At 43.8% G+C, this 288,358-nt stretch overlaps 2 protein-coding genes and 1 non-coding gene across 3 annotated transcripts; 2 read left to right on the forward strand and 1 right to left on the reverse strand.

Annotated features, from left to right (window-relative positions):
- Positions 1-6,475: 6,475 nt before the first annotated feature.
- Positions 6,476-31,765, forward strand: TXNDC5 (thioredoxin domain containing 5). Its single transcript, XM_044773270.2, has 10 exons — positions 6,476-6,803; positions 10,349-10,498; positions 15,114-15,219; positions 19,545-19,641; positions 22,185-22,300; positions 24,329-24,415; positions 25,027-25,170; positions 28,188-28,270; positions 30,065-30,194; positions 31,329-31,765. Exons 1-10 carry the CDS (start codon positions 6,541-6,543, stop codon positions 31,449-31,451), a joined length of 1,299 nt encoding a protein of 432 aa, XP_044629205.2. The 5' UTR covers positions 6,476-6,540; the 3' UTR covers positions 31,452-31,765.
- A 1,091-nt stretch (positions 31,766-32,856) lies between these two features.
- BMP6 (bone morphogenetic protein 6) lies at positions 32,857-185,156 on the reverse strand. Its single transcript, XM_044773269.2, has 7 exons — positions 184,380-185,156; positions 68,559-68,751; positions 48,522-48,670; positions 47,618-47,815; positions 35,466-35,542; positions 34,493-34,603; positions 32,857-34,397 (listed from the first exon to the last, which is right to left on the reverse strand). The coding sequence occupies exons 1-7, from the start codon at positions 185,020-185,022 to the stop codon at positions 34,248-34,250; spliced, it is 1,521 nt and encodes a 506-aa protein (XP_044629204.2). The 5' UTR covers positions 185,023-185,156; the 3' UTR covers positions 32,857-34,247.
- A 102,108-nt stretch (positions 185,157-287,264) lies between these two features.
- LOC123287501 (small nucleolar RNA SNORA2/SNORA34 family) lies at positions 287,265-287,391 on the forward strand. The gene has a single exon (XR_006530825.1). It is a non-coding gene; the product is annotated as a small nucleolar RNA SNORA2/SNORA34 family (small nucleolar RNA).
- The last annotated feature ends 967 nt before the right edge of the window (positions 287,392-288,358 follow it).

The raw sequence follows: 288,358 nt of genomic DNA on the forward strand, positions 1-288,358 counted from the left end.
TCTGCTGCACGTTTGTGCTCTGAGGGCCCTGCAATACGTCTCTCCAGGGGCAGAGATCCTGACTATGAGTCATCTAATCCCCACTCCTCGAGCCTGGGAGCCAGGCCAGGGCATCCGTACAGTTTTCAAGACCCAGCTGATTACAATATGCTGTCAGAGTTGAGAACTGCTCAGTTAGGTAAAGCATTTTGCTGGATTCAGAGTTTGGAATAGTGTTCTGCAATTCTGGCCGCCATTAAGAGCTGGCCTCTAAGCCCCATGAGAGAAGTATGTCCCCATGCTCATATGGAACATTGCAAACCACAGCCAAGGCCATCGATGCCAGCCAGCACGGCCAAGAGAAGAATGGAACTGCCTAGGGAGTGGACTTCATCCTTGGTGGGAAGACCACCTCTTATTCCCAAACCCAGTGCCGATGGGCAAGCTTCTGCATCAGCCGATTGGCCCTGCACTCAGGGGGTCTGTGGGAGAACCACAGAAGAGCTTCCATAATAGCATCCAGCAAGTGAGGTGCTGGGAGAATGACAGGAGCAATAAGGAGCAGAAGAACCAGGATGTGCAAGCTCAGAATGAGCCACTGTGGAAAGCTAGAGCCAGATACCCAGGGACTGTGACAAACAGCCCCGTTCTTTTAGCTCAGCGGTCATAATCCATTCAGCAGAGGAACTCTTTTGATTTTTTTCCCTGGTGTGGATCTCAAATGGATTTTGAAAGATTCGTCTCCCCCAACTGAATCTATCATGTTATAATGTGTTTTCCTGTGCTTATCGTTTACGAGGAGGTGGCCAGTGTTGTCCAAGGAGGTTATGTGGGTAGTGCGTAAATATCAAATTTCCGTTGACTATAAAACACTGAAAATAGCTCTACTTCTCCGGGCAACCCCAGGCTGGGAAACTGCTTTTCAGTCTTTTTCTTCCGACTTTCTCTGCTGAGAGCAATCCCCTAGCTTTGCCCTTTTACTCAGCAATCAGATTTGAACAATCACAAAAGTTCATTGAGAAAATATGGTTTCTCTTCTTCTTTAGATGCACCTTCTAGAATGTTCTGACCTATAGTTAGAACAACAGGATATAAATGCTTTCAGAACCTGCCTAAAAGTAGCATTTTAGCCCAATAATAAATCAGGATGCACCTGTTAAAGTGGTTCAAATGGTGGCATTTCAGTTTCTGTATTAACAGAATGTTATGTGGGGTCCTCTTCCCAAAGTGACAACACATTGGGGTTCATCCTGCCCTCGGGTGGGAGATGAAAGCTGCACTGCAGGTTTTGTCATTCAGGAGCAATTCCTCCCCCTTCAGTTCTCATTTTTGCTTACTGGGATGAGGACAGCTCTACGAACAAGAGCTTTGCCGTGCACCTCTTGGGCTGCTGCCGACATGAGGGTCCAGCTCTTTGAAGGCTACAGATTTACAATAAGAGGGCAATGTAGCAACACTGTTTCTTAGTTATGATAATCCTGATCTCCATGCTATTGCCTCATTTGCTTGGGACAAGACTGTGATTATGGGGTTCTTTCTCAAGGAAGCCATCATCGGGGGGTAAGCAAATGTGACTTCTCATTCATTTCTTCATGCATTCGCTCAACAAACATATATTAAGTGCCTGCAGGAGACACCATGTTCACACTGCTCACCCCATGGAGTCTAGAGGGGAAGCCTGACACTAAACAAAAACTCTCACAAACAAATAATTACTGTTCTCTTCAAGGCTATGGAGAGAAAGGATAGATATTATGAGAGCGTAGTGGGGGCCAGAAAAGTCTTCCCTGAGAAAGTCAAATTTACTTCATTATTGTAAAAATTCAATTCTCCATTTTGAGGCTTTCTTGAGCCAAGTCAGGTTCCTTGGTGGTGGGAATCTAAGCAGGGGCCCTGCTTATGCAGGTGCTCCCTTCTGAAGTGCCATGTGTGTTCCATGTGAGGGCTGGGAGTGCAGAGGAAGGGCAAGCACAGCCAGCTCGTGATGCCGAGTGGCAGTGCATAGGGATGTTGGATCAGTCATGCAGGAAAGGTAGAGTTGTGATTGGCTCAGAGAAGGGGAGAGTCATTCCCGGCAAAGGGAGCAGCTTGAAGGATGTTTGGCAAAGAGGAAGTCATTTGGTCTTAGTGGAGCCTGGGAATGAGTTACGGGTAGAAGGATGGTCTCCTTCACCCAGCACTGGTTGAATACCTACTATGTGCCAGGCATTTGGGTTCCAGGGAGAGGGTGGTGAGCCTGACAGGTGTATCTGACCTTTGTGGGGCTTACTGATGGACAAGGCCAGTTAACTAACTTAACCCTTTAGTCTGCAACAAAAGGCATCAAATTGTGAAAAGGGCCATGCAGAAACTAAACTGTGCAGTGATGGAGAGAGCGTGGTGGCAGAGGCAGGCTGCTGCACAGACATGCTTGGGAAAGGTGTCCCCGAGGAGCTGACGTGGGGCAAGAGACCCCAGGGTACAACAGGCCAGTCACTGGCGAAGATGAGAGAGGGAACAAGCCGGGCACGGCAAATGCAAAGCAGGGGGATGTGTGGAGGTATTAAGACTCATTCCAAGCTGCAGGGATCCAGGGGGCAGAGGGCTGCATGGCAAAGGGTGAGACTGCGTCTCTCCTGAGGGCCCTTAAAACCCAGGCAAAGAGCTGGGATTTTATCCAAAGAGAAAAGGAAACCACTGAAAGAAGTTGGGTGAAAGAGGGAGATGACTCAAGTCTAGCTGCTGTATGAAGAACAGACTGGAGGGACTCGGGGAGGCAACCTAATAATCCGGAGACTCATGTAGAGACAGGATGAGAAGCGGTATGGCGGCAATGGAAAGGAGTAAATTGACTGGAGATGTTTCAGAAATGGAATGACTGAGCCTGCTGACATGAGGTGGGGGCTAGAGTGGGGAGTGAGATACAATGATAAGGGAAAAGGGGAATGAAGGATGCACCCTGGGTGTCTGTTTGAGCAAACAGCAGGAAAGTGCCATTTATGAAGTTGGGGAAACTGAAAGACAAGCAGGTTGCTGCGGGGACACGCAAGTTTGGTTTTGGCTATGCCTGTAAGATAAACAAGTGGTGATATCAAGCAGATAGGGAGAGCTCAGAGAAAGGTCTCAGCTGTAATATAAATTTTGGAGTCATCAGCAGACAGCAGTGTCTAAAGCCCCAGCTATGGAGGAGATGACCTGAGGGAGCGAGTGTGGAGAGGGGAAAAGCGGGTTGGAGGTTAAGTGCTGAGAAAGTAACATCTAGAGGGTGGGTGGCACAGCTTGGGGAGGGATGAGTAAGGTAGGAGGCAAATCAGAGAAGCTGCAGCCAGTGTGATTCCAGAAGCGGATCCAGATGTGAGCAGTGTCCATTGTACCCGAAGCCACCAGGAAGTTAGTAAGATGAGGAGAACAAAGTGTTTCTCTGGCTTGCCAATGCAGACATCTTTGGTGACTTGGGTGTATGGTCGGTGTGGGACCCAGTGGCATTGACAAAAGAACAAATGGAAAGTGAAATGCAGATAATTCTGCATGAAGGAAAACTAAGGAATTTGGATAGTAGCTGGGAGGTCGTGAGGTCAAGGGGCTTTTTTTTAAGTTAGGAGATACCAAAGTATGTTTGCACATGGATGGAAATGACCCAACAGAGAGGGAGCAGTTGGTAATTAATGCAGGAGAGAGAAGACAGCCGGAAGAGCAGAGTCCTTGAGCAGGTGAGCTGGAGGCGTGTCAGTGTCCTGGGGCTGCTATGACAAACGACTACAACCTTGGGGGCTTCAAACAACATACGTTTATTCTCTTACAGTTCTGGAGGTCAGAAGTCCAAAACCAGGCTCCCTGGATGACAGTCAAACCATCAGTAGGGCCTAAGGTCCCTCTGAGGCTCTGGGGAGAATCTGTTTCCTGGCCTTTTCCAGCTTCTAGAGCTCCATTCCTTGGCTCACTGTCCCTTCCTCCACCTTCAAAGCCAGCAGTGGAGCATCTTGCAATCTCTCATTGTTCTGGTCACATTTTCTACTCATGTGTAGTTGACTCTCCCTCTGCCTCGCTCTTATAAGGACACTTGTGATTACATTTAGGGCCAACCCAGACATTCTGGGATAATCTCTCCACCTTAAGATCCTTAACTGAATGACCTCTGCAAAGTCTCTTCTGTCCTGTAAGGTAACAGTCAGATGATCCAGAGATTAGGACCTGGAGAGATCTCTAGTGGGGAGGGGGCCCATGCAGGGCTGCGTAGATTTGGTGGTGGAAAGGTGAGGCTTCATGCTTTTGGCTTCAATTTTCTGAAAGAAGTATGAGATCAAGTTGACAGCTGGGAGGGACGGTGACGAGGAGGGTGGAGACAGGACTGCATAGAGTGGGAAAACAAACTACCTTTCAGGTCTTCTGGCGTCACTGCGGGAGAGGGTGGCACAGTGGACAGCAAGTCTAAGGATGAGAATCTGGGGGACCTAATTGGGTCAGGAGGCAAGGGACAACATAGCAGTCTGGTGGACTGTGAGGAGACTGAGAAGACAGTGGGATGGGGAGCTCAGAGGTCATGATGAGGGGATAGTGATCAAGTGAACTGTAAGGACGAGGCGTTGGGCAGAGCAGGATGCCTTTAATTCAGATTTTGGAGACAATGCATTTTCTGGTGATGACAAGTTTTAGGATTTCCCTTTGGAAGGGAGTCACCAAGGGACAGACAGATGATCATCCATTTGGATGCTGAAGATTCCAGGAATGAAGACAGGAAAGGGGTGGCCAGGAAGCAAAGTCTTCAGTAAATGGGGGGAGTGACCTGAAAGAAGTTAGATGATAGAAGTGGGTGGGTGACAGGAACTGGAAGAGCAGTGGATGTCATACCCAACAGCATCAATTGATTGGGAGCTGGGTGTTTTTGCAGGAGGATGCGGGAGCAAGGAAGCCACCTGCTTTTCCCGGCTTAAGGGACTCAAGATGTGAAAGAATAAACTGTTAACAGATGAGAGGGCTCCTATGTTTCTATGTTTGTATTAAGATAAGGAAAGAAGTTGATGCCACAAGTGTGTGCTGAAACTTTGTTAGAATTTTTCAATATCACATATAAGAAAGGGTTTGGGAGGTAGGAAGTTTTGGGGAGCATAGGTATGAGAGACTGGCAATAACAGATTCTTGGAGAGGATCCCTGTTCTTCTAGTGGTGAGCGAGTTTTCACAAGGACACAAAGCGCATGGAACCACATCACGGACGGCTTTGAGTGGCAGACTAAGCAATCTGCGTTTTACCCTGTAGGTGGGGGGCGCGGAGGGAGGTGTTGAGCAGCAAACTATCATGGTCAGAGCCAGGCTTTAGGAAAATTAATTTTCCAGCCATGTGAAAAAAAAAGAACCCTTAGAAAGCTCCTGCAATAGGCCAGGACTAAGGTTTGATCAGGGTAAGAGCACTGAGAATGGTGGAAAGAAAGGATAGTTGCAAGAAAAGTGTTTGGTTTGAATTATAGGAGATAAGGGAAATGAGGGATTGAGTGAGAGATGATTCCCGTGTTTCAAGATTAAGTGGTTTGGAGATTGGGTTTTGAAGGGAAATTGATGGTTTTGCTATTTGGCAAACCATGGTTGAAGGTTCAGTAATGGCTGGACTGTAATGACAGGTGAATCACTGGACGCTTCCCCTGTTGCCACACCTGAGTAACTGCCTGGGGTTTCCCAGATCGAGGATAATCAAGTAGGGTCCCAGGAAGCAACCCAGTGATTGTCCCTAATTTAGCTTCAGATCCCCAGGGCAGGGCATGTGTGCAGGTGAGAATTGTGAGGTGCCCAAACCCAGGGACACCTTTCAGCCATTCCACAAGGGAGGAGCTAGGCCAGAGGAGGGGTGTCGTCATTCTTCTTCGTAACCCTAACGCACTGTGCGGGGTGAGTTAGGGCACAGTAGGACACCAGCTAGTCTCGCCGGGAGGCGCCCTGCAGAATTTGTCTAAAAGAAGCCGCTTTGACCTCTCCTCCTCACCCCCAGGTCAAGGCAGGGCAGGGATAACAGGCAAGGGCTTCCTTTGGAAAGCGGGTTTCATCACACCTCTGAGGTCAGGCCCAGAATCACAGTTGAGGTCTGTCCAAGAATTTGACTCATTCAGGTGCAAACTCCACCCACTTTCGTTCAATTTCCTACATTCTGCTGACCGCAGCCCTTTTCTTGCTTTTGCCTGAAATCGCGGGGTCTTTGCGCGTGCTGAGATTCGGCGAGGCTGAATCACCCCCCCCCCCCCGCCCCCGTGTCTTCCCGGCCTGGCCTCTCCGATCCTGCAATAGTCACCCTTGCTCTGGGCAGAGGGGCCCTGCCGGGCTTTGGGGAGGCGCAGGGGCCCCGCGGGATTAACCGGAACCGTCCCGGGAGGCGCTGGAGGTCAGGCACGGAAGGCCGTCCGGGTCAGGACCCGCTCACTCTCCGGGTCCCCGGCCGGGGCTGCGGGCGCGCGCGGACTCAGGCCGGCGGGGAGCGGGCGCGCGCGGCGCGGGGCGGAGCGCGGGCGGGGCCGGGGGCGGGCCGGGGCGGGGCGGCGGCAGCCGGCGCCGCCGAGGGGACCGGCCGCCGGGCGAGAGCGCGCCCAGCCCCGCTGCGATGCCCGCGCGCCCCGGACGCCTCCTCCGGCCGCTGCCCCGGCCGCTGGCCTTAGCCGCGCTGCTGCTGCTGCTGCTGCTGCGGGGCGATGGCGGCGGCGGGCGCGGGGGCGCCTGGGCCCAGGAGCCGGGGGCGGCGGACGGGCCCCCAGCGGCTGACGGCGGGGACGGGCAGGACCCGCACGCCAAGCACCTGTACACGGCCGAAATGTTCACGCACGGGATCCAGAGCGCCGCGCACTTCGTCATGTTCTTCGCGCCCTGGTAACTGGCCGCGCCGCCCTCCCCGGCTCCGGCCCCGGCCCAGCCCCCCGCTCCGCGCGCCGGCGGTGGCCGGAGGGGCCTGGGGCGCGTGCGCGCTCGGGGCCGGCGGGCCGGGAAGGGGCCGGGGCCGGGGCCGCGCGGGCCGGGCGCTCCCGCTGACGTGGCGCGAGGCGGCCGGGCGGCGCGGGAGGGGGCGGGCCCCGAGGGGAGCGCCGGGAAGGGCCGCCCCTCCTCCCCGGGTCCCTGCGCTGCGGGAGGGGGAGGCGGGCCGGTCGTCCTTGGGGGCTGCTGGGAGCCCCGGAGCCACCTGGGTCCCTGCCCCCCCCCAAACTTCCTGCGCCGGCCCGAGCCGGCGGCCTGCCGGTGCGCCCGGGACCCGGGGGCCACGCGGCCGCTGGCGACGAGGTCCGGCCACCGATACTTTCCACTCGCCGCAGGGCACAGCCGCTGCACGAGGGTTTCATTGAAAACTAGGGACTCACGAAGGGGTGACTTCCCACTTTGTGTGTTCATGAGGGGGGAAGGGGTGGGCCGGGCAGAAGGGGGTTCCTGTGCTACCCCGGGAAGGAAAACACTGCGAATTCTTGGGATCCCTCGGCCCTCGGAGTGGATGGGGCGCTGTGCTCTGGGTGACAGGAGCCCACGAGCCCTCTCAACTCAAGGCTGTCCTCTGGCACCTCCTCCCCTCCCCTCTCTTGGGCCTGGTCATCTAGAAAGTGAGGTGGGAAAAGTCACCACGTTGAACAGACGGCACGCCCTGCCTTGGTTCTCGAGTGGGGGCTTTGGTGTGGGCCTTGGTGCCAACCCCCGAGACCCCTGCCTCGGACTTGTCCTACAGGAGGACTTCCTGTCATTCTCACAAGCGCAGGTAGTGCTTTCCTTCCAGGGCCTAGATGCCCCATGAAGGGAAGTTCTTACGGGGCAGAGCAGAAAGCCAGTTTTAGGGCGCAAGGCAGATCGCAGAATTTGGCATTCTTCCCCAGAGCAGGCCAGAGGCTCGCTGAGGTGTGGGCAAGGGATGTAGGAAGGAGTAGAGAGATGCCCAAGAAGACCGGCCTGTTCAGAAAATGTGCCTGTCAAAGTGGAGGAAACTTTTTTCTTTTAACCCAGTGTTCAGGCTATTACTGTGTTTCAGTTCATTTGAAGTTAAATCACCTTTTTTGGGCTGGCCTGGCTCATAACTGTCATTCATCAACAATGTATCTGTGGGATACGTTGTGTTTCAAGTTCCCAAGAACCAGCTGACTTGAATTTTTAGAACTACCAGTGGTATAGAAAATACTTTGTAGCATGAAATAGTCCTTCAGTATTAATAGTTACTCTGTGAAGGAGTATTCTCAGAGTAACTAATCCAATTAAATACACTACTTAATTGGAGCCTGCTCCAGTGGAATAAATCTGTCCATGGATTGTCGTCTTTATTTTTTTTAAGGAAAAATTGACATGTAGACATAAGTCCATGCATTGCCAATGGAGTTGTAATTTTGGAGTCTCTAATGATCACCAGCCAGTCCTGGCCTGAGTGGGAGAGAAGCCTGGAAACCCTAGGCTCTCGGCATTAAGTAAATTCATTTTCATTGATGTGGCTTATAGACTTTTATACTCCCAGAAAAAGTAACTTTTAAAGTTTTTGTTTGCTTCTTAATAGTCTACCACAAAATGTTTCAGTAGAGATGTGAAGGTTTCTGTGATGGCGTTTAAAAGGTAGACTTTAAGAGCAGATTGGAACTCAGATGGAATATGCTGTGGACTGCCCTCCCGTCTCTTTCCAGTTTCATTCTCTATGGAATGTTGGATTTGGGGACAGGGGCACTGTGTAATGAAAACATTGATCTGTGTGTTTTTGCTCTGACCTTGGCAGATGTAAGCTGTAGATTTCCTGCCACTATCAGGTCACAGATTGTGTATGGCCAGTTTGTGGGTCACACTGAACCTTGTGATAATGAGGTCAAGGTTGGGGCTGCCTCCTTGGGAGGATCAAGTGGCTTTGCTCTCGCACATGGCCACACACTGCCGTCTGAATGCAGCTGCTGTCTCAGAGGTTGGTGCTGTAGCCACAGGGGTCCCAAACCAGAAGTACCGACTCCATGGCACCTATGGATCCATCACTGAGAAATTGCCAGCCTGTCCTGGGTACTGAGAATACAGTTATAAAAAGGGCAGTGCTTATCTTCTTGACACATGTACCATATATACTTAAATATATCTCTGCTTTTCCTTCACACTTATCTTGCAGAGAAGAGGGAATCATACTATATTTGAGTTTCTTATAAAGCAGGGGTTCTCTTAGCTGGGCAAGAAAGTGCTGCTTAGGGAAGACACATTAGCTTGAAGCAGACTTCTTCAGTGCTACCTTTTGATGCTCATTGTTGAAGTCACCTGTCAGAAAAGAAAAGAGGCAAAGAGATTTAACACTGATTTTACTGAGAGATTATTTTGTAAGAAAGCATTTTAAACACTTTAAAAAGCAGTAGAGCAAGCAGTTACACTGTAGACATCATAAATACACACTTATTAGATGAATGAAAAAAGCCCATGTGCCATAATGCTGTGTAACCATACTTGAAGCTTGGGATAAAGTTTCTGATATTGGCTTATACAGAATTAAAATATGGCACTACGGACAGCTGACAATTAAAGAAGATGATCAGCTATATGGCTCAAAAAGTAGATTTAGCAACGGGAAAGTTGCTGATGCTGTTAAGAAATGTGAAGAGTAGCAAGAAGCAATACTTCTAAGTTAACATTTTAAATGATAGATGATTTTAAGATGTTTATGTATAATTAAATGTATACAATGAGTATTATAAGTATACATGTGATTATATCAAATTTAAAAGTTTGGGTGGCTACAGACTGTTTTTTAAGCTTCTCATTGGAGAAAATGCAGAAGTGATTTAATTATGAAGTTGCCTGTATTTGCAGATACTTGGTTATGTAGTAGAGGAGAGCCGACTAAACGTGAAGGAGCAATTATACCAAGAATTGCTAAGCTGCTGCAGAATAGGGAAAACGGGAGTGTTCCAGAAGAGGAGGAGAAGAGAATGCGCACTAAACAGCTGGGGAGTCAGGGCAGACTTCTTGGAAGAAGTGACACCAAACTAAACTGAAGGGCAAGTGGGAATTAGCCGGTGGCTTTAGGGAGGAAGTGTCAGAGAAACAGTAAATACTGATTCCCAGGGGTGAGCCAAGCTATGGCCCTTTCAGAAAACTGCAGGTGTTGCGGCATGGCTCAGGGGTAGACTGCAAGTGGAGGAGAGAGCTGGTGTTTAGAAGTCAAATGGGAGGTGAGCAGGGGCCAGATCAAGGAGGATCTGGAGCAATACCTTGCTAAGTTTTGATTTCATGCTGAGAATAATGCAGTGACTTTCTGGAGGGTGTTAAGCAGGGGAGCGATGTTCTGTAGTAACTGTGAGCTGTCCGTCTCTACCACAGTGTAAAGAAAGGACCAGACAGCCCCACTGCCCTATGGAGATGGCTGAAGAGGTGGGTCGAGCACCCTCTGACCGGCACTCAGGATGCTACTTATTCTCACCTTGTTGCAGGTGTGGACACTGCCAACGGTTGCAGCCTACTTGGAACGACCTAGGAGACAAGTACAACAGCATGGAAGATGCCAAGGTCTATGTGGCAAAAGTAGACTGCACGGCTGACTCGGACGTGTGCTCGGCCCAGGGGGTGCGAGGATACCCCACGTAAGTGGGAAGGGGCGCCTTTCTCATATAGTTCCAGGTTTTCCACATCTTTTTGCCAGCTGCATTCAGCCAGAGAAAGTCCAAGTTGAACTTTCAGTAGCTTCCTTTGTAGTTCTGAGGAGTGAGCAGATGCTAAATTTAAGCACGCCATCCTGTTGTTAGAGAAGGATTATGTTTAACGCTGTCTATATTAGATGCATTTTTGTACCATGTTTGGAAAAAGCCTTTAATTAATCAGTGTTGGGTTTTCCTATTTATAAGAGAATGGGTTTGTGAGACAAAGATGGTGGTCTCCATGAGGTCCTGTCACGTTTGACATTCACAAGTACATTTAAACAACAAGCACAGACTTTGTCATCAATTTTAGTTTGAATTTTTGGCCATTCTATTAAGCATCCTTCCTAGAGTCATTTCCCATGTGAACAGCACAAGGGCTGTTTCTGTTGGAAAGGAAGGTGACAAACCCTTGGAGTATGGCAGTTCTGACAAGGATTACTACTTACTCCCTTGACAGTTCAGAGTTTTTTGGTTTTAAGAAGCAGAAACTGAAACTGGCTTAATAAACAAAGAGGAGATTAATTAGAAGGCTGTGGGGAAGCTCTGAGACTCAGCTCCAGGAGTCTGGAGGCCTGTTTTTATTGCACCCCCCTTAAGGTGACTTAACTTTCTGGCTCTGCATCTCTCTGTTGCCGTGGTTGACTTGGGCCCACCACTGACTGGCCCAGCTTGGATGGAGTGTTCATTCCAGGAACAGTCTCTGCGGCCAGAGAGGCAGCATCTTATAGGAAGATGGTAGCCCCATTCAGACCACATGGCACGTGTTGGAGGAAAGAGCCATTCTCCAAAAAAAAAGGAAGATGCTGTTTCCAGAAGGATGTGGGGGAAGGGTTGGCCCCTGCATCTCCTGAAATGTCTGTTCAAATTGATGGATGAAGTCAATTCTTTATAAAACCTGAGCCTATCTTCAGACCTGAGAGGCAGCATGGAAAAGTGGAAAGAGCTCTAGGCTTGAACCCGGAAGCCATGGTTTGGATCCCAGTTCTACCATTTACTTATCAGGCAGCTCTGGTCACATTGTCTAACCTCTGAGTCTAAAGTAGGATGATGATGCCCACCCACCCACCCCACCGCCCCGTGACATTGTTGTATGAAATAACCTGTGCAGACACTGATCTGAGCATACCCAATAAATGTATAAGTTCCCCCCAACATTAGGAAATTTGGCCTTTCCCTAAAAGACTCAGGAATTCCTAGTCTTTGGTGATTGCTTGCTAATCTAAGTGCCATAATTCAAGTCTACATCAAATCAGATTAATAGAGAGAAAATTTCCTACTCTGTGTACCTACATATTGGCATCACCATCCTATGCTTCCTAGCATTGCTTTTAAAGTAAACTCTGCTTGGATGAAGAGCATCCCAAGGGAGCGTCAGTGAGTAGTGGGACCAGGTGAGGAGAAAGATGCTCACCTGTTGCGAGCTTATTACTTTCAAGGTGCAGAGGCGACAGAGAGGGTTGGCCATGGTGTCTACTCTTAGACACCTGGCTGTGTGTGGCCTTGTGGCTGTGTACACCACAAACCATACCACAGGGAAGGTGTAGGACCTGTAATGGGGTTGAGAGGGCACGTGTTCGGGGCCATCTGAGAGGGGAGTAGAGGGTTCCACCTGGAGCTGGTCATAGGTACTGTCAGGTTGCAACATCAGTTAATCCACAGGTGCTATTCACAGATTTGAAAAGATCCGCGTTGGATCATGTGTCCTGATTTTTATTTAGAAGATAGAATCCCCAAGAAAACCATGCTCTGGTTTTGAATTGTTAAAAGGAACTAACATGAGCTTATACCACACTGAACAAGGTTTGGGAAAGAACCTTCATGACCATCACAGCACTGCACAGGTGCCGAGGACAGATTTTTTCACAGAATGCGGAGGCGGAGTGTGCTGCATAAAATGTAGTTGCATTGGGGCAGTCCTGGATTTACCCCATGTGCGTTCATTGCCTCTAAAATAGCACCCATTTCATAGGGACGTTGCGAGGCCTGAATCAGATAGTGAATGTAAATGCCTGAGCGTGGGTGTGTTAGTCTGTTAGCTTTTATGTCATTCTTGCCTGGCACCTGTACCTGGAAGAAACGATTGGAGAGGGAGGGAGTTCAGGTTCCCAGGCCCTGAGAGGTGGCTGACTGTGCCCAGGAAAATGTTTCGAGATCTTCCTGCTGAGCTAGTAAAGAATCTTTATCCTCTGGGAAAATGTGAGCAGGGGCAGGCTGAAGGGGGTCTCCTTGGGCTGCCGTAACCAAGTACCGCAACCTGGTGACTGAATATCGTCTCACGGCACTGGAGGCCAGAAGCCCGAAATCAAGGCGTCGCAGACCGGTGCTCCCTCTGAAACCTGCCAGGGAGCCCTTCCTTACCTCTTCCTGGCTTCTAGGGGTTTGCTGGCAGTCTCTGGTGCTCCTTGTCTTGTAGATGCATCTCCAGTCTTCCATCTTCACATAGCCTTCTCCCTGTGTACATGTCTCTCTCTCTGTCCAAATTCCCCCTTTTTATAAGGACATGAGTCATAGTGCATTAGAGTCCACCCTCATATAACCTTTTACTTCTATAAAGATCCTATTTTAAGTAAGGTCACATTCTAGGTGCCGTGGGTTAGGACTTGAACAGATCTGTTTTGGGGGACACAATTCAACCCATATCACCATCTCATCCATAGTAGTAGAGCTTTCATCACATTGTTTTCCATAGTGACCCATAAATGGGATTTTCTCCCCGGCAGTCTCCTTGAAAGAGACACAGATCCCCGGGAAAAATAAACACCCATGTGAAGGTTTGCTAATGTCAGGCAGGTTTGGGGCCGTACCTGTGGCCCACTCTTCACAGCCTCCTTCAGCTCCATCTGCAGCGAGAATTGCAGTCAGGTGCCTGGACAGAGAGAGAGTTCTGCAAAGGAAGCTCTGATTCTGTCCCTAGGCGCCGTGAACTTGAGGAGGAATCTCAGGCTTGGGCAGGTTAGGAAGATTTTCAGTCCAGCAACAAGAAGAGATTAAAAAAAAGGTTTATTTTTGTTTTGCTCAATGCACACCAAATCAGAGAAAAATCACAGGTTAGATTTTACTGTGTTTTAACGTTAGTAAAGAAGTGGGGAATGAGTTTGGTGACGCTGGTCCTTGCTGACTGGAGGATCCCCTGTCTTCCGTCCTGAAGCACTGTGGAGGAGGGAGGCGCTGGGAGGAGAGAGGGGCAGTGGAAAAGTGCAGTAGCCTTCCTCTGTACTCTGTGGGCAGAACACGCATTTCCAGAGCCTCCTGAGGTCCCAGGGTGGGTGCGCGCATTCAGAATTGCGAGCTCATGCTTTGGAGTTGCTTAAAGTGTTAAACTTCATGAAGTAACGGGCGTACTGGCCAAATCTATTTGGATTTTGGCTTTTTGTTATGGTTATAAAAGTATAAGCTACTGAAGAAGCAGAGCATATATTCGTCACTGGAGGCACATTAGGGATGTCGTGTAAGTCCCTCGCAGTATCGTAGTTTCTGGGAAAGGCCAGTAAGCCCGTTTTAGTTTAAATTAATTTAAATGCCTACTCCAGCCAATGTGTTGGTTTTCTCATATTGCTATGAAACTTCATTTTAAGGCCTTTGAAGAGTAAGCTATTCAAACCCCCAGTTCTGATTTCTGCATATCTTGACGTCTTCCATCTTGAATCTGCACACTGGGTATCTGCTAACAAAATCCACGAACTACGTGCTGTAGCAGTGTCGGGGGCATTTTAGCTGAGTATGCTTGCCAAAGAATGCTGGCCTGTATTTCTTTTGTTTTGTCAATAGCTGTATTTCCACCCCCATCCCCCCATTCCTTGACACTTTCTGTTAAGCTTTATCTAGATTATGTTTTCTCGTTACCAGTGGAAGGATGCAGAATCTGGACGTGTTCATTTTGGCCTCTGATGATGACTTTTGCTCACCACTGAAGGAAGCGCTCCATAGCCTATCTGCAGATGCCCTCAGAGGCTACTATATGTAGCAGGAAGGAAAGATTCCTTCTCTGTGGGGAAGTTAACAGACCAATGTCACAGTTGTTCTTATCGCTGGAAAGTTGAATTCTCACCATACCTGGATATTCGAGCTTTGTAAGAGCCGAATAGCTGACAAGGTAGCCTGGAAATGAACTTATTGCAAAACTATGCTATTTCTACTACAGTTCTAATTTTTTAGGAAAACAAATGCAGAACATAAGAACTCCTGGAGGCTGGGAAGGATGACAAGGACTTGGCAGGGTGAGCTTCAGAGCTCTGCAGGCTGAGCGCTGGGAGCCTAGGGTGGAATTCACAGCATTAGGCAGATGTGTTCACCTCAGCTTTACTTTTCTTGAATAAAATAAGAAACTTTTAAAAGTTCAGGACTAAGTGAATATATTCTTTCTTGGAACATTGTTTTTCTTTCTTTTTCCAGTTTTTTCAGAGAGTGGCAGATGCGTGCCTGGCTGCCGCTCACTGACAGCCCATCTTCTGACTATTCCCCTGAGTGACTCTGCTGCCTGCAAGGACAGTGCTCTCCCCTCAGAGCAGTGGAAGTGCTTTAACAGTCTGCTCCATCTAATCCTTTGATACTCTTTCAGCTTGAAGTTTTTCAAGCCCGGCCAAGAAGCTGTGAAGTACCAGGGTCCTCGGGACTTCCAGACACTGGAAAACTGGATGCTGCAGACACTGAACGAGGAACCTGCCGTGAGTCCACAGAAAGCCTCGCTCCCTCTCTTTCTTCCTACATTCGGGGCAATAAAGAGGCCAGTGCAGCTGGAAAATTAAGGCTACCTTTTCTTGTGTGCGAGGAAGCTTGGCCCTGAGCTAACAGCTGTTGCCAGTCTTCCTCTATTTGGTATGTGGGGCACCACAGCGTGGCTTGATGAGCGGTGTGTAGGTCCCTGCCCAGGATCTGAACCCATGAACCCCAGGCCTCCGAAGTGGAGCACGCGAACTTAACCACTATGCCACCAGGCCAACCCCAAGGCTACCATTTTAAAGCAACTTTTTACTTTTTTAAAACTTATTGACAACATAAGTAAAGATTAACTTTCCTTCTCAATTTTTTTTTTATTGTGGTAAAATACACATGATATGAAATTTACTTCTATGCCACTCTCATCTGTAATACAAGTAACAGTAATTTCTTAGCACCAGAACTTGAGTCTTGGCCAGCTGGGGTTGGGGCCAGGCCTAAGCCAGAATATCCAGTCCAGGCCAGCTTTGGCCCCAGCTACCAGCTTGCTCTTACCTCCTGCCAGCTATACCTACAGTGTGAATCTTTCCTTTTCTTCTCAACCCTTAGTCCCCAAGGTCCTAACTGGCTTTGCTGATAACATAATTTAATGCCCTTAATACTGTTAGTGTTTTCATATGCCTCCCTACGCTAAGGGTAATATCAGGAAATTGTGGAAACTGTGATTTCTGAGATATTTTTTAAAGACATAGCTGTGTGAAGAATGTTACTTACTAAGAAAAATTTATAATCCTCCCCGTCTCCAATTAGGTTGGGAGTCTTAATTTTGTTGTAATCATTCTGGTGGTAAACCATTCATTAAGCATCCTCTCATGTGTGGTGCTTTCTGATTAGTGCTGAATGCTCAGGCTCCGAGGGGCAAAGTGGACTTTGATTGTGGTGTTATGTTGGTGAGGGACTGGAAAGATGGCCAGGGTTTCCATGCTGTACATTGCTGATGAAACATTATGAGCATCTGAAGTTTCTAAATGTAATTTCAGTTTAAAGCATAACTAAGACGGCTTTATTGCATCCGGTCGGCATCCGCTGATTTGAAGGTTGTCTGTGTTCCAGGAGCTTTGGGGGCGCTCTGCTGCTATTGGTGACATTTTCCAGGGTGTCTGTGGTCCTCCACCTCTCCCCCACATCTGTGTAGATGTCACAGCTAAGCAGAAACCCAGCTGCTCCCTAAGTGCTACTTTAGCTCACGTGTTAAAAAGTCTCTACTGTGTGGCGGAGAATGCTGGGCTGTGGTGTTGAGTAAGTGCTGAGCAGAGACTCGTCTAATTTTAGGTAATAGGGAAAACCACAAACCTCTCGGAGAGTCAATTTGCATCTTTGTCATGGCAAGAAGGCTAGATGAGCAGGTGTAACTTTCATATAGATTTAAACTTCAAATCGCTTCCTTTGTGAAAATGTTCTCTGATGAGAGGAAGCCAATTTTAGAGAGGAATTAATAGTGTCAAAAAAACTTTTCAAATAAACTTTTCACCAAAAAAGCCAGGCTTCTGTGATGACTATTCAAGAAACCAGCAGCCAGTATCAGGATGGCGGAAAGACTTCATCTTGTAGGCAGAGTTCCCTTCGGGGGAGTGGTGGCTGAAAGTGCAGGCCCAGAAGGTCTGTGAGGCCACGCCTAGGCTCAGCATGGCCACGTGGCATCCATCTGGCACCACCCCAGAACCAGGTCCTCAGAGCACTAGCGATCGCAGATAGATTCCAGAAACAGTGGCAATGTGCCTTATTATAGAAAAGTTCACATATTCAAACTTTATACTGCAAACCGAAAATTCTCCTCAATTTGAACTTTGCTTTTTATTTATTTTTTTATTATTTTATTGAGGTCATAATAGTTTACAACATTGTGAAATTTCAGTTGTACATTATTGTTTGTCAGTTGCCATATAAATGTGCCCCTTCACCCCTTATGCCCCCTTTCCCTTAGTAACCACTAATCTGTTCTCTTTGTCCATATGTTTGTTTATCTTCCACATATGAGTGAAATCATGTGGTGTTTGTCGTTCTCTGTCTGGCTTATTTTGCTTAACGTAATACTCTCAAGGTCCACCTGTGTTGCAAATGGGACGCTTTTGTCTTTTTTATGGCTGAGTAGTATTCCATTGTATATATATACCACTTCTTTATCCATTCATCATTTGATGGGCACTTGGGTTGCTTCCACTTCTTGGCTATTGTGAGTAATGCTGCAGTGAACATAGGGGTGCATAAGTCTCTTTGAATTGTTGACTTCAAGTTCTTTGGATAAATATCCAGTAGTGGGATGGCTGGGTCATATGGTATTTCTGTTTTTAATTTTTTGAGAAATCTCCGTACAGTTTTCCATAGTGGCTGCGCCAGTTTGCATTCCCCCACCAGCAGTGTATGAAATTCAACTTTGCTTTTTCTTTTAAGTGAAAACTTTTTTAAAAAAGTTCTTCATCTGTGTTTGTACCTAAGTAATTTAATATATACATTTTTATGTTCCAACAGGATAAATTTAGATTTTTCACCCTAGTGTTATGGCAATATTAAAGATACTCAAAGAAAAGAAAACCTGTTGTTTGTTACATCCTACCCCAGTTTTTATATTTCCATGTTTGCTTCTGTATTTTTTTCTTAAAACAGTTATAATCATATAAACGTGGTTTATTTCACTAATGATATTTTTAATTATCTTTATATTGATCACATTTTATATTATCATGTGGATTTGCCATAATTCAACTGTTTTCCGTTAATGGATATTTAGGTTATTTAGTTTTTCTGTCATCAGAAATGCTATGAGAAACATGTTTATTTTTGTAAAGACTTTTTTTTCCTAGTTTTGAGTGATGTTTTTAGAATATATTCCCAGACATAAAGTTGCAAGACAAAAAAAGAAACCAAGACCATTTTTATGGCTCTTGGTGTATATTGCCAGATTGCTTTCTTAAGAATCTGTAAGCTCACAGCATCACCAGCAGGGTGATAATGTGCCCATTTCTGTGGTATACTGTAGTGTTCCCATGATGGTGGGGACCGCTCTGGTGTCTGTCACAGAGCACAGGAAGTGATAGTGCCCCCTAGGTACCATAAATGAACAGTTTAATACTGAAAGGCCTTTGAACATCTTATAAAGGGTGACATAGAGTGTTTTGTTTCACCTTGTGGGAACTCACTGACTGTTTACTTAGCCATCATTCTCTTCAGCATCTTTTTGTGTGGGTACCGAGCACTTTGAAAGTTTTGATAAGCCATCAGCAGAAAGGACAACTTTGTGCCTTGTGATTACAACTCTGCACAGCTGTGCACTATCAGCACTTTTAAAGCTTTTAATGACTTAACTTGGGTATTCTTTTTAATAGACAAATGAACCGCCAGATAAAAATTGAGTAATATACACTCATATGTCTATAGCAAAATGGGGATTCATTGATCTTTTCTTTAGCTCTGGTTGCTTTGGTTGGAGGCCACAGCTGTTCAGGCTTCAAAAATTGAGAAATTTAGAATTGTGTAGTATTGTGGTAACTGTATAGTTGTACACATTGGGGTCTGCTCAGGTACTGGCAGAATCGTCTTTTCAAAAGCTACTCCTTGCCCCTTCATGGTGTTTCTGTCCCCCTTAGTCATGTGAATTATAGTCTGTCTTTCAGTATGGCTCATGTTTGCCCTGTGGTGTTCTCTGTGGCCCTTCACTTACCTGCATGTCCCTTCTCATTGCCTCCTTCTTCCTTTTCTGAGTCCTCCGCAGTTTTACCTTCCTTCACAGGGCTGCTCAGCACTTCTGTGAATAAAGGGTAGCCAGGCCCTCCTCTGTCTCTTAAGTTTCTCATTCTCGGCCTGGTCCGTTTTGCTACTTCTGTGTCTTTGGGTCCTACTTCCTTCTGAGCCAGTCCATGAGGAATTTCTTTTTGTATTTGTGAAGTCTCAGATCACATTTCAAAGAACGGGACCGAGTGCTAGTTTGGGGTGGCCTGTCCTTCAGTTTGTCTGCTGTGTTTGGTTGCGTTTGGGGGCAGCAAAGGACAGGCTGGGGTGGGGACGGCTGTCACCCGGCTGCCCTCAAATGTCAGTCCTGGAGCATTTGTTGAGGGTGAGGCTGGTGAGGGGCTTATTGCTGAAGTGTCAAGAGAACCTAACAAGTCTATTCCTAATTGGCCTCCCTCAACAGAGCAGCATCCCACAGCAGTTCAAGGTGGCCAGGTGAGGGAGGAGATCTGCAGAAGGTTCTAGAAAGAAACAGGTCACCTCCTCAACGGGTGTCACTGTGTCTTCACAGACTAACAGTGACTGTTGTTTTGTTTCTTCCTATTAGACACCAGCACCAGAAGTAGACCCACCCAGAGCTCCCGAGCTCAAGCAGGGGCTGTATGAGCTCTCCGCCAGCAACTTCGAGCTGCACGTCGCGCAAGGTATGGCAGGCGAATCTTGTGGGCCTTCTCAGTGGGATGCACACCTCTTCGAACCACTGACCATTAGTCATTCCTTGATTTGCTGGGCTTTTCCTTCCTGCCACCTGAGGGCTCATGGAGACCAGCCTCTGTGGCACTTATCCAGAGTTTCTCTCTTTAAGACATCATTGTTTAATGCTGCTCCTCTGGAAAGTATTCCCCCTTTTGTCTCTGTCCTTAGAGAAATGCCAGTTTTAATGCTGAGCTAAAGCCTTAGGTGTGGGAAGCTCACAAATCAAGAATGGGCACACTTAATTTGTACACTAGCTGGCAGTGCATCCTTGGATAAGAAAGCGTTTCTTTATATTCATGTTAATCATATGTTTATTGACATGAGGCAGAAACAAAAATGTCTCTTACCTGTTTAACCCAGAATTTCGTGGGACCATTAAAACATGTGAATCAGAGTAGGTGTTCTTTTACACTTAAAATATTTTTCTGCACCACATCTCATTTTTTGAAAATGATCTCCTAAATATCAAAGTGATCTGTGTACAGTTTCTGATGTCAATAATATGTAAGTCCTTTCTTCACACGTTTCACAGGAGTCGGGCTTGGTAATAAAGGACTTGAAAGCAAGTTCAGCTTCCTTGCTGGCCTCCATTCTCAAATGCTCCCATGGGGAGAAATCCTCCCATAAGACTGGGTTGGAAATGTTGTGAAAAAGGGCTTAACATTTTATCTGGCTATGTAAATTCATGCTTGCTGGGAGTCGAACCCCACCCCACTTACTGTGTAAATAAGTGTTCCCCCAACCACACTAAGATCTAAAATAACTCACTGTGACGCCTTCAGCCGTTTTCCATTTTTGTTAAAGGTGGTTCTTTCGTTGGTATGGGTGCTCTGGTGGTGGAGCTTCAGGGTGTTTTCCCCTGCAGGGGACTGACTTTAATTTGAGACTAGCTTGGGCTCCCTGCAGGATGTACCACCAAAATCCCCTTGTTATAGACCATTTCCTGCAAGCCCAGCCTGGTCCCTCCCTAAGCAAGCCACTGCTAAGGGCTGTAGTCCAGAGCTGCTGCCTTGGGCTGCTCCCAGGAGCATCTTTCCTCAGAAGGCGACAGCAGCCTCCTGCTCTTACAGCTTCCCACTGATACTCCAGGAGGTTCATGGACATCCTGTTTCCACCTCACAGCACAAGGTTAGCGACGTACCTTTCCAGAGACACATGGCTTCAGCCTTGCAGATCAGTTGCTAATTTTTTGAAGCAAGTTTTTTGCCATTTCAGTCAAATGTGTCCTTGCCGTGACGATGAGGTGCCGCTGTGAGCATTGGCGTGGCAACATCCTGCCCTGAGCCTGAGTCACATTTCAGCGGCCATTTGTTAGTTCTCTCCCTGGCCACAGCCTGATTTCACTTGGTCTCAGCCTGACATCTTTCAGGCCCTAGGCTGGTAAAGGTAGAACAGCCTAGAAAAATACTTCAATGTCATTGTCACTGTCAATGACATTGCGAGGGTCTGATTTTTTTTTTCTCCTAGCTTAGGGAGTGATACTAAGTTTTTTAAACCTTCTATTTTGTGAAATAAAACACAGATACAGAGAACAAATGTAGGGCTTATTGAATTGTTATAAAGCAGTCACCCCGTAACCACTGTCCAGTTCAAGAGATAAAACTGCCAGCCTCCCCATAGCCATCCAAGTTCCAGTCCTCCCTCCCTCAAGGGGGCGCTGTCCTGACTTTTATGGAAACCACTCCTTGCTTTTCTTTATGGTTCATCACCCAAATGTGCATTCCTAAACACTATAGTTTGGTGTTTTTTATTGTATGTTTTTTAGAGACATCTTAAGAGACTTGTATGTCTCTTAATCCATGTGCTCTGCCAATATTGCTTTTTCTTCCTTGCATTCTCTTTGCTGAGCACACAGGTTGTTTGACCTGTAGAGTCTCCACAGTCTGGACTTTGCTGATTGTGTCTCCACGGTGTGGTTGAACACATTTCCCTGGTTTCTCTATTTCCTGTGAATTGGTGGTTGGATCTAGGGACATAATCAGTTTCCATTTGGTGTTTTTGGAGGGTACAGGCAAGACTTCGTAGCTAGTGAAGTCTCTTTGTGATGTCAGTAGCCACAACAGTCACTGCCTAGATCCATTGATTCATTAGGGTCATCAAATGCTGATATTCGGAGTAAAATATCCTGTCTTCATTTTTTTCAGCAAGAGAAACTTGCCCTCATTTATCTCTTGGTTTTCTAGTGGTGCAGTTCATATAGGAAAGATAGGATGAATGCCTGATTGTTTCCCATTATTGCCAATTTTCCAAATAATGAGTTGGTTCCCTATTGTCCTCCAAAGATAACAAACTAGGTTTTGTTTGGAGGATTGTTACAAACTCATGGATATAGACATATTTTATGGAGAATCACTTTTTACCAGTTAAAGGGTTCATACTGCCCTGAGCTTTGCAAGAGGACAAAGATCACGTGCTTCCATTCAATCTCTAGTTAGGTCTGATGTAAATTACACTCCCTCTTCCCCTTCTCTGCCTTGGCTCTTGAATAAAGGCGACCACTTTATCAAGTTCTTCGCTCCATGGTGTGGTCACTGCAAAGCTCTGGCTCCGACCTGGGAGCAGCTGGCTCTGGGCCTTGAACATTCCGAAACTGTCAAGATTGGCAAGGTAAGTGAAAGCCCTTATTAAACTGGAAATAGACTGCCTTTGGCTGGATTAATTAGCAGAGTAGCCCATTATTCATTCTGTGTGCAAAGTCACAAACTTGATTTATTAATTCCATTTAGTGTGCCACTTGATAATTCATTTCACCTTCACAGATGGCAGCCTGGTTTCGAGTGTGCTGGCTTTTCCACAGCCTAAAGATAAATTATGGTTTTGGCTCCTTTGTTTATTTTGAAGCAATGGCCAATTCTGAATTGGCAGCCCCAGAACCCTTTCTGCAAAGATATGGGGCAGAGCCTTAGAGAATGTTCACTGGACGTACTTGGAGGCCATCCACATTTGATCTCACCCAAGACTCTTTCCTAAAGGACCCTCACTCCGTGCTCGCAAAGGCACGCAGAAGATCTCCCCATGGGGAGCCCCAGCTTGCTCTGTGCCTGGGCGTCTTTCCAACTTTCCCCACTTTACACAGAGAAGCCAGAAATGGTGTCTAACAACTTCTGTGTAAGTGGATTTTCTGGAAATATCCAGAGTGGCTCCAGAATAACTCCTGGGCCATCAAGCATTTTTAATCTCGTCCAGCCTTTGGCACCCAACAGACATCCCTGCATGGATTTCCTTCATAAAAATCTCATTTTCCACTTTGCCAGAGGGCTGATTAATATACAGAAGTAACGCTACATGTCCAGGAACTAGAGTTAATAAGATAATCTGCCCAGCACAGTGAGATGGTCAAAAGCATAAACTTGGCAGTCAGCTAGAGCTGGCTGGCTCACCTTGGGCATCTTCTCCACACGTCAGTCTCCCCCTCTGCGAAACCAAGACAGGACCTAACTGTGTGCTGGTTGTGAGGAGGAAAATAAAATGCTTAGTACAGCGCTTGGCATGCAGCAAATGCCTGGTAAATTGTGGTAGTTATTGTTAGTTAAATGGATTTTTCACTGTTGCCTGTTCAACACTTTCAATAATGTGCTCTATCATGTGTGTTATGATAATGATTTTATATTTATTGAACATTTCATGCAAGTAATCATAAAATAATTTTCTTTTTGTATCTTCCCCATTCCTAGTATCCTTACTTTATTTTATGAACTTTGATGGAAGATTATTTTCAGTGTGTCAGTAGAGGCTTCTAGAAGAAGCAGGCATGAGCAGACACAGTGTAAATATCGGGCTGTGGCCCTTCCTCTCTGGACATCCATGTGGCTGGGTTACATGGACCCTAGAGATGCTCCCGCCCAGACTCTGGGTGGAGGGTCCTGAGCTTCAGTTTAACACGTTCACTGCTCTCTGACTTCAGTCTTATCTGTTAAAGGGATATTTTTATCCTCCTTTGTTGACATAGTGGAAAACAACTTAGTCCCGCATAGCTGATTTAAACGCGAGTAGAAAATCCAAAAGAAAGTGACTTAGGATAAAATGTTTAATGAAAATGTTGAACAAGCAGAATCTTTCGAAGATTTAAATGAAATAAAAAATTTGAAGAGCTGTGGTTGTTGGTAGATTGAGCTTATAGAATTAAGGACATATACTCTTAATTTGACATCTTTTCAGTTTTATCTTTATTATATGCCAAATTCTCCTGTTTAAAATTGACTACTTGCTCCTCCTTGGTTTTAAAGCTCTGCAAGTTTGAACATGAGGATGAATTTCTGAGCTGGCACTGTGACAGTGTGGGTCTCTGTCACCGACACCCAGGCCTCCCTGTCCCCAGAGGGCAGGCTGGGCTCCCTTCTCCATCTACAAACTGCTCAAGAGAAAACATGCTTCCTAAACATTGGCTTTTTTAAGTGAGCTAAATCACGTCTCTGAGTAAATCTTGTCAGCCTGCTCCCTTAGCTCCAGTGTATTTTGGGGTAGCTTTTAGGAAAGTCTCTCCAAAAACTGTAGCTTGCTGGCAGAGATGTTACAGATCGGGAATTTTAGAAATTTCCTTCTTTTTAAAGCACCAAGTGTGCAATAGTCCATTTAGCAGGAAGCCTCCTGAGGAAACTGACTGGGAACGTGATCGTGCTCTGACTTTATTTTTAGGTTGATTGTACACAGCACTACGAGCTCTGTTCCGGAAACCAGGTTCGTGGCTATCCCACTCTTCTCTGGTTCCGAGATGGTAAAAAGGTACGTCTTCAGGTCTTTGTGTTGAGACAAAATGTTTCTCTTAACAACAGAGGGCTGAGATGTCACATGGTGTAACAGGTGGATTGTTTGGGCCCTGGTTTAAAGGCATACATATTGTGGAACAAAAATGTCTTTCCCTTAATTGATAAGCTTTGGGTAGTTGAGAAAAACTGTCCATTGTTATACTATTTTGAAACCCTTCAGTGGGCTCAGTTTATCACTGGAATAACCCAGACCTACTGTCTGAGGGTCACCGTGCTCTGATCACGGCCTTTGAGTGGGGTTGAGGCTCGCTCCTGGTGTGGCCCCCCCATTCCTGGTGGGTAGTGTCTCCGAACACCAAGTCAGCGCCCAGACTCTCATGCTCTCATCCTTATTGCTCTGCAGAGGAAGGAGATGGGAAGTTCTCTCACCAAAGCCAAAACATCCCATTTATAATCTGTACTCCCCCATTGAAATCCCAGTGTGCAGACGTCGCACAACTCACACAGCCATAGCGAAGACATCTGATGGGAGGTCTTATGAGGGCAAGTGGGGTCGGGAGGAGGTTTGAGTGATTCAGAGTGCTTTCTGACTCGGCGGCGCGTCTGTGTGGCCCGTGTCTCGGACAGATTGATCAGTACAAGGGAAAGCGGGATTTGGAGTCGCTGAGAGAATACGTGGAGTCGCAGCGCCAGAGCGCGGAGAGGGGCGCCCCCGAGACGGTGGAGCCTTCGGAGGCCCCGGTGCCAGCCACCGAGCCCGTGGCCGCCCAGGTGGGTGTTTGCTGCAGTCCATATGGGCAGAAACAGCCCACAGCCCTCCACCCGCAGAGGGCATTCTCCTCAAACGCTTCGGACAAAGTGACAGTGTGGGAAGAGGACAGAGTAATTCAGATGGTTGGCTACGGCTGGCTTTTCAACAGGGAGCATTTTCTTCAACTACTTTTACATGCTTGTAAGGGGTAAACGTAAACAAAAGCTTCTTTTAAAAACTTGAAATAGATATGAGACAAATCTTGAGAGTGTTCGGTGTCACTGTCTCTAGAACATTCTCCCGTTTGAGTCAGTCATCACTTTACTTGAGGGTGTTTGCTGTGAAAGTTTGACTGCTGCGCCTCGGGCCCCTGTTTCTGTTCATTTCCATAACTTGCTGCAGTCATTTACTCGCACCCTGTGGTAAAGGACCCTGAAAGGTCTGCAGCGGAAAGGACGCACACCCTGGAAGTCGAAGGCACATCTCTCTGGGGTACTGAATCTTGCAGCAGTGTCTGACTTGGGGAGTACCGTCTTCAGTCCTTCAGATAGTGTGTGGTTTTAGATTCAGTTGTTCTGCATTTATCAAGCCCTTGCTGTGTTTCAGGCACTGTCCTAGGCCACCAGGAAACAAAAACAAGACTATTTTCCTGCCTGTGAAGGGTGCTGGGTCTCATGGGGCAGACAGATGAGAACACATACAAGCAGGTGTCATGGGGGCTGAGATGAAGTGTGTGCTGGGTGGTCACAGTCATTTGAGAGACTGGGGGCACATAGGCAAGAAGGGTCACTGAAGAGCTAGCTGCAAGACAAGCTGGTACTTGCTGGAGACGCGTGGCAGGGAAGGCATGGCTGCTGGAGGAAGGGCGGGCGCAGAGGCACGCTGGTGTGGATCAGCCGGGCACAGTCCGGGCCAGGCCCGCAGTGGGTGGAGGGAATGGGGTGAAGGAGGACAGGGGGTGCAGTGCAGGATGCCAGCGAGGAGAGGACTTGTGGGCCAGCCAAGGATTTTGAGCTTTATCCTGTATTTACAGGGAGCCCACGGAGAGTTTCAAGCAGAGCTGAATTTTAGGATGACTAGCAGCAGCATGTGTGAAAAAGATGGAAAACCAGTGTATTAGGCCATAAAAGATGATAGGACTCCAAACTAAGGCTGTGACAGTGGGGATGGAGAGAAGGAGAAAGCAGGCATAAGGCGTCCACCTCCACTGAGCGGACTCAGGATGGTGGGGTGAGGTGACCAGCAGATTTCTGGCTTATCTGGTTGCCAGAGGCACCAAGCGTGAGATAAGGACTTGGGGGAAGAAAGCAATGAGTTCAGTTTTCAAGATGTTGCTTTTCAGGGCAGTGGGGATATTAAGGTCGTGATGTCCAATGGACAGTTCAGTACGAGTCTGGAGCTAACTCAGGCTATCTACGCTAGATGAGTAGGTTTATGTGTCTTCAGCTTTAGGTAGAAGCCGATGCTGATGCCATGGATGAAAATGAGATTATTCAAGGGGAGTCAAAATAATGTTTTCCCAGGAAAACAATGCTTGGATTTCCTAGCTAAGAACCGTAAGGCCTGTTTGTCAACGTACTTCCAATGCAGAATACTTATATTGCTGCTTCAGTTTACGTGGCTACACTTCATGGCATGCCACGTTCTTACCTGGGACAGTGGGACACTAGGGACAAAGGAAGGGGCAGTGTGCCCTTGTTCCTCAGGTGAGGGCAGCAAGCCAGGTGTGTGTGAATGCCTCCTCAGTACCTCTCGACCCCTCAGCATTTACCTAGGATCATGACTCGCTGGAGCCATCACTCCCTGAGCACCAGTTGTTTGGAATCAGAAAAACCAACAGAACCACTGACCCCATCCTCCCATGGTGGGGGTAGTAATGCGCCTTCTCGCCCCCATGGCCCATCCCTTAGTTAGACTCCTGTAGGTTGGGGACTGCCTGGGTGTTAAAGTTTTGGTTTAAGAAGTAAACAAATGATTTTGTAGTTGTTATGACCACATGTGTTAGAGGAGTGTGTGTGTCATGGTGGTTATAAAGGTCATCCCAAATTGAGTATAATTATATACTATGGATGTTTTCATCAAACACAGAGCGGTTTCTATTTATAACAAAGTTTTCCACCATTAAGTGGGTCTTTCAGTGAGCGTGGCGTCCAGTTTCTGGCCATAAAGAAGGACGGTAGTGTTCCACAATGGCCTCCTTGGCGCTTCGCCGCCAAGTGCCTGACACACGGTGCTGGAGGCCAGACTCAAGCGGGGCAGCCCTGGTACAGGCAGCCACGTGATAAATCATCCATGTTCTTGCTCTCGTGAGAGAGTTGCAGGTCCATTTTTGGAGAAACACATAGACATAATTCTGCAAAGAACTGTCAAGATAGAATCCCTGTAGAGCCGCCTGCCTTGTGGCCCCGTTCCCTGAATTCTCCAGCCAGAGCTTAGATGAACAGTTTTCACATTCACTTTAAATTTCAAATAGAAGCCTCTTACATGTAAGACACGTATCTTGGCCTGTGCTTTTGTAACTAAGTCTTTCTGTTACACAGAGAAGGTAATTTTACGAATCCATGTGATGGGAGAGTGGTGGAGTCAGTGAGAAAGGCAGCGTAAGTGCAGACTTCACGTGGGCCAAGAAGTGGGTGTGTGGACTCGGGGCAGTATTGGAGGCTCCGAGCCGGGGAGGTGTAGACTCAAGCTCAGGCCCCCAGAGCTGACTGGTCCACACCACAGCGCCTGGGATGACAGCAGCTGCACCTGAAGCCACCTGGGCTGGCTGGGGGCAGAACACACGACTGTGTCCTGCCACCTCCCGGCTGCAGGTCCTGGACCCTGGACACTGGAATGAATCTCTGCCCTTCAGAGGCTGCTGCCCTACCCTCTTGTGTAACTTGTGAAATGCAAGCTGTGTAGGTATTTTTGTGTGACCTTGGAGCATGCATAACAGCATGTAAAAAGATTATTGACATATTTCTGCAATCCCAATGCGTGGCCCCACCCTATTCTAAGTGATGTATTTGAACTGTGGCTTTTCCCTCCCCTGAAGGGCACTGTGTTGGCACTCACAGAAAATAACTTCGATGACACCATTGCAGAAGGAATAACCTTCATCAAGTTCTATGCTCCATGGTAAGTGGCTATTAATTAGAAACTATTTTGTCCTAATGGACCTAAGTCCCATCATATTTTCCAACTCAACAGCCAACCCTCCCGGCTCAGTATTGGGCAGATATTACATTTACACATAGGTTATGTTGTAGGAAATAAGGGAATGTTATAGTTATGTTCCTATATTTAGGCATGTTAAAGTTTGATGGTATCATAAACGGTTACTTATGGAGATTGAGGTTAATTTATTTTAAGGTTCAGTCTGCTTTCAAGAAAACATAAAAATAGAGGAGAATTATGATGGCCATACAAAACTTAACTTTTGTGGTAGCTGTGTACTTTTCCAAATAGGCTGCTTTTTTGGTTGAATGAACCATGAACATCATGATGTAGCTTTGCTCCTTAGTCTCTTTTTGGTGTCAAAGAGAAATCCATTAGAGCTCAGCTTTCTGTTAGAGCCATTCAGTGTCTTACCCAGTTATTGGAACCTTCCTGCCACGTGGTCCTTGGGGCCCAGAGCAGAGATGGACCCACAGAGTTTGAGACCAAGTGATGCAAAGACTAGGTTTCGAGACTTACCGTGAACTACCGTAACTCTGGGTGTCCTTTAACTCCTGGGGACCTGCGTTTCCTCAGCTGTGAAATGGGAAGGACGCTCTGTCTCCATGAATAAAACAATCCATTTGGAAAAGCTGAGTGTTAGTTCTGTTTCTAAACGTGAACCAGTGAGGTCCCCACATGTCAGTTTTGCTCTTCAGTGTGTTTCATTCCAAGTCTTCGTGAGAACCCATGAGAGCAGAGGTGAAAGTTAATGAGCACACGAGTCCTGAGTTGTGTAGTTTTTATCCTTAAAGAATAAAAATACTAGTAAATGATGCCTTTAAAACTATTACTTTCTATTTTTTAAAAAACCTAAAGCTGTATAGATCAAGTATGAGGACAGAAGATCCCTTTTTATTGAAGGGGAGCAGTTCATATAGTGGGGTGGGGGGTGGTCAGGAAAGGGACACAGTAACAGGTGGACGGGAGGTGTGAACAAACTTGGTAGAAGCCGCAGCGCTCGCACCAAATCACTGAAGCTTCAGGGAAGCTTGGAAGGTGTTTTGAAATTTTGAGACCATAAGCAATCAAATCTGAAATGTTTTTGGGGGGCTGGCCCAGTGGCACAGCTGTTAAGTTCGCACATTCCGCTTTGGTGGCCCGGGGTTCACTGGTTCGGATCCCAGGTGCGGACATGGCACCACTTGGCAAGCCATGCTGTGGTAGGTGTCCCACGTATAAAGTAGAGGAAGATGGGCATGGATGTTAGCTCAGGGCCAGTCTTCCTCAGCAAAAAGAGGAGGATTGGCGGCAGATGTTAGCTCAGGGCTAATCTTCCTCCAAAAAGAAAGAAAGAAATAAAATAAAATGTTTTTGGCATTCAAATGATTTTTGAAAACAACTGTTTGGAGGCTGTTTTGTTTCTTCTTCATCTCCTTCTGCTCAGGGTGCATTCATACGCCAGTTAGCCCAGTTTACCGTATTATGGAAATGGTGTCAAATCTAAACTTGTTTTTAGACCAGCTTGTTTCTCTCAGCTTATCTGAAAGTCTACTTTGGATTGACTTTAAACTCCTTGTTGGGTCTGGTGGAGGAAGAGGAGGAGATGCAGGAGGAGGAAAAGTTAGCTGGCCCAATGGGAGAATTTGATGTTTTATAAATTTCTAGGCAATTGTTGACTGCCGCAGAAAGAAGAAACGAGGCTTGGCTTGGCAGCTAAATGTAGGTGAGTGAGCTCAACCCAAGACTTCAACAAAGCTGTCCTTGTGTCCCTAGGTGTGGTCATTGTAAGAATCTGGCTCCTACTTGGGAGGAACTCTCTAAAAAGGAATTCCCTGGTTTGGCAGGAGTCAAGATCGCCGAGGTGGACTGCACTGCTGAGCGGAGTGTTTGCAGCAAGTACTCGGTGGGTACACGTGGAGGAGAACGCCGATGGGTGCTCTGAGTCCTGGGGCGGACCGCAGGCGAGATTGTGATGGCACTGTGCACTCAGCCAGCATAACGCACGCTGCCCTCACCCCTCAACAAAGCATTTTTTGTGTCCTTTTGCGTTTTTTTTTTTTTTTTTTTCCCTTTTGAAAAGCAAGAGAGATGCTCTCAGAGGAAGGGCTCTCTTCTATTATACACATTTCGGGGGGGTTAGGTCTTGCCATCTGGGTGTAAGGCTGGGCGTAACTGAGACTCAAACCTTGAAAGTGGGGTCCCACCCTCACGGCCATTCCAGTTGGCTGAACAATCAGCTGGCCTGCTGATGGTCATAAACACCCGAGCGGCTTCTCTTTCAGACATAAGCCTGCGTTCTGAAGGAGAATGGCTGAGCGAAGGAACATTCAAACATAGCCTTCCTCCTGAAAGGGCCATACCAACAAGTTGGTCTTTGCTCGGGTTGTTTCTTTAACTGCAGCCACCTTTCTGAGCTGTTAGCACAATCTAATAGTCTAGAAGATTTGTAATTAATATTTTTCCTTCTGTGTTGTTTTCTTAAAACACTTTGGAGGCCTCTGGAGTTTATTACCTCATTAGATTGAGAATACATGTAGCACAGACATCGTTTACTTATCACTAGAAGATGCCATTTGTCTTTTTAGCTTACAATTCTTAAAAAGGAGGGAGTTGCAGCTGAAAAATCTACATCCTTGAGGATCCTGGTGCTACTCAGTGTGGTCCACAGAGCGGCCTGGGTGTCACCAGGGAGCATCTCAGAAACGCAGAGTCTCAGGCCCCACTCCAGACCTGCTAGATTGGATGTGCGTTTTCTCCAGATCCCCAGGGGATGGTGTGCAGGGGAAAGACTGGGAAGCGCCCCTGTAGGGTAGAGGCACTCCTTTGACACTGATCTCGTAGTCTGAGACTGGAAGGTACATAAATGGCCCTAACGCCTGCTTTCCGCACTATCAGGTACTCTTCAAATGGTCTATACATTTTTAAACCATGGGCTTTCCTGGTCACAACTATAGGAGTTTTTCAGGTTTTATTTAAGAAGTGATTTGTGTGTGATTTAAACCACTGGTTTTCAAAGTTTTATTTATTTTTTGTTAAGGTACGAGGCTATCCCACATTGTTGCTTTTCCGCGGAGGAAAGAAAGTCAGTGAGCACAGTGGGGGTAGAGACCTCGAATCCTTGCACCAGTTTGTTCTGCGCCAGGTGAAAGACGAACTGTAGAAACCCAGATGGAAGTCGCCTCTGCTGCCTGGCCTCCTGTACCCTGTGTATTGGAGCTAAATCATGTGGATGTCACTGAGTTTCAAATGGTGGTTATTCAGAAAGCTGAATGTACTAAACTTGTGGTATCTTCTTTGTGTGTGTGTTTTTTAAGCCAACAGACTCTTTATTAAGTTTCTCTAAGTAAACATGTAACTCATGATCCCTTTGCAAACTAAATATTTTCAGTGGCGATCTGTCGTCCCCTTTAACCTTCTCTTGATGAAATCTAAATGGTTTCCTTTGAGACTAAAATAGAGTTGAGGAAAATCAAATTGCTGGACTGTTTTTGGCTCCTGAGTGATTCTGGTGAAAGCATCATCCAAAGCATAGTTTTTGAACTGCCCATGAGTTCTGGAAAGGTGGCCTGTGGCAGTATTGACGTTCCTCTGATCTGAAGGCCACCAGTTGACTTATTAATAATGTGGTTGATCCATAGTTCGTGGCAGATTCAAAACAAAAACCCCACACCTCTGGAAGATACCTTCACAGCCACTCCTGGATTTTCTGTTTCTGTGAATACCTCTCTCATCACAAGAGGTTAGCCATAATGAGAGCAATGGTACTTTTGACACGTGCCTAAGTAAGATAATGCTGATGCCATAATCGTGTGTGTGTCGATACTCATCAGTTATTACTGTTCAAAGGATACTTCTGTTTGTTTCTCATGGGTGAAAGATTTCATTAGTTATGTTAACATGAAGCCAGAGTCCATGTCAACTTTAAGATTTGATGTCTCCCATGGAAAATGTGGGCATGGAAAGTTCCACAAGGCTTGTCCTGACTATTCTATTAACTCATAGAAAGATTGTGGTTGTATTTGCTACTGGGGGCAAGAGGGCTAGATGAGCTTTCAGGTCTGAGTATCAGGGACCAGGGAGACCCTTGCAGCCCCGCTGCAGGACCCTAACTGGCAGCAGTTTCAGATTCTGTCCTAAGTAGGCCTTCTGGAGGCTCAGTGCACTTCGTTTGCTCGGAGGAGGCTGACCTGCTGTATGAAGAGTGGGATTAACTTGACCTCAAGACCAAAGACTGAAGTAGGCAGGGCAGAAGTAGGCCATGTTTACCGTCGATGCTGGCGTCTTGATAATTCGCGCCATCCTGGTTATTAAGTATTTTTATCATCACCCTTGGAAATAAGCAACCATCAGACTAGGCTCCCTTAACATATGCACCTGTATGTTCTTTGCCATCAAGGGACTTTTCGTGATAACCCCTCTGTATCCAGCGCTCTTCTCCCCACCTCCTATGCGCAGGGATGTGGTCAGTTGGCACAAAGTAACTGGTGGTAAGCATCTTAGAAACAAGACCACTTGTGCTGTCTGTGGCAGATGACAACAGAGCAGGATCTCGACCAGCCTCTGCCTTAAAGGAAATCTTTATTAATCATGTTTGGTTCACAGATGTTCTTTTAAAAACACCCAACTTTCTAGAGAAGCACAATCCTCATGAGTGGCTTCAGCTTTGCATCATGAGTCTTGTATTAAAAGAAAAAGTGGTACAATTTGTTTACACTATGATACTTTCTAAATAAACTCTTTTTTTAAAAAAAGTCTGGTCTTTCCTTAAATGTTACAGCAAAACAGATATAAAATAGACAATAAATTATAGTTTATATTTACAAAAAAGCTGTAAGTGCAAACAGTTATAGATCATAAATGTATTATTTAATCAGTTTAGTATGAAATTGGTTTCCTAGTACATGATTGTGAAAAAGACATTTTAAAAATATTCTAAGATTTAATCTGAGTCTTACTTTCTACAAGAGAAAACTGGTTTCGGTTCAGAAACAGCATGCTCATCCACACCCTTTCCTAAGGGCTGGGTGCCCCTGCCTCAGTTTACTTCCGTTGTCGGTTCTCACCCTGCGACACAGTATGCTGTACAGTGAAAGGCAAGGAACCGTTCCACTGAAACAGATGAGCTATTCGAGCCGACGCTCCTGAAGTCACTGTGCTTTTCAAAGAGCCATTCCCAAGAAGAGGTGCAGATTGCTTTCACATGTTCCATGGTTACATTGATGGCTATGAAAAATGCTGCTCACCCTGCGCAGCCTCACCGCAGGGCATGATGGCTCTGCTTTTGGTACTAGCAAAGAAAACAGCAAAGGGGGGGAGGACAGAGCTGTGGGAACGATATGGGTTCTTCTGACTGAAATAAGTATATTTTCACACCAACAAAACTGCAGCACAAACACTTAACAGCATTGACCGAGACAAAAGGCACTTCCCCATAGCCCTGGTTAGGGCCCGGGCTGTGATTCTGTATGAAATTGACCTCCTGCGAATGAAATTTATGAACAGAGGCATTTTCCCCCAATTTCTGCTATCTGTAAAGTCTACCATTGAGAAACACTATTGAACCGACTGATACTTTAGCCAAGAAGACGTTTACTCCTTTAAGATTATTTTCCCTATTGACTCACTAACACCACAAATAGCTTGATCTAAAGCTAAAACTAATTTTCTTGGGCTTTTCTGGAGAGGGAGAGGGGAGCCTTTCAAAGTTATGTTCCTGCCGTTACCAGACTTCATACTACAGACATTCAAACTCAGACCAATAACTACTCACGTTATTTACCATGTGAGCAAATTATTCATAAGGTCCTTTAAATCTTCCTTGGGCAGTAAGGCACCGACCAGCACGAGGGGGTTTCAGAGTCTTAGCCTCCCACTTTCACCATGCTTCAGTATGTTTTAAGGCAGATGTAATCTAGAATCCAAGGCAGTTTTTGTGCCCCCAGCAACTAGTGTCAAGTTAGTGGCATCCACAAGCTCTTACAACCATGTTCCTGTACTTTTTCAAGATGACATTGGAGTTGTCGTCAAAGTAAAGAACCGAGATGGCATTAAGTTTAGTTGGCGCACAGCACGGTTTGGGGACATACTCAGGATTCATAAGGTGAACCTGTTCCAAAACAGAAGGAGGAAAAGGAACCATTAGAAACCATGCCTGGTCTTGGCTCCCTCCTCCCTATACAGTGGAAGTGTCTCCGGGCTTACCAGGGTCTGTACGATGGCGTGGTTCGTGGCGTTCATGTGTGCGTTGAGTGGGAAGGAGCATTCTCCATCACAGTAATTGGCAGCATAGCCCTTGGGTGCAATGATCCAGTCCTTAATTTAAAGCAAAAGGAAGCAACAAAAAAAGAGATTAATATACACTCCTCACATCGTCTGTGCTCTCAGTAACCCTATGAGAAGGTATTACATTGGACAGGTAAGGATACAGATATAGGAGGTCAAGTTCATATTCAAGTGGCACAGCTAGGGTATGAACCTGGTCAGTCTGACTCTGGAGCTCTTGCTCCTTCCACAGGCCCGTGAGACCTTTCTTTAGCTGCTACCCACCTGCTAGGCCTGGAAGCAAGGAGGTGGCTGGCTTTATGTACTCGGCCCCAAAGGAGCCTTTCCAGGAGCCCAGGGCACTCCCTTGTCATCATAATGCCACCTGTGTATGGAAACTATCTCCTGTCACTTACCACCTACAATTTGCTTCTTATAAACTACTGGTGGCTCTCAGGTGTGGGGCACAACATTTGTGCTCTTCTAGATAGTGTGAGTCTGCCAATTTATAGCCATTAATTAACTATTGGAGAATTTAACAATTAGATCAGTTTTTCCAATCCTTTCTCAGAACACAATAAAACTTGTTCAAATGCCCAAATAAATAGATGCCCTGTGGACTTGGAAATAATGAGGGAAGAGTATTGGGAAATGTGGCTATTGATTTTTACGTAAACAGAACTTGGGAATCTGGGGCTCCCTGGAGGAGGCCAATGGGGTCTTGGTATACAAGTAGGCTGGGCCTTCCCCACTTTACACCAGGAGCCTGGGCATTTGGAAGGGCCCCTGAAAACCTTCATGGGAGGAACCATCTCAGTCCTAAAGCTCAAGGTCTTTGATGATGGCTACTGCCATTAAGATGAGAAGAGACTGAGAAAGGACCTTTGTCCCCCTTGTTGTCCAGAGAACTCACCTGCCATCCCAGGTCTTGGAAGCTCACATAAAGTTCATGCTTCCTGCAGGCTGTTTTTAACTCACTGCTGTTGTAATCTGTTGGAGGAGATCAAAAGATGCACCCATTAACTCATTCATTCCTTCACTTAAAAATTTACATGGAGAGTTTGCCATGGGCCAGGCACTGTACTAGGCTTGGGAGAGCACTGAACAAGGCCCCTGCTAGATACAAATTTGGTCATCAACAGCTCCATCAGGTTCCCAATCATTTAGGTGTTTCACACGCTCGGTCTTGTTCACTCCGGGGTTAGTGCTGGGCGTGCTGCCAAACCGTACGTAATTTTGGACTCAAATGGACTCCTTTAAGCAACATGTTTGTTATGAGCCCCTGTTGTGTGCAGGGCCCATGGAAAAGGTGTGCCAAGATGCCCAAAACACCCCTGGGATCCTGACTTGGAAGACATCATATTCACATTAAAGATGACTATACCAGGCAGGATCCACTATATTTCAGAGAGGAACAGTCTTAAAGCTGACCAGGATGCCCAGGAGTCGGGGAGAAAGGGAAGCCCTGCAGCAGGGACCACTCTCTCCAGCACTGTCATCCAGCCTCACTGCCAGGGTTGAGCCCTTTGCCCTGCGGTAAAACAATGACTCCCAGGCCATTAGTGCCCTGTGAGAATCTGCTGAAGTGTATACACCTGCTCTGTGCGACTCAGGAGCCATTAGCCTGGCTTAACCTAATCACTGGCAAGAGGAATGCAAGGGTCCTGACTCACGGAGTCCAATTGGAGCAGCTCTTATGTGGCATGTCCTCTGTGAGGCACAACGGGAAATAGGAAGATAAGTCAGACCAGGCTTCCATCCTCCAGGAACTGAGAGAATCAAAGGGGTGGTGTGAGATGTGCACACAAATAACTCAAATACAAAACAGACCACGAATGCTATGGGCAAAGGCCAAAGAAAAATCCCACTGGGAGTTCAGAGAAGGGACAGATCAGGGTGGGAATGAGCAAAGAGAGTAGTTCTGATGGAATAAATTTAAGGATGTGTAAAGAGGAGTCAGGTCAGATAAAGTTGGAGAAATGATTGACCTAGAATGCCAACCAAAGTGATTTAGACTTTCTACCAGGGGCATTACATAAGACTATGAAGGTTTTTGAGCCAGGGAGTGACATGTTCAGAGCTGTGATTCTAAAGGATTGATCTGGCAGTGGTGTTTGTGTTTGAGAATTCTGGAGAGGAGAGAAGATGAGAGGTAAGGAGAAGACTTGGGAGAAAGGTTCTTAATCTGAAATGGACTTTGATGGATATAAGAGTCTGACATCATTTGCATGCTACCTCTGCTCTTTTTAACCACATGAGCCAATAAGTTACCTAATTGTTTCAAACCTATTTTTTTTCTCTCCAGTACAGAGTTGTGTATCCTAGTCATAAGTCATTCTAGTTCTTCTATGTGGGATGCTGCCACAGCATGGCTTGATGAGCAATGCGTAGGTCCACACCCAGGACCTGAACCAGTGATCACCGGGCCATTGAAGCGAGAGCGTGAACTTAGCCACTTGGCCACAGGGCTGTCCCAAAACCTATTTGACTTGTATTTTCTGTTACTTGCCCTTCTGGACCTCATGGATCTGAAGCAGGACAGAACACATACATTTCATGATTTGGTAAGGAAAGAGACAATGGTACAAGCTCAGCCCAGTGACCTAGCTTGGGAGGAGAGACAGGTTACCTTGCTGAGGTGGTTTGCTAATTCTAAATTTTTTCATTCTCCCTACCTGCCTTCCTCACCTCACAGAACCACCCTACCTGTAACTGCAAGTACCCAGAAGAAGCAAATGCAAAACCACACTGGAGGGAAGTTTTCACAATGCAGGGCACTTGAGGACTCTCTCAGTTAAAACAAAAGTAAATAAACAAAAAACCACCAACCATCACCAAAAAACAAGACAAAACCTCCTGCTGAAAATAACCTGTCAACAAAAAGGGAATCAACCACGCAAAAAAAGAAACTATCCAGAGAGGAGAGTTGGAACGCAAGAGAGAAAACACAGGACCCCAGGGACTACAGGCAAGAGCAGTCTCTGAGTGAGGTTACAAAAAAGAAGATCTAAAATAATAGAAGAGATAAAATAAGGACTAGAAATCCCAGAGCAAGAGCATTATGGAAAAAGAACCAAATAAAACTTTATAAAAACCATAATCATTGAAAATAAAAATGAAATGGATCAGTTAAACACCAGATTAGACATAACTGAAAAGAGAATTTAAAAAAAGAAGAAAATTTTGAAGAAACGTCCCCAAATATAGCCCAGAGTCAAATGGCCAGAAAATATGACTCTCTCTCTATAAAGGGATATGGAAGATAGAATGACAAGTCCAACATATTTCTGATAGGAATTCCTGGAGAGTAAAGTGGGGAAAGTAATGTTCAAAGACATAAACGTCTGGGGATTATCTAGAACTGAAGAAAGGCAAACATCTTTATATTGAAAAAGCACAAGTCCTAAGCAGAGTGAATAAATTCCTATCTAGCCATATGTGGTGAAACTACAGTATATCAAACACATAGAGAAATTCTTATAAGCAACCCAGAGACAAAAAGAAAATTACCTACAAAGGAACACAGAGTAGATTGATAGCAAACTTAACAATGAAAATGCACAACATAAAAAATTAAATAATATCATAAAAACAATGGCATCAACCTGGAATTTCATACCCAGCTGTAGTGGACATTTACTGTTTTGGCTACCCAGCTTCCAGGAACACTCCTCATCTGGAAGAATTCCTAGATAGACGGGAATCAAAGCCCCATTTCCCATGACACGTAGCTCCCCTCTATGTCCCCCGGCAGCTAGAGGACAGGCTCATGACTCTGTTAAAGCCAACTGGATACCCTTGAGAGAATGACTCCACGGGGGAACTAGGAGTGGTGGCATGGCAGCAAGTACCGACGGTGATGGCATCCAAACCACACTGTCCCTGTGACCAGGTCCGAGCTGGGCCCTGATTCCCTGAGTTGCATTCTCCTTCTTGTTGACTGGGTGAGTTCCCTGATACCCTTAAACTATTTTTCACTTAAATTAAGAATCTGCTCTATTCCATGTAATCAAGAGCCCTGACTAGCTAAATTATCATTTGGTTGTTATGGGGCAGAGTGTGAGTGGGGTCGCTCTCTCATGTAGGGTTGGTGAGCCCATCTTTCTGTTGAGGTATCTTCTAAGCAGAGACTGAAGGAACTTTGGGAACGAGGCATGAGGTCATCTGGGGGAAGAATAATCCATACAGTGGGAATGACAAATGTGAAGGCCCTGAGGAGGCAGCCTGTTTCACATATTCCAGGAACAGTCTGGCGCAGGCTGCTATGTGTTCATTGGAAACCATATCCTCTCTACCTCCTGGGTGCACAGCTATTTGACATTCCTCACTGCGGTTAAGTGTGGCCATGTGCCTGAGTTCTGCCCACGAATGTGGGGGAGAAGGGAGGTATGCCACCCCTGGGCCTGGGCCTCCTAAACACACCTGCAGCCCTCCACTCACTCACTTTCCTCTCCCACCAGCTGCATGCAAGGGTCTATCTTCTGAGGACTCCGAGGTCCTGATCCCCTTGCACTTATTCCATGTGCTGTTCTTCATCTGCATCCTTTATAATAAAACTGTAATCGTACGTACTGGATAGCACTTCCCTGAGTTGTGAGTTGTTCTAGAGAATTATCAAACCTGGGCGGGGGGGGTGGCTGGTTGTGAGAACCCCCGAATTTGCAGCCAAGTCAGACAGAAGTGCAGGTGGTGTGAGAACCCCACTTGGAGGTGGCATCTGAAATAAAGGCGTTGTGTTGGGGACTGTGCCCTTGAACTTGTGGGGTCTGTGGTCACTCCAGGTGGTTAGTGTGAGGACTGAATTGAATTGTAGGACACCGGGTTGGTGTCAGAACACAGACAGGCACAACTTCTGTGTGTCTGGATTCCCAGTGTCTCTTTCTGCTGGATGGAACCCAGATGATGCAGTGAAGGACGTCACCTCTACCTTCACCAACAGCGCTAGTTTCTGTGACCCTCCTGCAAATCTGACTCTCCCCATGCTCAACCAAGAGAACATTCTCCATAAGGACAGCTATTTGTTTTAAGGCTAGACACTGGCATTTTTGTTGTTAGGTAAAGACTGGGGCCAGAGAGAGGAAAGGGAGGAATTCAATTCTCCTGTTTTCCTTACTACAGACACTTTCAGGTCATGCTTAAATTTCCTTATAACTTCATATTAAGTGCTGGCAAAGAATGTATAAATATTTGTGAAGGTCAATGTTGCTCAAAATACTTGTGTCTGCTGCTCAGGGGTTTGTACCCTGGGTTCAGCAGTGGAATCGCGTTGCTATGCATTGTTCTGTTTTGGTTTGTAGCGATTGACAGACTGCAGAAAAACACTGTCGTCCCCTGCCCCTGCTCCCCGCCATGATACTTGTTTAAATGAGTGGTCTGGACAGGGTCAGTGAAAATTTATGCAGTCAAAATTTGACAGGAACATATCTGCTTCAGTGGGATAAAGGGAGGCAACACAGCTTTGTCCAAATAGGTTCACCATCAAGGGCAGGGCAGAGAAAAGAAGTCATAGAGCTGGAGAGATGCAAAACAAACCAACCAGACAACAGACCCATGGCTGATGAAACCATCCCCAAGAGCTGCAGTCCTTGGTCTGACCCATGGGCCCCCTGTGCCCGAATCATGAGAACCATCAGGGAGCGTAAGCACCATCCCTGAGCCGCGAGTCAGAATCACTGGGAGTGGGTCCCCTGTGGCCCATATGAGTCTGCGGACACTAGAACTTGAGACACTGCCCTCCAGACAAGAGGCTCACACACAGGTGACAGCATTACCCCATTCACACACAAAATCTGTCCTCGGACACCAGGGCTCCCTGGGCATCCCTGGGATGCAGCTGCGGTCAAGACCTATCTTGGTTCCAAGAGAAACTTTTTCAAAGTTGAACACAGAAAGTGACATCTTGCTCTTCAATTATTCCACGAGATTCTTTGCCTTAAGAGTAGAGGGCAGGGCAAGTGCCCTACAGCCCCGCTGGGGTTCTGGCCGAGGCAGACCAGGCCCAAGGTGGTCGCCCAGAGTACTCAGGACAAGCAGGGGCTGGACATAGGTGGGTTTGGGCAAAAAACTGTTAGGTGATCAGGTGACAGAATCTAACAATCATAAAAGCCCCCAGGACGAATTTCTTCCATAACCAGAAGAAGGCAGCTCCCTAGTCTACTCAAACCGAGAGCAACAGTCCCCTCACCACGGAATTTCAAGCTTCACATTTATCAGAATATTGGCTGCCTTTAGCAGCATCGCTTCCCATTCCCCACTTTGTAAACTGCTTCAGGAGAGGAACCTTCAATCCTTCCTCTCTTCTCCAAATGAGCATGGCAAACATTTAAACATGGCTTTGAAGCGGGGACTCAAATTGGTCTCGTCTCACAGTGTGGGGCAGGGTGGTCCAGCCAATCATCTACCTTGGAATGAAGCATCAGCTCCACTAATGCTTCTGGCATCACTCTCCCCAGCCTCAGGTGTGTTATTATTTGTCGTTCGTCTGGGTTCCCAAGGGGCCAGGAACACCTGGGAGGTATTGGGAGGCCAACACAAGATGAGCCTTTGGAGGTACATTTGGAGTCTAGCTGATGGGCAGGAGGGTGTGGTGATCGAGCATCTTGTCCTGGCACTTCAGTGGCAACCTAATTCCCACATCTCAGAGGTTGCCTGGAGGCTGGGGATGGGGGTATCATTCACATCTGGGTGGGCCACCAGGGGCCCATGCTGCAGCTCCCACCACACACAGCTCTTCACTGACCACTTTTCTTCATCCTCATTCCTATTTTCCTGCCCCTCCCAGGCTCCCTCGTCCCACTCCAGTGCCTGTTTCATTTGTACGTTCCATGCAGGCTACGGCTAACCCCTAGAGTTTTCTTAGTCCTGGCTGGGAGATCTTTCTTCACTGGCCATGACCCTGACAGTCAGTTTCATTGGTGACAGCTGCTCCTCCCCAACTTTATGTCCCATTCTCCCTTCTGATGACGGAGGGGCATCCCACCTGTAGAAGAAAACTAATGGGGGGCCTGGCTGGGCCCATGGGACAGTAGGAGCTGCTCCATGAGCCCTAGGCACCCCGAGGCAAGCAGAACACTGCAGAGAAGCATCGCTCTCACACAGTGCAGTGAGGACAGGGTGCTCCTGACCCCGTCAGGAGCAGCCAGCTGGCCAGGCACCTCCTCATGGCATCCTTATCCCCAGGCAGTGACCACGTGCACGGCACACTTGCTCTGCCCCCAACACGGAGGTCACATCCCACAGCCCTAAGGAGGACACCTGGGTTAATCCCGTCCAGCATCCCTTGTATCTGGTCCTCCTGAAAAGCCACATACAGATGCAAAGGAGCCATCTGATAGGAGAGCTTGGGCCCCACTGCTAGTTTAGTTCAGAAGCTGAATCCTATGTGGAGTGAAACGCAGGCTTCCCTTGCACCAAAGGCCAGGCAATTCTGAGGCAAATGAGCCTGGATGAGGAGGGAAAGGCACAGCAGTGATCCTGACTTTCAGGGCAGGCAACACCCAAGAAGGCTGCATGGATGGCTCGAGGGCCACCATCCCACTGGAGTTGGGGCCACACAGCCTGCCTGGGGACCCCAGGAAGGCAGCTGCACCAGAGTCGCAGCAGCCCAAGCTCAGCCCAGGTCCCAGGGATCCAGGCAGCCCACCCGCTGTCCTTTCCAACCCAAAGAGAGGAGGAGGAGAGAGAAACAAAGGGGAAGACATGGAGAGGGGAAAATGCAGAAACGAGAGAAAGTCAGGGCAACTGGAAAGTTCAGGTGAGAGAGAAGAGGAGCGGCTCCTTGGGCTGCGGTGGGCTCAGCAGGCCAGGAAAATATCGGTGCGGCAGAAGCTGGGCACACAGGGGCTCCACGCTGTATTTCTCAGCTTTTCTGAGCTCAGGCTGCAGTCTTCCCAGAGAAAACTTGTTTTTTAAAGGGAAGAATTCACGACTCTTATTTCCCTTCTCTCCTAGAATGACGAGGGCAGGGACAAAGAGCAGCTGTTAAAATGGCACCTCTGTCTTCACTCGTCTGGCCCCTCTTTCCATATCTCAGGGCCTTATCAGCCCGTCTTATCCGAGACAGGGAGTCTCTGGCTCCCACTGACCCCACAGAATCAACAGGGCCATTGAGAACACGCTGGAGGCAGCCCAGCTCCTTGTGCCACTGACACTATGGGACGCAAGGGGACCCATTGTGATTCCTGGGGTTGTGATTTCTGGTGTCAATAATCTCATAAAGTGTTGTGGGTGGGGGGCAGCTTGATTTTCAGAGTCTAGATTTTGTTTACAACCTGGATGGTGAGTACGAGAGGCAACGGGGCAGTTGTCCTTTGTCTCTCCAGGATTTCAAATCTCATGAGGCTCCATTTAATCTGGGGGGGACTTTGGTCCTTCTCAGCCTAGAAGAATATGGAGCTAAGTATCTTGAAAACAGACAAAGGCTCCCCTCAAAGACTGTGCTCTAAGGTACGACTGGCTGTGCTCCAAGTGCCTCTGCTCTGTTACTCCCCGGCTGAGTCCCCACCGGCCCTCTCAGGGGCTGGTAGTAGTTGGTGAATTATCAGGCATTTTGCAGCACATGTTTATGCCTCTCTGTCATTGCCTTTTAGCACTGCTGGCCCTTAGCACATTCACAAGGGGTGAACCCAAGGATGGGGAAGAAGGTCACCTTCCCGTCTGTTTCACTCCTTGATAACTTTTATCCTAATGGTGCCTAATGGCAAATGAGAGTCAAGTATTATAAATATGGAGTTTGAAACAATTCTAACTTTCGAATCCCTAATGCCATGCCTGTCCTCCACAGCTGTGGAGAATTAAGATTTGATTTCATTTAGAAGCCCTGAACAAACCTCAGCTTCTTGACTGAGACATCTGGAAGCCAAGCTTCAAGCCCTAAAATTTTAATTTAAGATTAAAATGACAAATTAAAATTCCCAACTTCTTTGAAGAACTGGAAACAACTAAATCACAGCCCTGACCCATGTCCGCTCTTCCCCAGTTTTGAATGTCCGTGGTGGGTCAGCCCACTCAGTTTGCACACCAACCCAAAGAAGCACATGCTGAACTATGGGGACACCTACCAGGAACTAAAAGGCCAAATTAAAAGTGATCTGTAAAAATGAGACCCCCTAGTCTGTGGACTGAAGTTCCCTAATTCTATAGCGAAAGATTTCATAGTCATAATAAAGTACCCAAACCATTGTTTTGCAAGCAACGAATTCTGGTTATCTTTCTTAAGCTGGAAGCATATTGAACGGTCCCAACTGGGAAGTTCAAGGGATAATAAGATACAAACTATCAAGAAGAAGGTCAATAGTACATCTAAAGGCACATTTTTTCCCAGGATCCTTAAAGAGACGTGTTTGGGTGGGTTGGAAAAAGATGGAAGAAGAAGTAACTCTAAGAAACGCTAACAGGAAGCACTGGAAGCAATGAAGGACTCACTGCAAAGGTCAGACAGGGTCTTGAGGAGTTGCTGGTCCATAGACAGTTGGCAGAGCTGGGTGATGGCAACACAAACATCAAAGACGAAAGAGGCCTAAGGGTCACCTAATCCAATTTTACATGAATTGCTAAAAGTGGCAGGAAATGTTTCCAAACTATCATCTGCCAAAACAAAGAGCAATTCTAAGTCACAGAGTTGGTAGCCAGATGGTTGACATGGCCAAAAACTCAGACTCACCAGCTGATTTGAAATTGCATTAACTACCCCCTCTCCAAAGACGTCTTGGAAAGATCCTGAAAATTAGCTAGATCTGCATCTAGAATCACAACATGGAACCATCCTCAAAGGCCATTTGTTCACAGCCCTCATAACGGATTGGTCAGGTGGTGTCACAGTCCCACAGAAGACAAAATAATGAACCCCAAGGGAATGATGCTACAAAAGATGGTGAATGGCAGTAAGCAGAAGGAGACTACCAAATGGGAGCTGAGAACTCGAGGGCAGGGCGTCACAGAGCAGTGGGCTGACAGAAATGGAGGCTGGAAAAGAATCGCCAGATTCACTAGAATCCCCAGTGAGCCACACAGCACGGCTTGAAGCAGCACTAGTAAAACATGTGTAAAAACGATAAACGATACTGTCTAGATGCTATCCAAGCCCACGGGAGAAGTGCAACGCGGCCAGCCTCCATCACTCACTCGGATCAGACAGCTGCAGAGAAGCAAGGGCAAGTGAAAACCATCCAGGCAGCCTTCGATCCAAACCCACTGTTCGGTGCATGTGTTTGGAAAGTCCAGCCTGAAGGCCAAGTACAGATGTTAGAGCAAATTGTGGTGGGCGGTGGGGAGGAGGTGCACGGGGCTCCTGGCCTCCTCCTTGTTGTGGCCTGGTCCGGCTGTCTCGGGCCTCTGCAGCTCAGCTCCAAAAATAGCCACATCTTTCCCTGCCGTGTTTCACCCTGATGACAGGCAATTTGATGAACGATGTTCACTTCTTCACCCAGATGCAGGACACTTTCTGGTGGGCTTCTTCTGGGGGCGGTTATTTCAGGGGAGAGATATTAATTCCCTGGGAGCACCGTGTGGAAGAAGGGGGGCAGCAGAGGCAAAGGAATCTCTTCCCCAAAAGATTTACAAGGGGAGAGCGCTGCCTGCAGTCACGACAGGGACCCCGGCTTTTCATCTCAGCAGCATCCACCCGGCTCACGGAGGCCCAGCAACATCTGGCCCCACAGTGGCTGAAAAGAAAGAACCAACTGGACAGCCCATTTCTCTGGGTAGCAGGTCATCTTTCCGGAAATCTCTTCTGCGAGAGCAATCTCTCCTCTGAAGGTCCGCTCCCATGAACGACACGGATAAATAAAGAAGAAAGAGCCAAACACATAAAACCAGCACTTCAGTCAGCCTAACATGAGCAAATTCCTGGATCAGCTTGAGAGGGTCTTTGAAGATAGTGAGAGGGAAGGGGGAATCTTTTTGGTAATCCTTTCCTGGGGGTCTGGGCCTTTCAACAGGTGAGGTCAGAGGTACCTGTTACAGGCTCTTTAGTCTTAGAACTGCCAGAAGGAGCAAGGCAAATTTGAAAGTACTGGGTTGGGAGGTGGGACGTAGGAAGACCAAGAAAAAGCAGTTATATTTGCATCTTATTACAAATTAGATCAACTTTAAAATTCATATTTAATTTAAACTCATCAAATTGAAAAAAAAGTTGAAAGGAAGGGACTTGGGAAAGAATAATTGGGTGACAACAGCAGAGACAACATGTTTTCTCAATTTGAAAACACTGCTGTGTGTTTTGGGAGGCGGGGGAGGGGACGTTGAATAAATCAAGTGAAATTTTAATTTTAAAAAGCAATCAACATTTCAAGAGCTGCCTTCCTGTCTGAGGTTCCAGTACCAAGCTGACCACAGTTCATTAATGAGTTGAGGCCCTCCACTGGCCGACTCCATCACCACGCCCGGAAGGCAAACACGGGGATTATTAACTCTATTCGGCAGACTTCCTCTGAAGCGAATAAAGCAAAGCAATCATTTCTTCTTCTTCTTCTTTTTTTTTTAAACCCCAACCCTGACTGTTCCTCGTGGTAAACACAGGAACACCCATGCTGTGCAATGCTTCCAAGAAACACCAGGATGACAAGAAGCAAAATGTCACATCACACTGGGTGGTGGACCCTCAAGTTCCACATCCAAGTGACGGGGAAAAGAAATGGCTTATTAAGTCAGAACCTAAAAAGAAGACGTCTTTTCCCAAAGAAAAATTGGGTACTTTGGGGAGTTGCATCAGGTCTTTTTTTTAAACAATCGCCTGGAAGAATTAATGCATCTTCCAGAAGCGTCTTACATCCTTTCCAAGGATCCTAACACACACCCTGAGAACCTGCTCCCTACAGTTGGATGCAACTAATCTTTGAGCGCTATTATGAGCCAGATCAAATGCTGCCCATTTAATCCCAGCAAATTTACCAAGTATTCCTCATCCCCACTTCACAGATGAGTAAAGTGAAGCTGAAATGGATGAGGTTTGTCCAAAGTCACAGAGTAGTAACAAGGGAAGCAAGACCTCTGATGGCAGATCTCACAGCAAACCTTCAGCTGCATGCTGATTCCCGGGCTATTTAAACAGCCAAAGGAAACCTAGAACTTTCCAGGACTGGCTTAGAGTAAGATGCGTCTTGGGTTGAATTCAATACTTACTAGCCGTGTGAGCTGGACGTCAGGAGGGAGCAGCTGTTGCCCCCTCCTTCGTGTTTTGATGAATGAACTTCCACGCCACTTCCTGAAAAGCCACAGCATGGGAGGGAACGTAGCTGAAGGACCACGGAATTGACACTCAGCAGTGGGAGCGTTTCCTCTTTCTTGCCCTTTGAGCCTGCCTGTTTAGGGCAAAATGGGGCGGACCCCATTCCCTAGTTCCAGGATGAGCACATGGCCCCAGCCTGGCTTTCTACTGGAGCTACCGTGAAAGAGATGTTCTCTTTCTGAAGTTGAGGTTGCCAAGGGTGATGAAATCCTGTAACTACTGGTTGCCTTCCTTGCCACCATGTAGAGATAGTCTTTCTGAGAATGCCACCAACAAAGGGAAACAGAAAAAGAGAGAGAGATTCCTAATCTCATCTGAGGCCCTGGCTCTAGCCATGCCCAAAGCTAGAACTCCTGAACCTCCCAGTTAAATGAACCAGTGAAATTTGTCACAGAGGGTTGTTTGAGCTGGCTTTCCATGACTTCCAGCCAAGAACACCAACAAATATAAGTCCATCTCATACAAATGTACAACGCTTATTTGTACATCAGAACCTCCAGGTGTATCGCAACTAGAAGAAAATCCAGGGGCTCTCAGGATCTTCATGTGAATGAAAAAAAGGGGTGGAGAAATCTTACCAAACAGGATGCTTTTCTGGAAAAACAGATACTCAGGACGTCTGCAGCCTGCAGACTCAATCTTTGGGTAACAAGCCCTCCCTCCTGATCACCCTAGGAACCCATCTAAATAACCAGTGATGGTGATGAGGCACCTGCAGGCCATTGTACTTGCTGTGCAGAAGCTGTGTGACATCTGAAACATTCAGCACGTCCTTTCTTCTCACTGAGGCCTGAAAACCAACAAGGCTTCCTGGAAAAACATGCTTCACCAGCACCTACCTGAAGCACTGGAGACCCGCGACACGTCCTGGGACTGGGTGGAGCGATTGCGACTCTGCTGTCTGCGCCGGCCAGTGGCTGACCTCGTGGTGCGCACGTGGACCTCACTCACTTTGAAGAAGGCCACCATGAAAGGCTGCTTGTCATAAGGGCCATCTCTGCCCACCAGGCCTGCGGCTCGGGGGTTGATGCTGAGTCCTTGAATGCAAACCAAAGCAAGCCTCTCTTTATTCCACGGAAATGGATTCATGCAGCTACATCACTGGGTCTACCCCGCCTCCCAGGGGCTGATCATCAAGAACGAGCATAAGGGAAAAGTATCGTACATTCTCAGACCTCCGATGGCTCCCTCTGCACAGGCCAAACCAAAACACCCCTTCCAAAGTTCCGTGAATCAAAGCAAGGAGTGTGCGAACCCCCAGGCTCTCCCATTTCTGCTAGGCTTTCCCCTTCATATTCATTCTTTCTTTCTGATCACATACCTCCCAATCAGCGAGGCACCTTCACAGGCAGTGTGTGCCCAGACTGAGGGCCTGTGAGGGGACCCTGAACTGCTGAGCTTTGATGCTGCAGGAGGAGGGGGTTCTGGAGAGTTCCTCGCAAACCTACTCAACAGAATTTTGACTATGCTCCCATCTTTCTCTTTATCGCAACATCCTCCGCCTGCCTCTACCTATGACAGCTGTCTTCCCATTGTTACTTTTGGAACCTTGACCACCTAACCGTCTCCAAGGCCTTTCCAGGAGACCTCAGGGAAAGGTTTTGCTTTTCAACAGCAGTTATGAGGGAACAGTTAATGCAGTCATTCTAGAACCGAGGACTCAACTGTGAGCCATGGTTCTACCACAACGGTTGCAAAGGAAGTAAATGAGGATGACCGTTGGCCCGATTTTGGCAAACTTACCATCCCGAGTCACCACGCTTAGCTGAAGCCCCATGTTGTGCTGTGGGGTCACGACCCACAGATTGCTAGTGGCCGTGATGTCAAATTCCAGCCAGCCTTCTTCAGAGGCCCACACCATGCGGGTGTCCAACAAAAATAGGTCCGAGTCTCTGAAAGAAAGGAAAGATGGCATGGTGAATAGCACACCGCCCCCTCAGCTCATTCTCCCTCCATCCTGCCCCAGGGTTAGAATAAAAAATGCCAAAGGCGGATCAGGTCCCCCTGTGCAGCACCTCCACAGGTGCCCTGCCATAGCTCCAACTGGCATGATGTCACACAGGAGATACGCACGACACAACCTGGAGAGAAATGAATATGCGTTGGGGCCCTTCCCAGAAACCAGCTTTCTCCCCAACACAGCAGGATCCCTCAGCTTCCCTGAAAGCCTTGCTATGGATGCTCGTGGCAAATCTTTCTTGCAATTAGGGTAAATTAGAAATAAATAAATAAAGTCATACCGTTGCTTACTTTATGGCTAATGAACTCTAAAAAGAGAGAAAGTTGGGGGGGGGGGAGCCAGTGAGGAAAAGGATCTAGAAAATATTAAAATCAGGATCAAGATGAGCATTTACAAAGTCGTGCTTTTTTTTTTTTTTAAATTAGGATCTGACAGTCTTCACATGTTAGTTCCTGTGAAATAAGGAGAAGCAAGAAGCTACTTCATCTTTCTGAGTAATCATCAGTTCTTTTCTTTTAATTAAGACCTTTGAATGCTCTATGGTGAGTGTGGAGGCCTTTCTCGTGTGGCGTGTGTAACCGTGGGTGTATGCTGAGTGATTTTAAAGTCGACCCAGCACAGCTGTGAGCCACGGCTGGGGTTCTCGGAGGCAAATTCAGAGAGTCCATTCCTTCCATTGGGCTCCACAGGGAATATTTTCATACTTTTTACAGTTTTCAACTAATGTAACCCTAGGGGTTGTGGGAAGATGGAGTGAGGGTTTCTTCCTGCTCACCCACGTGTCGTGACAGAAAAGTGCTAGAGATGGTCACCTGCGTATGTTGCAAGATGCTCTGAATCTGAGTTGACATCCCAGGGTAACTGGCATGAAGTGGCCTGGAATTCCCATGATGGAAAGGGGGCTATTTTGGCCCTGGAAAGATTCAAATCTCCTGGCGCTGGAAATATTTTGCTGTAATATCTTACAGGATAGAAAAACTACTAGAATTAAATACTAAATTTAAGACTGAGCATCACTTTACTAACACTGTACATTTAAACTGGTTATAAAGAGCTTTTATATGCTTTCCTTTCTCGGTCCTTACAACAGGCCTGAAAGCTCACTAGACCATCAGTATCCCCATTTTACAGCCAGCGAAAGGAACACTCGGACACGATGTTACAGATACGTGGCCAAGATCAAAAGCTAGTAAGTTAAAGAACTAGCTAGTGAAAAGAAAGTAAGTGGAGTCAGGGTTTTCCATAATGACAAACTGCCTTTTGAGATTATTACAAAAGACAATCTGAGACAAATGAACAAAATTTATCTCATTTGCGAGGCCAGTGAAACATCCGAGTTAAAAATTTTAGATTTCTCCGAGAGAACCAACTGTTCCTGTTTACACGGCTTAGAGTTAGAAGGAAATTCTATTGTCATCTTTTCCAAGCTTGAAACAGTAGGTGCAGCTCACAGGAGTTTACTCAGCTGCCGAACAGAATCCGTGGGGCTGCACTCAGGTCTGCCATCTTTAATGCGTCTCCGACGTGCATGTGTCACACCCCCTGTTGACAAATTACCCCCCACGACTGAGGTAACTGTGAGTGGGCAGACAGGAGGTGTTCATGGAAAACAGCAAGAGGGGATTTGCAAGGCCAAAGCTTTGAAGTTCATATGTAAAAAGACATAAACTCTGTTCTGGAAGGTCGGAAAAGACCCTTATCCAGAAATAACACAGACACTATGAACAGCACTGTGGGAAAAGCAGCCCTGGTCCCAAAGATAGCGCAAGACATAGTCATGTCAGAGCAGCATCCGCTTGAAAGAAGTGCCTTGAGAATCCCAGGGCATGAGGCTGCCCTTGAGGAGAGGATCAGTGTATGGACCTGCTGCCAACAGTCACTTGTCGCTATTTACAGAGCTTCCATGATGCCAGTGGCACATAATTTTAGGGACTTGTAATAAGGACACCAAAAATATATTCCAGAATATGAGTGCAGCATAGCTGATAGAATGAGCTTTCATTTTTAAAAAGTAGGGATTATGTTAAAGGAAATGGGAGTCTATTACAAGAGAAACTGGGGGATATGACAGAAGACCATCTTCCAAAAATAGGAGAGAGAAAAGGAGAAAAGAGGGGAAGGAGCTGACTGCAAGAAGGAAAACATGAATCAAAAGCTGAACGTGGGGCTCAGAGGGAAGAGCGTTGATAAGAAGGAGTAACAACCACGACATGGAAGAACTGAGATCTACAGGGTGAGTGGGGATTAGTGGACCCGGGGAGCCAAGCTTCTAGCCTGACGCCGCTCCTGAGTCACAGTGGGGGACCCAGGAATTCGTGGTGTTTGTCCGCCACACTTGCTGACTGCACGATGAGGATGCCGCTGGTCCTTGCTGCCTAGAGACCTGGGGGTCTACCAGATGAGCTGGGAAGGATGGAAACTGTGGCTCACTGACAGTGAGACAGTCTCAGATTTAGATGTTTAGGTCTAGGATGCTCGGGTCGCTTGGAAGGGAGGCGAGGTAGAGCACGGACTTAAAATAAGTGGAGTAAATGGACAAAGTAACAATGCATATTTACTGCGTGCTTTCAATATGTAGGCGTGTGCCCAGAGCCCCTCCTCTATTCCCCAGGAAGCCCAAAGAAACAGGTCTGATTATTGCATCTCTTCTACAGCTGAGGACATGGAGCCTAGAGAGGGTAAGGCATTAAGTGGGATGACCAGAACTTAAATCAGAGCCCAGGCTCTTAGCCACCTCATATCTAAAAAGCAGAGTCAAAACAAGTACAGGGCACAGGTTGAAAATACTGAGCAAGGGCTGTGAATAAGGGAAGGGATCAAAATCTACTGCACATAAACGCCAACGTCAGCTGGATACAGAAAACACGCTAAGATACTCAGGGCTGGCACAGGATCAGAAACTACAAGGGGGTTCTCATATCAGGGTCAGGGTAGGAAAGGGTGAAAGGTGTGCACAGGAAGGGACACGGGATGTCTGATGCCTGCTGGTGGAACTCCAGTGGCCTTCCCAGTCTCACCCTATGCCTCCTGATAAGCAGAATGCTCTCTGTCTACACTGAGAACACCACTGACACACTGACACAGCCAGGTTGAGGAACTTTTAAAAAAAGAATTACAGCTTTAAGGAACAACTTTGCTGGCTCACCCTCAACACTTTCAATAACTCAGGTATTTGAAAGACACTATTCATGGCAAGTCATTCAAACGTGCTGGTCTGAGCCACATCTATTTGCTTTTCTTCAATGACACAGCCTTCTTAGTCTGTGTCAAGAAAGAGACAGAATTTTGAATGAATTCATTGCCTATTTGGTTCTCAACCAACTCACAGATCCCCATGTTTCATGATGAATATGCATTCCACCTTCCAGGATGCAGTAATGTGTCCCACCCCAGGGCATGCATTTCCTCATATTGTGATCACCAGGGCAAATGAAGTTCTTAACAAGTAATAAGCCTAACAAGAGATTTCTAGAAATTTTCAAAAATTCACCCTCAGGTTAGAGTCGACTGACAGCAAGCCATTCACAAGACTGGCAGTACTGGTGCTTGTGGGAGAGGTCAGCCCCGTGACCTCGGAGGCACAGCCTCCAAGGCACCTGCCCATGTTGATGATACTCCATCAGGCAAACAGAATGGATCTTTCTGTTCTTCACCTTGGAGGAGGGCAGGAGGCGTCTGAGCTCCTGGTGGCCTGGCTTTGACCTTTCCTGACAAATGGCACCCAGTAGGGTCACAGTGCCCCAGATGAAGTGCACCTCTGCTCACTGCTAGTCATTTTACTAGAAAACTGTTCTTGATAAAGTGGAATTTCTAAGTCTGAAGCAAGCAGATGTAGGAAATATTTGAAAGGTGAGTCTGTGGTCTGGTTTCTTTATTTCTTCATAACATATTCCTTTGCCATTTGTGTGTCTGGACTAAATGGTAAACTGAGATACAAAACAACATTCTTACACTGACCAACTCTACACAAGGAAAATTCAATTTTCAAATAGAATGAAAGTCAAAAATCAATCATTTTAGAATATTAGTAAAGAAAGACTTTTGACTTTTTTCTTATGTAATGCATCATATATAGAGGATTATGTCCAAACTTTTACCACTAAAAAGACAGAAAAGGAATAGCGAAATAGAGCTCTACAAATCAGAGTAAACTGCTACATACAAGCACAGATTTGAGTAACACGAGTGAACGAACATCTGTATTATATAATTGGCTAAGCTCTTATCGATTCTATGCCACTTGATATTAGCCAATTTTCACCTCAAGGGCTAGCATGGTATAAGGAGACAGTTCAAATATCCAAGGTCCCTTAGCTCTGAAAGAGACATTCATCTTCAATAAGCCAGTACAAATCACTTTGCTGTCCGAATATTAACACAGCAAGCCCTTCCGTGGTGTTTACTGCTAACTGCTTGTACATATGTGAACTCCTCACAGCTACCATGAGAGGCAAATACTATGAACACCATCACAGGTTTACAGATGAGGAAACTGAGGCACAAAGCTTGCTCACAGTCATACAGCCAGTAAGTACAGAGCTGGGATTTGAACCCAGGCAACATGGCTCAAGTATTGCATATGCTCTTAACCATCACAGCGGTGGTTCTCATATTCACCCTGCATTGGAAGCCCCTGGGGGGCTTGTTGACACACAGGCTGCTGGGCCTACCCCCAGATTTCTGGGGTGGAGCCTGAGAATTTGCATTTCTAACAGGTTCCCAGGTGATGCTGATGCTGCCGGTCCGGGGACCACACTTCAAGAGCGATTGACCTACAGCATACTCCCTCTCTCTTAAATATGAGTAGCATGCCCTTCACCTGCTTTTCAGACTTAAGGTTCAAAGCTATTTGCCATAAAGATTTCTTGCTCCTGTCCTTAAAAGAGTGCAAAGCAAATGTAGGCTGCTCCACAAGGAAATGTTTGAGTGTCCTATGGATTGATCTTACCCCTGGGGAGGTATCAAGTTAGACTCATACTCAGAATCACAGATAAGATCAAGTTCAAAGTAACAGAATTATTAGAAGACTTGCTTCTATGTGTCCAACACACGGAGACAGGGGGAAGGAGGAAGATTACTTAAATTCATGGCTACCTAACCTGTCCTCTTTGACCACATGAACAAAATAATGTCCCCATCCCCTGGGGTATACTCCAACGTCCCTAGTGATCAAGCACAGGCTGAATGAGGAGTTCTGCCACCCTTCAAACATGTTACATGCAAATCTTATATGTTTTAGTTCTCATTACCAATTTGAGATTTCCATACCCTTGTCCAACAGGGGGAAATAAAACAGTAAAAATACTGTTAACTTGTGATTCAAAAAAGAAAGATGTTCCATAAAAATAATCTTAACCACTACCATGGCCTATCTCCCACAAAGCTGGACAGCCTGGTAAGGAGATGCATGCAACCAAAGCAATCTGTTTCTGGGAATGAATAATACAGAAGGCATACTTTCCAGAAATAAAACCTGTTTTCTTTTCTCTTCCATGTTTACCAAGTGGATAAAGAGTTCCCAAACAACAATTTCTCCTGCCCACCACACCCGGACTTCCTCTATCCTCCAAATTCAGCATTCTTTTGAGTGTATACAATTCTTTATGATAATTTTTAACTCCTCTCTGTAACATTCTCTTCTACATCGTGACTTTGCAAAGAACAGAACATAGACAGGCTGAGGAATAAGTCTTGGTAGCTTCTTGAATCTTTTATTTTTTTAAATTTCAGGTAGATCATTCTAGGTATGAGGAGTATGCATTTGACTAGGAAGATGAAACTAACTAGTTACATAACCTGAGCTGTGGGTCAGTTGTATTATCCCTTTGTCAGAGGCAAAGGAACAAATACTGAAAAGGTCAATGCTTGCCTGGGGCCCACACTGAGTGTGCCAGAGATTGTCAAGCCAGCAGTAAGATTTCAGGAGTCTCTGAGGATCATACCTATGAAAACCAGATACAGAAAGAGAAGCAGGTGTGGCTGGGCCTGGTGATAAAAGGCTTTGATTTTCCTCTGCCCAAACTACAATAGAGTTCTCCCATCCCGGCTTTCTCAAATTTGCCCTTCTCTTCAAAAAAGAAAACAGTCTCAGGTATCTCATACTTATCTCACTGAAGATAAAGGTTCCCGTCACTTCACTTCAGCAGGCAGCACTGAAAATCCAACAGAATTCATAGAACAGTTTCTAAGACATGCTTTTCTAAGGAAACTGCCCTCTGAGATCCTGGAACTGAATCAACCACTGGGTTAAGGTCATGTTTCCAGAACTACACCATTTGGTTAACGAGACGAACATCAACATTTGTGGGGATTTGCTATAAAGATTTCTAATTAAGAATAATAAAAATACCATCCTTCACAGATGTATGTTTCTTGCTCTGATGTATCAAAGTAACACTTCCACAAGGAACAAGTTAAAAAACAAAACTATTTGAAGTCATCTGAGAGCAACCAATACAGACAACACTTGATGGGTCAAGATCGCAGAGGGAAGGAAAAGGCGTTGAGGTGAGCCCTGTATTTGTTGTTGCCTTTTCATCTGAGGGCATTTGTCAACTCCTGGCATGAGGGACAGATGCCAAACAGGAGGAGCAGCCTAGAGCCTGGAGCAGTATCACTGGCTGGGGATGACTGGAGTTTAAGGCAGCTGGGAATTAAAGGGCTAAGGTCCCAGAGGAAAGGGGCTGCATAGAAGTGAGCTCATAAAAGTGATCTCATAGAAGTTTGGGTTCACTTCCTCTAGGACCTTGGCTCTCAAAGTCGTGGCTGCCTTGAACTCCAATACTTCCATTTGAGATATTCGCCAAATATTAAGCTGGGTATGCATGAAGTAAGAAGCTGAGAAAACAAGCAGAAAAAACTGCTTAGAAGATAAAAACCAAAGTGGAGTTTTTGGCAGTCTCACATTGCTGGGGAGTTGAAATTAGAGTTCAGAGCCCACCAAAGAAGACAGGCTCTGGTAAACATCCTAGACCTTCAGCTGAGATTTCTAAAGGGCTAAAATCTAGGAGAAAGTGAAAACCAAAAACAGACAAACCTTAACTCATCCTGAAACCCAGCCTCAATTAGAACAAAAAGAACAAGGTGATCTGCCTGCATTTTATCTGTTTTCCAAAGAAAATAAGATCTAGTCTGGGAGGAGATAATATCTGGAATTGTTTTTCATAATGTCCAGTATTTAATTAAAAAAAATTATCAGACATGCCAGGAAATAAAACCAAATGAGGGAAGATCAAGAGAACAAACAGATAATGGAAACAGAACCATAGATGATTCAGATAATAAAGTTATTAGACAGGATCTTTGAATCTAGCCTTATATAAAAAGGATAATAAATCACAAGTTGGGCATGTTCCAGGGATGTGAAGTTGGTTTAACATTAGAAAATGAGTTAATGTAGTATATTACATTAATAACACTATAAAGGAGAAAAATCATATAATCATGCCCCCAAATCGGAAAAAAATTGATAAAATTCCACACCAATTTCTAATTTTCAAAACTCAGTAAACTAGGAATAGAGGAGAATTTCCTTAATCTAATAAAGAGTATCTACAAAAACACTTATAGCAAACATCATATTTAATAGCGAAATATTAAATCTTTCCCTCCTTCAATTAGTAATCTGACAGAGATTTCCAATTTGAGGTTAGAAATCTGAATGGAATTCACCATTGTACTGGATGTCCAGCCAGCACAAGAAAACAAGAAGAGATTGGTGTCAAGATGGTGCCATAGGTGGACTCTGAACTCACCTCCTCCCATGAACACAACCAAGTTATAACTACTCTTGGAACAATTACCCCTGAGAGAGAACTTAAAACTGGATAAAAAGAACCCCTACAACAAGGGACAGTCCTGATTGAGGTGGAAGAGGCATAAATTCCTTCTGGAGAGAAAAAAGCCATCTTTGCGAGCTGCAGAGTTCCACAGCTGGCTGGGAGAAATCGCAAGGTATGCAGCCTTCCCTGGAGGAGTAGGAGATCTGAGCAGGGGAGCCTTACCACTATAAGCATCCTTCAGACTCAGTACAACTGAGACGAGTGTCATAATATCTGGCTTTGCTGGCTATTAACTTCAACATAGCATAACCCTAGAAAAGCTATTGGATATAAGTGATAAAAAGCCAGTTCTTAAAGGGCCCATGCACAAATTCACCCATTTCAGAAAGCAACCTAAAATCACCAGAAAGAAAGGTGCACAGTCCTTTGGTGAAAAGAGACTCACCTGATAGGCTCTGGGTGCATCTCAGTAAGAGGTGACTCTCCAGGGACAGAGACACTGGCAGCAGCCATTATTGTGACTGAGTACAGGCATGCTGGCAGACACCACTGGAGTTCTTCCCCTGGCCTGTTGGCCCAGAGGCTGCTCTGCCCACTAGAGCACTGATTTAATCCAGCTCAGCCAGGGGAGGCAGCCCACCCTAGGGACTGGTCCCACTTGACAGCAAGCCCTCAGGCAACTTGTCAGCCTGCATAGACTGGGTGTCTTGATCCTCTACAGGCAGGCAGATGAGTCCACCTCTGTCTGGGAGGGGGCATGCGTGAGAAGCAGGTGGAGCATGTGGGGACCTCTGTAGTGGGGTGACTGGGTCTGATTCAGGGGGTTAGGATGTGTGCACGGGCCAGGACTGTGTTGATGGTGTGTGTGGACCTGCTTATCAGTGGCAGAAGATCTGTGCTTCTCAAACAGCCACATACAGAATTGGCCCTGCCTTCCAAAGCCTGAAACAATTGGGTGCTCCTGTGCCTGGGGCTAGCCCCACTCAGCTGCAATCCTGAGAGCTGACCTTCAGCAATTGTAAGCCCAAACCTAGCAACAAGGCACGCTGGAGGCCTACTCACTTTACAGAAAAACAGCAACAGGAATGTGCTATTAGACCTTGCTGCCAACTGTGCTGGGGCTCCCCAAACCCAATAAAGTGACTAAAGGGTCCAAGGCAGCCACACACAGCTGAGCTTTACAACCAGCCAGCCAGGGAGATGGCCTAAACTCCCTGGGCACCTGCAGCAAGAGCAACCCTGCCACAACACAAGGACACATGTAGCCCACACAGGGGACATTCCTGGAACATTTGGAACTGGTGACAAGAGGAAAGCACACTGCCCGGCCTCATAAGGCATCTCTTACATAAGGCTACTTCTCTAAGATCAGGAGACATAGCTGACCTACCTAATACACAGATATAAGCACAGAGAAAGAGACAAAATGAGGAGGAGGCAAAGGAATATGTTCCAAGCAAGGGAACAGGACAAAACCCCAGAAAAAGAACTAAATGAAACAGAAATAAACAATCTACCTGAAAAAGAGTTCAAAAAAATTCTTAAGGATGCTCGCTGATCTTGGGAGAAGAATGGATGAATACAGTGAGAACATCAACAAAGAATTAGAAAATATAAAAAAGAACCAATCAGAAATGAAGAATATAATATTGGAAATGAAAAATTCACTAGAAGGACTCAATAGCAGAGTACATAATACAGAAGAATGGACCAGCGAGCTAGATAAAATACTAGAGGAAGTCACCCAAGCAGAACAGATAAAAGAAAAAAGAATTAAAAAGAATGAGAACAGTCTAAGGGAACTCTGGGACAACCACCAAGTACACTAACATTCATATTATAGGTGTCCCAGATGGAGAAGAGAGAGACAAAGGGGCAGAGAATCTATTTGAAGAAATAATAGCTGAAAACTTTCCTAACCTAAGGAAGGAAACAGACATCCAGGTACAGGAAGCATAGAGAACACCAAACAAAATAAACCCAAAGAGGCCCACACCAAGATACATTGTAATTAAAATGTCCAAAATTAAAGACAAAGAGAGAATCCTAAAAGCTGCAAGAGAAAGGCAACAAGTGACATACAAAGGAAACCCCATAAGGCTATCAGCTGACTTCTTGGCAGAAAGCTTACAGACTAGAAGGGAATGCCATGATATATTTAAAGTGCTGAAAGGAAAAAACCTACAGCCAAGAATACTCTACTCTACCCAGCAAGGTTATCATTCAGAATGGAAGGAGAAAGAAAGAGTTTCCCAGATAAGCAAAAACTAAAGGAGTTTATCACCAAGAAACCAGTTTTACAAGAAATCTAAAGGGACGTATTTAAGTGGGAAAGAGAAGACAAATAGGAATAAGAAAATTATCACCAAAAAAAGGCAATAACATCACTGGTAAAGGCAAAAATACAGTAAAGGTAGCAGATCAACCACCTATGAAGATAACATGAAGGTCAAAAGACAAAAGTACTAAAATTACTTATTTCAATGATAAGAGGGTAATGGATACACACACACAAAATAAAAGGTTAGATATGATTTCAAAAACATAAAATGTGGGAAAGGGGGAGTAAAAGAGTAGAGCTTTAGGAAGAGGTCAAACTAAAGAGACCATCAACTCAATATAGATTGCTATACATGTAGGTTACTATATATGAACCTCATGGTAATCACAAACCAGAAATCAATAATAAATACACAAATAATTAAGAGAAAGGAACCCAAACATAATACTAAAGAAAGACATCAAACCACAAGGGAAGAGAGCAAGAGAAGAAGAAAGGAACAGAGAATAACTACTAAAACACTCAGAAAAAAGTAAGAAAATGGCAATAAGTACATATTTATCAATAGCTACTTTAAATGTCGATGGACTAAATGCTCCAATCAAAAGACATAGGGTGGCTGAGTGGATAAAAAAACAAGACCCATATATATGCTGCACACAAGAGACACACTTCAGACCTAAAGACACTCACAAACTGATAGTGAAGGGATGGAAAAAGATACTCCATGCAAATGGCAAAGAAAAGAAAGCTGGGGTGGCAATACTTATATCAGACAAAATAGATTTTAAAACAAAAACTGTAACAAGACACAAAGAAGAGCAATACATAATGATAAAGGGAACAATCCAACAAGAGGATATAACACTTGTAAATATCTATGCATTCAACACAGGAGCACCTAAATATATAAAGCAATTATTAACAGACATAAAAGGAGAAATATAGTAGGGGACTTTAATACTCCACTTACACCAATGGATAGATCATCCAAACAGAAGATCAACAAGGAAACACTGGCCTGAAATGACACATTAGATGAGATGGACTCAGTATATATATACAGAACATTCCACCTAAAAACTACAGAATATACATTATTTTCAAATGCACACGGAACATTCTTCAGGACTGATCACATATTAGGCCACAAGACAAGTCTCAATAAATTTAAGAAGACTGAAATAATATGAAGCATCTTTTCTGACCACAAAGATATGAAACTAGAAATCAACTACAGGAAGAAAATCAGAAAAGCCACAGATATGTGGAGATTAAACAAAATGCTACTGAACAACAATTGTGTCAATGAATAGATCTAAGAAGAAATCAAAAAATACCTGGAGACAAATGAAAATGAAAATACAACATGCCAAAATCCATGGGACACAGCAAAAGTGGTTCTAAGAGGGAAGTTTATAGCAATACAAGCCTACCTCAACAAACAAGAAAAATCTCAAACAGTCTAACAGTGCACCTAAAGGAAGTGGAAAAGAAGAACAAAGCCCAAAATCAGTAGAAGGAGGGAAATAATAAAAACCAGAACAGAAATGAATGAAATAGAGATTAAAAAAACAATACAACAAATCAATGAAATGAAGAGCTGGCTCTTTGAAAGGCTAAAACAAAATGGACAAACCTTTTGCTAGACTCACCAAGAAAAAAGGAGAGAAGGCTCAAATAAATAAAATCAGAAATGAAAGAGGAAAAATTACAATGGACACCTCAGAAATACAAAAGACAATAAGAGAATATTACAAAAAGCTATATACCAACAAATTGGATAATCTAGAAGAAATGGATAAATTCTCAGAAACATACAACCTTCCAAAACTAGACCAGGAAGAAGAAAATTTGAATAGACCGATCACCACTAAGGAGATCGAAACAGAAATCAAAAACCTCCCAAAAGATAAAAGTCCAGGACCAGATGGCTTCCCTGGTGAATTCTACCAAACATTCAAAGAAGACTTAATACCCATCCTTCTCAAAGTCTTCCAAAAAATTGAAGCGGAGGAGAAGGTTCCTAACTCATTCTACAAACCAACAATACCCTAATACCAAAACCAGACAAGGACAACACAAAAAAAGAAAATTACAGGCCAATATCACTGATGAACTTTGATGCAAAAATCCTCAATGAAATACTAGTAAATCAAATACAACAATACATTAAAAAGGTCACACACCGTGATCAAGTGGGATTTATTCCAGGGATGCAGGCATGGTTCAACATCCACAAATGATATACCACATTAACAAAATGAGAATAAAAATCACATCATCATCTCAACAGATCAGAGAAAGCATTTGACAAGATACAGTATCCATTTATGATAAAACTCTGAATAAAATGGGTACAGAAGGAAAGAACATCAACATAATAAAGGCCTTATATGACAAACCCACAGCTAATACCATTCTTGATAGAGAAAAACTGAAAGCTATCCCTCTAAGAACAGGAACCAGACAAGGATGCCCACTTTTACCACTCTTATTTAACATAGCATTGGAAGTCTTAGCCAGAGCAATCAGGCAAGAAAAAGAAATAAAAGGGATCCAAATTGGAAAAAGAAGTGAAACTGTCACTATTTACAGATGACATGAGTTTATACATATAAAACATTAAAGAATCCACTAAAAATTTTCTAGAAATGATAAATGAATACAGTCAGGTAGCAAGATACAAAATCAACATACAAAAATCATTTGCATTTCTATACACTAACAACAAAGTAGCAGAAAGAGAAATTAAGAATACAATCCCATTTATAACTGCAACAAAAAGGATAAAATACTAGGAATAAATTCAACCAAAAGGTGAAAGATCTGTACACTGAAAACTATAAAACATTATTGAAAGGAATTGAAGACACAAAGAAATGGAAAGATATTCTGTGCTCTTGGATAGGAAGAATTAAACATAGTTAAAATGTCCATACTTCCTAAAGCAATCTATAGATTCTACGCAATCCCTATCAAAGTTCCAACAACATTTTTCACAGAAATAGAAGAAAGAATCCTAAAATTTATATGTAATAAGAAAAGACCCCAAATAACCAAAGGAATCCTGAGAAAAAAGAACAAAGCTGGAGCTATCACACTCCCTGATTTCAAAATATACTACAAAGCTACAGTAACCAAAACAGCATGGTACTGGCACAAAAACAGACACACAGATCAATGGAACAGAATCAAGAGCTAGAAACAAACCCACACATTTATAGACAGCTAATAGTCGACAAGGGAGCCAAGAACATACAATGGAGAAAAGAAAGTCTCTTCAATAAACGGTGTTGGGAAAACTGGACAGCCACTTCCCTCACACCATGCACAAAAATCAACTCAAAATGGATTAAAGACTTGAATGTAAGACCCGAAACCATGAAACTTCTAGAAGAAAACATAGGCAGTACACTCCTTGACATGGCTCTTAGCAGCATATTTTCAAGTACCATGTCTGACTGGGCAAAGGAAACAACAGAAAAAAATAAACAAATGGGACTACATCAAACTAAAAAGCTCTGCACAGCAAAGAAAACCATCAACAAAATGAAAAGACAACCTAACAATTGAGAAAGGATATTTGCAAACCACATATCTGATAAGGGGTTAATATCCAAAATATACAAAGAACTCATACATCTCAACAACAAAAAAACTAACAGCCCAATTAAAAAATGAGCAGAAGATCTGAACAGAGATTTCTCCAAAGAAGATATACGGATGGCCGACAGGCATATGAAAAGATGCTCAACATCATTAGCTAGCAGGGAAATGCAAATCAAAAGTACAATGAGGTATCACTTCACTCTGGTCAGAATGGCTATAATTAACAAGACAGGAAACAACAAATGTTGGCGAGGATGTGGAGAGAAGGGAACCCTTGTACACTGCTGGTGGGAGTGCAAGCTGGTGCAGCCACTATGGAAAACAGTATGGAGAGTCCTCAAAAATTAAGAATATATCTACCATATGATCCGGCTATTCCACCGTTGGGTATTTATCCAAAGAACTTAAAAACACAAATGCATAGAGATACATGCACCCCTATGTTCATTGCAGCATTATTCACAATAGCCAAGACTTGGAAGCAACCGAGGTGTCCATCAAGGGACAATTGGATAAAGAAGATGTGGTATGTATACACAATGGAATACTCAGTCATAAGAAATGATGAAACCTGGCCATTTGTAACAATGTGGATGGACCCTGAGGGTATTATGCTGAGTGAAATAAGTCAGAGGAAGAAAGTCAAATACCATATGATCTCATTCATAAGTAGAAGATAAAAATGACATACAAACACATAAAAACAGAGATTGGATTGGTGATTACCAGAGGGGAAGTGGGAGGAGGAGGGTGAAAGAGGTGTAATTGGTCTTTGCATGGTGAACGTGATGTAATCTACACAGAAATCGAAATATAACAACGTACACCTGAAATTTATATAATGTTATAAACCAATGTTACTGCAATTAAAAAAAAGAAAAAAGGAAAAAGAAACAAAAAACATAAGAATTACAAAGGAAGAAATGACTGATATTTATAGATGACATGATTATATTTATAGAAATTCCAAGACACTGCACAAAATAATTATCAGAATATGTGAATTTGCAAGATTCCTGGATAAAAGATCAACATAGACAAATCAATTGTATTTCTATATGTAGGCAAAAAACAACTAGACACTGAGATTTTTTAAAGCTAACAATACCATTTACAATAGCATCAAAAATTTCAATGCTAGGAATAATTCTAATAAAAATATTCAAGACATACAAAACTACGAGATAATATTGAGAGAAATTAAAGAAAGCCTAGATAAATATCATATTCCTGGATTGGAACACTCAATATTGGTAAGAGTCAATTCTTCCCAAATTGATTTCTAGATTTAATGCAATTCCAATCAGAAGCCCAGCAAATTTCTTTCATGGACATTGAAACGCCAATTTTACAATTTATATGGGAATTCAAAGGGGCCATAAATAGCCAAGAAAGTCTCAAAGAACAAATTTGGAGAACTTATATTCTGGATATCAAGGCTTCCTATAAAACTAAAAGAATTAAGAGTATAGAATTGGTGGAAGAAGAGAAAAATTAACCAATGAAACAGAATAAAGACCTCAGAAACAGACCCACACATATATGATGACCTGACTTATGACAAATATCCCAATAAACGGCATTGAAAAAGGAGAGTATTTTCAATAAACGGTACTGGATCAATTAGGTTTTTCTCTTCTTACACAGCTGGGCTATCTCATCTACTTCAGCTCACAGATGATCTCAAATACCTAGTACTGTAGTGTAGCTCGTTCTGCTGAGCTCAACTCCTCCCTGTCCTGCAGCCTCTTGGGCACCCCTTCCACGACTCAAACATGTTGAACCTGAACTCATCGCCATTCCCCTTCCCCGACTTATTCCTGTGTTTCCTATCTCTGTGAATGGTTCAGAGAGGAATATCAGACCAAAAATTCTGGAAAAACATGTTTTTACCCTTTGACAGTTATTTTCTCTCCTGGGACAATTATACTCTACTTGTAAAGTAGGTCAGAATTGATGAATTTTGTCAAAAATTTAGTTTAAGCGATAACTCAGTCTGGGATTGTTCCTGGGGACTCCACTGGCATGGCTTCCGGGCTGGCCTGAGGAAATCTTTCTCAGTTTCGAAAACCAACTCTAAAACAGCATTGCCTTGTTTCCTTGATTCAAAGGTGCATTTCTCCACATCCCAAGGATTCTGGAGTCAGGATGAAACATATGAACCCAACTTAAAAAAAACACAAATAAAAAATTCTTTACCTGTTTGCCAACAGAGGAGTTGTGATACTGCTCATACCAGGAAGAAGTGAATTTTAAATCTGGTAATTAATTCTCACTTTAAATGTTTTGCAAAAGATTGCACCATGATAGAACACGGAAAAGCGAAGTTATCATATACACAGAAGATCGACTATCACTGCCGAGCAAGGCAGTTGCCAAAACATACAAAGGAGAACAGGGAATTTCAAAACTAGTGGAGGCAAGAGTGGCCAATTCATGTACAAACGGGACCACCTTGCAGACACTGAACATGTCTGTTAAAATTTCTGGCTGGCTTTCAAGAGATGACTTCTACGTATACAAAATTCAATTAAGACCAGAAAAAGTATGTCTTCAACCAAACAAGAAATGTAGATGAACATGATATTCTTTAAAGCCCAAAACTGAACTATTAATCTAACAGTCCTTTAGAAATAAAGATCCTGTGTACAAGTTGTGAAAAGCAACACGCTACCATCACACTACTATCCACGAACACGAAAGGTCGGAAGTTTTTCAGAGCATCCTTTCCACTCCAAGTACAAAGACAGCTTAGTGTATATGACATGCAGAAGAAAACGGTAAAGTAAATGGACAAATGTATAATTCTGTGAATAAGTACAAATACATTTGTATAAATTTATTCTAGTCTTTCTTCCCCTCCACACCTTTCCTTTAGAGTATCTGCTAATAGATCGATGGTTGATGAATTATAGATCAACAAAGGTTTGCAAAGTTTTTCTGCAGGAAGGCCTTGACAGTCAAAGTACCAGGGCCTGAATTCTAACTGACAATTTTCACCCCCAGCAGAGCCGTTTCATTTGCCATCCAAACAGAAGCATCCTGGGGATGCTGGCATCAAGGCCCAGGAGATGGAGATGTGGGCAGGCCAGAAGGAGACTGCTTACCTCTCTCTGGCACTTCACCTTTATCTCGGGACTGCCTCCATGTTATCGGGGTGACTTTTGGGAAAATGCAGAAGTCAACAGTTTAGGCATAATTTGGACTTGGCAAAATTCCCAAGTGCCACGTTTCATTCTCTAAAAGATAACATGCCTGTCCTGCTTATCTGATGTGGTCATGGTTGAATCCTAACGAGGGGATATCTGAGAAGGTCTTTTCCAAACTCTAGTACCATATAAAGGTCAGTTTTTACTAGTGTCATCATAAAAACATAATGATTTATAATACCAGATATTAACACCAAACTCATCGTAAAATGTAAACTCCGCAGCATACCATAAAGTAAATCTAAAAACAAGCGCAGCGTCCTGGCTGCTCTGCGTTAACTGTGCACGCTGTCGCGTTGCGGGTCCCGTTCTGCTCTGTGGGCTGCTCCAGATCCTCTCAGGACTTAGGTTCTATCTCATGGCTTATTCTCAGGTTTTGAATAAAGTATCAAAAGTTTCCCTGTTCTTACTCAAAGCACCGTCTACTCAAGCAGTCACTTTTTTGAACTTACCTGGTCCAATAATCCCTTATTAGTCAGAGGAATATGTTTCTGCAGCGTTCCCAGCATGGCCTATCTCCCAGGAATCTTTTCTGACCCTCCCTGGATCAGGCTTCCTAGCTGCCTTTTACATCAGGAGGCCCAAAACATAACTTCTTCTGCCTCAGCTGAGAGTATGACTCAGCAGTGAAAAACCTGCCTTTTTTTTTTTCTTTTTCAAGGAGGCCAACTATTTTGCAACACAAACATTTGTTAAATTAAGTTAATCCATCAAATACTACAAATTTCACTTAAACACAGATTAGACAAATAAGTTTCTTCACAAGCCTGGAGAATCATTTTCAGCCAAGAAACCCCAAGACGGTACAGATGGGGAGATCAAACCTTTCCCAGAAGGAGTCCTGCAGTTAAATCTGGAGGCCTCTGGAAGAACACGAGGAGACAGCAGGAGGCCTGGGCTCCTGGCCCACCGATAAGAAAAGAAAATCTCCTCTTCGCCAACCTGGAATCTTCAAAAGCATGAAATTCTCCCAGTTTTCCCAGTATGTCCCTTTTCCTACGCACAAAATTAAACACATCCAATCGCCAAATATTCCCATCCTAGAAGGCAGAGAAATTACAACTCTGCTTTGACAGAGAGTCATCAAAGGCTGGGACCGTTTGGGATTTTGTTTTCCAAACACACCGCTGGCCTCGAGGAAGTATGACACCACCATCTTAAGCACAAGGCAGCTGTTTGTTTTTGGCTAGAGTTCAATATAAACCTTACAAATGGTCTGCTAGCTCTCTCTCTTTTTAAAATAATAATAATTTTAAAATATTCCATAGTCATAAAACCCCCAATCTAATGTTTTCGCTATAAAGCTTTTCCTGCAGGACAGTGAAAACTATGTATTCCAAACAAAGTTCTGAGCCAAAAAGGCACCAGTAGGGTATTTCTGCCAGAGAAATATAATGGAACAATTAGGCAGATTGAAAAATCAATGGCTAAAGCAGTTCCAAAGAACTACTGAATACCAATTCTCTCTGAAGTACTGAAAGACGAAAATCTAGCAATGAATAATTTATTTTTCAAAAGAGGCCCTCAACAGTTAGGTCATTGAACATACTTTTATTTAGGAGTGAAAATCAGACATCAGAAAACTTCCTGTTCATTCTAAAATTTTGGTCCATTATAAAGACACCACAATGACTATGTTTTACTTACTATTTAACTATTCCAGTTAAGAATTCACATACAACCATCAGTGTGTATGTTCAACACCATGACATGTCCCCAAAGCCTGGCAGGTGTCCTTTCTTTATTTCCCTCATTATAGACTTGAATATGCACAAGGGCCAAATGTTGGCAATGTTCTCAAAACTAAAATAAACCTTTTATGGGGCAAGTTAATGTCCATTATTACTTTAGTGTGCATATTTGTGACAGACCCACACACAGATCCATAACCTCATAATAAACCAAAGTCATTCCTAGACCTTTGGACATTCTCGGGAAGTCAACAGACTTCCAAGACCAAAAGCAAGAATTTGGGCTTGGTTTATAAAACCAAAGCTGGCAAATCCCTTACAGAGTCTGTAAATGTGGGGTTCCCTCCCCCTCTGCATTCTCTTCCTTTAATTTTTATCTCCACCTCTACCATGTAATGGCCAGGCTGTCAGATCACATGCTGCGTGTCTACCTCATGCACACTGAGAACTAGGCAGCAATGCTAATCTCCTGTGCATCAGGCACTGCTTTCTCACTAAGCTGACCCCTAAATACTAAGCAAAAGTCAAGGTCATTGGCTTGTTTTTCTGTGCACTATAGGTTTGAACTAACTGCTGTAATAGCTTCAGCCCTTAGCCTTTCCCATCCTCCAAAAGTCATTCCATGGAAGTTTTTCTTTATTTCTAGGCAGCCCCCCAAATATCCTTCATTGCAGTTCATTGAGGCCAAAGAGTCTGGCCTCATTTCGGAAACAAGAATAATACAGACATGGAAAAAAATCTATTGCTCCCTTGTATCCAAATGATAAACAATATATTTGAGACACACTCACTTACTCATAATATATCATATACATATGTATATATTATATGCACAAATACATAACCTTCTATTTACTTGAATTGGCATCATTTGTAAGCATCCTTATATAATTTTCACATGTGAATTTATTTTAGCCACCTTCACTCATCATTCAAAGTAGGGACTAAATGAAAGTGGGCAACATTTTATCCCCAATAAGTCACATGTTCTCTGATCACAAAGGATGCTTAGTAAACACCGTTCACTGGTTTGCTTAGGAGAAGAAAACTATTTGGAAAATCTTCAACTTAATAGTAAGAAATCTTCCTGCCAGCTAACCACTACCATTCAGAACACACCCCTCACAATGCTAATGGGCTGCCCCTGACCTCCAAGTCACCTTCCACAGACACAGTCGGGGTTACATGACGACAGGGTGAGAAATGGGGGCCAGCCTCCCCTTTGGGGTTCCTTGAGCCTTCATACCTGTGCTGATGCTCCTGTAAGACTTGATAAATGCTGATAAGAAAAGTTTGGTTTTTAAAACTCCCCACAACACAGTCCTTGTAGATTCGGAATTCTGCAGCCGTCACCGCCTCACCCTCAGGAATCTGGGATAAGTTGAACTTGAACTCTTTGTGGTGTCGCTGGCGAGGGGAGAACTCCTTGTCGTACTCCACTACAAGATTAAACAAGAGAGAGTGACAACTATTGTTACTTGACTAAGTGCCACAGGCTCACCTCAAGAAAGTTTCCCCGTTTTCATTCATATGTGGATTACCAGTTACCGATGGCTTATGAGAGGGATAAGGAGGTGGAAAGAACATTGGCTGGGCTGTTAGACAGGCTGGAATTAAAATCCCTCATTTTACCCAAGGATTAAACGAAATTCTTAGATTTTATTTGGTTTAAATACTTTAAATACTTGGTTTAACTAAGTTGCATGAAAGCAAGTTATTTAAACTCTGGGCTTCAGGGGTTTCCTCATCGGCAAACACGGGAATAATACGACTTCCCAGGGAAGTTGTGAGAATTAAGGAAATCATGAATAAGAACATGTCTGGTGACCCTGGCCCCCCTCACGCCCTCCCAGCCCCCTTTCCCTCCTGCTGCTGTGCCCCCTCAGGCTGGTTCATCTCTCACCATCAAGCAGTTGACATGACCAAGGGTAGCCCTGAGCTGACCGTTGGTATGGGTTGTGGTGGTAGGGGAGGGAGCAAGCAGTGCATTTCGCCTGGGCCTAAAGCTCAAAGGGTCCTCATACTTTGCCTGCGGTTCAGTGGAAATTTTTATTGAGGGGTTTAGAGTAAAGCTTCTAGAAAATGTTGCTCTCACTAAAGTCTATTACCCTCCCTCAACTGGTGGAAACCAAGGAAAGGAAGGGCCCTTCTGCACTGTGAAGCTGCCTGTAGAACCCACGCATGAGAATAGAGATGTGGAAGCAAATCACCAATGGTACAACTTGATATTTTCCAATGCTTTTTTAAAAAATTGGGAAAGGATTGAGTCTAAAAGTTTTCTTTTTTTTTTAATGGAATATTTTCCCTGCATGAAGACAAATTATGGAAACTACAACTGCTAATTATCATTTTTCAGAGTCAGCTTTCAGACAGCTATATAAAGTCCTGTGTGAGAGAAATGATATCAACCTCAGATGCTTAACTCAGAATTGTTGTAAAAGAGAAAAAGGAGAGCTCTGCTTCCTACCATAAATCCTTAACTCTTTTCCCCAGAGTTTGGAAACGCTTCTCCCCTGCTGTTCCTGTTAGTTTTTTCTTAATGGCAACCGCAGTGAAATCTCATGAGCAAATTAATCCTCTATGCCAGAGTTTTCCCAGAGCTTGTGGGTAGAAAAAAAAAAGTCAAATTATTTGCCACCTCCAACTGCCCACTTTCTCTCACATGTGTTGTTCTCCATAATCACCAGGGAAAAGCTTTGGAGATTTAGCTTCTTTAAAAAAAAAAAAAAGCCAGTAACTCTTTGCAAAAACCTAAGACTTCAACGGCATTTGCAGAATCTCGGGAAAGGGAAGCCATCTATAGGCACAAGGTTTTCAATACAGAATTTCTCAAACTGCCATGTGCCTCTGCAACACATCTTTTAGATTCAAGTTCTCTCTTTTTTGTGGGAGGGGGATGATTAAAAAAGAATAGCTGTGGCTTGTACGAGTCTGAATAAAAGTAAAAAAAGGTCCAACCAGAAAGTAAACCATGGTTCAGTCCCAACAGGAGAACAGGTTTTTTAATTAGTGGCTAGGCATGAAAAGCAATATTGTTGGGGAGTTCACCCAAGGACACCCACACATGACGGTGTATCACTTTTCCCTAAAACTGATCTGCCTTTTAAGTTTGATACGTTATCATCAGTGGTTAGAAAGTGAATCAAATCTGATTTCCCAAAGAAACTTTCTCAAAAACAGTCATACAGTTTTCCTATAGGGCCTTTGGGTTGCTTAAATTTTAATATCAATAAATGCAAATATATTCTTAAGATTCATTTGAGGGAATACATAAGAATTCTTCAAAGAAGTCTTTCAATGGCTCTTAACATAAACAATTAGGAAAAAAATGGATGTGAAGCAAGATATACAACAGTAACAAGATATTTCACTTATAAGGAACACAGAAAGGGACAGAAATTTCAATAAATGAGAAACATGTTCACTAGTTCTTTGGAGAGGTGCACCACCCCCAATAAATCACACTTCCCTGTATTCACACCCTTGACTGTCCCCCTCCCCTGGGGTGGCTCTGGGCTGGCTCTGTGACCATCTATGGACCAATAAAATGCAGCAACAGTGGTGCTGAGTGACTTCTGGGGCTAGATCATAAGCTTTGAACTTCCTTCCACTTAGGTTTCTTGGAATGTTTGTCTGGGGAAATATGGCTACCACGTAAGTCCAACTACTCTGAAACTTCCATGCTGTGAGGAAACCCAAGCTAACCATGTAGAGCAGCTGTATGGTGCACAGAGAGATGGAGGGAGGGAGAGAGGAAGGGAGGGAAGGAAGAGTCTATCAGTCTCCAACCATCTGAGGCACCAGACATGTTATGAGGACGCCCGCCATCTTGGACATCCAACCCAGTGGAGACTTTAGATGACTCCAACCCCAACCACCACCTGACTGCAATTGGATGAAAGACCTTGAGCAAGAACTGCTCGGTTCAACCTCATCATTTCTCAAAACTGTGAGAGATAATAGTACATTGTTGTTTTAAGCCACGATGTTTTGGTTGATTTGTTACACAGTAATAGGCAACTAACATGAGAAGAGAAGGGAGGACAGGAGAGAATGAGAGAGGAAGAAGAAGAAAGAAGGGAAGTCTGACCTTGCTAGGAAGGGGAGAAATTGCATGCGATTCTTAAGGATAAGGATTTTGAAATCCTAGAAGGCAATATGTATGACTAAGGAAGAATTCTGGCAAATGCTCACAAATAGATGTGAAGAGAGATAAAGAATCTAAAAATGAGAAAATAGAAGCATAGTTCACAGTCTTCATTTTATTGCAGTGTGAACTAGAACTCATTGCCTTATATGTGCATTTTCCCATTTCTCTTCTACTAAGATAACATTATCCTGAAGCACTGTGAACTTCCCTCTGCTTTTCCTTTATCCTTCTCTGAGGAGATTCACGGTCCCCTCAGCCCCATGAGTCTCTGATTACTATGGACCTCCTTTTAAGCTCTCTCACCCAAACTTTTCACTCTATTGTCTTCTCAACCTCTCCTTATGCCTCTTAGCTTGGAGCTGTACCACCTTCCCCATTCTCCCCACGATACCTCAGCCACCAGTCACTGGAGTTTGCTGGAACTCCCCCTTTCTCCCTCAATCTTCTGCCTATGATTGAATTTATACAGTGCATTTGCTAATGTCTCAGAAGGGTATAAGAAATGAGCACAATTAGGTCACTGCCTGCAATAGCATTTGAAGACCACAATGGTAAAACAGCAATGTTTCCAACAAGCTTAGCATTCCCCCTTTAAGCTCTATGATTCTGGACTCCTTAAATATCAGACAGTTCGAGAAATGAGAGGTAACGAAAGGGAGAGGGCTGAGTTCTGAATTTAGTGCTCAGTACCTACTCTGTAGCCCATAACACTTGGCTTTTAAATGGAAATGCCATATGTGGTACACAATTAAGCAGTAGCTAAGAGTGTTGATGAAGTGTCAAACTGCCAAACTGTTAATTCCAGCTCCCCTTTTTCTTACTTATGGATACTGAGCAACATATTAGTGAAAGTTTCAGTTGTCAGTTAAACGGGAAAAAGAACATTTCGGAAAATTAAGTGAGACAACCTATACAAAATAGTCAATGGGAGAGTAAATGCTCAATAAATGTTAGTCGTGACTATCATAGGCTGATATTTGAGAATCCAACTCCTCTGAGCTTAGAGTATGTCTTTGCTGAGTAATTAAAATTTACTCAGGAGTCTTTAGATAGGGCCAATTAACGCTTCCTCTAAATTAGCTCTTTAAATTAGAGAGATGCTTTCTGTGAAAAGGGCAGTATGTGAAATCACTGTATTGAGTATCATCAGCCTTGGTGTTTGGCTACTGAACACAGTGCTGTGTTCTCTGGGGCAATAATTCCTAGAATTTTTTATTTCAAGGACCAGTGAAAACATCTTTTTGATGGTAGTGACCTTATACAAGGTCATCCATTTTTTCTGTTTGCCATTTTTACTGAGAGTAGAAGAAACAAGACAACAGACTGCATCCTTTTAACTCTATGATTTCATCTTGAATAAATTTAGCTTTATAAAACTCACTCTATTCTCTATTTTTGCCTCAGACTATAGCAGTGGAAATTTCAGACCAGAACCAGACCTTTGGCCAACATGTAGGAACCACAGCCCTAAGGAATAAAAGTTATTGGTTTAAGATTTAAAACGTAAAGTATGTAATATTATACACACAAAAGGACACAAGTAATTAACAGAGGTAATGAGACGTAATAATAAAGCACCAAGGAAATCAGCACCCAGCTTAAAACTGGAACATGACCAACACTGTGCTATTTCTCCCTGATGCCATCCCCACCTCTGCCCAAAAGGTCCCTACCATCACAAATAGAGCCCAGCATTCCCTTGCCTTTTAAAAATGAACAGTTTTACTACACATATGTGGATCCCTAAATCACAGAGTGTTTAGTTTCTCTTTTTTCCCTGAAAGTCTTTCTTTTCAGAGTCATGATAGAAGTTTTACAGGCACACATGGTAAATACAGGCACCATCAAGCTAAGAGTGAAGGGAGCCTGGGCAGACGGCCACGCTGCCCGTCAGCTGGTAGGAGCTGAAGTTCTATGGGTGGGGCATGGCTGCTCTACAGGGAATGGGTGACGAGAAACTCTTCTCCTTCCTCAGCCTTACCTTGCACAGATCTACTAAAAACATGGGCATTTTCTACCAAGTGTTGACAAGGATGCGAAGAAAGTAGAACCCTTGTGCATTGCTAATGGGAACGTAAAATGGCACAGCCATTGAGAAAAACATGGAATTACTATACAATCCAGCAATTCCACTTTTGGGTATGTATGAGTATCCAAAAGAACTGAAAGCAAGGACTTGAACAGAGATTTGTACACTCATGTTCACAGCAGCATTATTCGGAAAGCCAAAAGGCAGAAACAACCCAAGTGTCTGTTGACGGATGAATGGATAAACAAAATGTGGTAAATACATACAAAAGAATATTAAGTAGCCTAAAAAGGAAGGAAATTTCTGATACACGCTACATCATGGACTAACCTTGAGGACGTTATGCTAAGTGAAATAAGCCAGTCACAAAAGGACAAATACTGTATGATTCCACTGATATGAAGTATCCAGAGCAGTCAAATTCATAGAGACAGAAAGCAGGATGGAGGTTGCCAGGGGCTGGAGGAAGGAATGAGGAGCTGCTGTTTAGTGGGTATCGAGTTTCAGTCTGGGAAGATGAAAAAGTTCTGGAGGCGGACGGTGGCGATGGTTGCACAACAATGTGAATGTGCTTAATGCCACAGAACTTGTACACTTTAAAATGGCAAAAGTCATAAATTTTATGTTATGTATATTTAACCGCAATTTAAAAAACTAATAAAAAGTGCATTTTTCTTATACAGTCACAATGCACAATCACACCTAAGTTAAAACAATTCTTCACTGTCCTCTAATACCCAATCCATAAGTGAATTTTCTCAAATACCTCAAAAACTGTCTTTTTCTACATTTAGTTTTTTGGAATCAGGAGCCAAAGTCCACTCACTCCCCTTGGCTGTTCTGTCTCTTAAGTCTCTTCTAAACTGGGAATAGAAAGAACTCCGTTAACCTGACAATGAGTCTACATAAAAAATCTCAGCTAACAACATTCTCAATGGTAATACCTTTGAACCACTTCCTTTAAAATCAGGAAGAAGGCAAGGATGCTCATTTTTAGTCTTATACAGGAGTCTAGTTCAGGAGTGCTGAGATTAAATAACAGAAGAGGAAGAGACACATTACAAATCATCGCACCTAATAAGAAAGCTTAGCAGACGGGCTTCCTTGACTGCTTCAGCGAGTTCAGGCTGCTATAACAAAAATATCACAGACTGGGGGGCTCAAACAACAAACATTTACTTCTCACAGTTCTGGAGGCTGGAAGTCCAAGAACAGGGTGCCAGCAGGGCCAGGTGCTGGTGAGAGCTCTCTTCCTGCTTATGTCCTTGTATAGCCTTCCTTGGTGCATGCACACACGGGGTCACTCTCTCTTCTTATAAGGACACTAATCCTATTGTGGGGGCTCCACCTTCATGACGTCATCTAGACCTAAGCACTTCCCAAAGGCCCCATCTCCTAATACCATTTCATTAGGGATTAGAGTTTCAACAATATGGATTTTGGGGGACACAAACACACAGTCCGTAACACTGACCAAAGTGTCTGCTTAAAGGTGTCCACTACCTTTGCAATTTATGGTTTGGAATTTTTGTGTTTGTGTTTATAACCGACACTGGTGATGGTCTCATCTCATACAGTGTTGTTTGGTTTCAAGTCATGCTTGCTCTTGGAATAAGTTGGAGAATGTTCCCTTTTTTTCTTTCAAGAAATGATCTCTTCCTTGAAAGGTTGGCAAACTTACCTGTAAAATCATCTGATCCTGGTGTTTTTCTTCGGGGAAAATTTTTAATTACTCATTCATTTTCCTTTAAACATATAGAAATATTCAAGCTATCTATTTCTTTTTAAGTCATTTAGCATTTTCTAGAGGTTTGTCAATTTGGGTTTAATTTTTCAAATTTATTGCCATAAAATTATCAGAGTATTCTCTTCTTATTTAATCTCTGCTCTATCTACAGTTTTTTTTTTCATTCTAAAATTGGTTATTTGTGGATTCCCTTTTCCTTGATTTGTCTTAGTGAAGATCATTTTCTTTTTTCTTCACTGTTACTTAGTTTTATTGTAATAAAGATTTTAATATAGGTATTTTCTGAATAGCATCCCACTAAGTCTGAATTATTTCAATTAAAGTTGTCTAGAGAAAAAGAAAGACACCACCTCATTCAACTGCAAATATAAAAGAGAAAAGAAAGAAGGGAGACAGGGAGGAAGAAGACCAGAACAATCTCTCGATTTAATGCATTGAAGAGTACACGCATAGTCATTATTTTCTTATGAAGTGGACTCACTCAACGGTTAATTCACTAAAGCTTAGTTCAGGCAATTACATTCATTCCACAATAAATTCTGGATTTCCCAAATGCTTCATGCTTCATGCTTCCACTTAATAGTTATAAACCAAACTTGAAAACCCTGAAACACTTTTTTAAAAATTGCCATTCCATTGACTATGGTAAACAATTTTTCATGCTATGGCAAAAGTTTATTTAATTTTAGGCAACAAGGCCAGTTCTGGCTAGTCTTTCAAGGGTTGTAACAACAGCCACTTTTTGATTTTTATGTTGCAAGTATACAACCTTAAATAGTAACACAGACACTGAGTTGCCCTCTCCAGTTCATTTTTTTTTTTTTTTGAGGAAGATTAGCCCTGAGCTAACTGCTGCCAATCCTCCTCTTTTTGCTGAGGAAGACTGGCCCTGAGCCAACATCCGTGCTCATCCTCCTCCACTTTATATGTGGGACGCCTACCACAGCATGGCTTGCCAAGCGGTGCCATGTCCGCACCCGGGATCCGAGCCAGTGAACCTGGGGCCATCGAAGCAGAACGTGCGCACTTAACCACTGCACCACCGGGCCGGCCCCTCCAGCTCACCTTTTAACCACAACGAGATGACAGAGTTCACCCTCCAGGGTTCACCAAATATTTCTAAATATTTGTATTAATGTTCTATAAGATTCACAAATAACAAGAAGAATCCATTTTCCTGGCTGTCATGCTCCAAGTGGCATTTTTCCTAAATTTTACTTTTAATTTTAAATAATTACAGACCTACAAGTAGTGGCAAAAATAGTAGAATGGATCAAAACAATAGTAGAGGATCCCATGTAACATCGTACGTAACTGAAGAACAATATAGCAAAACCAGGAAACTGACACCAGCATAATTCCTTAATAGACTACAGACCCTACTAGGATTGCACCAATCTTTACATCATTTTTTTTTTTTGGTATGTATGGATATAATTCTATGACATTTTATCACATGTATAGATTCCTATAACCACAATCCAGATACAGAACTGTTCTGTCATCACAAAGGAACTGCCTCGGCTGCCTTTTGATTCTAATTGACTTTTTAAGACTAGATCCAGTACATAGAAAGAGCTTTACTACCAGCAATAAGTGCCTATATATCATGGTTAGTAGTAAGGGTTAACCAAGTCATTTTTTATTTTTAAAAACTCATTTTAGAATTATTTTCATACCCAAATACAGATGTTAACTTCACTTTAGCTTGGGAAGAAGTTCAACAGCTACAATTATACATTTCTTGCAACAGAAATAAGTTGTAGACCTCAGCTAACATGTGAGAATACTTGTCCAGCCCTTAAACCAATAAATTTGTGTCATGAGAAAAGAAACTGAATAACTGCAGCCTTGATAGAGCTCCAATAATATCAAATTAACTACATTTTTGCCCACTATATAAAGCTTGTTATAAAGAAGCAATCAGATGGCAACCAGACTTTCTGGTGGCAAACACAATGCAGTCTACATAGAAGTCAAATACATCGCTGTAAACCTGAAATCTATATAATATTATAAACCAATGGGACTTCAATAAAAAAAGCAATCAGACTACATTTAGTAAAAATCAATATACACAACATGCATTTTTTTCACAATTAAGAAAAAGTTTAACAACTTCAGTCAAAACACATAAATGAGACAGCCTAAAGAGAAAAATAACCATTCTCTCACACTTCTCATTTCAACTGTGCAGCAATAACAGGCAGAATGTCCTCACTGTGACTGAGAGAAGAAATTGAAGTCTGTTTCATTGTTTTTAGATCATCCTGTTTCTCTGGTTGCTTTCATAACGTCACTGTCTTTGGCATGCTGCAGCTTCACTAAAATACGCCTCGCTGTGTATTTCCTTTTGTTTACTCTGCTCAGATTACGTTGTACTTCACGAATCTGTGGATTCCTATCTTTCATCAGTTGTGGAAAATTCTTAGCCATTTGCTCATCGATGACGGCCTCTCCTCCATTCTCTTTAGTGTCTCCTTCAAGAATAACAATTAGATTTATACCAGACCTTCTCATTCTAATCTCCATGTCTCTTAACTGCTCTTTTATATAATTTATCTCCTCGTCCCTTGGCTGGACAATTTCTTCAGGTCTATCGACAAGTTCACCAATTCTCTCTTCAGCTGTGTTTAATGTATAGTTTAAGCCATCTATTAGTTTGCCATTTTAATGACTTTTTAAAAATTTCTAATAGCTCTATTTGTTGTCATTTTTGTTTGGTGTTCTGCTCAGCCATTTTCAATTGTCAATTGTCCTAGATTACTACAATGTATTATACTATTCTTTATTCTGCATATTTCCTATATAGTTGTCTTACACTTTCTCTCTAACTTGTCTGTTTTCTAACATGTGAAGTCCTTGGGAAACCTAATCTGCATTGTCCTCCCATCCCTCTGATGACTTCCATTTTGATGGTTTATTCCTTTGCGCTTTAGGCAATTCTTGATCAAAATTCAACCTGAATGTTTAAATTGGTGTTGTTTTTCTTCAAAAATAAAAAGATGTACATTTACTTTTGGGATGAACACTACCAACCTGGAATCACTTATCTCTCTTTCAGGGCCCTGGCTTAATCTGGAAACCCCAGGACAGCTCTGCACCTTGGCCCAGACCCCGTGCTGGTCTCGTGATCTGCAGGAGTGTTGGTATTTGCACTCACAGAAACCCGGCTTTGATGTTTGCTCACAGTAACACACTCAGGAGAGTCCTCAAAGATGTCCTGAGCCCCTGACATTTATGCTGGAGACATATTTGCTTTTGTTTATCCTAGATCTAGTCATATTTTAGCAGGAGGGCCTTTCAGATTATCTGGTCTGCAACATTTCCCAAATTTAAAGTCTTCATTTTATCTTTAGTGTTTGGAAAATAACATTTGGGACACATTCCTCTCAACACCTAAAGATATTATCAAACCCACCTAATGTTTGAAGAGTTTACAAGCATTTTCACACACATTATGTCATCTGTTTTTCAGAAGACTCCCAGAAGGTAGACAGAGCAAATATTATCACCATCAATAGGAATCTGAAGGCAAAGGCAGTTAAGGGGCTTCCCTATGCCACTCACTTTTATGATTTCAACTATTATTTTATGCTGATGCCTCCCACATTTCCATCTCTAGCCCACTGCTCTCCCTTAAGGAATGTGTTTATCTTACTGCCAGGTACACTTCTTCACCCAGATGCCCCTTGTGCACTTGAAGCCAACATGCACAGAAGGAAACTCATCATCTCACCACTAACCCGCCCTGTAGCTTTACCTCTGTCCACCCTGTCACTCCAAAATGGCCAATTAATCACTGCTGATTACTGTCTAAAACTCCTGCTGATTTTACCGTCCAGAACTGCACTGTCCAATACAGTAACCATTAGCCATGTGCCGCTATTTAAATGTAAGCTGACTAAAAATGAAAATTTAGTTCTTCAGTCACACTAGACAATTTTGAAGTGTTCAAGGGCCATGTGTGGCTAGTGGAGACATCAGTGTAAAAGTCCACCATTGCCAAAAGTTCTATTGGCCAGCACTGTTCCAGAAGTTTCTCTAACTCCCCTGTCCTGCTCCCTCCAGGACCACTGCCCTTAGACAGATCCTAGTCTCACTGCCTCTAGTTTCACCCCTGGTCCATCCATTCTCCACACTGCAGCTAGTACCACAGTCACCAGTTTCACCTTGTAACTTGCCTGCTTAGAGCCTACCGTCTATTCCCCGACCACCAGCCAGCCTCATCCCTCACCTTTCCCCACCTCAGACTCGACTCTAAGGCGACATGCAGCTGCTCTGTTTTTCTGATCACACTCCCCAGGACCTCGAGCCTTTGTCTTACGCAATCTCCTCGCCCTTTCAAAGATCTCTCCCTCCTTCACTTCCATGATGAAAACTTCTACAGGCCCCAAATGTTAAAAATGCTGTGATGCTTCTATGCAATTCTGAATAAAAACAATTTATTAAAGCCATAACACAAGGGTAGGTACATCAAAGTTCTTATTTTCCCCATAATTATTCATGCTTTGGTGAAAAATATCAAACTGAAACTCTTTTTAAAATATATGTTTCCACTTAGTTTTAAGTGTTCCTCTTTTGCTAAAACTCTAACCATTACTTGCAGTCCTTAATGGATGATGCAGTGATATTTTAATCTTCCTTTAAGAATGAATTCCAGGAAGCCTTCCTTAACTGCCTTCCTCCACCCGACCCGACACAGCTGGTTTGGGACCCTCACCTCTGGGTTCCCATAATGTCCCATGGAAATCTTCAGCACTGTGCTCTGACCTTATACCAAGAGGATCAGTTGTTAGTGTGGCTACCTCGCCTACTAGACGATAAGCCCCACAAAGGCAGGGTCTATGTCATGTTCACCTTCATACTCCCAATAGAGGGTTCAAGAACGTTTGTTGAATGAATGCGTGAGCCAGGACTGAGGTCTGCTCCACACTTTTTCCTGGGCGCCATGATATCCCTAACACGCCAAAGGAGCCAGAACGGAACTCGGACTTTGGACTCCAGCCTCAGGGATCTGTCTTCAAGACCCAGGGGCATTCTCCAGAACACAAACAGCTAAACCAGGGGACCAACTCAACACATCTGTCTGGGTTTGTTTTTTGAAGCAGCAGCACGAAAACCCAGAATACCAATTTGCATATTGCTCTGCACTCTGAGTTCAGGACACAAATTCCAAGCACGCTAAATTTTAAAAAGCAAAGGAAAGAAATTAATCCACTCAGATTACTTCAATTATACTCAAGCCATATCACAAGGTCACCATGCACAAGAAAGATGGAATGAATTTTTTTTTCTGCTTTATCTCCCCAAACCACCCCCTGTATATGGTTGTATTTCTTAGTTGCAGGTCCTTCTAGTTGTGGGATGTGGGACGCCGCCTCAACGTGGCCTGACGAGCGGTGCCATGTCCGCGCCCAGGATCCGAACCCTGGGCCGCCGCAGCGGAGCGCGCGAACTCAACCACTCGGCCACAGAGCCGGCCCCCGGAATGAATTTTTAAATCACACCCTTAATTCAGAGAAACAGATCTCTGACACTCCTCTCTCTCTCTCTTTCATTCCTTTTTAAAAAAAAATTGAAGTGAAATTTACATAACATAAAATTAACTATTTCAAGGTGAACAATTCAGTGGCATTTATTACATTCATAATCTTGTACGATCACCACCTCTATCTGGTTCCAAAACATTTTAATCACCACAAAGGAAAACCCCATACTTATTAAGCAACAGTTCCCCACTCCCCTTTTCCCCTAGACCCTGGCAACTACCAATCTATGTTCTGTCTCTGTGGATTTGTATATTACGGATATTTCATATGAATGGAATCACACAACCCTTTGTGACTCGTTTCTTTCACTTAGCATAACATTTTCATGGTTCATCAATAGGGTTATCATGTATCAGTGCTTGGTTCCTTTTCCTGGCTGTATAATATCCCATTGTATCGATATACATTTTGTTTATCCATTCATCCACTAATGGACATTTGGACCGTTTCCACCTTTTGGCAATCATGAACAGTGCTTCTATGAACATGCATGTACATGTATTTTAGTGCATGTTTTCAATTCTTTTGTGTATATACCTCTTTCACTTTCTTTTGCTGTTCCTTGTCATCTTTCCTTCTTAGCCACTGATTCCTCAGAGTTAATGTGGGAGGGGCTGATGATTATCCATCAGAGTTTAATCATAGCCTCCTCTCAAATACAAGGGCAATTAGCTAAGCACCCTCCCCAGGGCCAAGCTAAGCAGGACATCTGAGCAGAAAGAGGCTGGAGAATCAATGAGTGTTGAGTGAACATGCCCACCACAGTCTCTGGCACATAATAGGTTTGCAACAAACGTTTGCTGAGTCTGACTATAAATAAGGTTAATCCAGGGGGGTTACAGAAGAGATTAAGAGAAGAAGAAAAAGACAGATGTTGTAGACCAATAGTCAAAAGGAAAAAAGGATATGTCAAAAGTCAACATAGTAGGGTGACAAGAGAGCCCGAAAATTGAGCACCAGGGAGAGAGAAAGTTTCTTGCCAGACATAACCCGGGGAAAGTTGAGAAAAAGGAGAGGCCTAATCAAATGGCTACTGTGCCTTTTTTGAAAGTCAGGGTCTAGCATGCAAGAAAGAACATGGGACCAACAGGCTGAAGAGGTGAGGTCAAGATGCAGCAATATCTCCTTTTAGTTGTCAAGTTACTTAACTGCCTTCAGTCTCTTGCAGCATCTACAGAGTGGTCATAAAATCTAGAAACAAAGGTAATATTATTTTACCATGTATTAGAATGTAAGATCAACAACTGATTTCCTACAGATTTGCCTGTGTTTACCGATTTGGGGACCACCCTCTATGCGTGAGGTAGAACATCTATCCACGAGGTAGTGTGAGAGGCAGTGAGGCTCTGTGCACCAAAGTGCTCTGCAAACACCTGATGGGGCTGAAGCACTGGACAACACGGCCTTTTTATTACAAGCACTACTTATCAAGATCACTACCCTCAGGGTTTTTCTTCTTGTACACCCTCACCTGGCCAATAAACTCTACTGCTTCCACCAAAACTTCTGCAGAGAGAGGGAAAGAGAGAGCAAGAGCATGAAAAATCCACAAAATGGAAAATCAGTCCTTAAATAATTGAGAACTGAACCATGTTGGGCAACAGTTTCTCTCATTGGGTGGCAGCTTAAATAAACACTAAATCCTGCCTTTCTCCACAGTGGACTTTTGACCATGACAATGGAGCTATTTGGCTTAATGAAACGTTCAAGTTTTAAAAGTTAAAAGTAACTGACAAGCCAATTCCTTGCTTCAGTTCCCAGGGTTACCGGGGTTTCATATTCCTATCAGGTTACACCGCATCAGATGACCTGTTATTATTTGTGGCACTGCATCGAGCATGCCAAACATGGGGATGTGGGGAGAGTCCTTTCTCATGATCCCTTCCAACCTCTCCTCCCCGTGATTGGTCCAGGGTGGCCAGACTACTGGGGAGTCGGGGCCGGCACACATCCTTCCTCGGGGACACCTGCACATGGCCCTCCCTCTTGACCTCAACAACATTCAAACCAGCGGCTGCAGAAAAAGAAAATGCAGGCGTGTCACTGCTGAGGGCTAGGACTCCCCTCAGATGTCCGCCCCACAAGGACAGGGAATCGGGTTTTGCTCCCGTATGTGTCCCAGGTGCTTAAAACAGTACCCGGCACACAGTAGACAGCTGGTATGCATTTGTTGAATGAGTGAGTGACTCGTCCAGCGCTGATGGAGCCATGCTTCTCAAGCATTGGCCGGCCTGGCGTGGCCGCAGCAAGGGACAAACCCTTGAACCTTTCGCAGTCAAACTAAGACCTGTGGTTCTAAACCAAGACGTGATCACAGCTGCCGAGCCGGGGGTGGGACATGAGCTTGTGCCCGGGGATTCTAAACAAGAGAATGGAAAAAATACCCCCATGGGGTGCAAGATTGTCTCCGTGGTACAGCCATGCGATGTGAACACACCAACACAGAAAGGGGCCATTCCTTTCCTTTAACAGACAAAACCTGGATCCCTACATCCTTGCAAAAACACAACAAAATGCTTCTCCCAGGACCGTTCTTGGAGAATATCTTTCCTTTTCTGGGACAACAAGCCGTCCTGGTCCCGTTTGAGCAATAGCTGTGCTGGTGTGGTCAGTCCTATGTGCTCCAAGGATTGACGGGCCATACTTCCTAAGTGGAACGACAACAACAAAAACCTCACTGAGATTAAGCATTTGAACATACGGTTTAGGGAAAAAAAAGAATAAACACACAGTAAACACTTGCAAGAGGCTTAAAAGAGTAGGAGAAGGGATTCAGGAGTACTTTATCACCCCATCTTCCCGTTCCTAAAAGGAAAGCACGTAACTTCTGAGTTAACGGAATAATCCTTGCCTAAACAATGTCATTTTGTAAGCAGTTTTTAAGACTAAAATCGACTCCAATCCATCAAGGTACTTTCGGGTTTTTACTCACGGATGACGATGACACTGGACAGCATAAAGTCAGAAGACAGAAATAGCTGGGAAACATTTAAGCGTGACAGATTCGCGGTATGCACTTATTTGTATTTTTCATTTGGTTCTGATTTACTAATTAACAAACGGGGCAAGAAAAACATATCTGGTTGAGTTGGAAGCTGATGTTCTCACCGCTCCTCATCTCTGCTTCCTGGAGCCTTCAGTGAAATAATTGTCTTGGATTTGTTGCTCTGCAGTAATTTCCATGTCTAACGAGGCCTTGTCATTTCACTGCAGGATCGAGTTCAGGAAAATCAGGCTGGGGAAGAAAATTCTTATCCAAGCATATATCTGAGGGAAGGAAGGGGGAGGCCAGGGGAACAACAAAGTACCCAGCCAAAGGTTTCTGTATCTCTCTCCCTCTCTAATTCAAAACATTATCCTTTATTATTGGTGCAGCACCAGGGAGCAGTGTCTTCACTCCGCTGATTCACTTCATTCTCCTGAGAACACAATGGAGAGAGTATCTCAGTGTAAAGTTACTGATTTGCCTCCAGATTAAGTGCAAGCTAAACTGCTCACTTAACATTCTGTTTTCCCTGAAGCACAGCAGGTCCACACGGTGGGCGAGTCCACATGGTGGGCGAGTCCACACGGTGGGCGGTTCGCCCTGCCAAGTCAAAAGATCTTGGTTCTTTCAGGATCTCAAATACAGATCGATGAGACCAGTGAACAGCTTTGGCAAAAATGGGCTTGGGAAAGAAGTGAGGAGAGCTATAAAGATGAGAGGACATCACCAAGGACATCTGCCCTTGGTTTTCAGACTTAGGGCTGTGATTTATGTGGACAAATATTCCAACTTCATTGGGGCACCGAAATTAACAAAAGTCATGGTTCATAGGGAGAGAAAAGACAGGTGAGAGGAAATGAGGGGAAAGGAGGCTGACTGGGATCCCTGGAGCATCCCACATAAATCAGGAAGCACAGTATTAAAAGAGGATCGACCACGCAGCCGTGGAGAGACAAGTCCAGCCCCCATGTAATGGGTGATTGGCCTAGCTCCCACTGTCCTCACCACACAGGTGGCTGTGTGGCCCATGCACATCTGGTACAATCATGTGTGACATCTTGGTTGACCCACATCAGGCTTTCCCTTGACTTTTCTCTTCCTGTCTGGTATTGGCAATAATCAGATAAACCAAGTCAAAAGAGTAGGAATGAGAAAAAGTCAAGTACAATTATTCAAACTACCTCTGATCATTAGTATCTTTCCCCTGAAACCTTCTACCAGAGCAATTAGTCATCAGTGCAATTGAGGGTCTGATTTTTAATCTTTCTCTTTTCATAGCCTTCAAATGCCCAGAAGTTGGCAGTAAGGAGCCCAGTGCAAAAGAAACCATGAATGAAATAACTAGTCCTCAAGTAATTCAAACTCAAGCTGACAAAAGGCAATTCCATAGGCCCCTCTAGGCATGGGATCATACCGGCCCCCTGAACTCTGCTGCATCCCGATGACTAGAAGGCCACCTAGGAGACCAACACATCACAGACCTATGTCACGTGGGAGAGTAGGAACAAGAGAAAGTGAATGTGAAACCTACAACAGAGAGGATCTGACTTGGCTGGAAGCGACCTGTCGAGTAAGAGAAAGGGAAGCTGTTACCTTAGAGCCCTTTGGAACCAGGAAGGAACTCCACTCAACCAGGCTTGAAAATAGAGAGGCACCGATGTGTAACATGGCATAGCCACTACCAGCCGGCCCCAGGCCTCCTGAGTAGATGGGAAGGATCTGAGGCCTCCGTGATGTGGTGCTAACTCACAGGTCACCTGGAGTCACTCCATCTCTGGGATGTCCTCAGTCCTGCTCCCCGCTGGAGAACCTCATGAGTGGGACAAGGCAGGACCAAGATGGGAAAGGGAAATACAGACCATAACTGAGGGATGGGAGTGCTACAGAAGAGTTGGGAATGACTTTTCTTTTTTGTGGCCCTGCCTCAAACAAAATGCCGATAGGGAAGACTAAGAAGACTGGGGAATGTTCTCTTGGACAGGTTGCCACTGGACTACAGCAGATGGAGTGCAACATCCATGCAGTTGGAAGAAGTAGCATGTACTTCAAACTGCAACCTGGGAAAACACTTTGTCTCTTAAAACCATTAAAGTTTTAAAGTTACCAGATATGGCCAGATTTTATCTTGACCTGACAATGTCAGCAAAAGAAGAATCTAGAAGGTGAGTGTGGCTTGAAAGTTTGCATATTTTCAATGGTGCGACAGGGATGTGAATCCTGAGAGCAAATGCCTGGGCTTCAGCCAGATGATTCTCCTGGGTGTTCCCAGCTCTGTGATGAGAAGCTAATGGTGTCATCTAGGTAAGCACCTCCATCTGTCACCTCTGCCATCTCAGTTTCCTCACTGACAAAGTATGGAAACATCAACTCTAATCCCAGCTGAAAGGGAGGTGTGACTCTAATCACCAACTGGAAAGAGAACTGAAACATGCATGTTTCAGAAAAAGCCAACACGCAATGTTCAACTAAAAAAAAAATCACTAAATTCAACTAAACATTTACTAAATATCTCTTATCACCAGGGCATGCTCAGAAGCCTTTGGGATGATCTGATCCTCCTCCACACAGTTCACATTTGCACATGGATAATTTTAAAAGTCATTAATGGGCTTTTAAAGATATCACAAATGCACTAAATGGTATCGTGCTGTTTAACTGGATATTCAGTTAAGCCTCTCCTGACCCCCTTCACGTCCTTGAAGTAAATTAAAAGATTACACAACAGGGGCTGGCCCCGTGGCCGAGTGGTTAAGTTCGCGCGCTCTGCTGCAGGCGGCCCAGTGTTTCGTTGGTTTGAATCCTGGGCGCAGACATGGCACTGCTCATCAAACCACGCTGAGGCAGCGTCCCACATGCCACAACTAGAAGGACCCACAAAGAAGAATATACAACTATGCACCGGTTGGCTTTGGGGAGAAAAAGGAAAAAATAAAATCTTTAAAAAAAAAAGATTACACAGCAATAACTTACCAACTTCCTCCCCCTATTGTTGACAGTCAGAAAGGATCCATAAATGTCTACAGTCACAAGTGGGAGATAAAGGGGGAAAGCAGACTACTTGCAGCAGCTGCCTCACTTCTAAAAGACTCACCGTGGCCACAGGAAGAAGGTGCCGAGCCAGAGGAAGACCCCCACTCCTCACTAACACTTGCTCAGACACTGGCCTCCAAGACACCAGCAAATCCTGCCTGCTTTACCTTCAAAATCCATCAGAATCCACCTGCTCACAACCACCGCAGATACAGTCTATTACCAGAACCACTGCAGTAGCCACTGAACATGTCTTTCGGATTCTACTTTGCCCCTACATCCTGTTCTCTACACTGCAGCCACAATGATTCTTTTAAAACATAAATCAGGTGATGTCACCCCCAGTATATAACTCTGCAACACCGTCCCCTCTTGGAGCAAAAACCTTTTCAGAATATAACTCAAATCCACAAAGCCCAGCCTGATTTAGGCCTAGCTTGCTCTCTGACCTCACTTCACACCACTGAAGAAGTTTTTCAATAGGATGATGCCATGAACACACCAAGCACCTGCCTGCCTCAGGCCCTTTGCACTTGCTACTTCCTCAGCAGGGATGCCCTGACTCTGATAGCCATAGAGCTTACTCTTACCTCTCATATGTGTCTGCTCAAATACCGTCACCATGGACAGGCCTTCCTTGATCATCTATCTGATACCATATCTGCTTCCTCTCTGTCCCGTTAAAATGCCTGTTTTATCGATCTCTACTCCATTTGTCACCACCTGGCATTATGCTGAGTTTATTAATTTACTTCCTGTCTCCTTCACCACAATGTATGTCCCACGGGTACAAGAAGTCTGTACTGTGCATTTTTGTACCCCATGTGCCTAGAGCTGGGCACAGCACATGGTTAACAGCCAATAATCCTTTTGAATGAATGAGTAATCTCCTCGATTTTATTTTCTTCATTGGCTAAAGGGAGGTAATAACTCATCTGCCTCATAGAGCTGTTCAATACTTAAGTGAGATAACATGTGGGGAAGCGTTTTGCAAAGTATGTGCAAAGCTCCATGAGTGAAAGGTGTTTTCATCTCTTCCTGCCCACTGGCCTTGGAGCAAAGCAGAGTCAATAACTCAAAACCAGCATCACCTTCCACGAGGGAGCTGCGCAGATATTCAGGGAAACAGTCTGCACACCTCACGGTAGGAACCGCATTCCCTCCACTGAAGATTGTTTCTGTGGAAAAAGGAAATCAGGGAGAGTAGAAGATAGAAAAACTGCTAAGAGTACTGAATGCTGCAGAGAACGTCGAGCAGGCCTGCGGTAGTACGTAAATTCCACATCCACAAACTTTAACATGAATCAAGGCCGGAACACAGGAGGCAGCGCATCCGCCGGAACAGACTCGCAGAGCGGGAGTCGGATCCGCAGTGGCGCGGCGGGCCCGCTGTGGTTTCGGGAACCAGACGGCCCGGGACTAGTTGCGACGGCTGGAGATTCCAGCGCATCAGAAGCGTTCGGGGTGCTGGCCCTGATGACTTCTCCAACTCGGGCTTCTGAAAGTCCCACCGCTCTTTGGGTAGTTTGCCCCATTTTGCTTCGTTTTGTTCTGCTGCTCCCAGGGGAGTGCTAACAATTAGGAGGGAGAATCTAAAAGGCGGTGAGAAAAGGAGAGCGCGGGGACTGACAGCGCGGGAAGAAGAGGAAGAGCTCCCACCCGGAGCCCTCAGAATGGGGTGGGCCCGAGGGATGGCAGGCGCCCTCCCAGGAGGAGAATCAACTACAGAACTAGGTCAGCGAGGCAGCGCGGCTTCAGGTGTGAGCCGGGGCGAGAGGAGGCGGCGAGAACCGGGCCCAGGCGCGGGTGGTAATGGGGGCGAGAAGGAAAGCTCCGGGACCAACGGCACACACCCAGGAAGCCGCGCACAGAGCAGAGGGGGGCGCCACCTGCTTCTGCAGACCGCCCAGTCCACGGCGGGGCCCTACAGAGCCGGCCACGGCCACGGCGGGACCACGCAGGGCCGAGCAGCCCACACGCACAGCTGCCAGCCCAAGGCCAGCCTCCGTCCTCCTCAGCAACTCTTGCTCCTCAGATTCAAACAGCCAAGTCTCTTCATAGCTCCCTTTTCAACGTAGCTAGTGTCGAATATTCTAACAAAGTAGAGAATGTCTTGCTTAAATAAGAATATATTCAATATTGGCTGTGCGCCAGATAGTTTGCAAAGTGATGCACTGTCTTACTGCATCTTCATCACACCCGCACGCGGTGGTCACCGTCACTACACACACTGCACCTCTGGGGAAAATGGGCTCTCAGAGAAGGAAGGAACCTGCTCACGGTCACGTGATTGCTGAGGGCAGAAACCCCAAAACCCAGGCAGCAATCATCCCAGCACCTCGCCCCCAGGCAGCTCCGGGGGAGAGTCTGAGAGCACAGAGCGCAGGACGGTCCGCCCAAGGCTCGCTCAGCAGTCCCGAGGGGCACCATGCCAGAACCCTAGGAGCACCCTCGAGCTCTCACGGTCAGACTAGAAGCCAGCCTTCGGGGGCGGGGGCGGGGATCGGGAAAGTCAGAGCATAGGGCCCAAACCTCACAGATCTTGGCTCCAACAGCCAGAGCTGGGGGAAGAGCAAGGCGGAGAGTCCACACAGCCTGAGTGTCCTGTTCAGCTCAGGAAGGCCGAGGTTCCCCCAGAAGAGAGAACCCCTGCAGCAACAGCCACAACAGGGAGAACTACATTCAGTAGGACAGAGGTGCCTGGGGAAACGTAAAAGATGAAGAAAGAGTAATTGAATGACTAGGGAAGCGGGCTTGGCCTTCCCCCTCACAAGCTTAGCTGCCTCAGGGGATGAGTGGACAGGTCAGGTTCTGGCAGACTGTCCTCGCCCTTCCTCCCCTCAGGAATGCAGGGACTAAAGATGCTATGGTGACCAGGCCACAAAGCAACTGCAGAGCTAGGAAAGGTCCTAGATTTGGCCTCTTTGGGTGGGGAAAGGAGAAGGGGCCACATGAAGCAACAAGAATCAAGTGTACGGCGATCGGCAAGTCCTGATACCCAAAAGACTCTTCTGAGAGCTGCTGGGCTTCCCAAGCCCCTACAAACCCACCTGGGCTTGAATTTATCATCTAGAGGTAAGAGCTTCAGTCCTGTATTAGCAAACGCTGCAACACTCAAAGCAAGCTTGATAACAGAAACGAACAAACCTGTATTGCATATTTGAGAGTTGCTAAGAGAGTAACTCTTAAAAGTTCTCATTCCAAGAAAACAAATTCTGTAACTATGTGTGGGGATGGATGTTAACTAGACTTATCGTGGTGATCCTTTTGCAATGCACACAAATATCGAATCTATGTTATATACCTGAAAATAATATGTTGTATGTCAATTATCTCTCAAAAATTTTTTTTAAAAAACTTTAAAGAGTATCTGTTTATAAAGCTGTATGTATGGGATGATACCTTTGGTATGCACACACATATATTAAAATGTACATACATACACTTTTTCAAAGACTGGAAGGACATATAACAAAATTCTAGTTCGCTGGGATTATAAAAGGATTGTAATAATTTTGATTTACTTATTTTTGGTTATTTCTATTTTATAAATTATTCAAAATAAATAATTCTATTTATAATAAAAATACATTACATTATTTAAAATAAAAAATTTAAAAGCATATCACTTAAGTGGAACATGAATGCCCCATTTCACCAACTCTTAAATTTATTTCTCAAAGAAGTTGTTAAATACTCTCAGATGACTAGAAACATGGTTGGAATGCCTCTTTCCGTCTGATAAAAAGATTACTCACTGTAGTCCAATTTATGGTAACTCTGCTAACAAAAAAAAGAAAGAAAAAAATGCAGCTTCTGTTTCTGATTGAAAATCACAGTATTACCTCAACTTCAGCTGGAAGATGGAAAAACAACATTTAGGATTGAAAGCCCATCTTCATTCACATGCTAAGTTTTGGAAGAATATTGTAATTGGAAAAAAAATTAAATACAACTGAAAAGAATTTACAGCACAGATTCTTGGTTCCCATGGTTGGGCTTATTTTGGGCTGGTGACATTGCTGAGACCTCAATAGGGCCTGGGGACCTACGTCCCCTTCCCCAGTCCTTCCTTTTCTTCCTTTCTCACATCTACTTTCTCTTTTTCACTTCTCTCTCTGCCTATTTATTTAAGTTTGCCAAAGTCAAACTTATACAATGCTAGAACTCTAGATCTGATGGTAAAAAATACTGTTGTCAGGCACGCAATCCTAAAACATTAGCACCTTGACCTGGATGAACTCCAGCCAGTTAACTGCGAGCAACAAGACAGACATTGATACAGGTATGCAATTGTACCACGTTTGAATTTCATCTGGATCATTTTCACCAGCTGGATCTTAAGGATGAACCTGTAAATAAGATGTACAGTGACCAACCATGCTGGTTTGCCGAAGACTGAGGGATTTCCCAGGACATAGGCCTTTTAGTGCTAAAACCGGGACAGTCCCAGGCAAACAAGGATGAGCTGGTCATCCTACTGCCATGGGACACCTAGCTCAATAAAACCTCAGACTCTAGAAGATACTCAGATTAGTGATCACACGTTACACAAATGCATACACACACACACAGTCACAAATGTACTCACACATACACACACGCCTACACATGTGCATGGTCACAGCCGGTCCCTCTCTTTCCCTCATTTTCTTCTCCAGCCAATTCTCACGATTCATCTTGTTATTATAAACGATGTTTCCCCCTCTAATTACTCACATCTTTCCCCAGTTGGACAAGGGATATCCCTCTCTGAAATCAGAAAACATCATCTTGCTAATTTCATGTGCTTATGTTTTTATAAAATGCAATCATCACCTCGTTAAAAGGACCTCTTTTCTGCAGATTGTGATGGCCTTTTCCTTTTTCTGATATTATCAGTGTGTCTACAAATGACCTCTGACCCAGGTGGGCCCTGACAGTTGTATGTGACATAGTCCTGAAGACGATGAACAGCTGCACCGGATATGGAGCAGGGCTCCAGGACCCCGAGCCCTAGACGAGGCACCCCCGTTTGAGGAGAGGAGAGTCAGTGCTGGCTCTGCGTGATCGACCAAGCCAGCCAGAAACACTTCCCTTTCGGGGCTGGTTTGTGATTAGTGTTTAATCATAGACAGTGTTTGTCTACAAGAAAGGAAACCTCTAAAAGCACCAGGCCACAAGAAAGGGCTTGCTCCAGTTGTGTGTGTTGACAATAAGTGACTTACATAAAGATGTCAGTTATTGCCTACAGCTGCTAGCAAGTTTGTGGGAAAAAACTCGTCAAATCAGAATCAGAAGTGCTAAAATATTCCACTAGTGGTGGTAACGAGTTAAACAATATGATCCTACAGGGAGTATTAAAGATTTCAAAATCTCTTCTATTTTTTTCCCAAATCCCCTCCAGCAGAATATAAAATGCCCCAAAAGTTTACAAACATGATATTGCCACTCTTGTCTCCAGAAAGAAAGAAATGTCTAGGAACGCTTCTTATACTCCTATGGCAGTGAGAGGAGGAAATCTGGAAAACTTCCCTGGCTCTAATTTGTATTTGCTTATTTTTGATCTACTGCAATTCTTTGTATTTTGTAAATCCTGAGAAAAATCAACAGAACAAAACAGTCTAAGCCATGGATTTGGTCTATTTTATGCTTTTTAAAAAAATTTCAAGGAAACAGTCCAATTATAAATGTGTTAAAAAAAATGTGTGGGCATGGAGACATGATCTAAATTTATTCACCTGTTGGACCCATAATGTGATTACCCATAACAGATGGGGGACTAACTGGCTGAGCAACGTTGGGCAAACGGCTCGACATTCTGGACCTCCATTTCCACACTTCGCAATGTGAGGCGGTTGTACGAGACGATTCCCAAAGTTCATTCATTCCAACACATTTCTATCATTACAGGAAGTGTTTCAGATAATCTAATATTCTAGTCAGCGGAAGGTTAACTAAAATTTTAAAAAACACTTTCAATTCAGCTTTAAAACACGAGGCAGTTTTCTGCTTTAATAAATATATAGTACATCATTCTTTAATGATTGAGGCTCCTACAGGAATGTCAACATTAGTGCCCACTGAGAAAGGAAGGCAGGGAGGAAAGAGCGTTGTCTAGTTGAAAGAACCCCGAAGACCAGAAGACCTGAGCATGATAGCATATGCCTATCTCCCTCCCTCACCAAAAAAAAAAGTAAAAATCAAATGAGCTCACGAACACATGTAAAAGCACTTTGCAAATTGCAAAGTTCAAAAGTAAGGCCTTATTTTTAAATTAGATGAATACTCGCTTGGTCAAGGACCTACCTAAAAGTTGGTTTCTCCAGAGTGAAAATGCTGAAGGGGAGGTGGGAGCCTAAATCTTGGCTTGCCTTTGTTTCAAGTTTGTCCATTTCTTCTCTAAGTAGAGTTCAGAATAATAGACAACCCTGGTTAACTGAAGGATCTGATCGTAATCATTGAAGTATTTCCATAATAAAAAGACCAACCAGGGGCTGGCCCCGTGGCTGAGCGGTTAAGTTCTCGCGCTCCGCGCAGGCGGCCCAGTGTTTCGTTGGTTCAAATCCTGGGCACGGACATGGCACTGCTCATCAAACCACGCTGAGGCAGCGTCCCACATGCCACAACTAGAAGGACCCACAATGAAGAATATATGCAACTATGTACCGGGGGGCTTTGGGGAGAAAAAGGAAAAAATAAAATCTTTAAAAAGACCAACCAGTTAATAACCAGTATTAGACACAGTAGCACAATAGTTTTCTGCTTATATAGCATTCTGTAGTATTTCCTCCTAGCGTCATAGTGGGCTTTTTTTTTAACCTAATATATAACCCTTTGAAGGAAACCCGACATTAAAGGAAAAAAGTAAAACCAAAAACAAGAACCAAAACAAACTCTACTCTGATGTGCTAACTCACTTTAACCCAGCTGTACTAGTCCTCACAGTTTAGTTAGTGTGAAATACGGGTCAGCGTGGACAGAACACATAATTATGGATGGGGCTGGGAGAGCTTCTCTAACATGCTCTAACCTCATCCCCTCCTCCCCAGACACCAGGGCCGAACATACTGGCCCTTTTCTGAGAATCTGAAGTCATACCAACAGGAAATTCATGGGTGTTATGGTCAGACAGATCTAGGTTTAAATTCCAGCTCTACCACTTATCAATTCGTGTGACCTTTAAGAGTTATTTGACCTCTGAACTGCTTACTTACCTTTAAAATGGGGGGTATCTTGTGTGAATACCGTGTGAACTATTGAGAGGATTACACACAAAAGGACCTCCATGTTACACAATCATAAACACCACTCTCCTCCTCTGCCTCTTCTACTTAGTTTTCTCTTTTTCCATTCTTTCCTCTTCCTTTCTTAATGTATTTGGCAGAAAAACATATACACATGCTAAGGATGGTTTTTACCTTCCCAGCAATCACTGAAAACAAGGACACATAGCCAGTTCCACAATTAGAGAACAGTTGTTTGGAAAAAGCCTAGAGCTGAGAGAGTCCTCATGTGGGTCCTTACGAACAGGATGCCATGCCATATTGTGGAGGAGGAGTTGTTGAAAACACACCATAGACATTTATATTTCTTTCTCAATGTTTTTTCAATTTGTATTCAATTTGTATTTGTATTGAAAAAACATTGAGAAATATTTTTAATTCATAATTTTTATTCAGTTTTAGCATTTTTCTTCTTGATTTGTATGCGTTTGTTATACAAAAAGAACAGCTTTTTATTATATTTGCAACAAATATACCAGAAGGTTAATATCATGAATGTATTTAATTTTGTTTATATTTTGACATAAGTGAGTTTAAAGTTTTTTTACAGCCTAATATATAGATATTTCCTTACATATATGTGTAAGGGAAGGTATACGTATGTACACATATATTATACAAGCTCCTATTACTTTACATTTACATTTATCCATCTAGAAACCAATTAAATAATCACTTTTATTTTGTTCCAGTTTGTAATGGCTTAACTTTTTTTAAAGGTTTTATTTTTTCCTTTTTCTCCCCAAAGCCCCCCAGTACATAGTTGTATATTCTTCGTTGTGGGTCCTTCTAGTTGTGGCATGTGGGACGCTGCCTCAGCGTGGTCTGATGAGCAGTGCCATGTCCGCGCCCAGGATTCGAACCAATGAAACGCTGGGCCGCCTGCAGCGGAGCGCGCGAACTTAACCACTCGGCCACAGTGCCAGCCCTGTGTAATGGCTTAATTTTGCAAATTTCTCTGTTGCCTAAAGACTACTGAATTTCAAAATGCACCTGAGGTTCAGGTCAATGTTCATAAGAACTGGAATGGATAGTGTTCTTCAAGCAAATAAAAGGAAACTTCTTCTAAGATTGAAAGTTTAAAATAGATACTTCTTATCTGGAATTAATTCATTATCAGTGCTGAGAACAAGCAAACACGTTCACTGATTTCCTCTCCCTAAAGTCCTTCCATTTTCTCAATCCACTTACAGCACAGCTCTATCAAAGTACATAAAATGTACCAAGCCTTGACCTAACTCAACCTTAACCCCAAACAACTAAATCCACGTCAGACATGGACTCCCAGTCCTTGGTCTGCGACCCCGGCCCTGTTTTCTCCATTGGAACCCCTGCCTGTGTTGACAGGAAGCTCTGAGCAGACAGGCGCACTACCCTGTCTCTTAGAACTAATGCAGAGCAGTAATCTGCATACATACATTTTTTTTCATTTAGTTAAGAATCCCAATTTAAAAACAAAAACCTAAGTATTTTCATCACCAGAGGCTTTTCCTGCCCAAAGAGAAAATTAGGTGCTTCCATTACAGAAGTTATCTGTACAGAGTTCTCACTTCTGCAAGAGTTTAACTGGAAAGTTTAACCCAGGGAAAAGGAAATCCATGTGAATTTAATAAAGTGGGGGGAAGATGTTACAGAGACAATGACGAGGCCTGGAATCAATTAGGTCAAATTATACCCTGTGTTACATGTGCAGAACTCCTCCTGTTACAGTGAAACGGAACAGCAGAAAAGAATACTACCCTGAACTTAGACCCCACTTCAGAACACAGAGTGCTTTATAAATAAGGCCTCCTGAATCAAGTTGTTTCAGTTAGAGAGAGGGTCGGAAACTGCCAGCGAAAGCGCCTCTCTCTAGGGGATACACATTCGCCCGGACAGGGGGCCTATCCCCATGGCAACTAGTTACCAGGCCAGCAGTCATCCCTCCAAATCAGACTTTCTTCCCAAATGTTCTTTTCCCGTTTCCTCTTCCACCACTGACTTCTTCCTCCTTCATTTTATCCCTCAAGCATTTCCCCCTCCACCACCTGCCAGATATGTTGAATCCTGGCCTCCATGGGCCTCCACACCCGTGTGACTCTTGCTCCTGGAACCCGACCCTCGGGCTCCCCCAGTTCATGCCCCCAGAGGAGCCGGGAATGCCAAGCATCTAGAAGAGGATGTCCTGATTCCCGGGGACAGGAGCAAGTTGGGGGAGGGGGGTTGGTCTGTTCACTCAGAAATCATTGCTACAATAACTGAGGATGGTGGCCTGGGAAGGTGTCAAGAGTTGGCGATACAATGACATGTGGGTGCCCTCTCAAGAACATAGCAGCCATGTTTACATACTGACCTTTGACACCATTTAGCATGAGCTTCGTAATATGCTAAACAGGACTCTTTAGTCACAGAGTGTGAGCTGTACTGAGGTGACAGCACACTTTTCAGGCCCTCAACTTGGCATTTTCCAATCAAGAGACAGGATACATCAGGGGACTCTGTTTCAGACCCCAGGCTTCACAGTATGGCTGTGGCTGCGTTAGAATTCCAGTCCCAGCAGTTGGACTCCATCCTGTTGTGATCCCCATGGGAACACAGAGCACGCACATTTCATCTGAAATACCCCTGGCCCCAAGAATCAGTGTTGGCCTAGAGAGCAGAGAAGCAAAGTGAGAGTTCCATCTCTCATATACTTTGAGATTTCTTGTCTCTCAAGAATAAATTTATTTTAATGTTTCACTAACACTTTTAGTAAAATATGAGTGCAACTATTAAGTATAATGAGTCCTTCAAAAAAGAATCTTCCTAACCGATCCTCTGGTTAATTTTCATACTTCCTAAGCTCCCGCTTTGTGACATTCGAAAAACAAAGATCTAAGACAAATATAAATACTGCGAGCTACTCAAGGATGGAGACTTTCAATTTCTTTTATTTCTTGTTGTAGGCATTGATCCAGCACAGTGGCTGGAACCAAGTCAGTGCCTCGAGAAGAGTTTGGTGTGTGTGGCGCATCTCCCCCAAGAGGGGCACCATGGCTATTCCACCAGCTGCCTCTGGAGCCTCAGGACAGCCACTTGAGCTAAGCTCAGTATGCTCATCTGTAAATTTAGGACATTGAAGTGGATGTTCTCAAATATCTCTTGGAGCTAGGTAGCTATTTTCTTAAACTTTGGGGGCACACAACTTAAGTGGCATCATTTTGCTATTTATGGGTAAGATGAACAACTTGGCATGGAGAAAATGTTTAATTCTCATACTTCAGTGAGCCAAATAAATGTATGTTTCTATATTTCTTTTCTATTAATACATACAATTAACCAAGAAAGTTAGATCCAACTTTGGGAATCTATAGAACAAGAAATATAAATAGGGGGCCGGCCCCATGGCCGAGTGGTTAAGTTCGCGTGCTGCGCTGCGGCAGCCCAGGGTTTCGCTGGTTCAGATCCTGGGCGCGGACATGGCACCACTCATCAGGCCACGTTGAGGCGGCATCCCACATGCCACAACTAGAAGGACCCACAACTAGAATATACAACTATCTACTGGGGGAATTTGGGGAAAAAAAGCAGAAAGAAAAAAAAATAGATTGGCAACAGTTGTTAGCTCAGGTGCCAATCTTTAGGAAAACAAAAAAGAAGATTGGTAACCGTTGTTAGCTCGGGTCCAATCTTTAAAAAATAAATAAATAAATAAATATATTTACATACTTTTTAAAATAGCTTAAAAACTTTAGGCTGACAATTTCTAGCTTTGTGCATAATATGTAGCCAACAAATATTTGCTCAGTGAACAAATGTATGAATGAGTGATCTCACAGTGTAAGAGATTTTGGAGAAGTAATGCAATATATTTTCACGATCAGATTCAGTTTGCTGTCTTTGATAAGGTTTTATTCCCTAGACGACTTCCTATGTTTTAAACCAATTAGGCTAGATTGTACATAGTCTTTTTCTCAAGCTAAGTGTAGTATAAATTCAAACACAATCATACACAGTTCACCCATTGGGCTGTAAACCCTAAAAAAACAACAAACAGCATTTGCAGTAATAACCGTGTCAGTCTATCTTTCGGAGTCTGAAGATTTCCACTGAATGGTGGTGGGTGGAATGCGGTCAATGGTCGGGAGTATCTCCTGGATTAAATGTTTTCTGGCATTTCTCAGAGGAGGAGAGCAGTTAGTCTGCATTTAATTTTTAAACCGCATTTCATCCCTTTCCGCTTCTACATAGCCACACACAGGAAAAAAAATCCTGTTGCTCATGCTACGCATTCTTCTTCCAATTCTTCTGGGCTGTTCTTCCATTTCTGTTTAGAACAGCTAATCTTCCACAAACCTGGATTGAGTACAAGAGGCACATCTTGCACATCCCTAATCACACAACATAAATATGGCTTGGATGCCATTAACCCCTTGAACAACAGCTTTTTCCCGGCCACAAACCTAAGGAAGGTTCAGGAAACATATGATATCTATTTCCCACTCATTCCGATGAGTTTATTACAGGTTGCAAAAAAGCTACCAGAGAGTTCCATTTAAATAAACTCAAGCCAAAAGTTTTTAAAGGATGGATGTTTATGGACATCACTTTTAAATCTTTATCAACATAGACATTAACAAAGGGTATACTTCTGTACTCTACACCCATTAGAACAACAGGGCCCTTGCCAAAGCCTTGTATTTTAAAAAATTAGCTCTGAATTTTCCTTATGGTCACAAGTGCTCGGGAGTCTCAAGGCGCAGAGGTGCTAATGGGAAGCGGATGTGTCTGATCACAGTAGCTGAACATTTGCCTGGTTTGCTCTTTCAAGGTAAATAAAGTCTGACAAGTTTGATGCCTGTTGGAATGGAAGAGGGAAGGGTTTCAGGGCCCATCCAAATCTTCTTTAGACCTCCCATGTCCTAAGAATACATGCTAAGTTTAAAGTTGACAATTCAGAACTTGTAGTCTTGAGAAGTTAACTGCAGCTCAGAAATTCCAGGCAACTGGTTTTGGTAAGTTTGCAATGGTCCCCCTCTCCCCGATGAGGCACTAAGCAGTTTCCAGTCAAAGAAATGTACGTGGTTAATAGGTCTGTTTCCGAAATGCTTCTCCATCCATCTATCAGTAAATATTCAGATTTTACAGAAGTTTGTTTTCTACCAACCAATAGCATGAGCTGACTTTAATTATATGTGCAATCCTTTATATGCATACTTGTTTTCTTCTGTTTTAACATTTAACTACTTTAGGTTAGTCACACAGAAAAGAACCAGGATCGTTCCCAGGCATCGGGGTACAGGATGGCTGCATTCCATGGTTGTCTTCAAGATGCACTTGAAGTGCAACGGAGGGTGAAAGCAGTCTGCTCTTCTCAGGGTGGTTTGAGTTGTCTTCTCCACTTTACAACTGCCTCTCCCCACCTTCCTGTGTAGCAAGGGTTCTCACACTTAGCATGCATCTGAATTACGGGGAGGATCAGTTAAAACACAAAGTCAGGCTCCACCCCTAGAGTTTAGTAGGTCCAGGGTGGGGCCCGAAATTTGATGTTTAACAAGTTCCCAGGAGAGGCTGATGCTGCTGATTTGAGGACCACACTTTGAGAACCACTGCTATATGAGTATCGAAATGGTGGAGATAGGAGATATAAGGTTCTCATGGGGCGCTATTCTCTCCCCGCAACTACAGTCATAAGGAGAGTGTTACATAAGAGAATGAGCCACTGTTTTCCATTTGTAAGTGTAAATGGTGAATTGACAAAGTGAAACAAGAGATAGACAGATGAGATGTTTAGAGAGTGGTTAAGTGGAATCTTCTTGTCAAGAAGTGATTAAAGACTAGGGGCAACTTTTAATTCAATGGTATGATTTAAACTGAAGACAGGAGTGTTAACCAACCCATTCCAATCCTATGATAGGTGAAGTGTTTCCTTTCCTACTTGCCTAGCTACACTAGATTAATCAGGCTTATTTTCCCTTAAAGATTGGCACCTGAGCTAACAACTGTTCCCAATCTTTTTTTTTTTCTGCTGTTTTTTCTCCCCAAATCTCCCCCGTATATAGTTGTATATTTTAGCTGTGGGTCCTTCCAGTTGTGGCACGTAGGATGCTGCCTCAACGTGGCCTGACGAGTGGAGTCATGTCCACACCCAGGATCTGAACCGGCGAAACCCTGGGCCGCCGAAGCCAGAGGGCAAGACTTAACCACTCGGCCACGGGGCCGGCCCCCTAATCAGGCTCTTGATAAAGCTTGAAACTTTAATTCTAAGCTACATTTTTCTTTTAAAATTTTTTTAGTAATCCAATCACAGTTTAAGAAGATGGACTATTAACTGGGAAATATTAATTTCATTAAGATGTAAAATATTTAGAGTTGTCCAACCCAAAGAAAGAGATAACTAAGGAAAGGCCACACTCAAGATCCTCTGTAGACTACTTTCATGTACTCCATTTAAATCACTTTCTTTTTTGCTTGTCAGGACCAGTAGAAGTGTGTGTTCTTTAGATTTAGAGAAAATATTAAGAGCCAATGGAATGCATCTGTACAACCACAAAAGCCATACATTTGCAAGTCAAAAACAATGGAATACTACTCAGCCATAAAAAAGGACAAAATCGTCCCATTCACAACAACATGGATAGACCTTGCAGGTATTATGTTAAGTGAAATAAGCCAGACAGAGAAAGACGAACTCTGTATGACTCCACTCATAGGTGGTAGTTAACATATAGACAAAGAGAACTGATCGGTGGTTACCAGGGGAAAGGGGGTGTGGGGGGAGGGCACAAAGGGTGAAGGGGTGTACCTACAACATGACTAACAATAATGTACAACTGAAATTTCACAAGGTTGTAAACTATCAATCTTAATAAAAAGAAAAATCTGAGTAGGGAAAGGAAAGAAGTTACAATCTACACATGAGAAAAGCTACAAAAATTTTCACGATGAGAATGCAAAGGATTATAAAGATGTTTGTACACAAGGAAATCAGCTGGTTAGCAATCCTAGAAATGACACATAGGGAATGTAACTTGTAGATTGCCTATTCATGCTAAGAAATGATCACTCTACCAGAAATCTATTCCATCAAGCTGGTTGGATAACAATGTATGTGTCATCCTCATCTCCCCCATGTGAGAGGGAGAGGGGAAAGTCCTCACTCAGGGTGCTGGAAATCCAGAGAGTAGCACTTGCCTCATGTTCCCGGGGCCTCTGGGAGGCTGGCACCAAGTGGTTAACTTGATGTGTTGAGAAGGCTTTGTAGAAAATGTGTGCGATGTTAATCTCCTAAAAAGCCTCCGACCACATTGCTGACCCCACATCTCAGAATGCAGCAATGCTTGAATGTGGAAGACTGCATTCTTTCCAAGTGGACACTTCACACTTCAGCAGTAACAAGAGTCAATGTGACTAGAGTCATGTGTCATTCCAACCGGAGATAAACAGACTCAATGTGCCTTCTGTGATGACCTCGCTGAGTGTGGGAAGCCTCACTGGGACATTTTTCACATTGTGGAGTATTTAAGACTTTAATGGCCTTGTGACTTCTGTGTTAGAATATTTTATGATCTCTACTGACCCTCAAAATGCTCTTTGTGGGGTTTTATTTTGCCTTACATGGTCCTACAAATGCTCTTCTAAAACCGAAAAGCTCTTGAACCAAATATTGACACTGTTTGTTTTCCTCAGTCATAATGAAATACGTGCTCATCGATTCACATTCATTCCTGTTACTTGAAACCTTTACAAAACTCTAATGGGGACAGATCTGGTTTCCTTCCAGAGTATCTGATGCATCTATACAATTAAAATTCCAACCACCCTAAACCATTAAAATGAGACAGCGGGACAGGCTTGGTTCTTGAAATGAACCTAACAGAGAACCACAAAGAATAGTAGCATCTCAGTGTCTTGAATTAAAGACACACAAACTTCATTCTACTTCTTAAGATGACTACAGCCAAGATAATAATCTCGTATGTGTTGAATAGATACAGATTACTTCACATACCTGTATGTCAGTACATAGCTGCGTAATCCAAAAGATAACATTTATGAACTCCACATCATATAAGGTAGTGACAGTGAGCTCAGGGGTTATTCTGGCTCCACTGGAAGGATGACAGATGCGATGACCCACAAAGCTCTTTTACACGGGAAAGACTTAGGTGGGCTCCGGAGCCTCTGTGTCACTCCTTGTCTACTAGATCTAACTGACTGTCTAAACCAGGGATGAAAAATGAAAACAAGCAAAAGAATTGACAGCAGATCGACAACAGTATTATGTAAATAGGGTCAGATTTTGAATAAAACTGCTTCAAAATTAATAATAATTCGCTTTCTAGGAAAGATTTTGTCACTCTGGTGTGACCTGGGAGTGAGTTGATAAGCATCAGATTGGTGGAGAAAGGGGACAACATTTCTGGGTAACAGCTGTTTTTATACACTAAAAATCACTCATAGAAAAAGACAGAAAATATTGTTAAAATCTCCTGGTCCAGTCCTGGAAATCACCTAATTTCAACCAATCCAGTACAGGTGTTTGTCTATACATGTCGAATAAAAGTCCTAAGTATGCTCTTCCTCTCCCTGACGCTGTATAAACAACCTACCAACCAGCTCTCTCGGTACAGAACACAAGCTGCTTGATGGAAGGAGGACATCTTTGTTTGTGTCTTTTCTGAACCCAGCATAGTAACTGGCATGTAGAAAACACTAGATGTTTGCTGAATGAATGAATGAATGAATTTTCCAATAACAGAGAAAGAGGAGACTTCCAGCATTACCCATGTGTCTTTGGGTTCTAAAATCTGTATCCCCACTGAGGTTTATGTTGAATGCAAAATTAATAATTTAAATAAAGGACTTGGGTAAGTGGTCCCAGTAGTCATAGAGAGGCCTGAAAACTCCGCCCTGACATTCACTATGTATAAGACAAGGACGTCTACTGAATAATAAAGACAAAAAGCAAAGGAAAAGAGTGCTGAAAACCAGTTTAAAGGCAAGATGGCTAGTGGCAAAATGAGTAGGTTTCTAAAAAATCTACAATCATAAAGAAAAAGAAATTTTTCTCTTCTTACTTAAACCTCTGATTTAATTTCCTACCTCACGGGCTGTCTTAGTCCGTTTGGGCTGCTGTAACAAAAATACCATAGACTTGGCTTATGGTTAAGAGAAATTTATTTCTCACAGTTCTGCAGGCTGTGAAATTCAAGGTCAAGACGCTAGCAGATTTGGTGTCTGGTGAGAGCCTGCTTCCTGGTTCATAAAAGGCCATCTTTTCACTATGTCCTCGCACAGCAGAAGGAGGCAGCAAGCTCGCTCTCAACTTTCATAAGGCCACTTATCTCATTCATGAGGCCTCCACTCACACGACTGCATCTAATCCTAATTACCTCCCAAAGCCCCCAACCTCTAATACCATCACATTAGGGGGCAGGGTTTCAACATATGGATTTTGTGGAGACAAGCTTTTGGTCCATAACAGTGACTGTGCATCTAACTTGTAGTCTGAGATAATCCTAAAGAGGAGATGAGAATTGTTTAGCTTGGCATTTGGGCTCTCTACTAAACGAGTCACTCACCCCACTCTAGACATTTCCATCTCTTAAAATGCTCCAATTTAATCCCTCAGATCTAGCTGGAGTAAGTTCCTGATGGTTTCCTGCACATTTTCTCTCGTTTATCATTTTAGATTCATCGCAGAGCACCAACTTTGCATGTCAGAAAGTGTGCTTACCTTGGGATACAAAAAGGGGTACCACGTGGTCCCTGAGCTCAGAACCCTCATTTCAGGATGGGAAAATGCAATTATATTGATTACAGTAGTATACAGTAGACTGATTACCGTATTTCATCCAAACTAAGATGCCCTCTATTGGAAAACACAGCATCCATTTGTACAACTGCGAAGAAAGTTAAAAGCACTGCTGACTACACCATGATACACTCTCAGTTGTTCGGCACAGCCTACCTTCAGAAGTTAAATGTGGAAAAACACATGCATCTTGAAATCAATGACACACAGTGGTGCTTATAATTTACAAAGGGCTGGTGAAGAAGAAAGATTCCATCTGGACAGGGACAACTACAAAAGAAAGGCATCATGAAGGGGATGCCATGGGAACTGAGCCTTGAAGGGTGGTGAGTTTTCTGGAGATGGAGATGATGGCACAGACAGAGGCTCAAGGTAGGAGAGTGTAGGAAGTAGAGGTTGACACTAGGTTGGAGCCTAGTTTGAATGAAGGGAAGAAATGAAAGACAAGACAAGCTGAAGGACATTGATGCCACTGGAAGGCAGTGGGGTGTCCCAAGGATTTCTGCGTAGTGTAGTAACCCACAGAGACCATTAATCTGGGAGTCTTTCTTCAAATGCTTCAGTGAATTCTAGATAGAACAAATCCAAACTCTTTTTCAAGAAATCCAAAGCCCTGAATGATCTGGCCACTGCCCCTCTCTGCAGCCTAACCCCTCTCTGCCCCTCGACCAATGATCCAGCCACGCTTGAACCAGCCAAGGTCTGCCTGCCTTGGGGCATCTGTACCTGATGCTCCCTCTGCCTATGATGTTCTTCCTCAGCTCCTCACAAAGTAGGTCCTTCCCATCCTTCAGTTCTCTACTCACGCCCTCAGATGAAGGGACCTGTCCTGGCCAACCCCATCCAGTCTGTTATTTTCCTATTCTATCATTTAAATGCTTCTTTCCTAGCACTCATCACAGCTTGAGGTGATTTTATTTATATTCCATTTACTTGTTTTCAGTTTGGCACTCTCCTTAGAATGAAAGGTTCATCAGTGTAGGGACTATGTCTCTCTTATCTTCTGTTGTATCCCCGCACCTACCAGCATCTAGCATGAAGCAGGAACTCACTGAGCATCTGTGGAATGAATAAGTGAAGGTCTGACCCACTCCTCCCCTACAACATATGCACTCTAAGCCAGAATGCTTGCTGAGCCCCAGGTCCACTCAGTCTCACCATCTGGAAAGAAAGCATTGCCTAAGAATGTCTCTCTGGGGTGAAGAAACCATAATGACATTTCATTGTCAGATCACAATCCAAAGGGGAACTCTCAGTCCATTCAAGGGCACTGCCACCTCCCTCTCCTTTTAGCAACCTGCTCAGAGGAAGCACACGTTGTTGATGGCTGCACCTCCTTTGCTGGTCAAGTGACTGCCCTGTCCTTCCCCCCCCCCCACCCCGCCCCGATGGGATTTCTAACTCAAGCTTATCAAACAGTGTTCTTCTAACTCAGGCATGCCACAAATCCAGGATCAGGCTGAACACTGTGCCTCTTCCATTAACTCTGGCTACCATAGAAAAAGCCCCTTATCTGTGAATATCACAACCCCTGGAAACCAGGGTTCAAGAAAGATTAATTATCTGGGCTATCCTTAGTCTCAGAATGGCACTCCATCATATGAATCAACATACTGCAGGAGGACAGGGACATATCTGTTTAATTCACCACTGTATAGCTAGTGCCAGGAACACGAGGTACACAATTAATATTTATTGATGGAGTGAATGAAAACTTCCAATAAGACACTTTTCCCATTGGGCTTAATCAATCACAATTTTATTTTAAATCCAAAATATCTGTAAAAAAGAGAGCTTTTTCTTTAATGACTGATGATGATAAAAGATGAGCTGAATTAGGTAGTAAATTAACTGGCTCACATAAGGTTCTCATTCAAGCTGCAGATCTCTTGAGCATTCCACCAAATGCCTTCTAAATGGCCTGTTGGCAAGTTCTCTATGTTCAGGAAGCTGATTTGGAATTTACCCTCTGGATCTCTGTCTGCTGAAGGGAACTCCATATCTTCCTGACAGAGAGGCCCTTCTACAGATTTTTGGGCTGCACATATGTCTCCCTAACCTACATCAACCTGACCTTATTCATCAATTCTACTATAGAACCATCTGCACCCGGTCTTGCTAGATGCCAGTCAGGCTGTTGCTTCTGCTAACCAGAACTACATCTGCTATGTCTGGTGTGGCTCCAGAGCCCACTAACTCATGAGAGGCACCCCCATGTTTAAGTTCTCCATAAGCCTCCCAGAGATACAGAAGGCATCTGTATTCATGCTGCATTCTGCAAGCCACTTGAGCTCCCCACCCACCCTAGTTTGGCACACATCTCCCAAACTTGGAGGGAAAATATTTCCTCTGACACTACTCTATTATCTGGACAGACCTCTTCAGTCCCTGAGCTATTACGTGAAACCTCCTGAGATCATGGGAGATGCCAAGCCTGTGGGCAAAGCATGACTTGGCAGCATCCAATTGTCCTGGGCCTCAGCATTTGATCACTGTGGATCTCAGAGCTCAGTGTTGACCAGAAGGAAATGATTTCCTGTTCACCTGGGTTTGCTCTTAAGGAGGTATTCAGATCCAGCCTGGCAGAGGCCAGCCTGAGCGTCAGTCACTGCAGGTGCTTCTCTATCAAGTTTCTCAGTGCGTCACTGCTCAGCGATGAAGAGCTGGATTGAAGTCCAATGTTATCAGGCAATGCCAAAAATAAGAGGACTGGTCTTCAAGAAAACAATAAACAAAGCAGTTTGGAAATTCTGCAAGAAAGTTTTTCAGAGGATACGAGGTGAGCTAATAAATGCTCTATTAAAAAATTAATGCTAAGCCCCCAGAATGAAGGAATACCATTCATTTGTACAAGAGGGATTATCAATTTCGAAATATTTTGCTTCATCATTTTGCCTTCATTACTACATTCCAGAACGGAGACATACTTCTTCTCCCGAATGAGAACAGTCTCAATTGTGAAAAGCTTATGTGCAGCTCCCTCCAACCTGAGGCCAGCTGACCCTTTTCCCTGCAACTGAAATAAACACGATTGGACTGACTAGCTCAACTGACTGGAGCCAAGGCAAAGGTCAGAGATTTGTGGCCCACCCTTGCTTTGCTTTATTTCACGGCCACAACCTGAATACCTAACCCTGACCAGTTCAGGTAAAGAATCACTGGCACTAGAAAATGTGGGTTGAATTCTTTAAGTTAATAAATTAATTGAATCAATTTATTCAGTTAGTTTGTAAAATAAAGTCTTTCCAATAAAGACTTTTACTATGCTCCTGAACTTGGAAATAAAATGGAACAATAACAGGAACCCTAGAATAATTAAATAAAGTAAATATGTAAATCCCAAGTCCTAAAACAAAAAATGAACTTCTTTACTTAGTAGAGGGAGCTACCACTGCCATCCAGGTACGGTTTAAGAGCTGGCCTCCCAGAGCTGTGGGGCAAAGGAAAGGGGCAGAGGAAGAGCTTTTTCAGAATATGAATGTTAATAGAGAGTTTGTGAGACATTTGGGCCATGAAGGCAAAGGCCAATAGGTGGGGAAATGTGAGATCAAATGTAATATTTTATGGATATTATTGATCATCTACAAAGTTTTCCACTGGAATTATTTGACTTTAGGAGACAATATTTTTAAGTCTGTATTTAAAAGCTCTCTCCTTTAGAGTTCAAAGAATGTTCACATTTATTATCTCATTTGTCTCTACTACCTACTACTGTGAGATAAGGAAGATAAGGATTATCTCATTTTATAGCCTTTATCTGAGACAAAGGGTAGCAGTCAATATGACAATGTTTGGAGGTGGTCATGTGAGGAGGGAGGAAATCATATGGTAAGGTGGCCACTTTAAGATACAACACACACACATGCGCACGCACACAGCTTCCTTTACTGTGATAACATTTGTCTCTTTTGGATAGGAGAAGAGAGACTGATAAAGATAATATAAACAACAGAGAAACTCAAAGAACACCATGCTCTAGAACCTCATCCATTCAGGACTTCATTAATTTGGAATGTCTCCTTTCTTGATGGCACCTGACCCTCCATCATTTGCACTTATCAGTAAGCAATGGCTTCCTCAAGCAAATGGAAATGACACCTGTGAAGGGAAGAAGCTCAACTGTTCATGAGGGTGGGGATTAAAATTGAAACTCCTTTCAAGTTTTAAAGATTCTAAGATTATATGCTTTTAGGCCCTGTAGACATTATGTGTTTTTTCACAAACACTACAATATAAGTCAGGGAAAGTTGGTTTTGGCTGGTGCTGCTGTCAACTATAAATCACAACTGTCTCTTTATTAAAGTAAGCTGATTGGTTGGCATGTTGACTAGCCCATTACCAGTTACTGCTGGTATTTTAAAATATCATGGTCCTATGCCTATAAGGGTGTTAGCACTGGAAGAGACCTTAAAATTCATTTTGATCTATCCTCCTTATTGACAAGGAAAATTTGAAGCCCAGAAGAATTAAGTAACTTGCACAATGACATTCAGCCAGAATCAAATAGGCTTTCTTGGAAAAAAAAAAAAATCATTACTTTAATCTCTTCAATAATTTCAACAGGTCTTCCCTGAATTAATCCAAGTTATTGGCAATTTTCTGAATTCTACTTTATATACAATTACTAATTTAGCGTCTGATCCTGACCCCCTGCTTTCATTGGCTGAGACTTGGTGACCATTGAAAATCCACAACGTAAATAACCCTTGAAATGGATAATTGAGAACTGAGTGTAGTAATTTTAACAAATTAGCTTGGCACTCAGGTCTCAAAATGAGGTTATTCTGTTGAATAAGCTGCTCTCTCCTCTCTGCCTCCTTTGGAGTCCTTGCCAGATTTTACCATCCAAAACCTTGGAATTTGCAGTAGCCAAAGTTTTCATGCTCTATGTTGGAAAGTTTGAGTAAGCTTGTTACTCTTAGGCTACCGACCAATTAAAATCAGTACATGATGTGGTGAGAGAAAGTGAGTGAGTGAGGTCAAGAGGTAATAATTAAAAATGATGTAATGAGATGATCCAATCTCCCTCAGCCTGCCAGAAGGCCCATTGGTGACCATGTTCCTGGTTTCCCTGTATCACTCTGGCGTCTAGCCATGGAATCTGTGAAATAAAGCCACCTCTAATTCTAGCAGGGGCTTCTCTGGTTTCCGAGCTGAGGCTAGTCATTATAAAGTCTGAATCTAAGGGAATTACTTTATAGATCATCTTCCTTAGGCTACATACGGTACGGGGATCAAGGAGTATCTAGAAATATTTCATATTTACAGGTGGACAATTTGTCCCTGCACTCATACCCTTAGCCCAATGTGTGGCACACAGCAGTCCTCAGTGCACGAGTGTAGAAGCAATGTCTGAATCCTCACCTTAAAAATGAATGGGACTGACGAAATGTCACTGTCTTTGGGAGTAGGAAAACATAGACAGTTGAGAACACGGGAACATGTGGAACATGAACATGAAACTGATGGTTTTCCTTGCTTCCAACAATGATATGGGATATTTGCTGAGATATCTGTGCACACTGTACCACGAAAGAACTGGACTGGAAGGTGGTCATCCCGTACCAGCTCTGAGAGCCTGTGTGACTGTGAACAGGGACTTGACCTCCTTGGGTCTCAGGTCCTCATCTATAAGGTGAAGAAAATGACCTAGATCATCTCTGCTATAGACTGAATGCTTGTGTACTCCAAAAATTCATATGTTGAAATCCTAATCCCCAGTGTAATGGTATTAGGAGGTGGGCCTTTGGGAGGTGCTTAGGTCATGAGGGTGGAGCCCTCTTGACTGCGATCAGTGCCCTTATAAAAGAGACCCAGAGAGCTCCCTCATTCCTTCTACCATGTGAGAGCACAACGAAAAGATGGTTGTCTTAGCCTGGTTGGGAAGCAGACTCTTACCAGACACCAAATCTGCTAGCACCATTATCTTGGACTTCGCAGCCCCCAGTACTGTGAGAAACAAATGTCTGTTGTTTCTAAGTCATCCTGTCTATGGTGTTGTTACAGCTATCCTAACGGACTAAGACAATCTCTGTGGTTCCTGTTGAGCCCAGAGTCCTGAGCCCTCTGGTCTCTTATCCAGTTCTTGTAACCAGACTCATGGCAAGGACTTGGCTGACTTGGCCTAAAAGTGTAGCCTGTGGCCTTAAAATATAAGAAGGCTAATGGACTCTACATGGATAAATGTACTCTGAAATATGTGAAGTATAGGGTGATTTTTGTCATTATTAAATCCAAGACTTGGTCTCATTAGTACTTCACGCAACCAAACAAGTCATCTAAATAAGAGACTAAGATTAGACTAGTAGAGGGTTTCTGGAGGCAGATTTAGCTTAAGGGAAAGAATGATTGAGAAGTGCAAGATCCACAGTATAATGGCCAGCAGAAGTCGCCCTATCCCAGGAGAAGGATGGACCAATTGACACGTCTGAACTTTTCAACTGCTGGTTTCTACATTTCTCAAACCATCATGATGGAACAATTCATCATAAAGAAGTTCATCTAGTAAAAAAGAAATACACGTAAAACAAAAAAGTAGAGTCTAAAAGAATTTTTTTTCACTTTGGGGCTCTCTAAAGCTTGCATCAATCCACTTTTTGTTGCTGTTATTAATAAAGCTGAAGTCAAAGAGATGACCCAAGCAATCTCCTGGCACATGGAGCTTACTACTCATGGAATTTGTACTCCAAGAAAGAGATTTACAGACCCAGTGAGAAAAATAAATCAAAGGTACACTGTGAATAATGTCCAGTGAGAACAGTGGTGTGATGACATGTTGCCATTTGAAGTTTGATGGTTTATTACTCCCTCTCAACACCCACTCTTGTTTCTCACCTAAAACACAATTTCACATTGAAATAATTTATAAGCATCAATTTGCCAAGGTCGATTGCTAACCTTAACTTTTCACTCAATGAATTCTTAGGTGCTTATTAGGATTAAAATACACCACCTCTTAGAATATTAGTTCCTTAGCTTTATATTCCAAGAGAAAGTTGAAGCAACTATACACTTCATTGCTTGGGATTTGTAACAGCCCATGTTTTGTATGGTGGATGAAAGAGGGGTGCTGCCTGTGTTAAATTTATTTTGGAGACTAAGAACTTAGGGGCACAGTAAATAGAGCATACATTTAAAAATAAGCACCACCTGAAATTTCCAGTGTGTCATCTCCACAAAGAGTATGATGATGTATATTTGTTGTAGTTACTGCAAAGTTTCCTATTGCTTTACCAAACTCACCTCATTATTGGATTGGTTAGTTTACATTGAAGCACATTCTGAATAGGTAGTACCTAATAAAGCATTCTTTTAAGAAGACACTCTAAAGGTCCAGAATTTTATAACTTAAATTGATAAATAATAAAGATAAACCCCAACTCACATAACAAAAAAAATGACTTACAGTTCTGTTTATAAGCCTAAGACTGTGCTGATATCTGGAAAACATAACCAATTATCCATAAAGATTTGAATAGCTATGAATTTAGAAGGAGATTATTTCAATAAATTATTTCACTAATTTACAAAATCTAAAAGATTTGATTCAATTGTGAATCCAGCAACTTTTTTTTTCAAAAAAAAAAGTCTGCTATTAATTTGCTTACAGAGTAAACATTGTATGAAATGGAACTAAAATTCCATTATGCATTGATTATACTAAAAGCAAAGCAATAAAAGAGGAAACATTATTTTGCAAGTATTACATTTCCTGGCAAAATAGAAACGTCTTCACTATGAATTCTAGGCCTCATAAGAGTTAAGACATTTGACATATACAGATAATTTTTTTCCCTCTAAACAGAATGTCCACAATATAACTGACAAGAATTTAGGAAAAACTAGCTAAGATATTCTGGCATCAAGACAAAGCCCAGAACTAATACTCCTACCTATGTAGATGGGAGAAATACTATTTAACATGCTTTAATGCAACAAGGTGGGGATCAGGGTGAAAATAACGTATTATTTTTCCACCAAGCACAGAAAGAACTTTCCCGAAGCAGGACCAAGGCCTTCACAGCCACGATGGCTGCAGTTTGGCTTCATCCTCAATCTGCCAAAACATTCCTCTCTCCAGCCACTGATGAGCTCCCCAGAGGAACGCAGCTGGCACTCTTCTGTCTTCTTTCAAGACCTCTCTGCAGAACTCGACATTATTGATCCCACCGGTCCTCCTTCCGGAATGCTCCCCTCCTTTGCTTTCGGGATCCCACGCATTTCTGAGTCTGTTCTGCCTCCTTCCCAGGATCCTCTTCTTCCACGTGCATCTTAGTCTATGCCAGGAACGATTTTATCTTCATCCTACATACTGTCCCTGGGCAACTACATCCATTCTATGGTGTTAATTATTACTCCGTGATGTAGACTCCAAATCCTTCATCTCTGGTCTTGACCTTTCTTACAAATTACAGACTTGATGCCAACTGCCTATCTGGTATCCCTCCAGGGTATCTCAAACGCAACATATTTCGAACTGAACTCATACTCTTTCCCCTAAACCTACTGTTCCTTCTCATGAGGGTTAATCTTATGTGTCCGTTTGACTGGTCATGGGATGCTCCGATTAAGCATTGTTTTGGGGTGTGTCTGTGAGGGTTTTTCTGGATAAGACTGGCATTTGAATTGGTGGACTCAACAAAGCCGACTGCCCTCCCCAAGGCAGGTGGGCATCATCCAAGCTTTCGAGGGCCTGAAGAGAACAAAAGGTGGAGGAAGGAGGCATTCACCCCTTTTTGCCTGCCTCATGGCTTGAGCTGGGACATCTCATCTTCTTCTAATCTCAAACTGGGGTCGACATCATCAGTTCCCTGGTTCTCAGGACTTTGGACGTGGCTGAATTACACTAACAGCTCTCCTGGGTCTCCAGCTTGCAGATCATGGGACTTCACAGTCTTTCTAACTGTGTGAGCCAATTCTTCATCATAAATCTCCTTTTATTTATATGTATTATAAAATATAAATTTATATTTATAAAATTTTCATTTATATGATATAGTTTAACATATATAAACATATAATATATGAATTTATAAAAAGATAGAAACCCAGGATATTCATATATCCTATTGGTTCTGTTTCTCTGGAGAACCCTGACTAATGGGTCCTCGTTCTCTACCTCAGTTAGAGGTATCCCCCTCACCCACGCACCCAAGGGAGGTATCTGGGAGTCATCTTCAACATCTCCCTCCCTCCCATCCCCTCCTCTTTCCAGTCAGTGCTAAGTTCCACCAATTTGACTTCCCTGGTGTCCTTTGAATTTGTCTCTGTTCTCCATCTGCACTGTCACTACCTCAGCACAGGCCCTCCTCTCTCTGCTGGACAATACGATAGCTTCCCATCTTCAAGTCCTATCCCATCTCCCCTCCCCACTGCCACCCAGCAGTACACAGAAAAACACAAGTCTGATCATGCCACTCCTGATTAAATTCCTTCAATGCCTTGTCACCACCTACAGGGTTGAGTCTAAGCGGCTTCATGGCAAACCGACCCTTTGTGACCAGGACCTTGCCTTCCTGTCCAGCCACATCGCTCTGTGTTGGAGCTCCCTGAAATAACAGACTGTTTCACAACTCTATAACCTTGTTCCTCCATCTTCTCATCCTGGAACCCGACCTCCCCTCACCGGCCACTAGTCACATTCTCCAGATCATCTTCCTGGGCCAACTCCTCCTTCCTTTGGACTTAACTCCATCCTTGGGGAACTGTACCCACCACGTCAGCCTGGGCCAGGGGCCTTCCTGCTGCTGGGCTTCTGCTACCCCTTGTGCAAACCTCTTTCAAAAGCCCATATTGCTTATAAATGAAAATTTCCTCCCTCTATGTTTTTCCCCATGAAAGGTTCTGGACACAGACTATGCCTCATTCCCATTGTGTCCACCAACCCCAGCACACAGTAGGTGCTTTACCTCTAGTGTCTAGAAAAGAGATGTTCAATATGCTTTTTTTCTTTAACTGGGCAGCTATTATGCTATTTCATAGTTTAATAAACAATGAGAAAACATAACCGTTTCCTGAAAAAGACTCTGCATTTCCCTGTACAGTATTGGGATTCTGAGGTGTAGAAACTTTTCTCTATGAGTAGGGAGAGCCTACCACAAGTGGTTCTTTTCACCGTGTCACATGTCCTTTGGAAAATGATGGTTCCTCCACAGTCTCTTCCTATGAACAGCAGAGCACAGAAGTGAGACCAATTTGCATCCAATCCCTTGCCCTACCACTTACAAACTTGGACAAACAACAGCTCCTCAAACTCTCTGCATCTCATTTCCTCATCTTTAACCTGAAGGTGAGAATACCACCTCCTGGGGTTGTTGTCAATGTGGCAGAATTTATTGGGAGGTTTCAACTCATATATTATTTTCCCACGCCCTTTCTGATTCTTCGACCTTTCCCCTTTGGGAAATGAGATATTGGTTGACATAGGCCAACCCATTGTTTCACAGAGAAATCATTACAGCAGAACAAGAGAACAAAACAGCCTAACTTTTGGCTTTTCATTTTCAAAAGTCAAGATCCTTCCATAAACAATGGTTTTGAGAGAACACATGCTGAACTGGGTATACATCCCTCCACTCTTTCCTAGAGCCCTGAAAGCAAATCTCCAGGTCACAGGACAGTAAAGAGCTAGAGAGAAGAGCAAAAGGACAGATACTGATGTGAGACTCTGAGGAGAGGCCTCACCCTTAGGCAGAGCTTGGGGATGAGAATGACAGAACCTCCAGATGAGTCCGGAGATGCAGACCTCTGTTTCCACCTGGAGCCCTGGGAGGCAACAACCCCCGTGGAGTCCCCACAGCACCAGGGAGTGGAGGCAGCAGACTAGAGGGGGCTGCACGGGTAACTGGAGAGTCACAGAATATGTCCCGGAGATCCCAGAGGGAGTGGGAGAATGGCGATACTTTCCCCCACGTGCTTGAGAATGGAATTAGCTGAGATGTAGCTGGCAGCTCTGAAAAGGTAGCAGATGCTGGCCTGGGCTAGACGGCTGGGGCTCAGGTCAATCACACACCTATCAGCAGACATCAAGGTGGAGGGAGGACAGGGCTGGGGACGAGATGAGAAAACCTCCATCTTGGTGGATTCCCTGGAAAGATGGCAACTAAGGACAGATGGCCGCCTCTCACTTCTTTGAAACCGTATGAACACCCCACAAATGAGATGCAACCCCACAGAGGAGGATTACTAAGATTTAACTGAGAAAACTTTGAATTGACTGAGTTTTCCTGGCATTAACTCTTTTAAGTTTCTGCCATCTGGTATTAAGTGGTGAAGGGGAAACAAACTAATTTATAGAAAAATAAAGAAACAATACTTCTTGAAACTCCAAAGTGAGTGACCTGAAAGTGCGTAATCATTACATAATGAAAAGTCATGTAGCCATTTTTGAGCACTTGATATGGTAGATAATAATCAGCAGTTATCGTTATTAGTCTCTGGAGGATGAAATATTTAGCTGCAAGTGACCCATCTTTTCTTTGTTTCTCTCTTGTAGTTTGCCTGCTACCATTGGATCCAGGCCTAGGCTACAGTAAACCTTGAAATGTTGCTGGAATGGCATATTGACATGCTGCTCATTTCCTGGCAACCGTCCACTGCCATTAAATGTCATTTGTCACTTGTTCTACACTGTTGAGATGTTGCTTCCAAGAGATCATCCACGAAAACACAGAGACTTAAAAAACATTCATTCATTCACTCCTACATACGCATGTAGGAATGTGCATGTGTGTGAGTGTTATTTTATGCAGGCATTAGGTGAACAACACACAATCCCTGCCCACAGTCCAGTGAAGGACACAGCTGAGTAGACAGCCCATTTCAACATAGTGGAATACATGTTAGGAGATGTGTGCTATGGAAACATCCACCCGGAAGGAGAACTGTGATGGCTAGTTTTATGTGTCAACTCAGCTAGGCTACAGTACCCATTTATTCAATCAAACAGTAATCTAGACATTGCTATGAAGGTATACTGTAGACATAGTTAACATCAACAATCAGCTGACTTTAAGCAAAGGAGATTACCCTCAATAATATGTATGGGGCTTATCTAATCAGTGGAAGGCCTTAAGAGCAAAAACAGAGGTTTCCAGGTAAGAAGAAATTCTACCTCAAGACGGCAGCATCAACTCCCAACTGAGTTTGCAGCCTGCTGGCCTGCTCTACAGATTGGGAACTGTCAGCTCCCAGGACCGCGTGAGACAATTCCTTAAAATAAACTTCTATCCATCTATTCATCTATCCATACTATCGGTTCTGCTTCTTTCACTGATACAAGAACCTAACCTGTTCTCGTGAGGTCAAGAAAGTCTTGTAGGGTATTGACTTTTAAGTTAAGTGGTGAAGGGTGGGGAAGGATAAAAATAAGCAGACACATTAAAAGTAAGTAATACATTAAGGGGGTGGAATTGATACAATTTTGCAATTGAAACAGGTAAGTAGCTGACAAGAGAAAGGAAGGAATCCAAGATAATGCTCTTTTTGCTGGCTTAGGAAGCTGACTATACGGCGATGCCATTCACTGGGCAGGGAACACAGAAAGAGTGGCAGATTTGGGGGACACGATGAAATAAGCTCCCTACCTGCTGAATTTGAAGGGCCCCCTGGAACCTTCAAGTAGTGATGTTCAGAGGGCAGTTAGAGAGCAGGGCGTGAAGCTAGAGAGAGAGGGAGTTCTGGGTTAGAAACACAGATCTAACAGATGTCGGCTCATTGACAGATTGAAGCCCTGGGAGAAAGTGAGGTTGCCATGAAGGGCAAGAAGCAAAGAGGGCCAAGGGCAGGGCCCAAGAACCCTCACATTTAAGTGGTCTGTAAAGATGACAGAGGGAGGCGGGGAGCTAGAAAGAGCAGAGGAAACCCCAAGAGTGGGACGGCATAGAAGCCAGGGGAAGACGATGCATCACAAAGGAGAAGGCACGCGGCAAAAAGGACATCGTGGAGCAGTCACTGAAGTGACAGGAATGAACATAACCACACGGGGGATAATGTGTCTACTGGAACTTCAGAATTGTCCAGAGTAGTTCAAATCAGTTAAGTAAACTGTAGAACAAGACATGATTCTATTTGTGCTGGGATACTGTAAAAATCACAAAATTTTAATAATGAGATAAAACTGTGCCACACTCTCATGTAAATAACCACTCCCCTTCCATCCTCTGATGGGGAAAGCCAGGACGCAATGGTAGCAGAGGGCAAGGGGTTGGCGGGGGAAGAAAGTGTGAGCACAGACAGCCAGCCCTCTCAGGAATTTTGCCTGGGCAGGGGAGGGGTGAGACAAAGTATGTGCTTAAAGAGGGGGCAGTCGAGGGAAGTTCCCTGTGAAACAGAGACAGATGTAAGCATGTTTAAATGCTCATGGGAGAGAGCCTGCAGGAAGGGCGAATTTGAACCTGTGAAGGGGAAGGAAGATCAGTGGATCTGAAAAGGCTGGAAGAGCTGGAACTGGCACATAGAAGGAGTCAGAGCTCTTCCTTCCTTGTGACGAGAGGAAAGGAGGAAATGAGGATCCTGTAGAGAAGCTTAAAAGCGTGGTGGTGGGAAGACCTACAGAAAGAAGGATTTGGAAATGCAGTGACATCTTACGCACGTTGAGAGAGGCGCTCGGTGATGGTTGTTTTATTCTGTTTCGTTTTTACTACAAAGGCCTTAAGAACCATGATGAGCAATGACAAACTCTGCCAACGCTGTCGACTTACACTCTCTGCCAGATGCTAGAAAAATTCTCACAAAGTCGGAGGGGCAAGAGGAAGGGGACCATGTGAAGAAAATACTTGAAAACAAACTTGAACACACACACACACACACACACACACACCCATAAGAACAGCTGTGTGTGTGTGCACTCCTGAGCCAGCATCAAAACAAGTGGCACAGGTTCAGACACCTGGCTGTGGCAACTGGTAAAACACGAGGCTTCTGGAACACAGGGTATCGCTCAGAAGAACTGACAGAGGGAATGGCCCCAAGCGAAAACTCGACAAACACTGAGTGATGCCGACCAGCACTGGCAACCTCGAGAAAGGAAGAGACGCGGGCCAGCAATTCAGGATGCAGGATGCAGGCCAGCGCAGCAGCCCCACCGCAGGAGCAGTCAGACTGTGAAAAGCAGCAGCCCCCAGGTCCAGCGAGGCCCACTGCAGACTGGCCAGGGTCACTAAAGGCTGTAAACAATCTTCTTAATCTTGAAAAGATATGAGGGTCATTTTAAAAAGGCCAGCCAGGGAGAGCCTCCGAAGAAATCCTATAAGCTGGGAAATGATTACCAGCCCAGAGGACTTCCAGAAAGGAAGTTGTCAAGACACTTTGGAACAAGCCACCTACGAGCAAGTTACCCATTCTCCGTGAGACTGGTGGAGGTTTGGCCAGTCTGTCTGTCTGTCTCCCCTCTAACGTTATCTACACATTTGGAATTCAAGTATGCGTGCAGACTGCAGTCTCATGGGTCTTGTTCCTCTTTGCATTTTTCTACCTATTTTTTAAACTTCCATGTACTCTTGAGTTAATTTAGTTTTATTTCTCACAGTGTCTATGGAGACACTTTTCCTTGACTTTCCCCCTACATGGATGCCTGCTAAGAGTCATGTGCTCTAAGTTGGTAATCTCTCCACTGGGACCCACAAACTTCTGGGGGTGACAACGATCTTCTGGAGGAGGCATGAGCATGGATGGTTTTTAAAAGGAGATTTCATTTCCAGATCCTCAGTTTCCATAGGAATTTTCCTAAAACTGGTTAGCCTGAGATGATGCTGGTTCTACCTCTCCTTACTTCTCTCCCCTTCTGAGTCTTAAAGCACACTGACAGGGGGAGAAAAGCCTCTGGGGTGTCAAATAAAAGGGGTAACTCAAGAATGCATTCCCGAGAGAGAGCCCTGGAGAGCAAAGCACAGAAAACTTATCTTCAAAACAGACAGAGGTATGATATAATCAGGGGAGGAGGGTCTTACTTCCAGCAGGTGACAAATTCTTTGCAAGGACCTTGCCTTTCTGTTCTATATATTTTAGAGTTTAAATTCACAAGTTGGATGGTTATTTGGAGATACATGTTAACACGTTTATTTAAATTGAAAAAAACACAGTGACCACTTCTAATTTGCTTGATTTGTTTTACAGTGAGGACTAGCTTTGCCATCAATTGTTTTATAATGGCGGACGTTTTCCAAATATGAAAACCCATAACTTCAACATTTTGATGAAAATCTATTTGAAGCATATATACAGTCTTACAATTCATAGACAGATGTACCTTTAAGACTATTCAAATTATAAAAAATCTTTAATTGTTAACTTAAAAATGTGTGACGGGGCCCACAGTTGTTTAGCGTATACCTGGAACACAATATTTGGAACACGTGACTAATCATAACCCCATTGTGTACCAGTAAACAATAGTATAAACTCGTGTTTCTTCTTTGAAGTCGAAGTGACTCATATTACATATAGACTCGAGCTGGAGAGACTGATGTATGATCCCCAGTTCTTTCCATATTGGATGCAAATGATGACTCTTCTTTCTCTAGTCACCTCAGCTAATTGCTACCAAGCCTCTGCCCAAGAGTACTTGGAGGTCTAAATTCAATTGATTGAGCTCTGGCACAATGTTTCCAAGGACTCCATCTTACTCCACTGATTCAAGAAATACACTCCAGACTTGTACGAAGACCCCACATACATGAGGCGCTGAACCACCCTTGTAACTAAAAGTTGATCGTCAGTTTCTATTATTTCTAACAAGTCACAATTATCATTTGTGGTGTGAGGCTCTACCTGAAACAAGCACCCAAGCCTGATATAATTTGATCAAAATGACTTTTGATTTTAAAAAATCAATCTACCAGAGTCAGCAATCCAGAAAGTGGATGAATCATGCCAAAAATAAGTAAAGGAAGAAGAGCTCTAGAAGGTAAATGCCAAGATCAAGTGATTTATGGGATCCTGGGTAAGAAATCTCATTATTACCATAATAAAAGTAATAAACATTCCATAGGAGTTAAGAAATACGAATTCCAGAAAAGTTCTACCAGTGTCTAATATTTACTAAATTGAGAATCTTCATTCCAACCTAACACACAAATATGCCAGAGTCGAATGTGGCCTTGACCTTTTCAGACAGAGCAGCCTCGGCTGAGAAGTGGCCCGGCGGCATACCACGCAAAGCTAACGGCCCCTTGGTTTGTTAACAGGGTTGCAAGCAAATTGATGCCTGCTCTGAGTGAGGAGGCTGACAGATTCCTCTCAGAGCTTTTTCATAGCCTGCAACAATTCATCTGTCAAAAAAGTGCATGAATGGGAAAAATCCATCGTCCGAGCCAAGGCCTGTGTTGCAAGGGTCTGAGGTTTCTGAGAGCTAGCCAAACATGCCTTCATGGATTGTTTTCACTCTCTTGGCTTTGCAGCATCTCATCCCTAAATACTTGATAACTGTTTTAGAGGTGTAACTCCATTTCAGACACTGACTCACTCAGGCTCTTCCAGAGAAATCCACGCACACTTTTCAGCACAGATGGTGTATTTGCATATGTATGACTGGCCACAGGACAAATAAACACATTCTCCTTTTACTGAGAGCTGACCCACACTTCACTCTTCTAGGAGTGATTTCCCAAACTCCTTACTTCTGTTTCCTCCTTGGTTCTGCCCCTTTCCACTGGACTTCCACTTCACCCCAATATCTTTATCAGAGGATTAGTGGAAAGGAAACAAAAGGAGACCGAACTCAAACTAGGCCATTTAGCTCCATATGGCAGCTCTGGGGAAAAGGATCATGGGAGAAGGATGTGAAAACCATCACCAAGATTTGGGGATTATCTGTAGATCTTAATTATTCCTGTTCTTCCTACTCGGAAGGTCAGGGATGATTAACAGCTGGCTGCCGGTGAAGTCTGAAGTGGGAGAGACTGCCAAATTGGTGGACCCTCAAGGAAATCCCTCCCTTTGACCCCTGAACTGAGTCCCCTGCATAGGGCTTTTCTACCTGATGCTCTGAGAGAGCACCGTCAACTATAAATCACTGCTTTCCCTCCTCCTTTCTGAGTTGTCTCATGAAATACTAGGCAGGGCTTGCTTATCACTGGAGGCCGTCTGCTCTAGGCTGATTGAATCTGCAGAGTTTTGACACATACGCAAAATTACTTCTAACTCGCAGAACAGCAACCTGCTAAATCGATGGCCTGCCTCTAGTAACAGGTGCTGTTTGGGAGCATGTCATGGCATGGAATGTGAGGGCTTTTACTAAGGAAGCATTGCCAAGGATGTGAGCTGAAAGGTTTCCTGAGGGAATTAAAAAAAAAAAAAGGAAAAACAGACTAAAGAAGGGAAAAGCAGCTGTTTGGAAATAAACTGTAAAACATCTGTAGCACACGAGCAGAATTCTCTGAGCATGAGCATGAAGTTTTAAAGGGCCCTCATCTTTCAGAAACAACACTCCAGCTACGTAGCATACACCAAAAGCAATAGATCCTTTGAAGTGTTCCTAGCAGGAAAGAGAAAAGGGGTGCCCAGATGTGCTCTCACGGGGGAAGTCCAGTTTTCCTGGCAGCCGTTGAGCACTACTGTCCTCCACCACACCAAGCCACAAAGAAGGGACACTTCAGAGGAAACTTAGCCATCGGGCAACATTGTCTTCTTGTGGCTGGAGTTTAAAGAACCAAACACATGTGGACCTGCTCTCCCTCTACTGGGAAGCCCGGGCTTCTGCTTCATGCATTTTCAGGACTCTTTGGGGTACATCAGTTAACAAAAGGGCAAAGAAACTCTCTGCATAGTTTCTTTGGCTTCATTTGCATCACTGCAATAGAATGCAGAGATCTTTTTTTTAAATCAAGGTTCAAGGGTCTAAGTAGCTCCATTTATTTTTCAGTAACTAAGTTACCAGAAACTTGTAGCGTGGCTGTATTTATTTTCTGAAGGAGGCTCCAAGTTGGCAAAAGGGTCCTTGGAAGGACATATTTCTTCACGTTCTCTTGATCTCAGTGTGTGGAGATTCGCTTAACAGCTGTTTTATGTACAAGTGTTTTTTCAGCCACGTCCTCCCCCTCCATAAACAGACTTTTTTCAGGCAAAAGAAGTCTGCAAGACACAACAAAATGCTAGGCTGCTCCTCACACTTCTGCCAGCAGCAGACACAGTAAGAGTTTAAGAAGAGCATCATGTTGCATGCCTCCATTTATTCCTTTAATAGCTTAAGATGAAATTGGAGTTGAAAACAAAAGATGCTCCTTCTCCTACTGTGTCAGCTAAGGAGGCCTCTCCCAGTTTACTGCCACTCAAAAGACAATCGATGTAAAATGATGAGAAACACTCCAACTTTACTAAGTGTTTAACAACTCTGAATTTCAAACATGAAAGAACCCTCTTCTCATTTAGCAAGGAAGCTAATCACAAGGAGTCAAAGTAGTGACACATGAAAAGAAATGAAGAGAAACAAGCAAATTAACCATCACTCTTTAAGCTAAATATATTTATTAATTACAGCAATAATTCCTTGCATTTTTTAACATCATTTATTTGAAGATTGCCAAACTCAGTAAACCTGTTATCTTCATTCCCTTTGTAGCATTGGTGGGTAGGAGACAAGCGCTGTTTTTATAAATACTGACAGTGGATCATCACGAAAAGCGATCTGGTAGAACATCACACTCTCAAACCCCAACAGTCCTCCTCTAGCTGCCTGGAACAGGTGTCTAGGGGGAATCTGTTTTCTCCAGAATTCATCTAAACTTGCTTGTCTCCATGACTACTCTTCTTGGTTTGCCAATAAAATATTACTTATTCTTTGCTAAGTAGGTGGCAGACGGCTCCCGGGACTTTCCCTTCCTGGACTGAAAAGTCCACCTCAGACCGTAATAAACACAAAACCCTCCTTCACTTCCTCAGCACACTCTGGAGTCCCAGGAAGGAGGAAGAGGCTGTGTAACTGGCAATCCCAAGGTGGGAGGCAGCTGATCTCTGTGGGGACAACTGGTTCCTCCATCGCTCAGCTGCTCCTACAAGCTCAGGGTTAGCATCCTACCGAGAAGTAAGATCATTTCTCACACTTCTTCCAAGATCAACTTGCTACACTGCCTTCTCTTTTGTGTTTGATCTTCCCCTACGCTCATATCAGATACTATCATACAAAGTTCAAAGGATTTTGTAAGAAAAAGTAAATTTTGCCAAATATGTTAATTAAAAAAGAGGAAATCTAGGAAAAATATGAATTGACGCATGAATTTTAAAAAATTTATCCTGACACAGAATAGCTTTATTTTCCGATACTTGTGCTAACACTCTGAACACTTTCACTATCACATGATTTGAACACACACACACAGACCCATCGAACTATACTTGAAGGTAGTCAATTGAAAAGAAATTGGCACTAAAGATTACTTTCATATTTCTTACTTTCATTTCTTCAAAAAAAATAAGATGAATTTAGATAGGCAGAGGGAGGTGCAAGAAGATGAGCCATACATTTAGTGATGAAATGCAAAAAATGGCAACAATCACAAAAGAAAACTGGGAAGAAGGAAAGAACATTCTAGGTTTCTATGTGCTTTACAGAGTAGGAAGGTTAGAAATAAAGGCATCTTAAATTTTTAAATAATGTAGAAGATGATTTACCAAATTGTTAAAGATGTTTATATCTACTTACCAGACAGTAAAAAATACTGAATTAAAAAAAAGATTAGAAAGAATGAAGTTGAAAGAAACCATTTTTCTATGTCAAGGAAATAAGTGGCAAAGAGGAACTGAATAAAAATTAAGACTTTTCAGACCAGAAAGATGGAACCTTAGAAAGAATCCAATAAAAATATACAACAGCACAAAGGGTGGGAACATCAACTGTTTTGAGAACTTTACATGTTATCTCATTTAATTTCATAATAATCTTATGAGACAGATATTTCTATTTGATATTCTCAATCATCTACTCTTTCTCTTGACGATTCAACCACTCCCTCACAACTACATCTTCTCAGGGACAATTTAAGCACACTCAAATCTCTCCCTAGCATAACCACACAAACTCCCCTTTGCCTTCTAACCTCTCTGGTGCATACCGTGCTCTCTCCTCCCCTTCACAGCTAGATTTCATGAAAGTTGTCTAGACTCTGTGTCTGCTTTTCCTTACTTCTTATTCTTACCCTCATCAAACCCATCTCAGTTTGACTTTTGCCTAGATCTCTCCATCAAATGGATCTCAGTAACTGGTGACCTGCATGTTGCAAAATTCAACAGACAATTTTAAGTTTTCAAACTTCAGAAGTTCTCATGTTACTGGTCTCTCAGCAGTATTTGAAACTGTTCTTCACTCCCTCTTCTCAATGCTGTTGGTTTTTCTCCTACCCTCCTGGCTGCTCCTTCTCAGTTTCCTTTGCATGCTCCATCCTAGGGCTTCTTCTCTCTCATTCTCCACTTTTTCCCTGGGCAAGTTCATCCATGAGCGTTGCTTCAGTTACCTTGCACACGCTGATAGCATCAAGTTCTATCCCTACCCCACCTCTCTCCTTCAGACTCCAGAACTCTATAAACCAATGCGTATTCAGCAATTTCCCCTGGATGGGAAAGACATCTCAAAATCAACATGATCATTACCAAAACATAATCTATCCCCCACCAACCTAGTGTGGGGGGCTTCCAGAGTTCCCTATCTCAATGAATGACACTCCCTCCATCTAGGTCTACAAGCTAGAAATCTGCGCATCACCCTCCACAGCTCCCTCTCACTGGCACCTTCACGTCTTATCCATCACCAGGTCCTGGTGGTTTACCTCCTAAATCTCTCTCAAATTCATCCACTTCTCTCCATCTCCTCTGCCCTTCAAGCCACCAACTCTCCATCCAGCTATTACAATAGATTCCAAAACGGGCCCTCCATCCACTCCACCTGCTCCATTCTGTCTGTTCTGCACACCAAACCACAGTGATCTTTTTTCAAACGCATATTTGATCAAATCAGGCCCCACCACCAGTCACTGAAAGCCTTTTAATGACTTCCCATTGCTCTTGGGATAAAGGTTAGAAATCCCAAACACAGCCTGCAAGACCTTGCACTTACCAGCCCCTCTTTCAGTTCTTCCAAAGTTCCACACTCCCTGCCGACATGGCCTTTGACCAAGCACCATATCTATTCCAGGGTATCTTCCCAGGACTCCCAGTCTTGGTTAATAGCTTTTGTTCCTTCAGAGCACTTACCTCAGTCTGTCATTATATTCAGTACTAAAATTACTTGGTTGATAGCCTTGTCTGTTTTTTATTTAATTGCATCTCCATGCACAGTTCCTAGCACTTGACAGGCATTCAATAAACATTTGTTAAATGAACAAATGAATGAATGAGAGACTCAGTTAAATAACGTGCTAAGTCATTGCATAACAGACTTAGGATTCAGAGCCAGGCCTATCAAACGCTAAAGATCATGCTTTCTCCAAGATATCGTACTGTCTTCCACAGCAAGTGCTCGCTGTGTCCTTGTTGAGTCTGAGTCTGTACAAACACAGTAAAAATAGACTAGCTCACAGAGTCTTGATCCACACTATCAAGGAGCATGCCTTGAAGCTGGCAGAGATGGCAGTGTGGCATGAACGAAGGAACATGGGTTTTGCCACTTCCTGGCTAACTGAACTTCGGCATGTTACCTAACTCATCTGTAAAATGGTCATGAGAGTAACAATACTACTTACGTTTTAGAAATTTGGTGAGGATTAAATAGAAAGCAAATAGTCTCTTGACTACTGAATACTAAGCATTCAGTGAGAAGAGGCTAGAAGAAGCAGTGGAAGCCACTTCAACAATAGTTACTGTATTACAATAGTGTATTACAATAGTTAGTGTACTAACAATAGTGTTAGGATACACAATGGATTATAACGTTTGGATTAGAAAGGTGCTAAGAGGTACAGGTTAAAATGACATTTGTCTCACATTTAACGAACATTTATTGACTGCTTACTAAGTAGAAGCTGTTTGGGACATCAAAGAAGGATCTAGATTGATTTAAAGATTAAGGAAAACTAAGAGTTTGAAAGGTCTCCTCTACTTTAAAGAATTAAAAATGCTATTATGCTGGGTGCACAGTCTGGTACCAGCCACAGACACTAGGACGTGGAGAATTAAATTGGTCACAGAAACCCAACACGAGGGCAAGAAAATCTTGATTCCCCAGAGTAAGTCATGAGAAATTACCGCTACAGTTAAGGAGAAGCAGCACAGAAATCAATTACTGGGTGTGTGTGCTATCGAGATTGGACTTAATTCAAACATACTCAACCACATACGGCCTAGGAAGGAAGGCAGAACGAGGTGAAGTGGAGCTGCAAACTGGTTCCCAAAGGCAGCCTGTGGTTTCAGGGAGGAAAGACCGTACGCACCCACTCACTCACCAGACACCACAAAAAGACACAGTGAGCACCAAGGAGCTACCAGTAAAAGGCTGTTTCTCATCAGCCCTTCTTGACCTCAGATGGCATCTCTTTGCTGTCTAAGCATCCTCCCCACTTTGGCATCCTCATCTCTAAAATGGGGATAATGGCCTCAAGACAACACATTGCAAGTGAAGTGAAATAGTGCACCTGAGAACACTTTGGAAAACATGGCGCTGTATGTGAGAGCAGTAATATTTGTATTATCATTCTTAATAAGTACACTACTTGTAAATTAAAAGCTCATTAGAAGTTAAATCCAGCCAGGTATGAAGTGGAGGTAATAACTCGAGCATCCCCCAGAGGGCACCATGGTAACTTGACACTTTGGACACCACACTGAATGAGGTATCTGGTTCCTTGGGCGCCCAACACATCACCTACCAGGCTGTAACCTGAGTCAGAGGGCAAGCACTCGGGTCCTCTTGCTCAGTTCCTTAGGGAGACCCACAGGGATCCAGAAACTGCCAAGATGACCCACGCACCAGCACCAGAGTCAGGAAATACTACTCGCCAAGAAGCACAGTTGTATGGCATGCCTAATGTTACAATAAAATCACAAATGTTTGAATACCTACATATTTGAGGCACTGGACTGTGAGACTGGTGAAAAACAGAGAATTTGGACAGCACCTGCCCTCAGAATGTCTATAATCTTGTTGGAGAAATGTGTCATAAATAGAGAAGAAGATAATCAGTGAGGCAAGAAGATGACTACATAAATACCAAATGAACGATAGAGATAATAGAAACAATAGATAGTACCCTCCTCAAGTGGACAGAATTAAGGACAAGTGGCATAAGGGGGAAGAGCCTGGCATTTCAGACTCAAGACAAGCTCTGCCCTGACTGGTTCAGCAAATCTGGGAAACCACTTCTTAGAACCAGACTCCAGTAAAACAGTGAAGGACTAAAACAGCATCATCTCAACCTCTTTTCCAGGTCCAAAATCCTAAGAATAATATCAGCTGCAACTTCTCTACTTCTTTTCAGTTTTACCTGTCCCTCATTTTAAGAAACTTACAAATGTACAGCCACAAAAACAATGTCTAGGAAACAGCTCCGTGTTTGCTTATCTATAGAGAAGCAGAATCCTCTAGTGGTAAAGGGACGCAATCTGGAGTCAGACACACCTGGACTCGCTTCTGGACTCTGCTGTTGCTGGCCGTGTGACCGTGAGCAAGGCACTGATCTTCTTGAAAACCTCAGTCTCCTTATGTCTAAAATGGGGATAACATCAACTCCCTCAAGGGTTGTCGTGGAAACTAAATCAGACAGTACTTTTAAAGAACGGAGTGCAGTGTTTGGTGCATTGTAATCAACACACGTGCTTTGTGTGTTTTAAAGTTACACACTTCTATTTCCCTATAACGTGCACTTATCTTCTGTGTACTCCCACTACTTTGAGAGGACGGTACCGAAACGATACTTCATGTCCTCTGCCACATACCCCTCCCCACAAAGTGTCATACTGTGCTCTGAAGGTCAGCTGACAGTCAGTAAACATTTATTTAAAATAATTTCCAAATGGCACAGTCGCCCACTCTGAGGAGATGCACCTCGGAATAGGGATGTGTGACCAGACTTCTGAACTAACAGGTACTGTTCCTTATATAAAGTTATTAGCACGCATTTTGGGAAAGGAGGAAAAACAGACGGGCGATGGCAACACTGTTTAACGTTCTGTCAGCCAAAGACAACACGAATGTATACAGCCACGTCTCGGGCAGGAGGCTGGAAGCCACTGCTGCCCGACCAGGCGACCTCCGAGAGAGGTCACTCCAGAGTGGTTCCAGCTCTAAATATAAAGGTATGTTTGCAGAGCGTACTAATTTGGTAGTTCTGATGTGTTTACTAGGGTTTTATGCTTTACTTTCAGCTTTTTCTCCTCTGTTTATTAAAAGAAAAAGTGATGCCAGAAAGATACAGGTCTTCATTAGGATTCTGTTTTTTTGTTTTATTTTAATATTGGTCTAAGTCCCTCCCTCTCTTCCCAGCTTCTCCCTCCTGCCTCCCTTCCCAAACCTGCAAATGCCAGGAGTCTTCTAAGAAACAAGGCACTTCCTATTTATGCCACTGGCCTCGAGGGAGCTCACTTTACTCTGTATCTTCCATTTTCCAGGACGGGTACTGAAGCAAGAGAGGGGGCATTCCAACAGACGCAGAGGCACTCAGGGGAGCTTCAGAACGCTTTCAAGAACATGCCCTTTAGAAAGCAAGTATTCATCTATTACTTGCATAATTTTTTAAAACCACTGTGTAAAAACGTCTCTAGCCTACTCTCTCTCAACCCGATGGCTGCCTATTGAAGTGTGTGTGTGTGTGTGCGCGTGCCTGTGCAGTGCGCACACAGGATAAGTGCTCATGGTCAGACAGCTGAGGTGCACTTGGGGGCCATCTGCCAGCACCCAGGGCTCACGTGGCCAGCTTGGCCAGAGCCTCTGCCCTCCTTCACCTCACCATGTCCCCTGACGCAGAAGCTGCCTGCCAGTTCCGAGGGCAACCTTCTCAGGTGGGAGATATCCTGCCTCGATCCGGCACACAGGAAATGCTCCAGGTCCCTGCTGGAACCCTCAAGGTGAGGCTGTCATTTAGAAAGCTAAGGAGCCATTCCAAGCTCTACAGCACCAATAGTTTCTGATTATGACCTTCCCATCTTGTGGTCATATCGCGGCTTGATCTTCTAAGAAAAATTCTGGGACTAGATATTCCAGTTGTGACCCGATTATATCCCTAAGGACTAGATTCTCACCCACTATATGTCTTTTTAAAAACCTTCTCCCCTTCTCTTCATTGCTCCTGTCATAAGGTAAACTAGGGTACAGTCCTGAGCAGCTTCCCATATCAATAAAAATGGAAACGTAAAATACATTATCTAAGTATATTGTACTTAATACTCTTTTAATTTGACAGAAACCAATAGTAAAGTTGCGGAATGAAATATAGGAGAAAATCTGGGGAGCAGATCGCTCTGAGGAAACAGCCCTAGTGACTAAATGTTTGACTGACTCTGTGACCTCCTTCCTCCTGAAAGGCTGGAAATGGGCAGGGGACCCACTGACTAAACAGAAAGGGGAGGTTCCCTGGGGACCCAGGAAAGCAAGCTGTATATATAAAGCAGAGAACCTAGCTTCATGTTACTGTCTCTGTTAATTTATCTTTTATTTTATCAGTCTCTATAAAAGTCTCTTTTAAATGTTCCAGTCCAGTCCCAGCTCGTTAGAGCTCTTGGGCCAAAGTGAAAAAATGGAGGGCAGTGTGAGGTCTGTCAACGCCTTCACGTATAACTTAGGCAACTATCTCAATAACCAAATTCCTTAATTCAGCTCTGAATTCTGCTTAATCAACTTGGGTAAACACCCCTCAGAAGTAAAACATTTCATTTCCAAGCACTGTGAAACTTACCTTTTGTCCTCCTTTGATTATATAACAAATTAGGGGCACTGTCTAATGCTTTAATTAATATCTTTTTAAATTAAAGAAAAATATAGAAAGTCTTATATTTGAAGCACTATTTCATCCTAATGTGAGGAGAAGGAGTAGAAAGTAAGTTACTAAAAATGAATAATTTCTTCTTAAGAGATCACGGAGAATGATGCCTTCTTTGCTACCCCAAATGTTTTAGTTTTAGAATCAAGGAAAACAAGTTATAAATACTGAACTAAGTCACTGAAATTGATGAAGAACATGAGCAAATTCAACTCCAATAATCAAGAAGAGCTAATCTGACCTGGAAAGCCAAACACAGAAAGTCACCTTTGATTTGGAAAGCAAGGTAAGTGGGAGGGTGACAGAATCGGAGAGCTGACCTTGCAGTATTCTTCCAGTTGGGGAACATAAGCCCCAGGTCCCTTGATTCTGCCAACGGGTGGGCAGGTTCATAGGCTGAGGGGACACCTTCTTTCTAGGGAGCCCATTTTACTCACTAGGAGATAATTCAAAACATTATTTTACATTAAAAATAAACAAAGTGTATTATGGACATAAAGCAAAATTTGCCTATGTTTTTGAGAGAATGTAAGAAATTTGAAAAAAAATCGTAGGCTCTTGGTGGTAGCTGTGGGTGTTCTAGACCATTCCAGAATACAAATCGGGTCTCCACAGCCACTGAGGCTGCTGCAGCAGGCCTGTGGTTCTCAAAATTTCCCAACAAGGTCGTCCTTGGAGCAGAGGAGAGAGAGGTTTTATAAGCCAGATATCTCCAGCTTAGCTAAGGGTCCACAATTTCTTTAATAGTTCATGCCTCATCTTGAAAATTCACACGAATTTCAAACATGTTCTCCACAATATATCCATGTTTGTCTTAATAAATAAGTGATGTCTAAAGGTCTTTATCACTAAGGAAAACTGAGGGTCCATGAAGACATGCTGTGTTGATCCCTTATACCTTAGAAACCCTCCAAGGATATGTTTTTCTGTAGAAGCAGCACGTGGAAAGAACCCTAGATGGGAAGCTGGAATATCTAGGCTCTATTCCAGTTCCTGACACTAGGAAGCCTTGGGACCTTAGGCCAGTCACCACCTCTTTGAATTAGACAAGCTCTGTGGTGGTTAATGTGATGTGTCAACATGGGATGCCCAGATATTTTGTCAAACGTTATTCTGGGTGTTTCTGTGAAGGTATTTTTGGATGAGATTACCATTTAAATCAGATGGCATTTTGGGATGAGATTAACATTTAAATTAAAACATTTAACATTTAAATGAGTTAAGTAGATTGTCCTCCCTAACGTAGGTGGGCCTCATCCAACTAGTTGAAGGCCTAAATAGAACAAAAGGCTGATATCTCCCTCAAGTGAGGCAGAATTCTTCTGCCTGATGTCTTCCTGCCTGATGAACTGAGACATTGGCTCCTCCTGGCTCTACAGCAGCTTCCAGCCTTTGGACTTGAATTGGGACACTATTTCTGCAAATTTTGTACTTGTTAGCCTCCATAATCGCATAAGCCAATTCCTTATAATAAATCTATTTTTATACACACACACACACACACACACATACACACCCTATTGGTTCTGTTTCTTTGGAGAACTCTGACTAATACAAGCTCTAAATTGCCACCCCTTCAAAGTATTAACTTGGAATTACATGTTGAATGCTTTTCACTGCCCCTCTCCCCACGCCAAATTCTAAAAGTAACTGACAATTACTGGACACACTTTGTTCCTTCCTCTGGTTTTTACAGCCCTAGAGTCAGTATTACCAGAGGGGACAGGGGAGGGCTTTCTTGATTTATTTTTTGTTTTTAAGGAATATACAACATCATCTCTTAGAATTTCACAATGCAGTTTAATGTGAAAAGACTTTAAGTATCGCAGCAAATAAGTCTTTTAAACTGTTTGAAATCATTTTTTCAAAAAGAAAATATAATGTCTGCTAACACCACTACAATAATTCAGCATACATTTTGGAAAACGGCAGATTGGAATAACTGTTCAGGTCCTGTCCAGTGGCATGTGTCTCCCCACCTGCCACCCTAGTAACGCAGATAGCAGGTAACTAAGTTGTGATTCACCCAGGTGGCTATATAGAGGGCTCGATTCCTACTGAGAAGAGTGTGATCAATCAATGTCCCTTTTTATTGTTATCCCTGGCACTTCTCTCTCTCTGTTACCGAGGCAGTGACAGAGGTGAAATTACTCCTCCTCACTTCCATGGGTCCAGCCCCTCTGAATGAGCTACCTGGAAACCCTCCAGCTGCCCTTGGTCTTCAGTTGAATCTAAATTCACCTGTAAGATCCAGGATCGTTAATCCTTGACCTACACCCCATTAGGATGTACCTGCTGGCCAGGGCTGGTCTTTATCCTCTATCTTGTCCTCTGGCCTAGGGACCCAGAGCTGTGTCCATCCTGTATCCTTAGCATAGTGCCCGGCACACAAAAAGCACCCAAAAATATCTGTAGAATATGTAAATGAATGAATAAAAGTACAAAGCAGCACTTGAAATACTGGAACTTTCCATAGTGTGAACTTAATTCTGAGAGCCTTCTGGCAACTACGGTGAGAAGCCATTATAGAGCACTTCTCTCCACGGATCTCAAACTCTTGGTTCATGACAATAATGAGGAATAAATAGCCTCCTAGGATCTGGGGAACACACGAAGGATACACTGTACAGCATACCGTGAGGACAACACGGTGGGTCTGGACCAACTTCAACTCTTGTCAACGACAGCTCAAACTCAGTGAGGACTCTTCTTGTCATCTGAGTGGGGGTGGGGAGAGGTGTGTCAGAACAATCTGAACTCAGCAGACACCGGGGACATCCCACCTATCGTGTGCAACAGATCAGCCCCTCAGCTGCCCAAGAATAAACCAGGCAACCAACGCTATGAGGGTAGCAGCCATGGGGACCAGAAATAAATTACAGACTGAGACATTTAAAGCCAGAAAGGATCCCAGAATGATCCATTCAACCCCCATCATTCTACAAATGAGAAAACCAAGGCCAGGATTTATTCAATAAGTCACCTAAAGATTAAGATTTCAGATCTAGGACTTAAACCCATCTCTTCTGGTTCCAGGTCCAGCATGTTTTCCGACGACAGTGCCCTGCTTGGGCCTTGCTCCTGCCTTAAACCTGCTGCTGAAGCTTTTTAACACAAATGTTTTGCAATTGTTTTAAGAAATTTTTGGAAACATCTGCTTACATTCTTTCAAGTTGTCAGAGTATCCAGAACAGAACAACAGCAGAACCCATGTGCAATCTGCCTGACCACAACGCACGGGGTTACTGATTTTCCACGTCCCGCTGCAATTACTCATCTCCACCAGGACAGCAGATCCACTGTTGCTAAATGAGAACATCAGCACCTATCTCGCCTCAGTCTGCACATGGAGTTATTACAAAAATGTGTTGTTACTAAGAGCAGTTTCCCAAATGGGGTCTGGGAGAGGCAAGGCGGCAGGAATGCAATCAGAGGAGCGCTTGGTGCTGCCTTACCAGACGCTCATCACACAGCATACGCAGAAGCTAAGCAAGACACCCACCCGGCGTTCCGGGGATGGATTCTCTTTCTTTTCCCGATACTTTAGAAATACCTTTTTTCTGTTGGGAGAGATGGAAAGGAAGATACAGGTTCCAGGCTTTGCTGCTGCAAAACATGCATATTGTTATAAATTCTTTCTTCCAATCAGTTCAAACCTTTTAACAGAGATGACTTCATAGTTTTTCTAAAAGTCTAAACTTATTTCAAAATAAAGGTTAAAAAATAATATAAAAGAATGAAAGAAGGCAGGAAGAAAGGAGGGGAGAAAAGGAGGAGGGATAGTGGAAACAGCCATGTGAGCGCAAGGCCTTGCTTGTTTGCAGTCCCAGCAGGAGGGTATCTGGGTACCACCACGTAGTGACTTGTCCGTATAGTCAGGGTGCAGTTGCCTATAACAAAAACCAACTGAGCAACTTGAAGCAGAAAGGAGCTTAATTCAAGCAATTAGGAGCTTATAAAATTGGTAGAAGAGCTGGAGGCACAGAATCTGGGCTGGGCCTCTAAGAATGAGGCTCAGAACAACACTCCAGAACTGGCCTGCCAGAGGAGTTGTCAGCAGTACAGTCAGGAAGCCACTGCCTATGCTGGCCCCAAGCACATCTCAGCTACCCCCAGGCACCAAGGAAGCTGCGGCTGGACATGTTGGCTCCAGAGGCACACTGGCTTCCAGAGATCTGCACCAACCAGCAAATGGATGCTGGGACAGGCACCTGTCCCCTCCTCTTCCAGCTGCTTCCTTCCACAAGTATATCTGACAGGGGAATGTCAGTCACATCAAGAACTGGGACTGGCTGGCACTGGGTCTGGGAAATGGCACACTGGGTAAAACCACCAGGTACACTAGGAGAAGGGTGGGGCAGCTGCTGACCAAGCCAACATAGTGTCCACCCTACATCCAGCAGCCAGAGCAAGCCTACTCGACGGAGCACATGCTGCAGCAGGGAGGGGAGCCAGAGTTCATCCTCGCTCTGACCTCCTCTTTCCAGAGGATCCCAGCTCAAGTCCAAGCCCTCTTCTGAGTTAGCCAAACCTCCACAAAAGGAAAAGGCTCCAAAGAAGACATCCAAATGGCCAACAGGTACATGAAAATGTGCTCAACATCACTAATCATCAGGCAACCGTAAACCAAAACCACAGTGAGCTGTCACCTCACACCTGTTAGAAGGACAATTAAGCAAAACCCACAAGAAGTAATAAGTTTTGGCAAGGATGTGGAGAAAAGAGAATCCTTGTGGACTGTAGGTGGGAATGTAAATTGGTGCAGCCACTATGGAAAACAGTATACAGGTTCCCCCCAAAATTAAAAATAGGGGGCCAGCCCGGTGGGGTAGTGGTTAAGTTCAGGTGCTCCTCTTCATGATCTCACTTATATGCAGAATCTAAAAACAACAACCAAACTCATAGAAAGAGAAAACAAGATTGGCGCTTGCCAGAGGCAGGCAGGGGTTGGGGGAGGAAATGAGTGAAGGTGGTCAAAAGGTACAAAGTTCCAGTTATAAGATAAGTCCTGGGTGTAATGTACAGCATGGTGACTAAAAACAAAACAAAAACAAAAATCCAATAGGTTCACGGCAGCCTTGGAGGAGTGGGCTGGAGACCAAATCCTGGAGTGCCCATCCAGCCCAGCTCAGCCACTTGCTGCCCGGGACAAGCCTGAGGACCAGCGCCAGCCACTGCCCTCGGTCGGGCCCTCTGTCCGCACCCAGCTACCCCGGACACCGAGGCCTCCCTGACACCACTTTTGAGACTGGGATGCTGCTCCACTTCCCGCCTCCAGAATCCCTGGGAACTACTGTTCTTCCCTCACCTCATTGACTTTACCTGCATTCCTGCCACCAGGTAAGCGGGCAGCTCTGATGTGATGGAAAGACCAAAAGAAACGGCTTTAAATCCTGGCTCTGTCACTGACAGCCGAGTGAACCTACACGAGGTACTGCCACACACTGAGCTTTACTTTCCTAATATGTAAAATGAAAAGTCTAGGACCACCGGGGATGTTAAAGGCTGAAAGGAGACAGGATATCCAAATGTGCCTGGGGGGCCAGGTCCACGGTAAGCACTCAGATCATCCTTCATTTTTTGCTTGGGTTTTGCTCACTGCCTGTTGCTTTCTCCCCACCTTTCTTGGCCCTGTGTTCTTGGGGGCCACCAGTGCCCACCTGACATCAACTGCCCACCTCTCTGGTCTTCCTCTGGCTGCCTACTGCCGAGCCATGTCCTGGTCTGCAGCCCCGTCCGCTGCCTCTTTTGAGCCTGATGGTTTTCACCCACAGTGAGTCATAACCAGATGTAATAAAATAGTGGAGTCTGCAAAAGATTCATATTTTGTATAAATTAGATGAATTCAAGGCTATCCGCAGTCTCGCTCACCTATTTGCATTTGGATATGCTTTCTTGGGTAGAAAAGAGAGCTGGAATGAGGCCAGCAAACCGAGAATTATCTCTGCCACAGACCTGAAGGAGCCACCCAAATCCTGGAGTGGATTGTGCACCGTGTGTATCTCCTCATTAAAAAACTATTTCTTTGAGGGAAGCTTATTCTAGTCCATAGGACCAATTTGGTGAAACCCAGCTTCCAGCACTCCCCAGCTTAGCTTGGGACTAGCCCTCCCTTGGGCCAGCGAGGCTGGAATGACATAGGGCCCTCTGGAAATAATAGAGGTGACGGTCAATGCCAGTCAGGGCTTCTGGACCTTTCACATATTCCTAAGAAATCATTACAAACTGGTTAATACACCAGTACCCAAAATTCCAGATAGGCTTAAGAAAAGAGTCTCTCCCAGGAGAAAGAGAAATGGAGGGAAAGAATCTGTCCCATTAACTGTAGCCCCAATATGAAGACCAAAAGTAAGCTGGCAAACATGTGGAAATTCCAAATAATCCGCTCAGCTGCTTGGAAAGGTCACCTGCACGTGGATTAACAAAACTAGAAGGCTCACTTTAGAACTACCTAGATTTAAATTAAGTCCTCTGCTTAAGTTTACTCGCTGTTCACATTTCTCTTTATCCCTATTCCTTTTAAAACCCTTGGCTTCAGGATGCTCTTTTGAAAGTCTGCAAACGCACATACATAGTAATGGAAATAGAACCATGGTACACATTCTACATTCATTTGAATAAGTTGCATATTCGTTATGACTCTATGATTATGCATGGTGTAGGTCTGTGGCAAAGTCTGGCTTACCTATCTTTTCCCTGTTCCTGATCTGGTCTGTAGCACCCTCTCCACAGTGACCTCTGCTTTCCTGTGACTCCCTACAACCCTAACCAACCACACTCACTAGGAAAATGCTCTGTGATGAATGAACACGATTAATAGCAGATGCTCTCTGTTCTCCTGTTCCTTAATTCCCTTTGGAATATGAGATCTCATCTGGCTTTGCCAAAAATGCCATCATCACAGTAAAACTGGGTCTACTGGGCTGTTTGCAAGTGTGTAAATGAAGGGCAGTGGGAATGCTACACCAGGGTTTTATGGTCACCACTTGAGAGCATGTGCAGCTGGAAACTATAGGAACAGCGCTGGTCATTAGCTGGGCAAAATTTTGTGAAGAGAGAGACTCTACGTTCTTTTAAGTATCTTTATTCTGCCATTTTCCAGACTGTGAACAGGATAGAGAGGCTAGAGTGAGGAATCCCCTCCAACAATCCAGAAATATGAGAAAATTGCCCTCAGAAAATGATTTTTTTTTTTTTTTTTTTTGCTGAAGAAGCAATCTTCCTCTTTTTGCTCAAGGAAAATTTGCCCTGTGCTAACATCCTTCCTCTTTTTTCGCTGATGAAGATTTGCCCCAAGCTAACTTCTGTGCCAATCTTCCTCTATTTTGTATGTGGTTCGCAGCCACTGCATGGCCACTGATGAGTGGTGTAGGTCTGTGCCCAGGAACCAAACCTGGGCCAATGAAGCAGAGCATACCAAACTTAACCTCTAGGCCACAATGCCAGCCCCCAGAAAATGAAATTTTAAAATCAACCCATAATGACTCCAATTAAGACAAGTTGAGCCACCATAAAGAGAAAGATTGGTTCCCAGGCTTGCAAAGCATGAGAGTCAGATCAAATGTTCTATAAAATATCTAAAGAAAGAATAAGGAATGTGCTAATCAGTGGCGGGTATTGCAGGTGCTGTCACTTCTTGGCCTTTGGACCTTAGAAAACAAGTGTCCAGAGATTAAGATGACAGTTCTACCCAAATGCTGTCCAGAGTCATGGGAGTCTTAGCCTCAGGGATTTGGAGCAGAATCCAGGTTTTAGAAGTCCAATTAACTGTGCCTAACTACCTCTTGGCTCTCATTTACCTCCGTGGCATTAGCCTTCCAGGAGAGAACGTCCCAGCAGGAGGATTCAGTGCCCAGTCCCATTGACAGTTATCATTCTCACTATACATCAATGAACTGGCATCGTGTTTGGAATCCAGCTTGCTACAGGGAGAGAGTGTTCCTCTGTTTGACTACATCTGTCCAGTCCCCTCAGTAGTTATAATCTCACTGTAAATCAATAAATTCATTACTCACAGAATGGGCTGTGCACCTTTAAGGCTATGGGACAGGCTCTAAATACACCAAAGAAAAGAATCCCCAACAGGTGTGATTCTGCACACGAGAGAGTGAGAAAAATGACACACGGGAAGATACCTTCACTATGAACAAGGATGACAAAATGAAGGACTCTGTTAACTGGAGGGCCTCTCTGTTGGCTTAGGACCTGGATGAGTTTGGCTGTGCAGAGTGAGAGAGGAAGAGCTCTGTAAAATAGAGGAAGGAGAGTATGGCGCTACCAGGGGTGATCCTGAGAGGGGAGGATGGGGTGGATGGGTAACTAATGCTGGCACTGCCACGGATGCAGACCAAGCAACAAGCCCCTTTTGGTGACAGCTAAAAGGAGTTCTAATAAAAGGAATGACTGATGCGCAGTCTGCTATGGCATCATGCCCTGTGACACCCCTCTCTACCGCCATGCAATGTCTTCAGTAAAATCCACTATTGAAAGGCAAGATTGCATGACTCTAAAAAGCATCAAAATACAGACTATGGGGTTAGGATGCCTGGGCTCAACATCTGGCTCCACCATTTACTTACTACGTGATCTCGGAAAAAGTTATGTAATCTCTCTGCCTCAGTTTCCTCATCTTAAAAATGGGGATAATCAGAGGCACAAATCCACGCCATCAACCAGTATGAAAAAATATATTAAATCTCCAGAACAGAAGGAAAATGATAAGCACCCAGAAAACAATCCCAAAGACAATTAAATCTATAACCTAAATGACAATGATTTCAAAACAGCCATTATTAAAAAACTCAACAAGTTAAAAGAGAGTTCAGATAGCCAACTCAATGAGTTCAGGAGCTAGGTCACAAAAGAGCTTGATACTATAAAGAACCAATTAGAAATACTGGAGATGAAGAACACAGTGGAAGAGATTAAGAAAAATCTGGACTTTCTGAACAGTAGGGTCAATAATATGGAGATATGGAGGAGAGAATTAGCAATTTGGAGGATAGGAATATAGAAATGCTGCAGACAGAGGAGGAGAGAGAACTAAGACTAAAAAGAAACAAAGAAACTCTCCAAGAATTATCCGACTCAATTAGGAGATGCAACATAAGGGTTATAGGTATACCAGAGGGAGAAGAGAAGGAGAAGGAGGCAGAAGGCCTGTTCAAAGAAATAATGGCTGAGAACTTTCCAAACTTGGGAAGAGAGATGAAACTTCATGTGACAGAAGCCAATAGATGTCCAAACTTTATTAATGCAAGAAGACCAACCCCAAGGCATATAGTAGTGAAGCTAGCAAAAGTCAATGACAAAGAGAAAATACTAAGGGCAGTCAGGTAGAAGAAAATAACTTACAAAGGAAACCCCATATGGCTATCAGCAGATTTCTCAGGAGACACCTTACAGGCTAGAAGAGATTGGAATGAAATATTCAGAACTCTGAAGGACAAAAACCTGCAGCCAAGAATACTCTACCCAGCGAAAATATCCTTCAAACACGATGGAGAAATAAAAACTTTCCCAGATAAACAAAAGTTAGGGAGTTGATTGCCACAAAACCTCCTCTTCAAGAAATGCTCAGGAAGAACCTCATATCTGAAAAATCAAAAAAAGGAAAGGGGTTACAAAATCCAGAACAAAGGAGATAAGCAGATGGACAGTAACAGAAAGTAGCAGCTCTCCATCAGAAGAGGTTAGCAAAAGTTAAATAAAACATTAAAGATAAACGGAACGGAAACACCAAGAATAAATATAACCTAGTCATTTTAACCACAAACTCACAACACAAAAAAGAAGAGAAAAAAAATCTGACAATAACAACCTAGAAGGGGAAGAGAAAAGGGATGGAACGTTTTAATTTAACGAAATAAGAGGCTATCAGAAAAAGGACTATCTCATCTACGAGATGTGTTATACAAACCACCTGGTCACCACTAAACAAATAACAAGAATAAAGACACAAACTACAACTAAGAGAAAGCCAATTCAGAAATTTACCTACTTGAATTAGGAATCCAAAAATCATGGGACAAGAAACAAAGGAAATGCAAAAGAACTGGAAAACAAGTAATAAAATGGCAGCAGTAGGCCCCCATGTATCAATAATCATTCTAAATGCAAATGGATTGAACTCTCCAATCAAAAGACACAGTGTCATGATGGATCAAAGAACAAGATCCAACAATATGCTGCCTCCAGGAAACACACCTCAGCCCCAAAGACAAACACAGACTCAGAGTGAAGGGATGGAAGACAATACTCCAAGCTAATAATGAACAAAAAAAAGTAGGTGTTGCCATACTTAGACAAAGTAGACTTCAAAGCAAAACAGATAAAGAAAGACAAAGAGGGGCAGTATATAATTATAAAAGGGACACTCCACCAAGATGACATAACACTTATAAATATATATGCACCCAACCCAGGAGCACCAAAGTCTGTAAAGAAACTATTAACAAAGCTAAAAGGAGACATCAACAACAATACAATAATAGTAGGGGACCTCAACACCCCATTAACACCAATGGATAGATCATCCAGACAGAAAATCAACAAGGAAATTATAGAATTAAATGAAAAATTAGACTAGATGGACTTAATAGATATATATAGAACACTTCATCCAAAAACAGCAGGTTACACATTCTTCTCAAAGGCGCATGGAACATTCTCAAGGATAGATCATATCTTGGGAAAGGAAGCAAGCATCAATAAGTTCAAGAGGGTTGAATAATATCGAGCATCTTTTCAGATCATAATGCTATGAAACTAGAAATCAACTACAAGAATAAAGCTGGGAAAGGTGCAAAAATGTGGAGACTAAACAACATGCTACTGAACAAACAATGGATTATTGAAGAAATTCAAGAAGAAATCAAATATTATCTGGAGACAAATGAAAATGAAAACACACCATACCAACTTATTTGGGATGCAGCAAAGGCAGTCCTAAGAGGGAAATTCATTGCAATACAGGCTAACCTCAGTAAGCAAGAAAAATCTTACATAAACAACCTCAAATGACGCCTAACAGAATTAGAAAAAGAAGAACAAACAAAGGCCAAAGTCAGTAGAAGGAGGGAAATAATAAAATCTAGAGCAGAAATAAATGAAATTGAAACAAAAAAGACAGTAGAAAGGATCAATGAAACAAAGAGTTGGTTCTTCGAAAAAATGATAAACCCTTAGCCAGACTCACTAAGAAAAAAAAGAGAGAAGTCTCAAATAAATAAAATTAGAAATGAAAGAGGAGAAATCACAACAGATACCAAAGAAATACAAAGGATCATAAGAGAATACTATGAAAAACTATATGCCAACAAATTGAACAACCTAGAAGAAATGGATAAATTCCTAGACTCATACAACCTCCCCAAACTGAATCAGGAAGAAATAGAGAATCTGAATAGACCAATCACAAGTAAAGAAATAGAAACAGTAATCAAAAACCTCCCCAAAAATAAGAGTCCAGGACCAGACGGCTTCTCTGGAGAATTCTACCAAACATTCAAAGAAGATTTAATACCTATCCTTCTCAAACTATTCCAGAAAATAGAGGAAGATGGAGCACTCCCTAATACATTCTATGAAGCCAACATCACCCTGATCCCCAAACCTGACAAGAACAACACAAAGAAGGAAAACTACAGGCCAATATCGCTGATGAACATAGATGCAAAAATCCTCAACAAAATTTTGGCAAACCAAATACAGCAATACATCAAAAAGATTATACACCATGATCAAGTGGGATTTATACCAGGGGCACAGGGATGGTTCAACATCCACAAGTCAGTCAACGTGATTCACTACATTAACAAAATGAGAAACAAAAACCACATGATCATCTCAATAGATGCAGAGAAAGCATTCAACAAGATCCAACATCCATTTATGATAAAAACCCTCAATAAAATAGATATACAAGGAAAGTACCTCAACATAATAAAGGCCATATGTGACAAACCCACAGCCAACATCATAATCAACGGACAAAAACTGAAACCCATCCCTCTCAGAACAGGAACAAGATACGGGTGCCCACTTTCACCACTCTTATTCAACATAGTACTGGAGGTGTTGGCCAGAGCAATTCAGCAGGAAAAAGAAATAAAAGGAATCCAAACAGGCAACAAAAAGGTAAAACTCTCGCTGTTTGCAGACGACATGATCTTAAATATATAGAAAACCCCAAAGAATCCATAGGAAAACTATTAGAAACAATCAACAGCTACAGCAAAGTTGCAGGGTATAAAATCAACATACATAAATCAGTTGCATTTCTATATGCTAACAATGAACTAACAGAAAAAGATCTCAAGAACTCAATCCCATTCACGATCGCAACAAAAAGAATAAAATACCTTGGGATAAATTTAACCAAGGAAGTGAAAGATCTATACAATGAAAACTACAAGACTTTCTTGAAAGACATCGATGATGACATAAAAAGATGGAAAGACATTCCATGCACATGGATTGGAAGAATAAACATAGTTAAAATGTCCATTCTACCTAAAGCAATCTACAGATTCAACGCTATCCCAATCAGAATCCCAATGACATTCTTTACAGAAATTGAACAAAGAATCTAAAATTTATATGGGTCAACAAAAGACCCCGAATTGCTACAGCAATCCTGAGAAAGAAGAACAAAGCTGGAGGCATCACAATCCCTGACTTCAAAACATACTACAAAGCTACAGTCATCAAAACAGCATGGTACTGGTACAAAAACAGGTGCACAGATCAATGGAACAGAATTGAAAGCCCAGAGATAAAACCACACATCTATGGACAGCTAATCTTCAACAAAGGAGCTGAGGGCCTACAATGGAGAAAAAAAGTCTCTTCAACAAGTGGTGCTGGGAAAACTGGACAGCCACATGTAAAAGAATGAAAATCGACCATTCTTTTTCACCATTCACTAAAATAAACTCAAAATGGATCAAAGACCTAAAGATTAGGCCTGAAACAATAAGTCTTCTAGAAGAGAATACAGGCAGTACACTCTTTGACATCAGCTTCAAAAGAATCTTTTCGGACACCATAACCCCTCAGACGAGGGAAACAATAGAAAGAATAAACAAATGGGACTTCATCAGACTAAAGAGCTTCTTCAAGGCAAGGGAAAACAGGATTGAAACAAAAAAACAGCCCACTAATTGGGAAAAAATATTTACAAGTTATTTATCCGACAAAGGGTTAATCTCCATAATACATAAAGAACTCACACAGCTCAACAACAAAAAATCAAACAACCCAATCACAAAATGGGCAGGGGACATGAACAGACATTTCTCCAAAGAAGATATACGGATGGCCAATAGACACATGAAAAGATGCTCATTATCACTAATCATCAGGGAAATGCAAATCAAAACTACACTAAGATATCACCTTACACCTCTTGGAATGGCAAAAATGTCCAAAACCAAGAGTGACAAATGTTGGAGAGGCTGTGGAGAAAAAGGAACCCTCATACACTGTTGGTGGGAATGCAAACTGGTGCAGCCACTATGGAAAACAGTATGGAGATTTCTCAAAAAGTTAAAAATAGAAATACCTTATGACCCAGCCATCCCACTACTGGCTATCTATCCTAAGAACTGGAAATCAGCAATTCCAAAAGTCCCATGCACCCCTATGTTCATCGCAGCATTATTCACAATAGCCAAGACATGGAACCAACCTAAGTGCCCAGCAACTGATGACTGGATAAAGAAGATATGGTACATATATACAATGGAATACTACTCAGCCATAAAAAAGGACAAAGTCCTCCCATTCACAACAACATGGATAGACCTTGCAGGTATTATGTTGAGTGAAATAAGCCAGACAGAGAAAGACGAACTCTGTATGACTCCACTCATAGGTGGTAGTTAACATATAGACAAAGAGAACTGATCGGTGGTTACCAGGGGAAAGGGGGTTGGGGGGAGGGCACTAGGGGTGAAGTGGTGTACCTACAACATGACTAATAATGATGTACAACTGTAATTTCACAAGGTTGTTAACTATCATAATCTTAAAAAAATGGGGATAATGATAGCAACTACCTTACATAAATGCAATATATGTATGGCATTATTATGAGGGCAGGATGATTTCACATCTAGGTCAACTCGGTGCAGAACAAAACTTCTAGGCACAGAAGCAGACACCCAGCAGTTGCGGCCAAGAGAACCACACAAACACCGAGGGAGCAGAAAGCCTGAGGAAGAGCTGGAGTGGAGACTCAGCACAGTCAGGTCTCATGTCTAAGGAGCTGGATGAGCCCAGCTGACATCTGGATTCTACCAACAGCGATGAACAGTTCCTGAAATGTGTCAGGTACACATCTATTGCTCTGCAGAGGTTTAAGTTGGTTGACCAGTATGATTTAAGCAGATTTAAATCAAGAAATAAATAAAAATCAGAGCAGAGAAAGGGTCTCGGTCTCATTCCTGTTTTGTAAAGACACGGAATCTACTCACTTACACCCAGTCTTGATTTTCCGATGAAACAAGGAATCAACAATGATCTCAACGAATTCCATTCAGCACCCAAGAATGCTGAAGTTCAATGACTCTCAAAGTTAGAACCGTACATTTAGAAAATACTGATGTCTGGGCCTCATCTCCAGCGATGGAGTCACTTGGAGGGTGAGGCATGCCTGGGCATCAGGATTTTTAAACCTCCCCAGTTGATGCTAATATGCAGTCAAGGCTGAGAACCCCCACTGTAATGAACTTATCCTATGTCCACATAGGTTGCTTCCCAAACTTTCCTAATAATAGAGATCACCTGGGATAATTGTTGAAGCTATAGATTCCCCAGGTCCCTTCCCTAGGATTTCTGCATTAGTGTATCTGGGGTGGGGCCTGGGAACCTGCATGTGTACAAGCACCCCAGGTGATGTACATAATCAGGGAGGTTCAGAAAACAGGGTGCACTTTTAGGAACGGGTGTGGGTAATATTGTGAAATCAAAAGGGAAGTAAGTTGAGAATGACGACTCTAATTTACACACTTACATCCATTTATCCAGAATCTCTTCCTTTGGGGTTTTGTTCTGATCCCAATCTATCCTCAGGACTTAGATGACAGACAAAATGTGAAAAAAATTCCCAGTTCTTCAGATGCTCGATCCTTACTCAGTGAGCCACAGGCCCAGAGAGAAGAGAACCAACTGTTACGTGTGGTTTCCGCCGGTCCTTATGGGATCATTTTTTTTCACTATTATTTGAACAAAATCACCAGGACCTAGTATTTAACAATGATGTCAGCTATACACACATCACTGAATAAGCACTTAGATAGCAATTCACTTGAAAGTATGTTCAACCCTTAAAAACAGGAAGTGGCTTATTTTTTTTTAAGTGTTTTATACTGTATTATTTAAACTGTTCTGCACATTGTTTTTAAAAGGCAGAAAGCTTCCAAGTTCTTTAAGTTCACTCCATAATGATTACATGATTCTGATACCAAAACTGGACAAAGATGAAAAAAATGGAAATGTATAGCAATCTCATTTGACTGTATCCAAAGATTCTAAAGTAGTAGTCTACTAAAATAATTATGTATGATAAGGGTTTATTCTAGGATGCAGGAATCATTCAACATTAGAAAATCTGTTGGGAAGGATGCTCATTGTTGCTACCATTATATATATTATAGAGGTCCTGGGCAATGAAGGACAAGAAAAAGAGACAGTTAAGAATATTGGAAAATACAAATTTATCTTCATTTGCAGATGGCATGATGGTCTACATCAAAAATTTTTTAAAAATCAACGTCTTGGGCCAGCCCATTGGCATAGTGGCTCCACTTCACATGCTCCACTTCAGCAGCCCAGGGTTCGCCAGTTTAGATCCTGGGTGTGGACCTACACACTATTCATCTAGCCATGCTGTGGAGGCATCCCACATAGCAAAACTAGAAGAAGTTACAACTATGCACTGGGGCTTTGGGGAGGAAAACAAAAAAGAGGAAGATTGATAACGGACAGTAGCTCAGGGCCAATCTTCCTCACTAAAAAATAAAAATCAACTTCTTTGCACTGTTTTTGTCTCGTTTTAACTTTCTTAAAGAACTGTAATTATAAATTACAATTTACAAAGTGTAATAATACTTTTCCAAGTACTCTTTTCCCTGACATTCCAAAACTCTTATGGCAACTACCTTACGTGTTTCCCATGTTCAATTTCTGTGCGACTCTACCAGATAAGTCTTTCAGGTTTTAAATTCAAAGGCCAGAAAATGCAGAGAAACAAAACTCCTGCAGAGGTCATGTTAAGAGGGACATGAAGATCACACACACCTGTGCTGAACTTGACCCCAACTCAACAGCTTTGACGCATAAGCCGGTGGCTCTCACGCGCGGCTGCCCCCTGGAATCAGCTGGGATATCTTAAAGAGTCTGAGGCCCAGCTCCCAGCCCCAGACGCTCCAACTGAATCAAGATGGGGTACAACCTGGGCCTCGGGTTTTTCAAAGCTCTCCAGGTGATTTGAATGCAGAACAAAGTTTGGGAACTGCTGGCGTCAGCAATTCTCAAGCTGTTCATCATTTTGGCAGGTCTAGGCTACGAAGAGCTGGTCGGCACGGTTCTGCTTTGTCCTTTCCAACAGCGAGCTCAGTCCCCTTCACCTTTCTAGTTCGGAAATTCCCTGGTGCATCTGAGTACCCTGTTGGCTTTTGGCTGTGTTTTGCCTATCTGCATTACTGTACTAACACATAACAAGCTTACGGAATATGTTTGGTTTTGGGGGGAAAGTGTATCCCTTTAGCAGTGTCCTACCTAGTCTGTATAGTAAAGCTGCTCTATGCTATTTATTGACCGCCGCCGGTGCAGGCGCTGTGGGTAAGCAACGAATAAGGCCCAGCGTCAGGCCCCCTGGCATTCACAGTTTACAACGTGGTAGAAAAGGACACCAAAACCATAACACATGACAGATCATCATGAGCTGTGATGAGTTCAACAAGAAGGACTCCAATAACGTGTTACGGGAGTTCACAGGAGAGAGAATTATTCCTTTACCCCATAAAATGATGAGACAGGATAAAGAAGCTGATCCCAGAAGGCTGCTGAAATGAGAAAGAGGACCCCTCAGGCCACTGAGCGGGACAGAGAGGGTGACAGGTAATGCCAGTGACTACTTTTCAGAGGAGCCACAACAATCAGCCAGAACAAGAAGGAAAAAAACGGGAATGGTGAACACACGTGGTGAGGAAGCCGAGGCGAGGCCTCTTACAAGCCAGAGCCCTGTGCTCAGAAACAGGGGGCCAATACCAAAAGACAGCCTCAAGAAGCAGATCCCTCAGTGGAGATCAGGAAAACCCCAGGGGCCTCAGTTCTGATCAAGGCAGGGCACCAAACACAAGTGATACGAGTAATTTTCACTTCCAGTTCCCAGTTCGGCAGGTAAGGAGCTTGGAAGTCACCACTCCACCCTAATGACAAGGAAAAAGCTAAACAAACTGAAAATGAACAACTCTTCTTAGATCTGTCAGAGAACTGAGATCACAGGGTAACCCTCCACCTCAGAAACTGGAGAGAGACAGGCAGACACACAGGCAAAGAATTCAGTTCACCAGAGCAGAAACCTCTAGGGGGACCAGTGTCTACCAGGCAGGAAAACCTGATCTGTAATGGACAAATTACTCGAGGCTCAGCGTGGACAAGTCTGAGAGTTAAAAACTCCAAGGGGACCCACTCATAGGGGTCCCCAGACTTCTGTGAGTTTTAGCCTCAGGAGCTCAACCAGGTTCTCACAGGGAAGATCACAGAAAAATCCCCTCGTGCTTCCAACAGGAGGAGGGGAAAAGTAATCATGTTGAAATACGGCAGAGGGCTCTGTTCTTCTTAACAAGGCCTGCCCTCATGAGAAATTATTTCACTAGAGCCTAAGCATTCTAGGGGAGAGGAAATACTCAACTCCAGCCCCCCCAGCCATCCTGTTCCACCTAAGGGGCGTGAAACCGAGAAGCCACTGAGGGTCACAGCCCAGGGGCACAGGCTCACCACAGGGCTGAGACCTAAGCATGGGACTGTGGACTGCTCCCCCTCCCACCACACCTCACTACTTTAGCATCACTAAAAGCTTATTTACCAAGGTTCCTTTTACCCAGTACATCCAATCTTGTCTTTCCAAGCAAAAATTACAAGGCATACCAAAAGGCAAAAAAATAAAGTGTGAAGAGACAGAGCAGCATCAGAACCAGACTCAGATATGGCAGGGATGCTGGAATTATGACATCAGGACGTCAAAATAACTATGACTCTGAGGTACAAAAGATTTGCCAGCTGGGACCCAGATAAGAATTGTCTCTGGCTTGAACACACTAACAGTATTAAATTTTCACCTAAGATAACAAATGAGAAAAATGACAGCTTTGTATTTGGGAGACAAACAACTGAGAATTGAGTTTCCTGAGCACCAGCCCCAACCTACTGAATCCAAATCTTCAGGGTGGGTCTCAGAAATTGACACTTTGCAAAGCTCCCCAGGTTCCCTGATGGTAAGGCAATTTAGGAATAACTGCTCTGTGCCAAAAGCAGCTCAAAGAAACCAACCCCAAGACACACTTTATAACTCCCCAAACAGAAATGAATGACTTAATTGGAATTATGGTCTTCTATAATAAACACAATAAGCATAAAAACATCTTCAAAATACTATGCTATTTCCATATCCTTTTGGTTTCTTCCTTACTGGAGCATTTCTAATTCTCTGAACGTATTTAATTCTTTTTTGCTCTTGTTCGACTATATGGGGCAGTAAACTCACCGATAGAATAGGGATGGTATCTAAAATATCTTCATACGTACCATATCATCCTTTAAAGTTTCCTGCATAGAAGATATGCCTTCAAAATACGCACTGATTTTATTTCATTGTGTATGTTATTCTAAAATCAATGAGTCTAGATTTAGGCACAAATAGTCTGCCATTACATACCTTCTAATTGATGATTTCTAATAGTCATGTGTCACTTGACAGGGATACATTCTGAGAAATGGGTCACTGAGCAATTCTGTCCTTGTGCGAACATCAAAGAGTGTACTTACACAAACCTAGATGGTATAGCCTACTACACACCTGGGCTCTATGGGACTAATCTTCTGGGACCACCATCCTATATGCAGTCCATCATTGACCAAAATGTCATTTTGCAGTACCTGACTATAATCCACTTTATTTAGCTCATCATTAGAAGTAGATTGCAAAGCCACTCAGAAAATCTGCAGATGAGATACGGTCCTTAAAACTCTTCACAGGATCTTCCTTCCTTCCTTCTGCTTAAAAGACCAACTGGAAGCACACACTAAATGCAGAAAAAGTCTCCCACTTAAAAACTGTAAGTCATTGTAAAGGCATCAAACTTAATGTGGCAGACAGAACAGTGGCTCCCAAAGATGCCCACATCCTAATCCCTGCAACCAGGGATACGTTACCTTATATGTCCAAGGGATTTTGCAGGTGTGATTAAGTTAAGGAATTTGAGATGGGGAGATAAGCCCAGATTAGCCAGCTAGGCCCAATGTAAACACAAGAGCTCTTCTAAGGGAAAGAGGGCAGCAGGAGAGTCAGAGAAGGAAATGTGATGAAGGGGGTGCGAGTTAAAGAAAGATTTGAAGATGCTCCACTGCTGGATGTCAACGTGCAGGACGGGGCCGCAAGCCAAGGAATGCAGACGGCCTCTAGAAGCTGGAAAAGGCCAGGAAATGGATTCTCCCCTGGAGCCTCCTGAAGAAATGCAGCCCTGCTGACTCCTTGAAGTTAACCCAGTGAGACCCACATCAGACCTCTGGCCTCTAGAACTGTAGGAGAGTAAGTCTGTGTTGTTTTAAGTAACTAATCTTCTTTTAAGTCAAGGTAATCTTGTACCTTGTTGCGGCAGCAACAGGAAGCACACTTGCCATCTACCAGCATGTGCTGAAAGGGAATCAGGCCAGCAAACTAACAGGAGACCAGGAATCAGGGTCCCTCACCTTGGGAGGTGCTGACGCTGACAAGGTAAGGCATGTACTTTGGTTAATGTCTGCTTCTGATGCAGTTACTCATCTTGTTAACATTAGGCAGAGTCACGGGACAGAGTTAACCTCACTGAACCAAGCAAGGACTAACCAACCAAGTTGTTTGTTTTGGGGAGGGAGAAGCATTCATTTCTCTTAACCTGTAATGGTGAGAGTTGACGTGATTATCACCCGTCCTTCTTGTAGGATTGTAGTCCTGAGAAGCAGGTAAAATAAGGAATATGGTTGAATGAATTGGGGTTTCCCCTCTCTGGGAAACTAGCCTGGCCTTTTTGAGAAATAAACCCACAACCCCAGGCATCCCTGTGCCAACCAACAAACTTAACCAACCAGGAGGGAGAGGCATAAACCAATCCTCGGGAAATCTGAGGCTTTAAAGTCTCAAGACTGGTCCCTTCCAGGAACATTTTACAAGCCGCCATTTGTTAGGAGAACATAGTTTCATAATGAAAGGGAGTGAGATACATCCCAGTGAGAATGAAACAGGGCACTGTGTGTGCATATTTGACCAAAATTTCATCATGAAGATGGAGCGGCAGGTGAAAGGACACTCCTAGCCCTTGGAGCACGCAGCACTTCCCTTCTGAGTGGTCCAAATGACCACTGCACCATGCACTCGACGTAGGTCTCCGAAAACCAGTCATGAAACCCCGAGCGATCAGTCTGAACAACCCCAGGGAACTGTTTAGGAAGGAGGCTGAACTTGCATTCTTGGGGCACTCAAGTTATTCAAGTCAAACACTTTAAAAGTTCAATCTACGATCTCTCCTTAAAACCAAGAGCTGAGGACAATGACTCATTGAAAATGACATTACAAGTAGGGAGAAGGAGAGGACGATGACTGGGGATGAGACAAAATCCAAACTTATCACAAGACTCCCAGCACTGAGTGAAGACTGCTGGAAGTCAACTAATTACCTGCACACAGTAACTTCTTTATAAAGTTTATTAAATAAAGGCATGAATAGAACCCCTCCGGCTATCAATCGCCAAGGTGACAATATCTCCATGCACAAAACAAATCCCTTCTTGGCGTCACTCTCCTACTCTCCCTTGGGCCTCCCTACTGCCGTGGCCACTGCCAAGGACCCTGCAGTTCCGTCAATAAGAATGTGGTGGGCTACTAGATAGAGCCAGAGTCCACCCTGATGCAGATATCTGACCTCCACATAACACCGTCAGAACAGTCAACGGATGTGCAAAGGGCGGGCCCAGCATGACAGCATGCTCTCTGTACATTACAGATACCATACCATAAAGCTCCATTTCAGCAGTAAAGAGGACAGAAACTGGAGTGTGGTCAAGACTTATTCTTAGTGGGAATAGCTATAAATACAGGCTGCGGGGCCCATGAATTTCTAATATCTTTTTCTCAAAGTTGCAGATTATTTTAAAACAAGAATAAGTGGAGAAAGCTAAAGGTTGCCTTCCATCACATCCAGAAAAGAACAGCCAAGGGCTTGTATATTAAACAGAGGTTTAATTTGAGGAAAGCAGACGAAATTTCAGACTCTTTTCCCCCCAAGCCTTCCCACACTAATCATTCTAAATACTTTAACTGCCTCAGCTGAAAATACAGAATCGCCTCTCCTCAGAGCCAGCTTATCCTGGAATACACAGCAGATACCCAGCCCCAGCCCTGCTGAGGACCGCCTGCTCCGCCGAAGCCCTGTCACATAACTTTTCTCCCCTGCTGTGGTCTCTCTGGCAGGGCACCGCTGTTTTTTTTCACCATTTCTGAGGACAGATCCTTCACTCAACAGCTGTGTTTGTTTACAGGACTAGAAACGAATGCAGGACACACACACTTGATCCAGCAGAGTTTTTCTTTTGGCATCTCCCCCTCCAGACTACACAATATATTCAACCTTGCAGTCTAATTATAATTGGCCATTGGCGTGAGCCAAGAGAGTGGGTAGAGAGAAAGTCGCCATGTAGGGGAACCTTGTATTATTTGCTCCATATTCTATAGGCAGGCAGATTTTTTCCTCTAAGCAGGGCCAAGAAGCCCCACCTGCACGTCCATCTGAACCTGCCATTTCCTTACAACAACGGAGAGACAAGGTCCTCCCTTTCCAGGCACAAGGGGCTGGAGGGCCCAGTAAACAGCCCTGGGAGTCCATCCGAGGTCCCACCCAGGCATGACAGAGCCAACTTGGCCATCAGAGACCACAAACCGCACATTCATATCTGGCAAATTGTCCCCTGTAGCAAACAGATTTTGTATGAAACCCACCCACCTCCGCCTCATTAAATGGTGTCTTAAAAGGGTGAGGGTAAAAGGCGGGGACATAAGAGAAAATGCGGATGTTTTCTTGAAACTTTTCCCGTTCAGAAAAATACTTTTTGTTTTGATGGTGTTTTTTTGTCCCCATAAGAGTGCCCCCCCACCACCCGCCCAACTTTTTAAAATAAAATCACCTAGAAGAGGATCATTATTCTCTGTAAAAATACAGAACTGTATCATTACTCTTTTTTTGAAACGAATACTTACAGTCCTCTTGTTTCAAATAAAGGGGTGTCTTGTGCTTTCACTTCTTTGAGATCTCTTTTATATTATTCCTCCCCTGGGGTTGGCTGCAGAGTGGAGGCTGAAAACATTGCCGAGCTTTTTCCAAGTTCTAACTTCGCTTCTGAGATGTATGCTTTGTACTTCAAAACACGGGTTTCTAAAAGCCAACTTACTGATCCAAGACTTACAGAACCCACAGGACTATCTGCAGAGCAGGACGGGGTGGGGCAAACACGGACAGGAGTTTAGAGGTCAAGTGGGGAGCTGGGCCTGTCGTACATGGTCACATTTTATGGGCTGTGGCTACATCTCACAGTTGTTAAAAGGCCTCTCCTCTAGACTCCCAGGACACCATAATTGCAAAACGGACTTCAGCTGGCTGCACATTTGTGTCGCCAGACAGCTTAAACATCAAGCCAACTATCAAGATTCCCTCTATCATCTTACTGCTTATCCCGTCAGGAGAAATGCGAGACTATGAATGCACAATCAGTGTTCTGACAGGGCCTTATGGCCACTGGACAACATGGAAAATGGAGTGGACACACACTCAGACATGCACACCAAGTTGTATCTTTTTATTAAATCAGAATATAAGCATTGTTATAGATGCTATAATGTTTAGAGCTAGAAAGAATATTTAGTACACTATGATTTAGATTAAGCATGCATTGCCATAGTATTTGTTAACAGTTTTACTCAGCTAGCACTTAGAAGATATGTATGTCATACCTTCTTGTTATATATTTATCTCATCTCCCCCTGATATGTTGTCAACTCCAAGACAGCAAGTACTACTACTTAAGGTTTGAATCTATGCACAGCCCCTCAGCAACAGTAGGTGTCCCATAATACTGTGAAAGGTAAACTCATTATTAAAGTAAACCTTAAAGTCCGAACGTCAACCCAGGAAGTCACTGGCTAGCGGAGGACGTGTCCTTTGAAAAATAACACATAACGCTTCATTAACACATGGCTACTCATATCTTAACGAAGACAAAATCTCTTTCCTATAACAAATCCAAGGTGAGTAAGATACTCTCCTTGTCCTCAAGGAAGTTACAGACAAGGAGAGGCAGTGAAAAGTTAACAAAGGACAAGTGAGCGATTAGGAAGTACAAATAAAATGCTATGAAGACTTCAAGGAAAGGGAGTTTGAGTGGACTCAGAAGAAGTCAACAGAGACGTAAGGAAGGAGCTACCATTTGAGATGGGCCTGGGGGGTTGGCTAAGAGCAAATAAAAGAGAGCCAGCGTCAGCGGGCACCTAGGATGGTGAGAGTTGAGAGACAGGGACAAATGGGCAGTGCTCCAGGCTCACCACTTCAGTGGCTGTGTCTGTGTCTTAGCCCCGGCCCCAATCATTCTTCCGTCCCTGTTGCCTCCACAAACAGCAACCGTGGCTGGGCCTGGTTGCCCCTCAGCTGTACTGGAATTTTCTGTGCTACTAACTGATCACACTGAGTCTATTACAGAACATCATAGGTCCTCCTCCATCTTCCAAAAAGAGAAATGCAGTTGGAATTCTATGTTCAAATAATATACTGTGCTCCTTCTGTCTACTGCCCAATTATATTATGTTGGAACACTCTAGTGGAAAACTCACTATAATGACCAGCCAAGTGCTGAAGGGCATAATGTTTTGATTGTCAAACAGGTTGTACATGATGCAAATATATGACTTAAGAAGTGATTTCACAAACATTTTGGTAACAGTAATCTGACTCATAAGCTCCAACGTAGTCTCATAAAACAGCTGTGTATATAAGTAATCCAAAGATGGTCCTTAAGAAATGTTACAGAGAAAAGCACAAAATAAGAGGAGAAAGTGTGAACCTTGAAGAGGATATCTTTTCACATTCTAACTCTAATGTGCAATTTAAGGCAAGGGCCAAACCAACCGTGCAAATAGAACGTGCCATTGCTGCTCAGATCCACCGGCATTGCTGATCCAGGGAGAAAGAATATAGTATGGGCTTACATTATTTTACAAAATTAACTTGGGACCTTCCACCCACTAATTACAGCACTAGGCAAAGAAAATTCACTTGGGAGGCCCCATAAGATAGTGCTCATTTCACAGAGAACGTTTGGATCCATTCAAGACTTTCACTTTGATCTTTACATTTTATTTACCAGGCACCTGTTTTCACGTTAAAACACTATAACCCAGGAGAGTCAGTGACTTGCCCAAAGTCACTCTGTGGCAAAGTCAGGGTGGGAAAATGGCGTTCCTCACTCCCCTCTGATTCATTTCACTCAGGAAAAGGACCAAATAAATTATAATTCTGCATTTCCTGTCTCAATTCCACTAGTATCAGTTTATTGCACCAGCTCAAAAGAATTTGAAATTCTGGTTTCTTAAAAATAAGAATGGAATCAGCAAGTGTTTAAAGTTTACCTCTTCCTTCTTCTACTTCGCCCAAACTTTTAAAGTCTGATTTGTTTCATCCCACAAAACGTGTCCTTTACTTAAAATTCAGGGCGAGTTCAAGGCAAGAGTTTAGACTTAGACAGGCCTTAACGAGCATGTGTTTTACTGATAACACAACTGGGACCTAGAAAGGTTAAGTGACTCCAAGGTCACCAGCTAGTTAGTGGCAAAACCAAGACTAGAAACACAGTGTTCTGGATTTTAGCACACTGAGCGGTGGCTGAGGACCTTGGGTGAAAGCTGACTTCTAACTGCCCACAGCACACTGCCTGCATTTTTCCCACCCCTACCCTGACAGGTGCCCTCTACTTCGAGCTGCCCAGGGGACCATTTGGCAAAACTCACATCTGGTGGAATTATTCCGTGGCAACGTATGACCTTCCTAGCGACACAAGATCCTGGTAAGACTGAAGATGTTACCAGTGTTGACGATACTTACATGGTCATGAGGGACTTAAAGAACATGTAACTTCAGGGAACACCTCCTGAATCACCGAATGAGTCCCCAGACCAGCAGTGACAATGATATTCTGCAAAAGGCAGGCCTTCCTTGTACCATTTAACCATTCAGAAGATAATTCAATGGCCATCATGTGCCAGGCTCTATGCTCGAGGATACACGGGAATAAGACAGTCTCTGCCCTGAGGAGCTCTGTCCAGTGGGAAGCACTGAGAAGTAAATAGACCACTCATGCTGGTCTGACATAAGCACCTCTACTCCACCACTGCCACACGGCCTCTCCTCAAACCACACAGGCACCTGTGGACAAGATGAGCAAACAGAAGGGACCATTGGCTCTACCTCCTGTTGTGCACGTGAGCACATGGAAGGCAGGCAGGGAGAGGGTGAGGGCGTTTGTGGTTAGGTCAAGAAAAGACTGCACACCAAAACTGCTAAGCACAGCCTGAACCAAAGCCTGCATTTTTCTAATGTGTCAGGTTTGGCAACTGGCCTCCCATGACCAACCCTCTAAAGCATCCTAAAGCTTCACCTTGTAGCCACTACCACCACAGCTATCCAAAAGAAGTCAAAATTAACACACAAAGACCACAAGACACTGTAGGGAAGACGGGGGTTTTGTTGATCTTGTTTTAAATAGGCTTGGTTGCAAACCATAGCTGTTGGTATGGCTATTTTCCAAAACACAAATCAAGTAAGGTCCTGCAAGGACCTAATAGAAACCCAGATGAATTTCTTGGTCTTTAAAAAATGCCTGGTGGTGAGTGTTCAGCCAAAATTCACTAAATCTATTCCTGATTCTGCCAGTAATTTCTAGCCTTGAGTGAGAACCTTTGTTTTGTATTCAGTTCCCTGCCTGGAAAGAAGGGATATCACTTGCCTAAGCGTGGTGGCTATTCAGCTTGCATTCACATCCTCAATATGAATTCACAAAAATGCCAGAAGCTGCAGAGATTATCATCTTTCCAGGAAGAAGCTGAGCTGTAACTCTGTAAGGCAATATGCGAAATGTTTGTGAAAAATGTTATATATCTGGTTTGTGTTTTCCCCATGCATGAGCATTCTTCTCTAACCAGAAAGAGTAATTTGCCATGATTCTGTTTCTCATCTGCAGGACTTTGATCTAGAGAAGGAGCCACTTCTAGGGAAATGTGTCACAGACGAAACTCGTAAAGACAATTTGAGGCAGGATTCTAAATATGTGAACTTTCAGAGAGTGGCCATTCTAGCAGGGGAAGGAGTGGTGACCAGCAGTTATGACTGAGGGCTCCGGAAAGAATGAAGAGGAATGCTAGATGGGATTTCCTCCCTGCTCTGCAGTGCAGTGACCAGCAAAGAGAGAGAGTGCGGGAATATCTATGAAGATGAAGCTTTGGGTGCATTGTGTAACTATAAAAGAACACCAGTGGATCGCTGGGTAGGGTGGGGAGAGATAAGGGGACAAGGCTGGAAATGAAGTAGGCAGCATCCCTGAAACTAGTCTATTTCAGCATAAAGAATTTCCTCATCCAGAATAGTAACTGATGTGAGTTCCTTTCTCTCTGCGGAAGAATGAAGGAATTGGAGACATTTCATAGCTTCAAGGGATCAAAAGAACTTTGGGGACTCACAGTTACCACTGTGTTGGGTTGAATACTATCCCCCCCAAATTCATATCCTTCCCAAAACCTCAGAATGTGACTTTATTTGGAAATAAAAGGCCTTGCAGATACAATTAGTTAAGCTGAGGTCATACGGGAGTAGGGAGGGCCCTTAATCCAATATGATTAACGTCCTTATAAGATGTGAAGAGACACAAAAAACAGAGAGAGAGAGAACATCAACAGAGGCAGAGACTGGAGTAACGCTTCTACAAGTCAAGGAACACCAAGGACTGCCAGTAATACTGGAAGCTAAAGGAAAGGCATGGAACACATCCTCCCCTAGAGCCTTGAGAGAGAGCACAGCCCCGCTGACACCTTGATATCAGACCTTTAGCCTCCAGAACTGTGAGAGAATAAATTTCTGCTATTTAAAGCCGCCCAGTTTGTGGCACTTTGCTATGGAAGCCCTAAGAAATTAATATACCATACCATGCATTTCGCGAATGAAATAACTAGGATAGTCTTTAATTTGACTTCTTTATACCATACAAGGGGACTTTCCCTTCTGCCCATGAAGGATTAACTGCTATGGAATTGTCCCCACCATAAAACAGTTAGAAAACTACATAAAAGTTCTGAAACACTGATGTGAGCCCTTCCATTGCCCCAGATCACCGCCTGGAGAGAGTGTTCAGGAGTGGAGGACCAAATAGAGCCCAATAATCTTACTGAGTTCAGAAGACAGAGACTGGAGTTTGGGGAGGCCAAAGTAGCTAAATTTACAGGGCTGAATACCAGAAAAGAGGGAGCTACACCAAGAGAAAGCTCCAAAGATTTGCAAAGGGGTCTTCTCTAGCCTTTACTGAGTTCTGAACTGCTTATGTATGAGAAAAACCTGCAAAGCAGGCAAAGAACTATGGGAAAGCAGTAGACAAAAACATTACCAAAGCCCACACAAGGGTGGGGAGAGTTTGTGTGCCCAAGAACCAGAATGAAGAGATCTCATAATGTATGGGGTGTTGAGTAGAATCCTCAAAAAGGATATTAGTAGTGGGATAAATTATTCTTTAAATAATTCTTCAAAGTACTAGTAGTGGGATAAATTATTCTTAAAATAAAGGCTGATCTGGATCCACTATAACAAAGCTTAAAAGCAAACCTCAAGGGGCCAGCCTGGTGGCGTAGTGGTCAAGTTCACACACTCTGTTTCAGCAGCTCCAGGGTTCACGGGTTTGGATCCCAGGTGTGGACCTACACACCACACATCAAGCCATGTTGTGGCGGCATCCCACATACAAAATAGAGGAAGATTGGCACAGATGTTAGCTCAGGGCCAATCTTCCTCACCAAAAGAAAAGCAAACCTCAAAAGGGTCCTCAAACAAATCTGCAAGTTATCTAACTGCATACCAGAATAAAATCTACCCTTTCTTAAAAGAATATAACAAAATCCAGCACATAGCACCAAATCTAAAATTAGGGGGCATGCAAAGATGCAGGAAAATATAACTCACGACCAAAAGAAAAATCAATCAACAGACTCAGAAATGAAAGAAATAATAGAATTAGTAGGCAAGGACCTTAAACAGCTATTAGAAATCTTGAAAATATTTTCAAGGATGCAAAGAAAAAATATCAATATGAAAAGGAAATAAATAGAAGATATTAAAATATGCTAATAAAACTTCTAGAAATCAAATGAAAAACACATTGGATGAGATGAACAATAGTCTAGAGAATGAAGAAGAAAATATTAGTGAAGCTGAAGTCATAGCAATAGAAACCATGCCAAATGAGAGAGTACAGAGAGAAAAAAAGACTGAAAATAAATAAACAGGGTTCAGTGAACTGCAGGATCATATAAAGTAGTCTAGAATTTCTGCAATTTGAGACCTAGAAGGAGGGAAGGGAAAGGCTGAAAAGTGGATTTGAAGAAGTAATGGCCAAATTTTTCTGAATTTGAAGAAAAGTATAAACTCACAGCTCCAAGAAATTCAAAGAACTCCAACTAGAAGAAACACAAAATAACACCAAGGCACATGATAACAAAATTTCTGAAAAACAATAACAAAGTGAAAGTCTTAAAAATTAGCCAGATAAAAGAAGACACATTATGTACAGAGGAACAAAGATTAAAATGATAGCAGACTTCTCATCAGGCCATTCAGAGGAGATTTCAATAGAACAATATCTTTAAAGTACAGAAAGAAAAAAAACACTGCCAATGTAGAATTATAACTTGAAAGAATTTGAAAGTGAAATCTTTCAAAAATGGAGATAGAGACTCTTTCAGACAAATAAAAGCTAAGAGAATTTATCACCAGTAGACCTGTATTATACGAAAGGTTAAAAAAAAAGTTCTTCAAGTATAAGGAAAATGATTTTAGATGGAAATTTAGATGTACACAAAGGAATAAAGAGCATGAGAAATGGTAAGTATGTACATAAATATAAAATATTTTTCTCATTTTTAATTTAAAACATAATTCACTGCTTAAAACAAAAAAAACAGGGTATTAAGAGGTTTGTAACATATGTAGAAGTAAAATGTATGACAATAGTACAAAGGACAGGAGAGGGAAATTGAAATACACTTTGTAAAGTTCTTATACCATATATGAAGTGGCAAAACATTATTTAAAGGTAGACAAAGGTGATAAATTCAATGTGTATACTGTAAATCTCTGATTAACTATGAAAAAAGAATAAAATACAAAAATAGAGATCAAATAAAATCATTAAAAAATACACAATCTAAAAGAAGGCAAAGAAAGAAGGGAAAGGAACCAAGAACAGATGAGACAAATAGAAAACAAATAGCAAGACAGTAGGTTTAAACTCAATCACATCAACAATCATATTAAATGTAAATGGTCTAAACACTCCAATTAAAAGGCAGAGATTGTCAGATCATTTAAAAAAAAACCAAACAAGATCTAACTATATGCTATTTACCAAAAAAATCCACTTTATACATAAAGACTAAAGACACAGATATGTTAAAAGTAAAAGGTTGGAACATTATGCCATGCACACACTAACCAACAGAAAGCTGGAGCCAGTAGGCTAATTTCAGATACAAGATGGCTTCAGAACAAAGACTATTACCAGGTATAAAAAGGGACATTTCATAATGCTATAGAGTCCAGTTAATCAATCTTAAATGTGTATTCGCTAATAACAGAGCTTCAAAATGCATGAAGAAAAAGATGACAGAACTGAAAAGAGAAGTAAACAAGCCATAATTATAGTTGGAGACTTCAATATTCAGTAATCAATAGAACAAGCAGACAGAAAGCCAGTAAAGACACAGAAGCCTTGAACAACGACGTCAGCCAACTGACCTAACTGCCATTCACTGAAGGCTCCACCCAACAACAGAATGCGTATTCTTTTTAAGTGTACAGGAAACATTCACCAAAATAGACCATATTGCGGTCCCAAAACAAGACTCAAATTTAAAATGAATGAAATCATATAGAGTGTTCTCTGATTATAGTGGAATTAAACTAGAAATCAATAAATCTCCAAATATTTCACAATTAAACAGCATACTTCTAAACAATCAACAGGTCAAAGAAGAAATCACAAAGGAAATTTTTTAAATATTTTGAACTGAATGCAAATGAAAACACAACATAAGAAAAAGTTGGTGTTTATTGGGAAATCCATACCATTTAACATTTAGAAAAGAAGTAAGGTCCATATAGCAGAGTGTTGAGAGTATTTACTTCTAACTTTAGCACTCAGAATAATTTTATTTTGCAGATTTCTGGGCAAATTCTCAATGCCATTGGAAGCATGACTCCTCTCTCCCATCTTATCTCTCAAAAAACAACTCAGGTTCTTTGTAAATATGGGTATCTCTGAAACAAAAATAGGCCTGCGAAGACAGCCCTTCACCTCTGTGAAGAAGGAAGGCTCTGAACCAGCTCAATGCCTCTCAAACTTTAATGTGCCTGTGAATCACCACGGGGTCTTGTAGAAATGCAGATTCTGAATCCAAAGGGCCTGAGATGATGCATTTCTAACAAGCTTGCTAGTAAGGCAGACCACACTGAGGGTCAGGGAATGAGAGCCCTATCTCCCAAACTACACATAAGCCTCATTTTAGCCAGGAACAACTTCTCCCACCAAATCTGATTTTGCACATCCTACTATGTCCTCTCCCCTCTCTGGAGAAAAAGGTCAGTGGGTGATTGGGGCAAAGTTGGTTAATATAGGAGAGACAGGGCTTGCCAGCGACCAGTGACCATTTGATGAATTAACTAGCAGGTGCTTGACTGAGGTCGGGACTGGCTTTAATAACCATTACTTGAAATGTTCTGAAAACTTTTTCTAATGCCTAAAATTACTTTGGACTCAAACCAGTATTTTTTTTTTTTTTTAACAACAGCAGTGCTCTTACCATACATAATGTGAAATCTTAAAAAGGAGGCTGGTTCTGCGCTTAATATTACCTGCTTCTGCAGCATGATAGACTCTGACTTCTGGCTGACCCAGTTTTCTTGATCCCCTGAGCCAGGCGTAGGTGTTTATTACGCCCAGCGGATGATAGTCTGGCACTACAATGGCCCTATAGGAAAGGCAACCAGGAAAGAGGAAAACACACCAAGCAAGAGGAAAAGGGGAAACCACAGAGTGATGCCTCAGGTAGTTATTCTGTGCATCCATCTAAATTATCATCCACAGCTCCGAAAGGATGGTTGTACTCAGAACCGTAAAAATATTCTGCACTTTGGGGGCAAGGATTTTTTTTGTTCCCCTGCATCTTGCTTATCTCTAAATTGCCAATCCCCGCCAGGCAAGTTCAATGTTGAACACTGAAAGCACTTTCTCGAAGTTACTGCTTCCTGGCATGAAAAATTATGTAGTGTTTTTTTTAAAAAGAGAGAAAACTATCCTGAATTCCATAATAATATCATGCACATTTAATTCCAGTTATAAATTCATTTCTATTAGGACTTAAAGACTTTTGTAAGGTTTATTGAATGACTTTAGATAGAGTTTCCTAATTAATTCAACAAGCAGGGCAGATGGAGAGTAAGGGCCTCTGTAGGTCAGGGAACCGGCTTGGAATTAAAAATTTGCGACATTCATATTCAGGACCTAGATTATATAGCTCTAGAACAGAAGCCAGAAAACAACAGCCCATGAGCCAGCCACCTAGTCTTGTAACGTCTAACTGGGACACAGCCACTCTCATTTGTTGAAGTATCGCTTTTGCATGACTGCAGCAACATTGAGTAGTTGTGACAAAGACTGTGCCTGCAAGGCCAAAAATATTTACTATCTGGACCTTTAAGAAAAAGTTCCCAACTCCTGCTCTAGAAGAATGAGCAAGGACCAAGTTTTAAGGAGGTAGAAAATTCTTATACTGAGCAGAAAGCCATTAACTCTCAGAGTACAAAATTTAAACGAAGTGTCTTTGTGGAGTAGTGAGCTTCCTGTAACTAGAAGAATTTAAGCAGCTCTTAGATGACCTCCATCTTAGAGCCGTGGTAAAGTGGATGCATGCACCATTCAAAGGGTTTCTTAAGTCACTCCTGAGATTCCGCATCATTTTATATCAATTGCAAGAGGTCCACGTTAGACTTCTTGAAAAGTAGTCTCGCTTGACTCACGAAGAAAAACATCTTATATTATAGCAAAGAGAATCTAAGGAAACATGAATCTTGAAAAGGAGAGCCCTGGCTATCTTCTGGTGGCCAGTTCACCTATAACTGGCCCACAGAAGTGACTCTGCTGGACAGAAGCCATGTCTAATTCTGTGGCCATTATAGCTCTTAATATAATGTGATTGCTCCACAGAGATCTGTAAATATAATTTAATGATGTCTCTGTATAATCCAGATTGCCAAATCTTTCTGTAATCTTACTCTTGGGCAGAGAATATATGTGCTTAACTCTTAGAATCTTTTAGAACAACAATCAGTATTGTCTTCTAGAAATCCAGATGGGAGGGCTAATGAAGAAATAAGGTAAGGCTTAAAAAGTCAAAGATTCATCATTGTTTTTCATTTCTTAAACAAACTGCTTTCAGAATATAGCAAATTAAGACGGTATTTTTTTAAGTTTCCAATTAAAATGTTTGACGTGTCTACTACATTTTAGTTAGGGGGCCCCACGAGATTGATCTGGGCTCCACTGCTCTGCCAGAGGAACACACTCGCAATTCTCAAGCCAATTCTTTCTTTGACCAATTTGGCAGTGTGACCAGCTAAGCTTGCAGGTAGTAGAGCGAGCACTCTCAGTAAAACATTCGTTTTTATGGTGTTGGCTTTCACCTCAATATCAGCAGGAGGCAATACCTCTTGGTCAAGTCCGCCTTTAAGCTACATCAAAGGCACTGAGCTTAATGTGGCTGAGTACAGAGTAATCCAACAACATTCGAAGCTTTGGGTTGTAGCCAAGGACAAGTAGGTGGAGAAGTGCAGTTCTGGCTCTAGATGAAGAGTAACTTAAGCAGTATCTTGAGATGGATCCATCCACCATCATGGCTAATACAATTCAAGAAGAGGCACAAGGTAGAGAGAACTAGAGCTCAGAATCGCAGAATTGGGGCAGAAGCGGAACTGAGAGAGGTTACCTGACATTTAACCTCGAAGTGTTTGATGACCATGGAAACCAGACTTAAAAAGAATTTAAACAGTAGCCAAGTTATTAAAAATCTTACTATTTATTAAGTCTCTCTTTCAAAAAAGGATGTTCACTTTGTTGTTAAAGAACAGAGAATAAAAATAATCAAAGAGATTTTGATTTTTTTTTTAATTTCAAATTCCAGAACCAGCTGGAAAAATCTCAAGATACCTCCAGTGGAGGTCCCTATTATTTATACAGTTCATTTAATTAAGCAGCAAAATGACAGGTAAAACACAAGCAAACCATACAACAAAAATAAAAAGTTATCGTAAAAGTCACTGTGGGAAATCTCAAGCTAACTCACTGCATTATACAATTTCAGAAACTGAAAAGAGGGAAAATATCTGCTCATCTTTCAGTTTCGGAACCCCTCTGCTTCCTCCTGCCACCGTTATCATTCCCTAATTGATATGCCCCAAACAGATTTCTTAGTACCCACTACACTCCTGAAGTTCCGTGGATCCACACACCAGACTCTCCCTTCTAAACAGCCTGCTGCTGGAAGAACGTGGTCTATGTATTTTAGTATCCTTGGTGCTTGGCAAAGCAGCTGGAACAGAACAGGCATGCCAGTGCTTAAGCAGATGGGTATACAAATGGCACTGACAGCAGAAAAGTGCCCTCACATACGTAGTATCCACCCTTCAGCCTCCCATCTGCCACCCATTCTTGCCCATTATCACACTTTATGCCTTTGCTTCTGCTGGTTCTATCATCAGGAGTGCACTGTCCCTTGCCTCTTTAAATCCTACCCACCCTTTGAGGCAGTGCTTCTCAAAGTCTGGTCCAGGAACCACTTGATTAGAAACCATAGGATGCTTCTTAAAATGCAGATCCCTTGGTCCCACAGCAGACATAGTGAATCAAAACCTCTGGGAGGGAAAGTCAGGACTGTGCATTTTAAACAAGCTCCTCAAATGATTCGGAGGCCCATTATCTATGGATCACACTTTAAGAAAGTTTAATGTCAAGTCAAATCTGCTGTCAGAGTTAATCAACCAAGTGATGTCACTTGCCATCTGCACTGGGGACTGTGTATGACACATAACCACTTGGCAAAAGACTCCAGCCCCACAGACATGGTGACACAAGACAGGGTGTAGGCCATTTCTTTAGAGAAGAGTCCCATAGGCACAGCTGCAGAGGTAGGGGTGGACCTACTGGCTCCCACAACAACAGGCAATGGTTTCTTTGACAATTTATTATTGATCTCGAGCAGTAATTGTTTCTCCTCTGCCTCATTCTGAAAATAGATCTGAAACAATTTACAGAAATACAATTTTACAGAATAAACATCAAGCAGATTTGGAAATAGGAACAAAAGGAAAACAGAGCAAGAAAATAAGGCAAGGTTAATGTAGGAAATATAAATACCAAGCAACAAATAGAAGAGGTTCTGAGTGAATGACCAGAGTACGGAAACAGGATCATTTACAATATTCTCAATATTCATAATATAAAACACACGTTAGTTATAAAAAAAATCCTGAATTTCCCTGATGCTAGCAATCTGAGCTAAGCACAGCTTCATATTCTGAAAAGCATATCACTAACATGAATTACCTATCCCCACCCCTCCCCAGTGGAGAGGCAGTGGTTCATCAGGGGTTGCCTTTTGTAAACGAAACACACAGCAGACAATGAATATCTACAGGAAAGTTCTAAGCTCTTCCACTGAAGCATTGAAAACCAGTGATATCGATGTGGGAGTTCAAAATGGTGATAGTAGAGATTTTTCCCATTCTACTACGAAACCTGATCTGGTTAAGTGATGTAGGGATTTCCAAACTTTTTTCAACAAGTTCATCCTCTATTGATTCCAGGATTAGGACATCATCATACCACAGCAGCACACTTCCAATCCTAGAGACTAGGGCCATCAAGGGATGCAAGAAAATTATAGGACTATGGAAATCATGGGACTATGGAACTCCAAAATTACAGGCCTATGGAATTGGGATGTTGCTGAGTACATGATGAGTATCTGGACATCAACAGTGACTCCTGGATCATCCAGCTTGAGTAGGTTTAACCATGGCAAACAGCTCTATCCGGTCAGAAACTGACCTCGGGCACTGAGCTTGCTCACAGGGTATCTATGGTCCCCACAAATGGCACAGGCCCTGAACATCCTCCTTTATTTTACCTTATGTTGACAGAGTACTTTAGCTTGTTACATGTAGCATCTCAATTAATCCTCCCACCCACCCTTGGAACTAAATGCAATTATTACTTCCTAGTTTTACAGGTGACAAAACGGGAGCACACAGAGAGGTGACCTAAAGCCACGTAGCTGAGGTTTCGGGAAAGCCCATATTCACACACAGGCAGTCCTCCAGGCCCCGCAGGTCAGCCCCTCCAGAATGCCCCCCTCCAACTGCTCTCATTTAAGGGATTCCAAGGAAACAAGAATGGTGACAAAGCCCTGTATAAATTACACTGTAGTCATTTTTTATTGCTGCCTTAACAAATTACCACAAATTTAGTGGCTTGAAACAACACACATTTATTATCTCACAGTTCTGTAGGTCAGAGGTCCGACACGAGTCTCGCTGGACCCAACTCAAGGTGTCAGCAGAACTGCTTTCCTTTCCGGGCGCTCTGGGGGAGTCTGTTTCTCTACTCACAGGAGTTGTTGGCAGAATCCCACTCCTTGTGGTTGTAGAGCTGGTGTCCCTGTTTCCTTGCTGGCTGTCGCCTGAAGGCCGTGCCCAGCTTCTAGAGGCCACTGTGGTCCTGGGCTTGAGACCCCTTCCTTCCTCCACGTTCGAAGACAGCAACAGCGGGGTGAGTCCCTCTTGCACTTTGAACCTCTCTGCCTCTTCCTCCACCTCATCTCTCCGGCTATTCTGCCTTCCTCTTCTGTCTTTCAGTGCCCGGGTGAATAACCATCCAGGATAATTGAGTACAGCAATCTTAATGCCTTTGAGCCATGGAAGGCAAGATATTCACAACCTAACACCAGGGGGCGAATACCACAGGGGCCAGAATCCTGCCTCCCGGGAACACCAGCACTGAATGTCTACACATCTCGAAACTCTCTCGTACATACAGTTGCTCTGGTTTTTGTATATCAAGTAATGACGTTTTGTGAGCTGCACACTGAAAACAAACTTTCCTAGGAGTGGGTGTTTACGTGATTAATTAGGGAGGTAGAAAGGAGAAGAGCCTGTCACCTGCTGGAACTGGCACAGGCTAATTCCGCAACCCAGGGGATGACACCTATCTTTCACGCTACCTGTTACAGGTGTGGGTTGGCCAACAGAGTAGAGACAAACCAGGTGGAAAATGAAGCGGAATTTCAATCTGGTCAGCTCAGTTGGGCTGAGGAGCCTGTGAATGGGGCTTAATTCATTGCTGAAGTCTCCTCTGGAGCCAATTAGTTTCAAAAATGGGAACATTCTCTGCACCTTGACCACAATTCTAAGCTCACAAATGGGTGTTTTTAACTGTGAGAAGAAATGAAGGCAAGAATTCCAGGAAGACCAGGGAACGTCTATTTAAATCACAACCTTTCCGATTTTAGTTACTGGAAGTGGCACTTTTTCCACAGGTTATAACCTCTTAGGGCTATTCATGAATTTGTCACCTAATTTCCTCTCTTTATTAAACATTCTAAACTTAACTGAAGGAAAGGAAAAATGCAAAATACTTTTAAAATTTCAAAAAGACCCTCAAAGGCTGCAAATACAGATTAAATGAGGGTTTTACCTGGACAACGGCAAAAATGTCCGAGCTGGTCGCCCCATTTCCAGCCTCCTCTCTTCCTGGCCTCCTCCCCACCGCTCCCAGAAATATCTTCCCAGAGCACACATCAGTCACTCCACAGCCTTCCAAAAAGTTGTAAACAGTTCCTCACGGCCTACAAAATAAAGTCCCAAAGCCTTAGAATCACCTCAATACCCCTCACAATCCGGTCTCAGCCCACCTTTCCAACCTGCTCCCGAGGAGCCCCACAGCGCCGCCAGGGCCCCCTCACCCTCGGATCCAGCACCTCAGGCCTCTTGCCACACCAAAGCCCCATCACCAGCTCCCTCCCCCGTTCCTCAGTCAGGAAAGCCTGCACCTTCCACATCCACCAGCAGGAATCCGACTCTTCTTCCTGCGCTCACCCTGAACGCATGTCCCCCAGAAATTAATCACAGCTTCCTTGGTGCTCCCATTATCTTCTGTTTTTACCTCTACCATAGGCACCACTATACTCTGCCTGGGGTCAGGGTTAGGCATCCACGCTTCCGCCTCCTTCTCTCCACTCAGCAACTACACCTCTCCCCCTCCCTACTATAGTCAGCGCTTAGCCTGCTGCCTTGAAAGGGCTCCATAAACACTGGACAACCGAATTTAATCTGTCATTTCTAATACTGAAGACACTGTCTGGGTTTAAGGAAGCTTCTTTCTGGGTGTGCCACCCAGTGCCTCAGATTCCATTTGGTTTAGAGCCACCTTGTCACCGTATCTTCCAGGATGTCAAATGATGCAACAATAGAACCTACATACTTTTGTCTTCATGTGCTGTAAGTAATCCTTTCATAAATAGATCTTTTTCACGTTCTCTGGGGGGGTAGACAGATAGTCTCTGTAAAATCTTTCCACTTTTCTGTATGTTTAAAAATTGTCACAAAATGTTGGCAAAAATTAAAAGACGAATCGCAACTCAGAATTTGCTTCCTCAAAAAGGTGTGAAAGTAAATCACAATATTTGCAGAAATCAACATGGAGGAAGCCAAGAAGTCATTGTGGAACTGTAAACGAAAAGCACTTAGGTAAGACTTTGGTAAAACATGTTCGCTGCCCAGTAGGAAAAAGCGGGTACCGTAGTTGACCTTAGAGAATCACGGAAATAAATTCCTCATTCCAGTGAAATGTTCTGGTGACACATTTTATTTTTGTAGCATTAACAGGGCTATCCCGGTTGTCTCTGTGGTTTTAGTGATGCAAGGTGGCACCTCAGGAGAAGTTTCAATTCTGAATTCAGCTTCCTACGAGCCAGGCCCCAGGCACCAGAGGGCCGCGAAAATACAACGTCCAACGAAGGAGACAGAGAGAGATCAAGTGTATGAGAATGAGCAAGCACTCCACTGTCCTGAAAAACAAGGCCTCGGGGTGAAAAAGAAGTCAAAGGGATGACCCACGTGCTTCGGGAAGAGTGTCCCCTGTCATCCCACACTCAAAGCAGAGCAGAAGTGCCGGGGTTAGAGGACGTCCTCAGACACAAGATACCTCATGACTCTAACAAGAGCCAACCAATGGAAAAAAAACAATAATAAGGACAAGAGAGATATTACAATAGCCAAGTCACCTTAACCTTGTAAGTTCAGAATAATGCAGTGTTTCACACTATTACTTCTTCCTAAATATGGCCAAAAAAACAAAAGACAAAACAGTAAAGTAACCAAGATGTGGAAACAACCTAAGTGTCTGTCAGGGGATGAGAGAATAAAGAAAATGTGGTATGTATCAATATATACGCACACAGTGGAATATTATTCAGCCTTAAAAAAAGAAAACCCTGCCATTTGTGACAACATGGATGACCCTGGAGGACATTATGCTAAGTGAAATAAGCCAGACACAGAAAGACGAATACTGCATGATCTCATTTAGAGATCCTAAAACAGTCAAACAGCAGAACCTAAAACAGTCAAACTCATGGAAGCAACAAGTAGAATGATGATTGCCAGGGCTGGGGGGGGGAGGAGAAAAGGGAAGACGTTGGTCAACGGGCACGAAGTTTCAGTTACGCAAGACAAATGAGTCCTGGAGATCTGGTGTACAGCAATCTGAATATAATTAACGATACTGTACTGCATACTTGAAATTTGCTAAAAAGGTAGATCTTGTGTTCTCACCACAAAAAATGAAAAGAAAATGGTAACTATGTGAGGTGATGGACATGTTAATTAGCTTGATCGTGGTGATATTTATGACCTACACTTTATATACAATTTCTATTTGTCAATTACATCTCAATAAAGCTGGATAAAACCAACAATAAACTATTTATTTGGGGTTGGGGACTGTAAAGGAAGTATATACTATATAATATACCTTCCTCTATATCTACATATATTTTAAAAGTATAAAATATACAAGATTATCACTTGATGGGACTTACAAACGAGTCTCAAGTTATTTTCATATTCCCCTTGGCTACATCCTTGAAGTTCATCAAATAAAACATGAAAGAGAACTAGATTTGCTACTTCTGTGGACCGTATCAACCCCATCTCTCTCCCTTTCCTCCATGATCAGGCTAATATATATCCCGGAAATGAAAGTGTTTATGTCTTGCATACTCTGGGCAGGGAGAGCAAAATTTAAGTGGGATAAGGGGGCAAAAAGTTCTCTGTTCCAGGATCTACCTGTCTCATTATACATAATTTAAGTACTGAAGAGTTGTTTAGCTTTAAACAATTTTTATAACAGTCTATAAAAAGAGAAACATCACATCTTGTATGTGCTTACTCTGATTTGACATTTTTTCCAACCTATTTGGACCCACTTGTGCCCACTTAAGCAGTCTCTCTGGATTGGCCGCTCAGAGGTTCATTCTGCCTGATTCATTTCACCAATGGTCTGGAAATACAGTGAGGCAATAATGCACGTCTGTTCCGGGCAACCAACCAACAGACCACCCTCCCCCTGGCCAGACCTCCGCTCCTGGGTAGGGGTATCTCAACCCTGCCCACAGCTTTGATCTGTTTTTGGTTTTTAAATGCTCCCTGTTGCCTAGTGGGAGCTAAGTGACTTTGCTTCAATAGACATTATGTCACCCCCTCAGCCTTTATGTAAACAGAATGTCTAACACCTTCACGATGTAAGCCAAGCCAGCGAGCAGAAAGTTGAAGCTGACAAGATAAGTATTTTGAGTCGGCACCTGCAAGAGGAGTCATGTCTCCTCGCACGCAAGCTTGCTGCATGGCACCACCAGGAAATTTAAATTTGGACTCAGCAGCACTTCTTTCTGTCTCCCTAGCAATACTTATTAAAGTCATAATGACATCAGATAGAGGGAAAATAATATTTCTTCTTCCTGAGGCCTTTTTTTCTAAACCATCTAGAAACTCACAGAACATAAACCTCTGAAGGAGAAGGCAACGTCTCCTGTTATAACCACTGCTGCTAATGGACGTTAATAAGCAGTCCTCATATCCGCACAGCACTTCACAGTCTATCATTCTCTCGTTCAAATGTTTGATGTTATTAGTGATGAGAGAAAGAAAGAAGACAGCATGCGCCAATTTTATTTTATAGAAACTGACCTTCATTTGTCCAACGAACATTTATTGAGTATCAAGTAATCTAAGGCACCATGCTAGGTATTGGGGAGGATCAAGATAAATATTGTATGATAAAGAATCAGAGAAGTCAGCGTCAAAGGTGATTTGCCCAAATCCTCACAGCTGCTGAGGGGCAGAGCCAACACTGGAACCCAAGGCTCCAACTCCTTCCTCCGAGCTACACTGAGCTCATCCGCAAACACACGCCCGAAATGAGAAAGTCGCTCCGGGGTGTCCCGCACCAGGAGGAGTCTCCTGTCACTAGGCCCCAGATGTTCTTCCCAAGAGTCACAGCATGGGGGTGAGCAAATTTCAGAAAGGGTCCCTTGACAAGATGGCATTTGAGCTCGGGTTTAAAGAACAGAGAGAACTGAGAACATGGAAATGGGCAGTTGTGCAATGTAAATGGGAGAAATCATGAGAAAAGGCCAGAAGGAAATCACAGAGCAGAGTTAGCCAGCTGAATGAAATGATGGTGTATACAATGATGAATGGAGGAGACTAAAGTGAAAGGGGTAGGAGTCAGAACGGCATTGTGGCTTTGTTCAGTAGGCCATAAGCACCCAAGGACGGTGATGGAGGAAGGATAACAGAGCACATCTGTGCTACAGAAAACTCGAGCGGGTGTTGATGTATGGATGGACTAGCAGTAGAGGAGACCACTACAGAAATCAAGGTCAAGATCATAAAGACCTCACGTAGGGAACTTGGGGAGACAAGAGAGAGAAAAGGTGGGAAGATGGGACTAAAACATTTTGGAAGCAGAAGCAGTAAGTCTGGCAATTGATTGGATATGGGAATGAGGGCAGAGGGTAACGCTGAACCTGAGTAACCAGCACCCTGGTTCTCAAACCTTAGCCATCACTCTCAGCTCCAAGTGAGCTTGTTAAATCGTAGATTCCCACACTGAATCCCACATCAAATCCCCCAAGCCAGGGCCACATCCAAGAAGCCACACTGGGCCTGTACTGATCCGCACTCTTTGTGACTGGCCTGCAGTGAGAAAAGTACAGAAATGGAGGCTGTTGAGACAGTTTGACAGCAACCTGACTGATAATTTTGTACCAATGGAATCTCAATTGAGGCTTGACTTTGTATTTTGGGTTTTTTCCATATCATTTTCTAGTAATTCATTTTTAATGAATTTTATAAAAGTATGGGCCCACAAAAATTAAAAATTAAAGAAAAAAAACTGGTTCTCATGCAAAGACAATTTGAAAAGCACTGCACTGTATGATTCTGGTACCAGATCACACCTGGACCACACTCTAAACACATAGGTCAGGAGAGGAGAAACACATGAGGAGGCGCTCGGAGCTGAGAGACCTCCCTGCAGCTGACATCTGCCCTTCTGACTACACCAGCTGCTGGGTGCCCCATCACCGTGGCCTACTCTTCCACCAGGCTACCAATCCTCCACAGTGGGTCACCTGAAAGCCTGGCACCTGCCTGTCATCATGCCTTATGGCTGTATATCATTTCCCAACTCCTATACCTGAGCGCGCTCTCCGCCCCCACAAACCCTTTAGCTATCTCAGCCCCTTGTGTAGGTCTCGCACCACATGCCAGTCCTTCTGAATCTTCTGCTGTTCTTCAGAAACTGTCCCAAAATATGGCAGGAGTCTGCAAGACAGAAAAAGAACCAAGAGGAAGCGAGCAGCATTACAGAAGCTAAGGAGAGAATTTTTTAGAAGGACTGTACAGCAGAGAAAATGGGAATGATAATGACGGTGATAAAGATTTAATAACGAAAAGGCTTGCAGAGAGAAGGATGAAGACTCAAGACCTTCATTAGTTGCCTCTGATAGAAGAATTTCAGCTGAGTGATGGGGACAGAAGGCAAGTGGAGAGGAGAGAGTGGGTGGCAAGGAAAGAGCAGCTTCCCTGAATGGTGGGGAGACAGGGCATGGTCAAGCAACTTCACACAACTGTTCTATTATGTAACCGGTGTTATCTGGAACATTATGTTAATGCTATTCTAAATAATAATTTTCTCCAACAATCTCCAAATTCTCCCCTTACTACCCAGTAATCTTTAGTGTAAATTTGCAGCTATAAAAGTCTCCATTTTTGACTTGTGAGATAATAGGATAGTAAGTGACATCAGTCATTCTTTTTTTTTTTTTTGAGGAAGACTAGCCCTGAGCTAACATCTGCCGCCAATCCTTCTCTTTTTTGATGAGGAAGCCTGGCCCTGAGCTAACATCCATGCCCATCTTCCTCTACTTTATATGTGGGACGCCTGCCACAGCATGACTTGACAAGCAGTGCGTCGGTCCGCACCCAATATTTGAACCAGCAAACCCCGGGCCGCCAAAGTGGAACGTGCGAACTTAACTGCTCTGGCCTTAACTTAAGGCCAGCCCGGACATCAGTCATTGTTTAAGGCAAAAGGCCATAGAGAAATACAATACTTACCTTTTCTTGTAAAAAAAAAAAAAAAAAAACGCAGTTTCTATTTAAGCTTACAGAACATTCAGAGAAGGATGAGCATGGGGGGAAAGTTGGAGGTAAATTGGAGTCTACTTTCATAAATGTCTTGGACTAGTGCCCTACCTAAATTGCCAGAATTTAAAACAGAAACACAGGAAAGCATCTTTGTGTTATTTTCCAGAAGGACTGAATCTTCTAAACTTGAACATTTAGAAATAAGATGCCAATAGGATCACTAACAACCCGAAAGTGCCCTCAGATGCTTGATCTCAAAATTAGAAAAGAGATCTATCTATTTTTATTATTATTTCCAAAAATAAATATGGGAGGTGAGATATGGGATAAAGGCCGGTCACAGCTGCAAAGAGCAAGCTTGACCCCCAGAAAGACTTGACCCCCTGGTTCTCTGATCCAACAAAACCATTCAAAACATCCTCAGCAAATTCCATTCTGAAGGATGTTCAAAGCCCACAAGATAAAAGCATGGAGAGCAAGGGCATCAATGAAAGACAGGAGTTTTCACTGCACTTCCTGTGTTAGGGTCGGTCATTCATTCCTTGGCATAGGCAACTGTTTAAAAGAATAGCTCAAGCTATGACTTGATTGTGTCTTGACTGTGATGATGATTTAAAGGTACATATATGTGAAAGCTTATCAAATCATATATTTTAAATAAGCAGCTTATTGAATGTCAATTATACCTCAAGAAAGCTGTTTAAAAAAATAAAGACTCACTAACAGAAACACAATAAGAACCACTCCTAGAATTGAGTTCTGAGCATTACCTACTCTGAGGTTTCTCTACTGTGTTCCAGGGAATTGAAAGGTCATAGCAATCAGGGTCCAACCAGGGAAAGAGAAACCCCCGCAAGTGTTTACAACAGAGGGAATTTAATGCAGGGAACTGGTGGCATAGCAGTAGGAGAGCTAAGCAGCCAAGCAGGTCACGGTGAGACAACCCAGGGATTAGCAACAGCAGGAAGCCATTTCCACCCTCAGGGAGGAGGCAGAGAGCCCAAGGCCACCAGCACAACATGGAAGCTCATCCAGAGAGAGCAGCAGCGACCGAGGAGCGGTAGCCTAGCTGCTGGAAATGCAGTGGCCTGGGGTTCCACCCCTGCCCTCTAGAGACGACCAGAGGAAGGGTCAGGAGTGGATCTGGGGGCAGAGAGGCTCAGGTCTGACACAGAGGTGTTTCTGAAAAAGGGGGTTAGAGAGCAAAAATAAATTCAAAGAAAACTCTATTAAAACAAGTTAGCCAACTTCTTTACTGGTGGGCTTGTCATGGCTTTAATATGCTAACAGACGTGTAAATATCAAAGAGAGGAATATCATAGAAAGTGCTTCCACAATCTTCTTTTGCAGAACATTTTGGAAAAGTAGTGTTCCATGAAACACTATTTGGAAAATACTCATCTAGCCCAATATCCACATTTTACAGACAAGGAAAGCCATTTTACAAGAAAAGAGACCCAGAAATTTGGTGAAGTGGCTGGAACAAGAATTATACTTAATTTAGAAGACTTGAGCAAGTATTATCCCTTTAAGACTAGAGGCTGAATTCAAACTTCCTGAATCTTAATCAAGTGCTCTTTCCTCTACTCTGTACTGAATGGGCCTTAAGTACTTTCTAGCACCATTAAGAAAACCAGCTACTGGGGCTGGTGGTCAAGTTCACACGCTCCACTGCAGGCAGCCCAGTGTTTCGTTGGTTCAAATCCTGGGCACGGACATAGCACTGCTCATCAAACCACGCTGAGGCAGCGTCCCACATGCCACAACTAGAAGGACCCACAACGAAGAATATACAACTATGTACCAAGGGGCTTTGAGGAGAAAAAGGAAAAAAATAAAATCTTTAAAAAAAAAAAAAAAGAAAACCATTATAGTGGGCAATGGGCCATCTTGGTGGTACAGAACTACCAGACTCCATGGAGATGTGTACAAGCTGCTCTCTTAGGTCAACGACAACAAAAGGCACCAACACTATGAAAAAAGAACAGATATAAAAGAGGAAATAAACTCAATGGAGTTGCCAAATTTATTAATGGGGGGAAAAGCAAGAGAGAAAAAGGGAAACTAACCTCCACTGGGTACCTCCTAGATCCCTGCACCTATGTTGGATTCCATAGCTTGTAACGATGACACAGATGTGCATGTGTAACAATAGGGTCAAACAACTTCAGTTAAGTAGATGAAATAACCAAGGTGCCAGATTTGTGGGAGGAGTTCCCACAGCTGGTGTTAGGAGATTCTGCCCTAAACAGACCCCATAAAAATGCTAAGGCCTGTTCCATGGCCCTCTCGGAGAAATGTAACTCTCCAAAAATCTTCAGCCGAAGGCAACTATGTCCTCCTCACTATTACCCACCATAAGTCTTAGCCCTACCCTTTGATGTCATTTCACTTTTGGCTCAATTAAACTGCTATCCTACTGGACAGAGACGTAGTTAAACCACAGCACATCCCAAGTGAGATGTTATGGACCAAAGCTGAACTTCTCAAGTCCACTGACACTGCCAGGCCCCAAGCACTTCCCTCTTTTTTGAGAAGTTTCATCTCTGCGGAGGGGGGCTGGGGGTGTTTAGCTAGAATTCAGTAAGAAAATACCTGATAACAATGGAGACTTGACATGACAAGTATTGAGGAGAATTCATGAAATGTCCCACCTGTACAGTATTTGGAAAGAAATGTTCACAAGTGCCCAGAATATCTCAATGAATTGCTACCTACTGCTCAAGAGCACTCTTTAGAGTTATCATGTTCCTTGTTTATATTATTGCATTTTCTTACTTATTTACCACAATCTGTGGAGCCCTTTCTCATAGAAACAGTTCAAAACAAAGGAGCCTAATCTACACATCACTCACAAAGACTTCTGGACTTATGGAGTCTCCATTAATTGAGTTTTAATCTGATCTGAACAGTCTCTCCTGAGGAAACCTTTTAAAGTCCCCTGGATCCTGCCTCTAGGGCCAGTAAAAGATATTTCTGTGAGTTTCCCAATCCAAAAGTCACACTTAGTTTTAATATAAGTTTTCAGAAAGGAAGGAAAAATATGTAACCCCTCCCCTAACCACCCCCCAAATTTCAATAATTTCCAAGCACAGAATTCCTACAATTCTTGTTCATTCTTCAGGCTCCTTTCTTTTACTCCCCCAAATCCTGCAGAGCACGGATCAAACAGGGCACAAGCCAGGGAGAAATTTAATCGCTCATATCTCTGCCTGAGGGATTGTCTAGGTACTATGGTGACAGACACCTCACTGAAAGTATGCAGAGGAAAAAAGATTTTGAACTCCTAGACTTAAAAAAGGGTGGGAGGAAAGAGATTTCGAATGGATTTGGTGTCCACACACAGAAGCACAAAATAAGCTCACATAGTGATCAAAATTACTTATATATCAATGTGGTAAAACCCTAGAAATAAAATATCTTTCAACAAAGGCATTTTATTTCCCCCCACACACACAAGACCCTGCATATTTTGAATTCTAAGATTTTTATTGATTTTTTTTTCTGGTTAAACATACAGTTTCTCCACAGAGGATTTTTAGGGCAGTGAACTACTCTGTATGAAACTCTAATGATGGGTGCACGTCGTTACACATTCATCCAAACCCACAGAATGTACGACACCAAGAGTGAACCCTAACGTAAACTGTGGACTCTGGGAGATGACAACGTGTCAGTGGAGGTTCATCCATTGTAACACATGTAGCACTCACATGTGGGAGGCTGATAGTGAGAGAGGCTGTCTGTGCAGGGGCAGAGAGTGGATGGAAAATCTCTGTACCTTCCACTCAATTTTGCTGTAGACCTAAAGCGGCTCGAAAAAAAAGTGTATGTTTTTTAAATGCACAGCTTCTCTGTTGTTAACTTATTCTGATATGGAAGTGTTCAGACAAAATCTGGAAAGAACAAAGTCAAGCAAAACTTTTAGTCCTTAATTTTGTAGTTTACAAAGCTCTGTCTTTAGAATACTTAAATGTCATTCATAGATTCAAAAGAGAGAGAAGATAACCAGTGATTATTTCTCAGTCATTAAGCAAGGCCAATGATAAAAATCTTCTGGCCTCATCAGCACATAAAGCAGCTCCTACCAATGAGAGGGTTAGTTCACGCTCTGCTGATACACAAATCAGAAGTTTTTGCCAGCCCATGTTCATGTACAGGAAACCAACAAGACTGTAAACACAGGAACAACAATCAACAAAGGCAGATGTTTAAGGATGGAAGTCACATTCTGGACAAGGTGAAAAGGGTAAGTGGCAGGAGAGTCATAATAAGGATGCGGCAGATATCAAAGTTCAGCGCGGAGAGGGCTCGCAGTCCCCTGCCAGGGCACACTGTTTTCTGCCTGCTGTGAAGCCACTCCACTCCTCCCTCCCCGACCGAGCTCTCCATGATGAGAAAACAATATGAACATAACATCAGCACTATGGAGCAGGGACATTTCAGGCCTAGGACAATCCCAACCTATCTAGCAGGATCAGTAATCAAGGGCGTATGCCCATGAACCTGAAAGTCAGGAAGACTCTCCCACTCGGAACCAGAACCTCATTCTGCAAAAATGTTTGAAAGGGAGTCTTCGACCCAGTCATCTGGGACTTGGATAGAGATAACAAGACCGTAGGGACCCATCAAGGAATTACCTGATGTAATTTAGATATCATCTCTATTATGGACTCAATCTCTTTAATAATGGACATGGGAAGGGCAGGAAGAGAATCTGTGCCTGCGGACATCAGTGGAACAATGCCGCTCAGAGCAACGTGGTTTTCAACTCACTTTCAGAGCAGAAAACAATTCGTTGGGGTCAACAGTCCTTCGACACACCAAACAAGGGGCTATTTATAGATACGCATAGCTTTTTCTTTTCTAAAAGCAGAGTTCTAGGAGAGAACACTATCCACTAAGAGAAAACCCACAAAATTCCAGATTTGGGCCTCCCCACCTCTTGCCCAGGGCTGTGCTCTTGCATGCTTTTGGAATTTCTCCTTAATTATCCACTCACGCCTGACCAACAACCCCACGGCCCTATCCCTCTGATGCATTAGGATCTCTTTGTGGTTCTCTTGGTTGTCCCTTAGCCTTAAGATTTAACAATGGTGAAGAGGAAATGATCCTGAATAAATCTAACCAATTTAACTGCAAACATATGAGACTGGATGATAGCCAAGAACCTTTAAAGCTCTAAATTTTTTGATCTGTGGATGACACAAGTTTACCAATAACTCCAAACTTCCCATTAATGACAGAGAAAACCCGATTTAGAAATGGGCTGTCTGTTGCTGGGCATGCTTCCCCAGAAAAACAATGTCCTGGAAGGTAGCTGATCCCAGCCAGCCAGAGTCGAACTTTATCCATAAGGGTGCTAAAATGCTATATATTTACAGTGGGGGAAAAATGCAGAAAATATTATTTCCAAAACACTAGTAATTGAACAAAAAAATTCCAACCAACTTCAGTGAACTACTTATTTATCTCTAATGCTTGTGGTGGAAGATAAGCAGGTATAATTCTGAGGTTCTGCAAATTTCTGGCACCCTCAACACTTTAGAGCTTGATGGCCCTGGGTCTTTAGCAACTGCAATTTTCATTAAAATAGAAACGGTTTTCCTTCTCCTTGACACAACTGTCACCACTTTCATAGATTCCAGGTAAGACTGGAGCCATCTTCTGGCTCACAAGTTTGCAGAGTTGAAAGAGATGGGGGCAGGGTATTGAAGCAGAGGTGAGGGTATTACGAGAGGAGAAATGTGTTTGAATAGAAGCAACTCAGTTGTTAGGATGAAAACAGAGAAAGGAGGACAACGCAATGCAACAGCTCTTTGTGGGGATCACAAAAGAAGAGAAGCTGCCAGTTACACCCCATATCAGCCGCTGGGTGACAGCCTGTGGCCAGGGCAGCCATGTTGCCCAGCAAGCTGTTGGGTTGTACATGGGAGGGTGGGACAGACAGGTTAATGTGTAACAGCTGTTTACATGCAGGGGATACTATAAACTGTTCATATCTTAGGGAGTTTCTTTATTGATTTCTACTCCTTTTACTCAGATACATATGGAAGCTTCTAGTCAGGAACATAATTATCTGACTAAAATATTGCCTATTTTCCTTCCCACTATTGGAAATGCCAAATAAGGTGACGTGAGGGAGGAAACTCAGACAAGAGGGAGGAAAAACAGAATAAGGCTCAAAATGGAAAAATTAAGAGAAAACTGTAATGGCTTTCTGTTAAGAAAAAATAAGCATTCCATGGAACAATTCATTTTAAATACGGGATGGGAAGCAGAGAGTGGAGGACTGACTTGTGAAAAAGTTACAGAAAGCTGATTAATTATCCAAGAAATGTCACCCTCTTCATCCTCCTCTTCTAACTCAGCTTCTTCAACAGATGAGGGTGAGGCAGAGAGGACAGCGCTGCTATCTGTGAGAGTCGCCTATGCCACCTCTTAGATCCAGGATTCACCCACCCACCCCCAAACTCAAGTAAAATATTAGTTTGAAATCCAATATTTAAAGTAGCTAAACTCTGAAGACAACACAGTGATGATACAATTACTACATGCTGAATAAAGTGCTGACAGCGATATTTTTTCACTTACGCAGATTTTTCTATCACTAGGAACCCTTCCTCCATGCTAATCAGACGTAAGCTCAAGTAGAGGAACTAAGCATGACTCAGCACATTTAAAAAGGATTTATACCCATTCTTAGAAGGACAACCAGAGGAAACACCATCCGAGGTCTAAACAATGGTATCTGCTTGCCCTTTGATCTGAGTTTAAGAACACTTTGTCCAACTTTTCTGTTGAAATACCACTGAATTTCACATTTACTACTTGAAATCTCTTCAGGAGAACATCCACGGTTTCTCTGAACCACACTCTTGCTACCAGATTCTCCACACTATTTTTGCTGTGAGTAGCTTGCAGGCATGGATTTATTTTCTGCTAACAAAAATCTTCATAAGTACAGGCAGCTTAAATGAAAAATAGTACTACTGATCCGATGTTTATGAGAAAAAGACAGTACAGCGTATCTGGTTACAAACACAAGTAGGGAGTACTCCATTTTTCTTCTAATTTATGTTTCCCAGGAGTAATTCTGCTCAGAAGATTGCCAGTATTTTTAGTACAATAAGTTTCTTGTTTCTGGTGACTTGTCCTAATACATACTGATTCCCTTTTCTGAGCATAATTTGAGTTTTTTATTTCATTTTATCCTAGCATCTGGAGATCAACACCTCATTAATTCAAGATAGATAAACGAAGTCTGAAATGCAGAGATTTAAAGAAACTTTTGCATTACTCAAATATGATGCATATTACAAACTCATACACATATGGGTAACTAATACAAAAGAGATATATTAATAAAGCATTATGATATACATCAAATACCATGGACCTCAACGTCCTAAATGTCTTCACTTACTTCAAACATTTTACTTAATGAAAATCAGGTATACCATCTCTAAATGATCAGGCCTTCCAGATTAGTGAAATGTGAATTTTAAATGAGGGATATGTGTGTATTTTCATTAATTCAATCTTTATTCTGAAGCACCTTCTACATGCTCAGCGTTACGTTAGGGATTTAAATTACAACAGCAGATAAGCCTGGTTGCCTTTTGAGGCTGAGGGGTGACAAACAAATGAGTAAGCAAATTTAAAAGGAAAAAAATGCATATACTCCTTGTGATAAGTGTCACAAAGGAAATCAACAGGGTGCTAGGATGGTAAAGAAGAGGGTTCGGGTTGGAGGCAGCCCCAGTTTCTAGAGAGTGCTTAGAGAAGGCTTCTCTGAGAAGGTGAATTTTAAGCTAAGACCTGAAAGATATTCCAGGCTACTTCTCCAAGGTCACCGAATTGGCAAGCTTCCTTATTAGGCTGCCAAGACATTTTTAGCAGTAGAAAACAAGTAGAAAATGGCACCTATGGCCCTGATTGAATGCAGGTGCATGAGTGCACCCAGCTTGCCCAGGCACTCTGCATGCCAGCCATTCAGCTCGAGGGAGTTTAAACATCCCCAGCCTGTTCACCCAGGGAGAGTCAACACAAACAGCGGTGAGCTGGTCGAATGACCAGCATTTGGGATATGCAAGAGAAATTTATCCTGTTGATTCATACTTCCTGATAGCCACTCTGGCTGACAAGGCTCAGGGTATTTTAAACGTATCTCATGAGTAAAATATTCCCCATCCCAGGGAAGAAGGATGTTTACAACGATGTAACACTTTCCCTCATCCTTTCAGCTTATAACCTACCTAACTCAGCAGGTGGAAGAGCACTTTAAAGCACAGTGCTGTAACAGGTATCTTTCTATAGGTCCTTTAATGAGGCACTGAACGCAACAGCTAAAAAGCCAGCCACACAGATTAGGAGATCTGTGGCATTCTCCCAACATTCTTAGAGAATCCACATTGCTAAGCAATTACTTTCTTCAAATGAACTGTCCTTTTAATGCTCAGAGCTATGATAATCAGATTTTATCACATTTCAGCCTCTCATTATGAAATCCCCCTTTTCTACTGCTAAATGGATGAAGATTAAGTAGAACCGCTTGACTGGCAGGTGGCGTGGCTTATGACTTGGACTCTACTCACCTGCAAGAGGTTTTCTCCTCTAACTACCCATGTGGAGTCCAGGACTGGACCTAGACAGAGTCATAACTTGCAGTCAGAAAGCCCAGGGGCATGACAGGAGGCGTCTGGGCAGAGGTCGCTCCCCAGGAATCTCCTTCAGTTCCGTATTAGCCTATCCCACACCTGAAATTACACTATTGTTGAGTTCTCTTGGAATTTTTCAGCAGTATTTTTTGGATCTTCAAAAATCCTTTATGAAAAATGAAACTCTGTCTAGGGAGATACTATGTTAAACCATCACCTTGGCAGGCTCAGTTGACAACCAGCTTCAAGCAGTATGACTCAGAAGCAGTATGTACCTGTAAACCAGGAAAGGTCAGAAAAGCAAGGAACAAGGAGAATTTGGAGGTCATTAAACACAGTCAATGGCACCATACTTTACAAACTTGCCTCAAGCCAACTGTCACAATTTCAAAGACTATCTAAGCCAGTGGTTCCCAAACAATGGAATCACCTGGGGATCTTTAAAAATACTGATCCCTGGCTTCCACCCCACACATTCTGATTTCATTGGTACGGGTACCATCTGGGCCTGTGGACGTTAAAAGCCCCCAGGTGATTCTAATGCGCAGCAACATTTGGGAGCCACTGACATAAGAAAGCACTGCTTAATTTAATCTCTTGCTGGGATGATTTATTGATTTCTTTCAGACATCAGGATCTCCTGTGCCAGTGCTTCTCGACCACGGCAGCACATTAGAAAAACCCAAAGCACTTAAAAAAAAAAAAAAAAAGCCAGCACCCACCCTCAAAGATTCCGACTCAATCGCTATTGCTCTGGGGAGCAGCCCCAGCATCCCTTCGCCCTTCAAGTGCCCCCAGGTGATACTAATGGGCAGCCAAGATTGAGAACCACGGTCCAAGCCCAGCAACAGTTTTCCAGAGACTGTAACGTGATCCTCCGTGAAGAAGCCCTAAGCGCCACTCTTCCTCCACTTTGTCCAGGTTGGGACTATCCCCAAGAGGCAATAAAATATCTCCCCAAGGCTGTCAGGAAGCTTGGGGGAGGGGGCAGGTGAGGGCAAGAGGTGAAATTTATTAAACCAGAAGCAGCAGAGACGTTAGAATAAGGAATAGCGCTGGTCCTCCGCACCCTTCTCCCCGCCTCTCCAAATTTTGTTGACTGGCATGAGAATTTCCTTAGAATGCTTCCTGGAGGTGGCTCAACCTTGGATTTGGTTCCAATAAACTGTGAAAATTCTTGTCCAATCAGAACCCCTGGCATTGCAAGTAGCAAGACTGACAGGCCGTGAGCCTCCACTCCCTGTGAGATTCTGTTGCATGAATTTCCCAGGGGGATTTTTGCACCACTTGGATGCCAATCGTTCTGCTCCACATCCTCCCAGACCTCCCCCCACGGCCCCGACTCCTCCTTTCTTCCCCCAAAGCTCAGCGGAGTTGAGAATCAGCTCACAGATATACTTGTAAAGAACTCGCCGAAACATTTTACACGGGAATCATTCAAGTAAATAATGGCCTTAAGTGACGGGCGGACGTCTTTGGCGTGGCTTGGAGACGTGTGGCAAGTGTCTGCTAACCCACTTTGGGGCCTGGGCAGAGCCACGCGTCTCACACGGGAAAGGAAGTCCGCGGAGACCCACCCCACAAAGCTGCGGCCCCGACTCCGGCCGTGGCTCTGCAACCCATTTCTCCGCCGAGAGCGCGTCCCCTACATGCCTTTGTCCACACTGAGTCAGTTTATGAATGAAGAGTAGCACAAATCCAAGGCATTGATTCTGAAAAAAAGTCTTCCTTACACCGTTCCCATTTACAGATGAGAAGACTCAGGGGGAAGAAAGGCTCTGTGACTCCGTCCGGGTTTGCCACAGAACATTTGTGGCGGAGCCCGATTTAGCCGCCCTTGAATTTCCATTCTGTTGCCTGGCAACCGGTTCAGACCAGCTCAGCGCCCAACGCCGGCCCCTAACTAGCACCCTTTCTCTGCCCGTAAAGTTGGGCAGCAGAGCTCAAAAAGTTGAGCCTTTGGGCGCACTGGCCAAAGGCAAGTGAGCAAGGGCAGTAGCTGGGGTACCCCAACTCGGCTCGGGATCCCGCCCAGACTGGCGCACCTTGCTCTACAACCTTCCTCCCCCAATGCCACGGATACCACTTAACACAATCATGTCAAGTTTCCGAAGTTCTCAGCGGCTGTCGGATTCCCCAAAAGTCCCGGTGGGAAAACGCCCTCAGCGCGTTAAGGGTGCAAAAGAAAAGAGTCAGGAGGGAAAAGAATGTTGCAGAGCCTTCTTCTTCCCAGCTGGCCACACTTCAGCCGGACTCTTCTACCACAGTCGGGTTAAGGTGGCGCGAGCCGGGCACTGTTGGGAAAAGCACGGAACTGCTCCAGGCGCCCGCAAAGACGCGCCTGCCCGGCGCCGCACTCCGGAGCCCGCGCCCGGCCCCCCGCCGCCCCCTGCGCCGCCGCGCGCAGCCCGGCCCGCGGCACGGAGGACCGCGCGAGCCGCCCACCGCCGCGCAGGTGGCGGGAGCGCAGCCTGCTGTCCTCGCGTCCCCGCCGCGCCAGGAGCTCCTCCACTCTCACCCCACCCCACCCCCCCGCCCCGGGCCCAGGCAACTGGAAAGGGGGGAATGTTCTCGCCGTTACGCTACCCCAAATCCTTACCCAGGTTCACAAAGCTCATGACCATGTCGGCGTCGTTGAGGAAGGCGCTGTCCTGCGCGCTGGTCAGTGGGGTCGCGGCGCCGCCGCCGCCAGGTCCCGGAGCCAGGAGGCTCTTGCGGTTGAGGGGGTGCGCGGCTCCGGGGGGCGGCTGCCCAGGCTGGGGCGAGCCGGCTCCTCCGCGGGGCGCGGGCGGCCGCCTCTCCTCGTCCGACGGCCCGTCCTCGTCGTCGGCGGCGGCCAGGGCGTTGTAGAGATCCAGCATGAAGAGCGGCGCGGACTTCAGCCGCCCGGGAGGGGGCTCCCCGCGAGGCTGCTGCTGCGGGAGCGCAGGGGGCTGCAGCTGCTGGAGGCCGTGCAGGGGCCGCGGCCGGTGCGGGAGCCCCAGCACCGAGAGGATCTCCTTCTGCATCTCCCGCTTCTCGTGCGTCTTAAGCCGCCGATAGAGGAAGCCGGAGGAGGAGGACTGCGGCGGCGGCGGCGGCTGCTCCGCGTGGCCCGGGCTCCCGCCGTCCCCCAGCAGCGCCCCCCCGCCGGTGGCGGCGGCGGCGGGCAGCGACGGCCGCAGCGGCGGGGGCCCGCAGCAGCTGCACAGCAGCCCCCACCACCAGCACAGCCACTGCGCCCTCCGCGCCAGCCCCGGCATCCCCGCCCGACCGGGCTGGCCCCGCGGGCCCCGGGAGGCGTGGAGCGGCGGAGCGAGGCCGGAGCGCGGCCGCTGTGGCCCTTGGCGTGAACAGCCCCCGCCACCTCTCGGCGGGCTCGCTTCCCGTTTCTGGCCCTCAGTCCTTATCTCTCATGGTCCTCCGGGGCGCCCCCAATTGCCCAGACTGGAGGGGAGGCGAAGAGGGCGATCACCGGGAGAACCCCTTGGAGGGGAGGACGGGGAGCCCCACACTCCCGCGCAGGTCTCTGGAGGCGCAAGGTCCAGGCCAGGTGCGTCCGAGTCGGGGCTGCGCTGCAGCCAGCGCCCTCGCCCCTGAGCGGGTCACGGCGCGGTCACTCTCGGGCCTCCCTGCCTGCGCACGTGCACTGCCCCGCGCCCTCCGGGGCGGCTGAGTGGGACCCGGGACGGCGGGGGAGCAGGGCCGCTCACCAGCTGGGGGGGATGCCGGGCATCATCCCGCGCACGCCCCTCCTTGGCTCGCACCGCCGCCGTTTAGTTTACCCGGCCGTAGGGCCCAGGCTGTGGCGACAAAGCGTTCCGAGATGCCAATCTTCTCCGCGAGGCTTAACTTCCTTCTCGCTCACAAACTCCGCGCCCCTCCGCCCTCGGGCACTGTCGCTCCCCCTCAAAATCTCCGCGCTCCGCTCGACTTCCCAAGCGGAGGCGGCAAGGAGCTTGCTTTCCGTTCAGTGCTCGCCTGGCTGCCCCGCAGACCCCGCTCGCACAGGGGATGGGAGGGAAGGGGACCGGTGCGCGGAGCAGTGGCCCGCGGCGTCGGCGCCGAAATTCGCAGTCTCCCGCCTCTGTACTCTGCGCTCCCCGCAGCGGCCAACGTGGGCTTTCTGGTGCGCGTCTAGCTCAGGTACCGCACTCCAGCCCCCGGGATTCCCCGCCCTCCTGGGCAATGGACAGGCTGGCAGCCAATGGAGAGGCGCAGCTCCCCTGTATTTAAATAGGCCCGCCCCCTTCTTTCACTCTCCCTCTCCCCGGAGGCGTAGCCTCAGCCGCGCGTAGGTTTCAAGGACAGAGAATTCCCGGAGCCACCCAAGGAGCCGTGAGGTAGCAAAGGCAAAGGGGTCAGTACTAGTAAGGATAACCAGATCCACACCCCAAAGTGAATCTTTTTTTATAATCATATAAAAGGCCTAAATTGATGCTTTAACTAAATAAAGATAAAAATCAGCTATCAAATTAATGCCACCTGAATTAATTGAGGGAGAATAGAAAAATGATAGTTTTCCCATTCCTTCCTCAGTTTCTCTTATTGGTGTAACATTGCGTTTAGCGGACACGTGGCTTTCAAAGGCAACTGCTGGAAGTTGGGACACACCCTCAGAGGAGCTGCTCGCAAACCAGCCACAGATAAGGCAGAATGTAAGCCAGACCCGGCGTCAAATATTTTGGGGCCAGATGTTTTGACTTCTCTCTTCATTGGGGCTCTGACTGGGCTTCTTAAGATAGGACCCAAAAGAAAGACGGCGTAATCAGATAATATAATAGAAAAGCCACCCACTATCTTCTTCGAAATGTTTCTATGCTCCAGTTTGTCTGTTAATGTTGCATTTTAATGTGTTGAAATACTATAGAGTTTATATGATGCAAAATAAATAAAACTTGAGGAGAGGTGGTATAGATAATTCCAGTAAGGGTAGGGGCTTGGCATGTTTCCATTCAGGACAATAGCCAGGGCCCTGAAACTCAGGTGGCTGTGAGCATCAGACGAGATCAAGCATGGAAAACACGTGTTACACTGTCACAGTGGGCAGACTTCTCAAAGCCACTGCCCCCTCTACCCAAACAACACTACCACCATCCGCCATTCAGGGTGCAAATTCATTTGCCCTGACGCTCTCCAAGAATGCCCATCACTCTGTGGATCCTAGGAGCAAATTCACTCGAAACCTTAGGATCTTTTACCTGGTCAAAAGTGGGTGTATTAGAAAAACGTGCAGTTTGCTGACCTGGCAGTCTTAGCTCACAGAGTCCCCGCATCTGTGAGCCGGACTAAACAGATAGAGACTGTGGGGTTTACGGACTTACGAGTTCATGGGGTTTCTCCTGATCCAAATTTTATAAGCATTTCTATTTTATTTCAAAGAATCTCTTTTGCATGATCGGGGTCTTTACCACCCACCATCCACTGAATTGCTCTTTCTAGTTCTGTCTTGGCCCAGGCAGAGTGGGCATTTAGGGCAGTCTTCAATTCTACAAATGTCCCATAGCCGTTGATCTCAGGCAAAACAACTTCAGCAACACTGAAGGCCAGGGATTCTTTCCATCTGAAAAGAGAATGCATCACTGCTCGGTCTGGGATGCCAGGACCTTTAGAATTCAAAAGCCTCCATCACGTCTTCCTTCTGTATGGGACTTCCTGTGAGCATAAAATCATTGCGGTGCATAAAATCACAGCAGCCAAGAGCTCTGATCACAAGATCTGAAATCTCAGCAAGTATATGTAGGCTTCCCACCAAGGGCCTCCTCCTCTCTCAAACCTAGTCACACCTTCTTCTTAAGACTTCTAGTGAGACACGAGCAGAGTAAAAGCAGCTCCAACCTATAAGGGCAGTAAAGAAAGCTGTGACCCATCTGTTGTTTATGTACCTGTTGTATGTGCATATATGATCTAGTGGAGAACACACACACACCATCTTGCCCTTTTCTTAGATACTTGGTTAGAGGGAAATGGACCTGTATGATATGGATCTAAAATGGTACTTAGTGATTCATCATCCATTAAACATCTGAGTAGCAACCCTGATTCAGGTCTGCAATGGACTGCCCATCCCATCCCCAGCCCCAGATGGCCTCTCAGTTCCTGTCGTACGGTGCTAGAGAAAGGAGGTGCTGAGAGTGCCTCCAGATGATGAATACAAGAGCACACAACTCTCTTGAGAACCAGAAGAAAAATATGTGAAATGAAATATGACAGTGATCATAAGGACAGTGACGTTCATCTGAGGGCCACAAATGGGGGGTCTGCTCTCCTCATGTCCCCACCATTACCAACAGGTGCACATGTTTCTGGAAAACATTCAGAAACACGCTTGGATTGGATATTGGAGCCAAGGGTATAAAGAGATGCAGTTCTAAAATTTTTATGGCCTTAAAATTGAGACCACTGCTTTTCCAAGAAAATTGGAACCCCTAACCCTAATCACCACTTCCCCCACTACCCGCTTCTCTGACCCCTTCCCAAAGCTCCCCAGAAGTCTCAGGACAGGGAGCTGGGCAAAGTCCAGATGTGATTCAGGAGGAACGGAGTGACGGGAGAGAAGCAGATCTGGCCTTGGAGTCTGCTGAGAGGTGTGAACAGACTGGAGGAAACCAGTGGTAACTTCGCCCCCTGCAGGACACCAAAATATTACCGGCTCGTCCTCTGCATGCCTGGGCAACCTTCAAAGTTCTCTGTGCATGTCTCCAAAACATCTGGGTGGAAAGAGGAGGAATTCAGTCAAGAAGCCAGATGTGGGAGCCAATCCATATCAAACGTCTGGTTGCTTGGCTGACATTTCACGCAGATGGCCTTCAGTTTTCTGGAAGTAGGTGGCCTGTCCCACTCCTGCACACCTAGCGAAGGAAGGGGGAACCCTAGGAAGGCACAGGTTTGTCCCATGCCTTTGGTGATACTGGGGCTAGGGTGAGAATCCCACCCCCGAGGGTTCATTAATGCACAGGCTGACTCGCACAACAAACAGCAGCCACCCTGTTCCTTTTCTATTATAAGGATTCCTGTTACATGTTTCTAACACACATGGCCAAATCATTTCTATTTTTAAAAAACGCTATTTATTAATTTACATTAAATATTCTATACTCTACACTTTCCTCTGAGTTATATTAGCATTAAACTGCAAGGGTAGTCTTTGATTTTATACTAAATCATACATTGGCCCCTTTCAACTGACTTTCCTGAAGAGGTAAGTAGCTGCTTTTAGAATTAATTTAACATAAATGTGTCAAAAGCTATGCTGCTCTTGTGTTGAAAAGCCTGAGGTACAGTCGCCTTGAATCCTTGGGAAACTCCGCTTAAAATACTACATTGTTATCTTAAATATGGATGTAAGGATTGGAGTATTTCTTAATATTAATTTCTAAATATAATAATTTACTCAAATTTTGAAAATATCAATTTGTAGTTGAGTGAAAAGGAAATATGCTAAGTAAATGTTTGCAGAGTATGAGAAATGAAAAACTGAGGAGTTAAATAAATATTGCTTCTGAAAGCTACACCTGTAAGACAGCCTTCAAAATACATGTCTCATCCAAAAGTCTGTGGTCACATTACATTCGCTCACACTTTCCCCTCACTGTCAACTATTCAAAAATGCTGGGCATTCACACTTCAAAATATCATTCGAGCCATCATATTTTCCTACTCATGAAGGACATCTGGTGGCAAAGCGAAAAACTAATACATAAATCTGTTTCCAGAGATTTTTTCCACACTGTAACCCAAATGGCAAATCTGTTACTTGTGTATGCCTCCAACTTTTCGCACAAGCTCGGATCTCGATCATCCTAAGATTTAGGCTGTCTTCATAATGTTAAGCAAGGGAGTCTTTAGAAACATCCAGATGATTCGTTTTTGAAATTTTCATTGGAGAATTGACATGAGCAGATTGTCTTAAATTTTTTTTTTTTGCTGAACAAAACAATGCTTCCCACATTTCTATGGCTACCTCTACTATCCCTGAAGTGTTTTGTTCCGAGAAATCATGGGACACTTGGTTCCACTGGGTACTGGCTGAGGCTCCACAGGCTGTTCTGGCCTCTGGGCTTCACTCCATTCTGTCACCCCCTCTGTATCCCATGTCCTGGATATGTCTCTTGTGTCAACTACTAGCAGAGCTGTAACCAGCAGTCCTTGGGGGCCAGGGAAAACCATGCTGACTGGGTAAAAGCAAGTTAAAATCAAAGTCAAGGCCTTCTTTTAAAGAGGAGGAGAAAGTCGGAGAAAATGTGTACCAGTGGGAAGGCAAAGGTCAATATTAATTACCCAGTCTGCCTTCATTCATTCATTCAACAAATGTTTGAGGGGCTGGCCAGTGGCCGAGTGGTTAAATGTGAGCGCTCTGCTGCGGTGGCCCAGGGTTTCACAGGTTCAAATCCTGGGCGCTGACATGGCACCGCTCATCAGCCCAAGCTGAGGTGACGTCCCACATAGCACAACCAGAGGCACTCACAACTAGAATCTACAACTATGTACTGGGGGGCTTTGGAAAGAAGAATAAAAACTAAAAAAAGATTGGCAACAGTTGTTAGTTCAGGCGCCAATCTTTAAAAAAAAAAAAAAAAATATTTGAATGCCTACTATGTGCCAGGCAGTATTCTTGGTTTTAGGATACCAAAGAGAGATCCCTGCCCTCATGGATTTTAGAAGGGAGACTTGGAAAATAAACAAAATAGCTAAGAAAGTACATTGTGTAGGCAGCATGTTGCCCCCCATGCCCATGACTTTTGCCCCTGGCATTACACTTGTGAATATGTTCTCTTACATTGAAATGGGAACTTTGCAAATGGAATTAAGGTTGCTAAACAGGTGACCTTAAATGAGAAGTTATCCAAGTGGACCCAACATAATCACACAGGTCCTTAAAAGCAGCAGAAGAAGGCAGAAGGGATGCAGCAGCCTGAGAGAGATTCGCGCTGCCTTTGCCTGCTTTGACGATGAAAGGGCCACAAGCCAGGGAATGCGGGCGGCCTCTGGAAGCTGAGAGCGAACCTCAGCTGACAGCCAGCAAGAAAACAGCGACCTTAGCCTGAATTATGAATTCAGCCAACAACCTGAACGAGGCTGGAAGTGGATTCTCACCCAGACTCTATGTAGGAGCGCCGGGCAGCCGACACCTTGATTTCGGCCTGGTGGGACCAGAGCAGAGAAAGTCTCCAAGCCTCCAGGACTTCTGACCTACACAGTGGGGAGATCATAAGTTTGTGTTGTTGTAAGCCACTAACTCTGTGGTATTTTGTTTCCCAACAACAGGAAAGTAATATGTACACGGTGTGGTGATAAGTGCAGTGAAGAAAAATCAGACTAGGAAGAGGGGTAGGGAGTGTGTGGATGGTCAGGAAGGCAACACTCAGTACAGACCTGACAGAGCAATGAGAGCCAGGCCTGAGGGTATCTGGGGACAGAGCTTCCTAGGTAGTAAAAACAGTGAGTGCAAAGACCCTGAGGCAAAGGAATGCTCAGTGAATTTGAGGAGGAGCAAGGAGGCCATTGAGGCTAGAGCAGAGGAGATGAGAGGGGATAGTTACAGGAAATTATATCAGAATGCTAAGGAGGGTGGAAATTGGGGGCCAAGATGGCATGGGCCCTGGGCATCCTTGTGAACATTTCAGGTTTTAAAAAGCACAAGATGGCGCAACAACGTGGATAAATCTCACCAACATAATGTTGAGGCAAGGACGCCAGGCACAAAAGAGCACATACTGTAACTCCATTTACATAAAATTCCAAAGCAGACTGATCCAGAAGTCAGGTTAGTGGTTGCCTTTGGAGAGAAGAGCAGAAGTAATGATTGGATGAAACCAAGGGCGGGTTCCCGAGAGTTGGTCCATTCCATCACCTGGGCGGTGGTTACACAGGAGTGTCCATTGTAATAATTCATTGAGTGGTACACATAGGATTAGTACACTTTTCTGCATGTATGTTATATTGCAATAAAAAATTGATTAAGAAACAATTAAGTAAAGAACCACCACCAACAACAACAAAAAGGATGAGATAGGAGGGTCATTGGATGGTTCTGAGCACAGTGACACGAGCTGACAAATTTTAATGGAACCTCTCAGGCCACTGTGTTGAGAACAGACTCTAGAGTTGCCAGGGCAGAATTAGGGACACGAGTTTAAAAACTCTTGTTAATATGGAGGTGGGAGATGATGATGGCTCATGGGGGACCTCAGATGGAAGCAGTGGAGAAAAGTGGTTGGATTCTGGACACATTTGGAAGGCAAACCCCAATGCCAAGAGGATGTGCTAATTGCACATAAAAACAAGTCACGTCAACAACTTCTCCCTCTGTATAGGCCAGCAAGGCACGGTTTCCATCACTGCACGAAACCTGGGGTGGTACTGTGAATTTGCTGCCAACCGAGAAAAGCTGGGTTTGTGCCCGAGTGATTGGGGGTTAATACAATGATGGTAACTAGGCGTGGCCTGAAGGGATGTAGCCAACCCATAATCTCCATCAGCACCCACACTACAAAAGCAGCTCGAAATAAACAGTGCTCGCCATCCAAGAACAACTTCAAGACAAGTCCCCTGATAGCTTTCTGACAAGATTCCCGGCGTAATAATGTAAGAGCTCTGTGTCTGAATATAAAATCTCTTCCAAGATGTGAATGTTGGCCATTAAGAATTAATTTTTTAAAGATTCCTATAAATGTGGTATCCAGGGTGGAATATTGGAGAGAAAAAAAAAAGGACATTAGGGAAAAGTTTATGGAATCTGAGTAAAGTATGAAGTTTAGTTCATTACAATGTATCCATATTGGTTCATTAGTTGTGAGAAATACACCATAACAGTGTAAGATGTTAACAATTGGAGACACTGGGTGTGGTATATGCAGGAACTCTGTACAATCTTTGCAACTTTTCTGTAAATTTTAAATTATACTAAAATAAAGTTTCTTTTTAAAAAAGTATTCTTATAGCTTTAATCTTAGGAGGTAATAAAGCTTGGCTATCCCCTTTGCTGTAGAAAGTAATATCTGTCTTTATTCCAATTAGATTTAAAATAGATAACGGTTCTATTCACTTTTTTTCAGTCTATTTTCCCTGTTTTTCAGATTGGGTGAATTCTATCGTGGTGTCCTCCACTCGATGAGAGCCTGTCCCGTGAATTTTTTAGTTCTGCATTTGTATTCTTTCCGTTCTAATACTTCCATTTGCTTCCTTTTTTATAACTTCTGTTTCTTTGTTGAGATTTTTTCCTTTTTCATTTGCTTCCAAAGAATTTGTAAGTGAGTGTTGAAGCATTTTTATAACAGCTGCTTTTAAATCCTTGATGACTTGGATAATGGGGGATAATTCAACATCTGGTTGATCTCAGTGTTGGTGTCCGTTGATTGTCTTTTCTCTTCAAGTTGGAATTTCCTTGGTTCTTCGCATGACAGGTGATTTTTTTTTATTGTACCCTGGAAATTTCGTCCATTATGTTAGGACTCTCTGGGTCCTATTTAAATCTTCTATTTTACCAGGCAGTTGCCCTGTTTGGGTTGAGCATGTAGAGCCCGGCCTACTTTTGTGGACAATGCTTCCAATTGCAATCGAATTTTCAGAGCCTTTGTGGTGTTAATTTGGTGTGCCTGGTTTATCTGGTGCTGTTGGGGTTCCATTGCCCTTGCTAGTGCTTCCTAAAGAGACAGAGGGTCCCCCAGGCCAGGCCACCAAGTGGCTCTCAGCAAGAAGGGAAGGCCTTTAGACCAAGGAGGCTCTCTTGGAGCCAACTTTTAAACACATACATATTGATTATCTACCCTAAAATGTTAGTTCCAGGACGCTTCCTCCAGCGGCTGCATAGTGAGCGTGGCCACTCCTACTCCCTGTTAATGAGTACAAGTGCGTTTTTCCTTTTACCTGATAAGCCAAACCTTCTCCAGTAAGAATCCTATACAATATTCTACAAATAAGTGGAGACTGCTGTTTGGGATTTGTATGGCATTATTTTCCCAAATTTCACATGGAGGCTAGCAAATTTATTTTATTCATGAGTGAACTGGGGTGGTGAGCAGGACAGGTCACAAATAGCTAACTTGTCAGTCACTCCTCTGATATCCAGTCTGATGTGTGCAGGTGAGTGGCTACCACCTCCCCCCAGATGCTGACTGCAGGCTCTGCGGTTCGCCAGCACTCAGCACAGTGCCTGGCACACAGCGAGATGCTGAATAAACATTTGTGTAGTGAGAGGATTTCATTGGTTAAGGCCGTGGCTGAGGAAAAAGAACACACAGGACGCCTTCCTGATCACATACTTTCTCTACCCTGGGAAGACCCCAAAACATAGAAAATTATGTGCATTTATAGTAGTTACACTAAATGGTAGCCAATGCTAATAAATATTAAACTATTCACTAAATATAACCAAAATGTCAGGGCTTGAAAACTATCTTATTCTCTTCCTACACAGACATTAGCATGGGATAACAGAAACTAGTTTTAGCAGTCCCCTCTGCGACTTAAATGTGTATAAATCACACTCATAAAAATGAGACTTTCACACAGAAATAAAACTAAAATTTGCCAATACACCTCAGAGTAAAATGTTATTTAAGGATTAGTAAAACATTTATTTTCCTAGCATGTGAATGGGACACTTGTTCTCGTAATTTTCCTTCGCGTCCCTCACCAGAACTGAATCTTCTGGCATCTGGAACAGATTCTTTCAAATGCATACATCCACCTGTGTCAAATTCAGACTCCCAGAATCAGTAAAACAAAGCTCGTCCAGACAACATCAGTAGGATGGGGCTCCTGTCAACTATGCACTTTGCTAAGGAAAGAAAGGGATCTCTCCCCGTCCATAGAAATGAGCTGAAGGAAAACAAAAACGCTGCTTAAGTAGCAAAAGATGCTACTTACTTATATTATACTTATAGTAAATTATACTTAAATTAAATTAATAAAATGATATTATCACTTACAAGTTTAGGGAAGTGCGTGTTTCATTTTAAGCATTTTACCCTAATTACCTTTGCCCTATGCCATTTTCTCTCACTTTTTTGGCAGAGGAACTCAAGAAACAATCTTTTCAAGACTGCTGTGTCCAAGTTATGCAAGACGAGTAAGTTCTAGAGAGCTGCTGTACAGCATGGTGCCGGGAGTTAACCATACTGTTTTGCGCGCTTAAAAACTTGTTGAGGGTAGATCTCATGTTAAGCGTTCTTACCAATTAAAAAAAGAAGGACACGATGAAACTTTTGGGGGTGATGGATATGTCTACCACCTTGATTGTGGTGATGGTTCCATGAGTGTACTCATATGCCCAAACTCACTGAATTCTATGCACTTAAATATGTGCAGCTTTTCGTACATCAATTGTACCTCAATAAAGTAAATTTTTAAAAAAGACTGCTATGTTCTTTCCTTTCCTACTCTATGTTTCACTCAGCAAAATCTCAGGGCCTCAAAAGAGCACTCCCCAGAGAAGCTCAGATTTGGCAATGCTGCAGGTTCTGGGGGAGCAGCTGGCAGAGCAGTCGGGGGCCTGGGTTTTGTCCTTGAGCCAGGAAAAGAGCTTCCTTCTTCTCACCCAAGGGCCAGAGTAGGCTCTTGCCAGAGACCCTCAGCACATCATTTGGCAAACACGCGTCCATCGCCTGCTGGGTGTACCCCAGGCACTGGAAAGAGGGCATTGGGCGTTAGTGAGGAAAAGACGAGTTTCCTGCCCTCAAGGAGCTTATGGTCTATTGTGAAGACGGATGCGTGAAGAACTTTCAACATGTCACGGCAACTGCTTCAGTGGAGGTATGCGAATTTTAAATGATACATAGGAGAAGGAATCCCAGGGTCAGCCCGAGGGAATCTGGGAAGGCTCCCTGGGCTGAGAAAGTTGTGAGGGAGGTAGCTGGTTTTTATTTTAAAGATTTTATTTTTTCATTTTTCTCCCCATATTCTTCAGAATTCTGCTAAAACAAAACAAAAAACATATGCCATTTTCTTTTTCCCTAGAATTCATTTAAAGTATAAGTGTAAGAAAAATATTTAGCTGCATTATATAGTTGTATGTTTCTTCATTCTTGATAATCTGCTTCTTAAAAATGGTGTGCCCAATCAGAAAATGGGGTCAACTGTTGAGGGTGATTGCTTCATGCATGAAGGCGCAGCTTCAATCTGCTCACTGATGGATATGAATGTTTCTTAATTTATTATTGCCTTGATGTACGTCTTGATTTGATGATCATTGGTTTGTATTAGTTATCTTGTTTAAAATTTCAGCTTCTTTGACATTTTGTTCTTTTTCCTTTAACACCTCTAATGTTTAAATGGATATGAATATGTTTACAATGATTTCTTAGAGGGACCAATTTATTAATGAGACAATATTTCACTATGGTAGTCCAACTATGCAAAATATCTCATGTATCCTGCTAGTGTTGTGTCAATTTTATAATTTAAATGTGCTCGGTATTTAAGAAAGCCTGGGATAGGCTTACCTGTAGAAACCCTCAAGCAGTGGACTTACTGTTTTTATTTCCAAATATATTTTCTTGACTATTAAAACTGTGTGTGTGTGTGTGTGTGTGTGTGTGTTCGCATGTGTGTGCGCATGCACGCACGGTTTAAAGCTATTCTTCTCCCCCAACACCCTCTTATGCCAGCACCTTGAATTGGATAGAAGGGTGTGGTCTGGTTCTTAGACACAGCTTCCCCTTCTCTCTCCTGGGCCTACCTCCGCCAGGGATGAGGACCAGGAGAAACAAACAAGAAAGCAGAGGTTATCCTAGGCAACTGATGTCCTACTGGTGGTGGTGACAGGGAGCATCTTTGATCTACTCTGGTTCAACTCATGCTGGTGCCCTCTTCTGATATGGTGGCTTCTATAAGTGGTTTTGGGTGTTGGTGTTTGGGTTCACCCCTGCTTTCTCCATCACTGAGAATTCCTTCAAAAAGGGGCACCATGTGTCTCTTTGGCTCCAATAGTGGTCCAGGCCCTCAATCATCTCCCTAAGTTGGGCATCCCTTTGTTGGTCCAGATGCCTCCTAAAGATCCCTTCTTCCTTCTTCCTGCCTCTAGTCTAACTTCTGTGCTCTTTTATATTGAGCCATGGAAGCCACTGAAGTCCTTTTCTATGTCCCCTAAAGGCCAAAGAGAACTGCAATGAGGCCCCCTATCTTCTTCATCCAAAGCATACTAAATCATAATGCTTACTCACTCTACTGACAAGGGTTAGAAAGCTTCTTGCCTTAGAAATTTCAGGCAGAAGAGGCACCATTTCTCTGGATATGTATGCTCCTAAACTCCAGGGGACACATGTCAAGCTCCCCCACAAATCCCTTCACCGCACTCCCCTCTGCTCCCACAGCAACACGAGGGTGCACCAACAGGTTTCTAGCTTTATGAGCACGAAGTCAAGGAATGAGGCACCCGCCTTCCCTTCTTGTGATTCAGTCATCCCCCAAGTGATTCTCTTGATGTTCCCCACATCCCCACCGGGCTTTGTGGGAAACAGCCCCCCAGCTCCATGGTGAGGAAGTGAAGAAGCCAAGCATCCCCGCACCAGGCCAATGACTCCTGACTCTGCTGATTCCCCCTCTCTGCTCTCCTTGGAAAAGTGGGAGAAGGACAGGAGTCATGGCTGAGGGTTGTAGGGAAGCTCCTGACGCCTCTTTGATAATCCTTGATGGAGTGTCCGGCCCTAAATGTAAGTAGTTGCTTGTACTTATTGCTTCTCTGTCCTCCATTTTGAACCCCCAGTTACTGAGCTAAGAAAGTAGTAAATGTCTTACTTTGTGTGACAAACAGTCATTGGAGGATAGTCCAGGGAAAGGGAACAGCATATGAAAAGGCCAAGAGGCATGAAAGACCACAGTTAGTGGTAAGTAAATCTGTATGCTTGGTTTGCAAGGGCTCTGGGACCTGAGTCAAAAGCTGAGGCTAAAGGCACAAAAAGAGACGCAATTGTGAAGAGAGCTTATGCCCTTCTAAGGAGTAAAAATTATATACTATAAGTGATACAGAATCATTGAAGAGTTTTTTGCAAAGGAATGACAAGACTCAATTTTCGCGTTAGAAAAATAACTCTGCTGGTAGTGTGGCAGGTAGATTATGTCAACGCGCCTAGAAACAAGAGGAAAGGAAAGAAGAGTGTTGCCTTGTTTCAGGTGAGAGGGGAGAAGGGCTTGAACTGGAGCAATGGCAGCTGTGATGTGGGAAGTGAACAGAGGTGAAAGGTATTTAGGATACAGACGGCACAGGACTTTGTGTTTAATTAGCTGTAAGGAAGAGGGAGAAGGAGACGTTTACACTGATCCATTGGTTTCTGATTTGAGGAACCTGGCAGATAGCAATGATATTTGCAAAGACGGAGGGGTCAGCAGAAGAAGATGAGGAGTTCTGCTTTAGACATATTGAGTTTGAGGCCCATAGAGGACATCCACATGGAGCTGCCTACTTAGACATACAGGAATATCTCTCAGATCAGCCTGGTGGAAACATGGATTTGGAAGTTGGAGCCACAAGTGTGAGTGGGGTAAGTATAGAGCAATGAGAGGATTCAGGACAGAGTCCTAGGGACAGCTGACATTGTAGGAGTGGGAAGAGGAAGAGGAAACCACAAAGGAGACAGAATTTACCATTGAGGGAGATGGAAAACGAGGAGAGAATAGTGCCATAGAATTCATTAAGGAGATTCCATCATGAAAACACCGCAGGAGAGGTCAAGTAAGATGGCATTTGAAGAGTTGCCACTGTGTGTAACCACCAGAATGTCATTTGAGGCCCTCGGGAGTGAACTGCAGAGGGGTGGAAGCTGGCGTATAAGGCAAGTTAATGGAAAGCGAGGAAGTAGAGAGGGCAGAAGGAGAAGAAGATCCATTGTGAAGGGAAGAAGAGACAACAAAAGCTGGAGGGGCATGCAGCGTCAAGAAAGGATGCGTGTGTGGGTAAGTGGGTGTGCTGGTGGTTCCGCTTTAATTCAGAGAAGGGACAAGAGGGTCACTTTGAGGACTTACTGAGCTCTGCATGCTGAGATGACCATGAATTCCAGAGATGCACACTTCTAAACTAATCATGGGACTCCCTAAGCTTGATTTACCAGCCTCATGAAGTATGTAATACTCCAGTAGAATTTAGTAGCCAGAAACCAAATTTCCAACTTCTAAATTCCAATTCTTTGCCTGAATCTCTCCTTTTACTTCCAACAAAAGAAATATAGACACCAGGAATGCTATGTCAGTGCGGCGGAAGACGTGTGAATTCAATCACTCTTGTGGCATAATAGTCACGTCTAGCATTTTGATAGAAACCACAAGCACATTTGAAAGCAGACAAAACTGTAAATTATTAATCATCTGAGTCAACTAATAACTCTTCCAATATTCTCCCAAACCTAGATGAGCTCCAAACACTGCTGGAGAAAAATATCCAGTATGGAGACTGGTATCCAGATCAAACTCACCAGTTTCCCAGGGACACTGCCTAGCGAGCTTTCCCTCCATCTCCGCTCAAGGCTGAGTTCATACCTCCTCAGTCTGCTCCAGTTCTAACTCCCCTTTTGCCCTTCCATATGACCTTGCTTCATGCCTCATAAAGGGGCGAATAAAGAAATGTCTTCATCTTCCCACAACAATCTGTAAACCCATCTTCTCCTCCTTCCCCTCTTGTCACAACAAACGTGTCTCTCCTTCTGTCCCAGGAGCAGTGTCAAACGGTGCAAAATGCTCCACATGCGCTCTGATCACACCCCCTTGTAACTTCCCAGGGACTTTGCTCCTTGGATTAGCCAACAGTGTGTGTCTGTCTGACATTCTCTCTCTCACACACACACATCATCACCATCAATCTCCCCCTCCACAATAGATGACTTCTCTTATCGTGCCCAGATGCTTTAGTATGTTCCACTTTCAAAACCTTCCCTTCAATCCCCACCCAACACGCCTCCCCACCCCCAGCTTCCTTCCCATCTCTCTCCTTCCCTTGATAGCTAAGTCCCTAGGAAGTCTGGCCTACATATAGTACCTCCACTTCAGCCCACCCCAATCAGTCTTCCACCCCACCATGCAGGGTCACTACTGGCCTCCAAGAGCTTGTCAAATCCTAGAGCTACTTTGGAAACTTCTCAAAGCAATTAACTCGACCTCTACCTGTTCTCAAAATACTTTCATCTCTTGGCTTTCAGGAAGCCCTGATCTCCTCTCTTTGTCCTATCCCTCCCTTCAATCCATTCTCCTTGTAGCAGCCATGATGGTCCTAAACGTAAACTGTCTCCCTGCTCAAACCTCTCCAGCCTCAAAACTGTGCCACTGCCTTCCCCACCGACAGCCCTCCTGTCACACCTGAACCCATCTATTTCATAGAGGGTGCCAGTATCTCCTACCTCAGAGACTTGGCACATTTTGTTCCCTCTGTCTGGAAAACTCCTCTCCCCCACCCAACTCTTCAACCAGCCAAATCCTACTTTAAAGCTTAAGCGTCCCTTCCTCAAAGAGGGCTTCCATGTCTAAATTTAGTTCCCCCGTAATAATCGCTCACAGCATTCCCTAGATTTTCTTTGTAATATTTATCACAGTTTTAGCTATTTATCTGTGGTGTATGGTTGTTTAATGCGTGTCTTGCTGACCACTCTATTACCTCCAAGAGGACAGGGTCTGTGTGCATCTTCCTCCCAGAGTCCAGCATTGTTTATGGCTCCCAGGAACTGCTCAACAGATATCTGTTGAACAAAATGAATTATTATTTTGAAATAACTTTGTCCAACTTGAAGATAATATTCTCAGTATATTAATTACATTATATTATATCATTTGCAAAAAATAATTTTTAGAAAAAAAAGTTCCTTCCCTTTCTGGTTACAAGATGGTCTGGTGCAGTGGAAAGGATGGAACCCAGCTGAGGACACAGGGAGACAGCCCTGGCTCTGCCCTCTGAGTCACAGTTTTCTCATTTGTAAACCAGAAGTAACAAACAGACCTAACTAGTTTTAGTAGACTTGTTGTGAAGACTGAGTAAGGAAAAAACCAGGAAAAGTGCTCTCTAAACTGTAAAGTGCTCAATAAACATCGTTATTAATACGATGCTGCTGCTAGGTTTAATTCTTTAGAGAAGGCTTATTTCCTTATTCATTTTCCTTACAAAGAAATGGGCCAATTAATTGTTTAAGTATTGCTAAAATACATAGCCACCACCTAGTTCCAGTTCACATCTATTTTTTCAATTCACCTAGAAGTACACGTCACATATTCTGTTGAAGAGAAATTGTGGAAAGTCTCTACTTAAAAAAAGAAGCTTTTTTTAATGTGTTGATTGGATTAGCTTATTGAGACCAACAAGGGGGAATGTGAATTCACCTACAATTTAACTTACGTTGATAACAAAAGCAAGAAACAAGGCCATTGAAAGGTGACTGAGCAAAGATCTTAAAAGGATTCCTGTGTTGTGGCTAAACTGAAAGGATCGCTGGCACAAAGCACAGTGTACTCGGGCCTGTGTCTTGAAATCATATACTTCTTGACTTCTGAAAGATGGCGACGTAAATACACATTAGCCTCTCTTGGAGAAGAGCTTATGTCTCCAACTGGTAAAAACCCTAAATAAGTGAATTTTTTAGTTCAGCCACTGACCCCAAGAAAGTTTCTTGAGTAACTTGAGTTAGTCATCCACATCCTTTCTACCCATGATCCCAGCTTCCTTTCCCTTAAATGCCGCTCAGAATATTCTTGCTTCAACCAAAGAGGGGGCATTTGGAAGTCAGACTGCAGATTTCCATTCTCATGTCAACTTTGAAGGGAATCAACTGTTTCTTTTAAAAATTATATTCTCTACACGTTAATACACCTAACCTATTCTTTCCAAAAGGGGCATTTATTTAGATGTGACTTTTCAAAACTAATTACTAATTTAGAAAGATCATGCTTCAACTCCATATATTTAGTCATTTGTGCTAAAAGTGCTTTCATAAAACTGATGAAGTAATTCAATAGACAAGCAAAATGGTTTATTTTTGCTGAATGTTTTTCGGTTTTACAAGACCATGGATATGCAAGCCGTACCAATATCTGCATGTATCACCCTGATGTCTAAAACATGCTCTGTAAATGCCAAATATGTCATAAAACTGTCAAAAGTCTATGGAGGCAGCTGCATACATTTTCAAACAAAAGTCAAAGTTCTATTTATTCTGTGACAGTGAGAGTCGCAAATTTTATAGCATTATGGAAAGTAAAACCCTCACCCCCTTCTGTCTTTTTTTTTTAACTCATGTTATGGGGATTTCTTCCAAGCACTAAGCATTTATTAATCTGTTCTGTTCCTAAGATGAAATGCTATACATACTTTTACATGTTATTGAAGTATAATACACCTTCAGAAAAGTGCATATGTCATAATGTGCAATTTGATGAGTTCACAAGAAACAATACAATCTGCCCTTCAGACCCCCTTCCAGCAACTAGCCATCCCAAAGATGAGCACAATCCTGATTTCTAACAGTCTACGTAGGTTTGGCCTGTTTCTGTACTTCGTATAAATGGAGCCATGCGGACTGCTGGTTTGTCTCTGGCTTGTTTTGCTCAGCACGGTGCTTCATACACCGTATTAATGTGTCTGACATCAAATGCTAAGCTCCACAGCACTGTAATTCTTATCCACTCACTCAAAAAATATTTGTCGAGCCTTTCATGAGCACCGGGAACAAATGAATTTTCCTTTCTTTAGATAACCTTTCAGTGCTCATTTGTTTATCAAGAGTCAGTAAATAAAACTTGCTAACACGTCTTTCAAAGTGAATTGCTTTGCCAAACTGAATTTCAACAACCTAAAAAATAATCTAAAAGTCCTTATACACATAAGGATACAAGCGAGGCTTTATTTTGACTTAAATAGGCACAACTTCCACAGATATTAATATTCTCAATGTTTATTCAATATTCTCAATGTTTTCTTTCATGACATTTGTCATCTAAATAATTTGTTCTGTTTTAGGGGATTTATGAATCTGAATTCCTTGGAGCAGTCAATTCTCTGGACCAAGTTGTTCTCTAAAGCAGGTGGTGTGGTTCAGGACATACTGAACCTGGCTGCAAATCCCAGTTTTGCCACAAATTAGATGTGTAATTTCAGTAAGTTCCTTAATGTCTCTGTGCTACTTTCTGCATCTATAAATAAGATGGTAAACGTACAGGATTTCTCCTGGTTCAAAAATTCTACTAATCTCTGTTAAAAATAAGAACATTTTTCCAAATCACTTTAATTTTCCTTGTTTTCAAGAACATGTGTAAGAGCTTGCTAAAAAACAAGAACACCAGGCCAAAGAAAGCGAAGTTCCATCAGTTTAAACTAAAGAGGAGTAGCTGCTCCCATGTAAAGCTGGTTCCGGACCAATCTAAGATGAGAGCCTCACTCCCTAGAGTGTACAGTAAATGCCTGAAGACCGTGCCTGAGGGATTTACACTCGTTGCTTGTAGAGGTGGCCCCTACCACATCTAAAGGGGATCCTAGAAATAGCATTTCTTTTAGGCTAACACCCTTGCTATTGGAAGGAAAGCTCCAAAATTGTGTTTCCACATTTTACACTTACATTTAAGCACCCAAATGTAGAGCTGAGTCTGGTCTCAGTGGCAGCAATTGCAATGGGCAGCATTTTCTAAGTGGCAAGTCTAAGCCATGAGCCTAAGTAGACAACACAAAAGCTAGATCTATTTTCCCGAAGAAAAAAATCAGTTGAATGTGTTGCCTTTTTCCTTGGTTCTGTGAAACATTTGATTAACACCCTAATATAGCAAATAACAACACAAAAATAACACCTTAACACTTTAGTCCTTAGAATTCTTAAGTCTACCCACAGAGCTTTAAAAATTGTACTTAGTAGATAAAGGACAAGTTTCACCATTTCTTCCGCGTCCCGCCTTCCTATGCATCCTCAGATGGGAGAACTGGGATGTTCTTCAGGTTTACAAAATGAAGCCCAGAGGCTAAAGGATGTTGATAAATATGCTAATATATTATCTACTCAAGTTCATGCCTGTTTTCCAGTTGATGAACTCTAGGCTCGTATAGGTTATACAGATTGATTATGTATAGATAGATAGATAGATAGATAGATAGATAGCTTGAGGAAAAGGCAAAAACAAAACAGAATCAATTGATATGGGCTTTCTGTCCTCTTCAAATGGGGAATTGCAAACGTTCAAATCAAATCCCAATCCTATTTTTGGTTTATTTAAGGGAAAAATATGTCAACAGAGATTTTTTTTTAACCTCTGAAAAGTAAGTCACTACTTACGTAAAAGAAACACCCCAGAAAGGAAAGCTTCATCATCCTTAGCCTGCAGTGGGATTTGGGGAAGGATGCTGACGCGACTCAGGATTTCATTTGCCAAACAACAACTGAGCTCATCTGTATGGAGTTGGTAAATTTGAAAAGGTAAACTACAAGAAATGTTGCGTAATGACACCATAAGAAAAAAAAAAAGTCATTTCTGAGTTCACTGTTCTTTAAACTCTTTGAATTCTTGCTTCAGTGGCTCGGTTGAGTCACAGCTGTGATCCATGTTGGCATGAACCAAAAATAACATGGCTAGCTGCAAAGGTTACAGGGTTTGGGCCAGCTTTTTATGGCCACACAGCAGTACCTTTCTGTTGAGTGGAAATGTAACATTTAGCTCGTAAGGGAAATCTTTCTCAAGCAGGTTCTTATTCAAAGTTGTCTTAGGTCTGCCCAGAGTGTTGTTTCTGCTCTGCTGAAAGCTGGAGTGAGCAGACTGCTGAGGTATAAAATTTACAGGACTGAAAGGACACACTTATCTTCAAGGGACTTCCTCTGAACATCCTATGCTGGACGAGACCACTAACGGAGAAAATGAAGCACGTTACTCCAGCAACGTCAAATCAGTTCTACAGCTGACTTTGATTAGAAAACATAAACCCTTTTCAGAATCTTTTCCCCTTCTTCCCTCTCCTCCCCCCAAAATGGCACTACACACTACTTCACTTTTTCCAATCATACAGTGATATTTGGAAAGTTCCATTTGCTTCCATTAAGAAAAATACAGAGAAGGAAAAAATACATAATAGCCATCTATCATTTTGTGTGTGAGGCTTAGTTATGGGATTCTCAAGGAAAAATACCCAACTGTGTTATATGAATAATTTAGGTATGATAGTGATAAGCCCATTTTGCTCTAAAGCAATGACTTGTACATTCAAGTAATACTTTGTTTTGTAATCTCTCAACAAAGTTTTGTTTGGCCCTGATCTTCCTTTCATCCACTTTTGTCATTTATTCAACACATTTATTAAATACCTGTCCCACTCTAGGCATCAAGAGACAGAGGGGAGTGGCATCAGCACTTGTGACAGGGAATCGACAAGATTCATGATTTTGACATGAATCAAAGAATCTTATAATAAGTTTGGGAGAGCAGTTGTGATAAGGCCTCCACAGAAGAACATCATTACTCTTTGATAGAGCATAACGTCAGAGAGTTGAACCTAATCAAAGAGGCGAGGAAAGGCATCTCTAAGTAAGTAAGAGTTGAGCAGAGATCTAAAGGGTGAGACAGAGTCCCCTGGGAGTGAAGAGGAGCACAAAGCAAGCCAGGTGGAGGAGCGCTGCTTCCAGATGCGAAGCACCAGCACGGGAGAGCATGTGGTGACTCTGCAGAGCCAGACGCAGGTCTGGGGAGCCCAGGGGCAGAGCAGAGCCCCAGAGGGAGTAGAGGGTCTTGGGATGAGGCTGGCAGCTGGGTAGGACAGAGACCACACTGGGACTAGTAGCCACTATGAGGCATTTTAGTCTTTCTCCTGGAACAGCAGGAAGCCATGAAGGTGCAGAGTGAGTAAGCGGTGGGTGACTTAATCAGATTCCAGTTTTATATTTGTCACACAAGCTAATGTTGAGTAAAAAAAACAAACAAACAAAACTCCAGGAGACCCAAAAATGAATTATTGCCTTAATTATTAATTATTGCTAGGAATATCCCTAGCAACACCTATTAGGAATAAACTTGGCACATGCCCGTTTCCTAGCAAGGACAGACAATGATTCTTCTCTTCATGGTCATCGAAAGTTGACCCAAACCCTGGTAACCCTTGCCATTAGTCATGTCAGTTTTGGCCAATCCCAACTCACCTGTTTCCAAAGCACTGTGAGGTGCTGTGGCAAGACAGGCCCAATGCCCTCAGCAGGCCAGTGAACCCGAATAGCCTGAGTGCTTGGGCACCTCCAAATAGAACATCTGTCGGAAAGCGCGAAGGTGAGGGGCAACTCCCGGGAACCCGAGTCGTGCCTGCTTATCAGGATGCTAGAGCATTGGCTGGAGCCATCCTTTCAGAAGGCATTTTGTGTTTGGGTCTGTTTTGTGTGAAAGAGCCTTCAGACTTGCTAAAGCTAGAGAACAGCCCCACTGTGGCTCACCTCTAAGTTCTACCTTCCCAAGTGGGCTTCCTCAGGAGCCTCCACCATCACCCCACTGCAGGTCCCATCGTCCAGTTAAGTCCACACCTTGGTAGTCGGCCTCCCGTGCCTTCCTCTCTCTTCCTTGCCTACCTCCTACCAGCTAAGGCCTACCCACATTCACAACCATGGGATAGCCTGCATGGAGAGAAAAAATTGGAAACAAAGTGCTTACAAGGGAAAAACTACTTTTGAGGATTTTAAAAAATATTTTCAAAAATGAAGAAGATAGGATAATAAGATGTAGGCAAGGCCCCCCTCCCTAACCCCCTCACAAGTCGGTCCCTGCAGAATAGCCCAACGCAGCTGTGAAAAGTATGTAAACACATGAAATGGAGCAGGCCCTCAATCGATGATAAACAGAATGCTCTTAGCGCAATGCCTAGCACTTGCTGTGGGAGCTACCATCATTATTATAACTATTTTTATTAAAAATAGCTGCCCCTGCGTGTTCCCTTTGGGCTTCCCAAAGACAAAGCCCCTGTTTGACCTGGAATTCGGATTGAAGGGGCACATGTCACAAGTCACATAGCACATAGTGGAAGCAGGTTCAAGACCCAGGCAGGGGCTTTGCCTTAAGATAGATTAATATAATCAGGGCACATTACGACTCTCTTGGGCCCCAGGCAATTTTTGCTTTCCTGATCCCTTCCTCCACAATATGTATATATTGTCTTGGTATAAAGATGAATATATTAATATTATATATTATATATTAAGACAAATTCATTGACCTAAAAGTTGATTTTCTTCTTCTGGCTTTAAATTAAAACATTTCTGTGGCCCCCTGAAAGTCTTGTAGGCCCTCGGCCTGTGTCTAGCGGCTAGGCAGTGCAGTCAGTGTGCCCAGTGACTATAACGACTTTGCCTCGCAGAAGCCCAGTTACACACATTGATGCTTCTCGTGCTCAGTGCGCAGGTGGTCCCGGGCACACAGAACACTCCTCCACACTCCTGTCACAGCACTCACCATAGGGAGTGCATACTCTCCCTTCCCCTCCTGGTTAGTGAGCATTTGAGGGCAAAAACATATTTTGTGCAGGTTTTCTTCCTTATCACTTAGGAAAGTGCCTAGCACGTTAACAGAGACTCCATAAATGTTTTTTAAGTGAGTACATGTGAAGAGCTGGAGTTAGGGCTTGGCTGAGAAGATAAACGCAGCTATACTTGCTATGGTAAGGAGATGGTGAGCCTGGATTTGAGGCCCAGCGACGATCCTGTGTGGACGTCACTTGGCAGACTGCTGAAGGACGTGGGCTCCCGAGTTAGACCCCCTGTGTGGGAACTCAGGCCGCAAGAGTTCGTAGCTGTGCAGTGTTGGGCACATTTCCTAGCCTCTCTGAGCCTCAGTTTCTCCACCTCTAAAATGGAGGATCATGGACGTGTGGTAAGAGTCGAAGGTGATAATAGTGTGGGGAACTTAGCGCAGAGCCTGCCCCATGGAGGGACTCAGTACACATTAGATGGCATTGTTATTTAGCCTGAAGCTCTTGATCTGCATAAGAAGAATGAATATATCTGTGTTACAGAGTCACTGTGAAAATAAAGGGAGATTGTAAAGTGCAACGTTCTATATATAAAAAATTGCTGCCCAGCTCTTGTTATTGGTAACAAGCATCCAAACCAATAAACACGGTTGTGGCTTAGCAATGGCAGTCGCCAGCCTCACCTCTTTCCTCCTAACTCTCGGGTTTCCAGTCTTTTCCCCTCCTCTGCTGTCAGACTCCTTTGGGTTCTAGCATTGCTTCCTTATGGAGATCTACCTAGGAGTTTATTCATGTTCTTAACCCCTCCCCCTTTGGCTAACCCACGTGTTCCCCTATCTATGTGTGACTAGCCTGAAGGCCCTCAAATGCTCTGCTCCTGTGGGTAGTTTGAACTCCCTCGAGATGAAAGCCCCGTGACAACCATGAGATAATGTAAAAGGCACCAAGCGCTCTACTCACTGCCCTTTCCCCACAGTAGACACACCGGGATTTCCTGCCCATTTATAAGGCTATTGTTCTGGGTGGCAGAGGAAGTCGTAAAACAGTAAAAAAGAAAAAAGCCATCTGAGAGGTTTCTCTCCAAGGTAAGGTCAAAACGACCCCTTACTGCAATGGACAGCTTTAAGCCCCTCAAAAGAGTCATGTCTGACTTTGCTCTCAGATCTCAGACATTGCTACCCAGCCGGTGACTCACCCTCCCAGAGGAAAGGGTGGGGCTGCCAAAAGTAAACAGAGAGCAGGACACCTAAGTCTGAGAACCTTGGGAAGGTGCTATCGCGGAGAGGCAGCTTCTGGCTCCAGAAGACATCATCAGTATGGAGATTCAGGCTTGAAGGAGATCATTGTGGACCAGCTCTCATGAGCATTGCCAATTTTTAGCTTCAAACACTATAAAAGTTTGCCTGTGATTCAGCAAATATTTCCTTTCAATTTTGTGCCTGCAAAATAGAAGTTCCTCAAATTTCTTTTTATTTTTTTCCTTTTTCTCCCCAAAGACCCCCCAGTACATAGTTGTATATTCTTTATTGTGGGTCCTTCTAGTTGTGGCATGTGGGACGCTGCCTCAGCGTGGTTTGATGAGCAGTGCCATGTCTGCGCCCAGGATTCGAACCAACGAAACACGGGGCCACCTGCAGCGGAGCGCGCGAATTTAACCACTCGGCCACGGGGCCAGCCCCTCGAATTTCTGAAGGTATTTGGAAGCAAGGATTCTCCTTTCTTACCCATGCCATCTGCTTCTCCCTCTCCCAACATCTCTTCCTCCACACTCCAGACCTGAGAATTCTGGAGGGGTAGAATTTCAGCTGGAAAAGAAGTCTCCCTTGTGTAGGCATTTCCCCGCTGACTACACCCCACTACCCTGGCACCTTGAAGGAGAACCATTATCCAGAGCTTCAAATCCCTCTTCCAGTGGGGTCTTCAGGGTGCCCTCAGCCTGGTTCTCTAAGAACCACCAGCCCAGCCAGGTGGCCCATCTTGCCCCACACCGCACAGGTGGATCCCAGCAGCCTTATCCGGACTAGTACCTCTGCCTACCTCAGGGTAGGGCCTGATCCGAGCTTGCCAAGGCAGATTCAGCCAGGAGTGAGGAATTGGAAGCAGAGACTTGCTAGTCAGTCTCTGTTTGTGACTGAAGGTGGAAGGGCATGAACGTTCAGGAGCCGAGAGATAGCCATCTTCTGCCATCCGCACTGAGGCACAAGGTCTGATGGTCTATAGATAAACAATAGAACCCATGATGAGATAAGCCAGAGAGAGAGGAGAGGAGAGGAGAGGTGAGGAGACAATCGTGGTGTCTGATGGTTCTCTGGTTTTGAACTCTTGCCCCTCCTCCTCGTTCCATGCCCTTTTCTTCCCTGTCTTCAGGTTCCATGAGACATGCGTGTATCTGTGTAATTAATTTCCATCCTTTATTTAAGCTAGCTCAGGCTGATTTCTGATATGTACAACTATAGCAGACATTGAAGTTGCCTTCTTACACGCATCCCCCTTTCTTGGCAACTTCCTCGATTATCACTCTGTTGTCTAAATTTCCTCAGTGTCATACACATGCTTTAGGGGAACGTGATTTCAGAACAATACATGTGACTTAGGCTTAAGTTAATCAACACAACCTGATCCCCTGACTACAGCTGAAGGTTCAGGAAAAGACCCATCAGCCATTGAAGCCAATGAGATGTGAGGAGCAGTTTGATGAGGTCTTCTGGGAACTTCCAGAATGACCCTCTCACTCACTTCTTGGATCCTGATGAAGAAACATGCAGACCATGGAGTTGTTGGCAGCCTTATTATAACCACAAAGAGAGGACACCACAGAAAGATAAATGGAAAGATGAGAAAGAAGCCTTGTCTTGAAAGACATCATTGAGTTGCCAAATCAAACCAGTCCCAAAGTCCACTCTGTTAGACTATACATTTACACGGTCCGATAAATCCCTTTAACTAAACATCTTAACTGAAATTCCTGAGACACTACTCCAGTGTACATGTTTCCACTGCAATAATCCCAACCTACCTCAGTATGTTCTGGGAGAATAAAAAGTAAAACAGGAAAAGAGTGCTTGACTGGAAAATCGGAGGCTTCCAAGATACTAGCCCTCCTCTGCCACTAATTACCAATGGAAACTTAGGCAACTCATGTACCTTCTTTGAGCTCAGTAACTCATTTGCAGAATGAAAAGGATAAGACTTCCAACATTAACATTCTATTATTTTAATTGTAGACCCTTAGCTCCAACTTTTATTGAGTCCTACGTGGGTAGTATATAATCACATACGTGAATTGCGCCATGTTCCCAAACTCAGAAACTAACAAGCACAATGACAACAACAGCAAAAACATTTTATTTGCATTAAAATTCTCACTTTGAGGCAAGAAACCCAGGTTTAAAATTCTAACACAGAGGTGGAGAGAGGAAATAAAGGCATATAATTGAAGTCTTCTGCCTGAGCCCATTTCACCAAGGCCAGTCCTTGGAGCATTTTTGAGTTACAATAACCAAAGAACCCACGGTTTGGTGGCCCTGCTGGTCACACCCAACTGGGAGACATCCTTCACTTGAACTGTGTGGTTGTAGTTGACTCCAACAATGGAAGGAGCAGCTGGGCCATCAGGCTTTGTTAGAAGGATCTGAGGGTGTAATATTTAATTTTGGCTTCGAATGAGTTGAACACATCTTAAAAGTTAGTAGTTGTTAGTGATATTATTTTTCAAGACATTTTTTAATTATCAGAGATTGTTTTATTTTTCCCTTTTGTGGCTTGGTTACTGCTAAGAAAATAAAAACCGGCCCCAACCCAGAAACTCGGAACCGATACTCCAGGTTTTCTCACTGGAAAGAATAACAAAAACAGAAACCAGCATAACTGACTTCCAGCACAAAGGCCACATATAAGATTGTGTGTGCACATAAACACGCACACACGCAAATTCATAAAGGATCTTGGACACGATTGTGCAGGAATCAAGCTGGGACCAGACTTGTCATATGGATTTACTTTTACTGGAGGTTTCCAAATATTCGAGTTTAGAACAGACTTCACTATCATATTTTTTTAAGAAGTCTCTTCTCCCCACAGCTTTAACTATAGCTGAGCAAAAGTCAAGCATGATCTCAAAAGAACAAAGCAGGACAAGTTCATAGATCATCATTTGGTGAAGTACCAAGGATGTATCGTATGACAGGATCAGGATATCAGGCCAATTTTCAGTCGGATGCCAACCCATACTAGGGAAATAATACCGGAGAAAAACATAATTCTGGAGCTTGTGAAGAACCAGGATGGTATGCATCTCCCGACTGCTTTTAGATTCGCTTAAAAAAGCAACCATAGTTAGTTTGGTTGGCCAAATACGTATTTCAAACAAAAAGTATTTCACAGTTTTCTCGACTCAGAGACTCCAAATCTGAGACCTAGAAGAAATCATAGTGATTACCCAGTCCAGTCTCCTCGCTGTTACTTGGCTCATCTATACTTAGTTATGTAGAAAACTAGTTTGAAATATAACTAAGTCTACTAAGAGTGCAATATTCAATACTGTACGATTTTATTTACATGGAGTTCAAAAACAGGCAAAACTAATCTATGGTGTTAGAAGTCAGAATATCTGTTCCTTCTGGGAGAGAGGAACAGGATAGAGGAGGGGCCCCTGGTGATGTTCTTTTTCTTGATCTGGGAGGTGCTTAGTTAAATGCGTGATAGTTGTGACATTGATAATCAACTGTATGTTTATAATCTGTGTGCTTTTATGTGTATGCTATACATCAACCCAGGATAAGTTTATTTCCAAAAAAGGGCATAGATATCCAAATCTAGGTCAAAAAATAAAATGTCTTTTTGTTTTCAATCCATTGTTTAATTTAGAAACACGTTAGCTTTTTGTTCACTTTTTAAATTTACATACAGTGAAATTCACTGGGTTTGGGGTACGCTTCCATGAGTGAGGCAAATGCATGCAGTCAGACCACCATTATCAAGACGCAGAACAGTTCCCTTGCTCCCAAAGATTTCCTCGAGCTGCCCCTTTGTAGTCACCCCTCCCCCACCTTCAACCCCTGGCAACCTCTGATCTGTTCCTATAATTATGTGTTTTCTGGAATGTCACATGAATGGAATCCTACAGAATGTGGTCTTTTGAGTCTGGCTTCTTTCTCTTAGCACAAGGCAACTGAGATTCATCCATGTTATTGCCCAAACCAGTAATTTGTTCCCTTTGATGCCATTCTGAAGAGTATTCCAGTATTTGGATGTGCCCCGATTTGTTTATCCATTCACCAGTGGAAGAACATTTGGGTTTTTTCCAGTTTGGGGCATTCATGTACAAGTTTTTATGTGAATAAAAGTTTCCAGGAGTCGGCCTGGTGATGTAGTGGTTAAGTTCTCACTTTGCTTCAGCGGCCCAGGGTTTGTAGGTTTAGGTCCCGGGCACAGGCCTGGCACCGCTTGTCAAGCCATGCTGTGGCGGTGTACCACATAAAATAGAGAAAGATTGGCACAGATGTTAGCTCAGCAACAATCTTCCTCAAGCAAAAGGAGGAAGATTGGCAACAGATGCTAGCTCTGGGCCAATCTTCCTCACCAAAAAAAAAGTTTCCAGTTCTCTTGGGCAAATACCTAGAAGTGGGATTGCTGGATTATATGGTAAGTATATTTTTAACTTTATAAAAAACTGCCAACTTTTTTTTCCAAAGTGGCTGTACCATTTGCACTCCCACCAGCAATAAACGAGAATTTCAATTACTTTGCATTTTTGCAAGCACTTAATATTGTCTCTTCTTTTTTTAAAGCTATTCTAATTGGTGAAGAGGTTATTTTCACAGAAAACATTCGTTCAAGCTTCTGCTAGGGGCAACTGGGATATACAACTAGGTACTGGGGCTTTGGGGAGGAAAAAAAGAGGAAGATTGGCAACAGAAGTTAGCTCAGGCCAATCTTCTAAACAACAAAAAAAAAGAAAAATGGTTAAAATGGTAAATTTTTTTAAAAAGCCTTAAAAAAAAGATTCAGCTAAAAGTACACATAGTAGTTTAAAATTAAGGAACAGATAATACACATTAATATAATTCTGAGGGCCAACTGAAAGTATTCTACTTCCTTAAAAATAACAAACTTTCTTTTCAGTCTGAATCTCTTCAATAATTGATATTGTGTATCCTATATTCACTAGCCGCTTGTATTCCTTTTTATGTGAATTGCCCGTTTAGACACTTTGCCCATTTTTCTATTCATATTTTAAAAACTAATTTGAAAGAGCTCTTTGTATTTCACGGAAATTAGACTGTCAATTGTCATTATGCTGGAAATAAGTTTGTGCTTTTATTTTGTTTATGAAGTTTGTTGCCATAAAGAGATTTTCTTAAATTTATAGTCAAATTTGTGATTATTTTTCTTTTTGGTTCCTGAATTTAATATGATAATTAAAAAGCCCTTTTCCACTCAAAAATTCTTAAAAGTTCTCAAAATGTTTTCTCTTATTTTTTCACTTCATCTTCTTTTGTGTGCTCAGAAGCATTTGTTTGTTGATAAATAGTGAGGCCTTTGCTGTCCAATATGGCGGCTACTAGCCCCAGGTGACTATTTAAACTTAAATTTAAGTTAATTAAAATTAAATAAAATTAAAAATCTAGTTCCTCAATCGCACTAGTCACATTTGGAAGCTCAGGGGCCAAATGTGGCTAGTGGTTACCACTGGTATTCAGCACAGATACAAATATTTCCAGCATCGTAGAAAGTTCTATTGGACAGCACTGATTCAGACCCTCCTTGGCTTCCACAAATGATTTGGTGTGTCTTAAAATACACAAATCTGAGATATCTTTAAACCATACACAGGGCCTGTCTGGTGGCGTAGTGGCTACGTACACGCACTCTGCTTCAGCGGCCCAGGGTTCACGGGTTTGGATCCCAGGTGCAGATGTACACACCGCTCATCAAGCCATGCTGTGGCAGTGTCCCACAAACAATATAGAGGAAGATTGGCAACAGCTGTTAGCTCAGCAACAATCTTCCTCACCAAAAAAACACAAACAAACATACGAGATACAGTTAAACATAGGAAAGAGAGCTCTGAAATTATAGAAAGAGAAGACAAGAAATGTACTTAGGAACTGGTGACATTATACAATGGAGCCCTAAATCTTGTTCTAAGCTTGTTCAGCCAGAGCTAAACAAATAAACAAAACATGCAATGAACCATACAGTTCTGTTAGGCAAAAGGAAGCATACCCTTTTATTTGACAAGACATACTGTTTCCTGGCAATAATATTTGGCGAGAAAACATTATGAGGAACCTAATATCAGTGTAACCCATGGGTGGCTGCACCATTGATGTGGCCTCTGCTCACCCCACACACCTTAAAGTTGGCTCATCATTTTGTAACATTAAAAAAATAGCAAAAATCATTGGCAAGTGGTGTCGATTTTCCTGAAATTTTTGTCATGAGATGAAGGAAAGGATCTCGTCACCTAGCACATGGCAAAACCTCATCCAACTTTGTGATACTTAGCTCTGTCTTTGTCTGTCCAGAGGCCTCTTCTTCAGTCCCCCTCCAGCTGGGTTTTCTTTTCCTCCCCTCCTCCCATCCCCCAACTCCTCACCCACAGCCTCTAAGACTCCTCCCTATTGGTCCAAGCAGTTCAGCTCATACCCTTCATGTAAACCTCACTCAGCAAAGAAAAAGCTCAAACGTCAACCAGCAGTCACTCCTCCAGCCAACTTCACAGGAGGTTTCCCTTTATCTTGCAACCATTTGGAATAATGCCTTTCACTGCAATTTTCAACACAATTTTTTTAAAAAGCTAAGGTTACGACATTAAATTATAATTTAGTCAAAGCAATTTTTTTGAGAATTAAGCTAATCTGGTCCAGGTATTTTGCTTTCTAGAAACTTGGTAGCACTCAAAGCAAAACAGAAAAACAAATAGACTTACATACAACAACGAATGATATGCTTTTCCTCTGGCAGAGGGAAGCATATATGTTCTTATGGAAGGGCAGTCTCTTTCCTAGCTCTACAGCTGGTGACATCTGGGACTTAGAGGAAATGACTCTCTCAATCGCAGAGATCGTTAAGAAACAGATCTGAGATTCCAGCACATGTCTGTCCAAACAATCCGGTTGCACCATCCCGCTCCCCTGTTGACCACAGCATGGGAGACAGTAAGAGAAGCAACGCCTCATCATGGGAGCTTCCAAATCCGGTCCATTCCTAGAGCCCAGGTAGCCAACACTAGCCACCATGAGTTCTCCCAGGGTGGCCGCCCTCTTTGACGCTACACAGTTCACAGGAGGGAGCATAAAAGATGTGGTCCCTATGCCTCCTAGCCTTGTTTGCAGATGGAAATGAATTAGGAGCCTATTTAGACATTGAAATCGTAGAGAAATCACTGAGAAAGACTCCAAAACTCAGCCTCTTCGGCTTACTGCGCCATTGGAGATGAGGTCACAGGGGTCCGGAGAAGTTCAGTGAGCTGTTTAAGATCACCGGGAAGTTAGGGGCAGAGCCAGAACAAGAGCCCAAGAGTGCCTGCAACTCCAGTTATTTAAATCAGGGGCCACAAATCATTGGCCCAGATTGTGCTCTGAATTTTTTAATCACTTGACTTGCTAAAATCTCAAAGTTGGGAAATTTCGTCCCCGTAAGTCTGCATTTCTAACTTAAAAGAAAAATCAGATTTGCTAACACAGAATAATGGCTGCCTTCTTTAGGTGAACTATGAGCCTCTCAGTTCACCACAGCTGCCAAACATTCCCTTCTTGTTCCACCTGCCGGCTTCATCATTCCACAGCCGGCCTGGCCCCCAGTCCCTGTGCTCTGGGAGCTCTGCTCAAGGTAACTGGGACATCTCCCCTCCCCGATGAGGCAGCACACGCCCCACGCTCCAGAACCATATCTGATATATTTTTGTAACTCCAGTAACAGTGTCTGGCACACTGTTGGTACTTAGGCACGTTAATTTTTGCATGAGTGTTGAAAGGATGATGGATTGACGTTTAGCTAAGAGCACAATAAGAAGAGGCACAGTCTTTCTCTAGCTCAGTTCTGCTGTCTATCCTAAGTTGCTAGCTGGCTGGGTGACATTGACATCCATATGGACCACCTAGTGGCCTGCCCGCCTCAATGCTCCCTGATGGCCTCAGCTCCAACAATCTTTGCCTCTACTTCCTGCGCTGCCCATGGTTACAGGCAGAACCTTGGAACTCCTTTGAAGCATGAAGTGGCCCCCATCTCTTCTCTCTGACCAAAACTCCCATCATGTTGGCTCTGTGACCCCCTTGCTCCGACCACACCCGGTCTTCACATATGCAGGGACAGACCTTCAGTTCCCTGTCTCTCTCTCATCACCAGCCTATCATCAGCCCTCCCAACGGCACTTCCTTCCTTGGCCGGCCCGGACTTCGGGCTCAATGTCACAGAATCGCAGTGTTTTTCAGACTCAAAAGGAGTACTGTGGTCTAATAACTTCAGATCACTTTTCACAAATGTTTTTAGGGCCAAAAAATGTGTAATTGAGCAACTTTAAACAAATGTCCTACTTTGAGGAGGTTTTTGCTCTGCCTTTTATCTTTGTTTTTTGTTTTTTCCCCTTGTGCACCATAATTTTTTCTTTCTTGGGCATAAGGGTTGCATCGTGGTGTGTGTGTGTGTGTGTGTGTGTGTTTTAGTTATCCACCAGACAAAGAATATGTTAACCTTACTGAACTCTGGGTATATCATTTCTAGAGCAACTGTTCAGAAGAATATACCTCCCACAAACGGAGCTTTCCTGCCCACTGTAGAAGCATCACGTTCGAACATGCTGAAAACTTAGAAAGACAGCTTCAGAGGCAAAGATATCAACCACAAGGGGATAACATATAATTCTGCTATGTAGTGAATATCATATTTCCAGATAAGTAAAATGCCACAAATGGGAAAGAGTGAGAGCTGAAAAAAATCCAAATTTCATTAAAATAGCAGTTGCAAACAAAGCTGAATTAACTTTGACAGTCATACTGGCATGTGAACATTTGTTCTTACATGTGTGTGTCAACACAGCCGAACATCTAAAACTGAAATACAAATGATCCGTTGTTTAACTTGCAAAAGGGCAAGATCACGTAACTGAAAACACAATAGGAAAAAAGGCGCAAAAAAGAAAGATTCCATAGAAACCTCCTAATAAAAACTCAAACACATCCACAGAGACTTCACCAAAGATAGACAGTGGAACAAAAATCCTGAGGAAGAAAGCAGCGAAATGAGAAAAGGCCATTCGGTGGCTCAATTGCCTGAAACAAAAATAGAAAGAAGGAGGGGTCAGTTGGGCACACGCAGTTGGGAGGGAGGGGTGCCAGAGGACTTCAGCCTTCCACAGTCCCCCTCCGTTCCCTGGCAGAGCTACTCCCCAATAAACATCCAGTGAGACCCAGCACGAGTCCCCCGGCCCCTTTATCCAGGATTGTTGCCCTACGCCCTCCTGCAGGAAATTTCTGGAGCTGCCACTTCAAGGAGGTACACAAAATGCTGGGAGATGCTTAAACAAACAAACAAACAAATAGCCAGGCAGATTAAAAAGCAGTAAAGAAAAGAAGAAGTGGAACGCCTTGTAGCATATCTTCCTGGTATAATAGCAGTGATCATTTCATTATTCTGATTAGGATGAATAGCTAAGAATATATATTTCAACCTCATTCGTTTTGCCATCTAAGCTAGCCAAAAAATAAGAAAGTAATCAAGTCAACAATTAAAGCCAGAGGGACTCCCAGTTCTCCCGTTTCCAACATCGCCTTTTGATGTGGTAGATCCTTGTGGGAGAAAACAAAGGATCATCTACAGCCACTCCCCTCAGAGCCATTTCGTCCAGACACTACCAAACCGCTGCTGAACAGCCCAAAACATGGCAATGGGAGATCAGCCAGGAGGAAAGCCAGGTTCCCCCAACATGCACTGCGTCAACAGCAGGCTCCGAAAGCTACTTCCTGGGGAAACCCTAACAAGACAAGCAAGCACCTTCAGAAGCACCGAGTCTGAGCACCAGAGACTTGCACAGCCACATTCATTTTCCATAGGCCGTCTCTACAGCACGTTCTAGTAGCCAACCAGGCCAAGAGTAAGGAAGCCATCCTATCACCAGCCATCCCCAAGGTCCCCCTTACTGAGTGGGAACATCCCTCTACCCCGCCTCTGTTTTCTGACTTATCTGTAATGAAAACCTCTCCTGTCCTTCCTCAGAAATGCTTAGAGTCAGTCTCTAAGTGCAGTCTCTGTGTTCTGCATTCAGGGCCCTCTGCAAATTGCCCACACTTACTAAGTCCATCTCGCCTTCCCTGTTCCCCTGTCCCTCCCCTGTAAGCCTGCTCAAGAGGGACACTTGCTCTCTCCCGAGCACACTCTGAGTTTCCCTCCTTGGTGAGGCTCTCCTCCATCTCTGGTGATACATGATTTCACTTCCCCAGGAGTCTCCATTCCATTTTCCTTCTTTCAGCACCTAGTTCCCCCCGTTCTAAAATATGAAGGGTCACTGTCCCAATATGAGGGGTACACACTTCCCTCAAGGAGTTCTGGAACTTTCTGGTACTTACTTCATGTCACACCTTCCACTCTTTCTGAGGGTTTGCTCCTTGACAACACTGGCACCGTCATACTCACATTGTCACATACCTCACACAGCTAATGTAGTGTCTCACACGTACAGTCGTCCCTTCGTATCCACAAGGGAGCGGTTCCAGGACCCCCTCCCCCCGTTACCAAAATCCATGGGTGCTCAAGTCCCTTAGATAAAATGGTGCAGTTTTGCGTATAACCTACGCAGATCCTCCTGTATAATTTAAATTTTCTCTAGGTTACTTATAATAACTAATGTAAATGCTATGTAAATAGTTGTAATACCGTATTGTTTAGGGAATAATGACACGAAAGAAAAGTCTGTGTAGGTTCAGTACAGACACAACCATCACAGGCCTTGCAGTTGGTTGAATCCGTGGATGTGGATGACCAACTGTACTAGGTACTTAATAAATATTTGTTTGAGTATTTATGGTTGAACTGGATTGAATTGTAAAATAAGGTTTATGCGTTTTAAGCTTTGGGTACCCTGGAGCTAGTTTCATAGAATCACAGAATTTTAATGACAGAGAGAATTTAAAGACCACCTAGTTGACCCTACAGATGAGGAAATTGAGGCCTGGGGAGATGATTGACTTGCTCAGGGACACACAACCAGAAACAAAAACTGGAGATTAAGTTCCCCAGGACTTAATCCTGACAACCATATGGAATATTAAGGCAAAATATTGATATGCTAATTTTAGAATATCTCTAAATTAAAAATCAGGAAATTATCTGATTTCTCAGCCGTATATGGAGAGCCTGATGTGTCCCAGACACTGTGCTAAATGCTCAGGGGAGGGAATCACTGCCCGACAAGTATGTACTTTAAAATAGTTATTATCGTCTTTAGAAAGGCAGGAAGTAGACTGTCACTCCTCCAAGATCCCACATGGTCAGGCTGCATGGAACCAGAGAGATCCTTACTCGCTAATTCAGTGTTACTGGGTGTTTTTAACTAACCATATTTCCTCCGTACATGCAAATTTCACTTCCATTCCCCTGTTTGTTCTCATCTGCGCCTTCTGAAATAAAAGTCATAGTTTTAGATCCATGCTTATACGGCCGGCTGCTTTCATTTTTAACTCTTCTAATATCAGTCCTGGCTACAGCCGCCTACGCTGTGGCCTTGTCTTTAATGTGGATGATAAAGAGGACTCACATTTCTGACATTGTGAGGTTTATGACGGGTCATTTTAATCTAGGAGATACACACCACTTCTCCAGCTTCCAAAAGAAGGGAAAAAAAGAGAGAGTACACGGGAATGATTTTCATTCCTAACTTGGCCTGTTATTTTTCTTTCCCTTTTTAATCTTTCCTTTCCTTTTTAATCTTTTCAAACTCACTGTCTTCTAACAGGATATGAAAAAGAATGGGATGCTTAAGTTGCATCCTTGATTACACATCTGTATATTACCTCTGTTACATGTAATTCTTCACGGCTTCTCTCTTTTCACTGTAATTCCTTCAACAGACATGAAGCCTTTTTTGACATGTCTCAAGGATGGCGATGTGAACAGCGTGACTTCTTTACAGGACACAGTTCCTTCCACATGCATTCTTCAGGAGGTAACGCCTCCCGTAGTCCAAATCACCTTCAAAAAGCTGACATTTTATTCTTGGTCTGACCCTTCTTATTCAAATATCCAACCATTTTCCAAGCATGGAACATCACACAGAGCGTCAGAACTCCAGCCAAGCCTGGGCGGAGGGGGGTAGGTCAGAGACAGTCTCAGTCATATTTTAAATTTTCATTTCTTCCATTGGCTTGTGTCCTAAATGCTATTTAAGAGTAGTTAGTGCCAATTTCCTTTGTTTCTGGGAACGTATCTAATGTGTACCTAACGTGAATTTAATTCCTTATCAGAGTTGAAATAAGAGTTTTCAGGAAGCATCCACAATCCTCTCCATAGATTCGAGAGTGAACATTCTTGGATTTATCGCTGGATTATGGGTTCTCCTACCTAAGAGGGTTTTGGCTGCTTTGCCCTCAGGCCAAGAATGCAGAAGTGGGACACATCGTAAAAGGATTTATAGAAAATAGAAGAAGCCTGAAGACGGCCAAAGATAAGTCAATAAGAAACATTAGCTTCCTTCATCGACTGGGTGGCTGTCTCTCAACATTTTGTAGGTATGTAATTCCAAATGTTTTAGATGCAAATTAGTAAATACTGTCTGTTTTCCTTTGCTCAGAAAATATGTTTCTATTAGTCAGGGTTCTTCAGAAAAACAGAATGAACAGGATATGTGTATACACACACACACGCACGCACGGAGGGAGAAAGAACCAGATTTTAGAGAATTGGCTCATGCAGTTGTGGGGGCTGGCAAGTCTGACATTTGCAGGACAGGTCAGCAGGCTGGAGGCCCAGGCAAGAGTTGATGTTGCACCTTGAATCCAAAGGTAGTCTGGAGGCAGAGTTCCTTCTTCCTTGGGGTACCTTGTCTTTCTCTCTTAAGGCCTTCAACGATTGGATAAGGGCCACCCACATTATGGAGAGTAATGTGCTTTATTCAAAGTCTACTGACTTAAATGTTAATCTCACCTAAAAAATACCTTCACAGCAACATCTAGATTGCTGTTTGACCAAATATCTGGGCACAGCGGCCTAGCCAAATCGACACATAAAATTAACCATCACAATGTCGTATGTTCAATCCGAGATTCTCTATAAGAAAATTAAAACGTTGTTATCTTTTGTGCAGTGTCTTATAGTTTTCAAAGTACTTTATTGTTTTGACCTTTAAGATATATGATATGAAGATTTTACAGTTGGAACCACTCAAAAATTGGAAAGAATAGGTCCTTTTTCAAAAGTTTGTTTTGAGTCCTTTGCCTGGAATTTGTAATATAGCAATTGCAACAATTAATGTAATAAATGGTTCGATATCACCTACTTAATCCATCACATGCCTGAAAAGCGTAAGACTGCTGGTTCTCTCTCAGGTACACCTAATCACCATTGGTAACACTGTGTCTATGGGGAAATCCATTCGAAACTGTAAATCCAAACACCAGTGACATCCTGCCTGAGCCAGCCCCCCATAAATTACTTATGACTGTGGGAACACAAGAGGAACAGAAAAGGGGAGAGGAATTGTGCTGTTGGCCACCAGTAACTTATTTTCTCTCTACATTTGCATAATCATAAAAAGCAATCACTCTACATTTTTATCAGCTGATATTCGCCAACCCAAACAATCTCTGATACCCGGGTGTCCATCCCAGGGAAAGAAGGGAAGGTGTTCTAGAAAGAGACGCTTCTACTACACCCGTGTCCATGGAAGGCTGTTTATAAGGAAGGGCCAGCCTGTCCAGGTGAAAGCAGAGGAGTGATTTTAAATGTAAGAAAAACGGCCTTCAGCTGTGACGTGAAAATTGGAGTTAATTTTTTTGTCTTTGAATATATAAAACCATGGAAACAAGAACAGAAAATCTAAACTGTGTAATGGAACAGGAAGCCTGCAGATCCCAACTCTGTGCTAACACAGCTGCTCTGTTCCTGGGATCAAGCTGTAAATAAAAGCTCCCCAGCAGATAAGGGCAGCAGACACAACGCTGTGCATTTACCAGATCCCACTTTACTTTCCTCCTGAGGGCCCACTTTTCCCAGCCTCGGAGCAGTTAGGGATGCCTGACTGGGGAGGACTCCAGGAGTGCTGGCAGGAGTTATCTAAGCCTCTTTCAGGCCAGGCCAATGACCCACGCCCCAGCACCAGCAGGACTGACCACAATCTCTTCCCCTCTCTTGGCAAGCTCATGGACCACACATTTAAGTGTCATAAGATAAAAGGATCCTGGAACCCTGAGACACTGCTTGATAAAGAGCCACCAAGGAAAACCATCTGACTAGCATGACATGAGCCAGAAAAACCCTTTGTGGTGTTAAGCCACCGTTTATTTGTTAGGCAGCAGGGCCTGTCCTATACCAAAAGCATCCGTTACCTAACTGTTGTTATCTGACAATAGAAAACGTTTCTTAGAGCAAGTAGTGTATTCTAAAGAAGATTTGTCACATGAAACATCATTCAGAGAACAATAAATAGCATAATTGATTATATAAACTGTTCGTGGCAGCTTTGGCGCATATTTAGAAGCCTCCTTCATTCAGCTGTTTCTTGTATTGGCCAAACTTCTAGCATGGCATTCAGTTCCCTCCGTGGCCTCATCATTTCTGCCCTTTCTAGCCTCGTCCTCTGCTCCCTGCTTCTCATTTTATTCCTAGAAATATCAAGGCGCCTGTGGTTCCTTGCGTATACGTACTCTGCCATTTCACAACTGTGCTTTCTTGTCCACCTGCCTGGACGATTTTTTTCCCAGCCGTCTTTTAACTGGTCTACCTGTCAAGGTTTGACCAGAGAAGTAGAACTATTGGAGGGATATAGAACAAGGAGTTTATTACAGGGATTTGCCCCTATGCAACTGTGGGAGCTGGTTAAACGGTTTCCATACAGCTGTTGTTTCTGCATCTGGTGCTGAGCCTGAAGTCAGCAGGGCAGGCACTTGGGAAGGAAAGATGGATGGGAAGTGGGGAGAGCAAGGGTAAACTAGACGGATAAGCTGGGAGCCCAGAGGTGAACAGAGTTTGTGTTGGTTTCTCCCAAGCTCTAACTTCAGCGATGCTGTAGGGGAAGCTGGCATCCTTCATCACAGAGCTAACCACACACCTGGCGCCGGAGCCGGAGAAGCTGAAGGAGGAAGTCCAGTGCGAGCAGAAGGAGCTGCAGGCCTGGTTGCTGCCTCACTCCAACAAGGTGAGTAAACACATCTGCAGCCACGAGAGTGAGCTACAATGACATCGCTGCCGCGTGTTGTCCACCTTCCAGACCTCATACAAATTTCTCTTATGGTCAATCCTCACTCAGAACTCTACTGGGAAGGGAATTCTGGGGAATGTAGTTCCAGTCTAGTTAAGTTGACAAGTACAAGATGACCGCATTGGCTAGCTTCTATCCATCTTTTAAGACTCAACTAAGGCAACGCCTTCATCAGAATATTATCTTCAGCTCCCAGAAGATGCTCATTGTCCCTTCTCTGTGTTTTCCTAGCATTCTGTGCACACCACTGTCCTACTATTTAACATATAATATTTAACTTGCTTATTTATGTGTCTGTCTCTTCAGCTGGAATGCAAGGTCCCTGAGGGCAGGGGCCATGTATTGTTCATTTTTCTATCCCGAGCTCAGTGTCTGGCACATGGTAAGTCTTCCATAAACATGAGACAGAACTGTCGACATTCATGCCTCAGTGATTTACTCCTACCACTCCTCAGACTGGGAGGACATTTAGAAACACAGGAGAAGGGCAGGAAAGGTCCCCCTCCTCCTCTCTGTGATCCAGTCTGAACGCAGGTGTACCCCACCTCGAGCTGCCCCAAGAGAGTTACAATGTGGAACAATCCCCCAGCTGAGGGCCTGAGAATGGGTGAGTCTGGAATAGGAACTAAGAGTCATTGAATATTTCCTAGGTGCATTATCCTAAATACCTCACCCGCTTGGACTCCTTTTGACTCTCACAAGAGTTGGATAAAGTGGGTATACTACCCCAAGGAGGATACAGGCTGTTAGGTAATCTGCCCACAGCTGGTCCAGATCACAGCTGGATTTGTCTGACTCCAAAGTGCAGGCTCATTCCACAGCTCTGCCTTCCCTCCCCAGCCCCGGTCTAGGGACTGCAGGTGGCTGGAATGGCACTGTGCCTCAGAGGGGCTTTACGCTGGAGGAGAAGGAAGTGGTGCCATCAGCTGGTAAAAAGGCCTGAGATGCTTATAAACAATCCTCCCTTAAACGGCCCCACCCTCCTCCCACAGAGCCTGGCAGCAAGGGGGGGTGCTGGGGCTGGCTGTCCACAACACCGCCTCCCTCCTGTCCCTGTGTCTGTCCGCCACACCCCGGGCATCCCCTCCCGATTAGCTTCTTCCTTCCTCCCACGTCTTTTCCTAGCTGGCTGGCGTTCCTGGTGGTTCTGCTGCTGAAGGCTGCCCTGGGTAATCAGGTTTTAAAGAGAGCCCGCCAGTGCCGTGAGGGAGTGGAGCATAGACTGGGATTTCCCCGTAATCTCAAACACCCCTCAGGCTGGCCTGATGTTATTCCCAAACTCTTCTACTGTGGCGATATGGTACTTCACATTGCTTGGCTTTATGAAGGCAGCATGATCCCTTTGGGAAGATCGTGGGGGGCAGCATGGCGAGGTGGCCTTCGGACTCAGCCCAGCCTGAGCGTGAATTCTAGTCATGTCACTGACTACGTGACCTCGGGCAAACTGCTTAACCTTTCAGGCCCACACTTCCCTCATGTCCAAAATGAAGGCAATGCTCACTCTTGCGTGGTTGGGAGTGTAAACGGAATGGAGGCTCGGGAGGCACTTAGCCCAGAGCCTGGCACACAGCGATGGCTGTCCGGGAAATATTGTGGTGGCTGCTAATAGTGCTATCCGATGGGGAGACGTGGTGGGAAGCGGCTGGGCTGGGAGCAAGTTCCTGGTTCTTACAGCGCACAGAGGACTCACAACAAGGCAGCTAAAATGAAACCACTGCCATTTCTCCACACAAAAACCAAATACTGCTTCTCTCCTTGATCAAAGGGGTTCAATCATTCCCTTGAATACCTACTGTGTGCCAACCACCGTGTCACCCACTGGATGTGGGGAGACATCTAAGGATATCAAAGACATTCTTCCTGGCTTCAAGGAACTTTCAGTCTAAGTGTTCCTTAAAAGGAAGGCATTTGGGTCATGTGGATAAGGGGTTAACAGCAGCTCCTTCTGCTTTTATGCAGTGTTACTCAACAGCAGTAAATTCTCCTCTGAACTGCAACTGACCCTGTGCACACAATCATGTTATTCATATTCTTATAAACAGAGGGCACAGTATGTATAATTTCCTAGATTTCTGGGAGGGGATGTATCATAACTAAACTCCAACTTTTCCTTTGGAGAAACAGTCCCATTTGTTTCTGGTTAGCTTCAAAGCAAAAACTAATTTTTTCCTTTTATGTGTCAGTAACTTGAGTGAAATTTGTCACTTGTTTTTATGAAAAATTCTTTGCCATTGCCTTCATTGCTTGAAAAAAAGAAAAACACCCACAACAACTCACACTTCCTACGTGGTACAAGGCACTTGAAATGCAATGACAGAATGGTGGTGTCATTTCTAATCATGGAAACTAACGAGACTCCCGCAGAATGGCCTGAATCGTCTGTCTGACAAGCATCTATTTTCGAGTCCCTACTATGGGAGCAAGACCACTGGTGACATCTTGTTCCAATTTAAGCAAGGTTGAGCTGTGGGCCAGCTCCTTCAAATCATAACCAGCACAGAAATTACCTCCTAGCAAAAAACCACACGGGTTAGACTCTGTAAGAATGAGTCCCGGAAAAATTGGAACTCTCGGATCCAAGCATATTTCTGAAGCAAACCCGTCAAGAACAGCATTTTCATTTTCTTTAGTTGGGGGTTTCTTGTTTGTCCTGGGATGAAGTAGAAGGGCGGTTGGGGATGATGAAGAGCAGCTTTGTTTTGCCTTGAAAAGAACTAACGACTCTTTCACCACTTCACTTGGAGCCAGAGCTATTTAGAAAATGCTCGACCTATTTTTACCTTTCTATATACATATTTAATAGAGATACCATGTCATTAGCAAATTACCAAAAAACTCGAGCTGACACACTCTCTCAGAAATGACTCAGAGTAGACAGGATGTCTCTCTAGGAGCACAGCTCTCCCATGGGACGACTTCCTCTAGGCTGCTTTCTCTACCCCTGGGCTGCCTCAGTTCACCCAAAGGACCATGAAGATTGTGACACTTTAGGGAGATTCCCTGTCTACGTTCCGAACCCCAAACATTATTATATACACCGTGGCTTTGAACTATCAGTTCGCTTAACCTCTTTAAGTTCAAGAGCCCCATGAGCAAGGAAAGAAATAGGAGTGGCCCTGAGATGATTCAGATATGTGGGGTACACCCAGGATAAAGGAGGAGCAGTCAGTTCCCATTTAGGATCCAGGAGCGTAAAGTGTGTGTCACTCCGGGGGAGGATGCCAGGGGCTAAGGAAGGAGGGTGAGATCGGAGGGCGGGGGTCAGTGGTGGCCACCTTGACTGCTCTTGCAATGCAAATGGGAAGCATTGGTAGCAGAGAACCACCCAGCAATACAGCCCACCTGAGATGGTCACTAGTGTTATGGCCTGAAGGGTGTCCTCCCTCCCCCAAAATATACATGTTTTTAAGTCCTAACCCTCATACTTCAGAATGAGACTGTATTTGGAGATAGGGCCTTTAAAGAGGTAATTAAGTTAAGAAGAGATCATTTGGGCAGGCTCTATTCTAATCTGACAGGTGCCCTTATAAAAAGAGATCAGGACACAGACATGCACAGACAGGAGACCATGTGGAGACACTGACAGAAGATGCCATCTACCAGCCGAGGAAAAGGCCTGGATCACATCCTTCCCTCGCAGCCTCGGAAAGAAGCAACCCCGCCAACACCCTGACCTTGAGCTTCCAGCCTCCAGAGCTCTGAGACAGTAAATTTCTGTCACTCAAGCCAGCCCGTCTGGTATTTTGTTCCAGAAAGAATGGCAGCCCTAGCAAACTAATAAAATTATCTACTAGGATTTGCAAAGTCAAATTTTTCTGGAATTGCTGCCAAACTTCCTATATTTTCAAAATTTCCTCAAATTAAGCAAATTGAGAAAAGTCTTTCTTTGGGATTCAAAGTTAGGAAACGTGATAGCATCTGAGAAGCTTTGATGACTGTGGTCCCTGTCTATTTCTCTTTTCCTCGCTCGTTTCATTGTCACAGCTGAGCCTGTACTTCCTCTAAACTAATCCTCGGTCACCAGGCTTCATCCTCCCTCCACACCACCGAGCGTGCCCCCGAGTCACCCACAGCATCTCTAACTGCTTTCCCCATGATCATCTTTGTCTCTATAGTGTTTGACATCGTCTTCGTCCCCAACTTTTTCTTAACAGAAGGAACACTTGCTTTCTGTGAAACTTTCACACACTACAAAAGCATATGGAGTTAAAAGTAAAGACCCTCGCCGGCCACCCAACCTCTGCCTCCTTAGAACAGCAGTGCTCGACCAGGGCAGTTCTGCCCCCAGGGAACATTTGGCGAAGGCTGGAGACATTGTTGGTGGTCACAACTTGGGGGTGGGAAGGAGGCAGGACATGCTTGGGCATCCCTGGGCAGAGGCCAGGGATGCTGCTAAACACCGAATAATGCGCAGACCGGCCCCCACGGCAAAGGATTGTCTGGCCCAAATGTCAATGGTGCCAAGGGTGAGAAACCTGCCTCGGGGTAGCATAATGTGGGCCCTTCTCTCGTCTTCATGTTGCTGCTCTGGGTTTCTTCCTGTTTCCTGCTGCTGGCACCTTCATTCATTCAAAAGATATTTGTTGAGCACCGACTATGTGCCAGGCACTGTGCTGGGTATTGGGAATAAAGCAATCAGATATGGCAAAAAACATAGACATGGTCCCTGTCCTCAGAGGCTTAGAGCCCAAGGGAGCAGACAGACAAGTGCGCACGCAAGTAAACGTGTAAAAGCATACGATGTAAAAATACAAAGGTGGAGAGCAGGAGTTCATCAGGAAATAACTAAAAAGACCTAACCTAGGTTGGGGCAGTCAGGGTGGGCCCTCTGGAGAGGCTACATCTGAGCAGAGACTTGAAGGATGAGTAGATGTGAGACAGGAAAAGAGGGTGAATATTCCAAACAGGGGAAACAGCACGTGTAAAGGTGCTGGGGCAGGAGCTTGAAGAAAAAGGCCATTGTGGGTGGAGCTAGTAAGCAGTGGGCAAGAATACCATGAAGTGACATCAGATAGTGCAGGAACAGGCTCGAGATCATATGTTTTCACCTCTGTATGAGGGACACCTGTGTAACCATCATGTGGGAGAGGAGGACTCACAAAACTATTTTTTGGTCTCCTGCTAACTATTCTATGGGTTTAGGTCTTCCCCACTCCCTTGGATGAAATCTGGGACAGGCCCCAGGAGTTTTCTGGTCACTCCCTAGTAACCAAATGTCCTCTGATCACTTCAAGTCACAGAATAGCCTCACGTTGGTAGGTGGGATGTCCAGTGCCGTATAAAACTGTGAACTTTGTTGGGGCGAGAACTTGCCCTTCCCCGCCTCAGCCTGCCGGCCGCCTGGCCGCACTGGAAGGGGAGAACCTGACGAGCTCCCTCGGTTTACCCTCCCACCCCGGCCACTGCGCGTCCTTGCCCTCTCCTGCTCGTTTTGGCTCCTAGGGGGAAAAAGCAGGCCGAGAGAATGTGCGGGCAGGCGTGGTGTCACTGGTCTCGTCCTATTGTGAGCTGGCAGACGACCAACATGGGCTTCACAGATGTTAAAGCTCTTTCTTTCCTTCAAAGAACACTATTGTTAGTTCTTCAGAGACCACCTCATCTCTTCCTGTTTCTGGAATGTTCCCACCTCTGCCCTTTGAGATAAATGCATGTTCTCCTCCAGCTGGTTTCGCATGCCTCCTTCCTCAGCCCTTAGGCATCTGGAAGGGTACCCCCAGCTTCCTTCTGCCAGGCCTCCTCAGGTCCCCAGCTCACCCTCTTGGCCAGAGAATCAGCTCTTTAGGGCTGTCGTAATGAAGTACCATAGACTAGGGGGTTTAAACAACAGAAATGTCTTGTCTCACAGTTCTGGAGGCAGGAAGTCCCAGATCAAGACATCAGCAGAGGTAGTTTCTTCTGAAGCTTCTTTCCTTGTGTTATGAACTGAATTGTGTTCCCCCAAAATTCATAGGTTGAAGCCATAACTCCCAAAATTCGGGTGACCACAATTGAACGTGAGGCCTTTGGGGAGGGAATTAAGGTTAAATGAAGTTCGGTGGGTGGGGCCCTAATCTGATAGGATTAGTGTCCTCTTGAGAAGAGGAAGAGGCACAGAGAGCCCTGGCACACTCTCTACTCCCCCCCCCCGCCTCCGACCCCCAGACAACAGAGGAAAGGTCACGTGAGGACACAGCGAGAAGGCAGATGTCTGCAAGCCAAGAAGAGAGCTCTCACCAGAAACCACCACAGCCAGCACCTTAATTGTGGACTTCTAGCTTCCAGAACTGTGGAAAATAGATGTCTGTTTAAGCCACGCAGTCTGTGGCGTTTGTTATGGCAGCCTGAGCAGACGAATGCACTTTGGCTTGTAGATGCCCATCTTCTCTGTGTGTTTCACACGGTCTTTTCTCTGTACACACATGTGTCTGTGTGCTAGTCTCCTCTTATAAGGACTCCAGTTAGATTAGGTTACAACCCACCCTAATGACCTCATTTTAACTTAATTAAAAAGACCCCATCTCCATTCTGAGGTACTGGGGTTAGGACTTCAGCATATGAATTTTGGGAGGACACAATTCAGCCCATGACAGGCCATATCTAAGGTAACCCATAGGAACTCCCTGGGACTCTACCATTGAGAATGCAGGCCTCTCTCGGCCATGGTCTCACACCCTTTAGAGTGTTTAGGCATGAATCACCCATCAGCCCACCGTACCCCTTAAGCTTCAGGAATTAAATATCCAGCTCCTTGAGGGGCTCCCTTAATGTCCCCTCTCCTTGGCTGGAAGTGAAGAGAGGGGGAAAGGCACCCCATCACTTCCTCGCAAGGTGAGAGTGAGAATCACAGTACATGAACCACGCTCCCCAAAAACGTTTTGTCATCGCAACCCTCCTGGATACTTGCTTCAACCTTTTTATACTCTTGGATATAGAAGTGGCCAAAGGTTGCAAAACTGACTTTTTGACACCTCTCTTGCGTAAGTGGTCTTACTTTGGCTGTGGGAGTAGTTGGCATCTGTTGTCTCGGTGCCTTGGCTGAATACGAAACAGACATAACTCTGCTTTAACACCCCCTATTCCTGTAGTGTGGTTAGGATGTCTTCAGCTGCAAGGGATAGAAAACTCTAACTCATGTTGATATGTATAATAAGGGACTGAATTGTTCACCTAAGAAGTGCCCCAGGAGGGCAGCTCTAGGCCCATCAGGATGCCAGCTCAATTCTCTGTGATTCTCTTGGCTCTACCCTCCTCCATGTGTTGGCTTCATCCTCAGACCAGTAGCAAGAAGACTATAGCAAGCACAGACATCACCTAGACAGGACCAGATCTATGAATCTTTTTACAGAAGTTCTCCTGAGGACATCTTGTCAAGTCCCAAGGACCAGAATTGGGATATACACCAGTCACTGACCACATGGGAGTGTGGTCACCATGATTATCTTGGTTTTATGAGGATTCCTGCCTCCTGAGTGTGTCCAGAGTGGAGAAGCGACTAGCTCTCCCCCAAACCCCAGCACCCGGCTCAAACCCAGCAAGAGTCTATGTCAGCTCACAACGGGACCAGCCAAGCAAGACAGTTCCTGCCCCTACGTCCTCTCCCTCCGCACTCCGAACCCTGAGGGAGCCAAGTGAGGGGGAGGGGAGGAGGAGCTGCCGGTCTTATTTTTAAGGTATACAGACTTCTGTGGATTTAGGGGAGAGTCTGGTAACCAAAGAAATCGAAGCTGAGATGGGAATTTGGATCTGGACCACCTGCTGCCCAGCTGCCTGTGGGGACCTCATCGGACAGTAGGCGGAGCACAGGTTGCTCCAGGTACAAGGCAGCGGCTGAACTATTGGAACTTCCACCAGAGGCGAACTTGGGTGCCGTGCTGGTGAGAGACTCAGCGCGTGCAATACATCAGGCGTGTACTCAAGCCAGTGCGTGTACATTTTAAAGAGGTGATTTTTCTGGGAAAATATAAATTGCAAAACCAATCCCAGAAAAGAGGGGGAAAAGTGACAGTACCATAGAAGGAATTAAGACATTTGTCAAAGAGCTAACCACCCCCCACACACACCCATGCACACACGTGCACACATACACGGGGAAAGCTCAATGACTTCATGGAGGCCTAAGTCTGTAAGTACTAAATCACCCCCAATCTATTCAAACCTTTCTGGAGCACGGACAAATAAGAAAACATCCCAATTCTTTTTTATGAAGCTTTCACGCCTTCATACAAAAACCTGCCAAAGATAGGGTGGGCCCAGTAGTGCAGTGGTTAAGTTCACCCACTCCACTTCAGTGGCCTGAGGTTCACAGGTTTGGATCCCGGGCATGGATCTACACCACTCACCAAGCCATGCTGTGGTGGCATCCCACATACAAAATAGAGGAATGATTGGCACAGATGTTAGCTCAGGGACAATCTTCCTCAAGAAAAAGGAGGAAATTGACAATAGATTTTAACTCAGGGTGAATCTTCCTCACCAAAAAAAAATGCCTGTCAAAGATAATAACAGAAGAAAACTCCAGATAATCACCCTCAGGAATATCAAAGAAAAGATCAACATTGGGAAATCTATTAATATAACTCACACATGACATAATAATATATCACTATAGGGGCTGGTCCAGTGGCATAGCAGTTAAGTGTGCACATTTGGCTTCTCGGCGGCCCAGGGTTTGCCGGTTCGGATTCCGGGTGCGGACATGGCATCACTTGGCAAGCCATGCTGTGGTAGGCGTCCCACATATAAAGTAGAGGAAGATGGGCATGGATGTTAGCTCAGGGCCAGGCTTCCTCAGCAAAAAGAGGAGGATTGGCAGCAGTTAGCTCAGGGCTAATCTTCCTCAAAAAAAAAAAAAAAATATATATATATATATGTATAGTACTATAAAACATAAGCAAATCAACTGAAAAGTGTTACATAACAAGAAAATGCAGTATAATGTGTCTAGATACATAGAAACAGCATCCAGTTAGAAAAAGATGAAAAAATTAGATTTATAATAATAATAATAATAACATGAAATAAATAAGAAACCATTGCCTAATCCAAGTTCGCAAAGATATACTTTTTTATTTTCCTCTAAGGGATTTATAGTTTTAGATCAGAATCAGAAATGTAAAAGATCTTTATTAAAAAATTTTTGTAAACTAGGATTTTAATAGATGACCAAATATATGCTTTTTTAATTAAATATCAGCCTCAATTATATTAAATATCAGTGCTTCCCAAATTACTCTATAAATTTACTATGATCTTGACCAAAAAAAAGTCAGATTTTTTTAAAAAACAGAAAAATATTGAATTCTGCATGATCCTTAATTGGTTGTGATGTGTTCTCTTTAATGTGCTGCTCAGTTCCTTTTGTTAATATTTTAGAATTTTTGCATTAATGTTGTTTGAGAAATGTGGAGGAAATAGTAACTATAAGGACAATGGAATTGTATGGCTATTGCCAAGCTCAGTTGAACTCTTGAGGGAAAAACATGAAAAGCTGAGAATGATTAAAACTGGCAGTTAGGAGCTGGCCCAGAGGTGTAGTGGTTAAGTTCGTGCACTCCACTTTGGCGGCCTGGGGTTCACAGGTTCAGATCCCAGGTGCAGACATAACACCTTTCACCAAGCCATGCTGTGGCAGCATCCCACATAAAGTGGAGGAAAATTGGCAAAGATATTAGCTCAGTGACAATCTTCCTCAAGCAAAAAGAACAGGATTGGCAACAGATGTTAGCTCAGGGCCAATCTTCCTCACAAAAAAAAAAAACCCCAAAACAAAGAAACCCTGGTGGTTAAAAGTTAAGTGTGACCAAGATGAATTAAATAAGGAAAGAATAGCCTTTTCAACAATTAGTGCTGCAACAACTGGAAATCTACATGCAAAAGAATGAAGTCGAACTCCTACCCCACATCATACCCCAAAATTAACTCAAAATGAATCACAGACCTAAAACTGTAAACCTCTTAGAAGAAAACAAAAATATATCTTTGTGAACTTGACTTAGGCAGTAGTTTCTTAGGTATGACACCGAAAGTGCAAGTGACAACAGAAAAAGTAAACTGACTACATTAAAATTAAAAACTTTTATGATACAAATGATACCATCAAGAAAATGAAAAGACAACCCACAAAACGGGAAAAAATATTTCCAAATCATATCTCTTTAAGGGACTTATAGCTAGTCTAGAATACATAAAGAACTTTACAACTCAATAATAAAAAGACAACCCAAATTTAAAAATAGGAAAGGATTTAATAGACATTTCTCCAACACAGATATACAAATGGCCAAAAAGCACATGAAAATGCCTTGACGTCCTTAGTTAGTAGGGAAATACAATCAAAACCACAGTGAGATACCACTTCCCACTCATGAAGATGGCCATAATTAAAAAGACAAATAACAACAAGTGTTGACAAGGATATGGCGAGATTGGAGCCCTCGACACACTGGTAGGAATGTAAAAATAGGGCAGCTGCTTTGGAAGACAGTTTGGTAGTTCTTTAAAGTTCTAAACATAAAGTCATTATAAGACCCAGCAATTCTACTCCTTGGTATATATCTAAGAGAAACGAAAACATATGTCCTCACAAAAATTTGTACATAAATGTTCATAGTGGCATTATTCATTTATGGCCAAAAAGTGGAAACAAATGTCCATCAAGTAATGAAGGAATAAACAAAATGTGGTATATCTATAAATGGAATGTTATTTGGCAACAAAAAGAAATGAAATATTGATACATGCTACAACATGGATGAACCTTGAAAGCATTGGGCTAAATTAAAGAAGCCAGTCACAAAAGACCACATGACCATATGATTGCATTTATATAAAATGTCCAGAATAGGTAAATCTACAGGGTGGGAAGCAGATTAGTGGTTGCCAGGGGCTAGGGGAAAGGGCAAACGGGGAGTGACTGCTAACGGGTATGGGATTTCTTTGAGGGGGAATGAAAATATCCTAAAATTAGATTGTAGTATTGGTTGCACACCCCTGTGAATATACTAAAAAACACTTAAATTGCACACTTCAAATAGGTAGATTGTATGGTTTGAGGATTATATCACAACAAAGCTGTTAAAAATAGCTAAGTGTGAAAGCCAGAGGGCCTCCTTGGTCGTTTACAGAGTGACGCTCATCTCCCGCAGTGGGAGGGCAGAGCAGGCTGAGCACAGGCTCAAGAGTTTCCATCCTAAGAGCAGGATTTAAGTCCTAAGAGTAGCTCAGCTCAAAAGAAATTTAAGCCAACGAAGGTAGGTGGTCTCTACCAAGGTCCTGAGCCCTTTTTGAGAAACAACAGGACCCTGACACACGTGATGAGGACATCTGGGGTGCTGCATCCCCAAATCTTGAATTCCTGGATTTCCCTAAACCCTCTGAGCTCACAGAAGGGGCCCACCCTTCCCCTATCAAGGGCTAGCACTCCTCCCTTGCTTGAAAGTGATGCAAACTCCTCTTCCTACAAGATAACACACCTCCCCCTTCACACTCAGAATCTGCCTACCTCCCCTTCTTGCCTCCAGGTCAATAACCAGCGTTAAGTCACTTTGTCCCATGGCTGGAGATGTGCTGGTCCTGCTAAGTGAGGAAAGGTGGGAGCTGCTGCCACTCCTGGCCTTCCTGTCCCGTCAGAGGCGGGGAGACACACAGCATTGGTCCTGAGGGTGCTGAATCAAGGGAGCCAGGGCAGAGGCTTGGGTGAGCGAAAGTTTATTGCTTTGGGAGCACCCTCCTGGGATATAGGATTTAACACCCTGCAAGGAGATGGTGAAGCACATCCTGAAAGCATGGAAACATCAACATCCCCCAGTGAGCATAGTAGGAATGCCGAAACTGCCATGGCAGGTTACCACTCCCATGATGGGAATGAAAGCTCAGAGAGGTAGGCATGCTGGAGTGGACAACGTTACAGGGGAAGAGCAGAGGACACCCCGCTTCCCAAGGCACTAAGGAAAGTGCTGTTAAGAGAGGCTCCAGCTGCAGTCAGGAGTTCCGTGGTGGCTCTGCAGGACACGCTGCCACAGAAGTGGGCTCACTGACAGGAAAGGGGATGGTAAATTCCCCCAAACAGTAGAAGCCATGTGGCCACATCGCCGTCAGAAGCCAGGTGGAGGCAATTATCACAGTGAGTGTCCAAGTCAGAGCAGGCAGCCAGGGGGTCTGATTCACAGATCAGACAGATGAGCTAGAGGCTGAGAGCAGTTGCCCAGTGAGCAGTCACCATCACTTTCTCTGTTTCTAGACTTAAGGCAATTTTTAGACCCAGAACCCACTGATTAAAGGAGAGCCTGGGACCCAGGAAGAAGAACCACCAGAAGTGTACATGGTAATGAGTAATGAGTCTCCCAGCTCTTCCCTAGAAGGACCTGCAGCCAGTAACTCAAGTAGCTGGACATTACAGAAAGGGAAATGCTCAAACATTTCAAGACTCTTGGTTATAGAGCCCAAGTTGACATTGATACCCGATGACGTGAAGTGACACCATGTCCCATCCCTTGTTAAAGCAGGACACATGTGGGAGCCAGGAGTCCTGGCCCTGGCTCAGCTCACTGTGAGTCCACTTGTTCCCTGGACTCACCCAGTGGTCATTTCCCCAGTCTCTGAATCTATAATTGCAATGGATGTACTTGGTAGTCGCTTCCATCAGTTCCTTGGCCTCTGGAGTAAGAGCTCTCCTGGTAGGGAAGACAAAGCAGAAGCCTCTGAAATGCCCTCCCAGACAATAATATTACTGCCCACGTTACATTTATGGCCTTGGTGCAAGGCTATGTTGATTCTCCCATGCTCTGTCACGATATAGTCTGAGGAGACCAGGGCCAGCTGGACATCCTGCAGAACACCACACTGGCCCACTGTACCAATGGCGTCATATTAACCAAACCAGATCAGCAAGAAGTGGTTAGTACATTGCAGGCCCTGGTAAGACACATACGCTCCAGAGGGTGGCATAAACCCCACAAAGATTAAGGGCCTATTTTAATTACTAAAACCTGTTAAATATACCATGCTCTGGGGCATGCCAGGACACCTTCTCCAAAATAAAGGAGGAATTATTGCACCTTGCACCTCTCACCATGAAGAAAGAATTGGGATGCCTGGTAGGCCTTTTCAGGTTCTAGAGGCAGCATGTTCCGCACCTGGGAATACTGCTCTGGCCCACATTCTGGTGATCTGAAAAGCCATCTGCTGTGAGGGGCTTCCAGAGCTGGAAATGGTGCTGCAGTGGGTCCAGGCTGCAGAGCAAGAGGCCCTGCCCCTTGGCGACACAACCCAGCAGACCCTAGGGTATCAGAGGTATTGGAGGTGGGAAAAGGTGCCATGTCGAGTTTATGGCAAGAATTACAACACAGACCCTAGGATTCCAGAGCAGAGATGAGTCTGCAAACTTTTTCTATAAAGAGTTAGATAGTAAATACTTTAGGCTTAATGGGCCATACGGTCTCTGTTGCAACTACTCAACTCTGCCGTGACAACACAAAAGCAGTCACAGATAATATAGAAATGAATAAGCATGGCTATGTTTCAATAAACCTTTATTTATGAACACCGAAATTTGAATTTTATGCAATTTTCACATCACGAACTATTAATCTTATTTTGTTGTTTTTTTATCCAATTAAAAAATCTAAAAACAAAAAAAAAAATGTAAAAACCATTCTTAGCTCAAAAACAGGCAGTGAGCCAGATTCCACTGACAGGCCATAGTTTGCCAATCCTGTTCTAGAACAAGGCCCTGGCATCGCAACAGACTATAATATACAATTTCAAAAAGAAAAAAATAGCTTCTGGTATTCTGCAAAGCCTTAATAAAGACAGAGTGCTTGATCACACAGATACAACTGCTCGTCATAAGGTGGGTTCTGTCGCACATACCAAGTTATAAGGCAGATCCAGCAACAATCCATCATAAAATGGAAGTGGAGTACCCAAGATCGAGAACGAATAGGAAGGCACAAGCAAGCTGCATGAGCAGGTAGCCAAGACCCCCATGTTACCCACCACTACTGCACCAGCCCCTCTCCCTCCACTCATATCCATGGTTATAGAGGGGGCTCCTGATGACCGACTGACAGAGGAGTAAGGAAAGCCTGAGCTTGGTCATGAATGGGTTAGCTCAGTTTGTGGGCTCAACCAAAAGTGGATGGCAGCTCCAGCCCCACTCAGCGGCCTGGAAAGAGAGTAATGGGGAGAAAGCTCCCAATGGCAGAGCTTCCAGTGGTGCACCTGGCCATCCACTTTGTGTGGAAAGAGAAGCGACCTGAGGTTGGAGTACACATGCACTCCTGAGTAGTAGCAAATGGTTTGCCAACTGGTTGGACAAAGGAAGATTGGAAGATCAGAGACAAGGCGATCTGGAGAAGAGGCACGTGGATGGATATATAGGACTGAGCAGAAGTGTGAAAACTTTCGTATCACATGTTAGTGTCCACCAGAGAGCATCTACCATGGAAGAGGCACTAAATGACCATGTAGAAAATAGTCTAGCTGATTGTCATCAGCCAGAGTCTATCATCAGCCACCCAGTGCTGGTAAAAATGGTCACATGAACAACGTACCCAAAGTGGCAGGGATGGAGGCTAAGCGTGTGCCCACTAGCATGGGCTTCTGCATACCAAGGATGATCTAGCTACTGCTGCTGCTGAATCTCAAACCTGCCAGCAGCAGGAACCAATGCTGAGCCCCTGGTGTGGCGCTGTCCTTTGAGAAAGCCAATCAGCCACTTGGTGGTGAGTTGAGTACACCGCATCCCTTCTACCCAAGAAGGGACAGTGATTCATTTTACCAGGAATAGACACATACTGTGAATATGGGATTGTCTTTTCTGCTCATAAGCCCTCAGCCAACACCACTTTTTAAGAGCTTGCAGGTGGATGGATCCACCAGCACCGAAGTCCACATAACATCATATCAGAAAAGGAGATCGTTGGGGCCGGCCTGGTGGCATAGTGGTTAAGTTCATGTGCTCCCTTTCAGTAGCCCAGGGTTCGCAGGTTTGGATCCTGAGTGCGGACCTAGCACCACTTGTCAAGCCACACTGTAGTGGCATTCCACATAAAATGGAGGAGGATTGGCACAGATGCTAGCTCAGCGACAATCTTCCTGAAGCAAAAAGAGGAAGATTGGCAACAGATGTTAGCTTGGGGCCAATATTCCTCACAAAAAAAATTAATAAAATAAAACAAAAAATAATTAAAAAAAAAAAAGAAAGAAAGAAAAGGAGATCCGCTATATAGCAAAGGAGATGTGAGAGTGAATGCATGGCCATGGGATGCACTGGCTCTATCACAAACTGCCCGCCTCAGAAGCTGCTGCCCTGAGAGAGTGACGGAAGGCAAAACTGAAGTGCCAGCACGGACGTAATATCTTGTGAGGATGGGGGGCGTTCTCCGAGATGCAGAGTGCATTTTAGATAAACGACCTTCATATGGCTCTGTGTTCTCATTTGGAAGGCTACACGGTCCAGGAGGAATGTCTCCAGGAAAGAAAAAGGATGCAACCAAACCCCCGATAAGCTTAGTTGTGTTTAGAACAGACTGGACTTTCACGGCTCCAGCAGGGGGTTTGGAGCCATCAGCTCCTAGGAAACCAGGCTAATGAACAGATGACCAGATGAGACAATTATTAACATCTGAGAAACCAAAACATTTCACAAGACAGAAAATAGACTCTGAGTTCACCCCTTGGCTGGGCTGTGAACAATATTTACCTGGTTCTCATAGTGCAAACACTGAATATTGATTTAATAAAAAAATGAAGCTATTGGGAAAATAGGAAAAGAGGCGTTTGTTTGTGTGGAGGGTGAGGTAAGAGAGCTAAATCCTCACTTTCTTCAGTAGGAGGCCAAAGGGTTATAGCTAAAATTGGAAAATAAAAGGGAAAAATAGGATAAGCAGATTATTTTGACGTATGGAAATAAATAACATGAGAAAGGACTAAAAGAGTTGGAAGTTGCCACTCTGGCAAGAGGAAATCCAGGTGGCAAAGGCAGGAGCAAAGAGCTACTTGGTCTTTTTTGTTGTAAATTGTATGGAACTATTTGACTTCTTACAACTTCGCACATACATTTCCTTAAAGGAATAAATATTAACTTTTTAAAAGTAAAGGAGTCCCGTAAATTCTTGTTGGTTGACTGATTTGTCTAATATAAGTCAATGGATTACCTGATTTTTGATGAAACGTGCCCGGAGTAAGGAGGGGCTCTTAGCTATCAAATAAACTCCCAGCTTGTCTCATCCTGTTTTAGCCACAGCCCCCTCCCACCCTCACCCAGAGGAGAATCAGGAAGCCCACCAAAGTCAGGACCTGGGTCTCTGGGGGGACTCCGGAAGAAGTGCACCAGAGTGCAGGCTTTTTAAGAAAGTCTCGAAGTCAGTCTCTTCATTCAGGAACTATTCTCTCTCTTTTTCAACTTTTATTATGCCCATGTTCAAACATGCACAGAAGTGAAAAGAAATCCCATTCATCAATTACCTTCAACAATTACCAACATTTTACCCATTTGTTTTATTTGCCCTCCACCCCACCCTGTCTCACTTATTTTGTCTGGAAAATTTTAAAGCAAATCCCAGACATTATGGTATTTTACCCACAAATACTTCAGTATGCATCTCCAACTAACAAGACCTTTCGATTTTTTTGGATGTAATCATCATGCCATTCTCACACCTAACAAAATTAACAGTAATTCTTAATATCATCTAATACCCTGACTATAATTCAATTTTGCTACTTGTTTTGAAAAGTGTGATTTTGCAGATGTTTTGTTTGAATCAGGATTCAAATAAGGTCCACACATTGCATTTGATTGCTATGCCTCTTCATTCTCTTTTATTCTCTAACAGCTCCTCTCTGTTTGTTTTTCATGCCATTGATTTGTTGAAGAATCAAGGTCATTTATCCTGTAGAATGCCATGCGTTCTGGATCTGGCTAATAGCTTCTTCGTGCCATTTAACTTGCTCCTCTAGCTCTCATGTTTCCTGTAAATTAGTTGTCAAGTCTAGATGTTCGAAGAGATTCAGGGTCAATTCTTGCCCAGGAATATTTGCTAAGTGATGCCATGTGCTTCCTATCAGACTGTGTCAAAGGGCTCATAATTCTGGTTGCCCCACTTGGAGTACCGCCAAGACTGGATACTAGCTTCACAGCACGTCAGCCCAATCGCTCCAGCGTGAAATTCTCTACCAACTCTTCACCTAAAGACTTTACTGTCTATAATTTGTTTCTGAAGATCACCACCGGCAATTCCTCCCACCTCTGGCCCCAGAATTATGGGAACTGGTGACGTGAGTCTGTCTGGGTTTGGAATTGCTGTGGAAGAGCGACTACTATGTGCCTCCTGTTCTTCCCTCTTTCAACCAGGAATGCTGATTGCAGTCTTGCTGTTGTATGTTGGGTGTGTGGAGAGCAGACAATTTGTCTTCTTAGTTCATAGATCTCAGATCAATAGGAGCCACACCTGAAGACCTGATTTAGCTAACAAGATCCTGGACTTTGAGCTGATGCCAAAATGGAGACATTTGGGGAGAGTTAAGTGTGTTTTGTATGTGGAAGGGATGTGAACTATTGTGGCTAGGGACAGACAGCAGTAGATTTTCCCCAAAGATGGCCATGCCTCGCATTAGAGCTGGAATTTTTCCCCTCCCTCTGAGTCTGGACTGACTTTATGATTCGCTTCAACCAATAGAAGGTGGCAAAGATGAGCAGGTTTAGCCCTTAAGAGACCTGCCGGCTTCTGCCTCCACCCTCATGGAAGCCAACCACCACGTGAAGAAGCTCGGGATAGACCATGAATGATAAGAGGCCACCTAGAAGAGAACCATAGCTCCCTGGTGGCAGCCAGCACCAAGGCCCCCGATTTGAGTGGGGCCATTTTGGACAGTCCAGCCCTGGCTGAGCTCCCAGAAGTAGGTAGCTGCATGAGTGACCTCTGCTGACCCACATGATGGTGATTTGTTATGCATCAAAAGATAACTGAGACTCCACTCATAGGTGGAAGTTAATATATTGACCAGGAGATCTGATCGGTGGTTACCAGGGAAAAGGGGGGGTGGGAGGAGGGCACAAAGGGGGAAGTGGTGTACCCACAACATGACTAACAAAAATGTACAACTGAAATCTCACAAAGTTGTAATCTATCATAACATTAATTAAAAAAAAAGATAACTGAGAGACGATAGATAGATAGATAGACAGACAGACAGATAGATATAGACAACAATCCATTAATGACCTGTTGCCTGGACTCATTAGGGGTTGTAAAATGTGATTTTCTAATTTCTTCTTCATTAACAGGAAATCCGCTGAAAAAGGAGAATTTCCCCCCAGCAAGTGTTTGTTTACCCTGAAAGGGAAAATATAAGAAAGGGAGGGCAAACGCTAGATGCTTCCCTTTACTTTTGTATTTTCTTAGTGCCCTGTAATTACAACTCACCCTTGAGGTTTTGGATTTTTTTGCTTTTATTTTGGGGGGGCGGTTGGTATCCTTATGAGCACTTGGATATTTATATATTTAATATATTTCAATCCATTGCAGTTTTTAACATTCCTGATACTCAAATTGTCCCATCTTTGGCCCATGGGAACCCCCTCAAGTTGGATCTGTGTCCTTATGACATGGCCCCATTAGTCTTGATGGCTTCCTTGCTTTCTGGCATAACAAGATGCCCTAGGTTCACCATATACATTTCCTGTCCCAGACCTGGAGTCAGCCATTTCTCCAAGGAGTCCTAGTTCCTTTAGCAGCAATTATTCTTAATTTACATTTAATTCCTATAAACTGAGAAATTAAATTTCCTAGCCCCAGATGCTTAGAAATATTACATTAGAAATGGACTGTTGCAGACATAAAGCCACGGGTGAGAGGGACAGCTAATAGCCTATTAATAGGAGAGAAAACTGGGAAAAAATTATGAAAGGCAGAGACAAGAACTCAAAAATTTCTGCCATCTGGCGCAGCTCCAAACTTGCGTTCTCCAGGAAGAAATCTTCAATGGATCTCCTCTTCTGGCCTTTCCTTACATCTTATTTATACCTCTATTATAATATTTATCAAGTTGCTGTTGTTTTGGTCTGTTTGTCTAGATCAGTACCCAGAAGCCCATTAGAATCACCTAAGGAGCTGTTTATTAAAAAAAGTAAAATAAAAAGTAAAATTCTTTTTTTTAAATTGAAACGTAGTTGACATATAACACTGTATTAGTTTTAGGGGCACAACATAATGATTTGATATATGTAAATACTGGGAAATGGTTACCAGAGTACGTTTAGTTAACGTCCATCACCACACAGTCATAATTTTTTTCTTGTGATAAGAACTTTTAAGATCAACTCTCTCAGAAACTTTCAAATGTACGATACAGTTTTAACTGTAGTCATCTTTTGACCACCTTGCCCATTTCACCCATCCCACACCCCCTGCCTCTGGCAACTGCCAATCTGTTCTCTGTGTCTATGAGTCCAATTGTTTTTTGATTCCACATATGAGTGAGATCATACAGTAAAGATAAAATGACGACTGGGTCCTACTCGCAGAGAGTCATATTCAGCTGGTCTGGAATGGGGCCTACATATTTAAAAATATATATATATAGAAACATCTATATATTTTTAAAACTTGCCAGATGATTCTGGTAGATAGCCAGGGGTGAGACTCACTGGTCTGGCGTGTGACCCTGGTAGAGCAGAGACTCACTAAGTAGACCTTGTATCTCCCACAGCTGCGTCACCCAGAACTGCCATTCAACAAACGCTTGCTGATTTGAAATGTGATTGAAGTGACTAGGAACCCTGAATCAAAAACCAGCTAACTGGGGCCCGCCCCATGGCCAAGTGGTTAAGTTCACGTGCTCCGCTGCGGTGCCTCAGGGTTTCGACGATCCGGATCCTGGGTGCAGACATGGCATGGCTCGTCAGGCCACGTTGAGGCTGCGTCCCACATGCCACAACTAGAAGGACCTGCACCTAGGATATACAATTATGTAAGGGGGGAAAATGGGGAGATAAAGCAGAAAAAAAAAAGATTAGCAACAGTTCTGAGCTCAGGTGCCAATCTTTAAAAAAAAAAAAGATTGGCAACAGTTGTTAGCTCAGGCCCCAATCTAGAACAAAAACAAAACCAGCTGATCATTTCCAAGATAACAAACTGGAGACAGTGGTCCTCCCTACCCCCATCAAAGCGCTGGACCCACAGCTATCTGGGGAAGTTGACTGCTCAGAACAAGTATTTCCAGAGGTGTTCAGATAGCTCATGTTTTCATTATTTAGAAAAAAATTACTATATTTGAGAATATAGTTATCCCCAAACCTTAACTCTCCAGAAGCGTAGGTTGGAAAGACCCCTAAAGACACAGAGTAGAAATCCACATGTAGACAATACTAATGTGAGAGGTAGGGTAATGTGGCTTGGAGATAAAACTACTGTGATATGGCCAGTGGCCAACAGCAGATTTTCTGAACAATGCCACAGTGACCATCACAGTGGCTCATAATCCTAAATTGCCTTACTAAATATCCTAAATTGCTTCCTAACTACCCTTTGTGTGGGTGTGGATGTGGCTCACCGGAACTCCCGGTGGGAAGGGAATAAATGTATCTTATGTAACATACTCTTTTGCATTCCTTCAGCACTTAGCAGTGTGCTAGACGTAATAACATGCTCAATAAATAAATATTCAGTCTTTTAGAAAAGAACTATGCGCATGCTCTCCACCTGCCCTGTTGTATGAGTACTGTCTCTAACCAGAGTTAGGGTCACATATTTTTACTATCTTCATTAACATGATACGGCCACAAAGGCTTTGAAAATATGATCCTTTCTATTTTAGAAGAAACAAAGAACTACAATTTTCTCTAAAAATAACCTAGATTGGAATTTTCTTCCACCCATGAGAGCACTATGTTTATGAACACACAGTCCCAAGACCTGTGTCAACAACGTTCTGAAACAATGCTTCACTTTGATAATCACATATAATAAGCATTTGGTTTCTTAAGTTTTCATTAGTTTTGGAAATTGTTTTCATCCTAACAAAGCCAGGATCTTTTTTTCCTCATATAACACAGCCTGTCTGGTCAACAGCAGCCCTACACCCGGGTGCCTGCAGAGGGACAAAAAGTAAATTATGGATAAGAGTGCCCTGCTCCCTGAAACTGGCCCAGGCCACGAGGCCAAGACTCCAGCACACACTCCATACGGATCAGGTCTGGTCCCGGGAAAAGCCCCATTTTCAACCCACACATCTATTTCCAATCCCTAGAAGCAGAATAGTTAGGACAAATTCTAGATTAGACTCAAGTCCAGGCTTGAAATGAGATTAGGCGTCTGTGGTCCCTTAGGAGAATTTTCTGGAGCTACTCTGGGCATGGATCAAGAACTCAACCACTCTAGAGTCCACGTCACGTCATGCAGAACGAGCTACTCCTCGTGGAGAATGAGGGAATTATTGATCTGTTGTCTGGCCTTCAGGATTCTTCATGGGGGTAAGTATAGATTTGCCATGTAAAGCCCAGACTGTCCTCTGAAAGTACCTCCTTATTCCTCTTAGCGCTCCTCAACCGAGTGAGGCCTTTGAGAGGTGCAGGAGAAGTTCTGGTTGTCGCATTAACTGGGAGGGTAGGACCTAGGGATGCTATATATCCTGCAGTGCTGTGCATGGGCCAGTCCCTCACACCAAAGAACTGTCTTGCCTAAATACCAAGAGCATCTCCTCTGAGCTTAATAATTAAGCTGCTTAACAACCAAGTTGGAAATTAAGACATTAAGATCCATACTGCTTATTTGGCCCTTCCATTGAAGACAGGTTGTTAGCATCTACATACTATTTTATTGACCAGAACAACCAAATCCATCTGGAAAAAGGAGAGAACAATACAGATCTCTCCCAAGTAGAGGATCATCCAGTGTTAGGGGACATACTCATCAGTATTTGTTTTTAGCTGAGGCCACTGTTTAGCATTTGGAAACATTCAGGGAATGTGACAGTAATTTCACCTTCTACTCAGCCAATAATTGTCTGAATTTGAGGATGGCAATAGGAAAATCTAGAAATCAGCTTCAGCAAAACTATGCCAACAATACGAAAATTAAACCGAAAGTAAGTCCAACACCAGGCAAATGCAATGGAGACAGTCTGGGAAATTATCAGATGAATACAATGATTATTTACATGAAAGATGTTTTCTGTAATGAAGGAGCCTGGTCTAAATTCTCTTCTATGTTGATAGTTACTAAACTGTTCTGCTTATGAGGCAGAAGTGCTTGGTTCTCTTTTGTACTTTTAGTTTGTATTTCTTGTACCTAACAATGAATATGAGCACCTCTAAAACCGAATGGAATTGCTTTCAAGAAGACGCAACCCCAAGCGAAAGTCTTGAGATTCAGTGCTTTAGACAGACTTGCCCCCAGTGGAATCCTGCCTTGTTTTCACCTGGCTCAGGCACAAATGATGAGGAATGTGCTCAGGGCAGCCCTTAGGTGGGAAATATAATCCAGAATTCCAGGTAAGTTCTGAATTTTAAGGCAGTGCTCTAAATGTAAAGAGGTCAGGTGCATTTTGATTAAAGTACTAGGTGTCTAGGAATGTTATAAATATCTGCCAAAAATATGTAAAGAAACACATCTTCATGTACTAATCAAATATTTGTTGAGCCCTACTATATATCTATGTCATTGTGCCAGTACAACTAGAGGGGTTTTTTTCCCAATCTGCATTCCGATTCCATATTGCCGAACAAGAGAGTAAGGAGTGGGGGAGTGATAGAGCAGACTAGCAGAAAATAGGAGAGAACGGACCAAGCAGGATGCAGTGGGGGTGGTTGCCTCCGTGATGCAAGTTATCCTTGGAAACAGTTTTTCAGTTTCCAGCAAAGGCAGGTGGTATAGGTATGTCCACAGGAGAGCCAGTAGCACCTCCTGTTTAAATGATTTCTCCTGCTTTCTGGAGCCTGTGCTTTGAACAGTCTTTGGTGCCCTTAAGCGTGGGCTGCAGCTCTTCTTGGTTGGCCTACAAGATTCTGTGATACAGAGAACCTCAGATGGATTCTGTGTCTGTTACAAATACAGCTATTGAAATCGTCGTCCACGTTATATTTGAGAACATGGTGGAATTTGGATAATATTTTCCAGAACCAGGATATAAACTGCAGGCCATAATAAGGTGGCTAGGATGCTCTGTGAGGCAGAATCTTAAATCCGCTTACAGGCTACTGTGGCTGGAATGGATGGAGACCCAGCACAGGCAGGACACACGCCGTCTCTGGAAGCATCTAACATTACTCAACACTCCCGCGAGTCCAGGAAGTAGCACGGCGTCCACGTGGATGTGTCCCAAGAGATTCAGGAACCAGGGGTGAAGCTAACTCTCTAAATCTTCCATTGTCCAAGGTAAAAATGTCACAGTTATTTTAACAAAGGGAATCATCCTAGAAGCAAGGCTTCCAGAAATTTCTGCAGACCGTGATCAATATTTTGCAGAGTAAGGTCATAGCAGAAATGCAGCCCTGAAGTTGGAGCTCTGCTTTCCCTGGATGTGTTAACTGGTTATTTAGGCAGACAATTCTTTCCTGAAGGTTGGATCTTTTGAGGGATATAGAAGAATATTCTCAGAACTAGAAATATTGAAGCAAATGCCTAAAATTGAGGGGGAAAGTTTAAGGATCTCTTGGATTGAGAGCTTCTGTCCCTTCCTCCTCCCTCTTTAGAAGGGGGAGAGAAAGGGAGTAATTTAATTCTATAGGGGATTCTAAGGACAAAATAAGTGTCACGACAGGATACAATTGCTTCCACTTTTACTGAGGCCATTTAAAAATGAAAATATTCAAACAATTAAGCAAACAATGGGAAAGAAAGAAGATACAACCAAGTGGCTGCATCTGCTACCTCAGCGGTGACATCTGGGAGGGCTTGGCCGCCAGTGAGTGGTCATCTGAGTAGGAGGTGGCCCAATGTCTGCACAGGGAAAGGTCTGACTTTAACACATACACACATGCACGCATGCACACACACACACGCATGTACGCTCAGTCTGTTCCCCATCTGCTATCTCACTGGCCATTTACCCACGGAAAGCTTCTACACCCCAAAGTTAGGATATCACAGCCTCGTAGTTTGGAGGCCTCAAGGCCCAAACCAATTGAAGTAAAGACCCCATCGGTCTACAGATTTCATATCCACTCCTTTCTGAGACTTCTCTCAAGGCCAAGACAGGAACAGATATATCTCATTGGCAAGCCAGCTGTCAGCCAAGTTAGCACCCAAAATAATTTTTAAATTTACTGATTAGCTATTCTATACTCAGGCATACACAATTGTCTACAGCCTCTAAGGAAGAGACATATATTAGAGGATATTTTTCCAGGGGAAGAAGCCCCAGACAAAAATCCTCAGGTTATCTCACCACATTCTGCTGTGATACTGCCTGACCAGGTTTGCAGCCTATATTAGCACAGATTAGATTTGGAATTCAAATACGTCAAGGATTGGACTCACCTCATTAACTGTGAGCCTCAGCTGTCCTGTATTCTCAGCTTCTTCAGAAGAGGGAAGTCAGATTCCATGATCATTGATTTCTGGATCCATTCAAGTTCAAGTCTTCACTGCTTAAAAGTTTTTGGTTTGGGGGGCCAGCCCCATGGCATAGTGGTTAAGTTCAGTGTGCTCTGCTTCAGTGGCCCAGGTTTGGGGGTTTGGATCCCGGGCACAGACCTACACCACTCATTAAGCCAAGCTGTGGTGGCGACCCACATATAAAGTGGCGTGAGGTTGGCACAGATGTTAGCTCAGGGCCAATCTTCCTCACCAAAAAAAAAAAAAAAAAAAAGTTTTTGGTTTTTTAAAATGTCCCATATTCCACTGGTAAACCACAGCCCACCCCTTTTGACTACCCAGAACACACACACACACACACACACACACACACACACTTCCTCTCACACCTTAAAAGTTGCTGTACCTACTTAAAATATCCTTTCTCCAAAAGAAGATAATTCAAATCTAATGCAGCACCAAGCCTAGGCTCTCTGGATGATATGCAGTTTTGTCAGTCAAGGAAAAATGTCATGCCTCATAATCTGATAGCCTATAGCTAAATTATCATTTTAACAACCTCCGACACACTTGGTATACAAGGGTGGGGAGAAAACAAGATAACCGCCATATAATCATCATTTGGGAAAGGCGAGAATTGGAGATAACTCACAGTGTTCACCAATCCAAAGCACATTATCATGTCTTGCTGGACAGGAATAACAAGGTTTGCTTCCTGGCATTGGACTTTAATCCTTGGTTAGCCAATCTGGATGAACCCAGGAGGCTCTCTCCTGCCCATTTTCTTCCATGGCCCTTGGTTTCTCCCTCTTAGAAGATGTCCTTGTACATTATCCTCCGTAGTCCCATCTGAGGTGGTCTTTAGAGATACTGTCTTACTTTGAGGCTGTACTCTATCAACTCATTCCTTAGTGACATGAATTTAGGCCTGCAAAGTGTCTTCAAAATTAAGCAATCACAAATCGTACGTGGCTTAAGCTTGTGTTTTTCTTGTAAGCACTCACTGGAGGCCGCGAAAAGTAACCAGCATTCTCCAACACCTGGACTTCTTCCTAACAAGTCCCCTGATGTTACCCTTGGTAGTCCATGGTGTGAGTACCACCACACCGCAGGTGAAAATTTGGCCAGCATTTTCACTACCACTAACAGGTATTGCCAACTTTACAGCGTGGGATAGACGATTCCTTGTAACTTCCACTCAGTGTTTACTCAGCCACTTCCCTGTTCCAGAATCTGCTAGTTGCCAGTTCTTACTCCTGGTACTAATTTATCTATCATTCATTTATTCAACAAATACTCCTTGAGTACCTATTATGTGCTAACCATTGTTCTTAGTTCTACAGATACAGTGGTAAAGTAGGCAGGCAAGATCCCTGCTTACATGAAGTACATACTTAGAACTCATTTAGTTCCAAAACACCAAAAATCCAACACAAACAGCCTTAAATAAAAAAAAAAATCTAACTTAGTAGTTAAGATAACTGAAGAGTTCGGGGATGATATTGGCTTCAAGCATAGCTTTCTGAAAATGCCAAACAATGTTGCCAGCACCCATTTTCTCTTCATCACATGGTCTAATGGCCCTGGCGTATTCTGTGTTTTGGCCTTATTTTCAGACAGTCTCTCTCTTCCTGATCACAACACATCTACAGAAGATCTAGGCTGTATATATTCCAGGCTTTAAGCCAAACAGGATTTTATTTTATTCCCTTTGATTGAGTTATATTGGGTCCCTGACTAAGGAACTGAGACACCCTGAGTGGCCAGACCTAGTCACATGCCCTGCACCTCAAAGGAGCCAAAACCACCAGAAGGAGATGGAATGAAAGTAGATAAGGGTGGTTCCACAGAGGGATATTGGGGTGTTGTTATCAGAGAAGAGTGAGTGGATACTGGGAAGCACAACACATCCACCAGACCCAGAGGAGTGTGGATGTCCTGACTCACATACACACCCCATGCAGGATCTGCACCCCCAGCTTTCCGAGTTGACCAGGGGTTGGTGGTGCTACATTCAGTGAAATATTTGAATCAATGATTCATAAGAGGACAGTGAGTACATGAAGTCGAAGTTTGAAGTCAGGAAGTCATTGAAAGAAGGTACGGGTGTTGCATATGCTGAAGGACATTCTGACTGTCCCGAGCTTGTCTGGAAAGTTCTTTTCCATTCATCACCCTCTAAGATCTGGATGAGGCTATGTGTCCCAAAGATTCAGTTTTACAAAGGCTCGAGCTCCTAAACTTGCTCCAGAAGATTGGAGATTGGAGGGAGGGAAGTCCTAAGGCTCTAATTCCCTACTACCAGGCTTCTCAAACTCATTGCCAAGAGTTACTCAAAGCAAGAGAATGACAGGATACCAAGATGAATATGACATATCCTTTCAGAAAACATATTTTGCTCAATAGAGTAATTCAAAACATTATTTACACAATAAAAAGATATATCATGGAGTAGAATGCAAAATGTACACTAATATTAAGATAAACCATAAACTTAAAAGAAATTTTCAAGCTTTCTGTGGATACCCAAAGTAAAAGAACTTAGATAATGCGGAGGGAAAAAACCAACCTCTTTTCCCCAGATTAGGAAGCATGAGCCTTATCTAAATTAATCCAGCCTCTCTAAGCAGACAATTCAGTATACGGGCAAGGCCTTTTTAGTAGCCAAGGGAGCAGCCATTGAGTAGGGCTGAGTAAGGGGCCTGTTTGTTATCCTCAATAGACCCGCAGGGAAACAGTTTTAAATCCAAGGTGAACAGAACTCCATTGTGAGTAAGCAGGTCTCGCAATTACAGAACCGCCAGGAAAGTATTCATCTTTCTTTCTGTTACACTATCAGGAGAACTCACGCTTCTGCAACTCGCGCTGGTGGGCAGGGCATAAAGAAGACCAATCCTGGAAGGTCTGCCAGGACAGTCTCACAGAAGAGTCTGGCCCAGGACATGTTGACACAACACTACCAAAGTCCACGGCAGGAACAATTCTTGGGGACTTGAAGTGGTGAAGGCCATCACAGCCTGCTCTCCCAGAGCCCCTGGGACACTATTTCTAGCCTGACTTGCTAAGACTTTGGGAAAGTACCGATGGGAGGACACAGGTATATCCTGGGACATAATGATCCCTGTTAAAGGGCTTCCCAAACAGCAGGCAGAGAGTCAAGGTGGAGCTTTGAGAAAGGAGGCACATGGCACAGGGGGTTAGGGACCTGGCTATATCAGAACAGAGTCCACTGTGGGAGGTTGACTATCTTGCATGCTTGTCCACGTCATTGGCAACGTCAGCAAATGGTCTGCATTTCTTTCCACCATATGTTGTCATTCCCTCTAGTTTTCCCCAGTCCTTCAACAAAATCTGATCCACCCATATAGTTACGTGTGGCAGGCTCTTCAGAGAAGCTCCCCAGAGCTACCGAGAGGGGCAGGAGGACTGTCTCACTGCACTAGAAACAGATGGAGAAATGAGGTGGCTGCCCAGCTCACAATCCCCATGGTGATCATGCCTTTGCCCTCCTTTCTTCTTTGAGTAAATTGCTTTACTTCCACGTGTGGTCCATGTGTGAGCTGCACGGTGCCCTCCTCACGCCACAAGAGTCCAAAGGTGGCTCTTGGCCCAGCAAGCCTCTTCCAACTGGCCCAGGATGCACGCCAGGCCAAGCCGACCCAGTTTTGATCAGCTGAAGCTGGAAGATGTCCTTTCCTCTCAGAGGGAAAAGTCGTGAAGATGTGTGCCCAGTGCTATGAGCAGCCATAATTCTAACTCTAAGGAGAAAAATAATTTAGGAGAATGATGGCATGTAAAAACAAAGAAGTGAAAGAGAGAGCCCTAGTCACGGGCATCCCTGTTCTTTCTACCACTTGCTTATGTGAGTCAATACATTTGCCTTGTTCCTAAACTGGTTCGTGTTGGATAATTATCACTTGAAAACAAAGATCTTGTTTAATCAGTGTCCTTTACATGACACCCACAAGCGCATGAGCACGCACACTGTAGTCAATGGATTGACTGAGATCAACAATGAAGTAAGTGGAGCCTCAAGTAGAAAAGGTGAGAACACAGCTCTAAGAAGTAAGATGAACCCCTTGGGAGCAGCTGGGAGACAGCCATCCGTCTTTCCCAAATATTACGGAGGAAAGGGACTTTTTAAAAGTGGAAAAATTGACAGAGTTGGAATAGAACCCAAGCTTTGCGACATCTGGACTAGAATTCATTCTCCTACACCAAGTGGACCCCACTTTGAATAGTAACAAGAATGTGTGTTTATAGTAATAACTTCTCAAAAAAATGATAACAATCATTAAAGTAAACCTCAGGGGCTGGCCCGGTGGCGCAGCAGTTATTTTCACACGTTCTGCTGCAGCAGCCCGGGGTTCGCCGGTTCAGATCCCGGGTGCGGACATGGCACCGCTTGGCAAGCCATGCTGTGGTGGGCATCCCACATATAAAGTAGAGGAAGATGGGCACGGATGTTAGCTCAGGGCCAGTCTTCCTCAGCAAAAAGAGGAGGATTGGCAGCAGATGTTAGCTCAGGGCTAATCTTCCTCAAAAAATATATACATGTATATACCTCGGATTAACTTTCATGTCTAAGGCATCGGAGTAGATTTGGTGTTTGATAACATGCGATCATTATCTAAATAAACTTTGACGCTTCTGAGAAGTTGCTGGTAAGAATCATTTTCCAGATAATATTAAAACCAAGCTACTGAAAAGGAATTCTCTTCCTGAACTTGTCCCAGAAAATCAGAGCTCAGAATCTATTCCAGAAGAAAGGTGACTAAGGGAGGCTGATATGGACTGAATGGTGTCTCCACAAAATTCATATGTTGAAGCCTTAACTCCCAGTGGTAGGAGATGATATCTGGAGACGGGGCCTTTGATGAGGTAATGAGGGTGGGGCCCTGGTGATGGGATTAATACCCTTGTAAGAAGAGGAAGCGATCGCCCTAGCCCTTGCCCTCACTCTCGCCCTCACCCTCACCCTTGCTCTCTCTCCACCATGTGAAGACTTGCCAAGAAGGTGCTCATCCGCAAGACAGGAAGAGCGGTCTCACCAGGAACCAAATCTGCTGACACTTCGATCCTGCACTTCCAGCCTCCAGAACTGTGAAAAAATAAATTTCTGTCGTTTAAGCCACATGGTCTGTGGTACTTTGTCATGGCCACCAAAGCAGATTGATACCGAGACCAAGATCCATGCAATCTCGTGTCCCTGGTTTTCCAGTCCCCAGTCTGTTTCCCGTGGTCTATCACACCGTCAGGTAAGGCTCCAGACCACGTGCCCCCTCTTCGTTTGAAAAAGGAAAGAGCTAGGAATGGATCGGCCCTGAGGGTCTGGATGTGGTAATCTATGAGGAATTTTACAGAACTCTGAGCCTCATTCTAGCCATCCTCAATGGCTTCTTATTCATCATTCTTGACCTAGAGAATAGTTTGAGCAGTTAGATTTTTTTGAAATATGAAACCTCGCTATAGATAAGATCCATTTTCAAGGTAAGGGAAAAAACCTACAAAACTGGAGCCACAACCTCTCGGTTCAGAAAGTTCCTGGTCATTGGCCTATTCAGAAACTGTCAAAATATTACCTTATATTCCAAAAGTATATTTTTATTCTATCGTGGAGAAGTGAAGTGTTGATTTTTTCAGAAAGCATTAAGTACTAGAAAATGAATAAATCCCTTTAGTCAAAAATCTTTTTTTAAGACCTGAAATAATTAAAATGCTGTGGATACTGTGCTCTTTCAAGCTTATATTTTTGAGTCACTCTCCTGACCTCATGTGCTCGTTTTGAAGTGCGAAACTTATTTCTGAAAATTGGTTGTAAACACAAGCAATGGCAGGGTAAGCAACCATGACAGCAATTAATTAAAAGAGCTCCCACTTAGTTGCATGTTTTCTCCAGTAAAATACTTTTAGAAAATTGCTCACATTATAGAGTCAGATGTACTATTAGTGAAACCTTAATTTAAAAAAATTGCAACCACATACAGTTGCCCTCAGAAGCTGGCCTTGGTGAGTGTCCTACCCCCAGCCACCAGAGCTGGTTTGCTAAGAGCCTCAGAGTATGGTTCAATTTTGAGAAACACTAAGGCAAAAACAGGGTGGGAAGGGAGAAATTGCAAGTAAACGTATGACTGCCATTATAATAACATCTTATAGTCACAAAATTTAATGATAAAGACAACATAGGGAGTAAATAAATCACCAATGATATTTTTATTGTGGCAAAAAGTACACGAGATCTACCCTTTTGACAAATTTTTAAGTGTGCAGTATAATTTGGGTAACTATGGACATAATGGCATGCAGCAGATCTCTAGAACTTATCTTGGAAATCTGAAACTCTGTACCCAGTGGACAGCAGGAACTCTCCATTTTCCTCTCCCCCCAGCCCCTGGCAACCACCATTCTACTTTCTGTTTCTAAGAATTTGACTACTCTAGGAACCTCACATAAGTGGAATCATACGGTATTTGTCTTTTTGTGACTGGCTTATTTCACATAGCATAATGTCCTCAAGGTTCATCCGTGATATGGCAGGTGTCAGAATCTCATTTCTTTTCAAGGCTGAATAATATTCCATTTTACATATACAAATATGTCACATTTTCTTTATCCATGCATCTGTCAATGGATATTTAGATTGCTCCCACCTCTTGGCTATAGGGGATAATGCTGCAATGAACTTGTGAATAAACATATCTCTTCCAGATCCTGATTTCAATTATTTTGGGTAATTACCCAGAAGTGAGATTGCTGGATCATATGGTAGTCCTATTTTTAATTTACCAATGATATTTTATGCATATTAAATCCGCAAAAATGTTTCTTCTATTAACTTCTATTTAGCATGCTCTAATAGCTGGAAATCTTTCACAGACTCTCTTCCTCTGGTTTCAGCAAAATGCTTCTTTGTCTTTATTATGGATAATAAGCATGTAAGAAAACTTTGATTGTCTGTAACTAACGTTATGACATGGAATTTTTCGTTCCTGCTGTGATTCTAGAGACACAGAGCAACTTGGAAGTTTAGAAGCTTCGAGTAGCCCTTATTCTTCAGCACATGGCTGAGGAGGTGTTTCTTCACGCCCTTTCCCACTGCCCAGAGTTACACAGCTTGGCTTGCCCAGCATCCTTCAAGGCAAATAAGGAGCTGTCAGCAGCTCTGACCAATGTCTCCGTTCCCTCCCTCCTGTGGACAGGAGAATAAGTTCCAAGTCCAGGTTAGACTTTCCTCATCTTCCTTCCTTTCTCCCTAGTTTTAGTGAAAAAATCTCTCTTCCCCATCTGCCATCCAACTCCATGGGTAGACTTTGTTGGATCTATGAAGCCAATCATGACAATCCCATCTCTACTGGCACAGTCATTACCTCAAGCCTAACCCAATCAGTGTGGGGTATTCTCCTGGCCACAGAGTTTGGTTTGAAACAACCCAATCACAGCAAAGCCAGTAGCAGCATGGAAGTGACTCTCCCTAGACGTAAATGAGGAAACATATGGTCCTGGCAGGTGAAGGCAGCCATCTTGTGATCCTGACAGAAGTCAACCAGAAAATGAAGCTGACACACAGTAGGGGTTGAGCTGAAGTAATTACAGAGAAACAAAGCCGGAGTCCTGGTCAAACCATACCTGAAGTTCACTCTACCTCTAGACTTTTCAATTATGCAAGTTGACAAAACTCTATTATTATTTAAGAAATTTTGAGTTGAGTTTTCTGTTACTTAAGCTTTACCTCTCTGTGCCTCTGTTCCTTCATATACAATGTGGGGATAATTCTAGTGCCTTTTCCACTGAGTTGTTGTGGGGAGTAAAGGCAATAATACATGTAAAGATTTTAAATAAGTGCCTGGAACAAAGAATTGAGCTTAATAAAGTAATGTACATGCAAACATAAAACTAGGACTAAAGTGGTAGGCATAGTTCTTGTTCAACTATAACTTAAAAAATAAATTTATAAATTAAATTCAAGCAAGCAGAGGCACTGAAAGTATGCAGCAGCACTTGGTTATACTGTAGTCATTCAGATAATTCAGAATATGCTAATATTAATTTTCTTATAATGCCATAGAAATTAAAAACAGAAAATATAAAATCCTCATAGAAAACTCACGAGTCTCCTAGAATACACACACCACCCTAACAGAAACCCCGATGTCAACTCCATACATATCCAGGACTTTCCTATAGAATGCAGGAGCATGACAAACATGATGTTAGATCTTTTCTAGGGAAATTAAACCAGTTGAGTTTTTTACTTTCCAGCCAGAAATCCTTCAAATCAAAGTGTCACTATTTAGTACAGAAAGTCTCAGAAAATGAACTTCAAACAATTGAGAGAAAATTCAGTTTCACACTACAATTCCTAACAATGGAAAAAGAATTGTTAAAATCCTTAAATAGAGTCACTTATATTAACCCACTTAACATTATTTTCCTTAGTGAGAGATATTGCCTCAGAAATAACGCTGGTCCTTCAGATTTTTTCATGCAGTTTCGTAACAAGCCATTACATTCAGAGGACCACCTGACAAACACAATACAGCTAAGGCAGCTTCAGCTCAATTGTACATCCATGGTTCTAGAGCCAGGAGTTATTCGTGCCAAGTAAATAATGTTGATTTTGTTTATTTTATTGTCTGCGTGATACACACTGAAGCCTGAGCAGCTGGTAAATTTTGTAACTTAAGATATTTTTTATCCTTATCTACAAAGCTGCATTCCAGTGTGTTCTTTTCATTCCCTCAACTATAGATGTGCTTGTTATGGGAACTCTCATGGTGAAAAGTCCCAGTTAAAGACAATTATGATATAGATTAGGTTTACATTTGATGGGAGACCAACCTCACCCATCACTGTTTTCGTCAACCTGGTAATGGGGGAAGAGTCATTTGACCCAGGAGCCATTAACAGATCAGAGATGCTGACCTAGGTTCAACTGGGAGACTGTTTTGACAGCAGGTCCTGCCTTGAGCCCAAGCCGTGTGACTTGGGAGACTTGGCCCTACACAGTTTGATGGACTGGGAGAGCCCATCTGTTGGAAGTCTATTTGCAGGGAGGCTGAGACAGACTCAGGAGACACGTAACCTGGGCACTAGTCGAATCTGGGCCTCTGAGGGGTGTCTGTGACTCCCCTCTGGAGAGAAGGGAAATGTTTAGAAGAATCCCTCTTTCTGAGTTTGTTTTCTTACAGCGCCATCTCCGCAAATAGGGTCGATCAAGGTGCACCATGATGATGTCTGAATTCTCTGCCTATTTCCTGGGTGGCAGCCATGTCTGTTCCAGTTATTTGTTGATGCATAAATAAACTATCCAAAATGTGATGGTGTAAAACCACAATTATCACCCATGATTTTGTGGGTCAGGAATTTGGGCAGGATTCAGTTGGGTCTCAACTCCTCGTTCACTCCTTGTGCTGTTGACTAGGGTCACTAGATGCTCTTCAGCTGGTCTGGATATGAAGGGTCTAAGAAGGCTTCACTCACATACCTGGTGTCTTGACAGAAACGTCTGGGAGACTGGATTCTGCTGGACCCCTCTCTCTCTTCATGGAGTCCTAGGGCCTTTGAATGTGGTCTCTCCAACAAAGTAGTTGGACTTTTTACCTGGATGCTCAGCAACCTAAGAGACCAGGGTGGAAACTGCAACTCTCAAAGCCTAGGGCTGGAACTGCCATAGCATCACTTCTGCCATACTCGGTTTTTGGAACAGCAATCGGCCGTCCAGGGTTCAAGGAAATGGGAAGTAGACTCTGCCTCTAGATAGGAGAAGTGCCAAAGAAATGGCAGCCATCACAACGCCCTTCCTCTACTGGACAAGCACAGACCTGGATCCCAGATGAAGATTGAGACATCAGTGAATTCTAGCTCAAGGTTACCATTAATGGAATGAAAATTGGACTGTGATCTTGATCCTGAGAAGCCGGAGTGGTTGGCCTGGGCCAGAGGCCATGTTTTAGAAGTCACGTTCTCCTTCTATGGATGTCAATGGGACACTAAATGATCAGCCAGGTTCTTATCCTTGTCTTGCTCCTGTCATTCTCCACTGCTCATCCAAATCTCCTCCAAGTTAAAGATCATGGAGCTCTCCTGGAATCTTTCACTCCCTTAGAGGCTTAACCAGTTGATCAGGTCCCTAGCGTCTTCTAAAACCCTTCACAAATATTAAAATAAGATGTAACAAAGGTCTCATTAGACAGGCAGATTTTTTTGACCACCAAAAAAAAAGAAAAGAAGAAGGAACTTCATGTTTGAAAAATATATAAATACTTGGTCAGCCTCTTCAGAGAGCTTCAAAGAAAGAATGTTATGTCTGAATCAGAATCTGAACATAAAAGTTCAAAAGATAACATGATAATGCTCGCTTGGCAGTCCCGTCTTTCTGATGGAAATGCAAACAGGCAAGCGCAGAGCCTATTTTTCCTAAATGGATTGTAAACACTAGTCCTACCAACACGCTAATTTGAAGATTATTTTATTACTGTGTACTTTTCAAGGCTAAATTGGAAACATCTGTCTTCCTGAGAATTAACTGGAAAAAGATTACAACTGAGGATGAAATGGCAAAGTCCATTTTGATTGCCTCACACTGAAGGTGGGTGCATCTCCTGGATGTAGGAAGCATAAGTGTATAATGCCCCCAGACTCTACTTTATGAAACAAGTTAATTCTTTAGGTTGCCTTTTTTTCATTTTTCCAAAATGCATCTAGAACCAGTTAACACCAGGCCCTACTGAGTTATGTGTACAAATCAATCCTGTGCTATTAACTCCATATCTAGAAGCTCTGATTCCCCACTTGTTTGATTCTTATTGTCTTGAATCACAAGAAGACCTGTCTTTTCCCAGGATCTCCTTTTCCAAGTCTCCAAATCCCCATGGGAATGACTCATGTAACCAGATTGTTCCCCAGGCTTTCTCTCTAGTAGTCTCAGGGAGTTTACCCATAGTCGGGGCTGCTACCTGCAGCTCTCTAGATTCTCTGTTCCAGGGCCCACTGCCCTCTCCATCCTCCTGCCCCGCTGACTGCCCCATTAGTTCTGTCTCTCTCACCTTGCCTCTCCTTGCCCTGACTACCAGTCACCTTGGAACCCCCTCACCTGCTGCCCACGAGTCTTCCACATGTCCAACTTCTGTGGGTCTCAGACCTATGGAAATGCTTCCTGATCCTCATGACCAGCTCTTTAAGAGCAACTTCCCACACCGGAGTTGTTGAGCTCCTAAGTTGGATGTGGTTGTTTTGTTTAAGAAAGCCTTCTTCTCCCCAGTATGCACAGGTGCTGGAAAAACTGGGGTGAGGGTGGCTGGAGAGGGAGCCACAAGGTTGAGGACTGTTCGAGCACAGCCTCATCCTATACCTGGAACCACTGTACCTTGGTCAGCTGAACTGTGCTGTTCAGCCTGCCAACTCTTCCAGCTCTCTTTCTCATCCATTGTTGATTTTTTTTCTCAGCAGCCAAGATATCTTTTCTTGAAATATGGCTTACTTTAGGGGAGGGGGCCCTCTCCCAGTCAGGAATGGCCATTAGGCTCAAGTAAGAGGACTCCCTGTCCTGAGCCCCATGTTTTAGAGGGCTCTGCTTTGGCTTTCTGGATGTGCTCCATCTGATAGGGTGAGGAGTTCACAAGACCAAGGGAACATGCTCCTTCGGAGACCATGGTCTTCCATGCTCCAGCCGCCCAGGATCCTGGGATCCCCGCCCACATGGCCCCAAGATCACTTCGAGAGTCTGCACACCCTCTTATCTGGGCTCTGTCTTCTCAAGGGCAGGCTGCACCTCCAGAGCATGCAGCCTAGACCTGAGGCGTGGCCAGGAGGCAACAGTTTGGGGGATGCTGGGGCAGAGCTCAGAAGTAGGGTCTAGGGTGTCCATATACGTGCGCTCGAACCATCTTGCTGTGACAGATGGAGCTGGGTGTGCAAACAGAAGACAGGCAGAACGCAGGCCAAGGACTGACTCTCCTACACTGTGATGCTCAGTAGTGGAAGTCCAAGAAGTCTAAGAGTTCTGAATCTGAACTTGACCTTCCAGGTCATTATGAAAGTACATTTGTCGGAGTTGAAGCATAGAACACGCTGTATTTGATAGTTTGTTAGGGTGATTTATAACTTTAAAATATGTGGCCATATGGTTGTGGAGCTCCCTTTATTCTCTTGCCCTGGTCCTGGCTCGTGTCCCTTGGACAGGTCAGTATATGCCTGAAGTTTATCTGCAGATGAGGCTCAATTTATTTCCTTTGAACTTCTGAAACACCACAAATCTGTTGTAAGTGTAATAAAATGTACCGTGACACCTAAGATGATATCCCCAAATTTTGTGATTGGGGAAATACGATCAAAAGCATCAGAGGACCTCTAGGGGGCAGTGTTGCCTAACCCTCAGCTCCGGCCCAGTCAAGGACCCCGGTATATCCAGAAAACTGAAAAACGAAAACATGATTCTCCAGCTCCTACAGGATTTTCCCTCCCTCATCAGGTAAAATCTTGGCTTTTTTTGAGATTCAATTTTACAAGATGAAGTCCAGTGGAAGAAGAGCCAGTTTCTTGGACTTCCTGAGCATCATTTCCCTTCCCTTCCAGGAGACAATCTCCCCCTCCTCCTTCCACCCCACCAAGGGAGGCAGTGTAAGGACCAGGCTGCATGGGGACACAAAAGGATCCCAGAAGGGACAGATTTGTTGAGCAATGACTGTCATTCACCCTTTGGGCAGACAAACTCCATGGTCCTGGGTGCTCTGGGTTCCCCAAGAATCTGCCCTAGGTGTCATCAATGCTAGTTCCTCTGAGGCAAGTGTTAGGAGGCCCAGAATTAGAGGAACCACCCTTCATCTCCTCATATGGACTGAGCTACTGTTGATCCAGGTGCCAGCGCCAGGGAAATTGACCCCAGGGACTATGTCAGGGCTTTATAATCAGGAGACTATATTGTTCCTCCAAAAGGTAACATGAGAAGTACCTTCGCCAGGAGAGTTGTGACCACCAGTCTCAATTAACACCTTTAAGAGCATAGGGTCAAGAGGGAGGGAAGAACCATTGGTTGAGCATCTCCTCTATGCTAGACAAGACTATTTAGTTAGCTCCTTTAGTCCTCACAGCAGCCATCCGACTGACGTCTGCATATCTATGTACATCCTGCTTTACAGATGAGGGACCAAGGTTCAGAGAAATTGTAACAAGACGTTAAAACCAAGTTTTGCCTGAAGTGTGAAGACAACCTCTATTTCAAAAAGAGATGAGAAATGGCAATACAAATTTTTGCAATTGATTCATGACTCTTGAGTCTCTTGCCCACACTAAGAGAAGAAGGGCAGGGGCATTGCCAAAGAGGTACGTCCGGAGAGAGCGTGTGCTGTGTGGAGTCTCCCTTGGGGCGGGGTGGGGGTGCTTTACCCTCACCTCAAGTCTAGGGAAAAGGGCTTTAGTGGGACCACTTAGAAAGCCTAATGTGTCTGCCCTGTAGTTTGGGGTACCCAGGGGACTGGTGTCTGACTCATGCCTGTAAGTCTAAAGGGAGTGGGGTTGGTTGGTTCCTGAACTGTGGGCAGAGGCTGCTGCTGCACTGGGTTTGGCCTGAGCAAGCTGAATAAGTCATGGTTAAGGATGTGTGAGGGCAAAGGATGGGCCACAAGTGGGAAATAAGGCTGGAGAGGGGTTATCTTAGATTCTACCCTAAAAGGGCTTCCCCAGAGGGGCAAGGGGATCCTTAAAAAAGAGTCCAGAAAGGTGCTGCCAGATATCTAGGGACTGTGAAGGGGGTCACAAGGGACCAGCTATTACAGAGATGTATTCATCTATGTCAAGAGAAAGAAGATGAGAGATCCAAGCTGATGGGAGCTCTCCCAAGAACCCATAAGAGAATCCTCAAAAAATAATACTCAGCTTTAACCATCTGCCAAGTCTAGAACACACCAATTCTAGATCTTGAGGTCAAAATGACTGGAATGGCCACAGATCCTGCCTGAGTGTTCATCCAGGGACAGGGCCAGAGCCAGCCCACCCCCAGGGTCATGAGACACAAAAATCAACCTGCTTCTGTTACCCCTCCAAATGATAACAGCTATTTTCCCAAGATATGGATTATAGATTATTTTAATTTTACTTTGTGTATATTTGTTCAATCAATTTTTAGCACTTCGTATGTGCAAGGCGTTGTTTATATTATTTTGAAATGAATTTTTTAGAAGGCTAATTTTAGAGATGCAGGAAAAGAAGTCCATGATAGTGGAAGCTGTCTATCCCTGTTCCCTTGGCAAGCAAAATGGAAGGCAAGAATCCAGGTGTCAGGAGTGAGCATTTGGCATAACCCAGCTTTCAGTGGGTCTCATCCAGAAAACACAGCTGCATAAGCCCGATGCGTGAAAGCAAGACCTACTGGAGACATCCCTTAAGTGTTAACACATGCTGTGTAAAACACAAAGCTTGAGTTTTCAAATTCTGTGGACCCAAGAATCAAGAGTTAACCAGAGCAGCATCTAACAGTACAAAACAGTGATATTTGCATCTTAAGGTCCTTTTTCCTCTTCTATGCATTGTACATATTGTCGTATCAGCCAGGTAACTTAAGAATTAAAAGACATCCCTCTGATAGACCCGCTCCTCCTGAATATTCAAATATTAAAGAATTATTTCAAGTGTTCATGCTTATGTCTCTAGCCTCATCTCTCCAGATTGCCCTTCATACACACACACACACACACACACACAATCTGTCTCCCTCTCCTCATCTCTCCTCATTTCCCTACCCTCCATGGCTCAGTTATAGTATATTTTTCCTCAGTTTTGTAAATGCATCATGCTCTGTCTTCAACTTCCATACATTCTCCACCACCTTTTGTCACCAGGAAACCTCCCTTAAACCCCAAATCAGAGTTAGGTCAGCCCCATCACGCAGTTGACTTCTACATTTTAATTGTCTATTTTTTTGTGTAGGCTTTAAACTATAAGTTCCATGAAAGCAAGGAATTTGTCTTCCATGCATACACTTAAATAAATATTGTGTATTCTGTCTGCCCCAGACTCAACTCTGAATAAGACATCACTGACTTCCCTGTCTAGAATACTAGAAGTACCTTCCAAACATTGGTTGACTAGATGGATGCATGGATAGATGGATGGATGGATAGACAGGTGGATAGGTATGGCAATTAGGAATATGTCAGCTAGGAATGTGTTCAGCTGCAGCCAAAATAAAATCTAAAATTTATCTAAAATTTAGGTGGCTTAAATAAATAAGGAATTGACTTACCTCACATGACAAGAAGGCTTAGAGAGGCTGTCCAAGGTTGCAAGTGGTTCCACAAAGCTGCCAGGAGCTTCTATGTTTCTATTCTCTGTCCTTAGTGTGTCAGTGTGTTTTATGACAAAAAGATATGGCCATGTCCTAACCTCTGGTACTTGTTAATGTGACCTTATTTGGAAATAGGGTTTTTGCAAAGGTAATCCAGCTAAGATGAGGTCATACTGGAGTAAGATGGGTCCTAAGTCCAATATGACCGGTTCCTTTATAAGAAGAGAAGAGACACCCACACAGCAAGAATGCCATGTGACAACAGAGGCAGAGATTGGAGTGATGCTTCTACAGGCCAAGGACGGCCAAGGATTGCTGGCAACACCAAAAGCCAGGAGGAGGCAGGGAAGGAACCTCCCCTGGAGCCTTGAGAGGGAGCGTGGTCCTCTGACGCCTGGACTTGGACTTCTGGCCTCGAGAACTGTGCGAGAATAAATTTCTGTCGTTTTAAGCCACTCAGTTTGTGGAAATTTGTTACGGTGGCCCTAGGGAACTAATACAGGGTGTGACTGTCCTCCTCATAGTTACAGGATTTCTAGGAGTTATAGGACAACTACATTTCTACGCATCTCTGCTCTGGTCAGAAAGAAGGAGGAAGGAACAAAAGTCTCATGGGCCATTCCGGTCTAGTCTGCACCTTAAGAAGCTTTCTTGAAAGTCCAATCACTGATATCAACGTCTGTCTCGTGGACCAGGACTGGTCACCTGTCTGGGCATTCTTTAACTGCAAGGGAGCCTGGGAAAGTGAGTATATTTAGTTTTCAAATTCTATAATTGAGGAAGGCAAGAGGGATTGTAAATGACTTTGGATTTGCCAATCCTTAGTGATGTAATTATGTTAAGTATGTCATTGTCCTATTCAAGGCACTGGTGTTAATATACCTCCCATGCTTCTCCTCCCCTCTCCCCAGTATGTGTTTATTTAAACAAACAAATACTGCATTCATGAGAACAGGCCGTGTGGCACAGGTGACTGGTCAGAATATGACAATCAGGAACAGGCCTCTCACGAATGGTGGGTGTGCATGTGACTGGTGAGAAACAGCTCTGTGTTCTCTCTCGTCCCCAGGACCAGGATGTCCTGGGATGAGTGCAGGGAACGAGCACTGCTGAAGGAGGGAGCTGCCAGCCTGTGGCTCACTGGCCTCTCCCCTCGCTGCTGAGCTCCCCCTGCCTGAGGGCTGCCACTCACCCTCTGGTCAAACTCGCAAACACCCACTGAACCTCAAACTAAGCTATTCATAGGCTGGGCCAGAGTACCTGCAACCCCCTAGGGTTTGCTTTCTACATTTTAAAATGATACGTGTAATAGACATGTTCTCCTAAAAAAGCAACACTTTGAAGATTGATAGACTAGAAGTGAAACGTCTCCCTTTACCAGCACCCCCCATCAGCTGCCCCTAGTCTCAGCTCCCTTAGCAGATGCAACCCCTGATAACCATTTGTGTGTTTCTCCCACTTTGCCCTCATTCCTGCATTTACATGCATATGCCACACACACACACCACACACACAGTTTGTATATTTTATAAATGGGATTACACTGCCACCCATTTGTTTCATTTTACAATGTCTTGGTTTTCCTTGTCAGGATTTTCTATGATTTGTCTAAACAATCCTATACTGGATGAAGGTTGTATAACAAGTGATGTACGGAACAGACTTGTGCAGACTGCCTGGGGTCACATCACGTCACAATTCTGCCTCCCGCCAGCTCTGAGACCTTGAATAAGCGAATTCTCCACCTTCGTCTGTGTAATGGGGATAAGAAAAGCTCTTATAGGGTTGTCACAGAGAATTAAGTGAGTTCATTTACGTAAAGTGCTCAGAAAAGTACCAACCCAGAGAAGGCCTCACGTAAGCATTAGGTATTATTCACAGTAGCCAGCCCTGTTGGCCCAGTGGTCAAGATTCGGTGCTCTCATCACCAAGGCCTGGGTTCACTTCCCAGTCAGGGAACCACACCACCCATCTGTCAGTTGTCATACTGTGGCGACTGTGTGTTGCTGTGAGGCTGAAAGTTATGCCACCGGTATTTCCATTACCAGCAGGATCACCCACAGTGGACAGGTTTCAACGGAGCTTCCAGACTAACACAGAGGAGGAAGAAGAACCTGGCCAAGCATATCCGAAAAAAATTGGCCACAAAAACCCTATGAATAGCAGCGGAGAGTTGTCTGATACAGTTCAGAAGGTGAGGGTTGGCACAAAACGTCACGAGGAGTTGGAATCGACTCCACGGCACTCACAACAAATTTTTCATAGTAATGGCGACATTGCCAATGTTTCTGTTATCATATTTTAGCAAACAACTTGCAGATAGTTCTGCTGAAGCATGTATGAGTGTTTCTATGCGACAGATTTCTATTCCTAGAAACAGAGTTGCTATATTAAAAGGCATACATGTTTGAATTTTGCTAGACCCTACTAACCTGTGTCTCCAAAAGGGAGACCATGTAGAGAATTTACTTGCACTGGCACCAATACTGGATGTTGTCTCGGAGTCTTTGATGATCTGTGGGTTGAAATGGTGTTTTGACATTTTATCTTACACTTCCCTGACTACCTCTACGGGGGGTATCCTTTCACAGGTTTATTCACCACTTCCCACCCTTGTTCCTCTTTTTCTTCCGTGAATCCACCGGCCATGCCTACTTTGCCACTGGTTTACTTTTCTTTTTCTTATTGATTTGTATTTGCTTTCTACATATCATGGCTATTAACCTTTTGTGATTATGAATGTTAGATTTTCACCCACTGAGTTGTTTGTCTTTTATCAGCCCGTCATACAAAAGTACCAATTTTTAGTGGTAAATTCTGACGAACTTTTCCTTTGGCATTTTGTGTCTAGCTAAGGAAGGTTTTTTTCCACTCCAACATTATGGAAAACAGTCCTCATTATCCGAGAATAACTAGTACCAAGGAAATAATGAAAAAAAGTCTGAGTTGAAATTTTATCTGGAAAAATGAAATGAAATAAGGGGTTTTATATTATATCTAACCACATTTCCATTGTAATTTGAACCATAAACTAATTTTCAAAATGAACAAGAAGCAAATCAGACTTTTATGGGGGGGATAATTTTTTTATAAACTTCTGGTTACATAATATAGCCTCCCTCATTTTTTACAGCACAGTCATTTTTACAGAAACATTTGCAGACGTCATCAATTCTCCCAAGGCTTTCTCTTAATCTTTTGATATTTAAATCACCCCCTTTTGAAGAATCCATTCTGACTTTCTTGTAAACTTTCTCTTCTTTGTTCCTTAACTGGTCCCCAGCTTCCAGAGCTCCATGCCGATGTCTTAGCATGAGATCTGCACAGTGATCCACTGTCATTCTCATTGACTTCATGAAATCTCCCACCACTTTTGCCAGATTTGCGTTGTCATTATGCAGTCTCTTTGTTTCAGCATGATACCCCTGCGTGTTTCTAACACCAGACTCTAATCGGAGATATTTGGATCTGGGAAGATGTTTGAGTGGAGGTAGATTTTATGTGTGGTCAGTTCATTACTTAATATTTTCATGATGTGTCTATTTTTCTTTCTGTGCAATTCTATAACTTCAGGAACTCAGAGAATGAGGACTGGGATAATGGGACTCCTTGAGCGTGCCATTCCATTTAATTCACCCAGCACTGAGCGTGTGTGCTGAGCACTATTCTAGGCACAAGGAATAAGGCACTGTCTTAGTCAAAGTCATCCAAAGAAACAGAACCAATAGGTGATACATATATATATATATATAAAAATGACATTTATTATGAGGAATTGGCTCTTGTGATTATGGAGGCTGAGAAGTCCCACGATCTGCTGTCTGCAAACTGGAGACTAGAAAGCCAGTGGTATTGATGAGGATTTTAGGCTGGTTAGTTTTAAAACTACAGATGAGAAGCAGGCTCCAAGGACTGGAATTTTGCTTGCCCTTTTGAGAGACATTTGCATTTGTGAAGGAAGGGGGGGATGAGCTTGTAGGGACCTGAAATTGGCCACCCCAAGATATGACTCTTTGGCATCGGGATTGTTTTGGGCTGATTGCTTTTGATAAACTGGGACAGGGAAGGAGGCTCTGGGGAATGGAACTTGCCCTTGTTGGGACACATTTACATTTGTAAGGTAAATCTCTATCTGTAAAAGGTGCCTCCCTCTCTGTACCAGGAAGAAGAAGAGAGATGACCTTATCCCTAGAAACTCTTAATGGGGAAGGCAAGAACTTAAGTTGGTTGCTGTCTGGCAATCTCATGTAACTGGTTTAGGGTGGTGGCGTCTAACCTTTCTAACCTTTACTTAATCCGATTTGATTCTTGTCTAAAAGTCATGGGATCACCCAATGACCAGACCCCACCTGCACTGATACCATTTTAACTTTTTTTTGTTCTTTCCTTTGTCTTCGTAAAGAGATGACTCACATACCTATGCCTTAAATTTAGCCCTAACCCTCAACTCGGGGCAGCAGCAGAAGCTCTGACTGCCCGTGGATCCTGTCCCCACACACCAGCTCTGCCTGCCCATGGGTCCTGTCCCCATGCCGGCAGCAGCCTGACTGCCCATGGGTCCTGTCCCCATGCTATTCTATTCTCTAAATAAAAGAGCACTACTGCCAGATCTTAAGAGTCTAAGAAATCTTTCTTTCGACTCCTCGGCTCACCGACCCCGCGTCAGTATAGTTCCAGTCTGAGTCCGAAGGCCTGAGATCCAGGAAAGCGAAAGGCATAAGCCCCAGTCCAAGGGCAGGAGAAGACCCATGTCCCAACTCACCAGTCAGGCAGCAAGAGTGAGTTCTCCCTTCCTCTGCCTTTTTGTTCTATCCAGGCTTTCACAGGTTGGATGATGCCCACCCACACTGGGGAGGGCCATCTGCTTTACTGAGCCTGCTGATTCAAATTGTAGGGGAGGAGGACATTTCCTCTCCCCAAATGGGGGTTCGTCTGGCTGGAGAATGAATTAAATTCACATGAGACAGAATAGCAAGAGAAAATTAAACAAAGCTTTATGAGGAACCATGGCCCGGGTCCTTTCTTCCAGAAGGAAGAAAGAGCACCGAAGAAGTGGGGTGCACATAGTGGTTATATACCCCCAAACGGGGTGTTTCACATGTGACTGAAACATCCCTCCCACAATAGTCACAAGATTGCCCTGTCGGCACAGTGCTTGATGGACACAGCAGGTAATGGTCGGCTATCTCGGTGGGCGTAGCAGGAGGCAAGTCTATGTCTGGAGCTGGGCGGTCACAGGTGAGCTCAGCAATTAGTTCCTAGCCTAAGGAAAGATGCTTAATCCTTAAGAAATGCCAGCGTTGGGAGGGGGAGGGAAGTTAGTTACAGGAGGTTACCAGACTAGCACAATAAAATGCAGATTTTAAGTCCTTGCCTTTGGTATTGATTAAGAGTTTTTAGAGAGAAGGTCATCTCCTTTCTTCTTCCTGGTACAGAGAGGGAGGCAGCTTTTACAGATAGAGATTTACCTTACAAATGTAAATGTGTCCTAAGGAAGAGCAAGTTCCATTCCTCAGAGCCTCCTTCCTTGTCCCAGTTTATCAAAAGCAATCAGCCTCAAATAATGCTGAAGCCAAAGAGACATATCTTGGGGTGGCCCATTCCAGGTCCCCACAAAATGCTAATCTCCTCTGGAAACACCCTCACAGACACACCCAGAAATAACGTTTAACCAGATATCTGGGTACCCTGCAGGCCAGTCAGGTTGACACATAAAATTCACCATCACAGCACATTTGGCAGTTGTAATCCCTTTAACGTGGATTTCCTTTTCTATTGAAGGAATAGAACACACTGAACAACGCTCTCTCCTAACCCCACCCTCCACCCCCCTCACAATCACACGCACACAAACCAACACCACAGCCTACTTCCTCCTGATAATTCCCACGAAAACTTCGAAAGGCTATTTCCAAAACCACCAGGGACAAACCAAACTAACACCTGTGAGAAAGTAAAATCCTGGTCAGGGCAAGAACGTGCAGACGTGAATCGTATAAGGAATGGATGGGACTGATTCTCTCACCTGACAAAGCGGTGGACTGCAGTCAAGCTGGCAAGACGAAACCCCAGCTCCTTCCAGCTCTGGCCTTCTACAGTCCAGCATCTGCTGTCTTGAGCCAGGACTGACTCATGTTGGACCAGGTTCCCAAATATGCTGTGTTAAACAACTGTGTCTGAGCCTTTGACAATGCCAGACACTACAGTGAGGGGAGAAAGATGATAAGGCCGTGGTCCAGGCTCTCAAGGATCTTACAATATAGCTGTGGGGATCAGTAACATTACAGCAAGTGTTGTGAGGGTCATGCGTGGAGTGGTGGATTTCACACTGGTTCCAAGAGGCTCCGTGGAGGTTCCTGTGGGGCCACCCTGAGGAGGACCAGCTCTAGGCTGCCTCCCACCTACCCCAACTTTGCCTAGGAGCACCTGCTTTTATCAGGTTTACTTATTGGGTATTATCGAAGATATTATTTAGAGAAAAGATTCTGTTTTTAAAGATCAAAACCCTGTGATCTAGAGCAAGGGTCTGCAAACTACAGCCTGGAGACCAAATCTGGCCCATCTCCTGTTTTTGTAAATAAAATCATATGTATTGGAACCCAGCCATGCTCATTCACTTATGTGTTGTCCAACTGCATCGTGCTACAAGAGCAGCGTTGAGTAGTTGTGACAGAAACCGTATGGCCTGAGATCCTAAAATGTTTACCCTCCGACCTTTTACTGAAAAAGGTTGCAAACCTCTGACTTAGAGGAAAGACATCTGGAGTTGGACGGGCTCAACTATCTGTGCTCCCGTGGAGGCAGTGAGTTATGATTTAGAGGAAGGGCAGACCCCAGTGGCCAAAATCTTCCTCCCAATGATCACCCAACATTCGCCATTGAGGTTTCATTCCTTCAGCCGCCTGCTACCATGCGAATCTGTCTGCCTGCCCCTGGAATGCTGGGGAAGTGGCCTCTATCCTCCTTCTGTTCCACTGGGCTCTTCCTCCCGGATGATTTACTATGAGGAAATGAAGCTTGTGTCTCAGGGCCCCCCCTCTGAGGCCTGGTACCTAATCTTAGAATTTTTTCTTAAAGAAGGCTCCGGAAAAATGGGGTCTCCTCCCAGTTTTATTTAATATGTTCCAGGTAGTACCTGCCCTGTCTGGCAGGCCTTTTGCCTTCCACTCCTCTAGAGCCCCTGAGTTCAAGGATGGTGAACTCTCCACCTCCAGCCTCCATGCGGTAGGAGGCTGCCCACTGCCCCTCCCTGCCTACCAGGCCTCTTGTCAGGGACGGAAGGCCATCAGTGCCCAGTTTCAACATCTGAGCCTAGGTGGTTGATTTTATGAGTCAACTTGGCTGGGCCACGGTGCCCAGATATTGGTCAAACATTATTCTGGATGTTTCTGTGAGGGTGTCTTTTGGATGAGATTAACATTTAAATTAGCAGGCTTTGAGTAAAGCAGATTACCCTCCATAATGTGAGCGGGCCTCACCTAATCAAAGGCCTGAACAGAAAGACTGACCTTCCCCGAGCGAAAAGGAATTCTGCCAGCAGGTGGCCTGTGGACTTGAACTGCAACATTGGCTCTTTCCTGGGTCTGCGGCATGCTGGCCCACCCCACAGATTTTGGCCTCGCCAGCCTCCATAATAGTACAAGCCAATTCCTTAAAATAAAGCTCTCTCTATTTCTCTCTCTCTCTCTCTCTATACATACAGTCATGTGCCACACAACGACATTTCGGTCAACAACAGACCACATATACAGTGGTGGTCCCGTAAGCTTAGTCCCATACAGCCTAGGTGTGCAGTGGGCTCTACCATGCAAGTTTGTATAAGTGCACTCTGCAACGTTCACACAACAACGACATCGCTTAATGATGTGTTTCTCAGTATGTATCCCCATTGTTAAGCGACATATGGCTATATATACACCTCCTATTGGTTCTGTTTCTTTGGAGAACCCTAACTAATATAGTGGGTGAGTTAGGCCTGGCTTTCCTGTCAATTCACACAGGTTTGGCGTGGAGAAAGACATGGGACGGGCACATCTGGCACTGCAGGGCCTGGTACTCTGAGCGTTAGTGGGTACTTGCTTCATCGCCAACAAAATCAATACTTGAATCCCCATCTGGGCCCCTTGAATCTGTTCTTTATCAATTAGAGAGGAGAAAGGGGTGAACAGTGGGCACTTTCAACCTTGGACGTTTATCACAATCGGTTTCAAAAAGGATCTGAAACTCACACAGAAAAAGGTATAAAGACAAGAGGCTGTAGTATTTTTTCCAGAGAGATCTGAATTTCAAAAGGGAATGAATTTCACTGGGTTTCATTTTGTTCTTTAAACGTTTGTGAATTTTCCATATAGTCTTCAATTAGCATGTATTATACTCATACTGGAAAAATAAAATTTCAATATGAATTTACTGTGTTTCACCACTTCCTCCCCCAGACGTGTTGCTTTCCCCTCGTGTCTGATACTGGGTGACTGACGCTCCACCCTAACGCTGGAGTCGACCTCCCTGCGTTTGCAGGTCCCCTGATTCGCATACGGATTCACACGGCACATCTGCCTTCAGTGCCTCTGAGCCGACGTGCTCCAGGCACCGAGCCGGAACAGGCGCACGCCCTCTGGATTGGTTTGCCTGAGTTCATAGCCCACCTCTGCCTCTCATTAGCTGTTCAAGCTCAGTCAATTTACTTAATCTCTCTGTGCCTTGGTTTTTGGTTTTGTTTGTTTAAGTAAAACAGGGCAAATGATAGATGAAATGAGACAGCGAGTGAAGCAGGGAGGGCAAGCCTGGGTGGTAGTAAGCTCTCAATACGAATCAGCGCTTCCAGACACTGAGAAAGGCAGTGGAAGAATTTCTGTCTGTCGGTTTCTGTTTTCAGAGTGAAGGGGGAGGAGGTCAGGCTGTCATTTTGAGGAAAGCAAAGAAGCTGTGAAGAAAGAGGGAAGTTAAAGGGTGGAGTGTAGTGCCTGGGGTCCACACCCCTCTAGTGGCACTGGGCTGGGGTCTTGTGATGCTCTCCAGGGCACAGGGGTCGGAACAGAGAGAAAGACTTGGATGAGTCCAGGCTGGGTTCAGGCGGGTGTGATGGAAGGCCATCGGAACCAGGGACACGGGCAAGAGAGTGGGCCATGTGACAGAAGAAGCGTGCACAGGAGTGCTGCGTCCTGCTTGTTTCTGTAGAGGACACCAGACCCTTACATAACCGGTATGAGCACGCCCACCAGCCTGGGGCACAAGGAAGGCAGCAGCACTGCTATTTTTCAGATTGATTCTGGCTCAGGCTGCAACATGCCAGATCAGCAGGAAGTTCAGTATCTCTCACTGCGGCTTCCCGCCAACCTCTCAGCATTGTCCCCAAACCTCCACGTGCTTATTAGTGTCTCCAAAGCCAGTCCCGTCCAGTCACATGAAGCAAAACTGAGACAAACGCCCTTGGGGCTGAAGGAAACCACAGCCACCCCCAGAACGCGGCTGTTCTGGAATTAGATGCCCGGCCAGGCAGTGAGGATCACAAGAGCTACAAATAAGTACTCATCTTGTCTGATTCAAAGAAATCATTGGTGCCACTGTGTGTTTCAAGACAGTGATTCTTCAAGGCAGCAACATCCCACTTTTCAAGAGTATCTCTAACCAGGAAGCTCCGATCACCAAGGTCCCACCACAAGCATGCACCCCATCCAGCAGATAGGAGCCCCCCTCAACTCTACTTCAGAACCATCTTTTCCCCCCTAACACCCTAGGCCATCCCATTGAGCCTAGGTCACCTGGCTAGACTGCCCCTTCCCTCGTGGCCAGCAGCCTGAGGAAGACCTTGAAATCCCTTCTCTCTGGAGAACTTCCTCAGCAGGAACCAGCTCAATCTGTAGAGGTCCAAGTAAGTTCAACCTCAAAGGGGAAAAGATTGGAGTTTCCATTTCCTTTCTCACAGGAAGTTCCTTATGTTCCTACCCTTTGGTGACCAGAGGGATGGGCAGCCTGAGTCAAGTCACCAACAAGGCCCTGGCCCACCCCCACAGGAAGGCTTGCTGCATATTTACACAAGCAAATTGCTCACCTGATTCTTCCCGCAACAGAGAAGCTGGCAGAATTTTATGAGTGGGAATTTCATTTCTACTTTTTGCCATAAGGTGGCAGTAGATGCCTTCATATAAACCAAACACCCTTACAGAACCTTTGGGGAAACGGCAAAAGCTGAAGTCAATTTTGAATATATTTTTTTAAAGACCCACCAGGTGTTTTGAAAGACTGTACCGGTGCCTCCTTGTCCTTCCAGGCTCATCTTGAATAGCATCTTCTCAGTCAGCCCATCTCTGTCCAGCCTTCCTACATAAATCCACAAGGCTTTCTGAAGGAGGTGATACCTGACGAGACTCCTAAAGGATGTATGCTGCTGTCCGGAGAAGAGCATGGGGGAGAGGTCCAGCAATTACTTAGGCAATGACAAGCAGGATTGATTTGAGGATGAGACTGAAGGCAGAAAGGGCCCTTAGGAGAAGGCTGCAGGAGTCCAAGCAAGAAGCCTTGCCGCTGGGGCTAGAGCAGAGCAGTAAATGTGGAAAGAACAGGATGGGCATATTTAGGAGACAGAATATAGCAGTAAAGGAAAGGGAGAAATTGAGACTGCCACGCAGGTCTCTAGCATGGGTGAAGAGGAAAATGGTGACGTGAACCGAATGCCAGGTCCAACCCAGGAGGCAGAGCTGGTTTTGGGGGAAGGTGATGACCACTGTTTTGCACTGTGGAGTCTGAAGTATGTGGAGAGCATTTGGGGGAGATCTGCAATTTTACACATGAACATCGTGCTTGGAAGAGAAGACTAGGCTGAAATCACTGAATTGGTCCCTGTCAACATAGTCAAATACAAGAGAATTCGTCACTGTCAACAGAGTTAAGACGTAAGAGTGGGTCACACCTGCTGGGCAGAGCACGTAGATTGAGAAGGAGAAAGGTTAATTCTCATTACCCCCGATAATCACCAATGTTTAAGGATAGGCAAAGGACAAACAGTCCATGCAGAAAGAGCAGCTGGAAAAGCGTGCAGAGAACCAGGGGAACATGGAGCTGTGGGAATCCACGCAGTAGCGCATTTCAGAAAGCAGGCTATATCAGTCAGCTTGTGTGGCCACAACACAGGGCCAGACCAGGCAGCTTAAACAACAGAAATTTATTTTTTCACAGTCTGGAGGCTGGAAGGCCAAGACCAAGGTGTCAGCAGGGCTGGTTTCTCTGAGTCCTCTCCCTGGCTTGTAGATGGCCATCTTCTCCCTGTGTCCTCACATGGTCTTCTCCGTGTGTGTGTCTGTGTCCTGATCTCCTTTTCTTAGAAAGACACCAGTCATATTGAATTAGGGCCCACCCTAATGACCTCGTTCTAACTTAATTATCTCTTCAAAGGCCCTATTTCCAAATAAATAGTCACATTGGAAATACTAAGTCTTCATGACCAAGTTGAGGACCTGAGGTTTTGGGGTTTAAGCAATTTGCCCAGGGTGATGCTGCTGCAGATGGCCAGGCTGGGAGGCACCCTCATAGCTGTTTGAAAGCTCCAAAGCCCTTAATAAACCATTTGCTTGGATCCTGGAATACATTTCCCATAGAAATGTGATTGGTGGTGATTGGGTCCCCGCCGGCCTGCAAACGCAGGTTTAAAGAATAATGTATAGGGGCCGGCCCCATGGTGGAGTGGTGAAGTTCACACGCTCTGCTTCTGCGGCCCAGGGTTTCATTGGTTCGGATCCTAGGCGAGGACATGGTACCGCTGAGCAGGCCATGCTGAGGCGGCGTCCCACATGCGACAACTAGAAGGACCCACAACTAAAAAAAAAAATAATATATATATATATATATATATATATATATATACACAACTATACACTGGGGTGATTTGGGGAGAAAACACAGGAAAAAAAAAGCAGCAGCTTGGCAACAGTTGTTAGCTCAGGTGCCAATCTTTAAAAATAAAAAAGAAGAAGAATGTATAAAAAATGCTTTTTGAATTCTACTAAAAATAGAAAAGTCTAAGCCTTTGCTATATTGATGATCAAGTAAAACAGCAAAACAAGAATATCATCGAGCAAGAAATGTTTTTAAATAACCTTAAATGCTAGGACTTGATTAAACGTCGATAAAAAAGTAAGGAAAGGCTCTGAGGCTTTTTCCAACATCTGAGTTAGAAACCCATTTCTTTATGCTGCTCAATTTACTTCGGACATATGGCTCCCCTCCCCACTCCTTGATTCAAGTCTTTCATTGGCCATGATTGGGGAGTTTATTGATAATAAATGTAATCTTAAGATTACTAGAAATTTTTCTTGAAAATTAGTTAATATATGTAAAATAGTGCCTGGCATATAGTAATTAGATTATATGTCCTGCGTACTCTTCTAGACTCGTTGAATGTATTAATTCTTTTATATTAACTTATTTAATCCTTATATAACAATTCTATTATTGCCCTTGGTTTGTGTATTGGAGGCCCAGAGAGAGAAGTAACTTTCCCAAGATAGCACAGCTAACCAATGGCAGAGCTAAAGTCCAAACCAGGACTTCTAATGCCTTTAAATGGGAGGAAAGAAGCTAATGAAGATGTGTGTATCCATTTGTGACAGCTAATCTTATGCAACAACTTGGCTAGGCTGTGGTATCCAGTTATTTGGTCAAACACAGGTTGAAGTGTAGCTGTAAAGGTGTTTTTCAGATGTGATTAACATTTAAATCAGTAGGCTTTGGGTAAAGCAGGTTACTCTCCATAACGTGGGTGGGCATTGTCCAATCAGTTGAAGGCCTTAAGAGCAGAGACTGAGGTCTCCCTCCCAGCAGAAGCAATTCTGCTTCTAGGCTGCAAATAGAAGTTGTGCCTGAGCTTCCAGCCTTCAGACTCAAGACTGTATCAACTCAGCTGAATTAAGTCAGCCAGCCTGCTGACCTGCCCTGCAGATTTCAGACTTGCCAGCCCCAACAATTGTGGGAGCCAATTCCTTAAAATAATCTCTTTCTCTTTCCATAGATAGATAATAGATAGAGAAATGATAGATTAGATAGATAGATAGATAGATAGATAGATAGATAGATAGATTAGATAGATAGATAGATAGATAGATAGATAGATAGATAGATAGATGATAGATAATGTCTCTTGGCGGCTTCTCTGGAGAACCCTAACTAATACCCATGTGATAGGTATTGCCTGAGGTCAGCAATGAAACTGTGGATGAAAGACAGAGGCAAAAGGGCAAGCTTCACAGGTGCCCCTCTGCCTGCTACGGAGGAAGATGTGGTAGGGAGGGTTCATGTTGGCTCGTGTTGTACTTGGAGCCAGACCCCAGTTAGCAGTGTTGGAGCAAGACAGCTTGGCTGTCACCAGTGAAAGAAGGGGTATTGGAGATGATGGGGGGCCTCCTTCCACTGGAGCACTGGGGTGTGGGTGGCTGCAGGGAGGGAGTGTGCAATACACAATTCAAAAGCATTAAAGAAAAACTGACATTAGCAACCTGGGGAGTCCTTTACACATGTCTCTGAAGTATCAAGAACTAGTTATTCAATACTCCATCACCTTCATCTTTACTCCTTCCTTCCTTATGATTTCTGTCAGCTTTATTGAAGTAGAATTTACATACAATAAAATTCACCGATTTTAAGTATACAATTCCACTAGTTTTGACAAACGTACAAGTCACCTTACCAACCACCACAATCTGATACGGAACACTTCCAGCACTCTGCAATCTCCTGATGCCCCTTTGCAGTCAATTCCTTCCCCCCACCCCCGGCCCCTGGCAACCACTCTGCCTTCTATCTCTGTCGTTTTGCTTTATAGGGAATTGCATACAGGTGGGAGGATATGATATATACTCCTTTGCGTCTTGCTGCCTCCACTTAGCATTATCCTTTTGAGCTTCATCCATTTGGTTGCACGTGTCAGTCATTCATTCATTCAGTTCGCTGAGTAGTGTTCCACAGTACGGATATACCAAATTTGGGCTCCCTTTACCAGTAAGACATTTGGATTGTTTCCAGTTTTTGTCTATTATGGATAAAGTTACTATGAACATTCAAGTCCAGGCCTTTGAGAAATATGTTTTCATGTCTTTTGGGTAAATACCTAAGAGTGGGTTGCTGGATCGTGTGGTAAGCACATATTTAACTTTATAAGAAACTGCCAAACTGTTTTCCAAAGTGCCTAGATGTGATTTTTAATTTACAACAAGAGGAAGGGGAGAGAGGAGAAAAAACAATTTGCTGTTGTTTAGTAGAAATCAACAACAGATAAAAGGCTTTCAAGGAGGAATAGCAGTTTGGGGCCAGCAGTGGGTTCTATTTCTATGTGCTATTCCTTTCCACGGGCCACAAAATCAAGCGTTGATTGTACTTTGACACCTTCAAATTAACACAACGTGAGACAGGTATGACCATCCTCACACCTCAAATTCAAGTATCCCAGAGAAAAATGCATTTCAGAAATTTTCTTTAGACCAAATTAATTTCAACTTGGTGCCCACATTCCCCAGGCTGGAGAGAAACCCAACCGCAGACATTAGGGTTCTCTCCCTGTCTCCAGAGAAGTGACAAGGTGCCAGGGTCTTAGCTCAGCCAAGACAAAGGGACGTGTCCTGCAGTCATCGGTCATTAGCACCTCTGGGATACCAACTGACCAGTCCTCAGGTCACTTAGCCAAGCTATTTCTGCAGTCTTGAAGGATTGCTTGCCCCTCTCGGTCTAAGTAGTTCCAAATGTCAAATAACCCCGATACTCCAGTGAGATCCCTGGGGCACAGGGATGTCTGACAAGGCTAGGGATCCCGCATCCCATTCCCCTCTGAGGTGCTGCCACCTCTGGGAGCAGGACACAGTTCTCAAAGAGGTTTGTAAATGAAAGTCAGGGAAGAAAAGTCTTGGCAATAACGTCCACTTTCCATCCGAGTAACCTATTAGCTACTTGAATTGGAGAAGAGTAAGAAAAAGATACAAGGAAGAAAAACATAAATCATTACTACAAAAACGATCCTGCCAAAAACAGAGTAACGTTTGCAATATGATTAATAATAATTCATGTTTTTGAAGGATGAAAAAATGAATACACAAAACTACTAGAAATATGGAAACCAAATGGAAAAGGATTAACCGTCAGCTCACAATCTGCCTGCTAGAGATGAAGATGCCTTTCAGGAGACCTTCTAGCACACGAGTAGCCTTCAAGTTGCTCACCTAGAATCAGCAAGCATCCTTAACTCAAGAGAGACAGAGCTCAAGGCTCGCAGGCCTGGCTGACGCTGAGAGGAGAATGTGAAGACCAAAGGAAGCCACCTCTAGAAGGGAGGGAGGGGGTCATCTCTGGCAGTGATAGCAGACTGTGCTAGGCTTTGGAGCATTTCTCCCCTATAGACACGTCCTTTTAATCTCAGGTTTTCAGCTTTTTCATGCAACAAAGAGAGAGTAAAAGCTAGACTCAGGTGGCACGTCAAGAAAACTTTGGAAGAGGAAAGTGTGGGCGCATGTATAATGAGGGTGCTTAGTACATTGCAGGTGGCTAATCGTCCAATTCCACGTTCATGGTGGTGATTGTGAATTGTGCTCGAGAGACTGTCTCAAAGGACAGTCACAAATATCTCCACCAACCATTGTGGTTTGGTGGTGGTGGAACTCCACTGGTCAAAGCGACTTTCAAGGGTCCTGAGTGTCATTAGTTGGAGGATCTGACACCATTCAAACTGCTCATGGCGAGGGACCTATCACCTCCATTTTGCCAGATCCAATGACAGCATTCAGTGCTCGCCCCTCTCCCAGAATCACTTGTCATCCCTCATCCCAGCAGATGGATCCTTCCTCTTGTCACACTCTCTTCTCCTGGCTTCGTGACATCACCTGGTTTTCCCCCTTTGTCTCTGGTTACTCTTCCTCTTTGCTGGGCCTCAGTTCTCCAACTGACCTCTAAATGGTGGCATCTGCCCAGCTCAGCCCTTGCCCCTTGCACTGTCTTGCTCACCAGTCTCACTGTATGCATCTGTTGCATGCACCGTCTCCTCCCGGAGCAGCCTCTCTCTCTCCTGCCTCTCCACAGTTTGGAGGTCACATGTGCGATGCGTCAGGATTTCATGTGCTCATTTCTCCCGGATGGTGTTTCTGCAGAGGGCGGAGTTGGCATTGCAGGGAGCAGGGCGGAGCTGCTGAGCTGTTTCTCGGGGACTCATTTCTTACCTTGTTATTGACGATCGGCCCTTTGCTTGCTTCGGCCCGCAGTTTGCAGACTCTTACTTACCCTTTGGTTGTTCACACTCTTAGGTTTTGGAGGAGGGAAGCTTTTGTGATTGAATTTCCCTCTGTCAACTTCAATCAGAGGTCAGAGTCCTGATGAATATGTTTTCTTTCTATTTAAAAATCTCATTAGAAGTGTGTGTTTCTGTTGTATCACACATATGAGCCTAGCTATAATTTTCCTTCCCAGCTCTTATCACAGTTTGTAAGTATATATTTATTGGGGAAATAATTTTCTAATTTATCCCCCATCAGTCAGAAACTCCATGAGGGCAGGGACTGTATCTGCATTGTGGCCTTGGTCATTAGCAAAATGCCTGACATATGATGGGTATGTGCAGTATTTGTTGGATGAATGAATAATTTAATCAACCAATTAGTCAGTCAAGCAATCAATATATTGCTAGGGCCAGGTTATCCCCTCTCACTCATAGTAATAGTTAATAATGCCCCCCCCCACATTGATTTTGGGGTGTGTGTGTGTGTGTGTAAAGTTAGCATTAATGGGCCTGTTTGGGTAATATGTCCTGATGATATGCTGGATACTCTGCCACATGCCAGGGTGAACGGATTTAAAGTGTGAATCCTTCACGTCTTTCTGTGCTCATGCAGCTTATAGGCTAAAAGAGACAGTAGATAATAAGTGCTGTATCAAAAGTATAGGCCAGGGGCCAGCCTGGTGGCACAGTGCTTAAGTTTGCAAGTTCTGCTTTGGTGGCCCCGGGGTTCGCTGGTTCAGATCCCGGGTGCGGACCTACACACCACATGTCAAGCCATGCTGTGGTGGGTGTCCCACATATAAAGTAGAGCAAGGTGGGCACGGATATCAGCTCAGGGCCAGTCTTCCTCAGCAAAAAAGAGGTTTGGCAGCAGATGTTAGCTCAGGGCTAATGTTCCTCAAAAAAAGAAAAAAGTATAGGCCAAAATGTGGAATATACATACAATGGAACATTACTCTGCTTTAAGAAAGGAAAGAAATTCTGACACACGCTGCAACATGGATGAACCTTGAGGACATTATGCTAAATAAAATAAGCCAGACACAAAGGATAAATACTGTATGATTCCACTTACTACCCAGAGTCGTCAAATTCACAGATACAGAAAATTGAATGGTGGACACCAGGGGCTGGGGGAGGGGAATGGGGAGGTGTTTAATGGGTATAGAGTTTCAGTTTTGCAAGACGACAAGAGTTCTGGAGATGGATGGTAGTGATGGTTGCATAGCGATGGGAATGTACTTAATGCCACTGGTCTCTACACTTAAAAATGGTTAATATGGTAAATTTTATGTTCTATTTTACCACAATGTTTTTTTAAAAACCATAAAAAGTATAGGCCGAATCCTGTGGGAGCTCAGAGGAAACGCTTCTGTGCCTTCCTAAGAGGATTCTGACACTAGCTGCTAGGACGATGTATTTTCCATCTCTAGTACAAGGTATTAATCAAGGTCATATGAGAGGGGCAGTGCTCACGAATTTAATGAAGCTTGGATAAAACCAATGAGAGAAGGAAAATGTATTTCTTAAAGAGATTTTCATGTGCAAAGATGTTTGCAAGCTCTTCCTGAGTAGGCTTGGGGCACGGTTTCTGAGCAGCGATTTCAAGTTCTGAACTCGATCTTGAATCACTGACCGTATGGGCCACCATTTCCATGTCAACGTGGATCCCCTGACTGCTCACTTCTAGGGAGACTCGCCAGACAGAACAGAGCTGTTCTATTACATTTGCTGCTTCCAAATCATGCTTTTTCTTTCCATTTTTAAAAAGCAAAATTCATATTTGCAACAGTTCCAATCAGTACTTAACCACACAACGACCTCAAAGATCCCAAATGTTCTGAGAGGACGGAAAACATTCATCCTGCACCTACGTGCATGGCTCTGAGGCAAACGGAAAACTCCACCTCAGGGATGCTAAAGGGAGGCCATGGCAGGCCCTGTAAACCCCTTTCATGAGAGCCAGGCTGTGTGGGAGTGCTGTTCAAGATGATTTCCTCAGAGCCTGAAAAACGCCTCTCCTACCTGTTGCCTCTTTTTGGCTTCCACCTTATCTTCCGCTCTTTCACCCTGGCATGTGAATTAGTTATTCCCACCAAGATGGCCATGAATTTCCACAGCCACGGGAGTTGGAGTGCCCTGATAAAGGAGCCACGCCACCACGGTGGACCACCAGCACGGTGCAGCCTCTCTTAGGATGGCTCTCCCAACAAGAAAGCAAAAAGCCATTACAGCTGACTAGTTCCATCTGATTACGTAGTGTCCCAATGATGGAGTTCCATTTTAGCTCCCTTTAATATTAAATGCCCGTAAAATACAATAAAAATGATCTTGTAAGGCTTTCAGTCTTTTTAAGAAGCACAAAAGAAACCATGGATTTACAACCTGATAATTCAATTTCTTTAGACATGAAATCAATGTTATTATCTCTGCTGAACTGGAACTCTTATTTATCTTCTTTGTTTTTAATATCACTAGGATTTAGTATCTGAGCATTTAGCATAAGACCACTTTTTACACGGGGAAAAGCTTTTACCAAATGAAAAATGTTCCAACATTTGTCTCTGCAGTAAAACTCTGCTGCCCTTCTTTACCATTTGGGCATCTAGAGGTCTGTGGAGCAGTGATCGTGGAAGAGCTGGGCTGAGGGAGACAGAAAGTCGGCAGGCAGAGGAGGGCCGTGCCTCCCAGGACTGCTGCTCATTTGTCTGCTCTGAGGTAACTGGGACCCCAAGACTCTTCCCACCAATTCACCTCACTATTGCCCAAAACAGCCAACCATGAGGCCAGCCCCATGGCCTAGTGGTTAAGATTAGCATGCTCCTCTTCAGCGGCCCAGGTTCAGTTCCCAGGCGCAGACCTGCGCGACTCGTCGGCGGCCATGCTGTGGCAGTGACCCGTGCACAAAATGGAGATGTTAGTTCAGGGTGAATCTTCCTCACCAAAAAAAACAGGGTCAACCATTACCGTTCTTTGTTGATTAATGACTCTTTTATCAGCCAAATACGGTATTGCACTCTGGGTGGGAGGGCAGACCTTGATGGAGATTTATTGAAAATATGTTTTTAAACTAGGTGATCCCTGTTTCATAGTGAACCAGCGAATGAGGAATTGAAGTACCACCATCAGTTACCTCACAGCCTATGAGTGCCCCAGAAAGTCCCCAGGATCCAAGGTTCCCTGAAGCTGTTGCGTTCTGTGGCTCTCCAAACGGGCAAGATTTCGGGGGATTAGAAGAAACGACTGTAATTAATGTAGCCAAAGCTCATTGTTTTCAACAAGTCCTTTTATCAGCACACATGGGAACCCCACTGTTCTGGTAACCCAGGAACTTCGGAAAGGAGAATACCTGGGGCCAGGTGACCCAGCATCTCTGGTGAGTTTCAGCTGCCCCTTAGAGACCTGCAAGTGTCACTGCCTCCATCACCCTGGGCCTGCTGCTCCCACCACCCAGATCCTCGCTCGTTCTTAGCATAGCTGAGGCAGGCTGGGAAGGGATTTTTAAAAACTTATCATACCATAGGGTCAGACAAATGGAGAGTACATTTAGAAGAGAAATGGATCAGCTTTACGCAGAGGAACAGAGAACAGAATGGTGGCTCCTAGAGGCTGGGCGGGGGGGTAAATGGGGAGGTGTTGGTCAAAGGGAACAAACTTCCAGTTACAAGATTAACACGTTCTGGGGTCTAATGTACAGCATGGTGATTATAGCTGATGATACTGTATTATATACTTAAAAGTTGCTAAGAGAGTAGATCTTAAATGCTCTCACCACAAAAAAGAAATGGTAATTATGTGACAGCCTGGAGGTGTCTGCTAATGTTCCAGTGGTAAGCATTTTGCAATACATAAATGTATCAAATCACCACATTGTACACCTTAAACTTACGCAATGTTACACGTCGATTATAACATTGTCAATTGTCAATGTCAAACATTGTCTGTTATAACATGTCCGGCTCAATAAAGCTGGAAAAGAAACAAATTTTAAAAAATTTTTAATTAAAAAAGTTTAAAATAGTCCAGCTTTGAAGGTTGAAGGTTCCTGCCGTACCAGAGTTTGCTTATTTCAGGTCCTGGCTGACACCATGCAGGATCCCCTCAGTGTGAGCACCCGCAGAGGGAATCCTTCTAATGCTGCAGCTCTTCTTCCCATCCCCAGGTTTTGACGCAGCGGATAACCTCCGCCCCACCGGCTTGAGGACAGGGACTGGCACCGTTCTCGGAGCAGAGCCAATCATTGTAAAACACCTTTTTTTAAGTTGTGAATCTCGGATTTGTAAGCCAATATATATAATAGTTTAAAATAAGGAGTATGGGGGGAAAGGATGAAAAACAAGGTACATGAGCTCAAACTGCTCATATATAATAAATATACTTTCTGGAAAAGCAATTTCCAAAAGAAATTTTCTTTCAGTTTCCAGCACAAGCACACAAGTACTCCTGACTCTAAACAAAATAAACATCCTGTGGTAATACAAGTTCCTCATGAGCTACAAAAGAGAGAGAATCCAACTGCACAATAATGTGTTTACACTCACTATAAATGATCCCTTCTGGGATATGCGCATGTTTGAAAGAAGCAAATAAAGCTTTCCCCAGAGGGGATTTCTACTTCCACCAGATAATTGGGTGGACGTGGGTTCTGCTCCTGCACCTGATCCTTACAGCATGCACACACTATCTTCAGGATGTCCCATGTCATCTGTCTCATGCATATCATATATATCTATTTTGTGTGGGCCCCTCATTGCTGAAAGCAAGTGACACCACAGTGAAGGGCATGCCAACGAACTGGTAATTGGGTCCCAAATATTTACAAATCCATTAGAACCCCTTGTAGCCATGTATCATGAATATTGTGAAAGAAAATACCACTGACTGGATAAATTTGCTTGATACATTCTTTTAGTCTGTGACATTTGAACATACGCTTCTTTGTAGCTCAGGACTTAGGTCAAATATTTAATAGCTATCTGACGATTAACAGAGCTTAAAACATAAGCTTGTTTGCTTGGGAAAAGTCATCTGCAATGGGCCAAATATTTAAGACTGAACTCGCATTTCTCTGCACGTCACCCACAGTCTGAGGCCAGCTGTTCCCACAACCAGCCAGTTTCGCGAGATTGAGGGTCTATATGCCTTTGCAGCCCGAGATGAGGGGTCTACATGACAAGGAGTTCTGGGATCCCTCCATTTAACTAGTTGATTCCAACTTCCAATAACCATCACATTCCCTCTGGACAGTATTCAAAACATCTGAGAGCAGCATTGTCTTAGTCCCCCCAGAGCAGAGCTCGGGATAAGATGTGGATCCAAAGCAACCCAAGTGTCCTTTGATGATGGACGGATGAACAAAATGTGGTGTACACGTACAATGGAATACTGTTCCGGCTTGAAAAAGAGGGAAATCCTGTCATATACCACAACATGGATGAACCTCGAGGACACGATGCTAAGTAAAATAAGCTATGCATAAAAAGACAAAGACTGTATGTTTCCACTAACATGAGGAACCCAGAGCAGTGAAGTTCATAGAGACAGAAAGTAGAATGGTGGGGACCAGGGGCTGTGGGGAGGGGATGGGGAGTTAGCGATGACTAGGTACAGAATTTCAATTTGGGAACATGAAAAACCTCTGGAGAGAGACACTGGTGACGGTGTCACAACAATGTGAATGTATTTAATGCCACTGAACTGTACATTTGAAAATGGCTAAAATGTTTAATTTTATGTTATGTATATTTTACCACAATAAAAACATTTATTAAAAATAAAAAGATGGGAGCCAGCCTTGTGGCCTAGTGGTTAAGCTTGCATGCTCTGCTTCGGCAGCCCAGGTTCAAGGGGTTGAATCCCAGGTGCAGACCTACACCACTTGTCAGCCATGCTGTGGCGGTGTCCCACATGCGAAACAGAGCAATACTGGCTCAGGGAGAATCTTCCTCAAGCAAAAAAGAGGAAGATTAGCAACAAATGTTAGCTCAGGGCGAATCTTTCTCAGCAAAACTAAATAAATAAATAAATAAAAAGATGAATGGATCCAATTTCTCTCCAATTTCTTAGGAGAAAACCCCAGGTAGCACTGTGAGGGAAAAAATAATGCAATATTGAGTATGCTAATGAGTTCCCAATGTAGGGAACTGGGGCTCAGTTTCTCTGGGCAGAGCTCACCTCGGAATGGTCCCCTGAGAGTGAGGGAGCCGGGGTATTTATCCATCACCTGCAGCCCTTGTTGGCTGCTCCAGGAGCGTTAACCCTTTGGCCCTTCTAGCCTGCCTGCACACAGGCAAAGCACTCCCCAGAGGCCAGCAAACGCTCTGGCACAGAGAGGTGCAGGGGCCATAGGTGTGAGCAAGGACTGTCTGCACGTGCCCACAGGGGTAGGCGGGGAGATGGGGCTCAGGCACCAACAGTGTCTGCTGCAGGCACAGCGGGTCCCAAGGGCTCAAAACTCACAACCCTCTAAAAGCGGGTCTGTTGCTTCTCCATCACACAAGAAAGGCAGCGTAATATTCTGGTTGGAAGAAAAGAATCTCCGGCCCCACCTAATTTTCCTAGTCATTAAAGTTTTGTATGCTTATTGTGTGGGTTTCTTAAAAGTGCCTTTATTTGTCACTACATTCACAATAGCAAATAATATAGTTATGTTTGGGAAATGTTTCATTTTTACCTCCCTAATTTCAAATTTCACCCTCTGCAAGCATTTCCTCTGAAAGATAAAAATTTCCATGTGTACAATATTCAGTCTGAGGGTAAATGTTTTGGAAAGGCTTGAAGAACACTCCCTCAAGTCAAGTAAAAGTTGTTTCACTCTTATTAAGTTTCACAATGTTTAAATTTGAAGACTTCAACCTGAAAAATGCCAGGAACTCCTTTGGAGACACAACTGTGCTTTTTATTTATTTTCTTTCTTTCTCTCTTTTCTTTGAGGAAGATTAGCCCTGAGCTAATATCTGCTACCAATCCTCCTCTTTTTGCTGAGGAAGACTGGCCCTGAGCTAACATCCGTGCCCATCTTCCTCTACTTTATATGTGGGACGCCTACCACAGCATGGCTTGACAAGCAGTGCCATGTCCGCCCCCGGGATCCGAACCAGTGACCCCTGGGCTGCTGAAGCAGAACAGGTGAACTTAACCGCTGAGCCACCAGGCCAGCCCCAACAATGATGCTTTTAAAAAAATTGTAATAAAATGCACATAACATAAAATCAAACATTTTAACCATTTTTAAGTGTAACATCCAATGGCATTAAGTACATTCACATCGTTCTGCAACCACCATCACCATCCTTCTCCAAACTTTTTCCATCCTGCAAAACTAGAACTCTGTCCCCATTAAAGACTAACTCCCCAGCCCTCCCTCCCCCGCCCCCTGACAGCGCTATTCTACTTCCCGTCTCTATGAATTTGACTACTCTAGGAAGCTCACATCAGTGGAATCATCTGGTATTTGTCCTTTGGTGACTGGCTTGTTTCACTTAGCAGAACGTCCTCAAGTTCATCTATGTTGTAGCACGGGTCAGAATTTCCCTCCTTTTTAGGGCTGAATATTATTTCATTGCGTGTACGCACCACATTTTGTTTATCCATTCATCCATCAGTGGATACTTGGGATGCTTCCACCTTTTGGCCATTGTGCTTTTCTAGAAAGAAAATTTCGTAGGCCCTGAATCAAGACCAGCAGTTTGCTGTGGCTGTTGGTTTCAAGCAGGAGCCGAGAGCAATGTCCTTCTATGGTCTGTCGGCCATTCAGCACCCCGGGACCCAGTCAATTGGAAGAAACATAGTCTATAGAATATAATGTCCTTTTTTTCTTTTACGGAGCAATTGGACTATGTTAGGTTTAAGAATCAGGGGCTTACTCTGTGGGGCCAGGGACTTAACCAAAATAGTATTTCTTAGCCATTCAGAGGGACTTGGAGTTTTTGGCCTTTCTCTGCCTCTCTCGCTCACGGGCTTGCTTTGTGGTTGTTGTCCAGTCTTTTAAGGCGCTATTCCATTTTAATTTGTTAGTATGCTGAGTGGCCACATTAGACTCACCACTGCTGAGCTTAGCTGTTGACTGCAGTTCATCTTAGAGGGAAGATGCTCTTTTTTTGATAAATATTTTTTTATTGTAGTAAAATATTTGTAACAAAATTTACCATTATAACCATTTTTAAATACACAATTCAGGGGTATTAAGTACGTTCATAATATCGTGCCACCATCAGCACTGTCCATTTCTAGAACTTTTCCATCAGCCCGAACAGAGACTCTGTCCCCATTAGACTGTAACTCCCCTCCCCTCTCCCTCCAGCCCCTGGGAGCCACCATTATACTTTCCGTCCCTGAGGTTTCCTACTTAAAACATATACTTTTGGGGGGCCAGCTCCATGGCTAATTGGTTAAGTTCACGTGCTCCGCTTCAGTGGCCCAGGGTTCACCAGGCTGGATCCTGGGCACAGACCTACACACCGCTCATCAAGCCACGCTGAGGCAGCATCCCACATAGCAGAACTAGAAGGACTTACAGCTAGGATACGCAATTATGTGCTGGGGCTTTGGAGAGAAAAAAAAAGAGGAAGATTGGCAACAGATGTTGGCTCAGGGCCAATCTTCCTCACCACCACCTCTCCAAAAAATATACATACTTTTTTAAGCTACGCGAAAAGAAAAAGAAAATTTCGTTTTGGATCTATAGACTGATTAGACAAATGCCTCACACTGATTTACTTAATGCTCTGGGCCTCTGTTTCCTAATCCATAAAGTAA

This window comes from Equus asinus, chromosome 8 (assembly GCF_041296235.1).
Source record: "Equus asinus isolate D_3611 breed Donkey chromosome 8, EquAss-T2T_v2, whole genome shotgun sequence".
NCBI classification, from domain to species: domain Eukaryota; kingdom Metazoa; phylum Chordata; class Mammalia; order Perissodactyla; family Equidae; genus Equus; species Equus asinus.

Excerpts from the sequence above, each read along its gene's own strand:
- BMP6 (XM_044773269.2), bottom strand. The coding sequence starts at position 185,022 with ATGCCGGGGCTGGCGCGGAGGGCGCAGTGGCTGTGCTGGTGGTGGGGG. Across the intron at positions 47,816-48,521 it reads AAGCGTGGTGACTCGGGATG|GACTCAGCATCAACCCCCGA; the intron begins GTAAGTTTGCCA and ends TTTGCATTCAAG. Across the intron at positions 34,398-34,492 it reads ACGCCATCGTACAGACCCTG|GTTCACCTTATGAATCCTGA; the intron begins GTAAGCCCGGAG and ends GTTTTGGAACAG.
- TXNDC5 (XM_044773270.2), top strand. The coding sequence starts at position 6,541 with ATGCCCGCGCGCCCCGGACGCCTCCTCCGGCCGCTGCCCCGGCCGCTG. Across the intron at positions 15,220-19,544 it reads CACTGAACGAGGAACCTGCC|ACACCAGCACCAGAAGTAGA; the intron begins GTGAGTCCACAG and ends TCTTCCTATTAG. Across the intron at positions 28,271-30,064 it reads ATCAAGTTCTATGCTCCATG|GTGTGGTCATTGTAAGAATC; the intron begins GTAAGTGGCTAT and ends TTGTGTCCCTAG.